General features: G+C 46.1%; 2 protein-coding genes and 1 long non-coding RNA gene across 5 annotated transcripts; 2 read left to right on the top strand and 1 right to left on the bottom strand.

Annotated features, from left to right (window-relative positions):
- Window positions 1-2,072: 2,072 nt before the first annotated feature.
- On the bottom strand, window positions 2,073-148,623 carry RBBP8 (RB binding protein 8, endonuclease). Of its 3 annotated transcripts, none has more exons than XM_075314456.1 (19): window positions 148,504-148,621; window positions 118,847-119,061; window positions 116,825-116,867; window positions 110,229-110,324; window positions 98,678-98,790; window positions 97,648-97,723; window positions 67,407-67,597; window positions 58,121-58,222; window positions 53,391-53,491; window positions 52,335-52,432; window positions 38,643-39,417; window positions 36,650-36,764; window positions 25,095-25,186; window positions 24,911-25,013; window positions 24,666-24,830; window positions 17,239-17,311; window positions 12,560-12,656; window positions 10,494-10,635; window positions 2,073-2,639 (listed from the first exon to the last, which is right to left on the bottom strand). In XM_075314456.1, exons 2-19 carry the CDS (start codon window positions 118,962-118,964, stop codon window positions 2,542-2,544), a joined length of 2,598 nt encoding a protein of 865 aa, XP_075170571.1. In that variant the 5' UTR covers window positions 118,965-119,061; window positions 148,504-148,621; the 3' UTR covers window positions 2,073-2,541. The 3 variants fall into 3 exon arrangements, with proteins under 3 accessions (XP_075170571.1, XP_075170572.1, XP_075170573.1); XM_075314457.1 differs by lacking the exon at window positions 148,504-148,621 and adding an exon at window positions 120,249-120,309; XM_075314458.1 differs by lacking the exons at window positions 2,073-2,639; window positions 10,494-10,635; window positions 12,560-12,656; window positions 17,239-17,311 and adding an exon at window positions 18,178-18,304 and having other exon boundaries at window positions 148,504-148,623.
- LOC142243009 (uncharacterized) lies at window positions 90,654-93,147 on the top strand. The gene is made up of 2 exons (XR_012724293.1): window positions 90,654-90,723; window positions 93,084-93,147. It is a non-coding gene; the product is annotated as an uncharacterized LOC142243009 (long non-coding RNA).
- A 115,730-nt stretch (window positions 148,624-264,353) lies between the features above and the next one.
- LOC142243010 (uncharacterized) lies at window positions 264,354-269,781 on the top strand. The gene is made up of 2 exons (XM_075314460.1): window positions 264,354-264,459; window positions 264,655-269,781. Exon 2 carries the CDS (start codon window positions 264,860-264,862, stop codon window positions 269,321-269,323), a length of 4,464 nt encoding a protein of 1,487 aa, XP_075170575.1. The 5' UTR covers window positions 264,354-264,459; window positions 264,655-264,859; the 3' UTR covers window positions 269,324-269,781.
- Window positions 269,782-288,358: the final 18,577 nt, after the last annotated feature.

Below are 288,358 nucleotides of genomic sequence, written 5' to 3' on the forward strand. Positions count from 1 at the left end.
CCTCAAGAACATCTCTAGAATCCGCCCCTTTCTCACAATGGAAGCGACAAAAACCCTCACCGTGGCCCTGATCCACTCCCACCTTGACTACTGTAACTCTCTGCTAATTGGTCTCCCCCTAACTAGACTCTCTCCTCTACAGTCCATCCTTAATACAGCAGCCAGGGTCACCTATCTGGCTAATCTCTACTCGGATGCTTCAGCTCTGTGCCAGTCATTGCACTGGCTGCCCATATATCACAAAATCCAATTCAAACTGCTCCACAGTGCGGCACCCCCCTACATCTAAACCCCCCTCTCTGTCTATCACCCCACCCGTTCTCTACGCTCTGCAAATTACTTTCGACTAACATCCACACTAACTCGAACCTCCCACTCCCGGATCCAAGACTTCTTCCGAGCTGCACGCTCTACCTCAAGAAGCTAGGATGAATTACAACTTACTCAGCTTCAGACACACCCTAAAAACGCATCTTTTTAGAGCGGCCTATCACAGTCCCTAGCCAAACTAAATTCACATAATCCTACATCAAACTCCATGGCACCCAAATGCATCTCAAGTTTCTGGCCGACTGGCCCAGGCAGCCATTATCTATCCCCTATTTCCTTGAGATGGCTGGATTGTCATTGTAAATAAGCCCTGCACCTTGTTCCCCCCACCCCATTGTAGATTGTAAGCTCTCAGGAGCGTGGTTGTCTTTTTTTCCTCGAATTATTGTATTTTCTATAACTGTTACTTGTTTGTATATGATCCTCCTGAATTGTAAAGCGCTGCGGAATATGTTAACGCTATAGAAATAAAGGTTTTTATTATGCATTCTGCCCCATAATGTACTGGAAAACGGGGAAAAAATTCCAAGTGCGGTGAAATTGCAACAAAAAGTGCACAATTGTTTTTGGTTTTTTTTGTTTACCATGTTCACTATTTTGTAAAACTGACCTGGCATTGTGATTCCCCAGGTCAGTACGAGTTTGCAGATACCAAACATCTATAGTTTTAGTTTTCTCTAATTGGTGGAAAAAAATTCTGAAGTTTGTAAAATAAAATTGTGCTTTTGGCACCATTTTTAGAGACTCGTAGCGTTCTCTTTTTTTGGGTTCTGTGGCTCTGTGACGGCTTAGTTTTGCGTCTTGAGCTGACGTTTTTAATCATATTTTTGGATAGCTGCAATGTTTTGATCTCCTGTTATTGCATTTTAATGCAAAAAAAATGTAATGCAGTTTTTATTTTTTTTCCTCACTACACCGTTTAACGATCAGATTAACTGATTTTATATTATGAAAGGTCGGGCATTTCTGAAAGTGGCAATACCAAATATGTGTATTTTTTATTATTGTTTTACTTTCACTGGGGCAAAATGGGGGTGATTTTGTTTTTTTTTTTACATTTTTAAATGACTTTACAAGTCCCCCTAGGGGACTTTAATCCTACAATGTCTGATCAGTAGAAATGCAGTTCTGCCGGCATTTACAGGAAACACGTCATGGCAGCGACAGGGGTCATAATCTACCCCGATGCTGGCATGGCAACCCATTGGGACACAATCACGGGGCCGCCGACGGCGGTGGCGAACAACACAATCCTCGCTGAAGAACGTTAAAAGGCGCTGTAAAAGTTTGACAGTACAATCTAAAGGGTTAACAGGCGTGGGTAGATTGGAGATCCACCTGCACTTGTTAGCTGCACATGTCTGCTGATCAGATCAGAGACAGCCAAAGATAACAGATGAAAATATATCTATATTTTTTTTGCCTAAAATACAAAGGAAATATGTCAACTTTAACTTTATGCCTTTTAGAGATGATTTCACCTTCATCTTGCTTAACAGTTCACAATAACAGTAATTTTGACCAGGGGTGCCTAAACGTTTACACGCCACTATATAACACGAGGACATATGTCTTTATGAGCATTATGTCTCTAGTAGGCCAGTACTCCCCGGACTTCTAAAGCATGCATTTAGTTTATGTCCATTGCTTTCTGGAACTTTTAGATGCCAAGCAGGCAATAAAGATTAAAATAAAAAAAAAAATTAAAAAAAAGAAGAAGCATGTAAAACAATATATCTCACTTATTTATTAATTACAGATCATTTGTAGTAAAACTCTAAGTAATCATTTTTCCAGTGCAAACAAAGCACCCTAGTGATCAAAAGGTGCTAAAGTACAATGAACATCTATTCCTTATTTAGAAAAGTAAAAACATACATATTAAATATATTTTTGCAATTTTTTTTTTAAATCAAGCATAAAACAACAAATTATTCTCCAATAGTTGCCTAGCAGAAAATTAGATGACATAACAACAATAAGGAAACAGCATATATTTATACATACATCCATATAGCCCACTGAGTGCAGCACTGCATAAGCAGTGGGCCAACAGCTACACAGGTATATAGGTTCAAATATCAATTAAACATATACAGCTTTATTTTCTTGTACCTAGTAGCAATAAATGCAGGTATAAAAATGCTTGCTTGTATTGATAGTGATATCTGCTTTAGTCTGACTACAATTTAAAAGAAGGAGCAACGTCCATTAAGTCTTCTGTTCTTTGCCTTTTGTGGAAAACATAGCATTGTATGGCTGTCTTCTCCGTGGTCGCTGACAAGGTGACATCTGCTCTTTTATGTAACCTTTAGGAAGAAAGCAAAGCATAATCATTTGCCAAAATGGTCACTGGACTTTGGGATCTGGTAAGGACAATTGTTTTTAGCACCGTATACAAACTGATTACACTGCTCTACATCAATTCTGCTGACCAAAAAAATAACGTGATCTCCATGAATTTTGGTGTGTTGAATCCAAAAATCACATGTTTCCTTCAGTGACATCCGTTTTTTCCATATAATGCTGTTTACCAAGGAACTCTTACACTGTAATGTAACATTATTTATCATTTTAATTATATTAACTACCTATGATGAATACGCAAAAAGAAATGCTGAATATGCAATTGGTATAACTAATAGGAAGACTGCTTAATACAAGCTGCTTATGTCGGCATTTTTTGACTATATAAGCAGAGTGAAACCAAAAGCAGCATTCTGCTGTTCAAGAGGCTTACATGTCGCAGTAAATTTAACTCCGTTAAAAAGGATTTTGTAGAATCGGTCCTCCTACACTCCAACAGTTTATGGACAGTGCAGGAATAATCCTGTTATATTCCATTACGCTACATTTTTTGTTATTTTACTACACAAAAAAGAAAGGACATATTTCGGGGTTGAACTGGTTGTCGAGGAAAAACCTTGGGCAACACAAAGTGTGCAAGACATGTTATAAAATCTGAGACAGTGGACTAAGGGTCAGAGAAAAAAGTCTCAGCTGTGGTGTGTACAGTGTGACAACCATTGTCATAACTATTCCAAAGCATCCAAAAAGAGAACATTTCTCCATAACAATTAAAAATGCTGTCTTGCTTACACGAAAGACTAGTTTTTTTTCCATGAAGCAAATATATTACGTACTATTGCGTCTTCAGAATTTCTTATTACTCCTTTTTTAACCGACTGTAAAACCTATAATCAAACATCTCATTTGTGAAAAAATTTGACCCATTTTTTTTAATTTCATATCTGGAATCAGCAAAAGTTCTTGGGTTAGCAGAATATTTTTTCAAATGTAAGCCAGTGTTATTACTAACCATAATTCCTATGTCTTGCCAGTTTAGAAAGAGCATTAAAAAAGGGAATTTTGTTTACTTACCGTAAATTCCTTTTCTTCTAGCTCCTATTGGGAGACCCAGACAATTGGGTGTATAGCTTCTGCCTCTGGAGGCCACACAAAGTATTACACTTTTAAAAAAGTGTAACCCCTCCCCTCTGCCTATACACCCTCCCGTGGACCACGGGCTCCTCAGTTTTGGTGCAAAAGCAGGAAGGAGAAAACTTATAAATTGGTCTAGGGTAAATTCAATCCGAAGGATGTTCGGAGAACTGAAGACCATGAACCAAAAGAACAAATCAACATCAACAACATGTGTACACAAAAGAACAACCAGCCCGAAGGGCACAGGGGTGGGTGCTGGGTCTCCCAATAGGAGCTAGAAGAAAAGGAATTTACGGTAAGTAAACAAAATTCCCTTTTTCTTTGTCGCTCCATTGGGAGATACAGACAATTGGGACGTCCAAGGGCAGTCCCTGGGTGGGTAAAACAATACCTCAATAAAAAGAGCCGAAAACGGCCCCCTCTTACAGGTGGGCAACCGCCGCCTGGAGGACTCGCCTACCTAGACTGGCGTCTGCCGAAGCATAGGTATGCACTTGATAGTGCTTAGTGAAAGTGTGCAGACTAGACCACGTAGCTGCCTGACACACCTGCTGAGCCGTCGCCCGGTGCCGCAATGCCCAGGACGCACCTACGGCTCTGGTAGAATGGGCTTTCAACCCTGAAGGGAGCGGAAGCCCAGAAGTACGGTAGGCCTCGAGAATCGGTTCCTTGATCCACCGAGCCAAGGTTGACTTGGAGGCCTGAGAGCCCTTACGCTGGCCAGCGACAAGGACAAAGAGCGCGTCTGAACGGCGCAGGGGCGCCGTGCGAGACACGTAGAACCGGAGTGCTCTCACTAGATCCAAAGAGTGCAAATCCTTTTCACACTGGTGAATTGGATTAGGGCAAAAGGAAGGCAAGGAGATATCCTGATTTAGATGAAAAGGGGATACCACCTTAGGGAGAAATTCCGGGACAGGACGCAGAACCACCTTATCCTGGTGGAAAACCAGGAAGGGAGCTTTGCATGACAGCGCTGCAAGCTCAGACACTCTCCGAAGTGATGTGACTGCCACCAGGAAGGCCACCTTCTGAGAAAGACGGGAGAGAGAGACATCCCGCAGCGGCTCAAAAGGCGGCTTTTGAAGAGCCGTCAGGACCCTGTTAAGATCCCAAGGTTCCAACGGACGTTTGTAAGGTGGGACCATGTGGCAAACCCCCTGCAGGAACGTGCGGACCTGCGGAAGCCTGGCTAGACGCTTTTGAAAAAACACGGAGAGCGCCGAAACTTGGCCCTTGAGAGAGCCGAGGGACAAACCCTTGTCCATTCCAGATTGTAGGAATGAAAGGAATGTGGGTAAGGCAAACGGCCATGGAGGAAAACCGTTATCAGAGCACCAGGATAAGAAGATTTGCCAAGACCTGTAATAGATCTTGGCGGACGTTGGCTTCCTTGCTTGTCTCATGGTGGCAATTACATCCTGAGATAACCCTGAAGAGGGTAAGAGCCAGGACTCAATGGCCACACAGTCAGGTTGAGGGCCACAGAATTCAGATGGAAAAACGGGCCTTGTGACAGCAAGTCTGGGCGGTCTGGAAGTGCCCACGGTTGACCCACCGTGAGATGCCACAGATCCGGATACCACGACCGCCTCGGCCAGTGTGGAGCGACGAGAATGGCGCGACGGCAGTCGGACCGGATCTTGCGTAGTACCCTGGGCAGCATCGCCAGAGGGGGAAACACATAAGGCAGTCGAAACTGCGACCAAAGCGTCCGCTGCCAGAGCTCTGTGATCCTGAGACCGTGCCATGAAGGCCGGGACCTTGTTGTTGTGTCGTGACGCCATGAGATCGACGTCCGGCGTTCCCCAGCGGCGACAGATCTCTCGAAACATGTCTGGGTGAAGAGACCATTCCCCCGCGTCCATGCCCTGACGACTGAGAAAATCTGCTTCCCAGTTTTCTACGCCCGGGATGTGAACTGCGGAGATGGTGGAGTCTGTGACTTCCACCCACTGCAGAATCCGCCGGACTTCCTGGAAGGCTTGACGACTGCGAGTGCCGCCTTTGTGGTTGATGTAGGCGACGGCAGTGGCGTTGTCCGACTGGATTCGGATCTGCCTGCCCTCCAGCCACCGATGGAAAGCCAATAGAGCTAGATATACTGCCCTTATCTCCAGGATATTGATCTGAAGGGACGATTCTATTGGAGTCCAGGTTCCTTGAGCCCTGTGGTGGAGAAAAACCGCTCCCCAACCTGACAGGCTCGCGTCCGTGGTGACCACGGCCCAGGTTGGGGGTAGGAAGGATTTTCCCCGGGACAGAGATGTGGGTAGGAGCCACCACTGAAGTGATGTTTTGGTTGCGAGGGAAAGAGAGATGTTCTTGTCGAGGGAAGCTGAACTCTTGTCCCATTTGCGAAGAATGTCCCATTGGAGTGGCCGTAGATGGAATTGCGCGAACGGCACTGCCTCCATAGCTGCAACCATCTTCCCCAGGAAGTGCATGAGGCGCCTTAAGGGGTGTGACTGACTCCGAAGAAGTGACTGCACCCCCGCCTGCAGAGAAAGCTGTTTGTCCCACGGTAGCTTGACTAACGCTGGCTGGGTATGAAACTCCATCCCGAGGTAAGTCAGTGATTGGGTCGGCGTCAACTTGGATTTCGGGAAATTGATGATCCACCCGAACTACTGGAGAGTCGCCAGAGTGACGGTAAGACTTCGTTGACACGCCACCCGAGAAGGGGCCCTGACTAGGAGATCGTCCAAGTAGGGGATCACCGAGTGGCCCTGAGAGTGCAGGACCGCCACGACGGATGCCATGACTTTGGTGAAAACCCGTGGGGCTGTCGCCAGGCCGAAGGGCAATGCGACGAACTGGAGGTGTTCGTCCCCGATGGCGAAACGCAGGAAACGTTGATGTTCGGGTGCGATCGGCACATGGAGATAAGCATCCTTGATGTCGATCGATGCTAGGAAGTCTCCTTGTGACATCGAGGCGATGACCGAGCGGAGAGATTCCATCCGAAACCGTCTGGTTCTCACATGTTTGTTGAGCAGCTTGAGGTCCAGAACGGGACGGAATGACCCGTCCTTTTTTGGCACCACGAACAAGTTGGAGTAAAATCCGCGACCACGTTCCTGAAGGGGAACGGGAATCACAACTCCTATCTTTAGAGCGTCCACTGCCTGTAAAAGTGCGTCGGCCTGTGCAGGGGGTGGGGAGGTTCTGAAGAAACGAGCCGTAGGTCGAGAGCTGAACTCTATCCTGTAACCATGAGACAGAATGTCTCTCACCCATCGGTCTTGAACGTGTGGCCACCAGGCGTCACCAAAGCGGGAGAGCCTGCCACCGACCGAGGATGTGGCTAGATGAGGCCGAGAGTCATGAGGAGGCCGTCTTGGAGGCAGTGCCTCCTGCGGCCTTTTGGGGGCGTGACTTGGACCGCCACGCATAGGAGTTCCTCTGGCCTTTCTCCGGCCGGTTAGACGAAGAGGATTGGGTCTTGGCGGAGGGACGAAAGGACCGAAACCTCGATTGGATTTTCCTCTGCTGAGGTCTCTTAGGTTTGGACTGGGGTAAGGAGGAGTCCTTTCCCGAGGATTCCTTAATAATCTCATCCAACCGTTCGCCAAACAAACGGTCGCCAGAAAAAGGCAAACCAGTTAAGAACCTTTTAGAAGCAGAGTCTGCTTTCCATTCGCGCAGCCACATGGCCCTGCGGACTGCCACGGAGTTAGCGGATGCTACAGCCCTACGGCTAGCGGAGTCCAGGACGGCGTTCATGGCGTAGGACGAAAATGCTGATGCCTGAGAGGTCAAGGAAGAAACATGCGGAGCAGAATTCCGCGTGACAGCATTAATCTCAGTCAGACATGCCGAGATTGCTTGGAGAGCCCACACGGCCGCAAAGGCCGGGGCGAAAGACGCGCCCGTGGCCTCATAAATAGACCTCACCAAGAGCTCTATCTGTCTGTCAGTGGCATCCTTCAGGGATGAGCCATCGGCAACAGACACAACGGACCTAGCAGCCAATATAGAGACTGGAGGATCCACCTTGGGAGAGTGTGCCCAGCCCTTAACGACTTCAGGTGGAAAGGGATAACGCGTGTCAGTGTGCCGTTTAGCAAAGCGCTTGTCCGGGACCGCTCTGGGCTTCTGGACAGCGTCCCTGAAGTTAGAGTGATGAAAAAACGTATTGCGCGTACGTTTGGGGAATCGAAATTGGTGTTTCTCCTGCTGAGAAGCCGACTCCTCTGCAGGAGGAGGTGGGGGTGAGAGATCCAACACCTGGTTGATGGACGAGATAAGATCATTTACTAAGGCGTCCCCCTCAGGGGTATCAAGGTTAAGGGTGAAGTCAGGGTCAGAGCCCTGAGCTCCCACGTCCGCCTCGTCTTCCTGAGAGTCCTCAAGCTGGGATCCAGAGCAGCGTGAGGAGGCCGGGGAAGAGTCCCAGCGAGGCCGCTTAGCCGGTCTGGGGCTGCGATCCGGGCCGGAGTCCTCCGCCTGGGACCTAGGGGCTATCCTGGCAGCGCGCTGCGGCGCGGACCGAGAAGGGCCTGGAGGAGACAAACTAACAGGGGTCGGGGCCTGTGAAGGGCCCGGTCTGGACTGCAATGCCTCAAGGAGCTTAGATGACCATTTGTCCATAGACTGTGCAATGGATTGAGAAAGTGACTGGGAGAGTTTCTCAGCGAAAGAGGCCAACGACGGTGACTCTGTCCCTGCAGACTGCTCAGGGGGAGCAGGGGGATCTACATGAGCCGAGGGGCCCACAAGTGCCCGAGGCTCCGGCTGAGCAAGCGTGGCAGGAGTCGAGCATTGATCACAGTGAGGGTAGGTGGATCCCGCAGGCAACATAGCCCCACAAGAGGTACAGGCCGCGAAAAAAATCTGTGCCTTAGTAGCTTTGCTCCTTGTGGACGACATGCTGTTGTCTCTTAGGAGAGTGACCACTGAGGGTATATGGGAAAAGGGTATACAGCCTTTCCGAAAAGATATATATCTATTATATATATATATATCCCGGCACCCTAGGGGGACCAGCACCGGGTAACCGGTGTGGCTTACCAACCGCTAACGAGCGGAGTGTGTCCTCCAGATTCCCTGTCGTGGATCCCCCGGAGCTGCAGAGCTTTGCCGCTGAGTAGCATCCACCGGCAGAATGCTAAAAATGGCCGCCGGAGCTCTCAGGGAGGGAGTGGAGCCGAGGGCGGCGCTAGCAAAGAGCGGGAATCTGGGGTCCCCAAAGTGGTCAATGAGGGGGGAGGGAGACATGCAAGATGCTCCAGCCCTCAGAGCCGACGTCATGTCGGTAATCCCGCCCTTACCCCTGACAGGCAGGCTCGGGGGCGGGATTTTTCACGACTAGGCCGCGGCGAAGCCGGGGACTAAATTTAAGGCCGCGCCCGACAAGCAGGCACGGTCGGCGCGGAAGTCCGCCGAAAAAACAACGGACGGAACTACCGCGGCTTCCGGGGAGAAGGTGCGACCCTCCCTGTACAGTCCCCACATGGGGACACAGAGTACCTTCAAGTTGCAGGGCCCGGTCCCTGGGGGTGAAGAAGCTCCGGTCCGGCAGGTTCCACCAGGGGCTGCGGATGGAGCACGGTCCCAGCACATGGATGACCGCTTAGGATCCCACTTCTCCCAGAGCCGCATAAGGGATGGTGAAGGAGACGGCATGTGGCTCCAGCCTCCGTACCCGCAATGGGTACCTCAACCTTAACAACACCGCCGACATAATGGGGTGAGAAGGGAACATGCCGGGGACCCGATCGGGGTCCTCTTTTCTTCCATCCGTCATAACTATGTATGAGAATGCATGAGTGGATGTGTGCCTCCTTCCACACAAAGCATAAAACTGAGGAGCCCGTGGTCCACGGGAGGGTGTATAGGCAGAGGGGAGGGGTTACACTTTTTTAAAAGTGTAATACTTTGTGTGGCCTCCAGAGGCAGAAGCTATACACCCCAATTGTCTGGGTCTCCCAATGGAGCGACAAAGAAAAGAATCTTATGCTACCTTTTGAAGGCAATTTCTCAGAATCAAGCTCAATCCCTGCAGACATTATTTAATGAATAAAATAGTGCAGTTTTATATTAGATAATGTAAGCACTACAGATAATCATATTGTTGGAAAAAAAACTTATCCTTTCTGATGTAACTAAGGGTTATATAATAAAAAGTCATAAAGTTCTGCTATTCTTGTGTTATTTAAAATATTCAATGATTTTAAGAATTCTGCTGGTAGTACATGAGAACATTGTAAAATATTAGAATGTTAAAGGGGTTGTCCTAAGAACAAAACATTTAATCAATAGATCTTGTTCTAATAATAAATTTCCACAAATGGATGTGTTAAAAAAAAAAAAAAGGTTTTTGTGCTGAGATAATCTTATAAATGTGCCCGCGCTATGTACTGTGTAATGACTGATGTAATGAGTCTGACCATGGAAAACAGCTCAAGTTCATGGTCGGAATATACCACAGCTCCTGGCCTGGGGAGAAAGCATTAGTAATTTATGATAAATGAGTATACAGACAAAACAGGGACTCACGGCTGCTACTTTCTGAGGTAGCACATTTCTCTACCTATTTTATCACAGGAGTGAGTGCTTCTGCCGCATCTCTATCCCTTTGAGCTCATCATAAATCAACTCAGTGATGTAGGAGCTCCAGCAGCTGCTGAGTTTATAGATCATTAACTTCATTTATGCATTAGATATGTGTAACTGTATTTAACTATATGAATATTTGATTCCCAAAAATCTCTAACCTCTATCTTTGCAGGTCTGGGTAGAAGGAAATCCTACTTCCCAGAAGTTCTCTGGAGTACTGGGTGGGATGTAACGAAATCTGTGCCTAGAACAGGTTGCCAATTTCTTAGCTCGCTCTTCTTCTGGGAGGTCTGCATAATACTGGCAAGAGATAATGTTAACAATTATACATCTGCTTAAATATGAAAGCAAAAACATCTTGCAGTGCTCAACAACATTTTAATTATCTTCTTCTTCTACTTTTTTTTACAAATACTTTGAGAGTCTATATCTACCAAGACCCCAATGGCTTCTAAAGTTTCATTTTAATTCTAACAAATTTTTTTTAAAAAAAGGTGATATTTCAGAACAACAATATAAGTACCGTATTTTTCGTTTTATAAGACGCACTCTAAATTTAGAGCTAAAAAAATAAAAAATATGGGTCTGTTTTATAATCCCGTGGTCTCTTAACGGAGGGGTGGAAGCAGCGGTGGTGGAGTTGAAGTCACAGGAGGCAGTGGCAGTAGAGCAGGTTGATGCTGCGGGCGGTGCAGAGGGGGGGAGGTCAAGATGCCTCCTGTGGCATTGTGCTGCGGCAGCGGGCACTGCCGTGTGCTGGGGTGGCCGGCGCTGCTGTGTGATGGTGCTCGCTCCGGGCAGAGAGGCAGTGGCCATTCTGAAGATGTCGATGGTGCGGGCTTCAAAGAAATGGCATCTGGAGTCTGTCCGCAGCGAGCACCACCACACAGCAGCGCTGACCACCACACAGAGCCTTGCTGCTCGCACACTACAGAGAGCAGCGTCCGAAAGCACAGTGCACAGCATTGTCCTGCCTCCTGAGACCCCTCTCCATCACCCTCCCGGTAAGCTACATTTGGATTTTAAGACGCACCTCTCATTTTCCTTCAAAATTTTTGGGAGGAAAAGTGTGTCTTTTAATCTGAAAAATATGGTAACTTGTCACAGACTAAAACAAACATTATAGGGAACCTGCCACTATGAAATTGCAGTGCAACTTGCAAGGAGCATGTTATAGAGGAAAGGGTGCGAAGTACATGGATATATAGTTTTGTTCTGGGATATTTGGTCCAGTGGGCAGTCCCATCAGTAACTGACAACTGTCTCTGCATCAACAAGTATACAAAGAAAGCGGTCACTCCCCAATAGGACCGCAAATCCCTGAAAGAGGAAAGGATTAAAACATAGGTTATACTGAACAAAACTATATATCCATATACTTGGCACTTTCCTCTATAACATGCTGTAATTAGGATTATCCCTTTCATGACCGATAACGTATATTTACATCAAAGGTTGGCACCTTATTTTTGATGTTGCTTCACACGCTCCCAACATTTTTACCTGCACTTGATGGCTGATTTAATCAGCCATCAAGTGCCTCTAACAGCTGCGGGTAAACCTGAGATCCACCCTCAACTCAACCAGTTAAATCCCGCTATTAATCACGGACAGTGGTATTTAACACAAGCAGACAGGAAGTGTATCACTAATCCTGCCCACAGGCACGCCTATCACAAGATCGTGGGTTGCCAATGGGATGTCATGACAGCTGGGAGTCTGCTGAAGTTTTACCATATATTGAAAATGGTAAATAAAAAACACAAAAAATAATTGCGGAATTGCATTTTTCTTTGCAATTTCACCACACTTTGATTTTTTTTCCCCCTGTTTTTCAGTACATTATGTGACAAAATCAATAGTGTCATTCAAATGTGCAACTCATCCTGCAAAAAACAAGCTCTAGTACTTGACAGACACTTGACAGATAAATAAAAAGTTATGGTTCTTGGTAGAATAGAAGGAAAAAAACAAAAACAAAAAAAAGAAAATTACCAAGTAGTGAAGAGGTTAAATGATTAAAAGAGGCAGGTTAGATTGAACAAACCTATATTAATCAATCTACTCCGCTCCCCCTGCTCTATAGCAGAATACATGCAGATAGGACTGCACTTTCATAGTAATAGGTCCGCTTTAAATACTAGTTGCCCTTATATACCGTATATTTTCAGAATATCAGTAAGAAATAAGCCTGAAATTAGCGAGCAGCAGCCTGTTAAATTACCAATTCACATTCTTTACAAGTGTGTCCCAGTAATTTCCTCCTCTCTTCCTTGTTTCGCACAACTTCAATATGAGGAAAATCCACTACAGAATTTTTCCTATTAAAGAAAACAAAACGAAAAAAACACGTTATATGATTACACAACAGTTGCACATAACACATGGAGCCCAGATTTGTTTGGTGATTTTGCACTTCCTATTTTTAAATTATTTATTAAGAAAATGCCACAACAATGGACATACATGTGCGTTCTGATCTGGGGTTTGTTGTATAACTAATAACCAGGGTTTAAAGTACCCTTGATCCTATGGTATTCCCATTTCCTTCCTAGTTATAACTAATAACCAGCTGTACTTTTTCTATTTTCTGTAACCAGATAGTTTGGCGGTCACACAAGCTCATGGTTGTCTGTTAGAGATCAAAACAAGCCCTGATCTCTGCCGTTTTGTCCACTAATACTACAGGCTACATTTAATAGAAGAATGAAAAGGTGTGCCCTTAACATCAATTGTGATCTCCTCCAAGACTGAAAAGACCCAAGATCTGCACAGTATGATTAAGCATGGATTACTCTATCAAAGCTAATGGAATGGCAAAGAACGGTAAATTAACACCTAAAAGTATAACGTGTAAGATAAGATACTTAGTGACTGTATATGTATCCAGTTCCACTATATCCATATATAACCACAAAGCACATTTTTAGCATGTTCCCCCGTTAGCTCTTAGTCCTCATTACTCTGTTCACATGTTTTGAGTGTAGCTCAGGAATTATATTTTTGACTAGGTTAAGATTTTTTGCCCCTTTCACACTTATTTATTTTACATAAACATTTGTGAGCAAAAATCAGAAGCAAGTGCAACACATAGGAGAGATGCAGATGTATCCAATACTTTCTCAGTGTAGGCTCCACTCCTGGTTTTGGCTTATACATTTTGCTGAAAAATTGTGACCATAATCCTGCCGTGTCTTTGGAGATCAGTTCACTTCTACTCCAGGTGGATCCAAGATAGATATATACAGTCTGAGAATTAAAATAAAAATAATGCTCCATTCTTCCCTTACCTATGTTGGAAGCCAACATGGACAATATGTATAATACGTAATATTGTTGAGGAGAGCCATAAGATGAAATACTTAATTAACCTCTGGACATAGAGCACTGTGAGAAGTGTGTTCAATGAAATGAATTCTCTATAAATAAGCCAGTCAGTTTTCAGAGGAATCCAAGATGGCCCCCGATGACATCACAGACCCTACCATCAGCATGGATTCATCCACTGAAGTCAGACCCGCCCATCAACAGCAACACAGATCTCCCCATTGGCTAGCCCATGAACTGTCCCACTAAATGGGCATATCTGAACTTGTGTACGCCCCTAGCCTATATCAAGAGGACGTATGCTCTGTACTCGCTCTGTTTGGTGCCACTGTGATCAAGAAGAGATTTCACATCCAACTGTATCTGGTGTGTGGTGTGATTTCTTTATGCAAGCACTTGGTCTACACCAATTAGGCCAGGCAGTAGACAACTAGTGATCTCTGGTTAAGAGTTCACTAAACAATATGAATCACTGAATTCACAATTGGATCCATGAGCTCTACATTCTACAAGAGCTCAAAGGTCTACATCCAAGAGAACAAAACCATGCCCTGTGAGGGGGGTTGTGAACTTGACAGGCAGGAGGGCAAGTTTATGTAATGTGGTGTATTGCATTTGGTTCTTTTGACAAAGCAAAAACTGCATCTGCTGTGTTTCTCATGTAATCTACATCAGTAAATAACACCCCTGTGGCATTTTGAAGATAAGCCATTGTACTTGAGATGGGCATCAAGTCTCCATAGTTTAAACCTGTCTTCAGGCCTTTTGATATGAAGACTTTTCCTATATACCAGGATGCCATCTACAGGAAGATGGAAACCACTGCACCTACATTTGTCAAGACTCTTGACCCTCCAACCCATTCTGGACCTAAGAGAGAGCCACCTTCAGAAGAACATTAACAGGCATGTGCATGTTCTCGGAGGACTCAAAAGAAGGTACTATCATGTGGAGGTGTTACAGTACAGTACAGGCTACTATGGGCCATGTTTGACTGTGTGGCCAATATAAAGGTAGCATACCAAGCTAGTCAGTCGCCCCACTTCCCATCCTATCATACACACATTTCAAGAGTCATAACTAGTGATGGGTGGACCCGGACTGTAAAAGTCCAAATCCGAGCGGGTTCAAAAGAACCTGAGCACTGACCCCGAAATTCTTAGCTTGGCAGTATACTTTGGGTCATTTGGAAGACCCATTTCTGCCCCAGCTTCAAGTTCCTGGCTGATGTCCTGAGATGTTGCTTCAATATTGCCACATAAACCTCTTTTCTCATGATGCCATCAATTTTGTGAAGTACACCAGTCCCTGGTGCAGCAAAACAACCCCACAACATGATGCAGCCACTCCTGTGTTTTACAGTTAAGCTTGTGCTCTTAGGCTTCAAAGCTTCTCCCTTTTTCCTCCAAACATAATGATGATCATTATGGCCAAACAGTTTAATTTTAGTTTTGTCAGAACACAGGACTTGTCTCCAAAAATGAAGGTCTGTGTTCCTGTGTGCATTTCCAAACATTAATCTGGCTTTTTATGTTTCTTTTGGATTAATGGCTTTTTCCCGGCAGAGTGGCCTTTCAACCCATGTTGATACAGTACTCGTTTCACTGTGGATGACACAATCTTACCAGCTTCCACCATCATCTTCATAAGTTCTTTTGCTTTTATTCGTGGGTTGATATGCACATGTCTGACCGAAGCACGTTCATTTCTGGTACACAGAACCCGTATCCTTCATCAACGGTATGATGGCTGGACATTTCCATCTTGTTTGTACTTGCGCATAATTGTTTGTACAGATGAAAGAGGCATCTTCAGGTATCTGGAAATTGCACCTAAGGATGAACCAGACTTGTGCAAAAGGCCCCAATTATTTCCTGAGATCTTGGCTGATTTCTTTTGACTTTCCCATGACGCGACACAAAGAAGCAGTGTATTTCAGGTGTGCATTAAAATACATCCACAGGTGTGTCTCAATTAACTCATATGTTACCAATAAACCTATCAGAAGCTTCCAAAGACATGAAATCATCATATGAGCTGTCCCATATTGTACTTAGTGTATGTAAACTTTTGACTTTGCAGAAAGTAATAAAATATTCTCTCGATCATTATTTTGGCATTTGGCAAATATAAATAATTTTGGTAATTCTAATTGACCTAAAATGGGAAAGTATTATTATGATTTCATATCAGATAGTGAGAAAAACATGCATATGTGTCTTTCTAGATAGTGTATGTAAACATCTGGTTTCAACTGTATCTATATTAATTCTGATATTTTAGCAGGATAAAACCCTATTGTGTTGTCCCTTCTCTTATAGCTCATCCCATCACATGCTGAGTATCTATCCCCAGCGCACCAATCTGCTTTGCCACCGTCCTCTGTGACATTGTCCACATCAGTATCGCTTTACAGTCACCAACAAAGAAGCCCCACACTGTGATCCTAAACTTCATCCTCCCTTATCCTTTTGCAAATGCCCAAAAGAGGAGGGGAGGAGTGACATCAGATAAATGTGAGACGATCCCACCCACATTTACTGTCACTGTGACCTACACTAGGTTTCATGGCAAATTTCAGCAGCTGATCTGCTTAGTGTTTAAAGGAGGAAAATATTTTTTTTTTCAAATATTTGTCAGATTTTACTTCATTAAAAAAACATGTTAATGTTTTTTTGTTTTTAAAATAAAAAAAAAAAAAATAAAAAATCGAACATTAACACTTTTCATTTTTTTCAATTGTTGAATATTTTTTATGGCACTTTAAAATTGTGTATTGTGCTATAAAATAACATGACAACATGGTTCTTCTTCTCAGTACGATTATTGATTGGTTTTTTTGTGAGGTAGTATAATGATTTTGATTGCTTTTTATATGGCAAAAAAACCAGTGTTAGTGTTTCGATTTTCTTTCTCCATATGGTTTTAACTGTAGAGTTAATATTGTATTTTGATGTATTTGGACTTTTAAGGACATTGTGATACCAAATATTTTATTTCTAAATGTAGAAAAGAGGGAGGAGAGGATTTGAATTTTTCTTTTACTTTATTTTTCAGTCCCATTGGGGAAATTGAAGCTGGGATTATCTGATCGCTTGCTTTACATACTGCAATATTACAGAATTGAAGTATATAGCTAAAATGATGTTCTCCTACATGTAGTTGTGACATGGCAGTCATGGGAGCCTTCAGCAGGTTCCCCCTATCGGCACTGTGTGGTTGCGACACAGTGGGAAGGAGAGATATCTGGATGGGAACAGCTTCCCCCGAACCTTAAAGGGGATGTTAACTAATAGGACAACCTCTTATTCCACGTTTCCCCCAGGCAAAATAATAAAGACTATGCTCACCTTCTGTAGTAGTGGACAATTCCTTTAAATGATCCTGTCAGAGATTGCCAATGACATATAAAGGGCTGATAGCAGTGATCAGAGTTTATCCCTCATTGTTGCCGTTACAGGCAGATGTCGACAGTTTCCGAGACAACTTAATATACAGTCACCAGATATAGGACGTAACAGTAAATTCTATGTCAGCAAGGGTATATATTACAATGGCTTATGTCCATAAACTTACCTTTCAGCATCCTGTACATAGGGCTCCACATATGCCTTCTGCTTCTGGTAGGATTCTCCTTTTCCTTGGTTCCCTAAACAAAACAGCATTGTAAACAAGCCACTAAAACCCAAGTCTAGTACCAATGAATCACAGGTTGATCATCAAAACTGGACAAAGAAACTATAAAAGAAACTATAAAAATAATTAGCATAGCCCAATTAATCATTTTCTTTTACATGATGTGGACAATTGGGTGTATGGCAGTAGCGTAGCTAGCGGGGGAGCAGAGGGTGCCGCCGCCCCGGGCCCCGTGCTCAGAGGGGGCCCACACGGAGCTGCGATACCATTAACTATATCAGTGTGCACAGCGCGCCGATGTAGTTAACCTCTGCGGCAGTGCGGAGGAGACATGATCTCCCTGCGCTGCTGCGGATGACAGAGCACACGCAGGACACAAAGTCCCAGCGTGGTGACGTCATCCCTCAGCGCTGAGCAGGGGGGGAGGCAATTGCCCCCCAGGCTGCTCTCCCAGCTATTGCTGAGGGCCGGCCGCGGGCCGCCTGCTGCATAATGTCATTATAACACACATGGCCGCGCAGAGTGAATTGCGCGCGGCCGTGTCTCTTGTACTATGATGTGGCCGGCCACACTGACAGGCGCAGACAGTGCTGACCGACCGCATAGTACAGGAGACCCGGCCGCTGGCATGCACAGTGCGCGGCCATGTGCATTATAATGACGTCATGCAGCGCGCGCTGCCTCCATCCAGTGTTGTGGCTGCATCCCAGTGATTAGAAGCTGACTGGGTAGTGGGCGTGACCGGCTTTGTTAGTGGGCGTGGCCATGTTTCCTCCCGTCCACTATAATCATGTAGGCTTCGCCCCCCCCCTCTCCCCCTGCACCCTCCATCTGGAGGTCTTACCTCGGTCCCCGCTTCTATCATAAAGAACTCCAGGACACCTGGAGTTTCTTTCTGTCATCACCTGCGTTGCTGAGGCCCCGCCCCTTCTGATCACATGGGTGTGACGTCACCACAGGTCCTTTAGTTTAGAGGGATTTACCATGGCATGAAACAAGTCTGTGGCTGCACGAGAGAGAAGAAGTGTCCCCCAATCATCAAAAGTAAAAAGCACCTCCAGTATATGTCCGTGTGTATAGGATTGTGTCTGTCTTTTGTGTATGATTATTTGTATGTGAATGTTTTCAAATATGTATACACTTCTATGTGACTATATCTGTGTATGTGTCTGTATATATGTGTGTGTATATGGCTTTATGCAGGTGTCTATATGTGTGTACGGCTGTACGCAGGTGTCTGTATGTGTATACGGCTGTACGCAGGTGTCTGTATGTGTATACGGCTGTACGCAGATGTCTGTATGTTTATACGGCTGTACGCAGGTGTCTGTATGTGTGTACGGCTGTACGCAGGTGTCTGTATGTGTGTACGGCTGTACGCAGGTGTCTGTATGTGTATACGGCTGTACGCAGGTGTGTGTATGTGTGTACGGCTGTACGCAGGTGTGTGTATGTGTATACGGCTGTACGCAGGTGTCTGTATGTGTATACGGCTGTACACCGGTGTCTGTATGTGTGTACGGCTGTACGCAGGTGTCTGTATGTGTATACAGCTGTACGCAGGTGTCTGTATGTGTATACGGCTGTACGCAGGTGTCTGTATGTGTATACGGCTGTACGTAGATGTCTGTATGTGTATACGGCTGTACGCAGGTGTCTGTATGTGTATACGGCTGTACGCAGGTGTCTGTATGTGTATACGGCTGTATGCAGGTGTCTGTATGTGTATACGGCTGTACGCAGGTGTCTGTATGTGTATACGGCTGTACGCAGGTGTCTGTATGTGTATACGGCTGTACGCAGGTGTCTGTATGTGTATACGGCTGTACGCAGGTGTCTGTATGTGTATACGGCTGTGCGCAGGTGTCTGTATGTGTATACGGCTGTACGCAGATGTCTGTATGTGTATACTGCTGTACGCAGGTGTCTGTATGTGTATACGGCTGTACGCAGGTGTCTGTATGTGTATACGGCTGTACGCAGATGTCTGTATGTGTATACGGCTGTACGCAGGGGTGTGTATGTGTATACGGCTGTACGCAGGGGTGTCTGTGTGTACGGCTGTACGCAGGTGTCTGTGTATACGGCTGTATGCAGGTGTCTGTATACGGCTGTACGCACGTGTCTGTATGTGTATACGGCTGTACGCAGGTGTCTGTATGTGTATACGGCTGTATGCAGGGGTGTGTATGTGTATACGGCTGTACGCAGGGGTGTGTATGTGTATACGGCTGTACGCAGGTGTCTGTATGTGTATACGGCTGTACGCAGGTGTCTGTATGTGTATACGGCTGTACGCAGGTGTCTGTATGTGTATACGGCTGTACGCAGGTGTCTGTATGTGTATACGGCTGTACGCAGATGTCTGTATGTGTATACGGCTGTACGCAGGTGTCTGTATGTGTATACGGCTGTACGCAGGTGTCTGTATGTGTATACGGCTGTACGCAGGTGTCTGTATGTGTATACGGCTGTACGCAGGTGTCTGTATGTGTATACGGCTGTACGCAGGTGTCTGTATGTGTATACGGCTGTACGCAGGGGTGTGTATGTGTATACGGCTGTACGCAGGGGTGTCTGTGTGTACGGCTGTACGCAGGTGTCTGTATGTGTATACGGCTGTACGCAGGTGTCTGTATGTGTATACGGCTGTATGCAGGTGTCTGTATGTGTATACGGCTGTATGCAGGGGTGTGTATGTGTATACGGCTGTACGCAGGTGTCTGTATGTGTATACAGCTGTACGCAGGTGTCTGTATGTGTATACGGCTGTACGCAGGTGTCTGTATGTGTATACGGCTGTACGCAGGTGTCTGTATGTGTATACGGCTGTACGCAGGTGTCTGTATGTGTATACGGCTGTATGCAGGGGTGTGTATGTGTATACGGCTGTACTCAGGGGTGTCTGTGTGTACGGCTGTACGCAGATGTCTGTATGTGTATACGGCTGTATGCAGGTGTCTGTATGTGTATACGGCTGTACGCAGGTGTCTGTATGTGTATACGGCTGTACGTAGATGTCTGTATGTGTATACGGCTGTATGCAGGTGTCTGTATGTGTATACGGCTGTACGCAGGTGTCTGTATGTGTATACGGCTGTATGCAGGTGTCTGTATGTGTATACGGCTGTACGCAGGTGTCTGTATGTGTATACGGCTGTACGCAGGTGTCTATGTGTATACGGCTGTACGCAGGTGTCTGTATGTGTATACGGCTGTACGCAGGGGTGTCTGTGTGTACGGCTGTACGCAGGTGTCTGTGTATACGGCTGTATGCAGGTGTCTGTATACGGCTGTACGCAGGTGTCTGTATGTGTATACGGCTGTACGCAGATGTCTGTATGTGTATACGGCTGTACGCAGGGGTGTCTGTGTGTACGGCTGTACGCAGGTGTCTGTGTATACGGCTGTATGCAGGTGTCTGTATACGGCTTTACGCAGTGGTGTCTATGTTTATACGGCTGTACGCAGGTGTCTGTGTATACGGCTGTATGCAGGTGTCTGTATACGGCTGTACGCACGTGTCTGTATGTGTATACGGCTGTACGCAGATGTCTGTATGTGTATACGGCTGTATGCAGGGGTGTGTATGTGTATACGGCTGTACGCAGGGGTGTGTATGTGTATACGGCTGTACGCAGGTGTCTGTATGTGTATACGGCTGTACGCAGGTGTCTGTATGTGTATACGGCTGTACGCAGGTGTCTGTATGTGTATACGGCTGTACGCAGGTGTCTGTATGTGTATACGGCTGTACGCAGGTGTCTGTATGTGTATACGGCTGTATGCAGGGGTGTGTATGTGTATACGGCTGTACTCAGGGGTGTCTGTGTGTACGGCTGTACGCAGATGTCTGTATGTGTATACGGCTGTACGCAGGTGTCTGTATGTGTATACGGCTGTACGTAGATGTCTGTATGTGTATACGGCTGTATGCAGGTGTCTGTATGTGTATACGGCTGTACGCAGGTGTCTGTATGTGTATACGGCTGTACGCAGGTGTCTGTATGTGTATACGGCTGTACGCAGGTGTCTGTATGTGTATACGGCTGTACGCAGGTGTCTGTATGTGTATACGGCTGTACGCAGATGTCTGTATGTGTATACGGCTGTATGCAGGGGTGTGTATGTGTATACGGCTGTACGCAGGGGTGTCTGTGTGTACGGTTGTACGCAGGTGTCTGTGTATACGGCTGTATGCAGGGGTGTGTATGTGTATACGGCTGTACGCAGGGCTGTGTATGTGTATACGGCTGTACGCAGGTGTCTGTATGTGTATACGGCTGTACGCAGGTGTCTGTATGTGTATACGGCTGTACGCAGGTGTCTGTATGTGTATACGGCTGTACGCAGGTGTCTGTATGTGTATACGGCTGTACGCAGGTGTCTGTATGTGTATACGGCTGTATGCAGGGGTGTGTATGTGTATACGGCTGTACTCAGGGGTGTCTGTGTGTACGGCTGTACGCAGATGTCTGTATGTGTATACGGCTGTACGCAGGTGTCTGTATGTGTATACGGCTGTACGTAGATGTCTGTATGTGTATACGGCTGTATGCAGGTGTCTGTATGTGTATACGGCTGTACGCAGGTGTCTGTATGTGTATACGGCTGTACGCAGGTGTCTGTATGTGTATACGGCTGTACGCAGGTGTCTGTATGTGTATACGGCTGTACGCAGGTGTCTGTATGTGTATACGGCTGTACGCAGATGTCTGTATGTGTATACGGCTGTATGCAGGGGTGTGTATGTGTATACGGCTGTACGCAGGGGTGTCTGTGTGTACGGTTGTACGCAGGTGTCTGTGTATACGGCTGTATGCAGGTGTCTGTATACGGCTGTACGCAGGTGTCTGTATACGGCTGTACGCAGGTGTCTGTATGTGTATACGGCTGTACGCAGATGTCTGTATGTGTATACGGCTGTACGCAGGGGTGTCTGTGTGTACGGCTGTACGCAGGTGTCTGTGTATACGGCTGTATGCAGGTGTCTGTATACGGCTGTACGCAGGGGTGTCTATGTTTATACGGCTGTACGCAGGGGTGTCTATGTGTATACGGCTGTACGCAGGTGTGTGTATGTGTATACGGCAGTACGCAGGTGTCTGTAAGGAGCTGTAGGCCCATCATACTGTGTATAGGGGAGGTGTAGAAGTATATTATGTATAGGGAAGGGGTAGAGGCATCTTACTGTGTATAGGGGAGCCATGGGAACATCATACTGTGTATAGGGGAGGTATAAGGGCTTCATACTGTGTATAGACGAACTGTACATGGGAGGGACATTATTAAATGTTAAGTGGACACTTAGGAACCATTATTGTTATAGGGGCAGTCAGGGTATTGTGACCGTGAAAGGCACACTGGGGGCTCTATTACTTTCTAGGAACAATATGTGGGCACCTTTCTAGGGCACTTACACAGGTCATTAATATTTTCTAGGGGGAAATGTTACCATTTAGAGGGCACAAATGAGGCATTTTACCATGTAAAGAGCACAGTGGTGGCATTAATATGTGGGGGGCACAGTGTTGGCATTAATATGTGGGGGGCACAGTGGTGGCATTAATATGTGGGGGGCACAGTGGTGGCATTAATATGTGGGGGGCACAGTGGTGGCATTAATATGTGGGGGACACAGTGGTGGCATTAATATGTGGGGGGCACAGTGGTGGCATTATGTGGAGGCACAGTGGTGGCATTATGTGGAGGCACAGTGGTGGCATTAATATGTGGGAGGCACAGTGGTGGCATTAATATGTGGGGGGCACAGTGGTGGCATTAATATGTGGGAGGCACAGTGGTGGCATTAATATGTGGGGGGCACAGTGGTGGCATTAATATGTGGGGGGCACAGTGGTGGCATTAATATGTGGGGGGCACAGTGGTGGCATTAATATGTGGGGGGCACAGTGGTGGCATTAATATGTGGGGGGCACAGTGGTGGCATTAATATGTGGGGGGCACAGTGGTGGCATTATGTGGAGGCACAGTGGTGGCATTATTATGTGGAGGCACAGTGGTGGCATTATGTGGAGGCACAGTGGTGGCATTATTATGTGGAGGCACAGTGGTGGCATTATGTGGAGGCACAGTGGTGGCATTATTATGTGGAGGCACAGTGGTGGCATTATTATGTGGAGGCACAGTGGTGGCATTATTATGTGGAGGCACAGTGGTGGCATTATTATGTGGAGGCACAGTGGTGGCATTATTATGTGTGGCAGTAAGAGGAGCATGGTTTTTGTGCCACACAGCAGGTGCAGTAATTGGGACACACACGGCAGCAGTGGCTCAGTATTGGGGTGATGGCAGGATGAGGGGTTTGTGCAGGTTGGGATTAGATGGGGTTCGATGCCGGAAGTGTGAGGAGTCAAATGTGTCTTTGTTGTAATTTCTGTAGATGAGTTGTGGCTGGAAGAAGTCGTCATGTTGGTCTGGGCCAGATGGAAAACACAGAAAAGGTGAACAACTCCATCTGAAAGAACGTCAGCTGTAAGTCACCATCTATAACTGTACTTTGATCTCTAGTATGTGCTGCAGCACCGATATCTACCACTATATAGTCACCATACAGCAGTAATATCAGTGTCATCTGCCGAGGTTCCACTATACCCACGATTAGTCTGCGCCACCATAGTTATCATGGTTACCTGGTAAGGGGCCCACTCAGATGTTTTGCCCCCCCCCCCTAAGCTGAAACCCTAGCTACGCCACTGGTGTGTGGTGTTGTTTAACTGGGAAAGAGATGACATTAGTGAAGGTGGAAGCATTGTGATGCTATGTGCAAGATTTTGTCTTGGATCTGAACATTCATAAGGATGTCCCTTACTGACACCACTTATCATTGTTGGAGACTTCGCACTCCCTTCATGACAACATACAACTTACCACACTTTAGAAATTGTTTGTTGTTTGTGAATAGTGTGAGAAACCTAAAGAATTCAAGGTGTCCACTTAACCTCTAAATTTCCCACATCTCAACCAGATGGTGCATCCATGAGTTGGTGTGCTCCAGATTATTGAATCCCCATATAGCAGCTTGCACGACTTGAACCCAACTTGTAACTTACAGAATTTTCTGTTAACATCTTGGTGCCAGATACCACAGGACACCTTCAGCGATCTTGTAGAATTCATGCCAGAATAGATCAGTTATTTTGGCATGAGGGGAACCTACACATCACTAGTCAGGTATTTTAAAACTAAAACTGCAGTACACAATGATATGTGCCACAATTTGTAGCCTCATGATAACCTCAATGTGGAAAATTGCTAAACACATTACTACACAAAAGCTGTAAAATAGTTTGATTCAATCATAACCGTGTCCATATAAATAAGCAGTGGTATGGGGAATCTCTGACCTCTTCCATTTATGGTCACTTTTTTGAGGAGTGTAGCTTCAGCAGGGTCTTCCTCAAAGTCCAACCTCTGGGAAGGGCTTGGTTCTTGTGCATATGAGACGTATACATCACATTCTGTCTTATCAAACATTTCTGCAAAACTGTCATGTGTTGTACTTTCCTCATCTGCAAGACAAGACATTAAACCCATCAGCTCTTATGTCAGATGTCTAGCAGAATAACATACGCTGACGGGAGTGACCTACGTGGACTGTCATCTGCCTTCTGATTCTTCAGCTTTAACAGCATACTTTCACTGACATAGGTATAGTCCATATCTTCAAACTCAGGATTTACATGGCTCTCATCCTTGCCAAAAAACACATTATATTATTCATACTGTCTGAATACAACATAGTCCTTAATGTACATTTATTTATTTTTTCTTACCTTGCCATCTACAATAGTGTTGTCCATTTTATACTGGGAAAGATCTGCTCCTGGGTCAATGCTCCACTGCACGTTCTGTACAGAAGCTAGGTCTTAAGGAAAATACATTGCAGAAATTCATTTTTCACCTTTGCAAGGAATACAACAAGCTTTAAAGAATTTTATTCTTCTTAAAAATAGGCACAAAAGAAGTTCAATAAAGTCTATATATTATATAATTACACTGAGATACAAATTACATTATATGTGATGTTAATTATCTTCTGAAGCAGACCTGGGCAACCTACAGCCCTTAAGGCCACGTCTCACTAAGCGACATCGATAGCGACATCGCTGCTGAGTCACGGTTTCTGTAACGCAACAGAGATCTTGCTAGTGATGTCGCTGTGTGTGAGATCCAGCAACGACCTGGACCCTGCTGTGAGGTTGCCGGTCGTTGCTGAATGTCCTGGACCATTTTTTGGTCGTTGCTCTCCCGCTGTGAAGCACACATTGCTTTGTTTGACAGCGAGAGAGCAATGCAGGGAGCAGGCTTCTGCGGATGCTGGTAACCAAGGTACACATCGGGTAACCAAGCAAAGGCTTTGCTTGGTTACCCGATATTTACCTTGGTTACCAGCGTCCGCAGCATCTAGAAGCCGGCTCCCTGCTCCCTGCACACATAATAAGAAAAATTCTCACATGAAGAGCCATGTAATGTACACTCTGCTGGCATATGTATACCGGCAGAGTGCATGCACTACTCAATTACAAGAGAAACAGGAGGAACACCGAGTATTATGCAAAAAATACTAATTTATTGATGAGGTTGCACACGTATAGACAGCAAGGATGGGTTAAAAACAACTACCAATAAGTCATGGAGGGCACAGAGTATAGGGAGGCATGTAAAGATTACATATCACAACTAGCCATGGGAGAGGTGGAACCCAGATACCTACTATCTCTGTTAGCCGTGTGAGAGGTAATACCGAAGTTTATTTGATGTAAACGGCACAGACGTAGAGCAAACAGAGGGAATGGCTTAAAAAGGGGCCACTATGTGAAAGAAAAGTTTTTTTAGTTATTTATCTGTCAACTCAGAATTCGGTAATCAGGTATATGATATGAAATTATAATAAATACTGTTCTTTACTTTTAATACCAGACCGCATTCTGAGGAGGCAGAACCACAACAGCAGTTGAATCATGATCATTAGTATTATCAGAATAAGTCATGATTGTCATAGAAAAACCCAGAAACAGGGATATAGGTCAGTAGGAATACCTGGGTCAATTAATAACAGCGTGGCAAGAGGTTATCATTAAAGTACAAGTGCATCAAACAACCAGGGTCCCAAAGGACTCATACAAGTAAAACCTGGGATAAAGAAGTATTGCAATGAAAAGGTAGAACAAAGACAAGTTCTGATAGCCAAAAAATACAAAGTGCATTGTATTTTTTGGCTATCAGAACCTGTCTTTGTTCTACCTTTTCATTGGAATTCTCTACTCGGTGTTCCTCCTGTTTCCCTGCACACATAGCCAAGGTACACATCGGGTAACTATAAGCAAAGCGCTTTGCTTAGTAACTCGATGTGTACTATGGTTACCAAGCACAGCGTCGTTACACAGGTCGCTGGTGGCTCATCTCTGATCGCTGTGGCTGATCTCTGATCGCTGTGGAGATCTGCCTGTTTGACAGCTCACCAGCGACCATGTAGCGACGCTCCAGCGATCCCTGCCAGGTCAGATCGCTGAAGCGTCACTAAGTGTGACGGTACCTTAAGTCCATACATTGGCCCTATTCAGCCCGTGGAGAGATAAAGCCCAGAGGTGGCCTGTCTGCTAGCTACTCTGTACTGCCTGAGCCACACAACTAGAGAATTCATGGCTGGGTTGCTTGAGCAGCACATACTATTGTCTATGGTAAGCACCAATTTAAACATGTTCAAATTTCTTTTTCATCCGACCCAAAGAATGATTCTGGAATTGAATGAGACTCCTCCAGTTCCAGAATCACCCTTTGGGCCGGGTGAAACGATATTTGGGCCTTGTGCACATGTGGATCTATGTATGTGGAATGAATATAAGACTTATGTCACATGTACATGAAGCTTAAATGTATAATATTTTATTATACAATGAAAAATGACACATGAAATACATAATCAGAATGTCTACACCCGCCCATAAAGGGGTGGTATACTATTGGACAACAGCTTTTAAATGCCCCTAGACATCTGCATTAAACAACAATCAGCGAGCTGCTGAGCTATAAAATATTGAGAATTAAGTTTAGCCTATTAGTTTGGCTCTCCACAACAGACCCAATTTCTAATCTGGGCCCTTGGGAAAATTACTCTCCCCCCCTCCACTTCAAATCTAGAGTATGACCAGTGTAAATGCTAAAACAATTCTGTGACAGCATTTACAGCTAAAATAGAGTATAAACAGAGAACAGGCCTTTTTTCTATAACTTATAGTTTATTGTTTGTCTGCAGTTTACGATTATGGTGCACAGTTGTGTTACATCTTCAAAGCAATTATCATTTAGAAGCATCTTGATCAAACAAAGGAGCCTTTTTTTTTCATCCGTATCAAACACATACTCAGCACAACCCGATACCTGTCATACGCGGATCTGTCATGGAACATTAGCCAGCTATAATTTCCCATGCACCAATTCCCAGATCTTGTTACAGTCATTGCTATTCATTTTTAGTCCACTCTATTTTTTAGATGAAAGTTGTAAAGATGGCCACATTAAAAGGAATGTCTCACAAAAATCTTCTATCATCTGTCCACAGGACAGGTAATAAATGTGTGATCCTTTGGACTCCTCACCAGCGAATAAACAGAGTGTCCTCAAATTGATTGCGCACACTATAGGCTACTTTACACACTGCGATATCGGTCCCGATATCGCTAGTGTGGGTACTCGCCCCCATCTGTTGCGCGACACGGGCATATCGCTGCCCGTGCCGCACAACATCGCCCAGAGCCGTCACACATACTTACCTGCCCGGCGACGTCGCTGTGACCGGCGAACCGCCTCCTTTCTAAGGGGGCGGTCCGTGCGGCGTCACAGCGACGTCACTGAAACGTCACTGAACCGCCGCCCAATCGCAGCGGAGGGGCGGAGATGAGCGGGACGTAACATCCCGCCCACCTCCTTGCTTCCGCATAGCGGCCGGGAGGCAGGTAGGGAGAGCTTCCTCGCTCCTGCGGCGTCACACGCAGCGATGTGTGCTGCCGCAGGAACGAGGAACAACTTCGTTACTGCTGAAGTAACGATAATTGAGAATGGACCCCCGTGTCGCCGATTAGCGATTTTGCACTGTTTTGCAACGATGCAAAATCGCTTAGCAGTGTCACACGCAACGGCATCGCTAATGCGGCCGGATGTGCGTCACAAAATCCGTGACCCCAACGACTCCGCATTAGCGATGTCGCAGCGTGTAAAGCCCGCTTATCGCTCCACTACTTGTCTGTGGGACTAAAGGCCACGTCTCACTAAGCGACATCGCTACTGAGTCACGTTTTTTGTGACGCAACAGCGATCTTGCTAGCGATGTCGCTGTGTGTGACATCCAGCAATGACCTGGCCCCTGCTGTGAGGTCGCAGGTTATTGCTGAATGTCCTGGACCATTTTTTGGTTGTTGCTCTCCCACTGTGAAGCACACATCGCTGTGTGTGACAGCGAGAGCAACGATCTGAATGTGCAGGGATCAGGGAACCGGCTTCTGCGGACGCTGGTAACCAAGGTACACATCGGGTAACCAAGCAAAAGCTTTGCTTGGTTACCAGCGTCCGCAGCTTCTAGAAGCCGGCTCCCTGCACACATAGCCAAGGTACACATCGGGTAACTATAAGCAAAGCGCTTTGCTTAGTAACCCGATGTATACCATGGTTACGAAGCACAGCGTCTTTACACGGGTTGCTGGTGGCTGGAGGCTGACCTCTGATCGCTGTAGAGATCTGCCTGTTTGACAGCTCACCAGCGACCATGTAGCAACGCTCCAGCAATCCCTACCAGGTCATATCGCTGGTGCAATCGCTGGAGCGCCGCTTAGTGTGACGGTACCTTAAAGCAGAATGCTGAACCCTGTATTTATCCATCTTCAACAATTGTCTAGAGATTGAATGACAGCAGTGGTGCAGATGAGGAACAACCATCCTGTTAAAAAAATAAATAAAAAAAAATGGGCATGGGACTCTCATTTTCATGACCGGTGGTGTCCAAGTGATCATAATTTAATCACCTCTCCTGTTGTTTTTCAAAGGCCAACCACTTTAACAGCGTACTTACAGGGCTGGGCTTACAACTATACCTGTCATGACAGTAAAATAGCTAGTAAAGCACTAGGATATTACTGCTATAATATATTATGACTGGACATTTTATATCCTGGAAACAATTAGTAGGGATGAGCGAACCCAAATAGTAAAATTCGGGGTTCGTGCCGGACACCGGGTGTCAGAGGCTAGAATTTAAACATTTAAAAAAGGTCCGTGTCTGAGTTCAGGTGCTATTTGTATGCTAATAAACTTTGTTAAAAGGCTGCAGTGCAGCCAATCAACACGCTTTATTACATAGGGAAGATGCCTGTACGTTGTTGCTGTGCACAATAAAGGAAAACAATTCTGCCTATTTTTGCTAAACAGCACAGGTAAAGCAGACAACCAAGGGCTGCAACTCTCAGATGTCAACTTTACTTTGGCTGGTTATGAAAAATAGAGGGGATCCCACGCCTTTTTTTTGTTTTTAAGTCAATTGAGTTTCATTAAACAGTTATTAACTCTTTATACATGCAAAACAGTTTGAAACAACAAGAAAGAATGAAAACATGTCTCCTGCCACACTCTCAATAACATCTCCAGCAGAAGAAAAAAGTTATAAGAAGAAATACAGTAACATGTCCTGTCATTGATAATAACATTCTTCCCCAAGTAGACTAGCGGACTTAGGGCCGCTTTACACGCTACGACATCGCTAGCAATTGCTAGCGATGTCGAGAGCGATAGCACCCACAATTGTAACGATATGTGGTGATCGCTGCCGTAGCGAACATTATCGCTATGGCAGCGTCACACGCACATACCTGCTCTGCGACGTCGCTGTGACTGCCAAACAATCCCTCCCTCAAAGGGGAGGTGTGTTCGGCGGCACTGTGACGTCACAGCGACGTCACTAAGCGGCCACCCAATCAAAGCGGAGGGGTGGAGATGAGCAGGACAAACATCCCGCCCACCTCCTTCCTTCCTCATTGCTGGCGGGCGCAGATAAGAAGAGGTTCCTCGTTCCTGCGGTGTCACACGTAGTGATGTGTGCTGCCGCTGGAACGACGAACAACATCGTTACTGCAGCAGCAACGATAATTGAGATTGGGGGGGGATGTCACCGATTTTGAACGTTTTTGCAACGATTCAAAATCGCTAATAGGTGTCACACGCAACGACATCGCTAACGCAGCAGGATGTGCGTCACAAAATCCGTGACCCCAACGACATCGCTTTAGCGATGTCGTAGCGTGTAAAGCCACCTTTAGCTACTGAGCTGCACCCTTCCGATTACAAAGAAGGGAATTTTGTTTACTTACCGTAAATTCCTTTTCTTCTAGCTCCAATTGGGAGACCCAGACAATTGGGTGTATAGCTTCTGCCTCCGGAGGCCACACAAAGTATTACACTTAAAAGTGTAAAGCCCCTCCCCTTCTGCCTATACACCCCCCGTGCATCACGGGTTCCTCAGTTTTAGTGCAAAAGCAAGAAGGAGGAAAGCTAATAAATTGGTTTAAAGTAACTTCAATCCGAAGAAATTTCGGAGAACTGAAACCATTCAACATGAACAACATGTGTACACGAAAAAACAACAGCCCGAAGGGAACAGGGCGGGTGCTGGGTCTCCCAATTGGAGCTAGAAGAAAAGGAATTTACGGTAAGTAAACAAAATTCCCTTCTTCTTTGTCGCTCCATAGGGAGACCCAGACAATTGGGACGTCCAAAAGCTGTCCCTGGGTGGGTAATATAATACCTCGTAATAGAGCCGTAAAAACGGCCCGTTCCTACAGGTGGACAACCGCCGCCTGAAGGACTCGTCTACCTAGGCTGGCATCTGCCGAAGCATAGGTATGCACCCGATAGTGTTTGGTGAAAGTGTGCTGGCTCGACCAGGTAGCCGCCTGGCACACCTGCCTGATTGAGATGAAAGGTGGATACCACCTTAGGAAGAAATTCCGGAACCGGGCGCAGCACCACCTTGTCCTGGTGAAACACCAGGAAAGGAGCCTTGCATGACAACGCTGCTAGCTCAGACACTCTCCGAAGTGATGTGACTGCTACTAGGAAGACCACCTTCTGCGAAAGGCGAGAAAGAGAAATATCCTTCAAAGGCTCGAAAGGTGGCTTCTGAAGGGCCCTCAGAACCCTGTTCAGATCTCAGGGTTCTAACGGCCGCCTGTAAGGAGGGACAATGTGACAAACCCCCTGCAGGAACGTGCGTACCTGAGAAAGCCTGGCAAGACGCTTCTGAAAGAACACAGAAAGCGCTGAGACTTGTCCCTTAAGGGAGCCGAGCGACAAACCTTTTTCCAATCCTGATTGAAGAAAGGAAAGAAAAGTGGGCAAGGCAAATGGCCAGGGAGAAAACCCCTGATCAGAGTACCAAGATAAGAATATCTTCCACGTCCTGTGGTAGATCTTGGCAGACATTGGTTTCCTGGCCTGTCTCATAGTGGCAATGACCTCTTGAGAAAACCCTGAAGACGCTAGGATCCAGGACTCAATGGCCACACAGTCAGGTTGAGGGCCGCAGAATTCAGATGGAAAAACGGCCCTTGAGACCGCAAGTCTGGTCGGTCTGGTAGTGCCCACAGTTGGCCCACCGTGAGATGCCACAGATCCGGGTACCACGACCTCCTCGGCCAGTCTGGAGCGACGAGAATGTCGCGGCGGCAGTCTGACCTGATCTTGCGTAACACTCTGGACAACAGTGCCAGAGGTGGAAACACATAAGGGAGTTGAAACTGCGACCAATCCTGAACTAAGGCGTCTGCCGCCAGAGCTCTGTGATCGTGAGATCGTGCCATGAATGCCGTGACCTTGTTGTTGTGCCTGGACGCCATTAGGTCGACGTCCGGCATCCCCCAACGGCAACAGATCTCCTGAAACACGTCCGGGTGAAGGGACCATTCCCCTGCGTCCATGCCCTGGCGACTGAGAAAATCTGCTTCTCAGTTTTCTACGCCCGGGATGTGAACTGCGGATATGGTGGAGGCCGTGGCTTCCACCCACATCAAAATCCGCCGGACTTCCTGGAAGGCTTGCCGACTGCGTGTTCCGCCTTGGTGGTTTATGTAAGCCACCGCTGTGGAGTTGTCCGACTGAATTCAGATCTGCTTGCCTTCCAGCCACTGCTGGAACGCTTTTAGGGCAAGATACACTGCCCTGATCTCCAGAACATTGATCCGAAGGGAGGACTCTTGCTGAGTCCACGTACCCTGAGCCCTGTGGTGGAGAAAGACTGCTCCCCACCCTGACAGACTCGCGTCCGTCGTGACCACCTCCCAGGATGGGGGTAGGAAGGATTTCCCCTTCGACAATGAAGTGGGAAGAAGCCACCACCGAAGGGAAGCTTTGGCTGCCTGAGAGAGGGAGACGTTCCTGTCGAGGGACGTCGACTTCCTGTCCCATTTGCGTAGGATGTCCCATTGAAGAGGACGCAGGTGAAACTGCGCGAAAGGGACTGCCTCCATTGCTGCCACCATCTTCCCTAGGAAGTGCATGAGGCGCCTCAAGGGGAGTGACTGACCTTGAAGGAGAGATTGCAACCCTGTCTGCAGTGACCGCTGTTTGTTCAGCGGAAGCATCACCATCGCTGAGAGGGTATGAAACTCCATGCCAAGATATGTCAGCGATTGGGCCGGTGTCAGATTTGACTTTGGAAAATTGATGATCCACCCGAAACTCAGGAGAGTCTCCAGAGTAGCGTTGAGGCTGTGTTGGCATGCCTCTTGAGAGGGTGCCTTGACCAGCAGATCGTCTAAATAAGGGATCACCGAGAGACCCTGAGAGTGGAGGACCGCTACTACTGTAGCCATGACCTTGGTGAAAACCCGTGGGGCTGTCGCCAGGTCGAACGGCAGTGCCACGAACTGAAGGTGTTCGTCTCCTATGGCGAAGCGAAGGAAGCGCTGATGCTCTGGAGCAATCGGTACGTGGAGATAAGCATCTTTGATATCGATCGATGCAGGGAAATCTCCTTGGGACATTGAGGCGATGACGGAGCGGAGGGATTCCATCCGGAACCGCCTGGTCTTTACGTGTTTGTTGAGCCGTTTTAGGTCCAGGACAGGACGGAAAGACCCGTCCTTCTTTGGAACCACAAACAGGTTGGCGTAAAAACCGTGACCCTGTTGCTGAAGAGGAACCGGGACCACCACTCCTTCTGCCTTCAGAGTGCCCACCGCCTGCAGAAGAGCATCGGCTCGCTCGGGAGGCGGAGATGTTCTGAAGAATCGAGTCGGAGGACGAGAGCTGAACTCTATCTTGTAACCGTGAGACAGAATGTCGCTCACCCAACGGCCTTTTACCTGTGGCAGCCAGGTGTCGCAAAAGCGGGAGAGCCTGCCACCGACCGAGGATGCGGTGTGAGGAGGCCGAAAGTCATGAGGAAGCCGCCTTGGTAGCGGCACCTCCGGCGGTCTTTTTAGGACGTGACTTAGACCGCCATGATCGGAGTTCCTCTGATCCTTCTGAGGCCTTTTGGACGAGGAGAATTGGGACCTGCCCGCGCCCCGAAAGGACCGAAACCTCGACTGTCCCCTCCTCTGTTGGGGTATGATTGGTTTGTCCTGGGGTAAGGATGTATCCTTTCCCTTGGATTGTTTGATGATTTCATCCAATCGCTCACCAAACAAGCGGTCGCCAGAAAATGGCAAACTGGTTAAGCACTTTTTGGAAGCAGAATCTGCCTTCCATTCCCGTAGCCACAAGGCCCTGCGTATTGCCACCGAATTGGCGGATGCAACCGCCGTACGGCTCGCAGAGTCCAGGACAGCATTAATAGCGTAGGACGCAAATGCCGACGTCTGAGAGGTTAGGGACGCCACTTGCGGCGCAGACGTACGTGTGACTGCGTCAATTTGCGCTTGACCCGCTGAGATAGCTTGGAGTGCCCATACGGCTGCGAATGCTGGAGCAAAAGACGCGCCGATAGCTTCATAGATGGATTTCAACCAGAGCTCCATCTGTCTGTCAGTGGCATCGTTGAGTGAAGCCCCATCTTCCACTGCAACTATGGATCTAGCCGCCAGTCTGGAGATTGGAGGATCCACCTCGGGACACTGAGCCCAGCCCTTGACCACGTCAGGGGGGAAGGGATAACGTGTATCCTTAAGGCGCTTAGAAAACGCTTATCTGGACAAGCTCGGTGTTTCTGGACTGCCTCTCTGAAGGCAGAGTGGTCCAGAAACATACTCGTTGTACGCTTGGGAAACCTGAAGCGGAATTTCTCCTGCTGAGAAGCTGACTCCTCCACTGGAGGAGCTGAGGGAGAAATATCCACCATTTGAATGATGGACGCGATAAGATCATACACTATGGCGTCCCCATCAGGAGTATCAAGGTTGAGAGCGGCCTCAGGATCAGAATCCTGATCAGCTACCTCCGCTTCATCATACAGAGAGTCCTCCCGCTGAGACCCTGAACAATGTGATGATGTCGAGGGAATTTCCCAGCGAGCTCGCTTAGGCGGTCTGGGGCTGCGGTCCGTGTCAGAGACCTCACCCTGGGATCTATGAGACACCCCGGGAGCACATTGTTGTTCCAACTGAGGGGGAGCAGGGTGCAATAATTCAACAGTGCCCATGGTCTGAGATACCGGTCTGGACTGCAAGGCTTCTAGTATCTTAGCCATAGTCTCAGAAAGTCTATCAGTAAAAACTGCAAACTCCGTCCCCGTCACCTGGACAGTGTTAGCAGGTGGTTCCCCCTGGGCCACCCTGAGCAGAGGCTCCGGCTGAGTAAGTGCCACAGGGGCCGAGCATTGCACACAATGAGGGTCAGTGGAACCTGCCGGTAGTATAGCCGTACATGCGGCGCAGGCAGCATAGTAAGCCTGTGCTTTGGCACCCTTGCTTTATGTGGCCGACATGCTGTTGTCTCCTCTGAGCAAACCAGGAGGGTATATAGCCAAAAATCAACCGTGCACCATACAGTGTAAAGTATAGCCTATAAGCATATAATCTATATGTACACTTCTGCACTAGTGGGGCCAGCACCTCAGGTGCTGCTTACTGCCCGCTCAAAGCGGTTGTGTGATCACCAGAATCCCTGCCTGGGTCTCCCAGCGCTTGTCTCCCCTCTCCAGCGTCAGAAGAGCTGACAGGAATGGCTGCCGGCGTCCTGAGGAGAGGAGGGGGCCGTGGGCGTGCCCTAGAAAGTGCGGGAATCTGGTGCCCCACTGTGCACAGTGAGGGGGGTGGAGTATGCAAAGCACGTTCCAGCCCTCAGCGCTGACGTCCTGTACAGCATCTCGCCCTTCCCCTGACTGGCAGGCCTGGGGGCGGGAAAAGAGTGAGACTAGGCCGCAAAAGCCGGGGACTAAAGTTATAAGCGCGGCCGGCGTATAAGCGCGGTCGGCGCGGTAGTCCCCGGCGTACTAACACTCCCAGGCGCGCTGCAGTGTGAAATGGCAGCGCGCGGTCAGCGCGGTAGTCCCCAGTAAACTAACACACCCAGCCACGCTGCAGTGTGTGATGGCACAAGCGCGGTCAGCGCTGCGGTCCCCGGCGCACTAACACACCCATCAATGCTGGAGTGTTTCTGTGCGCGGTCCCCACGGGGACACAGAGTACCTCAAAGTAGCAGGGCCTTGTCCCTGACGATACTCGGCTCCTTGTCCAGCAGAGTCCCCAGGGGCTGTGGATGGAGCACGGTCTCAGTGCCTGGAGACCGATTAGGATCCCACTTCACCCAGAGCCCATCAAGGGATGGGGAAGGAAAACAGCATGTGGGCTCCAGCCTCCGTACCCGCAATGGATACCTCAACCTTAACAACACCGCCGACAAGAGTGGGGTGAGAAGGGAGCATGCTGGGGGCCCTGTTATGGGCCCTCTTTTCTTCCATCCGACCTAGTCAGCAGCTGCTGCTGACTAAGCTGTGGAGCTATGCGTGGATGTCTGCCTCCTTCGCACAAAGCATGAAAACTGAGGAACCCGTGATGCACGGGGGGTGTATAGGCAGAAGGGGAGGGGCTTTACACTTTTAAGTGTAATACTTTGTGTGGCCTCCGGAGGCAGAAGCTATACACCCAATTGTCTGGGTCTCCCAATGGAGCGACAAAGAAATATGAAATCCTCAGGAAGGAAAGTGAAATGTATATGTTTAAAACTGTGACATGACAAATCATATTAGAGAAAACAATCTACATTACTTCCTTTCCGAAAATGTTTCTATATTCAGCACAGCATGCAAGTCTTACTGAAAACTAGATTTCTTTGCATGTGCCCAGTAAGGACACACAGATGGTTTAAATAACAAAACTGATCGGAGTACATAAGCATGACATACCTTTCTCTGTGTCTCTGGATTGCAGAATGTGAGGATTTGGCTGCAGTACAGACGCTTGCTTGCTACCTCTCTGTACCGATTTACCAAATCTTTTTGACACGTAGATTCCAGTTTCCTGAAAAAAAGGAAGAAAGAAAGTTGCTCGAAACGCGTTTGATGTGCAACATAAACGTTGGATTTTTTCCAAGACCTGGAGATGGCATACACATGATGGAAAATATTTGATTGCACTGGAATTGTATGTTTTAAAGTTTTTCATTAAAGCTGGATTTTATACTGAAATTGGAATCGGAAGCTGGATCATTTAGCTTTTCACCTGTGACTTAGCTCTGAGCAGCAGCGGGATCACTTGCTTCCATATCGCAGAGAGCGTAGACATTACAGGGGTGATCTGGATCTCTTTTCCTTCAATCACAGATCAAATCTACCCAAACAAGTCTGTGGACCCGTGAAAATCACACAGCGCACACATTGCCTTCAGTGTGCAGACAGTCATTACCAAGGATGGGAAATTTACAATTTATTTACTTTTTCATAAGTGAATATCACCGATGTAACACCATTGGTAAAAACTGAAACATTTACTAAACATTGATGAAAATAGGACCTTTTTTGCAAAGGTGAAAAATCACAGATGTCTGACTGAGGCCTACAGAGTCATTTTTTTAATGGCCTAAAGGCTGGAGCTACAGTTAGGCAGAATACTCACAAGCAAGGTGTTCTTATGTAATATTGAAGCCAAACAAAGGGGTAGATGATAAACATGTATAAAAGAAAGTTTGAGACTTCTTTGTTTTTCAATCTTCTCTTTGGAATTTAAAACATGAACATACCCTTAGGGTAAGTTCACATGTTGCATTTTTGCAGCTTTTTTTGCACCAAAACAGAACAGATTGCATGAAAATGCATGCGTTTTTGTGCACATTTTTTTTTTTTTAGGGTGAAAAGCACTGCAACAAAGCTGAAACTAATTGGTATGCTTGTCTTGGCAAAACATAACAGGACTCAAAATATGTGGGGGGGGAGGGAGGGGGAAGGGGACAAAACAGTGTGGTCATGAGATTTACCAAATCTTCGTGATTATGCTCGCACTGTAATACACTACATATCTTATACACCAAACATGTTGAGTAAAATACACAGTAAAATGCTGAAAAAAAGGACCCGTGTGAACATATTCTAAGGCTCTGATCAATCAGCTGTCACAAACAGACTGAACAATGACTGAATCCAAATACAAGTAAAATATATCTTTGTACCGTGTTAGCCAGTAGAGATAAAAAAATTGTTTAAAAGAACAGAGAGTCCTCAGTGGTTGATACCTTTTAATGGCTAACTGAAAAGATGGTAATAATTGCAAGCTTTCGAGACTACTCAGGTCTCTTCATCAGGCATGGTATAACACAAAATCTGAAGAGTCACGTATTTATACACAACAGGACTTAGAATAGTGCAGTAAAAAAAAAAAAAAAAAAAAAAAAAAAAAAAAAAAAAAAGGACAATAAAACTTTCACACTGAACTGCAGCAGTATTTATGGCTAGAACAGCTTGTCCCCCTGCCATAGAGATAGTTCTGTTTCATATAACTTGTTCTTTTTTTTTTTTTTTTTTTTTTTTACTGCACTATTCTAAGTCCTGTTGTGTATAAATACGTGACTCTTCAGATTTTGTGTTATACCATGCCTGATGAAGAGACCTGAGTAGTCTCGAAAGCTTGCAATTATTACCATCTTTTCAGTTAGCCATTAAAAGGTATCAACCACTGAGGACTCTCTGTTCTTTTAAACAATTTTTGAATCCAAATATTCATTTGCAATCTTTTTGTTAACACGCAGAGATAAAAGGCAGTGGAAATCACTGAAAGAAAATCAGTCATATAGGGCAGATTATATTTTAGAATGATTGCTCCAAAGCAATTGAAAACAGCATTTCGGCAATAGCCGCTATAAACATCTGCTCAAGGCTACACAGCATGCAAAGGAAAAGAAAATACCTCCGTGCCGTCAATCAGCTGACTGTCATCCTCAACGTTATCCTGTTCCTGGAGCTCAGCACATTCTTCTTTTCTTGCCTTTTTACGATCTCCTGTTTGATGTGAGGTTTCGTCATTAGGTTGTAAATAACTCCCCTGAAAATGATGTGCCACAGAAGAATTACTTCTGGGACCACATTTTAAGGTTTCCTGTATGGTAGCTTGCTTCATCTTGCTTCTAGTATTTTCTTGCCCTTTCTCTTGAGGACACAATCCTGAGAACCTATCAGACAGGTCCAGAGGCTTGTCGAAGGAAATATCTCTCGTGCCATTTTTTAAGGGAAGATCATTCTCTTTATTAACAGATGTAATTTCACAGCTGGCGTTGCCTTCACTTTCTGCCTTTTTCCGCTTACCAGATCTGCTTGGCTTATAGACTTCACGGTCCACATGATCTTTGCTGAGAAAAGCATCATTGGTGCTACCCCCAGTGATCACAGAGTCATTCACTTTCCTGCCTGAGCACTGTTTGCTGCCTGAGCTAATTACAGAGTCCATTTCTGTCCTGTGGCAGCGCGTGGTCACCAGAGAAGTGTCTTCTGCCTTGGATAATACATGGACGGCAGCTTTATTAGAATATGAGGGCTTTAGGCTGATGCCAATAGGTAGGATAGAAGTGCTACTTTCGGTTTTGCAAGTGGTCTCCATCTTGGAAGCGGCCATTCCAAACACAGGTGAAATCCGCTGTGGTTCCCACTCCAATTCATGCGGGTTACTCTGTATATTCTCAGTGAATCTGTGCCAAAGAAAAGAAGGGAATTTTGTTTACTTACCGTAAATTCCTTTTCTTCTAGCTCTAATTGGGAGACCCAGACAATTGGGTGTATAGGCTATGCCTCCGGAGGCTGCACAAAGTATTACACTTAAAAGTGTTAAGCCCCTCCCCTTCTGCCTATACACCCCCCGTGCTCTCACGGGATTCCCAGTTTTGGTGCAAAAGCAAGAAGGAGGAAAAAATTATAAACTGGTTTAAAGTAGTTTCAATCCGAAGGAATATCGGAGAACTGAAACCATTCAACATGAACAACATGTGTACACAAAAAAACAGGGGCGGGTGCTGGGTCTCCCAATTAGAGCTAGAAGAAAAGGAATTTACGGTAAGTAAACAAAATTCCCTTCTTCTTTGTCGCTCTATTGGGAGACCCAGACAATTGGGATGTCCAAAAGCAATCCCTGGGTGGGTAAAATAATACCTCGTAATAGAGCCGAAAAAACGGCCCCTTCCTACAGGTGGGCAACCGCCGCCTGAAGGACACGTCTGCCTATGCTGGCATCCGCCGAAGCATAGGTATGAACCTGATAGTGTTTCGTGAAAGTGTGCAGGCTCGACCAGGTAGCCGCCTGACACACCTGCTGAGCCGTAGCCTGGTGCCTCAAAGCCCAGGACGCGTCCACGGCTCTGGTAGAATGGGCCTTCAGCCCTGAGAGAACCGGAAGCCCAGCCGAACGGTAGGCTTCGAAAATTGGCTCTTTGATCCACCGAGTCAAGGTTGATTTGGAAGCCTGTGACCCTTTACGCTGGCCAGCGACAAGGACAAAGAGTGCATCCGAGCGGCGCAGATCTAACAAGTGCAAATCCTTTTCACATTGGTGAACTGGATGAGGACAAAAAGAAGGTAAGGAGATATCCTGATTGAGATGAAAGGGGGATACCACCTTAGGGAGAAATTCCGGAACCGGACGCAGAACCACCTTGTCCTGGTGAAAACCAGGAAAGGGGCCTTGCATGACAGCGCTGCTAGCTCAGACACTCTCCGAAGTGAAGTGACTGGTACTAGAAAAACCACTTTCTGCGAAAGGCGTGAGAGAGAGAAATATCTCTCATTGGCTCGAATGGTGATTTCTAAAGAACCAGCAGCACCCTGTTCAGAATCCAGGGTTCTAACGTCAGCTTGTAAGAAAGAACGATGTGACAAACCCCCTGCAGGAACGAGCGTACCTGTGGAAGTCTGGCTAGGCGCTTCTGGAAAAAAACACAGAGAGCGCTGAGACTTGTCCCTTAAGGGAGTTGAGCGACAAACCCTTTTCCAGTCCAGATTGAAGAAAGGACAGAAAAAAATGGGCAGGGCAAAGTGCTAGGGAGAAGAACCCTGAGCAGAGCACCACGACAGGAAAATTTTCCACGTCCTGTAGTAGATCTTGGCGGACGTTGGTTTCCTAGCCTGTCTCATAGTGGCAATGACGTCTTGAGATAATCCTGAAGACGCTAGGATCCAGGACTCAATGGTCACACAGTCAGGTTGAGTGCCACAGAATTGAGATGGAAAAAACGGCCCTTGAGATAACAAGTCTGGTCGGTCTGGTAGTGCCCACGGTTGGCCGACCGTGAGATGCCACAGATCCGGGTACCACGACCTCCTCGGCCAGACTGGAGCGACGAGGATGACGCGGCGGCAGTCGGCCCTGATCTTGCGTAACACACTGGGCAACAGTGCCAGCGGAGGAACACATAAGGGAGCTGAAACTGCGACCAATCCTGAACTAAGGCGTCTGCCGCCAGAGCTCTGGGATCTTGAGACCGTGCCATGAACGTCGGTACCTTGTTATTGTGCCGGGACGCCATGAAGTCGACGTCCGGCACCCCCCAGCGGCAACAGATCTCCTGAAACACGCCCGGGTGAAGGAACCATTCCCCTGTGTCCATGCCCTGGCGACTGAGATAATCCGCTTCCCAGTTTTCCACGCCTAGAATGTGAACTGCAGAGATGGTGGAGGCCGTGGCTTCCACCCACATCAAAATCCGCCGGACTTCCTGGGAGGCTTGCCGACTGCGTGTGCCGCCTTGGTGGTTGATGTATGCCACCACTGTGGAATTGTCCGACTGAATTCGGATCTGCTTGCCTTCCAGCCACTGCTGGAACGCTTTCAGGGCAAGGTACACTGCCCGTATTTCCAGAACATTGATCTGAAGCGATGACTCTTGCTGGGTCCACGTACCCTAAGCCCTGTGGTGGAGAAAAACCGCTCCCCACCCTGACAGACTCGCGTCCGTCGTGACTACTTCCCAGGATGGGGGAAGGAAAGATTTCCCCTTCGCTAATGAAGTGGGAATAAGCCACCACCGAAGGGAAGCTTTGGTCGTCTGAGAGAGGGAGACGGTCCTGACGAGGGACGTCGGCTTCCTGTCCCATTTGCATAGGATGTCCCATTGAAGGGGACGCAGGTGAAATTGCGCGAAAGGGACTGCCTCCATTGCTGTCACCCTCTTCCCCAGGAAGTGCGTGAGGCGCCTCCCGGGATGTGACTGGCCTTGAAGGAGAGATTGTACCCCTTTCCGTAGTGACTGCTGTTTGATCAGCGGAAGCTTCACTATCGCTGAAGTATGAAACTTCGTGCCAAGATATGTCAGCGATTGGGCCGGTGTCAGATTTGACTTTGGAGAATTGATGATCCACCCGAAACCCTGGAGAGTCTCCAGGGTAGCGTCAAGGCTGCGTTGGCATGCCTCTATAGAGGGTGTCTTGATCAGCAGACCGTCCAAATACTGGATCACCGAGTGACCCAGGAAGTGTAGAAGCGCTACTATAGTAGCCATAACCCTGGTAAAAACCCGTGGGGCTGTTGCCAGGCCGAACGGCAGTGCCACGAATTGCAGGTATTAGTGTCCTATGGCGAAGCGCAAGAAGCGCTGGTGCTCTGGAGCAATCGGTACATGGGGATAAGCATTTTTGATATCGATTGATGTAAGGAAATCTCCTTGGGACATTGAGGCGATGACGGAGCGGAGGGATTCCATCCGGAACCGCCTGGTTTTTACCCGTCTGTTGAGCAGTTTCAGGTCCAGGACCGGGCGGAAAGACCCGTCCTTCTTTGAGACCACCAACAAGTTGGAGTAAAAACCGTGGCTCTGTTGCTGAAGAGGAACAGGGATCACCACTCCTTCAGCCGTCAGAGTGCGCCGCGTCTGCAGAGGAGCCTCGGCTCGCTCGGGAGGCGGGGATGACCTGAAGAATCGAGTCGGGGGACGAGAGGTAAACTCTATCTCGTAACCGTGAGACAGAATAACTCTCACCCAGCGGTCTTTTATTTGTGGCAGCCCGGTGTCGCAAAAGCGGGAGAGCCTGCCACCGACCGAGGATGCTACTAGCGGAGGCCGAAAGTCATGAGGAAGCCGCTTTGTTAGCGGCGCCCCCGGTGGTCTGTTTAGGACGTGACTTAGACCGCCATGCATCAGAGCTCCTTTGTCTTTCTGAGACCTTGTGGACGAGGAGAATTGGGACCTGCCCGCGCCCCGAGAGGAGCGAAACCTCGACTGCCCTCTCCTCTGTTGGGATATGTTTGGTTGGGACTGGGGTAAGTATGTATCCTTTCCCTTGGATTGTTTGATGACTTCATCCAGACGCTCGCCAAACAACCTGTCGCCACAAATTGGCAAACTGGTTAAGCGCTTTTTTGGAAGCAGAATCTGCCTTCCATTCCCGTAGCAATAAGGCCCTGCGGAGTACCACCGAATTGGCGGCCGCAACCGCCGTACAGCTCGCAGAGTCCAGGACAGCACTAATAGCATTGCCGAGGTTTGGGAGGTAATGGATGCCACTTGTGGCGCGGCCGTGCATGTGGCTGCTTCAATTTGCGCTTGACCTGCTGAGATAGCTTGTAGCGCCCATACGGCTGCGAATGCTGGGACAAAAGAAGCTCCGATAGCTTCATATATGGATTTCAACCAGAGCTCAATCTGCCCGTCAGTGGCATCTGTGAGCGAGGCTCCATCTTCCACTGCAAGTAATGATCTAGCCGCCAGTCTGTGAGATTGGAGGGTCCACTCTGAGACACTGAGTCCAACCTTTAACCACGTCAGGTGGAAAAGGACAACGTGTATCCTTAAGGCGCTAAGAAAAAACGCTTATCTGGACAAGCATGGTGATTCTGGACTGCCTCTCTGGAATCAGAATGGTCTAGAAACATACTCGGTGTACGCTTGGGGAACCTGAAGCGGAATTACTCCTGCTGATAATCTGACTCCTCCGCCGGAGGAGCTGAGGGAGAAATATCCAGCATTTGATTGATGGACGCAATGAGATCGTTCACTATGGCGTCCCCGTCTGGAGTATTACGATTGAGAGCGCCCTCAGGATCAGAATCCTGATCAGCTGTCTCCGCATCATCAACCGGAGATTCCCCCCGCTGAGACCCTGAACAACATGATGTCGAGGGAAATTCTAAGCGAGCCCGCTTAGTCGGTCTGGGGCTGGGGTCTAAGTCAGAACCCTCAGCCTGGAATGTATCCCGGGAGGACATTGTTGGTCCAATTGAGGGGGGCCAGGGAACAATGATTCAACAGAGTCCCTTTGCTGAGATACCGGCCTGGACTGCAAGGCTTCTAGTATCTCAGCCATAGTCTCAGAGAGTTTTGCAAACTCCATCCCCGTCACTAAGGACCGTGTCAACAGGTGTCTCCCCCTGGGCCCCTCTTAGCAGATGCTCTGGCTGAAGAAGAGAGTCACAGGGGCCACACATTGCACACAATGAGGGTCAATGGGACCTGCCGGCTGTTGGGTCGTACAAGCGGCGCAGGCAGCATAATAATCCAGTTTTTTGGCACCCCTGTCTTTGTGGGTGCCATGCTATTGTTTTCCCTGATTAACACAAAAGGGTACATAGCCATAATGAACTGTGCTCATACAGTGTAAAGTATATAGTAATAACACAGAATGTATCAATACACTACAGCACCATGGGGTTAACACCACAGGTGCTGCTTACCAGCCGCCTAAAGTGGTTGTGAGGCCACCAGAGACCGTGTCTGGGTCTCCCAGGGTTAATCCCTCTCTGCAGCGTCGGAGGAGCTGACAGGAAATGGCTGCGGCGTCCTGCCGAGAGAAGGGAGCCGTGGGCGTCTCACACATTGCACAGTGAGGGGAGTGGAGTATGCAAAGCATGCTCCAGCCCTCATGCTGCTCGTTTGTCCCCTCTTCCGTGCAGCGTCCCGCCCTTCCCCCTGCCTGTCAGGGCTGAGGGCGGGAAAAAGGAAGCTAGGCCGCAAGAAAGCCGGGGACTCGAGTATAAGCGTCACCGCCGTAAAAGCGCGGCCGACGCCGAAGTCCCCGGCGAACTACAAGTCCCAGCCGCGCCGCAGTTTCACATGGCAGCGGCGGTTAGCGCGGTAGCCCCTACATATAAACACACTCAGCGACGCTGAGTGTGTAATGGCACATATAGACCCGGTCAGCGCCGCGGTCCCCGGTGCACTAGCACACCCAGCAAAGCTGAGGTGTTGCCGTGCACGGTCCCTACAGGGATACAGAGTACCTTCAAGATGCAGGGCCATGTCCCTGAACGGAACCCGGCTCCTATCCAGCAGTCTCCACAGGAGTTGTGGATGAAGCACGGTCTCAGTGCCTGGAGACCGAGGGATCCCACTTCACCCAGAGCCCTGAGGGGGATGGGGAAGGAAAACAGCATGTGGGCTCCAGCCTACGTACCCGCAATGGGTACCTCAACCTTAACAAACACCGCCGACAAAAGTGGGGTGAGAAGGGAGCATGCTGGGGGCCCTATATGGGCCCACTTTTCTTCCATCCGACCTGGTCAGCAGCTGCTGCTGACCAATCTGTGGAGCTGTGCTGTGCATGTCTGCCTCCTTCGCACAAAGCTTAAAAACTGGGAATCCCGTGAGAGCACGGGGGGTGTATAGGCAGAAGGGGAGGGGCTTAACACTTTTAAGTGTAATACTTTGTGCAGCCTCCGGAGGCATAGCCTATACACCCAATTGTCTGGGTCTCCTAATAGAGCGACAAAGAAAAATTAGCTCAATTTGCATTGTACCAGCATGAATGTATAGTAATACATACAGAAACTCACACACAATACACAGAACACAACAAGGAAAAGTTTGGAAATCCAGTTTTGTATTATGGCTTTAAAAAAAAAAAAAAAAAAAAATCTAAGTTTGGGAGAAAAAAATATGAAGAGTGCAAAAAAGTAACCAAAGAATATTGCACATCAGTAAAAATTAAACAATTCATAAACAAAATATAAACAATCATTCCTTGGAGACCCTGGTTGGATACTCCCAATTTTCCTTCCTAGATACTAATAAGAGATAGACCAATCCTTTCTATATTTCGTTCTGTCATCAAGAGAATGCCAAGAGTGTGCAAAGCAGTAATCAAAGCAAAAGGTGGCTAATTTGAAGAACCTATAATATAAGACATATTTTCAGTTGTTTCACATTTTTTGTTAAGTATTTCATTCCACATGTGTTAATTTATAGTTTTGATGCTTTCAATGTGAATCTACAATTTTCAGAGTCATGAAAATAAAGAAAACTCAGTGCCATACACAGGAACGCTCGTTCGGCTGAGTGCTCTATGAAAAAGCCACCGGCATGGTAGTCCGATTGGCATTCAAAACATCTAACATGCGTGATCAACATCTTCCTCGATCATATGTAAAGGCCCCGTCACACGCAGCGATATCGCTAGCGAGCGTACCCGTCCCCGTCGTTTGTGCGTCACGGGCAAATCGCTGCCCTTGCCGCACAATATCGTTCGGAGCCGTCACACGGACTTACCTGCCTAGCGACGTCGTTGTTGCCGGCAAACCGCCTCCTTTCTAAGGGGGTGGCTCGTGCGGCGTCACAAAGAAGGGAATTTTGTTTACTTACCGTAAATTCCTTTTCTTCTAGCTCCTATTGGGAGACCCAGACAATTGGGGTGTATAGCTTCTGCCTCCGGAGGCCACACAAAGTATTACACTCAAAAGTGTAACTCCTCCCCTCTGCCTATACACCCTCCCGTGCCTCACGGGCTCCTCAGTTTTGGTGCAAAAGCAGGAAGGAGGAAACTTATAAATTGGTTAAAGGTAAATTCAATCCGAAGGATGTTCGGAGAACTGAAAACCATGAAACAATTGAACATGAACAACATGTGTACACAAAAGAACAACTAGCCCGAAGGGAATAGGGGCGGGTGCTGGGTCTCCCAATAGGAGCTAGAAGAAAAGGAATTTACGGTAAGTAAACAAAATTCCCTTCTTCTCTGTCGCTCCATTGGGAGACCCAGACAATTGGGACGTCCAAAAGCAGTCCCTGGGTGGGTAAAAGAATACCTCGATAACAAGAGCCGACACGACTCCCTCCTACAGGTGGGCCACCGCCGCCTGAAGGACCTGCCTACCTAGACTGGCATCTGCCGAAGCATAGGCATGCACTTGATAGTGCTTTGTGAAAGTGTGCAGACTAGACCAGGTAGCTGCCTGACACACCTGCTGAGCCATCGCCCGGTGCCGCAATGCCCAGGACGCCCCTACGGCTCTGGTAGAATGGGCTTTCAGCCCGGAAGGAATCGGAAGCCCCGAAGAACGGTAAGCTTCAAGAATCGGTTCCTTGCTCCACCGAGCCAAGGTTGACCTGGAAGCTTGCGAACCCTTACGCTGACCAGCCACAAGGACAAAAAGCGCATCTGAACAACGCAGGGGCGCTGTGCGAGACACGTAGAAACGGAGTGCTCTCACTAAATCTAATGAGTGCAAATCCTTTTCAAAGCGGTGAATTGGATTAGGGCAAAATGAAGGTAAGGTGATATCCTGATTGAGATGAAACGGCGATACCACCTTAGGGAGAAATTCCGGAACAGGACGGAGAACCACCTTATCCTGGTGAAAAACCAGGAAGGGGGCTTTGCATGACAGTGCTGCAAGCTCCGACACTCTACGGAGTGAAGTAACTGCTACTAGAAATGCCACTTTCTGCGAAAGACGTGATAAGGAGATATCACGCAGCGGTTCAAAAGGCGGTTTCTGAAGAGCCGTTAGCACCCTGTTAAGGTCCCAGGGTTCAAGCGGGCGCTTGTAAGGTGGGACTATGTGGCAAACTCCCTGCAGGAACGTGCGGACCTGCGGAAGCTTGGCCAGGCGCTAAAAGAATATTGAGAGTGCCGATACTTGCCCTTTGAGAGAACTAAGTGACAACCCCTTATCCATTCCGGATTGAAGGAAGGAAAGAAAAGTGGGTAAGGCAAAAGGCCAGGGAGTAAAACCTTTATCAGAACACCAGGACAAGAAAATCCGCCAAGTCCTGTGATAGATCTTGGCAGACGTCGGTTTCCTGGCCTGTCTCATAGTGGCAATGACATCCTGAGACAGCCCTGAAGACGCTAGGAGCCAGGACTCAATGGCCACACAGTCAGGTTGAGGGCCGCAGAATTCAGATGGAAAAACGGCCCTTGCGACAGCAAGTCTGGGCGGTCTGGCAGCGCCCACGGCTGACCCACCGTGAGATGCCACAGATCCGGGTACCATGACCGCCTCGGCCAGTCTGGAGCGACGAGAATGGCGCGACGGCAGTCGGACCTGATCTTGCGTAGTACTCTGGGCAGCATTGCCAGAGGAGGAAATACATAAGGCAGTCGAAACTGCGACCAATCCTGGACTAATGCGTCCGCCGCCAGAGCTCTGTGATCTTGAGATCGTGCCATGAAGGCCGGGACCTTGTTGTTGTGCCGTGACGCCATGAGATCGACGTCCGGCGTTCCCCAGCGGCGACAGATCTCTCGAAACACCTCTGGGTGCAGGGACCATTCCCCCGCATCCATGCCCTGACGACTGAGAAAATCTGCTTCCCAGTTTTCTACGCCTGGTATGTGAACTGCGGAGATGGTGGATGCTGTAGCTTCCACCCACTGCAGAATTCGCCGGACTTCTTGGAAGGCTTGACGACTCCGCGTGCCGCCTTGGTGGTTGATGTATGCGACGGCAGTGCCGTTGTCCGACTGGATACGGATCTGCCTGCCCTCCAGCAACTGCTGGAAAGCCAGTAGGGCCAGATACACTGCCCTTATCTCCAGGACATTGATCTGAAGGGAAGACTCTATCGGAGTCCAGGTTCCCTGAGCCCTGTGATGGAGGAACACCGCTCCCCACCCTGACAGGCTCGCGTCCGTGGTGACCACAGCCCAGGTTGGGGGCAGGAAGGATTTTCCCTGTGATAGAGAAGTGGGAAGAAGCCACCACTGAAGGGACGTCTTTGTTGCAAGGGAAAGAGAGACGTTCCTGTCGAGAGAGTTCGACCTCCTGTCCCATTTGCGGAGAATGTCCCACTGGAGTGGCCGCAGATGGAATTGCGCGAAGGGCACTGCCTCCATCGCTGCTACCATCTTCCCCAGGAAGTGCATGAGGCGTCTCAAGGGGTGAGACTGAGTCTGAATCAGAGATTGCACCCCTGCCTGCAGTGACAGCTGTTTGTCTAGTGGTAGCTTGACTACCGCTGACTGTGTATGAAACTCCATCCCTAGATAGGTCAGAGATTGGGTCGGTGTCAACTTGGATTTTGGGAAGTTGATGAGCCACCCGAACTGCTGGAGGGTCTCCAGAGCGACGGTAAGGCTGTGTTGACACGCCGCCCGAGAAGGTGCCCTGACTAGGAGATCGTCCAAGTAGGGAATCACCGAGTGCCCCTGAGAATGCAGGACCGCCACAACGGATGCCATGACTTTGGTGAAAACCCGTGGGGCTGTCGCCAGGCCGAAGGGCAATGCCACGAACTGAAGGTGTTCGTCCCCTATGGCGAAACGCAAAAAGCGTTGATGTTCTGGTGCGATCGGCACATGGAGATAGGCATCCTTGATGTCGATCGATGCGAGGAAGTCTCCTTGTGACATCGAGGCGATGACCGAGCGGAGAGATTCCATCCGGAATCGTCTGGTGCTCACGTGTTTGTTGAGCAATTTGAGGTCCAGAACGGGACGGAATGATCCGTCTTTCTTTGGTACCACGAATAAGTTGGAGTAAAAACCGCGACCCTGTTCCTGAGTGGGAACGGGGGTCACGACGCCTTCTTTTTTCAGAACGTCCACTGCTTGAAAAAGTGCGTCTGCTCGCCCGGGGTGCGGGAAGGTTCTGAAGAAACGAGTCGGAGGACGAGAGCTGAACTCTATCCTGTAACCGTGAGACATGATGTCTCTCACCCATCGGTCTTGAACATGTGGCCACCAGGCGTCGTGAAAGCGGGAGAGCCTGCCACCGACCGAGGATGCGGTTCGGGGATGCCGTGAGTCATGAGGAGGCCGCCTTGGAAGCAGTGCCTCCGGCGGTTTTTTGGGGGCGTGACTTAGACCGCCACGCATAGGAGTTCCTCTGGCCTTTGTCCTGTCTATTGGACGAAGAGGACTGTGGCTTGGCGGAGGGACGAAAGGACCGAAACCTCGATTGTATTTTTCGTTGCTGAGGTCTATTAGGTTTGGACTGGGGCAAGGAGGAGTCCTTTCCCTTGGATTCCTTAATAATCTCATCCAATCGTTCGCCAAACAATCTCTCGCCAGAAAACGGCAAACCGGTTAAGAACCTCTTGGAAGCCGAGTCTGCCTTCCATTCGCGCACCCACATGGCTCTGCGGACTGCCACAGAATTAGCGGATGCCACCGCTGTACGGCTAGCAGAGTCTAGGACTGCATTCATGGCGTAGGAAGAAAACGCCGACGCCTGAGAGGTTAAAGATGCAACTTGCGGAGCAGACGTATGTGTGACCGCATTAATCTCAGCCAGACAAGCTGAGATAGCTTGGTGTGCCCACACGGCTGCAAAAGCCGGGGCAAAAGACGCTCCCGTGGCCTCATAGATGGATTTCACCAGGAGTTCTATCTGCCTGTCAGTGGCATCTTTTAGTGATGAGCCATCTGCAACCGAAACCACGGATTTAGCCGCCAATCTGGAGACTGGGGGATCTACCTTAGGACATTGAGCCCAACCCTTAACTACGTCAGCGGGGAAGGGGTAACGTGTGTCAGTAAGGCGCTTAGTAAAGCGTTTGTCCGGAACCGCTCTGGGCTTCTGGACAGCATCTCTGAAGTTAGAGTGATCGAAAAATGCACTCCGTGTACGTTTGGGAAACCGAAACTGGTGTTTCTCCTGCTGAGAGGCCGACTCCTCTATAGGTGGAGGCGGCGGAGATAAATCCAACACCTGATGGACGAGATAAGGTCATTTACTATGGCGTCCCCTTCAGGTGTATCAAGATTGAGAGCAACATCAGGGTCCGAGCCCTGAGCTGCGACCTCCGCCTCGTCCTCCAGAGAGTCCGCAAGCTGGGAACCCGAGCAGCGTGAGGAAGTCGGGGAAGATTCCAAGCGAGCCCGCTTAGCTGGTCTGGGACTGTGGTCCGTGGAGGAGTCCTCCACGTGAGACCTAGGGCCCACCCCGGCTGGGGTGTACCCAGAGGGACCTGGAGGTGCCGATCTAACCGGGTCCGGGGCCTGTGTAGGGACCGGTCTGGACTGCAGGGCTTCCAGCAACTTGGCAGACCATTTGTCCATAGACTGAGCCATGGATTGTGAAAGTGACTCTGAGAGCTTGTCAGCAAAAGCTGCAAACTCTGTCGCTGCCACCTGGACAGTAGAAACAGGGGGGTCTGCCTGAGCCGAGGGGCCCACTAGTGACCGAGGCTCCGGCTGAGCAAGCGTAACAGGGGACGAGCATTGCTCACAGTGAGGGTAGGTGGAACCCGCAGGTAACATGGCCCTACAAGAGGTACATGTCGCAAAAAAACCCTGTGCTTTAGTGCCCTTGCTCCTTGTGACCGACATGCTGTTGTGTCCTAGGAGCGTGATCACTGAGGGTATACAGAAAAAAGGGTATACAGCCCGGCCGAACAGAAAGGTATATATATACGTATCTATACCGGCACCCAAGGGGACCAACACCGAGTGACCGGTGCGGCTTACCGACCGCTAAAAAGCGGGGTGTGTGCGCTCCAGATTCCCTGCCTGGTCTCCCAGAGCTGCAGAGCTGTTCTGTGTGATTCTCCACCGGCAGAATGTCCTAAAGATGGCTGCCGGAGCTCTCAGGGGAGGGGAGGGCGGCGTCAGGAAAAGTGCGGGAATCTGGGGTCCCCGCAGTGATCAGTGAGGGGGGAGGGAGCACACAGGATGCCCCGGCCCTCACATCCGACGTCAGGTCGGCTGTCCCGCCCCTATCTCTGATAGACAGGCCCGGGGGCGGGAGTTTGCCACTAGGCCGCGATGAAGCCGGGGACTAAATTTAATACCGCGGCCGACAAGCAGGCGCGGTCGGCGCGGTAGTCCCCGGTCTTCACAATTCAGCAGTCAGTTGCGGCGTCCGGGAACCAGGCGCTCCATACACAATCCCCATGGGGACACAGAGTACCTCGTGGATGCAGGGCCCTGTCCCTGAAGATAGATAAGCTCCTGTCCAGCAGATTCCCTCAGGGGCTGCGGAGGGAGCACGGTCCCATAACCTGGATGACCGCTTCGGATCCCACTTCTACCAGAGCCCTCAGGGATGGAGAAGGAAACACGGCATGAGGCTCCGGCCGTCGTACCCGCAATGGGTACCTCAACCTTAACAGCACCGCCGACTTAGTGGGGTGAGAAGGGAGCATGCCGGGGGCCCCGTGGGGGCCCTCTTTTCTTCCAACCGATACAATCAGCAGCTGCTGCTGACTAAAATGGAGATGTGTGAGTGGATGTGTGCCTCCTTCTACACAAAGCATAAAACTGAGGAGCCCGTGAGGCACGGGAGGGTGTATAGGCAGAGGGGAGGGGTTACACTTTTGAGTGTAATACTTTGTGTGGCCTCCGGAGGCAGAAGCTATACACCCCAATTGTCTGGGTCTCCCAATGGAGCGACAAAGAAAAACAAAACAAATTAGAATGAGTAGCAGATTAGTAGGTTAGTAAAGTCTCAGCAGACAGGACTTACTCCAATTCACTGTGTCGTGGAGACAGCTCTTCGTGCTTGTTCAGCGCCTGCACAGTGCCTGCATTGGTCCTTAGACTGCTTAGTACTCTGTGGGATTGCTTGTAGAAAAGTAAAAACAGGAAATAGTGATTATTTTATTTCTACGTATAACATGGTATATAGCACTTTGTAAGGGATGCTATCTCCCATAGCTGTGGTTAAATCATTCATGGAAAGGGAACCAATCTGTGTTCAGTACTCTATAGAAACTGGCATGCCTATACTAAAAATATAATCACTGCTTTTTATAATAAAGGCTACAGATAGCAAGGTAATACACAGTAACAGTCTGTAGGTTTCCATACATCTTAGAGAAAAAAAAACAAGCTGTATCTGTTATTTTCATAGAGTCGCAAATTTTTCCCAACAGATTGTGCAAGTAGAAATAAAGATTGGGCATTTTGCATTTCAACAAGCTTAATCCTTTATTTTCACAGGAAATAAGTTCCTGCCAGGAGTCTTCCTGAGGCTTATTCTCTCAAATAGCATTACTCCTAAACCCCCCAAACACATGCAAACTGTGCCAAGCCAAATGTACATTGTGTATGGGAGGCTTGGAAGGAATAGTGGCTGACAGCCATCTAAGGTGAACGGCCATCTTAAAGGAATTATGCAATATACAGAGTTATTTAAAATACTGCTACAATATTGTAAAAACAATAAAAAAAAGCAATACATTTTTGACTCTCTCCATACAAAATCCAGGGCTGATCTTGCTGCGGTATTCCTGGTGTTTGTGAATCTGATGAGTTGGCACAGCGGTAACATTTCACGCTACTGGCACACAGCTCAGCGATGAGAGCCACAATCCCAGTAGTAATGTACTTGATCATTGCAGCACATGCTTAGTCATATGTGTCATGTGCAAGCAGCATGTAACTAAACAAGCGATGCATGTGCGCACCGGACCACTGGAGGAGTTGCATTTATAAATTTGCAATTCACAACATATATATTTTTTTAAATATTCAAGTTGGTGGAAGATAGCATTTTGGCAGACGTTGACCAGTGACTTACAGATTCTTCTATATGAGCTTCAAGACCAAGGGTTTCAGCTACCACAGCAGCTAAATTAAAAACTGGTTTCTCAGTATTAAAGTCACCCACGTCCTGCTTTGCTGTTGAAACAAAAGATACTTTGTAAATTAACAATAAAAAATAGTCTTTACACCGTACACCAGGGGTCCCAAACCCACACGTGGCTTGCGGGCCCATCATGTATGGTTCGCTCCTGCCTACAAACGGCTAAGAAGAGCAAGTCTACAGATGGTGAACTTTGAGTAATTCTGTACAAAACAGCAGGCCTGGACATGCAAATACTGACTATGGGGCTGGAGAGATAGATATAAGCTGAAGATACGGATTAGAGGAGGTGCATGAAGCTTAATGCAAAAGTGTGGTTTGCATGGTTGATGCGAAAATAATGACATAGGGTAAGGTGGGAACCCCTGGATGTAAGTATTGTGCCTCAGTAGGATTTATGTGGGGGGGTTTGGATGTCATTCTACCGGTGATAGGGGCTCTGGAGGCCACTACTCACGGGGCTTTGGCTATGGCTCATGACCATCTCTCAGAGCTGAATGTAACTCTTAAGATGAATTTGGTTCGGGATTACTGTCATATACCATATGACTGATTTATGCTGACAAATATAATTCAGAGATATGAAAAATCTATAAACGCATTATTTATCGTGTGCAATTGCAAAACCTGAGTTACAGTGAAAATAATGAAATTCCTACTAATGCAATTCTGTAAAATTTTAACCAAATGATGCTGCGGAATTTCAGAATAAACATACTTAGAAACGCTATCCATGGATTCGATGTTGTTGTTGACTAGTCTGATGCAATCGCTGACTGGTCTTTCCTTATGTACACACATAGAGAAAGACTTGTCAATCAACTGGAAGGGGATGAGGAGAAGCCGTCCAGGCCCGGCATTGGACTAGTCAGTGCAGAGACTGACCCCCGAAGGCTTTTCCAACCATGTTTATTCTAAAATGCTGCAGCATTACTCTGCAATAAAGCAGCCAGTGATTCTTGCTGTCCATGTTTTTTGTGTTCTCTTTTTGGTGTTCTTTGTACTATGCCAATGGCAGTGGGGGATTCAGAGTATATAATACTAAGCACATAGCCCTGTAGGGGATGGAGCAAAAATAAAAATTGTTCTTTTAGTTTTAAATCTGATCCAACAAATAAAGAAGTAAACACTAATTTCCTCAGTGCACCATTCCACCAACTGACTTAGTTTGCCACCATCGTCTTGTTTGGTGATTGTCAGCACTGGTTTCCCAGCTGTCTGATTATAGTGAGCACATAACTGAGGTTGCTACTCAGTGTGCCGGAGCACACACATCACTCTTTCCCAGGGGCTGGCTGGCACATTTTGGTCTGCAGTGCAATCACAAAGCAGTGACCTTCAATTTGTAATAGCCCATCTTTAGCCTGCTTATCTCTGGCCCATGCATTAAAGCAGCAAAGGTAACAGGCTATAAAAATAATGGTGGCTGATACATAGATATAGGAATGATCTACAAATAAATAGAATTTTAAGCCTTGTCAGCTGGCTTATTGGAAAAGCGTTGGCTACAGAGAGAAAATTATTATTATTATTATTATTATTATTAATATTTATTGATAGAGCACCATTGATTCCATGGTGCTGTACATGAGGAGGGGTTACATAAAAGAATACATATACAAATTACAATAGACAGACTGGTACAAAGGGAAGAGGACCCTGCCCTTGCGGGCTTACATTCTATAGGATATTGGAGAGGAGACAGTAGGTGGGGTGTTGGTCGGGCGGCAGTTCCGGCACGGTGGTGAGGCGACAGCTCCGGCGGTGGTGACGCAGTGGGGTCATTGGAGATTATAGACATTTCTGAACAGATGAGTTTTCAAGTTCTGTTTGAAGCTTGCAAGTGTAGCAGATAGTCTGACATGTTGAGGCAGCAAATTCCAGAAGACAGGGGATGCTCAGGAGAAGTCTTGGAGGCGGTTGCATGAGGAGTGAATGATAGAAGAGGAGAGAAGGAGGTCTTGGGAGGACCGGAGGTTACGTGTTGGAGAGTAGCGGGAGATTAGTTTGGAGATAAATGGAGGAGTCAGATTATGGACAGCTTTGTACGTCAGTGTTAGTAGTTTGAATTGGATATGGTGGAGGATTGGAAGCTAGTGGAGGGATTTGCAGAGGGATGAAGTGGGTTGTTATTGAGGAGAGAGGTGGATCATTCGGGCAGCAGAATTAAGGATGGACTGAAGAGGTGCGAGCTGGTTAGCAGGGAGGCCACAGAGAAGGATGTTGCAGTAATCAAGGCGGGAGATTATGAGGGCATGCACTAGCATTTTTGTAGATTGAGGAAAGGACGGATTCTGGAAATATTTTTGAGTTGAAGATGACAGGAGGTGGTGGGGATTGGATGTGTGGTATGAAGGACAAGGCAGAGTCGAGGGTCACTCCGAGGCACCCAACTTTGGGTACTGGGGAGAGCGTAATGTTGCTTATTGTAATCGATAGATCAGTTAGAGAGTGTAGGTGAGATGGAGGAAAATAAAAGGTTTATTCTCCCTGCCGCCACTCGCTTCTTGTCATAGGGTCAGAGTAAAGATCTGGCTGTTAGTCATGGCTAACTACAAAATCAGTGTGCTGTAATAACGTCTCGGCATTTTAAATGTTATGTCATCCAAGGAGCCCAACCTCAGGCTGGCTTCATAGAACAACCAACATGGCAGCAATACACGGCAACCCATCAGAAAACAGCAAATATGTCAGTCACAGTGAGGCTGATGGGAGCTGATGAGTGCAGTCATCGGGCACAGCACTAAATGCTGCTGTCAGCGATTGACAAGGGCATTTATCTACTTAAAGCACCACTCCAGCAGTTTGTTTTCCAGTGCTGGAGTGACGCTTTAAATCTAAGCCCCCTGCCCCCAGTCCTATACTCATCCTCTGGCGGCTTCATCCTTTTTTGGGTGGCTCTGGTCCCGCAGCACAATCTTTTGTCTAACGTCTGACTGGCCAGTCAGAAGTTACTTTGCAAGCTCTCAATACAAGTCTAGGAGAGCAAGAATGCATCCAGAAAGATGCTCATATAGACTTGTATTGATTTGACGCTTCCGGCGTACTCCATGAATCACTGGAGCTGCTGGCAGGTCACAAATCAGTGGAGACCAACCCTCAAAAATAACAGTGATTATAATGCTCGTGAATAAAAATATCTGCCCTACACAGAGCACCTGACAAAATAATTGCTCCTCACTGAGTTCTCCACACTGCAACTTTTAAGATACTGGGGCCCTTCTTCACACTGTCCTCTCACACTGTGTCCCCCTTATACTGCCCATTCTCTAGAATGTGCCCCCTCATCACACTTCTCCTTGGCATTCCATCATTTCCTTGCTGTACCCTCACACTGTCCCCCTATGCAGCCTCCATCTCTTCTCCACCATACTGTATTCTCACATATTTACCCACTTGCTCTCGATACTGTCTCAACATATCCCGATGGCTGTCCCCTGCCAGCTGTGCCCGGGGCAAATGTCCCACAGATAAGCTTCTGACATTCACGCATTTTACAAAAATACATACAATTCCATATACACAAATAGGCACACACATGCAGTCAAGCACGCAGACACACGTGCGCAAACGCAGTTGGGTGCCTGCAGTCGGGCACATGCAAGTGAGCATGCCTATACAAAGACACATAAAGAGATATATACACACATACAAGCATATACATATTTGAAGGCATACACAAAAATAAATATAAACAGGCATAAATATACACAGATACACACAATCATATATGCACGCACTACCAAAGACATATTAGTACTATTTTTAAATGGAGGGGCAACAAACATTGCTCACCTTACCCCGGCTTGTCTTATCCAGCTCCTCCGAGACGGGAAGCTGGCACTGCAGGGAGCGCTCTGTGACGTCACAGCTTGCAGATATGGCCACGCATAGGGCCGTGCCTGCTAGCAGTGACGCGGCATAGCCGGCACACAAACAAAATTAAAAGTGGAATGCCATCGTGACCAAAGAAGAAGCGAGCAGTATTGTGGCCCAAGAGATCTGCTGAGGGGGGCAGCCCGGGGGGCATATGCCCCTCTACCCAACCCGCCGCTGCACCTTCCTCTCTCTGCACAGCTATACTTGAGCCATGTCAGCAGTAAAGAGAGAGTGATGGAGTGATGTGTATGATTGCTCCTGCACACTGTGCAACAAGGTAGGTCAGCCGAGATGTGAGTGTGACACTATCCTCTGCGCAGGGACAGTGCGATCATGCCAAAAGGTTATCGTCATACCGCGCTGACTCTACATAAGCCAGCACTGTCAATTTACAGAGAATAAGGCGACGGTAGATTAGTAGGTAGACGGAGGCGTTCAGCCACTTCAAAGATGCACTGAGCACCCTTGTTTGCATATTCCAATAGAATTCCTTTTTGGGGCAATAAAGGAGCGGATTGAAAGACTAAAAACAGTTTTTAACGTTGCTCCATTCCTGACAATGCTAGTTTGAAATGTCCTGTAAATTTGGCCTGAAACGCCCGTTAAACCTGCCAAAATAGTGAACTGTATGAGCTACTATGCAAAGGTTTAATGGTCAGCCAGAGAATTCAGATTTTACTACAAAAAAAAAAAAAGACAAGTTCCTTTTTGCCCAAACTGACAAAAGGTACCTCTACTCTCTATATTGGTTACATCCAGACATTGATTTGCTATTGAATACTTACTAGGAAGAGGAGATAACTGTGATACACAAGTATCAGCCACCAAGATGGCCTCTTCTTTTCCTGGATTTATTTGTGTAGATGTATATATTCTTGCTCCAGAGCCTGCAAAACAGCTCAGCTGCATTAGTGAATTATATATATATATATATATATATCGGTCATACTGTCTGCACATTTAAAAAAATAGAAATAAATAACAAATTGCTAAAAATGACACGTTCCGATCAGCATAAAGCTTTCACAATTCCGTCAATATTTTAATACTCTAATTTTATACACTAGTTTGGTTTCTACAAAGACCACTTTACTCAGGACAACAGTCCCTGTCCACATGGCCTACTCGAGTGAGACTAGGAGCTGATGTGCAGCAATCAGTAGCGTCCGCTGCACACTGAATGGAGCTGTGCTCTTTAAATCTGTTCAACGATGACATTCAGATACTGTCGCTATACTGTGGATGTAGTCGTCCTTAAGATTACAAAGATACCAAGATTCAGATATCCTACAGACGAGTAACACCACCATAATAACACCTGATAGGTGAGGTGCCAGGCACCGCACTCATAATAATCTTATACAGTGGAAAATGGCTTAACGAGTAACCCACTTAACAAGCAAAGCTTTCTGTAAATTTGTAACTCGGTTTACGAGAAAGCTTTGCTGTACAAGCAAAACACTCACCACACACACTTCCGGTTCCGTACATCCACCGCGCTCTGACCCGCTCTTGCAGTCCACACAAACACAGTCCCTGTCCACATGGCCTACTCGAGTTATAATAGGAGCTGATGTGCAGCAATCAGTAGCGTCTGCTGCACACTGAATGGAGCTCTGCTCTTTAAATCTGTTCAACCTTACCTTCCGTTCCATCACCGGCCTCATGGTTCTTGTAGAACTACAAGACCCAGGAGGGCGGCGATAGAACGGAAGGTAAGGTGAGCATATAATATGTACCTTCCGTTTCATTGCCAGCCTCCTGGGTCCTGTAGTTCGCTGCTCCAGGATCTTTATCCGCAACCAACGCGACGAGGCAGGAACTTCTGCTGTCACCGCTACTCAAAGGCAGCGCGCTGGCCAATCAGAGGATAGCGGGTCCTGCCTTTGACGTCAGTGCTCTGGCAGCGGAAATTCCTCCCTCGTCGCGATTGTAACCCGATACACAGCCCGTACCAGTGAACAGCAAGTCCCAGGAGACCGGCGATGGAACGGAAGGTAAGGTGAGCATAATATGTGTGTGTGTGTGTGCGTGCGTGTTTGTGCATGTTTGTGCGTGTGCGGAATGGCACAATAGGGGACCTTGATGGGACATTTAACAAGTTGTGGAATGAATTGTCTGCATTGCAATGATTTCCTATGGGAAATCTTGCTTTGCTGAACGAGTAACTTGGTTAACAAGCACACTCCCAGAATGGATTGTTCTCGTTAACCAAGGTTCCACTGTACTGATGACCTGACTTGAGAATAGTTCAGATTAGATGCCCAGATAACTTTAAAAATATCCACTGGATTCTATTACAAGAAGGAGAATAGAGGGAAAAAAAAGTTGTCCTTTTCACCATTATATAGTCAGTTTATGTGGGTATATCTAACACAATATTGTACATAGACAATACATATTACCATGTATAAGACAATGTGACGGTGTGTACAATGCCCCACTTAGTAATAGCCGCTCACCCTCTCAACTTGCTCCTCAAAACTGAAATTACACTTTTCATTTTTGGTTTTGCAATTATGGAAATCAGAGGATGGAGACATGTTAATGATATGCAAATAATAAAAACATGGAAACAAAATGTTCAAAACATCTTGACTCATTCAGTATTGAGTATAAGAGCCATGCACAGAAATCCCTGCACTTACACATCTTGGCTACTATCAATGAGGTTATTAATGGTTGTCTAAGGACTGTTCTGTCACGCTGAATGCACTTGGGCAAATCATCAAGATCGGCTGCTGGCAGCTCCCTTTGCAATTGCAGACTAATGACATTTCAGATGTGCTCAATGAGAGACAAGCTTGGAGATGCTGCAGGCCATGGTAGCATGTGTTGGCCATTCAAGCTGCTCACAGTGGTAACATGGCCTGGTGTTGAAAAACAACTCCTGAGAAACTTTGTAGAAATGGCTATACCACTAGTTTCACGACTGATCCATTCTGAATTAAATTAGACGTCAGCTACCAAGCCTAATGCAGCAAACATTGTCTATACAAAGCATCAGAAGGTGTTTGCACAACATTGAGCCATGAGCCAGATGTCTGGCTACAGGTGCTCCATTGATCTCACGTCACCAATGTGAAAGGTTTTCATGGTGCAGACTAGGATGGCAATGGAGGCTGAAATGGAGGTCTATCCTATTCAGTGAGGAGTCCCATTTTTGTCTTGTATGCAATGATGTCAAACATTTGTCTGGAGAATACATGGGCAATAACATGAAAAGGCCTTCACAAGGGAACATCAGACCAGTCCTACTCCCAAGATTATGGCGTATGGTGGTGTGGCGCCCTGGCCTAGCCAGGTCGTCACAGATAACATACAAACACCCCCACCCCCATTAGACAGGGACACCAGCCAAACAAAAATCCTTGTTGCCTCCCTCCAGTGTCTGATGTCCACACCAGCTGGGGCGGAGCCAAGCGGTTGGCCCCACCCACCGAGGAGTTCACAGGCCTGGAGGCGGGAAAAGTGACAGAACAGTATAGGAGTTTGAAGTGAGAGGAGCAAGCACTTGGGTGTCTGGGTTTGTGGCCCAGGCACTAACAGCAAGGTTGGCAGACGGTGGTGGCCGTCTGCAGGAGTGGTGGAGCAACGCGGAACCGTAGGACCGGGGTCGGGGAGACGGCCCGCCGGTACCGACCGGGGAGCGAAGTGAAGCCAGCACACACAGGCAGGGCCATTGGACCCCGACCAGGCTTGGAGCCGCCGACAATAGTCAGATCCGAATGTGACTGGAACCCCAGGGGTTTCACAACAGCAAAAGTCCCGATTGAAGGCAACCGCCCACACCGTGAGAGTATACAGCTACCGCCTAAGGCTAGAGACCCAAGGGCCAGCGCCTGCGGGCAAACGGGCTCCTCCGGTACCCATACACCGGGGAGCAGACTACCGTTGGGAATCCATAGTAGTCAGAAGGAGAACATCAAGGGGCAGGGAAAGACAGCCGCCATCACCTGTCCGGGGAGAAACACTGCAGCCGGCTGCGCGACCCGTCCATCCAGCCGTTTGGTTTACCGAGGACTTTGTACCTTTCTTGCTGAGTGAGTACACCCGTGCCATCCGGCACCGCGCCGCGCTGTCCCTGCAACCCCGGCACCTCGCCAACCCTGCCTCCCCGTCACAACATCACCGGGCCCCGGGACCACCGACCCCTACCCACGGAGGGGGAAAACAACATACCAGCTGCTCCTTACCATCGCTCCCGGGATCCCTGTCATCAGCAGCAGTGGTGCCTATCTTCACCACGACCCGTCGGTGGCGTCACGGACTAAATCCCCCAAACCAACCACCCCTTCCACTCACGGGCGAGGAGCGCCGCTCGAGTCCCCGGATCCGGCCCACCGCTCGAGCCACCGAGCAGCAGCAGCGGCGGACCCGAGCGTTAGCGAGAGCGCAGCAGCGACGGCGTCCTCCCCGCCCGCGACAGTGGCATGATGTACGATAGCCAGACCCCTCTAGTCTTTAATCAGGGTACACTAGCTGCTCAGCATTATATTGATTTGGTGGTGGAACCAGTGGTACGGCCATTTCTACCAAGTGTCCCAGGAGCTGTTTTTCAATACAACCACCCCAGGCCGCATAGTAGCATAAAGTGCTACTATGGTCTGCAGAATCTATGGACTTGTATCCCATTGAACACACCTGGGCCGTTATTGGTCGGCAATTGCAAAGGGAACTGCCAACAGATCTTGAGGAATTACATGCCCAAGTGCAATCAGCACAGCAGAACATTTCTCAGACAACCCTTAACACTAGAAGTCCCAGAGAGGGGTCATTTAACATTTCTACCTTTGGAACCCAGAGATTGGTCGAATGACCTGAAGGATTTTAGCTAATATCCTATTATCACTGTCTTTTGTTCTGTAATTAAGGCCATTACTGTCGCACCACAGGAGGTTGTTTTTTTCCAACCTTCTGTGGTGAGACTGTAATGGCCTTCATTACAGTTTGGACTTCATTTAACCCTCTTTCGGGACTTCAGGGGGGAGCTCAAAATTTCTGGGACTTCTAGTGTTAAAAGGTTGTTTCACAAACTAAGTACATTTTAATCAATTTATCTTGGAATAATAATAATTTCCACAATTGGATGTGTTAAATCAAAAAGTTCCTGTGCCGAGATAATCCTATAAATGTGCCCCTGCTATGTACTGTGTAATGGTCGTGTCTTGTGATACAGGAACATGGTCTCAAGAAATCACAAGTCCTGGCAGGGGAGGTAACAAATAAAGGAGAATGCTCATATTACAGGTTGGGATCACAGATGCTTTTTGCGAGGTTTTACCTCACAGAAAGTAGCATCTATGATCCCATGCTGTCCTGTCTATAGATACTCTCTTTTGTTTCCTCCCTTGCCCAGGAGATATGTTATGTTTCAAACCTGATCATGCACGGTCAGACACAACTGTTTGGCATCTGTGAAATTAAAGGGAATCTGTCAATGGATTTTTCTACCTCATCTGAGAGCAGCATGATATAGGCAAAGCCGTCCTGAATCCAATATTGTATAACTCAGTTTACTGAGTGCAATCGTTCTGATATAATCAAAGATTTTACTTTTTGTATGTAGCAGAGCTGGGATAGCTGCCTCCGGCCACACCAGTCTTTCAGTGCACATTTCCATAGACAGAAGCTGCTAATCACAGAAGGGGTGGCGTCAGACTACAGCTCATGTACTCCTCAGTCAGAGTAATGATAAAGCTAGGAAGCTTAAACTAACATTGCAGGCAAACAAAAATACAGTTTGAGATAAGAGAGGGCTGGCTGTAAACTGCATATTAACTCTTCAAGCATGCTGTCTTCAGATTATGAAGAGAAAAACCTGCTGACAGATTCCATTTAATAGATTTTTGGTGACATACCTAACAGTGGCATCCGTCGTTCCCCAGTCTACCACTGCATCCATTTAGCTTCCATTAAATGGATCCTATATTAGTCTACACATGACGAATGACATGGTTAGGCATCCATCAAAGCCTCCAATTAAAGTATACATCATGAGCTTTTTCAGTTATCTTTGTTAGAGGGAGGCCAAAAATGCAAACTAAATATCCTCAGAGGGTAATCTCTCACTTGATGGAAATGCATAGCTCTACGTGGGTTTGTCTGGCAGCTGATCATCGGCGATCGAGGAGCTGGAACTATAGCCATTAGCGCTATTAAAAGGATAGCTTGGCTTTATTTTACATCAGTCACTATAACAGCCTGTTGTAATTTACTTTCTGCACAACATTCTCTGTTCATTTTTACTTTGCCTTCCAAAATTCCACTTCGTTTTATTACAGGCAAATGCTTTAAGTATTTTTAGATCTTATTTGCATTGCACAAAGTGATCATCTTTACACTCATCTAAATGTTTCCACTTGATAATTTGCATTATGTGGTTAAGCTATTCCTATGCACAAGTTCAATGAACGCTTACGTGAGGCTAGAAATCTGGCTGCGAGAGCTTGTGTTTCTTCAGCTCTGCCCTTCCACAGCATCAGTACAGCGCGAGTCAGATTTCTACCCCGATCAAAAAACACTTCTTAAGCAAATGCCTTGTATGCATCAACACCACCATGAAGATTATATTTTGCAAAATAATAAATCAAAGCACTCAAAACTAAATGTCAGAAGAACAAAAAAAAACCTCAAACCTTATTTATATCACATAACATTTAAACTTGGGGGAAAAAAGAACACAGGACGAGAAACCCCGTAATGACCAAGTGGTGTAAGCTTATGGTGCAAGAGTAAGGTCGGGGCCACACGGGGATTACTGCGATGCTCGCATGACACGCGGCTCGCATTGGCAGCACAGCGGGAGCCGAGTGTCATGCTAGTATCCCTGCGACTGCGGTCCGACTGTGCGAGCGGACCTCAGCTGCGGGGGGCAAGCCGGCTCTCAGGAGGGGCGGGTCAGCGCTGCGGAAGGGCGGGGCGACACGGAGGAGGAGAGGGAGGGATTTATCTCCCTCTCTCCTCCGTAGCTGGGTATTGCGATTCTCGCTCTGCACGTGTGGTACACCGTTGTACCGCGAGTGCAGTGCGATTTTCTCTCGACCCATTCACTTGAATGGGTGCGAGAGAAAAGAGTCTCGCATAACAATCGCAGCATGCTGCGATTGTTTTCTCGGTCCGATTATCGCTGAGAAAATAATCGCTCATAGGTGCTGACACATAGGCTAATATTGGTCCGAGTGGAATGTGATGTTTTATCGCACTCCACTCGCACCGATTTTCTCGCCGTGTGGCTTAGGCCTAAAGCTCCTACTCCTGCAATCTAGCAGGAGAAAGTCCAGTGCCCGGCTGTCAGACAAGCAACGGACCTCGGGAAGAAGAAAGAAACTGCAACTGCAAGTTGTCAATTGTGACCGTGTGCAATGTGCACAAACACTACCACAATTCCCCTGTACTCACAGTTAGTGGGCAGTCACGTGACAGTATGTATGTGATTTCAGATTATTTATTTAACTCACTTATATAGCATGATTAATTTGACAGCGCTTTACTATTTTATGATAGGTCTAGGAGGGGCGTTACCTGAGATTTCTCTCTGGGGGCGTGTATTTCTTCCCCTGTATCACCAATCGTAAACAGGCAGCAACATGCAGTGGAAAAAAGAACATGTCCCCATAATACCTTAGAGCAGGTTTCTCAGTGACACATGTAATGACAGGCAGTCTGCTCTCCACACTGACCTCACTGCAAAGCTATGTGTGACTATAAAGTGTTGGGAGCAGAGATGAGATTATAAACACCTTTTGGCTTTGATCTCAGGGCAGTCAGTATAGGCGAGAACAGTACAGAACTGTTTTGTTACAATATGTAGCTCTACTTTTACAAAGCTGTCAACTCAGCCGTACACCCTTTTCCCCACCCTGACTGCCGTGAGATGAAAGGGATTAGTAATTTCTGCTTTGCTCCTCCCACTAGTAAGTACTAGACGGTGAGAGCAGTGAGGAGAACAGGACTGTTTGTCTTTACATGTATAATAACACAAGAGAAAGCCTGTTGTAAGTCATGTTCTGGGGACATGTTCTTTTTTGCCTGTATGTTGCTGCCTGCTTATGATTGGTTAACATTATACAGGAAAAGAAGTACACACCCCCAGGGACAAATCCCTGGTAACGTTCTCTCGGACTTAACCCCTCTCTTGGAATGTAGCTACTTTACATACTCAGTCAGGCTTTGGTGGTCAATCCTGGAAACCAGCTGTACACTATGTAAGATAATAGCTCTCATTGCCAGAGAATGAGACCAAAAAGCAAATGCAAACTTGCTTTTTTTGAATGCTGTCTAACTAAAACAAATTAATAAACTTTAGATAAAAAGCTTTAACTCTGCAGACGACTAGAATTTTTTTTATATTTTCTGAAACATTATTATACTGGCTATGTAGTAATCAGAGGTAAATGTATCTATGTGACATCCCAAGTATCTATAGGTCATGAGGTGGCTAGCTCAACATGCTAAAAATACGTCCTATTTAAAGCAGGTTTATCACCAGCGCTAACAATGCAATCTGCATACATTATCCTATCTTTAAACTAGATACCCATTTTAATTTGAGAATTATAGAGCAATTTGTTTTCAAAGCAAGTCCACCTGCCTCGTCATGTCTAATTTTTAATAACGTACACAATTTGTACAGTCAATTCTAGAGACAGATCAACTTTTTAAGACAATGATGCTAAATCTGTAATTTTTATCTTTATACTCACTTGCATTGGCCAATTGTAAGCCTGTAGATAGGGTATGTGTTGCATGCTGATGCATAGAGAATACATCTATACTAACAATAAAATGGAAAGGACTTCCTCGTTAGCATGGGGCACACAGCCCATTTGTAAACTCCCGGCAGAATGAAAATTTATAGAATGTTAAATATTACAGATTTGGAATAAGAGTTTATTCAATGATCTGTGGGATAGGATACGAGAATCAGCAAGTATAAGGGAGGCAGAAGTAGAGAAAGCCATAACTGTCAGAATTTCACAATCCTCCTCCTATCCAAGAGCACAACAAATATTTCGGTGCTGTAAAGTTCCAAATGAATTTTACAAACTAAAAACATCAGGGTCCTTGAAGGGGTTTTTCATGCCTTAATTTAGATACAGTGGAACCTTGGTTTACGAGAACAATCCGTTCGGGGATTCTGCTTGTAAACCAAGTTACTCGTCTAGCAAAGCAAAATTTCCCATAGGAAATAATGGAAGCTCAGACAATTCGTTCCACAACTTGTTCAATGTCCCATCCTAGTCCCCTTTTGTGCCATTCCACACACGTACAAACACGCACAAACTTAGATATTATGCTCACCTTACGCTCCCTCGCCGGCCTCTTGGTTCTTGTAGTTCGCTGGTACAGGATGTGTTCAGGTAACCATGGCAACCGATGCCGGAGCTTCCGCTGCCAGCGTGCTGACGTCAAAGGCATGAGCCGCATGCCTCTGATTTGTCAGTGCGATGCCTTTGAGAAGCGGCTGACAGCGGAAGTTCCTCCATCGTTGCGATGGTTACCCGATACACATCCCGTACCGGCGGACTACAAGAACCAGGAGGCCGGCGAGGGAACGGAAGCTAAGGTGAGCATAATATGTGTGTGTGTTTGTGCGGACTGCAAGAGCGGGTCAGAGTGCGGTGAAAGTACGGAATCGGAAGTGTGTGCGGTATTTGTTTGTACAGCAAAGCTTGCTCGTAAACTGAGTTACAAATTTACAGCAAGCTTTCCTCGTATAGTGAAATACTCGCACACCAAGTTACTCGTAAACGGAGGTTCCACTGTATGTCCCCAGTGTTATGAATAAATGACAAAATAGTACATACTCATCTACGGATGGCTGTCACTCTACCGTCCTGCTGGCAGGGACCCCCTCAGTCTCTTCTCCTCTTCTTGCCTGGTTGGCACATAACCGGTGCAACGATGACACACTATTTGCCAATGCAGCCAATAATTGACTGCAGTGGATAGGTGCCGACCAGGCAGGAAGGGAAGAAGGAGAAGAGACCGGCAGGAGACCAGGCAACAGAAAAGTTAGCTTTTCTTACAACTTTTCGGTTTCTATAGACAAGAAGGCATCTCACTTACTATTAGCACATTCGGTTACGCTGGATTCATTCTGTGAGCGTTCTGTATACCGCACATGTTTGCTTGATTTTTTTCTGCGCATCCTGCTGACCACATTTAGTGGAAAGGAATTGACTGGTGAATCGGGGATAATGCCATCATCACCATCACCATGATCTTCTGCAACTTCTTCATGCATCTTTTTTATTGACCTAAACATTAAAGAATATTTCAGTTGTGGGATCGCATAAACAAGTAAAATTTTGATGATTTATATATTTTCAGTTTAGTTTAATAATTTTAAACTGATATAAGAAACATACAAAAAAAAAGAGAATTTTGTTTACTTACCGTAAATTATTTTTCTTATAGTTCCGTATTGGGAGACCCAGACCATGGGTGTTTAGCTTCTGCCTCCGGAGGACACACAAAGTACTACACTTAAAAGTGTAGCTCCTCCCTCTGAGCTTATACACCCCCTGGTGAGCAGACCCAGCCAGTTTAGTGCAAAAGCTGAAGGAGAATAGCCACCTACAAGTAGAACAGACCAAGAGCTGGAACAACCGGAGACTCTGTCCACGACAACAGCCGGTGATAACACGCGGAACAAGAAAATTGCCAACAGGCAACAGGGAGGGTGCTGGGTCTCCCAATACGGAACTATAAGAAAAAGAATTTACGGTAAGTAAACAAAATTCTCTTTTTCTTTATCGTTCCTTTGGGAGACCCAGACCATGGGACATTCCAAAGCAGTCCCTGGGTGGGAAATAAACAGAAAAAACTAAGAAGTAGGCAGAACCTAACTTCACAAATGGGCGACAGCCGCCTGAAGGATGCGTCTGCCCAAGCTCGCATCTGCCGAAGCATGAGCATGCACTTGGTAGTGCTTCGAAAAGGTATGCAGGCTAGTCCAAGTGGCAGCCTGACAGACTTGTTGAGCCGTAGCCTGGTGCCTGAAAGCCCAAGAGGCACCGACAGCTCTGGTCGAATGTGCCTTGATCCCCGGCGGGGGAGGCACCTGAGTACTCTGGTAGGCGTCCGAAATGGTCGATCTAATCCAACGTGCTAAGGTCGGCTTAGAAGCAGAGAGGCCCTTGCGCCGACCTGTGGTTAGCACAAAAAGAGAAGTGCACCGCCTAAGTGTAGCGGTGCGAGACACATAGATCCGGAGAGCACGCACCAGATCCAGAGTATGCAGCGCTTTTTCAAAGCGATGAACAGGAGCCGGACAAAAGGAAGGTAGGGTAATGTCCTGGTTAAGGTGAAAAGGAGAGACCACCTTAGGAAGAAAGTCCGGAGTCGGACGGAGAACCACCTTGTCTTGATGAAAAACCAAAAAAGGTGACTCCGAAGAGAGCGCAGCCAAATCAGAAACTGTCCTGAGGGAAGTTATGGCCACCAGAAAGGCCACTTTCTGTGAAAGACGATACAAAGAAACTTCCCTAAGAGGCTCAAAGGGGGGTTTCTGCAAAACCGTGAGAACCAAATTAAGGTCCCAGGGATCCAAGGGCCGCCGGTAAGGCGGAATGATGTGAGACGCGCCCTGCATGAAGGTGCGGACCTGAGCCAGCCGAGCGAGACGCCGCTGGAACAGAACTGACAGAGCTGAGACTTGTCCCTTGAGAGAGTTGAGGGACAGTCCTAGCTGCAGACCGGACTGTAGAAAAGACAGAAGGGTCGGCAAGGAGAAAGGCCAAGGAGGATGGTCGGTAGAGCGACACCAGGACAGGAAAATTCTCCAAGTCCTGTGATAGATCTTAGCGGAGGAAGACTTACGGGCCCGAGTCATAGTGGAGATGACTTCAGGAGGAATACCAGAAGCCGTCAAAATCCAGGACTCAAGAGCCACGCCGTCAATTTGAGAGCCGCAGAATTCAGGCGGAAAAACGGACCTTGCGAGAGTAGGTCTGGACGGTCCGGGAGATGCCACGGCATCTCTACGGACAGATGGAGCAGGTCTGGATACCAAGCTCGCCTGGGCCAGTCCGGTGCAATGAGGATGACTCGACGGCCCTCCATTCTGATCTTGCGCAGGACTCTGGGCAAGAGAGCTAGAGGGGGAAACACGTAGGACAGACGAAACTGGGACCAGTCTTGAACCAGAGCGTCCGCGGCGAAGGCCTGAGGATCGTGGGAGCGAGCCACGTAAACAGGAACTTTGTTGTTGTGACGGGATGCCATTAGGTCCACGTCCGGAGTGCCCCATTTGCGGCAGATTGACTGAAACACTGCCGGGTGCAGGGACCACTCGCCACCGTCCACGGTTTGACGGCTGAGATAATCTGCCTCCCAGTTTTCCACGCCTGGGATGTGGACTGCGGATATGGTGGACTTTGAGTCCTCCACCCATTGAAGGATGCGTTGTACCTCCAACATTGCCAGGCGGCTGCGTGTCCCGCCTTGGTGATTGATGTAGGCAACCGCTGTCGCGTTGTCTGACTGGACTCGAATGTGCCTGCCCGCTAACAGGTGGTGAAAAGCTAGGAGAGCTAGAAGCACGGCTCTGGTTTCCAGCACATTGATTGAAAGGGCTGACTCGGACGGAGTCCAAGTGCCCTGCGCTCTGTGGTGGAGACATACCGCTCCCCAGCCGGATAGACTGGCATCCGTGGTGAGGATCACCCAGGACGGGGCCAGGAAGGAGCGCCCCTGGGACAGAGAGAGGGGCCGAAGCCACCACTGAAGAGAGCTGCTGGTCTGTGGCGACAGAGCCACTAACCTGTGTAAGGAGGAAGGCCGCTTGTCCCAACAGCGGAGAATGTCCAGCTGCAGGGGGCGCAGATGGAACTGGGCAAAGGGAACAGCCTCTATTGACGCCACCATTTGACCCAGCACCTGCATCAGACGCCTGAGGGTATAACGGCAGGGCCTCAGCAGAGAGCGCACCGCCAGTTGGAGGGACTGCTGTTTGACTAAGGGCAACTTCACAAGTGCCGGCAAAGTCTCGAACTGCATCCCTAGGTACGTGAGACTCTGGGTCGAAGTCAGAGTGGATTTGGGCAGATTGACCAGCCACACAAATTGGGCTAGAGTGGCGAGAGTGAGCGAGACACTCCGCTGACAGTCTGCGCTGGATGAAGCCTTGACTAGAAGGTCGTCCAGGTAAGGAATCACTGCCAACCCCTGTAGGTGCAGAACCGCAATCACTGCTGCCATGACCTTGGTGAATACACGAGGGGCTGTGGCCAACCCGAAGGGGAGAGCCACAAATTGGAAATGATCTTCTCCGATTGCAAAATGTAGCCAACGCTGGTGTGAAACTGCAATTGGCACATGCAGATAGGCATCTCTGATGTCGATGGACGCCAGGAAATCCCCTTGGGTCATTGAGGCAATGATTGATCGCAGAGACTCCATGCGAAAGTGCCGCACCTGAACATGCTTGTTGAGAAGCTTGAGATCCAAAATGGGCCGGAAGGTACCGTCCTTTTTGGGGACTAGGAAGAGATTTGAGTAGAAACCTCTGAACCGTTCCCGGGCGGGAACCGGTACAATTACTCCGTTGGCCTGCAAGGATGCCACGGCCTGCGAGAAGGCGGCGGCCTTGGAGCAGGGGGGAGTTGAGAGAAAAAATCTGTTTGGCGGGCTGGAAGAGAATTCTATCCTGTAGCCGTGGGAGATGATATCTCTCACCCACTGATCGGAGACGTGTTGAAACCAAGCGTCGCCAAAGTGGGAGAGCCTGCCACCGACTAAGGACGTTGCCGGAGCGGGCAGATAGTCACGAGGAGGCTGCCTTAGTGGCAGGACCTCCTGCGGTCTTCTGTGGACGCGCTTTTGGGCGCCAGTTGGATTTCTGGTCCTTGGCTGAGTTAGTGGACAAGGCCGAGGGCTTAGAGGACGACCAGTTGGAGGAACGAAAGGAGCGAAACCTCGACTGATTCCTACCCTGGGCAGGTTTCCTGGCTTTGGTTTGTGTCATGGAAGTACTCTTCCCGCCAGTAGCTTCCTTAATAATTTCATCCAGCTGTTCTCCGAACAGCCGGGACCCAGCAAAAGGGAGCCCAGCAAGGTACTTCTTTGAAGAAGCATCTGCCTTCCACTCTCGAAGCCACAAGATCCTGCGGATAGCGAGGGAATTAGCCGAAGCCACCGCAGTGCGGTGAGAAGCCTCCAGCATGGCAGACATGGCATAGGATGAAAAAGCTGAAGCTTGGGAAGTCAAGGCAACCATTTCGGGCATAGATTCCCTGGTGAGGGAATGCATCTCCTCTAGAGAAGCAGAGATGGCTTTGAGAGCCCACACTGCTGCAAAGGTCGGGGAAAACGAGGCCCCCGCCGCTTCATATACGGATTTGGCCAGAAGGTCAATCTGGCGGTCAGTGGAATCCTTAAGGGAGGTGCCATCAGCCACCGACACATCGGTCCGGGCTGAGAGCCTAGACACCGTGGGGTCTACCTTTGGGGAATGAGCCCACTCCTTGACCACCTCAGGTGGAAAGGGAAAACGGTCATCAGAACCACGCTTTGGGAAGCGTTTGTCAGGACAGGCCCTGGGCTTGGTAACAGCGGCCTGAAAACTGGAGTGGTTAAAGAACACACTCTTTGCCCTCTTAGGCGAGGTAAACTGGTGCTTTTCTGCCAGAGAGGGTTGCTCCTCTGATACTGGCGGATTGAGATCCAGTACAGAATTAATGGAAGCAATCAAGTCACTAAGATCTGAGTCACTTTCGGACAGATCAATGGGGTACATGGAGTTAGCCCCCGAGCCCCCTGTAAAGGCATCCTCCTCATCCTGCGAGTCAGCTCTTGAATCAGAGCCGCGGGAGGAGGAGGGAGAGGGAACCCTGCGTCTCTTCTTAGGAGGACGGGGTCTGGGACCTGATGATGAATCCTCTGTGAGCTCCGGTCCTGAGAGACCCCTAGCAGCAGAGGCACCCTGTGAAAGGGGCTGATGCATATTCAGCAAAGTCCTGGACAGAAGTCCCATGGACTTAGCAAAAGACTGGGAGATAGACCTAGAAAAGGATTCTACCCAAGCCGGGGGCTCAGCCACAGGAGCAGGAGCAGCCTGAGAGACCACTGGGGGAGAGACTCCAGGCTGTGGCACCGCCAAGGTAGAGCAGGCATCACAATGTGGATAGGTGCTCAGTTCAGGCAGCAGGAGCTTACATGCAGCGCATAGAGCATAAAGCTTTGGAGACTTGCTCCTCGTGTGAGACATGCTGCTGGAGTGGGGGCTCTGCCAGAGAATGAACCCCAGAGAGTATATACAGAGGTCCACAACCAGAGACCGGTTGTGGCTTACCAGACCGCTGGAGCGGTGTTGTGTGCCCTCCAGATCCCGAAGCCCGGACCCCCAAACACAGCACCTCAGTAGGGATGCAGAACGCAGACCAGCGCTGAGTGAACTCTGAGAAAATGGCCGCCGGAGCGAAGAGAGGGGGCGGGACTTGCATGAAGAGCGGGATCTGGAGGGCCATAGAGACCTACAGGGGAGTAGACACGCACAGCAGTGGGGAGTGTCCCTCCCCTGTGCAGAACGGCCGCCGGGAGGAGCCGAGCCTGTCCCTCTGCATGAGTGACATGCGAGGGCAGTGAAACGAAACTAGGCCTCCGGCGAAGCCGGAGCCTAAATTTGAACGGCGAGGCCGACGCGCAGGCACCATCGGCGCGGTTCTCGGGCGACAGCTAGAGAACCCGCCGGAAATGTCAGTAAATACAGTAAGCACACTCTCCCCAAACAATAAAGCACAGGGACCCCCAAATATAAACGTCTCAGGTACTTAGCTGCTGAGACGCAGGGCCAGGTCCCTGGGGATGAGTGCTCCGGTCCAGTAGGGTCCTGAAGGGCTGCGGATGGAGATCGGTGTCCTGCCAGGCATGGAGACCGTGCTGGCTCCCACTTCAAGCCAGAGCCCAGGAGGGATGGTGAAGGAGCACGGCATGTAAGGCTCCAGCCTAGGAAATCAACCTAACAACACCGCCGACACAGTGGGGTGAGAAGGGACATGCCGGGGGTCCAGACGTGGACCCGCAGTTCTTCAAACTCATTCCAAAAGGAAAAAATCATATGAGAATGCATGTGTGGATGTATGCCTCCTGAACACAAAGCGATAAACTGGCTGGGTCTGCTCACCAGGGGGTGTATAAGCTCAGAGGGAGGAGCTACACTTTTAAGTGTAGTACTTTGTGTGTCCTCCGGAGGCAGAAGCTAAACACCCATGGTCTGGGTCTCCCAAAGGAACAATAAAGAAACACCAAAAACCTGAGCTGAAAGTTGCGTCTCACTTTTCTGTGTATTTAATCTGGGACACAGCTGACCACTTGCCACCATTCATATTGGAGTTTTGACATGACACAAGTCAGGTATTGATAATGTTTTTAACTTCAGTAGGTTAGGGACTGTCTCAGATGGGTACACCGTGACGAGGTGAGACAGCTTTTTACCTTTTTGCAAAGAAGGGAATTTTGTTTACTTACCGTAAATTCCTTTTCTTCTAGCTCCTATTGGGAGACCCAGACAATTGGGTGTATAGCTTCTGCCTCCGGAGGCCACACAAAGTACTACACTTTAAAAAGTGTAACCCCTCCCCTCTGCCTATACACCCTCCCGTGCATCACGGGCTCCTCAGTTTTGGTGCAAAAGCAGGAAGGAGGAAACTTATAAATTGGTCTAAGGTAAATTCAATCCGAAGGATGTTCGGAGAACTGAAACCATGAACCAAAAGAACAATTGAACATGAACAACATGTGTACACAAAAGAACAACAGCCCGAAGGGAACAGGGGCGGGTACTGGGTCTCCCAATAGGAGCTAGAAGAAAAGGAATTTACGGTAAGTAAGCAAAATTCCCTTCTTCTTTGTCGCTCCATTGGGAGACCCAGACAATTGGGACGTCCAAAAGCAGTCCCTGGGTGGGTAAAAGAATACCTCGATGAGATGAAAAGGGTATACCACCTTAGGGAGAAATTCCGGGACCGGACGCAGAACCACCTTATCCTGGTGAAAAACCAGGAAGGGGGCTTTGCATGACAGCGCTGCCAGCTCCGACACTCTACGGAGCGATGTAACTGCCACTAGAAATGCCACCTTCTGCGAAAGACGTGATAAAGAGACATCCCGCAGCGGCTCGAAAGGTGGTTTCTGAAGAGCCGTTAGCACCCTGTTAAGGTCCCAGGGTTCCAGCGGACGCTTGTAAGGTGGGACTATGTGGCAAACTCCCTGCAGGAACGTGCGGACCCGCGGCAGCCTGGCTAGACGCTTTTGAAAAAATACGGATAGCGCCGATACTTGTCCCTTGAGAGAGCCGAGAGACAAACCCTTGTCCATTCCGGATTGAAGGAATGAAAGAAAAGTGGGTAAGGCAAAGGGCCAGGGAGTAAAACCATTATCAGAGCACCAGGATAAGAAGATCCTCCAAGACCTGTGATAGATCTTGGCGGACGTTGGTTTCCTGGCCTGTCTCATAGTGGCAATGACATCTTGAGATAACCCTGAGGACGCTAGGAGCCAGGACTCAATGGCCACACAGTCAGGTTGAGGGCCGCAGAATTCAGATGGAAAAACGGCCCTTGTGACAGCAAGTCTGGGCGGTCTGGGAGCGCCCACGGTTGACCCACCGTGAGATGCCACAGATCCGGGTACCACGACCGCCTCGGCCAATCTGGGGCTACGAGAATGGCGCGACGACAGTCGGACCTGATTTTGCGCAGCACTCTGGGCAGCATCGCTAGAGGAGGAAATACATAGGGCAGTCGAAACTGCGACCAATCCTGAACTAATGCGTCCGCCGCCAGAGCTCTGTGATCTTGAGACCGGGCCATGAATGCCAGGACTTTGTTGTTGTGCCGTGACGCCATGAGATCGACGTCCGGCGTTCCCCAGCGGCGACAGATCTCTCGAAACACGTCTGGGTGAAGAGACCATTCCCCCGCGTCCATGCCCTGTCGACTGAGAAAATCTGCTTCACAGTTTTCTACGCCCGGGATGTGAACTGCGGAGATGGTGGAAGCTGTGGCTTCCACCCACTGCAGAATCCGCCGGACTTCCTGGAAGGCTTGACGACTGCGAGTGCCGCCTTGGTGGTTGATGTATGCGACGGCAGTGGCGTTGTCCGACTGGATCCGGATCTGCCTGCCCTCCAGCCACCGATGAAAGGCCAATAGGGCTAGATACACTGCCCTTATCTCCAGAATATTGATCTGAAGGGATGACTCTATCGGAGTCCAGGTTCCCTGAGCCCTGTGGTGAAGAAAAACCGCCCCCCACCCTGACAGGCTCGCGTCCGGGGGGTAGGAAGGATTTTCCCTGCGACAGAGAGTTGGGAAGGAGCCACTACTGAAGTGACGTCTTGGTTGCAAGGGAAAGAGAGACGTTCCTGTCGAGGGAAGTCGACCTACTGTCCCATTTGCGGAGAATGTCCCACTGGAGTGGCCGCAGATGGAATTGCGCGAAGGGCACTGCCTCCATCGCTGCCACCATCTTCCCCAGGAAGTGCATGAGGCGCCTCACGGGGTGTGACTGACCCCGAAGAAGAGATTGCACCCCTGCCTGCAGCGAAAGCTGTTTGTCCAGCGGTAGCATGACTACTGCTGACTGAGTATGAAACTCCATCCCAAGGTACGTCAGTGATTGGGTCGGTGTCAACTTGGATTTTGGGAAGTTGATGATCCACCCGAACTGCTGGAGAGTCGCCAGAGCGACGGAAAGGCTGTTTTGACACGCCATCTGAGAGGGTGCCCTGACCAGAAGATCGTCTAAGTAGGGAATCACCGAGTGGCCCTGAGAATGCAGGACCGCCACAACAGATGCCATGACCTTGGTGAACACCCTTGGGGCTGTCGCCAGGCCGAAAGGCAAAGCCACGAACTGAAGTTGTTCGTCCCCGATGGCGAAACGCAAAAAGCGTTGATGTTCGGGTGCGATCGGCACAAGGAGATAAGCATCCTTGATGTCGATCGATGCTAGGAAGTCTCCTTGTGACATTGAAGCGATGACCGAGCGTAGAGATTCCATCCGAAACCGTCTGGTGCTCACATGTCTGTTCAGCAGTTTGAGGTCCAGAACGGGACGGAACGAGCTGTCCTTCTTTGGCACCACAAACAAGTTAGAGTAAAAACCGCGACCATGTTCCTGGGGGGGAACAGGGATCACAACTCCTTCTGTCTTCAGAGCGTTCACCGCCTGAAAAAGTGCATCGGCTCGCTCGGGGGGCGGAGAGGTTCTGAAGAAACGAGTCGGGGGACGAGAGCTGAACTCTATCCTGTAACCGTGAGACAGAATGTCTCTCACCCATCGGTCGTGAACATGTGGCCACCAGGCGTCGCAAAAGCGGGAGAGCCTGCCACCGACCGAGGATGCGGTTCGGGGATGCCGAGAGTCATGAGGAGGCCGCCTTGGAAGCGGTGCCTCCTGCGGCCTTTTGGGGGCGTGACTTGGACCGCCACGCATAGGAGTTCCTCTGGCCTTTCTCCGGCCTGTTGGACGAAGAGGATTGGGGCTTGGCGGAGGGACGAAAGGACCGAAACCTCGATTGTATTTTCCGTTGCTGAGGTCTCTTCGGTTTGGACTGGGGTAAGGAGGAGTCCTTTCCCTTGGATTCCTTAATCGTTCGCCAAACAAGCGGTCGCCAGAAAACGGCAAACCGGTTAAGAACCTCTTGGAAGCCGAGTCTGCCTTCCATTCGCGCAGCCACATGGCCCTGCGGACTGCCACAGAGTTAGCGGATGCCACAGCTGTACGGCTAGCAGAGTCTAGGACTGCGTTCATGGCGTAGGAAGAAAAAGCTGACGCTTGAGAAGTCAAAGACGCAACTTGCGGAGCAGAATTGCGTGTGACAGCATTAATCTCAGCCAGACAAGCTGAGATAGCTTGGAGTGCCCACACGGCTGCAAAGGCCGGGGCAAAAGACGCGCCCGTGGCCTCATAGATGGACTTCACCAGGAGCTCTATCTGCCTGTCAGTGGCATCCTTTAGTGATGAGCCATCTGCAACCGATACCACAGATCTAGCCGCCAATCTAGAGACTGGGGGATCCACCTTGGGACATTGAACCCAACCCTTAACTACGTCAGAGGGGAAGGGGTAACGTGTGTCAGTAAGGCGCTTAGTAAAGCGCTTGTCCGGAACCGCTCTGGGCTTCTGGACAGCATCTCTGAAGTTAGAGTGATCGAAAAACGCACTCCGCGTACGTTTAGGGAACCGAAACTGGTGTTTCTCCTGCTGAGAAGTCGACTCCTCTACAGGTGGCGGCGGGGAAGATATATCTAACACCTGGTTGATGGACGAGATAAGGTCATTTACTATGGCGTCCCCTTCAGGTGTATCAAGATTGAGAGCAACGTCAGGGTCAGAGCCCTGAGCTGCGACGTCCGCCTCGTCCTCCAGAGAGTCCTCAATTTGGGAACCCGAGCAGCGTGAAGAAGTCGGGGAAGATTCCCAGCGGGCCTGCTTAGCCGGTCTGGGACTGTGGTCCGGGCCGGAGTCCTCCACATGAGACCTAGGGCCCCCCCTGGGAACGTGCTGCGGCGCGGACAGAGAGGGGCCTGGAGGCGAAGATCCAACAGGGCCCGGGGCCTGTGGAAGGACCGGTCTGGACTGCAAAGCTTCAAGCAGCTTGGCAGACCATTTGTCCATAGACTGAGCCATGGATTGTGAGAGTGATTCAGATAGTTTTTCAGCAAAAACTGCAAACTCTGTCCCTGCCGCCTGGACAGGGGGAGCAAGGGGTTCTACCTGAGCCGAGGGGCCCACTAGTGACCGAGGCTCCGGCTGAGCAAGTAAAACAGGGGTTGAGCATTGCTCACAGTGAGGGTAGGTGGAACCCGCAGGTAACTTAGCCGCACAAGAGGTACAGGTCGCAAAATAACCCTGTGCCTTGGCACCCTTGCTCCTTGTGGACGACATGCTGTTGTCTCCTAGGAGAGTGATCACTGAGGGTATATGGGAAAGGGTATACAGCCCGACCAAACAGAAATATATAAATATTTATATATAGTATCTATTCCGGCACCCTAAGGGGGCCAGCACCGGGTGACCGGTGTGGCTTACCGACCGCTAAAAAGCGGAGTGTGTGTCCTCCAGATTCCCTGCCTTAGGTCTCCCAGCGTTGCAGAGCTCTTTCCTGGAAATCCTCCACAGGCAGAATGCCAAAAAAATGGCTGCCGGAGCTCTCTGGGGAGGAGTGGGGCCGTGGGCGGCGCTAGAAAAGTGCGGGAATCTGGAGTCCCCACAGTGATCAGTGAGGGGGGAGGAGGCATACAGGATGCTCCGGCCCTCACAACCGACGTCAGGTCGGCAGTCCCGCCCTTACCCCTGATAGACAGGCCCGGGGGCGGGAGTTTTGCTACTAGGCCGCAATTGAAGCCGGGGACTAAATTTAAGACCGCGGCCGACAAACAGGCGCGGTCGGCGCGGAAGTCCGCCGGCCGTCACAAATAAGCAGCTGCTGCAGCGTCCGGGATGAAGGCGCTCCATGCACATCCCCCATGGGGGTACAGAGTACCTTAGTGATGCAGGGCCCGGTCCCTGAGGATAAATAAACTCCTGTCCGACAGATTCCCACAGGGGCTGCGGAGGGAGCACGGTCCCAGTGAATGGATGACCGCTCAGGATCCCACTTCTCCCAGAGCCGCTAAGGGATGGTGAAGGAGACGGCATGAGGCTCCGGCCTTTGTACCCACAATGGGTACCTCAACCTTAACAGCACCGCCGACGTAGTGGGGTGAGAAGGGAACATGCCGGGGGCCCCGTGGGGGCCCACTTTTCTTCCAACCGATAACTAAAATGAGAATGCATGAGTGGATGTGTGCCTCCTTCCACACAAAGCATAAAACTGAGGAGCCCGTGATGCACGGGAGGGTGTATAGGCAGAGGGGAGGGGTTACACTTTTTAAAGTGTAGTACTTTGTGTGGCCTCCGGAGGCAGAAGCTATACACCCAATTGTCTGGGTCTCCCAATGGAGCGACAAAGAAAATGTATACACTAAGTACCCTGTTATCAAGCACTTGCAATTTATTTATTTATAGTCAGGGTATTTTTCCTACAATTTTTCTCTTTGTTTTTTTCTGATATAAGAAACAGCTTATATCATGTTAGGATCTTTACCCGCCATATGTAAAGTTGTCATTTTTCATTTGTTGCACTCAAATACATTGCTCATAAACATTCACTAGAAAGTCCTCTTAGATTATATAATGCAGAAGTGTACCCTACATATTCACAGCAGATTATCAAATCAAAACTGGTGAGTATAAGTGGTGAAAATCCTCACAAAGAGGATGCAGATTGAAGGGGGTAACAGGATTGGACTACATACAGTTAATGTATAGTATACAACCATACGCGGACATATGAGCTATATACATAGAATAGACTTAAGCTTGTTATCAGAGTGGTCTTACTTTGGTTTTGCCAGGTTTACTAGCTTTCACTATGAACATAAATCATTACTATAAACATTTATATTAGAATAATATAAGCTTATCATATTTAGCTTTCAGAATGAAAACAATAGGTGCAATATTTGGGCCACAACACTAGTTTCAAGTTGAGGATCAAACATTTTACTTAGTGATATGTGTCAGTAAGATGTCATTCAGATGTCTGTGTATCACAGTCCAAGTATGGACCACGAAAAACTTGACAGCTGCATAGGCATATGAGTCCGTCAAGTTAGTATTAAAAGACCTGTTATGTGTGACACCTACCAGCGATCAGGGCCCTGCTGTGAGATCGCTAGTTGTTGCCGAATGGTCAGGACCATTTTCTTCAAAGGCGATGTCCTGCTGGGCAGGATGCATCGCTGTGTTTGACACCTACCAACGACCTCCTAACACAGTCCCAACGCCCGCCGAGATCGTTATACAGGTCGCTCATCGTTACTGCGTCGTTGGTAAGGTCTGACTGTGTGACATCTCACCAGCGACCTCCCAGCGACTTACCAGAGATCCTTATTAGGTCACATCGTTGTCGGCATCGCTGGTAAATCATTGTGTGTGACTGGGCCTCAACTCTTAAGGCTGCTTTACACACAACGATATCGCTAGTGATCTCGTTAGCGATGTGACACGCCAAATTGCAGATACGATTTGCCGAGATCGCACATAAGTCGTTTTTGTAGCGCCGGTCACAAAACGACCTATGTGCGATCTCAGCAAATCGTATCTGCGATCTGGCGTGTCACATCGCTAAAGAGATCGCTAGCGATACCGTTGTATGTAAAGCAGCCTTTAGGAGATGTTATTCGTCTAAGGCTCTGCTTGGGTTACATTTAGTTTTTTGCAATTCTTACATGTTAAACTTTCTGACAAATTGCATGAATTAGTAAAATATATTTCAGAAAAATCATATATGTGTTAAAGCAGTTATCCACTACTCAGAAAACCCCTCCTCACTCCTCATGGTTGCCCCGATTAAAATGAAAAAGCTTATACTCATCTCCCGAGCCAGCACGTGAGGTTCTTGCCTCTCTCCCCAACTTTGGACGTATAGTAATCAACAGAAAGTGAGTGGTAGCTGCAGCTCTCACTTCCTCTTGATTACTTATTTGTCTGCAGTAGGGGACAGTGAAGCCGTTGGCGGTTGGGTGCGGGGCTCATATGATGCGAGAACCTCAGGAGAGCGAGTGCAGACACCACTGGAATGGTGCCGCCATGAGAGGAGAGGAAAGAAGGGAATTTTGTTTAATTACCGTAAATTCCTTTTCTTCTAGCTCCAATTGGGAGACCCAGACAATTGGGTGTATAGCTTCTGCCTCCGGAGGCCACACAAAGTATTACACTTAAAAGTGTAAAGCCCCTCCCCTTCTGCCTATACACCCCCCGTGCCTCACGGGCTCCTCAGTTTTGGTGCAAAAGCAAGACGGAGGAAAGTTATAAATTGGTTTAAAGTAAATTCAGTCCGAAGAAATTTCGGAGAACTGAAACCATTGAACATGAACAACATGTGTACACAAAGAACAACAGCCCGAAGGGAACAGGGGCGGGTGCAGGGTCTCCCAATTGGAGCTAGAAGAAAAGGAATTTACGGTAAGTAAACAAAATTCCCTTCTTCTTTGTCGCTCCATTGGGAGACCCAGACAATTGGGACGTCCAAAAGCAGTCCCTGGGTGGGTAAAGTAAAACCTCGAAATAGAGCCGTAAAACGGCCCCTTCCTACAGGTGGGCAACCGCCGCCTGAAGGACCTGCCTTCCTAGGCTGGCATCTGCCGAAGCATAGGTATGCACCTGAAGGTGTTTCGTGAAAGTGTGCAGGCTCGACCAGGTAGCTGCCTGACACACCTGCTGAGCCGAAGCCTGGTGCCGCAAAGCCCAGGACGCACCCACGGCTCTGGTAGAATGGGCCCTTAGCCCTGAGGGAACCGGAAGCCCAGAAGATCGGTAAGCTTCGAGAATAGGTTCCTTGATCCACCGAGCCAGGGTTGATTTGGAAGCCTGTGACCCTTTACGCTGGCCAGCGACAAGGACAAAGAGTGCATCCGAGCGGCGCAGGGGCGCCGTACGAGAAATGTAGAGTCTGAGTGCTCTCACCAGATCTAACAAGTGCAAATCCCTTTCACATTGGTGAACTGGATGAGGACAAAAAGAGGGTAAGGAGATATCCTGATTGAGATGAAAGGGGGATACCACCTTAGGGAGAAATTCCGGAACCGGACGCAGAACCACCTTGTCCTGGTGAAACACCAGGAAAGGGGCTTTGCATGACAGCGCTGCTAGCTCAGACACTCTCCGAAGTGATGTGACTGCTACTAGGAAGGCCACTTTCTGCGAAAGGCGTGAGAGAGGAATATCCCTCATTGGCTCGAAAGGTGGTTTCTGAAGAGCCATCAGCACCCTGTTCAGATCCCAGGGTTCTAACGGCCGCTTGTAAGGAGGGACTATGTGACAAACCCCCTGCAGGAACGTGCGTACCTGTGGAAGTCTGGCTAGGCGCTTCTGAAAGAACACAGAGAGCGCTGAGACTTGTCCCTTAAGGGAGCCGAGCGACAAACCTTTTTCCAATCCGGATTGAAGGAAGGAAAGAAAAGTGGGCAAGGCAAATGGCCAGGGAGAAAAACCCTGATCAGAGCACCAAGATAAGAATATCCTCCACGTCCTGTGGTAGATCTTGGCGGACGTTGGTTTCCTAGCCTGTCTCATAGTGGCAATGACCTCTTGAGATAACCCTGAAGACGCTAGGATCCAGGACTCAATGGCCACACAGTCAGGTTGAGGGCCGCAGAATTCAGATGGAAAAACGGTCCTTGAGACAGCAAGTCTGGTCGGTCTGGTAGTGCCCACGGTTGGCCCACCGTGAGATGCCACAGATCCGGGTACCACGACCTCCTCGGCCAGTCTGGAGCGACTAGGATGGCGCGGCGGCAGTCGGACCTGATCTTGCGTAACACTCTGGGCAACAGTGCCAGAGGAGGAAACACATAAGGGAGTTGAAACTGCGACCAATCCTGAACTAAAGCGTCTGCCGCCAGAGCTCTGTGATCTTGAGACCGTGCCATGAATGTCGGGACCTTGTGGTTGTGCCGGGACGCCATTAGGTCGACGTACGGCATCCCCCAGCGGCAACAGATCTCCTGAAACACGTCCGGGTGAAGGGACCATTCCCCTGCGTCCATGCCCTGGCGACTGAGAAAGTCTGCTTCCCAGTTTTCTACGCCCGGGATGTGAACTGCGGATATGGTGGAGGCTGTGGCTTCCACCCATAGCAGAATCCGCCGGACTTCCTGGAAGGCTTGCCGACTGCGTGTTCCGCCTTGGTGGTTGATGTATGCCACCGCGGTGGAGTTGTCCGACTGAATTCGGATCTGCTTGCCTTCCAGCCACGGCTGGAACGCCTTTAGGGCAAGATACACTGCCCTTATCTCCAGAACATTGATCTGAAGGGAGGACTCTGGCTGAGTCCAAGTACCCTGAGCCCTGTGGTGGAGAAAAACCGCTCCCCACCCTGACAGGCTCGCGTCCGTCGTGACCACAGCCCAGGATGGGGGCAGGAAGGATTTCCCCTTCAACAGAGAAGTGGGAAGAAGCCACCACTGAAGGGAAGCCTTGGCTGCCCGAGAAAGGGAGACGTTCATGTCGAGGGACGTCGACCTCCTGTCCCATTTGCGGAGAATGTCCCATTGAAGTGGACGCAGATGAAACTGAGCAAAAGGAACTGCCTCCATTGCTGCTACCATCTTCCCTAGGAAGTGCATGAGGCGCCGCAAGGGGTGTGACTGGCCTTGAAGGAGAGATTGCACCCCTGTCTGTAGTGAACGCTGTTTGTCCAGCGGAAGCTTCACTATCGCTGAGAGAGTATGAAACTCCATGCCAAGATATGTCAGTGATTGGGCCGGAGTCAGATTTGACTTTGGAAAATTGATGATCCACCCGAAACTCTGGAGAGTCTCTAGAGCAATGCTCAGGCTGTGTTGGCATGCCACTTGAGAGGGTGCCTTGACAAGCAGATCGTCTAAGTAAGGGATCACCGAGTGTCCCTGAGAGTGCAGAACTGCTACTACTGTTGCCATGACCTTGGTGAAGACCCGTGGGGCTGTCGCCAAGCCGAAAGGCAGTGCCACGAACTGAAGGTGTTCGTCCCCTATGGCGAAACGCAGGAAGCGCTGATGCTCTGGAGCAATCGGTACGTGGAGATAAGCATCCTTGATGTCGATTGATGCTAGGAAATCTCCTTGGGACATTGAGGCGATGACGGAGCGGAGCGATTCCATCCGGAACCGCCTGGTTTTTACATGTTTGTTGAGCAGTTTTAGGTCCAGAACAGGACGGAAGGATCCGTCCTTTTTCGGCACCACGAACAAGTTGGAGTAAAAACCGTGACCCTGTTGCTGAAAAGGAACAGGGATCACCACTCCTTCTGCCTTCAGAGTGCACACCGCCTGAAGAAGAGCATCGGCTCGCTCGGGGGGCGGAGATGTTCTGAAGAACCGAGTCGGAGGACGAGAGTTGAACTCTATCCTGTAACCGTGAGACAGAATGTCTCTCACCCAACGGTCTTTTACCTGTGGCAGCCAGGCGTCGCAAAAGCGGGAAAGCCTGCCACCGACCGAGGATGCGGTGTGAGGAGGCCGAAAGTCATGAGGAGGCCGCTTTGGGAGCAGTTCCCCCGGCGGTCTTTTTAGGACGTGACTTAGACCGCCATGAATCGGAGTTCCTCTGATCCTTCTGAGGCCTTCTGGACGAGGAGAATTGAGACCTGCCCGCGGACCGAAAGGACCGAAACCTCGATTGTACCTTCCGTGGTTGAGGTCTGTTTGGTTTGGACTGGGGTAAGGATGAGTCCTTTCCCTTGGATTGTTTAATGATTTCATCCAATCGCTCACCAAACAGACGGTCGCCAGAAAATGGCAAACCGGTTAAGAACTTTTTGGAAGCAGAGTCTGCCTTCCATTCACGTAGCCACATGGCCCTGCGGGCTGCCACCGAATTGGCGGATGCTACCGCCGTACGGCTCGCAGAGTCCAGGACAGCATTAATGGCGTAGGACGCAAACGCCGACGCCTGAGAGGTTAAGGACAGCACTTGCGGAGCAGACGTACGTGTGACTGCATTAATCTGCGCATGACAAGCTGAGATAGCTTGGAGTGCCCATACGGCTGCGAATGCTGGAGCAAAAGACGCGCCGATAGCTTCATAGATGGATTTCAACCAGAGCTCCATCTGTCTGTCAGTGGCATCTTTGAGTGAAGCCCCATCTTCCACTGCAACTATGGATCTAGCCGCCAGTCTGGAGACTGGAGGATCCACCTTGGGACACTGAGCCCAGCCCTTGACAACGTCAGGGGGGAAGGGATAACGTGTATCCTTAAGGCGCTTGGAAAAACGCTTATCTGGACAAGCTCGGTGTTTCTGGACTGCCTCTCTGAAGTCAGAGTGATCCAGAAACGTACTCAATGTACGCTTGGGAAACCTGAAACGGAATTTCTCCTGCTGAGAAGCTGACTCCTCAATTGGAGGAGCTGGGGGAGAAATATCCAACACCTGATTGATGGTCGCTATAAGGTCATTCACTATGGCGTCACCTTCAGGTGTATCTAGGTTGAGAGCGGCCTCAGGATCAGAATCCTGATCTGCTACCTCTGCTTCATCATCCAGAGAGTCCTCATGCTGAGACCCTGAACACTGTGATGAAGTCGAGGGAATTTCCCAGCGAGCCCGCTTAGGCGGCCTGGAACTGCGGTCCGTGTCAGAGACCTCACCCTGGGACCTATGGGTCACCCCAGGAGCACTTTGCTGCTCCAACTGAGGGGGGCCTGGGGTCAATGATTCAACAGTGCCCGTGGCCTGAGTCACCGGTCTGGACTGTAAGGCTTCTAGTATCTTAGCAGACCATTTATCCATACTCTCAGACAGTTTGTCAGCAAATACTGCAAACTCCGTCCCTGTCACCTGGACAGTGGTAGCAGGTGGTTCCACCTGGGCCACCAGTAGCAGAGGCTCCGGCTGAGTAAGTGCCACAGGGGCCGAGCATTGCACACAATGAGGATCGGTGGAACCTGCCGGTAGTATAGCCGCACATGAGGTACAGGTTGCAAAGTAAGCCTGTGCTTTGGCACCCTTGCTTTTTGCGGACGACATGCTGTTGTCTCCTCTGAGTACAATCCAGGAGGGTATATAGCCAAAAATCAACAGTGCGACCGTACAGTGTAAATGTATAGCATATAAGCATATATATATATGTACACTTCGGCACTCAGTGGGGCCAGCACCCAGGTGCTGCTTACCGACCGCTCAAAGCGGTTGTGTGATCACCAGATTCCCTGCCTGGGCCTCCCAGAGCCGTGTTGTCTCTCCTCTCCAGCGTCAGAAGTGCTGACAGGAATGGCTGCCGGCGTTCTGTGGGGAGGAGGGGGCCGTGGGCGTGCCCTAGAAAGTGCGGGAATCTGATGCCCCACTGTGCTGAGTGAGGGGGGAGGAGGATACAAAGTATGCTCCAGCCCTCAGCGCTGACGTCCTGTGCAGCGTCCCGCCCTTCCCCTGACTGGCAGGCCTGGGGGCGGGAATATGCGATACTAGGCCGCAAAAGCCGGGGACTAAAGTTATAAGCGCGGCCGGCAAATAAGCGCGGCCGGCGCGGTAGTCCCCGGCGCACTAACACACCCAGCAGTGCTGCAGTGTGTATGGCACAAGCGCTCCATGCGCGGTCCCCCAGGGGGACACAGAGTACCTCACAGTAGCAGGGCCTTGTCCCTGACGGTACCCGGCTCCTGTCCAGCAGATTCCCCAGGGGCTGCGGAGGGAGCACGGTCCCAGTGCCTGGAGACCGATTAGGATCCCACTTCACCCAGAGCCCATTAAGGGATGGGGAAGGAAAACAGCATGTGGCTCCTGCCTATGTACCCGCAATGGGTACCTCAACCTTAACAGCACCGCCGACCAGAGTGGGGTGAGAAGGGAGCATGCTGGGGGCCCTGTTATGGGCCCTCTTTTCTTCCATCCGACATAGTCAGCAGCTGCTGCTGACTAAGATGTGGAGCTATGCGTGGATGTCAGCCTCCTTCGCACAAAGCATAAAAACTGAGGAGCCCGTGAGGCACGGGGGGTGTATAGGCAGAAGGGGAGGGGCTTTACACTTTTAAGTGTAATACTTTGTGTGGCCTCCGGAGGCAGAAGCTATACACCCAATTGTCTGGGTCTCCCAATGGAGCGACAAAGAAAGCTTTTTTTCTCTATCGTTTCATTGGGGGACACAGGACCATGGGTTATGCTGCTGTCACTAGGAGGCTGACACTAAGTAGACATAAAAAGTTAGCTCCTCCCCAGCAGTATACACCCCGAGCCAGAGGCGGGCTCAATTCAGTTTTTAGCTTAGTGTCGTAGGAGGCTGATGTGGGCCGTCTCGGCCCCCCTCAGCCATTTGATTTTTGCGCTTTTTTCCCTTTTCGGCGCCGCTCATCACTCTCATACCTGTCTTCTCATTTCTGCAGGTATTTTCTTCATCACTCTTCCTCCGCAGCCCTGTGGGTACCACTCCCCAGGGTCGCAGGGGCTGGAGATTTCGGGCCCTCTCCCCCGTCCATCCCCGTGGTACCACTCCCGGGGTTGCGCGTGTGGGCAGGTTGTCGTGGCATCCCTGATTCGCCCTGCGGTATCACCCCAAAGGGCGTACAGGGGCATACAGCAGGGATGGAACCTCCGCAGCGTTTGTAATCCGATGGGGCCCTTTCACGCTGCCTTCTCCTGCAGGGGGGTTGCTTCCCCCATCATGATGTCCACTTCCCTGCCTCAGCACACTCTCCCCCGGAGTCTTCAGTCTTCCTGGACGAGAGCACTGTACACAGGCAGGGGCAAGGTGCCCTGCCTGCACAGCATCCGACGCTGGGCCGGGGCCGGCGCCGCCGAGAACAGGTAGGACCGACCTTCTCCTACCTTCTCCTCCAGGCGGCTACAAAATTGAGGCCCTGGTCTCGGCCTAGACGCTCTGCGCCCCTGCCACGTCTTAGCTGTCGGTGGCGCGCGCAGGCACAAGCGCAGACCTCCCTCTTGGCGCTCCGGTCATCGCTGCTGCCCCACCACTGCTTGCAGGCAGGACCGCCTGTCTCTACTTCCCTGCGCGCCGGCAGCCCCAAAATTTAGGCCCCGGCTCCGGCCTTGTCTCCAGTGTCCCAGGCCCGCCCCTTCACTGCAGCGCTATTGGTTGCCGGCCGTCCGTCTCCGCCCTCCGCTCTGCCCCAGGCATCACAGGGGGGGCGGTGGCTGTGTTTTTCCCGCTCTCCAGACTCCCTCAGCGTCCATCTTCCTTAAAAAAAAAAAAAAAAAAAAGAAAAGAAATAGGACTCCCAGTGTGCGGATTGCTGAAGCTGCAGCAACCGTTTATAACAGTAAAAACAAGCCCTCAAAAGTGCCACAATCATACAGGGATTGTGTTTTTATCAGAGGTTGAGTTTATTATATATATATATATTATATATATATATTGAATTATACAGGTGCTATCGGGCAACTAGTTGACATGATAGATACATACATATAGAAGGGAACGGTGGTTTTTTACTATCAACATATGTTCCCAGAATGTTATCTCAACTTTTGAATTCACCCAATTCATGTCAGATTTAGTGATTGCAGCCACCGCAGCCCCTGACACGGCAGGTCCCGGTATCTCCCCCGGCCGGCTGGTCAGCGCCCCTGTCTCAAGCCATAATTCCCCTCGCTGACGTCCTCGGGTCGGTACGCATACGCTGCGTCCCTGGCCGACGCTCTGTCATACCTCCACAGGACTGGCGCAATCCCCTCGGGGAGTTTTCACCTTCATCCCCAGGTCCAGACGGCCGCTCCTCCGGAAGCCTTTCGACCTTTCAGGTGATGGCCCAGGTGTACCGCCTCTGCTGGAGTCCGAGCAGGCGCCTGATGTTCGGCGCATGACGAATGGCCTGGAAGAAATGGTGAGTCAAGCCATAAAGGTACGGACAGCCCTTTTCTCTCCATGCACACACAGGGGGAGGTGAGTCCCGTGCCAGGGACCTTATCCACGGCTCGAAGCGGACCCGCCTGGTCTCTTCGGCGCCCCCCCTAGTTTTTCCTTCATTCCCAGGTCCAAACTTCCGCTCCACCGGAAGCCTTCCAGCCTCTCTGGTGATGACCCAGGCATACCACCTCTGCTGGATTCCGAGCAGGCGCCAGAGGTTCGCCGCATGACGAATAGCCTGGTAGAAACGGTGAGTCAGTCCATAAGAGCACGGTGAGTCCTCTTCTCCCCTCTGAGCACACAGGTCTCCTTTAAGACTTTTCTGGGGGACCCATGATGTATTCAGTGGTCATCCAGTAGTTCGCCGGGTTGTTGCGTCATGGCAGACAACAACCAGACACGACGTTTACCAGTGGTAAGTCTTGTCATTGTCATTATCCCTTCCCCAAAGGGCTCCGGAGAGAAGGGGCATGCTCCCCTGTGATCGGCCTGCCAGGGTTCCACCTGGCTTATCATCCCTAACGTGACGTCTCTCAGGGACTCCATGGACACCCTACGCAGCGGTCTACGTTCCATCTCGGCCGATTCAGAACTGGTTGACATCTTCGGTGAGTACCTTCTGAACACAGCCCGGGCGTCTGCCAGCGGCAGGGTCTAGGTCTCTAGCAGCAGTGTGACCACCTGTTAGCACTCTAACTCAAGATCTGGAATGCGGATGCGACCTCTATTGCTGGTCTCCCTTCCGCTCTTAGGACAGCGTCCCTTCGGAAATGGGCTAGTCCAGTTGGTCCCCTAGGCCACCTGAGGGAAGAGATTCTTCCCCTACCCAACATCGACCCAGACGCATGCGGGTGCGTCGCTCCACCGCTCGGTTCCAGTCCTTCGCGCCTCAACCTTTCAAGGCGCCTCTATCCCACCAATAGCTCATCCACCTTGCGAGGCAAGGGACCACTTCCTTGCTTAAGGGTCGTTACAGGGATCATAGCGGCTGCCATGCCCATCCTACACTCCAGAGCTATTATGGTCACTCCGCCCTGGTACGACCTGGTGGTCAGGAGTTCTTCCCTCAAGGGCTGTCGTATGGGTGTGTAGATAGCCTCGTCGCCTTTTCGCTTCTAGAGTAGCCGATCTTTCGGGAAAGGTCTTCTCAGACCCCGCCCCGGCGGATCATCCCTTTAGACACGGTATTCAATACCGTCCGAGGTCAGGTACTCCTCGCACAAGAGTGGTTCTCTTCCCTGCACCAAGGCCTCCGTACTCTCTGCCATCCCCACCAGTTTGTCCATCGGTCTTGGTATGCGAGTCCCCGGTCAGTTGTTGGCGGGGATATAGGCAGTACACTGTACCCAGTTGCATCCTCGACTCTTTCAGCGGGCCCTAACGAAGAAGGGGGTCAAATCTCTCCTTGCTATGGACCGCTGGTCCCGTCTATATCGAATGACCCGCCATTCCCTTCCTAAGTGGACCATTCTTCGCATCCTCCCTGGGGAGAGTCCCTTCTCTTCTTCTTCTTCTTCTCTGGAGGATAGTGTCCACCGTCACCGATCTCCAAGACTGGGGTGTGCCTCTCCATTCCCGCAGCACAAAGCTGTGGACACCCCTGAGTATTGTCTCCCTATCAACATTCCAGAATTCAGCCATCCGGCTAGCCCGGCTACGATTTCAGCACCGTGTACTTGGTTGCCCAGTCAGATTCCAGTCTGACCATGCCGCAATGGTGGCGTGCATCATCCACCAGGAAGACGCAAGGAGTATCATGGTAATGGGTGAAGTCAAGAGGACCTTGCACTGAGCCGGATCTCTTCGCGCCCTAATCTCGGCAGTGCACATCCCTAGCACAGACAACCCTCCTACAACCCATCCGCAAGTTCAGGGAGCGAATCAAGTGGCAGCCGAACAAATTCTGTTTCTTTTTTAGGACGCGGGAAGAAAAGAGGAAACCCACGAGGAGGTCGAGGAGGAGGAGATTGGGGAATGACGCTTCGGTCACAGGTGAGGGTCCCAATTTAGTCGTTAATATTTCTAGTTACACTCTAGCCCCTAATGAACTTGCTGTACTCAACAAGGGTTTAACCTTCTGTCCTACACCTAAATGGGATGCCTTTTCTTTAGAAAACGATTTACAAAAATTCTATAGATTAATTAGGCTTAAAACACACTTTGGCCTCAATCCCAGTATAATTACGGATGCACCCTCACCCTCCGAGGACCTCAGTATAAAAACATTAGGTTTACGTAACCCTAGTCAGTACATGCCCCCAAGAACACACCATGCAACAGAAACATTCATAACCTTGGTAGACCGGGATATTAAGGATAACATCCATGAGCATGCACTGGGTTTCTTCCCTACGCGTAACAACTTGAATGCCTCTGAAAGATCAGCCATAACCTCCTTAAAAAACAATAAGGAGATAACTATAAAGCCTGCGGATAAAGGGGGTGCTATTGTAGTACAGAATACCCACGATTATATTAGAGAGATCAAACGCCAACTAGAAGACCCTAATACCTACCAAAAACTACCTTTTGACCCAGTCTTTAAAATACAGCAGAGGATTAAACAGTTTTTAGCTACATATGTAGATAACGGTATTATTGATCAAAAGACGTGCACCTTTTTGACTAAATTACATCCAATAACTCCTGTCTTCTATGTCCTACCTAAAATTCATAAGTCACTGTCTAATCCTCCCGGCCGGCCCATAGTAGCTTCGACTGAATCTATATTAGCACCTTTGTCTATTTACCTAGAGAAAATTCTCACTCCACTAACCAAAAATACTAAGTCATATATCTTGGATACCAATAATTTTCTACAGAAAATTAGAGAGCTAAGGCAGGTTCCCCCCACTAGTATTCTGTGCACCTGGGACGTAAGTAGCTTGTACACGTCAATCTCGCATGAAAAAAGGGATCATGGCCACTAAACTAGCACTCGATAAAACCAACTTAGCCAAGAGTCTATTGATTTCACTGTAGGCCTCCTGGAAATAGTCCTACATGAAAATTACTTCTTGTTTAAGGACGACTACTATGTCCAGACGCATGGGACCGCTATGGGCTCGAACATGGCCCCGGCTTATGCTAATCTCTATATGGACTATTTTGAAGGACGCTACATATACTCTTATCCGTCCTTTGATGAGCATTCCCATCTATGGGTTCGCTACATAGATGATGTCTTTTGTATTTGGCAGGGTGATCTCGATAGTCTGTTGTCTTTTGACAACCACATCAATACCATATGGCCAGAATTAAAATTCTCATTGAGTTACCACTCTGAGAGTATCAACTTCCTTGACACATGCATCAAGAAGGATCATCTGGGTACTCTTTCCTCAGATCTATACCGCAAGCCAACGGATCGTAACTGTATGTTGCTTTATAGCAGCTGTCACCCTAAATCCACAAAAAATAGCCTACCTAGGTCGCAATTCAAAAGAGTCACAAGGATTGTGTCTGATGAAGTCACAAAAAAAGAAAGGATAGAGGAAATGTCAGAAAGGTTTCGTGAACGTAAGTACCCAGAGGCATTATTGGAAACTGAGAAGGGGATGGCGTTGACCATCACTCCGGAAGAAAGAAATAGAATACTTCCTGATAGAGTACCATTTGTCCACACCTTTCATCCCTCCATGCCAAAAATTTATAATATTATCCACCGCCACTGGCCCCTCCTGAGAAAAGCCTATCCACAAATTGACACCTTTCTACTTCCCCCCATTATGTGCAAAAAAAGACCCAAAAACATCAAGGACTCTTTAGTTAGAGCAGACGTAGGCAGTGACAAAAAATTAGACACGCAGACGTTCCTGGCTCCAAAACGAACCGGAACCTTTCCCTGTTTAAACTGCCCATCATGCTCCAATGTGATTAAAGGGGATCACTTTACGCACCCTAGGTCTGGGAAGAGCTTTTACATCAAGGAACACTTCACATGTGAGAGCAATTTTGTCATATATCTCATTAAGTGCCCCTGCGGCCTCCTCTACATAGGGGAAACCATCCAACACGTGGGTGACCGTATTGCTAGCCATAAATCCACCATTAGGTGTGGTAAACTATGGCTACCAATCCCTCATCACTTCCATGAGGCAAAACACACAATAGCACAGTTACGCTACCAAGTGATTGAGAAAGTCCATAGACCTAGGAGGGGCGGCAACCACATCGAACTCCTCAGAAGAAGGGAGAGCTTTTGGATCCACAAATTACAGACACTAACCCCTAAAGGCCTGAATAGAGAGCTAGATTGGCCAATGTAAAGTTTATAGTTACTTCCTGTGACTTATTCCTGTGATGGACTTTATGATTACTACCTTATACTAACTAGCTTGTATTGCTTACAGAAAACTTGAAAGATGTCACCCTTTCTCTTCTCTCTTCCCACATCGTGCACTTCTCCATAGATGGTAACGTATAAAAATTGCACTTCTATATAGTTCATAGTATATGATCATGTATTCTCTCTAGCATGTTGGGACCCTACCTTGTTATTTTCAGAAATGAAATATGTCTAACCAATTATTAATTCCAGATTATATCCTCCTCCTGGACCTCTACATTATAAATCAAGTGTACTACACAGCATTGGATGTGAATTGACAGGATCGTATTATGTTCCATTACAGTTTAAATATTGTTTGTCTAGGATAAATCTGTTGAATTATCTACATACCTATTCTTAATCCATTGTCTTCTGTATACCGATATGCTAGGAGGGTCAGCCAATGTGTTTTTATACGAAGTATGGTTCTACTGCCTCTCTTCTACTGACTTTATCCTCATTTTACTATTGTACTCTTAAATAACTAATTTTACCAACATTCTCTATCTCTCCCTTTCCATTTCTGACCTCGGAAACCAGCAACCCAATCATACCACTTCATTTACATATACCTACATCTACAACGCCTTCCCAGTGTTGCTGTATGCTCCTCCTGTGTCTAAGTACGGAATTTGACGCACTGCGCATGCGCGGGCGCTTTTCCTCTATACCTAACGGTAACCACAGATATTCTAGTAGCAAGGCCGACTACCACTGCGCATGCGCTAACGGCGAACGGCACTTCCGGGTCACGGCATTAAAAGCCGACAGATCCTGGCACACAGCACACTCGAGCCACAACCTGGGAAGGCGGCTATAAGGTATGTTGACAGCTCCTTTGACACTCAGCCAGACTACAACGCTATACTAAAACTAGACTTTGTCTCTCTTACCTTGTAGAGGACTTCTTGCATTCCACCCTTATACACCAAATCTCTCATATGCAGTATACAGGTAGTATGTCTTTGTTCCTTGGCAATTTCTGTTCACCTTAAATGCAAACTAGCAAGATGGGTCTGTGTTCATACCTTGTGATCATATGCTTGACTCAGATGCAACTCCATATGCATACATTGCCTTTAAACATCTGTATAATATTGGCTATTATGACTTTGATTGTAGATGGAAGCACTCCTCAGTACACCGTAACAAAAATTTGCCGTTATATGACTGGCCCTATCCACCGCAACCAGCAGGTAGCTAAAGTAGTGATGCAATAATCAAGACCCAGTACATGCTTGTGTTTCATTTATAACTTGCTTTATATCTACTAAGGTGCAACTTAGCAAAGGGTTTTTCCCTAGCCACTACGTCTTCCGCAAAAGACATATGTCCACACCTGAACGGCCCGTATGTAATGAATACACGCTGTATACCATAAACTCCCTCTATACGCCTGTCCCCATCTACTTCAACTACCAGGTATTTTACTGAGTGACGCTATGAATAGGAACCAGTATATATCTTAGTCTTATAAATAACTGACTCTATATCCATTAAGGTGCAACATATCAGGGAACTCTTCCCGTATTTCCACATCTACTGCAAAGGACGTACATCCACACCTGAACAGTTCATATGTAATGAATATGCAAAACAGGTACTGAGACAGATCTAGAAACCTCTACTCCCGGTTAAATGTTTTTTACTCATGCACATACCATTTTATCTACAGAGCTCTTCTCCTGTGACCTCTATTCTAACATACCCTGGGTGGAAGTCCTCTCTATTCATCTCTTATCCCTGCAATTGCAGACTACATAGAATAAAGCAAATATTCTTGAGAGAAACTGTCTTTTTCTAGTGAAGGTATGCCATTTATGCTTGTCTTGCTGTCTTCTTCATAGCACTGCCTTATATTCGGTATAATCCTACATGACAGAGTTGCCTTTTGCCTATATCTGTCATCGTTGTATTTACAGAAATTCACTTTATCCCCTTCATGGGTTGTTCTACTTATCTGTATATATGTAAATTTTGTATAAATTTTGTATAATATTGTAAAAAATTGATTATTACTTCTGTTCCTCTTCCCTAGTGACCCGGCGTGAGAAAGGCCCGTATTTAGGTCGAAACGTCTTCCTCCCTTGTCACTGTATAAATAAAATTCCACGTTTTTGCAAAAGGAATCAACTTTGTTCAAGTTTTTCTTCTACTTCTAATATATTGAGAGTGCAGTGTATTAATATTGACTGATAACCAGGACCACGGTCCTCTCACTTGCACCTCACCAACTTTGATTTTGGTTGGAGCACACCATATTTTTTTGAATATAACATCCCTAGCGTGGACAATGGATCGGCCCTCTTTTCTCGGCAGGGATTGCCCCGCGTCAGGCAGACGGTTCCTCAACAGAGAAGTCCCCAGCCAGATTTTCGGTGAAGGAAGACTCCGGTCAGGGACCCAATGGCCTTACGATTCGACTATCAGGTCCACGGTTCATCGAGTGGTGCTCCATCCACCTGGCCTAGGTGTCGACGTCCTCGCACGGTCGTGACGCCAGTTCAGGCTCCCATGCATCTTCCCTCTGCTTTCCGGGTTTTCAAGGTTTCTTCAAAGAATCAGGGCAGAAGGTGGCGCCAGAGTGGCCCAAATGAGCATAGTTCACACAACTCACTCAGCTCCTCACAGTTGCCCCGTGGCACCTTCCAGACCCTCCAGATCTTCCGTGTCGGGGCCCTCTCTTCCACCAAGACTCAAAGGTCCTTATTGACGACCTTACTAGTGGATCCCGGCTACTGGCTCAGACAGGCCTTTCGACAGGAGCAATACACACAATGTTTAAGGCCGGACAGCCAGTTGTCATCACAAATCTATTTCCACACGGGGAGATCTCCTCCGGTGGTGTAAGGAGCACATCTTCTCTTCTCTTGCTCCTTCTCCCTTCCGTCATTGCTGGCATTTTTGCAGTCAGGTCTGGATGCGGGTCTCTCGCGCGTCCCTTTAAGGGCCAGGTGTCTGCTCTATCTATTCGGTTTCAGAAGCCTCTCGCTTCTCGTCTGCCAAATTAGGCCTTTCACCCAGGGAGTCACCCATCTGACTCTACTGTATCGTCATCCACTAGAGACGTGGGACCTAGATCGGGCGAGGGGTTCGCTTCAGGGTATCCTGTTTTTTCCTTCTGTTCTCACCTGTTTTGGAAAGTGGGTTCCTCGTTGCCATCACGTTTTTTACGAAGGGCATCAGGACAGGCAGTCCTCTCTGGTCGTTTTCTCCTCCTTTTTCTGGGCCTCCACCTGCACAGGAGGGGGTGCTCCAGCCAGACCCCGCCTTCGGTCCGGGGCTGTCTCGCTGTTCCACCTAGATAGGGGATTGGGTTTCGGTCATTCTGTCCTAGTACTTCTCTCAGCCTGAAAGGGGCCTTGTTTACTCTGGCCCTGGTACGAGCTCTCAGTTTTTTGTTATGTCCTCAGGACCGCACCTTTCGGTGACACCGACAGTCAGTTCATGCTGGCGCCCAAGGCCAAGATTGCCACATGGTTCCAATTCTGCTAGAGTTGAGGCCTACCGCAGGTAGAACGGATCCCTGCCACGGGCAGTGAAGGCGCACTATACCCGTGCAATGGGAGCATCTTAATCGATTAGTCTTCGGACGTCAGACGGCCAGGTCCGCGAGGTCGCCTCCTGATCTAGTCCGCACCCAGGTATCGGCAGAGGCCAGTCTTGGTGTAGGTTTTTGCGGGCGGCGGTAGCACACCTATAACAAGATAGGTACTGGCAGGTCTGGGTCAAGCCCGACAGGGGGAAGATGTTTCCTACCTATCTCCGGTGCTTGCTCTTTTCCCACCCAGGGACTGCTTTTGGACGTCCCATAGTCCTGTGTCCCCCAATGAAACGATAGAGAAAGAAGGATTTTTGTGTACTCACCGTAAAATCTCTTTCTCTGAGTCTTCATTGGGGGACACAGCACCCACCCTGCTTGTCTTGTGTTACATATTGCCTGCCTATCGCCTCGGTGGTCCATATTTCCAGGCCACTTGTCGCACGACGACTTGGTTATAATTTTTACTGTGACTTATCTATGGGTCTTTGTTTTGGTTCTCCTCCTACTGCTTGTGCATTAAACTGAATTGAGCCTGCCTCTGGCTCGGGGTGTATACTGCTGGGGAGGAGCGAACTTTTTATGTCTACTTAGTGTCAGCCTCCTAGTGACAGCAGCATAACCCATGGTCCTGTGTCCCCCAATGAAGACTCAGAGAAAGAGATTTTACGGTGAGTACACAAAAATCCTTCTATTTAAATGGGAGCAAACATGGGGAATGAAAAGGGGTCATCCAAGTAGTTGGCAAACCCCTTTAAGCGATTTAATTTATTTTTACAGAGTTATATTTTATATTTGTGCATATTAGAAATGTTAAAATTGTTCCAAAATTCCAAATAGCTAAAGGGTTGGAGGCACTGAGATTTTGATATTAACACCTATTCTTGGTGCAGATTCAACTAGCTGATTGAAGATAATGATGTCATCAATGAGTCTCAGAAAGTCCTTTTCAGATTTGCATGTTTTTCTATAGTGTAGTTAGGTAATAGCACTATAATTTACCTATATGAATTCCTATTTTGTAGTATTTTAGCAAAATACTCACTCAGTCGCCTTCTGCATGTGATCAAGTTGCTTAGAAAGCCTTTTGTTTTCATCCTGCAATGTGATTTTCTCATCCACTGTAGTAAGACATTAATAAACATGTTTTAGCATATTCTGGAAAACCAGCATTAGCATTTAAAGGTAATCTGTCAGGTCCAATATGCAACCAGAACCACGAGCAGTTCTGGGTGCATATTGCTAATCTCTGCCTAACTGTCCCTGTATACACTAGCATAGATAAATGGGTCTTAAGAAAAAGTATTTCTAAAGATCTTATTATTGTATGCTAATGAGTGAGGGGACTAGTCCCCTGGGCATTAGTTTCCTTTGCTAGTCGGCTCCATTAGCATGTTAAACGCCCCTGTAGGCGTGCTAACATGCTAATGAATGTGCAGTGTCAGTGGATGATCTCACTCACCTCTCCGCCGCCATTGACGCCCGACACTGGATTTCGGCTCAGTGCGCATAACCCCGGAGTTTCGGTCATGCGCACTATGAAGCCGGGTGTACACGTCCAAGCTTCAAACTGAAGTAGTGCGCATGACCGAAAGTCCGGGATCATGCGCACTGAGCCGAAATCCAGCGTTGGACACAATGGCAGCGGAGAGGTGAGAGTGACCATCCGCATTCATTACAAAATAAATAATAATAGATAAAAATTAAACCCCATGAGATTTTTTTCATTACAGCCACTAAAACTGTATGTAAGGACCCCCTAACCCCAAATATGGCTGGTCGGGAAAAGGAATGGGGAAAAATGGCCCAGTATGGCATTAGTTTTTCTATACCGTCTATAAACTAAACAGTCTGGTGTTTATTTCGTGCAACTGTCATTTATTATATCACATTGCTTATTGCAGGTAGACATGATTTATTACGGACCTTTATTGTTTACAGGGGCAGCAGAATATCTTTAATTTTATAACTAGAAGAGTATGTAAAATAAATTTTTTTGAAAATTGCATAATTTTGTATATTTGCATTATATGATATAATCTGCTTAAAAAAAAAAAAAAAAAAAAAGTTCTCACTGAGCTCTGTGATTAGTTTCAGGTTTTGTTGTCGGATATTCTCAAACTCCAGTTGCTTTTTTCTCATGTGATCCTCCGTTACTGCACAGCGATCACAAAGACCGGCCCGTAACCTGAAAGAGGAGTAATAATCATTATCAGCAGTGACATTAGCCCTACAACGTACAGAATCTGCTCTTCTCTGCTGCTTTAATGACACGGAACACGTCACTGTTTTTTTATTTGCAGTTATAAATTTGAAACCAATATTTAACAGTATACATGGTTTCCATTATTCAGTCTAAGTAGGATGTGAATATTGTATATTGTAAGGGATGGTGATTAGTATGAGCACATTGTGCCTATAACACTGAGCCAGCAGCAAAAACAGTAAAGTCAGAGACAAGAGTAGGAGAGCTACAGACTTCACCTTGCAAGGGTTATCTGTAGCGTTTCCCAGGCAGATTTGATCAAGAATATCACCTTATGCATTGCAAAGGCTAATGTTAGCAAACAATTCCACACAGAGGAGTGACATTCGGGGGATTTTAAATCTCTATCGCAGTTCAATTTATGGAGGAAAATTATATGAAATGTGCAGATGAGATTTTTATAATCTCATTAATATTGACGGTACTGTATTACTTGCAAATCAGCATGGAAAATTCACACCATGTGTTTACCCGGCTCTGTACACATTTGAGGCTCCATCAGAAGCAAAATAAGAAAAAAAAACATTACACAGTATTTTCTCAGCAAAAACAATTGTCTCTAAACAGAATTGGTTCAATCCCACTGTTAAGGGTACTTTACACGCTGCAATATCGGTACAGATATCTCTAGCGAGCATACCTGCCCCCGTCGGTTGTGGGACAAGGGCAAATAATAATAATAATAATAATAATTTTATTCATTTATATATCACTGCCCGTGTCGCACAACATCGCTTACACCCGTCACACGCACTTATTTGCCTAGCGACGTCGCTGTGACCAGCGAACCACCTCCTTTCTAAGGCTGTGGTTCGTTCGGCGTCATAGTGACATCACTAAGTGGCCGCCCAATAGCAGAGGAGGGGCGGAGATGAGCGGGCCAAACATCTCGCCCACCTCCTTACTTCCTCATTGCCGGCGGGACGCAGGTACGGTGAGTTTCCTCGTTCCTGCGGTGTCACACATAGCGATGTGTGATGCCGCAGGGACGACGAACAATCTCGCTACTCACCTATCAACGATTTTTGGTGTTGGAGCGACCTCTCCAATACCAACGATTTTTAGCTCTTTTGCGATCGTTTTAGGTCGCTCAGAGGTGTTACATGCTGCGATGTCGCTAACGACGCCAGATGTGCGTCACAAACACCGTGACCCCGACGATATATCGTTAGCGATGTCGCAGCATGTAAGGCACCCTTAAGTCAATGGGGTGTTTTGATGTGATAAAGTGCCGGTTGTAGCTTCAGTTTAAACCTCTTCATGACACATGACGTACATGTCCGTATCCGCGAACACGTCAGCTGATTTCAACAGCTGACATGTGTGCCTGCCAGGAGTGAGTGGAATCGCTTTCCACCCGCCCCTTTTAACACATTACATCTCGCTGTCAAATTCTGACAGCGAGATGTAACAGCGTGCCGCCGTAAGCATAACTTACCCACCCCCATCGGCAGTCACGTGACGTGATCATTTGACTTCTGGTGGTTGCCATGGTAGCACAGGGTCATGTGATGACTCCTGTAGCTATCAGGAGTCACTTTCTCTCACTGTCGGCAGAGGGCAGTGTGTCAGAGTAAAGCAGAAATGGAAGAGTGATCAGCCTGCTGATCGTTATAGTCCCCTAGGGGACCTAGTAAAATAAGAAAAGAAAAAAAAAGTTAAAAAAAAGTGTTTTAAAATACTAAAAAAAATAAGACAAACCTAAAAGTTTAAATCACCCCCCCATTCGGCCCATTGAAAATTAAAGGGTTAAAAAAATAAAAAATATACACACATTTGGTATAGCCGCGTTCAGAAATGCCCGATCTATCAAAATATAAAATCATTTAATCTGATCGATAAACAGCGTAGCAGCAAAAAAATTCCAAACGCCACAAATTTTGGGTGAAATACAATAACAGGCGATCAAAACCTAGCATCTGTGCAAAATTGGTACGGCTAAAAACGTCAGCTTGAGACGCAACAAATAAGCCATCACTGAGCCATAGATCAAAAAAAAATGAGAATGCAACGAGTTTCAAAAAAATGGCGAAAAAAGTGCGCCACTTTGTTTGGACAGACTTGTGAATTTTTTTTAATCCCTTACATAAAAGTAAACCTATACATATTTGGTGTCTACAAACTCATACGTATGGGGAGATAAGGTATGCACACCAGTGACTATGTAAGGGGAATACATGGAATAGCAGAAACTGCTGTGTGAATACTGACTTGAAAAATCCAATAGCTATATGTAAAGTGAAAATGTGAAAAATGGAATCTGCATTACTGCCATGAACATATGAATCAAGAGAAATTTAGCTACTGAATTGATCAATGCAATAGAGCCCCAACACTACGCCAAAGTATTTCTCTACGTTGGGGTCCCTAGCTTGTGTGTGTCCTCTCATGCAGTTAAAAAACTTACCGTGTATGGGAAGCTGAGACCCAGGCTATATATGCGTATGATATGGATTGGCAATAGGTGTGGTTGGGGAGGGTTCACAAACGAAAAACTACTAACAATAAGGAATAACGTTTGGAACACCTTCCAAACGTTATTCCTTATTGTTACAAACTCATACGGACCTGACACATCACACCCACACATCAGTTGAATCATATAGTGAACATGGTGAATAAAATATCCGAAAAGAAGGGAATTTTGTTTACTTACCGTAAATTCCTTTTCTTCTAGCTCCAATTGGGAGACCCAGACAATTGGGGTGTATAGCTATTGCCTCTGGAGGCCACACAAAGTATTACACTTAAAAGTGTAAGGCCCCTCCCCTTCTGGCTATACACCCCCAGTGGGATCACTGGCTCACCAGTTTTAGTGCCAAAGCAAGAAGGAGGAAAGCCAATAACTGGTTTAAAGACCAATTCAATCCGAGGAAACATCGGAGAACTGAACCATACCACATGAACAACATGTGTACCCGAAAAAACAGAAAAACCCCGAGAAAACAGGGCGGGTGCTGGGTCTCCCAATTGGAGCTAGAAGAAAAGGAATTTACGGTAAGTAAACAAAATTCCCTTCTTCTTTGTCGCTCCATTGGGAGACCCAGACAATTGGGATGTCCAAAAGCAATCCCTGGGTGGGTAAAAGAATACCTCATGATAGGGCCGTCAAACGGCCCTCTCCTACAGGTGGCCAACCGCCGCCTGAATGACTTATCTACCTAGGCTGGCGTCTGCCGAAGCGTAGGTATGCATCTGATAATGCTTGGTAAAAGTAAGTAGACTCGACCAGGTGGGTGCCTGACACACCTGCTGAGCCGTAGCCTGGTGCCGTAATGCCCAGGATGCACCCACGGCTCTGGTAGAATGGGCCTTCGGCCTTGAGAGAACCAGAAGCCCAGTAGAACTGTAGGTTTCAAGAATTGGTTCCTCGAGCCCCCGAGCAAGGGTGGATCTGGAAGCTTGCGACTGTTTACGCCGACCAGCGACAAGGACAAAGAGTGCATCCGGGTGGCGCAGGAGCGCCATGCGGGAAGTAGAACCTGAGTGCTCTCACCAGAACCAACAGATGCAAATCTTTCTGAAATTGATGGACTGGACGAGGACACAAAGAAGGTGAGGTGATATCCTGATTGATATGAAAATGGGATACCACCTTAGGGAGAAATTCCGGAACCGGACGCAGAACTACCCTGTCCTGGTGAAGGACCAGGAAGGGAGTTTGTATGAGAGCGTTGCTAGCTCGGAAACTCTCCTAAGAGACGAGACCGTTACTAGAAGGCCACTTCCCGTGAAAAACGGGAAGGGAGACATCCTTCAAAGGCTCGAAAGGCGGCATCTGGAGAGCAATTAGAACCTTGTTCAGATCTCAGGGCTCTAACGGCCGCTTGTACGGAGTGCTGAGAAGACAAACTCCCCGTAGGAACGTGCGTACCTGAGGAAGTCGTCGTTTCTGGAAAAATACAGATAGCGCTGAGACTTGTCCCTAAAGGGAACTGAGCGACAACCCATTTTCCTACCTAGATTGCAGGAAGGAAGGAAACATAGACGATGCAACCGGCCAGGGAGAAACACCCTGCGCCGAGCACCGAGATAAGAACATCTTCCACGTCCTGTGGTCAATCTTGGCGGACGTTGGTATGCTAGCCTGTCTCATGGTGGCAACCACGTCCTGAGGTAATCCTGACGACACTAGGTTCCAGGACTCAATGCCACACCATCCGGTTGAGGGCCGTAGAATTCAAATGGAAGAATGGCCCTTGAGACAGCCAGTCTGATTGGTCTGGTAGTGCCCCCGGTTAGCCTACCGTGAGGCACCACAGAACCGAGTACCACAACATCCTCGGCCAATTTGTAGCGACGAGGATGGCGCGGCCGCAGTCGGTCTTGATCTAGCGCAGTACTCTGGGCAACAATGCCAGAGGTGGCACCTAAGGTAGCTGGAACTGCGACCAATGCTGAACTAAGGCGTTTGCCGCCAGAGCTCGATGATTGTGAAACCGTGCCATGAAGCTGGCACATTGTTGTTGTGCCGTGACGCCATTAGATCGACGTCCGGCCTCTGTCAGCGGCGCCAGATCTCCTGAAACCCGTCCGGGTGAGGAGACCATACTCTTTCGGCCACACCTCAGCGACTTAGGAAGTCAGCTTCCTAGTTTCCACACTTGGGATGTGAATTGTGGATATGGTGGATGCCGTGTCTTCCACCCACATCAGAACCTGCCGGACTTCCTGGAAGGCTTGCCGGTTGCGCGTTCTTCCTTGGTGGTTGATGTATGCCACCGCTGTTGAGCTGTCCGACTGAAGTCGGATATGCTTGCTTTCCAGCCGCTGTTGGAAGGATTGTAGGGCAAGATACACTGCTCTGTGTTCAAGAACATTGATCTGAAGAGTGGACTCTTGCTGAGTCCACGTACCCTGAGCGCTGTAGTGGAGAAAAACTGCTCCCCACCCTGATAGACTCGCGTCTGTCGTAACTATCGCCCAGGACGGGGATAGGAAGGACCTTCTTTTTGACCAAGAGGTGAGAAGAAGCCACCACCGTAGAGATTCCTTGGCCGCCTAAGAAAGAACGACGACTCTGTTGAGGGACGTCGACTCCTCGTCCCATTGGCGGAGAATGTCGCATTGTAGTGGACGCAGTAAAACTGCGCGAAAGGAACTGCCTCCATTGCTACCATCTTACGTAGGAAGTGCATGAGGCGTCTCAATGTGTGCGAATGGTTCTTAAAGAAGAGCTTGCAGCCCGTAGTGAATGCTGTTTGTCCAGCGGCAGCTTCACTATCGCTGAGAGAGTAAGAAACTCTATGCCTAGATATGTTATCGATAGGGTCGGGGTCGGATCTGACTTTAAAAAGTTGATGATCCACCCAAAACTCTAGAGAGTCTCCAGCGCAACGTTCGGGCAGTGTTGGCATGTTTCCTAAGAGAGTGCCTTGACAAGTAGATCGTCTAAATACGGGACCACAGAGTGACCCTGAGAGTGCAGGACTGTGACTACTGCTGCCCTGACCTTGGCGCAGACCAGTTGGACTGTCGCTAGCCGGAAGGTAGAGCTACGAACAGAGGGTGTTCGTCTCCTATAACGAAGCGTAGAAACGCTAGTGCTCTGGATCAATCGGCACGTGTGGATAAGCATCCTTGATGCCTAATGATGCTAGGAATATCCTTGGGACCTTGAGGCGATGACATGGCGGAGGGATTCCATCCGGAACCGCCTGGTGTCCACGAGCTTGCTGAGCATTTTTAGATCCAGAACGGGACGGAACGGCCCGTTGTTATAGGTACCGCAAAGAATTTGGGGTAAAAACCGTGACCTTGTTCCTGAAGAGGAACGGGGGTCATCACTCTTTCTGCCTATAGAGTGCACCCTGTTTGCAGAAGAGCAGCGGCCCGGCCGGGAGGTGGAGAAATTCTGAAGAATCGAGTAGGAGGACGAGAAGTGAGCTCTATCCTGTACCCGTGAGACAGAATGTCTCACACTCAATGGTCATTGACCTATGGCAGCTAAATATCGCCAAGGCGGGAGAGCCTGCTACCGACCGAGGCCGCAAGTCATGAGGAAGCCGCCTTGGAAGCGGGTTTTCAGACTGTCGCTTTTTTGGGCGAGACTGAGCCCGCTAAGAATCTTAGCTCCTCTGATCCTTTTGAGTCCCCATTGGACGAGGAAAAATGGGACCTGCCCGAGCCTCGAAAAGGCCGAAAACCCCGACTGCCTCTTGCTCTGTTGGGGTTTGTTGTGTCCGGGCTGAGGAAAGGATGAATCCTTACCCCTGGACTGTTTGATGGTTACATCCAACGCTCACCAAACAGTCGGTCAGCAGAAAAAGGCAACTGGTTAGGCAACCTTTTTTGGAAGCAGAATCTGCCTTCCATTCACTTAACGAGCAGACCAGGCTCTGCTTAAAAACACGGAGTAGCGGAGGCTACCGCCGCACGGTTCGCAGAGTCCAGGACAACCTGAATCGCGTAAGAAACAAATGCAGACATTTGAGAGGTTAAGGATGCCACCTGCGGCACAGATGTACGTGTAACCGTGTCAATCTGTGTAAGACAAGCTGAAATAGCTTGGAGTGCCCCAAGGGAGAGAATGCCGGAGCCAACGGTGCGCCGACAGCCTCATAGATGGCTTTCGACCAGAGATCCATCTGTCTGTCAGTGGCATCTTTGAGTTTGCAGTTCCATCTCCCACTGCAACTATGGATCTAGCTACAAGCCTGAAGGCAGAGTGGTCCAGAAAAATACGTGAAGCTGACTCCTCCACTGGAGGAGCTGTGAGAAATAACCCACATTCTATAGATGGACGCTATAAGATTATTTACTATGGCGTCACAATCAGGTGTATCCAGATTGAGAGCGGTCTCAGGATCAGAATCCTGAGCCGCTACTTCCGCCTCATTACACAGCGAGTCCTTCTGTTAGGACCCTGATGAAACCGAGGCCGCTCATAGCGAGCCCACTTAGGCTGTCTGGGACTGACGTCCGTGCAGAGCCGTGACTCTGGGATGCGTGTGACATTCCCGGAGCTGTTAGTTATTCACACTGAGGGGGGCCATGGATCAATGATTCAACAGTGCCCATATTGTGAGAGACATGTCCGGACTGCTAGGCTTCTAGTATCATAGCCATAGTCTCAGAAAAACTGTCAGTAAATACTGCAGACACCGTCCTCATCCCCTGGCCATTAGTGCATACAATGGGGGCCGTATAGCCGTACATGCTGTACCAGCTGTATAGAAAAACATGTGGTTCTGCACCTTTGTTTTACACAGAGAATATGCTGATAACTCCTCCGCATAATCCAGGAGGGTATATACAACGTGCGACCAAACAGTGCAATGTATATAGTACAAGCATATCTATAAGTGCACTTCTGCACTAGTGGGGTTAGCACCACAGGTGCTGCTTAACGCCTGTTACAGCGATTGTGTGACTATCAGAATGCCAGGGTCTTCCACACTTGTCTCTGTATCGTACAGAAACTGACACTAATGGCTGCCGGTGTCCTTGTAGAGAAGGAAGCCGTGGGCGTGCCTGAGAAAGTGCGGGAATCCGGATTCACAGTGCACACAGTGAGAGGGGTGGAGTATGCAAAACATACTCCAGCTCTCAGCTCTGCTCTATGCAGCGTCACGCCCCTACCCTGACTGTCAGGGCTGTGGGCGGTAACGAAGGGAGACTAGGCCCAGAAGCCGGGGACTCGAGTTAACAGCGCGGCCGCCGTAAGGCTATGTGCACACGGTGCGTTTTTCTCGGCGTTTTTGCGCGTTTTTCGGGTGCGTTTTTGGCCTCAAAACTGCATGACTTTGCTTCCCCAGCAAAGTCTATGAGTTTTCATTTTTGCTGTCCCCACACAGCGTTTTTTTTCAGCTGCGTTTTTGTGGTGACCACAAAAACGCAGCATGTCAATTATTCCCGCGTTTTTCACTGCGCTTTTCATCCATTGAGTTCAATGGGATGTTGAAAGACGCAATGAGAAACGCAAATAGCTGCGTTTTGGTGCGTTTCTAAGACCAAAAACGCAGCTATAAACGCAGGAGGTGGGTAGTAAAGTGACGTGTACAGGAAGAGGATTCCTTCTGTCAGTATAGACAGAAGCATGAATCCTCCCGATACCGTCACCGCCGCGTCCATCTCCCGTCCTGTGCATGTATGCTGCCGTGCGGCGCCATGTACAGGCAGGAGGTGGAAGCGGCTGCGAGAACAAAAGTTAACAGTAGAATAAAAAAAAAAAAAGTTATACTCACCTGTCTGCAGCCTCGCGGTGCCATGCCCGCTCCCAGCTCCTGTCACGGTATCGCCGCTCCCGCTGTGTGCAGTCTCCCCGGGGCAGGACCTTGCTTGCAGGACCTGGCGATGGATCACCTGATGCAGTCACCTGACGCATCAGCTGATCGAGTCTCGGGCTGACGCGGGCGCCCGGCCGGTATCAGTGGATGCGTCAGGAGACTTCATCCCTGATTACCGGCAGCTGCTGCAGCGATCGGACGGGATCAGACTCCCGCCCCATCGCTCCGGGAGCTGCCGGTAATCGGTAATCAGCACATGAGTGAGTATTATTTTTTTTTTTTTTTTCTACTGATGCATCAGCTGATTGTATAATCGGCTTTTATACAATCAGCTGATGTGTCATGTGCTTCAGCCCCTAGAACCTGACACATCATCTGATCGCTTTGCCTTCCAGCAAACCGATCAGATGATATTGGATCCGGATTGGACGGCGCGGGACCCTGACCCAGGATTACTGCGGAGGGGGGTTTATTTCAATAAAGATGGAGTCACTAATTGTGTTGTGTTTTATTTCTAATAAAAATATTTTTTTGTGTGTTGTGTTTTTTTTTTATCTTTACTAGAAATTCATGGTGGCCATGTCTAATATTGGCGTGACACCATGAATTTCGGGCTTAGGGCTAGCTGATAATATACAGCTAGCCCTAACTCCATTATTACCTGGCTAGCCACCCGGCATCAGGGCAGCCGGAAGAGTTGGATACAGCGCCAGAAGATGGCGCTTCTATGAAAGCGCCATTTTCTGGGGTGGCTGCGGGACTGCAATTCACAGCGGGGGTGCCCAGAAAGCATGGGCACCCTGCACTGTGGATTCCAATCCCCAGCTGCCTAGTTGTACCCGGCTGGACTCAAAAATGGGGCGAAGCTCACGTCATTTTTTTTTAAAATTATTTCATGAAATTCATGAAATAATTTAAAAAAAAAGGGCTTCCCTATATTTTTGGTTCCCAGCCGGGTACAAATAGGCAGCTGGGGGTTGGGGGCAGCCCGTACCTGCCTGCTGTACCCGGCTAGCATACAAAAATATGGCGAAGCCCACGTCATTTTTTTTTTTTGGGGGGGCAGAGAAATCCTGCATACAGTCCTGGAAGGAGGATGCTGAGCCTTGTAGTTCGACAGCTGCTGTCTGCTCTCCTGCATACACTATTGGATGGAGGATGCTGAGCCTTGTAGTTCGACAGCTGCTGTCTGCTGTCCTGCATACACTATTGGATCGAGGATGCTGAGCCTTGTAGTTCTGCAGCTGTCTGCTCTTCTGCATACACTAGTGGAGAATGAAGAACACATTGAAGAAGGAAATGACATCAGACCTTTTTTTTTGTTCACTGATAAAAAACGCATAAGGACGCAGTGAGCAAAAACGCAGCAAAACGCAGCAAAAAAACGCACCAAATCGCGGCAAAACGCGTGCGTTTTTTGCCGCGTTTTTTCGACGCAGGTGCGTTTTTGTGCGTTTTTAGCGGCCAAAAACGCACAAAAACGCAGCGTCAAAAAAACGCAGCGTGTGCACATAGCCTAAAAGCGCGGGCCGCGCTGAAGTCCCCGGCGCACCACAAGTGCCAGCCGCGCCGCAGTTCCAGCGGCCGGCGCGACCGATTCATAGAAGTGGCCAGCGTCCCGCCCCTCTCCTGACTGGCAGGTCTGGGGGCGGGAACGAACGGAAGCAGGCCGCAAAAGCCGGGGACTCTAGTTATCAGCGCGGCCGCCGTAAAAGCGCGGGCCGCGCTGAAGTCCCCGGCGCACCACAAGTGCCAGCCGCGCCGCTGCCAGCGGCCGGCGCGACCGATTCCTGGAAGTGGCCAGCGTCCCGCCCCTCTCCTGACTGGCAGGTCTGGGGGCGGGAACGAACGGAAGCAGGCCGCAAAAGCCGGGGACTCTAGTTATCAGCGCGGCCGCCGAAAAAGCGCAGGCCGCGCTGAAGTCCCCGGCGCACTACAAGTGCCAGCCGCGCCGCAGTCCCAGCGGCCGGCGCGACCAATTCCCATAAGTGAGCCTGCTTCAGCAAAGCTGAATGAGGCCATGGCACAGGCGCCGCAGCGCTGATGTCCCCCGGCGCACTACAACACCCAGCATGCTGCGGTGTGAGCGCCAAATGCACGGGGACACAGAGTACCTTGAGGAAGCAGGGCCATGTCCCTGATGTACTCCGCTCCATCCAGCATCTTCTCCAGGGGCTGTAGATGGAGCACGGTCTCAGTGCCTGGAGACCGGTAAATCCCACTTCACCCAGAGCCCTGTAAAAAGGGATGGGGAAGGAATCAGCATGTGGGCTCCTGCCGCCGTACCCGCAATGGGTACCTCAACCTTACAAACACCTCCGACATACAGTGGGGTGAGAAGGGAGCATGCTGGGGACACTATATGTGTCCTCTTTTCTTCCATCCGACATAGTCAGCAGCTGCTGCTGACTAAAAAGTGGAGCTATGCGTGGATGTGTTGCCTCCTTCGCACAAAGCACAAAACTGGTGAGCCAGTGATCCCACTGGGGGTGTATAGCCAGAAGGGGAGGGGCCTTACACTTTTAAGTGTAATACTTTGTGTGGCCTCCAGAGGCAATAGCTATACACCCCAATTGTCTGGGTCTCCCAATGGAGCGACAAAGAAACTATTGTGCGATCACACTTTTTTTTGCAGTTTTTTCCGCACTTGAAATTTTTTTGCTGTTTGCCAGTACACTATATGGTAAAATTTATGGTTTCATTTAAAAGTACAACTCGTCCCGCAAAAAAACAAGCCCTTATATGGAAAGATTGACAGAAAAATAAAAAAGTTACAGCTCTCAAAAGAAGGGGAGCAAAAAAAACCTCGAAAAATCGCCCGGGGGCTGAAGGGGTTAAATAAAAACAACAACGCAGGTGTCAAGAAGATTTAGAAAAACCTTCCACAAAGTAGTAGGGCGCTCATCAGTCTGACGTTCCTTTTGTAAGACGCATCTTACAGTCCTATGCCCAAAAATTGTCAGGCAAATGAGTTGAGACACATAAAAATATAGTCTAACCAACTGGTAAAAATAAGTCACGATCGCATGTCCCAAGCAGCTTTATGATAAATTTAACCAAAGCATTTTCTGAAAATATGCTGTACAGTTTGCATTTTTGAAGACTCCTTTAAAAATAATCATGCTGTTTTACCGGTCTTCAAGAACTTTGATGGTGTCATGTAGCGCCTTCTGCTGCTCTCTTAGCTGTTGGTTTTTAGAGTAAAATTCTTCGAGTCTCTGGGCATCCCTGTTTATGAGAAAAACAAAAATTGTTAAGTGTACCTTCTTTCCTGACCTGACATACTTAATATGAACTTAATATGAGGGAAAGGTTAAAAGTGTTGGGAATAAGAGCATACAACAGATGATGCTAACTTTGCAAGTACAGCTGTGGTCTAAAGTTTTGATATGGACACAAATTTTGGTTTTCACAGTTTGCGGATTGTTTTTAGATCTTTTAGTCGGATGTTTCTATTTTTACTTAAGTACATCTATCAGCATTTCATAAATTCTTACACTTCTAATCAGAGCTTGGCGTTATAATTTATGTGCTGTTTGCCCTCCTGATTTTTGAGGATTGATGACAAATTCTCAATGGGATTGATATATCTGGAGAGCTTCCTGGCTACGGACATAAAATTTCAAGGCTTTTTCACTGAGCCACTTATGGTAGTTATCACTTTTGCTCTGTGATATGATCTCAAGCAAGCTGGACAGAGCATTGTTCATCACCAAATTTCTCCTTTATTGTTGGTAGAAGTTCCTCTTGCAGGACGTTTACATATCTTCATTGATGGCAGTGTTCCCAAGTAAAATTGTGAGTCAGTGGCCTTGGATTAAAATAAACCCCACACATGATGTTGGCATGACACAGGACTCACGGTAGTACTCACCTTTTCTACTCTCTACAATTATTCTGGCTGTCCCTAATCGTCTGAACGGGGCTTCATCAGAGAAAATAACTATCGCCAGTCCACTACATTCCTATCCCTGTACTTACTGCAGAATGTCAGTCTGTAGGAAATACAGGAACTAGATTGCAGAGGACTGGAAGAAAGATTGCTGGGAAAAGAAAAGGTGAGTGCTACCATGAGTCCTGTGTCATGCTAACAGTAAAGCAGTAAACAGTAAAGCATCTGGAGACAATTCATGTGTAGTGTTTAAATTTCATCCAAGGCAGTGGCTCACTCACAATATTGCTTAAAATTAAAAGGGCTTTACACGCAACGACATCGCTAACAAGATGTCGTTGGGGGTCACGGAATTCGTAACGCACATCCGGCCTCGTTAGCGACGTCGTTGCGTGTGACATGTACGAGCAACCGCTAACGATCAAAAATACTCACCTAATCGTTGATCGTTGACACGTCGTTCTAATCTCAAATATCGTTGCTGCTTTTTGACGCAGGTTGTTCGTCGTTCCTGAGGCAGCATACATCGCTACGTGTGACACCCCGGGAATGACGAACATCACTGTACCTGCGTCCTCCGGCAACGAGGTGGGCGTGTCTTTCATGCGGCTGCTCTCCGCCCCTCCGCTTCTATTGGACGCCTGCCGTGTGACGTTGCTGTGACGCCGCACGAACCACCCCCTTAGAAAAGAGGCTGTTCACCAGCTACAGCGACGTCGCTGGGAAGGTAAGTATGTGTGACGGGTACTAGTGATATTGTGCACCACGGGCAGCGATTTGCCCGTGACGCACAAACGACGGGGGCGGGTGCGATCGGCAGCGACATCGCTAGTGATGACGCTGCGTATAAAGTGGCCTCTATACCTAACATCCTTCAAGAACTTCTCCCACTGATCGAGGAGCAGTTTGGTGATGAACAATGCTTTTTCCAGCACGATAGAGACCATGTCACAGGCAACAGTAATAACTAAAAGGCTCTGTGAACAAAACATTGACATTTTGGGATCATGGTCAGAAAACTCCACAGATCTCAATCACTTTGAGAATGTGTGTTCAGTCCTCAAAAAGCATGAAAACAGAGAAAAAATATAAAAATTGTGATAAACTTCAAGAACTAATTAAATAGGAACAGGTTATCATCAGTCAAAATTCAGTCCAGAAGCCGATGTCCAGCATGGCAGGGTGAAGGGCAGAAGTCTTGAAAAATGGATCAACACTGTTATTATTTAATCTTTGTATAAACATGATGTATTTGTCAATAAAAGTGTTAAATCTTCTGGGTAACCATAGAAACACCTGACTAAAAGATATAGATATATTTAAAAAAACCCTCAAACAGCAAATTTAGTAAATAAAAGCAAACTTGTGTCAGTCTCAAATCTTCTGGCCACAACCATATACAATGCACATATGTTTCACGGCCTGCTCAGTTGGTTAAAGATGAGTAGACGGTGATTTTTGGGATGCCATGCTGCATTGTCAGAAATGTTGTCCTACGATAAAACATAACCTACACTTCTGCATTTACTAAAATTACTAGCAAAGTGCTTAATAAGAAGAATGTGTCTTTAGTAGTCCCAATAAACTGATATTTTGTAGCCTACTGTTACAGCAATGCTGGTAATTAACGTATAGGGGGATTGCTATACAAGCAATTTGCCAAGGTATTTCGGTCAAACTCCAATTGTATTTTACGATGCCGGGGGAAAACCCCCCCCCCACTATTATGGTTGAGCTTATACGGCTACTAGCACCAATATTTGCCACAGAGCGCTACAGTGCCTACAAGTAGTATTCAACCCCCTGCAGATTTAGCAGGTTTACACATTCGGAATTAACTTGGCATTGTGACATTTGGACTGTGATCAGCCTGGAAGTGTGAAATGCACTGCAGCAAAAGAGAATGTTATTTCTTTTTTTTTTTTTTTAAATTGTGAAAAGTTTATTCAGAGGGTCATTTATTATTCAACCCCTCAAACCACAAGAATTCTGTGTGGTTCCCCTAAAGTATTAAGAAGTATTTCAGGCACAAAGAACAATGAGCTTCACATGTTTGGATTAATTATCTCTTTTTCCAGCCTTTTCTGACTAATTAAGACCCTTCCCAAACTTGTGAACAGCACTCATACTTGGTCAACATGGGAAAGACAAAGGAGCATTCCAAGGCCATCAGAGACAAGATCGTGGAGGGTCACAAGGCTGGCAAGGGGTACAAAACCCTTTCCAAGGAGTTGGGCCTACCTGTCTCCACTGTTGGGAGCATCATCCGGAAGTGGAAGGCTTATGGAACTACTGTTAGCCTTCCACGGCCTGGACAGCCTTTGAAAGTTTCCACCCGTGCCGAGGCCAGGCTTGTCCGAAGAGTCAAGGCTAACCCAAGGACAACAAGGAAGGAGCTCCGGGAAGATCTCATGGCAGTGGGGACATTGGTTTCAGTCAATACCATAAGTAACGTACTCCACCGCAATGGTCTCCGTTCCAGACAAGCCCGTAAGGTACCTATACTTTCAAAGCGTCATGTCAAGGCTCGTCTACAGTTTGCTCATGATCACTTGGAGGACTCTGAGACAGACTGGTTCAAGGTTCTCTGGTCTGATGAGACCAAGATCGTGATCTTTGGTGCCAACCACACACGTGACGTTTGGAGACTGGATGGCACTGCATACAACCCCAAGAATACCATCCCTACAGTCAAGCATGGTGGTGGCAGCATCATGCTGTGCGGCTGTTTCTCAGCCAAGGGGCCTGGCCATCTGGTCCGCATCCATGGGAAGATGGATAGCACGGCCTACCTGGAGATTTTGGCCAAGAACCTCCGCTCCTCCATCAAGGATCTTAAGATGGGTCGTCATTTCAAGACAACGACCCAAAGCACACAGCCAAGAAAACCAAGGCCTGGTTCAAGAGGGAAAAAATCAAGGTGTTGCAGTGGCCTAGTCAGTCTCCTGACCTTAACCCAATTGAAAACTTGTGGAAGGAGCTCAAGATTAAAGTCCACATGAGACACCCAAAGAACCTAGATAACTTGGAGAAGATCTGCATGGAGGAGTGGGCCAAGATAACTCCAGAGACCTGTGCCGGCCTGATCAGGTCTTATAAAAGACGATTATTTGCTGTAATTGCAAACAAGGGTTATTCCACAAAATATTAAACCTAGGGGTTGAATAATAATTGACGCACACTTTTATGTTGAAAATGTATTAAAATTTAACTGAGCAACATAACTTGTTGGTTTGTAAGATTTATGCATCTGTTAATAAATCCTGCTCTTGTTTGAAGTTTGCAGGCTCTAACTTATTTGCATCTTATCAAACCTGCTAAATCTGCAGGGGGTTGAATACTACTTGTAGGCACTGTATGTGCCAACTGCTACATGAAGGTGAAAGGGGAACACCACAAGCAAGACGTAAAAAAAACCCCAAAAAAACAGACTGAATCTGACATTTTTCAATTTACCTGTCACAGTCTGAACACCCTGGGGTAGCAGTGCAACCATTCACCTGCATTACGTTATGCATAGCAATCTCTGACTGAGCGAATTACGCGGTCACCAAAGTCACTGTATAGCCCCAACCTAATACGGTATTTCCCCGAAAATAAGACAGGGTCTTACATCAATTTTTGCTCCAAAAGATGAGCTAGGGATTATTTTCAGGGGATGTCTTATATTTTCCCATGCAATAATCCATATTTATTCGGAACAAAAAAGTCAACATTCATTCAAATATAATCATATCACATTCTGCAACATCAACATTTTGTGTTAATTCTATTACTGGTTCAGATGCACATTTTTTTTTATCTGATCTGCTATTCTCATGATACAGAACCAGTCCTATAGTGGTGTGTACATACCATATTTACAAATACAAATTTATTATTCTTTTATACTGTTAAATTTGCCCTCAAAAGAAAGCAGACACCACCTAAAAGAATCACAATTACCATGTACTAAACAATTAGAGTTGGCAAGTGAATGGGCTCTCACATACAATTCTGCATCACTGTCAGGTCCTCCTCCTTTCTACAGAGGTTGGCACCCCCTGGTAACTGGAAGCAGTATCAGTCGCACGGCGTGATACTGGTAACCGATTTGTTTGTGAGAACTGCAGTGCAATGCAGCTGGAATGGTGAGTGACGCAGATGTCTGTCTGAGAGCCCATCCACCATCAACACTTGCCAAATGTAATTGTTGGGGGTCTGTGCAATTTTTATTTTTTTTTTGGGGGGGGGGATTCTTCTTTTTTTGCGGGGTGTCTACTTTCTTTGAAGAATCCTGCTGTATTCTTTAACTTTTTTAGCTCCTTGAACACTTCCTTATGGAACCATAACTAGGGCATATTTTTGGACTGGAGCTTATATTTTTAGCATACTCAAGAAAGCCCCAAATGGGCTACAAGTGCTTATTTTCTGGGTAGTCTTTATTTTCAAGGAAACAGGGTACGTGTCAAGCACAAGTGGATTTTCACTACCTGCAAGGAACATTACACTATAAACTAGAACAGATGACATATACAGCCGATACATGAGAATATTGTCACTAGCTACGTTTAAATACATTTTGCCGAATGCTTCGGGTAAAGTGAGTGACAATTTGGCAAAGAATTGCATTGGCAATCATGGTTTGTGACCCAGTCTCAGAGATCAGTAGATTCAATGGGAAAGCTTGGAAAAACATAAGGCATTCATTGTCGCACTGGTTATCAGCTCTGAAATATTAAACCTCAGGTATTCAACAGGGGTCAGTGAGAACAAGAATGCCTATATACAGCCATTGTATCTACAATGGGACGCTTGTCAAGAGGCTCCAGAAAACAATAATTAAGGTATTTGGTGTGGTATGCATTAAGTCACAAATGAAGAGTTCTAGTAATATTCATCATCCGCAGACGGTAGGACTGACTTCATCGTGTGAAAAGTTTACAATCACATTTACCCAAATGTAGATTAGAAACATTAATCAATTATTCAGACATTATTATACTTTCTTTCTGCCAGGTTACATTACATTATTTGTATCCATAATCTAAAGTGTTGATCACTAGAGCTCAAACTGAATGTTGTCTATAGATGCAAATGAAGGAAGATTGCTGGAGCCTGTAGTCCAGCTGACTGCTGAGACAACCCAGCTCCAAGGCGGAAAGGGTTCTAGAGATTGTATACAGTAATGCGGGCGTCACACGATACGATCTATCGTGCGATTGCATGAGTGATCATACCCGCCCCCGTCGCTTGAGCGTACGGGCAATTAGTTGCCCGTGGCGCACAAAGTCGTTAAACCCCCGTCACATGCACTTACCTGCTGAGCGAAGTCTCTGTGGGCGGCAAACATCCACTTCCTGAAGGGGGTGGGACGTTCGGCGTCACAGCGACGACACACAGCCACTGGCCAATAGAAGCGGAGGGGCGGAGATGAGCAGGAGGTAAACATCCGCCCACCTTCTTCCTTCAGCATTGCCGGCGGCCGCAGGTAAGCTGCAGTTCATCATTCCCAGGGTGTCACACGGAGTGATGTATGCTACCCTGGGTACGATGAACAACCGGCGCAGAGAAGAATAAACTATTTTTTTTAAAATAAACGGCGTGTAAACGATATACGATTTGTAACAGATTTGCGATCGTTCTGAGACGCTCATAGGTGTCACACGAAACGACGTCGCAAACGATGCCGGATGTGCGTCACGAAAACAGTGACCCTGACGACATATCGCACGATGGATCGTCTCGTGTGACGCCCGCATAAGAATAACATGGATAGTATATAAAAAGGATCACACGACAAGAGGAATCCACATTCTGTATTACAGGAGCAGAAGACTCCACACTTAAAACTTACAAACATCTCTGTGTCTTCAACTTGTTAATTTTCATTAGAAGCTCTGAAAACAAAATAATATTTACTGTTAGATGCAAAGAAAAAGACAAGTGAATAAAGAGTTACGGTATCTCCAAGAGTATCTGCATAAATACACCAAAAAGTTAACTCATTAATGACAAGGCCAAAAAAAAGCATTAAAGGGAGAGTCAAGTTTTTGAAAAAAGCAGAATATAGAGACGGAGATCCTGATTGCAGTGATGTGTCACTTACTGGGTTGCTTGCTGTAAATTTTAATAAAATCACTATTTTCTAAGAAATCATCACTAGAGGACTAGTAAACCTTCTGTCATGTAGTCCTTCATATTCACGAGCTCTGAATAACTACGCCCCCTCTACTGATTGGCTGCTTTCTGTGTACACTGCACATGTGCAGAAAGCTGCCAATCAGTGATGTGGGTGTAGCTATACAGAGCTCCGCATTCAGATAATTGTTAGATCTGTAACTTTATTTTTTCGCTGATGAGCCTGTATGAGGCTTTGAATTATGAGGGACAATTTTTTTGCACGACTTCACTTTATATACAAATTACTAAGTCATTCATATACCAAATTTTCTAGCTTATAAGATGTACCTTTTTTTTTTTTCTAGCAAGGACGAACATTTTTCTAAAAAGTGTGTGGTTTTTTTTTGTTGCTTGTTTTTATTATTATAAACCAGAGGAGCTTCGTATGACTGGGGGGAAAGCTGACACAGTGTCATTCCCGATCACTGGGAGAACTTCTCTCTCCCCTCCTGCTGCATCTGCTTCATCTGATAGGTACAGGCAGGACAGAAAGCTACCGGGACCTGCACATCACTAAGTATGCTGCACGCCCTGAGTAGCAGGAGGACCTATCATGTGATCAGTCACATGCCTGGGAGTAAATGTCAAAATATGTTTAGTGTGTGTGTGTGTATACATATAAGTATATAGCAGAGCTGAGTGTGCATGTACTGTGCATACAGCAGTGTTGAGTATATATGTGCACTGATGTAAAGCTAAATGGGCTCATTTAAAAAAACCTGTCATGACAGAAAACCGGCAGAGAAGCTTTGAAAAGTCGTAACATTTTTTGCACAACATGGAGTTACGCAATAATATTGCAGTTTGCCGTTTTTCCATCAATTTGAATCGATTCCACCAGATGGGCAGAGCTGAGGTGTGGCCACATCCACCCATGAGCGATGGACACCGTGATCTACACCAGCGCTACTGTCATTCTCAAGCTGAGCAGACCGTCTACACTGTACACTGATGAAGGTCTGTGTTAGACCGAAACGTCTGTGCTGTATCTGGTCAAGCTTACTAAATAAAATACCAGTTTATTCAACTATTTGAGTGTATTTGCTCTTTGCTACATATGGGACTGGATCCTACTTGAGCACCTACCACACAGAAGTTCCATGTTTATCCACAATAAAGCTATATAGTATAGTCGGCACCTGCCCTGTGTGGAATAAGCTCCGCTTCTGAGCTCACTTCAAAGTCCATCATACTAATACATCATAGAGTGTATCTTATGGAGCATAAAGGGATAATGGATCGTTCAGTACCCATTGGCTGCCACTGTTCCCGACAGTGCTGGTACTGTTTATACAGAACAATGCCCTTTTGGGCAGCTTAAAAGATTATATCACCCAACGAATCAGTGTGTTGCTCATTAAACAGGTAACTGGTAGTCTATGGCTGAGTCCTTGATGTTCGGTGGCCACTGGCTAGGACGGCACTACAGGCATCCCTCACACACAATGTTTTTTCAGTATTTTCAAATGCTTTTATAAGTGCCATAAACTTCAAGTGATTTTTACGGAATATTTTCTCCATGTGTGTTTGTTAACGTTTTCATGGAAGTTGCATTTTTCTACTTCTGCAGAGATGCCACCTCTCCAGTTTACTTTTTGAAGTAGATACCACAAAGTCCATGGACATTACACAGGTTTACACTGTCGCCATAGGCATCCATCAGTGCAGTGTGATTAGCGGCATACTACTCTGTTACCTTGTAGCTCTTTGTCATGACACTCCTTCAGCTTTGTCCACAGTTCCTTGAATAAGTCCCCAGGAGCCAGACTCTCCGTGGAGCTGGGACTTCCACAGCTGCTTCCTGAAATATTCATCTTAGGACAGACGACGTGGATCGCTCGCTCTTACCCGGTACCAATCACATAGCGCTGCTCTCTGGTGCAAATAATACAGGAGACTGTGGTCGATATTCTATGTAGGGTGGAAAACAAATTTCAAGTCACAACTAATAAATACAAAGTAATATTCCATTTATCTAAAATAATATCATCTGTCAGGTGAGTTTACTGCTAGGATTCCCAGTTACGGAGAACAGAAGCACTGTGGGTTCAGGACGCAATGCAGAATGAAGAAGATGATCGGAACTAATTGTACCCACAAGCTCTTCTCTCTGTTTCTCCAACATTTTCATAATGTCAATTTGGGTGCCCTCGAGTGATGAATTCAGCTATAGATTAATAAAAATAAAGTGAAATATTGACCCTTATAAATCTAGCCAAAGATATGTCCTACTGGTCCACATTATGCGCAGTGGCCCCAAACGTGCCAGTTATTTGCAGGATTTGTGCAGCCCGTTTGCGACTTTTCAGGAGAAAGACATGTAATGTGAACTTGTGCATTATGTCCACTGATGTAGGAAGAAGATGGGTTGAATTTGATGAATAATATCTGAAAATCAGATGCCACAGAAGGGCCAAATCTACTATAATGGGATATTTGGCACCACCCTCATGTCCAGCGCAATACTGCTGCATGCGGACCTATTCGGCACTGGATTTTTGGATGGTTTTATGGCAGAACCTAAAGCATCATTCTCCAACATGAGCATGTCAGGGGATGATAGGAGTTGAATTTTCAAAACTTGAAAAGTAGTTTAAAACCACCGGCAATCCCCATGCAGCACTGATCAGATGGCAGGTCCCGGTCACAGGTCTGGGAGCTGATCAGCGGGTGCACAGCTTACTATTTGTGGTTATTATACTATGTGCTCAGTTTATTGCAGAGCAGCACAAGGAGGACCACACATCAATTCAAAACCAAACACTGAGCATGTGCTAAAATGCGTGTGTTCTGCACATGCTCAGATGGAGACCTGGTCATGTGACAACAGTCAGTAATCCTGTACATGATACAGGGACATTGTACAGTGTACGTGCAACTAATTATTCATGATTAATGGCCCCTAGCAATCACAGGACACTGCCCCCAATGTCCCTTGTGATGCATGGCCATATTTACATTGTATGTCTCCTCATAGGGACACATCGTCCACACAGGTAAGAGTCACCCGAAACTATAGAAGAGGTGAACCCTGATAGACAGCGCTGCGCCCGCACTGCACACTGCACACTGCACAATGCACGCTCCTCCGCCCGTACCTCACACTGCACCGCTCATCTCCAGCTGATGTGCCGGCGGGAAATACAAAGCGCAGGAAGCTGCACTGCGTGACGTGCGCGCCCCCGCCTCCTCAGCTACGGCGGGCACGTGACACGCTGCGGTTCTGGGTCTGCACTCTGCACGGCGCCGCTCATCAGTGTGTGTCATGATGTCATGGTCAGCGCGATGTAGTTTGGTGTGTGTCTGTATACTGTGTATAGCGTGTGCAGTGTGTATAGCGTGTGCTTCGGGCATATACTGTCTCCATATACTGCATGTATATTGTGTCTATATGTCGTGCTGTGACGATATGCTGTGTCTTGTCTCCATGTATTGTGTGTTATGTCTGTATATTGTTTGCTGTGTGTATATTGAGTCTATAAGTGCTCTGGCCGTATACTGTGTCTTATCTTCGTATACTGTGTGTGTGTATATATATATTGATGTGTGTATATTTTGTTATGTCTGAGTCTATATACTTTGTGTATGCTGAGTACTGTGTGTATATTGTGTGCTGTGTCTATACTGTGTCTATATATTGTGTGCTGAGTCTATATACTTTGTGTATATTGTGTGCTGAGTCTATATACTTTGTGTATGCTGAGTACTGTGTGTATATTGTGTGCTGTGTCTATACTGTGTCTATATATTGTGTGCTGAGTCTATATACTTTGTGTATGCTGAGTACTGTGTGTATATTGTGTGCTGTGTCTATACTGTGTCTATATATTGTGTGCGGAGTCTATATACTGTGTGTATGTTGAGTGCTGTGTGTGTATACAAACCATTTTGATGATAAAGGGACAGAAGAATCCCCTTTAGCATCTCTATATAAAAAAACAGGACCCCAACTGAATAAAAAAAGTGTGGAGTGAATACCTCTCAAAGCTTTCAGTTTACAAGCCACAAATCCTGCCATAAAATCCCCCATATAGTACTTTTTACCCAGAGACGACACTTTTTTTTTAATTGTATTCGGTGTTTTTATTTTAAGGCCCCCTTCATACGTGCACATAAAAAATGCGCGTGTGGCATGTTCTGTTTTGTTCATCTGTGTAACCATCCGTGTTTACATGTGTGCCGTCCATGTAACATCTGTGTTACATGTACAGGGGAAAAAAAAATCACATGTCACTGAAATTAATGGTTTGGATGTGTAAGAGGTGTGCAAACATATGCAGATGATAGATAGCTAAGGGCCGTTTCACATCTCCGGTATTTTCCCGGAAGCCGGATCCGGCACAAATGCAGTACAGATACTGCATTCATTCATTTACAAAGGAAGCGCAACACCATGCGGACACATGCTTCATATATAACCGCATGTGTCCGCATGGTGTCGCGCTTCCACTGTAAATTAATGTAACTGGACTGTATGTGTGCCGGGTTCGGCTTTCGGCAAAATGTGATGTGAAACGGCCCTAACAGATATACAGCTCTGGCAGAAATTAAGAGACCACTGCAAAATTGTCACTTTTTCTGATTTTTCTCTTTATAGGTATATTTTTGAATGAAATGTAAATTGCTCTTTTATTCCTTTTATTCTATAAACTACTGACAACATGTCTCCGAATTTCCAAACAATAAATTTAGTATTTATTTTCTGAAAATGAGAAAAGGTCAAAATAACAAAAAAATGCATTGCTTTCAGACCTCAAATAATGCAAAAAAACAAGTTCATAATCATTTAGAAACAACAATACTAATGTTTTAACTCCGGAAGAGTTCAAAAATCAATATTTTGTGCAATAACCATGAATTTTAATCACAGCTTTCATGCGTCTTTCCATGCTTTCCACCAGTCTTTTACACTGCTTTTGGGTGACCTTATGCCACTCCTGGTGCAAAAATTTAAAGGGAACCTGTCAGCAGATTTGGGGCCTAAAGGCTGTGGCCACCACCACCGGGCTCTTATATACAGCATTCTAACATGCTGTATATAAGAGCCCAGGCTGCTATTTAGAACGGAAAAGCACTTTATAATACCTAAAACGGTCGCTGCGGTGGAGTTGGGCCATATGGGCGTCTCGGTTCTCCGGTGCTGGCGCCTCCTCTTTCGGCCATCTTCATCCTCCTTCTGAAGCCTATGTGCATGACGCGTCCTACGTCATACACACTCGACGATCCCGCGCAGGCACACTACAATACTTTGATCTGCCCTGCTCAGGGCAGATCAAAGTGCGCCTGTGTAGGACCTCAATGCCGGTGAATGTGGATAACGTCGGACGCGTCATGCCCCCCGGCTTCAGAAGAAGAACGTCAAAGATGGCCAAAAGAGGCGCCGGAGAACAAAGACGCCCATATGACCCAACTCCACCGCAGCGGCCGTTTAGGTGTGTATTATAAAGGGATTTTTACGTGCTACACAGCGGCCTGGGCTCTTATATACAGCATGTTAGAATGCTGTATATAAGCATGGAGGAGGAGGTGTGATGGTGCTTTGCTGGTGACTCTGTTGGGGATTTATTCAATATTGAAGGCATACTGAACCAGCATGCCTACCACCGCATCTTGCAGCGGCATGCTATACAATCTGGTTAGCGTTTAGTTGGACCATCATTTATTTTTCAACAGCACAATGACCCCAAATACACCTCCAGGCTGTGTAAGGGCTATTTGACTAAGCAGGAGAGTGATGAGTGCTACGCCAGATGACCTGACCTCCACAGTCACCTGAACTCAATCAAGATGGTTTGGGGTGAGCTGGACCTCAGAGTGAATGCAAAAGGGCCAACAAGTGCTAAGGATCTCTGGGGAACTCCTTCAAGACTGTTAGAAAACCATTTCTGATAGGTTGGGAAGGACCATGGTTATTCGGCCATTCTCAGCCAAGAAATACTAGCTGTATCACATTAGGTGCATCAATTCTGGCTCATCGCTTCCGCTCTTCCCAATTGCCCTGGTGCTGTGACAATTGGAGTGATGGTATTTAGGGTTGATGTCAGCTGTGTAATGTCAGCTGGCATCAAGCCGTGGTGTTAGTAATGGAGAGGTGTCTATCAGAAACATATGAGGCCCGTTAGTAACCAGTAAGTAGAAAGAAAACACAAAAAATTAATGTTTTTATGTGTTAAAGATATGCAAACATGATACATCAGACCTGCCTGGGGTTTTCTTTTTAATAAATTAATGAATCAGAGAAAGAGTGTGGGGGGTGTTGTTTAAAATAAACTATTTCCTGAATGCATTTAATTCTGGTCCATCTCACACGGACAGCACACATCCCTGACGAAGGCTACACGCCGAAATACGTGTAGGGTCCTGGTGTCGGCACGGCAAAAGTGGGACACACCTTCAGGTAAACACTTGTTCATTTAGGTATGTAACGTCTTTACATATCATTGTGCTCAGCCTCTGTATTGCTCTCTGTTATCATCCTTTTGATCTACATATCCACTAAGCTATACGTTGTTAGTTGTTTCTTTTCTTTTTTTTAGTTGTTTTACTATCCTTAGTATTACTGTGCATCATGTTGACATTATTTATATTGACACATATTTATTCTTGTACTTTATTTAGTTTATATATACAGTATGCCCAATTTTGGGGTTACTGATTTATATATTACATCATATATTTATTACACATTGTGGTCAAAATGTTTGTATTAGGCTGTTTACCATCGAATGTTTAGCTTCTTTATAGTTTGCTCATACGTCACTTTACTACATATTGTGATATACAGAAATTTATTGGGTGTGTACAATTTTTGAGATATATATATATATATATATATATATATATATATATATACTACATAGTGGCTCTGGACTAGAAGGTCTTTAAGATTTTTCGCCCTTCTAGCTGTCACCAAAGGAGCAGATGTTAAGCAATGTGCCAAAATCGGGTCTGTTTGGAGGATGGACCAGTGACGTGCCAGGATGTCACGCATCCCCTGCCACATATAGTTGAAGGTTGAGATAAAGTGGGGACTAGAGTCCACCGCAGTAGACTTAGGTGACCGATGCAATATCGAAGGCCTGTTGGTATGTTTGGCCCTAAGGTATCCCTTTATGACGCAACGACGATTGTACCCATTCTCTGCAAATCTCCTTTTTAGATCATCAGCTTGTAATTCGAATTTGGCATCAGAGGAACAGATTTGTCGCATCCTCAGGAACTGTCCGGTCTGGATAGCCCTAATCGTAGATCCAGTATGGCGTGAAGGAGAGCATTTACTGATGTAAATTTACGAAACACATCCGTCTGTATTCTCTGATTCACGTCCACCTCCAGACCGATACGTAATTGCGTTGAGAAAGAGGTGCTGGGATTATAATCCAATCTTTGATAGTTCTCCCTATCCCTCAGTTGTCTAAATACCTCTCTTTCATATAGATGGATAGGCCAGATCACAATGTTGCCCCCTTTGTCTGCCGCCTTGAAAATTACATCGTCAAAACTTTGCTGTTGTTTGAAAGCTTTTCTCTACGGACCAGTGAGATTGTCCCTTCCATACCGTGTGGATATCTTTTTGAAGTCATCTGTTACAAGTTTCGTAAAGATTTCCACTTCAGGGCAGACAGACAGAGGGGGAACCTTGATGACCTGGGATGGAGGAATGTGGGAGACCTACCCGAATCGGTAGTTTGCTAGAGAAGCAAATGCTCCAATGCTGCAAGAGCTTCCTGTTCCAGGTCACTCATGATCTCCTGAGAAGCAGACTTCTTTTTATGTAGCTTCTTTAAAATAAGTTTTCTCGAAAATAAGTGCAAATCCTTCAAGGCTGTAAAATAATGAAATGCATTAACAGGAGAGAAGGTGAACCCCAGTGATAAGACCTCGACTTGTGCCTCTGAAAGGACATGGGTGGAGAGATTTATTACCTGAGGTTTATTTTTCCCTTTATTGTCCAGGTTTTTCCCAGGGCAAGAGTTCAAATTACAAGCTGATGATCTAAAAAGATTTGCAGAGAGGGGGTACAGTCGTCGTTGCATCAAAAAGGGATACTTCAGGGCCAAACATGCCAACAGGCCCTCATTATTGCATCAGCCACTTAAGTCTACTGCAGTGGAGTCTAGTCCCCGCTTCATCTCAACTTTCAACAATGGGTGGCAGGAGATGCGTGACATCCTGGCACGTCACTGGTCCATCCTCCAAACAGACCCGATTTTGGCACATTCCTTAACATCTGCTCCTTTGGTACCACAGGTACGTGCATCACCGCTAGTGATGCTGCATTGAATAGCATATTAGCACACCTCTCTGGGCATGCTAAGAGGGCGGAATGAACGCAGGAACTATTGCCCCAGTGAATAGTCCCTGCACTCATTCACATACGATAAAAGATCTTTAGAAATACACTTCTGAAGATCTCTTTATCTATGCTACTAGATACAGGGACAGTTTTAGCAATACTGCTGATGGTTCTGGGTGCATGTTGCACCTGACAGATTCCCTTTAATGACTCACTGCAGCATTGTGGTCAATCTATTAATGAATGACAGAGTTAGATGCCCTGCACACAATCACAATATATATTGAGCCACACACCTCAACAAAGATGATTGTTGTTTATTAGAGCTGCTCGGACTGGCAAAAAACCGGGACCGGCAGATCACTGGTCAATTAAAAAAAAACCCGTTCCGCTCCGGAATCCGGTGCCCATATAAGTCAATGGGGACCAGAATCTGGAGATTAAAAACATTGGTGGTAGGGATACGGTGGTAGGAGTGCCCGCGGTGTACTCACCCAGGCTGTGTCATGACGCCAAACTTCTTCCGGGTCACGCTTTTCCCTTCCGGAGCCGACAATTCAATATTCTCTGTTTTGCCCACCCATCGGTGTGTGTAATTGCTTGCAGTTAGACGAACCCCCACCCTGAGTGGCATTGTGTCAGCTAATTGCAACCAATCACAGGCGCCAGGATGGCCGGTGGGTGGGGAAAGCAGTGCAAGCTTCTGCGGGTCAGTATGGTGAGCGTGCATGTAGACAGAAACACATGCGGTTCGCTTCTGTCAGAAGAGTGTGCGGCTGTGCCGGTGATGCGATGTCAGACTCATGCGATTCTGGCATGATATCAGCTGGCACGGCCTGCCACTCTCTGAACATAAGCATGCATGTACCTAGAAACACATACACGCTCCTGTCAGACGTGTGCGCGGCTGTTCAGGTGATGCAATGTCAGACTTGTGCGAGTCCATCGCAAGTGTGACTCCGGCCTAAGAGAAACCGTATGCGGCTTTTTTTAATTTAAATAAATAAAAAAAAACCCGACGTGCGGTCCCACCTAATTTTCATCCCCAGCCAAAGATAAAGCCAGCTGGGGGCTGGTATTGTCAGCCCACAGCCGTCCGGTATTGCCACATCCATTAGATGTGACAATCCCAGTCCTTTACCGGCTCTTCTCGATTGCCTTGGTGCGTGGCAATCGGGGTACTAGCAGGGGTTAATAACAGCGCACAGCTGCTACTAAACCCTAGGTAATTGATGGCACAGGCGTCTATAAGATACCTCTATCATTAACCTATACATGAAAGTAAATAAGCATAAACACAGAGAACAAATACTTTATTTGGAAAAAAACAAAACAAAAACGCACCCTCCTTCACTTTATTAACACCCAACGCAACCCTCCAGTTCTGGCGTAATCCACATGAGGTCCCACGACGACACATTAAGCTCTGCTACATCTCACAGCGAGCGGCCATAGAGAACGACCGCCGGCTGTGAGTGTAGCCTATGACTGAGCCGCGATGAGCGATGACTGCTTAGCCCTATTTTTTATTCAAGGGGGACCATCATTATAAGTACTCTTTCTACACATAACAGGAATTTTACAGACTATGTCTGTTTCAGGGAGACAATGGAATAATTGCTGATTTCCATATCATTATTAAACTTTCACAAGAGTACAAGTGCATTTGCCAAAAAAATAACCTTTTTTCATAAAAAGATCCTTAAACCTGTCAAGATGCAAATTTGAGGGAATCCAATCCTAGGGAAATCAATGTGGGAGCGCATAAGCAGAATAACCTCAGGACAGAGCCATCCTACTCATGTCCTCATATGATCGGGATTTGGTTCCCTGGATTCTTTTTTATTTATTTATTAAAGGGAACCTGTCTTTAAAAATGCTATTAACCTTCAAATATTGGGTTAGTCTGCAGGTTAATATAAAGACATCTGGCCGCCGCACTTAAGGCTTCGCTACTGGGAGGCAATAATGCCAACTTCAGCTTACTGTACATGGAGGGTATAGATGCATTAATGGCAATTGGTGAAGTACAATCATAAATTATGGCTGAATGTCAAGATAAGCAGATAGAATTGCATGACAGTATTCTCATTTGTAAAAACAGACATTTTTTGAATACTAAACCCTTTTTTAGATTGAAAATATTAAGTTACAATTTTTCAGTATGGAAATGTAAACTGGATTTGCTGTCAGGCATTGTCAAAAGGGACATTCTGGACAGACAAACTCTTAGAAAGCCATTGAGCTCTTCCAAAACCACACATACTTCTTCATTCTTGTCCCTACAATGGCTTATATAAATATCTGAATGTGTATATAGTTCTTAGTAGTGTTATATGTCAGCTGCAAAAAGCCACAATAATTCATTTCTGCCATTCTGCATTTTTGCCTGTGAACATTTATGAACAAACTGAATCTTGAATACAGGTGAAGTACAAAACACACCTAGACAGTAAAAGTGTGGGAAAAAAAAACATACGGTCTTCCATACAGGCTGCATCATTTTTAGATATATATATTTTAAATATTATGGTTATTTCACATTTTAAGAAATACATGGCCTTTACTGTAAATCTTTATTCCTAATTTTCTACACACAATTAAAGCAAAGAAAAGCTGGTGGGATGTCTCCAGGAAGGTAACATTCACCTGTTAGACATTGTTTCGATGATGCACCGTTTCTGTTATCTGTCCACTGCAGCCAATGACAAGAATCGGCAGGTAACCGTAGAAAGGGACATCATCGCTTAAAATATCCTTGACATAGACTAACAGTGTGGCCTGCACTGGATTCGTAGGCTACAGTATGTGCCCACGGGACTCTGTACCCGCGGATTTTGCAGTGGAAAACCTGTGGATTTATTTGGATTTTCTAGATAAATCCGCAGGTTTTAGCAAGTACAGACACTCCCCATGTTATCCTATGGGACATGGGGAGTGTGTCTGTGTCCATGCTGCGGAATGTGCGGCTGAGAAATATGCTGCGGATTTCCCGCAGCCGCACATAACTGCATGTCAATTATTCCTGCGGAATTACCTGTGGAAATCCCGGCCCTCCACTATGGAGATAGAGGCCGGGACTTCCGCAGGTAAGTTACATGAATATCCGCAGGTTTACTGCAGCTATTTCGCTGGAATCCCGCAGCTATGGATAGCTGCGGATTTCAGGGATCAGCTGCGGGAAACCTGCGGACGTACCTGCGGATATATCCATGGGTACAGAGTCCCGTGGGCACATAGCTTTAGAGGTGATGACAGCAGATGAGTATGACTGATTTTATGACTTTTAAGATCTCCATGACCTCTTGTAGACTTTCTTTAGAGACTAGACAACTATTATACAAGATCACTCCAGGTTAAATTTCTCCACTAGTCCGCCTTCAATTATGTCTGTACCATGTGTTCATTAAAACAACCCTTAGGGGTACTTTGCACACTACGACATCACAAGCCGATGCTTGCGATGCCGAGCGCGATAGTCCCCGCCCCCGTCGCAGCGGCCAATAGAAGCGGAGGGTCGGAGATGAGTGGGGCGTAAACATCTCGCCCACCTCCGTCCTTCCGCATAGCCAGCGTGAGCCGCGATGACGCAGGTAAGCTGATGTTCCTCGCTCCTGCGGCTTCTCACACAGCGATGTGTGCTGCCGCAGGAACGAGGAACATCGTACCATCGCTGCAGCAAAATTATGAAAATGTCGGACACTACACTGATGATACGATTACGATGCTTTTGCGCTCGTTAATCGTATCAAAAAGGATTTAAACACTACGATATCGACAGCGAGGCCGGATGTGCGTCACTTTCAATTTGCCCCACCGACATCGCAGCTGCGATGTCGTAGTGTGCAAAGTACCCCTTATTGTCTGCTGTCTTTTCAAGTGTAATATCCCACTAGTGATATGTCGGTCACGAACGATCTGACACAAAGATCCGGCTCCCTGCTGTAACCGACAGGAACCGGATCACCAGTGTAAGCCACTAAAAATCACTAAACGGCTCTTTTCTCCGCTGAAACCCCGCCGACCCGCGGCAAACCCCCGCCTACTCAACAATCTAATTGGTCACTTGTAAGTGGGAGAGGTTTTTGTGGCGTTACTATAATCTTAAATATGTGTTCCCCCTGGGTGAACACATATTTAATATGGAGCCGAGAACGATATGAAAGATCCGACTCTTTTTGGTGAGCGGAGCCATTGGAACCGGATCACCAAAAAGAGCCGGACTGCCCATCACTATATCCCACAAAGTGGCCATCTCCATGAGATACCAGACGTATAGTATGTTCCATACAAATGCTGTAATTTTCTACTTATACTGTGTTCTGTATTATATTGTGAAACCTGCTGACAGTCAGCTCTCGAAGTGTTAAGCTTCCCCTGTGCTGCCAGCCAATATCTGCAGTTGTATGAGTCACATGCGTGAGGGAGGAGTTAACTTTGGCTACCCAATGAAAAAAATGGAGTCGGTTGGGAGATGACAGTCGAGAGAGAGAGAGAGAGAGAGAGAAGCTAACAGCTTCCATGTTGGGAGAATTTCTTGTGCATCATTAGATTGTGCATCGTTCTTTTTTCCTCTTATACATCATGTATCAACAGATTTGACTATTCTACTCAGTGTTTTCTATGTGGTCCAGAAATCATTATCTGAATGTAAGTCTATGAGATTTAGAATGAGGCCACACGTTCAGCATTTGGTCAGTATTTTACCTCAGTATTTGTAAGCCAAAACCAGGAGTTAGTGAAAAATGCAGACGTGGTGACGTGGTTCTATTAAACATTTCCTCTGATTATATCACTCCTGGTTTTGGCTCAATACTCAATCAAGCATTGGGGTGCTCTGTTTTCGGCCGAGCATCACAGGTGCTTGGATGTGTCATTTGTGAACGGTCCAACACGGAAAGCCAGCTCCTTTCAGTGAATGATGAGAGGCGTCAAACCAGTGAGAGCTGCTGCAGTCTCTGAATACCTCTTTCGGAGGGTAAAACAATGTTGGACATTGTGTAAAAATTAAAAAAGAACAAAAATCAAACCTATCCTCCCCTGAAAATGCTGTCTTTATGGCTGGCTGTATGTGGCCAGAGAGCTGAACTGCCCAATAATTGACTTCCATTATACTCCTTACTCAAGTCAAGCCTGTCAGAGCGTCCAACCTGCTCGACTTGAGTACTTTTGTGCTCGCTCATCATTACTTACAAATACTGATGTAAAATACTGACCAAGTATTCAATGTGTGAATGTGACCTAAGACAAGTGCATCTCAATAAATTAGAATATCATCAAACAGTTAATTTATTCCAAGAATTCAATATAAAAAGGGAAACGCATATATGATATAGAGTCATTACACACAGAGTGATCTATTTCAAGTGTTTATTTCTGTTAATGTTGATGATTATGGCTTACAGCCAATGAAAACCCAAAAGTCATTATCTCAGAAAATTAGAATATTATATAAGACCAACTGAAAAAATGATTTTAAACTCAGAAATGTAGGCCTACTGAAAAGTCTGTACAGTAAATGCCTCAATACTTGGTCTGGGCTCCTTTTGCATGAATTACTGCATCAATACGGCGTGGCATGGAGGCGATCAGCCTGTGGCACTGCTGAGGTGTTATGGAAGCCTAGGTTGCTTTGATTGCAGCCTTCAGGTCGTCTGCATTGTTGGGTCTGGTGTCGCTCATCTTCCTCTTGACAACACCCTATAGATTGTCTATGGGGTTTAGGTCTGGTGAGTTTGCTGGCCAATCTAGCACAGTGATACTGTGGTTATTAAACCAGGTATTGGTACTTTTGGCAGTGTGGACAGGTGCCAAGTCCTGCTGGAAAATAAAATTTCCATCTCCAAAAAGCTTGTCGGCAGAGGGAAGCATGAAGTGCTCTGAAATTTCCTGGTAGACGGCTGCGCTGACTTTGGTCTTGATAAAACACAGTGGACCTACACCAGCAGATGACATAGCTCCCCAACCCATCACTGACTGTGGAAACTTCACACTAGACCTCAAGCAGCTTGGATTGTGGCCTCCCCACTCTTCCTCCAGATTCTGGGACCTTGATTTCTAAATGAAATGCAAAATTTACTTTCATCTGAAAACGACGCCTTGGACCACTGAACAACAGTCCAGTTCTTTTTCTCCTTGGCCCAGGTAAGACGCTTCTGGCGTTATCTATTGGTGATAAGTGGCTTGACACAAGGAATGTGACAGTTGTAGCCCATGTCCTGGATACGTCTGGGTGTGGTGGCTCTTAAAGCACTGACCCAAGCAGCAGTCCACTCCTTGTGAATCTCCCCCAAATTTTTGAATGGCCTGTCCTTAACAATCCTATCAAAGCTGCGGTTATTCCGGTTGCTTGTTCACCTTTTTGTATCACACTTTTATCTTCCACTCAACTTTCCATTAATAAGCTTGGATACAGCACTCTGTGAAAAGCCAGCGTCTTTAGCAATGACCTTTTGTGGCTTATCCTCCTTGTGGAGTGTGTCAATGACTGCCTTCTGGACATCTGTCAAGTCAGCAGTCTTCCCCATGATTATGTAGATTACTGAACCAGACTAAGGGACCATTTTAAATGCTTGGGAAGCCTTTGCAGGTGTTTTGTGGTAATTATTCTAATTTTCTCTGAGATAATGACTTTTGGATTTTCATTGGCTATAAGCCATAATCATCAAAATTAACAAAAATAAACAAGTTAAATAGATCACTCTGTAATGACTCTATATAATATATGCATTTTTGTATTGAATTCCTGAAATTAACTTTTTGATGATATTCTAATTTTTTGAGATACACTTGTATATTAATGCACAGACATCTGTTGGATAAGGGGAGTAGTAATAGCAGTTGTCAATTTACTCATAAATTTCTAAGAGCAACATCACAATTCAAGATTTTTAAGAAATGGCATTTCACAATTGTGATAAAAATGCAAGTATTTTCTAAAATGCACATCAGTAGGAGTGAGCAGACCTCTTTAAGGCTCTGTGCGCACTGGGAAATGGAATTTTCTTGAGAAAATTCCGCATGTCCTCAAAGATTACCGCACCCGCGGTAAAAAACCACGGGAAACCGCATCCGAAAACCGCATGCGGTTTGCCGCGGTTTGCTGCGGTTTTACCGCGGTATTGTTCGCGGTATTGCCGCGGTTTTGCCGCGTGCGGGTTGGGATGTGCTTTATTGCATTCAATGCAATAAAGCACATTGAAGAAAAAAAAAAAAATACATTTAATTCTGATAGTGGATAGACAGAAGAATAGATAGAGGGATAGATAGATAGACAGACAGAGGGATAGATAGAGGGATAGATGACAGATCGCTGCATTTCCCACGGTCGGCAGTGAGTTCACATTACCGGCCGTGGGAAATGACCGGTAATTACCTCTGCTGTCTGCTGCATTCAGCCTGTGTCTGTGACAGTCGCGGCTGGATGTCAGCAGCGCAGGACGCCGGAGCTGTGTGGATTACGCCGGAGCTTTGTTTGGGGGGGTTAATAAAATGGTGAACGAGGCTTGTTGGTTTTATTTAAAATAAAGGATTTTTCTGTGTGTGTGTTTTATTCACTTTACTTACGGGTTGATCATGTCAGCTGTCACATAGACGCTGCCATGATCAAGCCTGGAGTTAATGGCGGTGGTCCCCCATCACCATTAACCCCTTGTATTACCTTGCCACCACTGCTACACGGTGGCAAGAAGAGCCGAGGACACGCCGGTATTGCCGCATATTGCATGCGACAGTGCCGGGGCAGCTGCGGCTGATATTCTCGGCTGCCGGAGGGGGAGTGAGGCGGGGGACATTATCCCTGCCCCTCTCCCTCCCCAGCCTGAGAATACCGGGCCGCCGCTGTGTGCTTACCTCGGCTGGAAGGTGAATATGCAGCGGAGCCCACGTTCTTTTTTTCCTATATTTCCGTTTTCTTTCTATGTGTGTTCTATGTGTCTGTGTCTATGTGATCTATGTCTGTGATGTGTGTGTGTGTGATCTGTGTTTGTGTTTACTCTGCACGGCTTCCTCTTCCTGTAATGACATCACTTCCCTGCAAAACCGCAGACAAGTGATGCACATTACCGGAGGTAAACCGCGAAATACCGCAGGGAATAATGCAGGAAAACGCAGTGAACCGCACAGAATTTGCTGCCTGCGTTATTCCCTGCGGGATTTCACGATTAACATTGAGTCAATGGAGTGAAATCCCGCAGCGATGTGCGGAAAAGAAGTGACATGCACTTGTTTTTGCTGCGGGATTCCCGCAGCAAAACATGCAGCTGTCAAATTCCGCCTAGTGCGCACAGGATTTTTTTTCTCCATAGGATTTGCTGGTGATTCACTGCAGAGATGTTATGAACATTTTCTGCAGCGAAACATGCAGCAAATCCGCGGAAAATCCGCGGCAAAATCCGGTAAGTGCGCACATAGCCTAAGGGATGTTTAGGTGGGGACCACTTGCTTCCCCCCTCTGATTTCTCTGTAGATTTAAAGTAGTCATTTGTCAATTCCCCCGAAAGTTATGATGTATGCCCATTTATTTTTGCTTGAATACAGACATATGTGGGCTTATTTACTAAGATACATACACTATAAATTTAATTTAGTAATAAAAATCTCAGAAGTCACATGCCCTGCAACACATTTATTATGTGTTTTATATATATATATTGTTCAGGATGCTCAACAAGGGTCTGTGTCATTTTGAAAAGTGCATGAAAGAGGCATGGGTTAATAATCAAAAAGGGGCTCCCTCAGCATCCATCCAAGCTGGGGAGCGGGTTACCGGTGGGAAGCCACCAGAACTGAGAAGATAACACAGGTGCAGGGAAAGGCAGTCACCGCCAACCTACCGGGAGAAGAACCACCACAGCCGTCTGTGGGACCCGTCCATCCAGCCGTTTGTTTTACCAGAGACTTTGCATTCATCATTGGCTGAGTGAGTACCACTGTGCCGTGCGGCACCGCGCTGCCCCCGCGACCCTGCACCTCACCAGACCCCGTAACCCACCTGCCATTCCTCCCTCACCGGGCCCCGGGACAACCAATCCCCTACCCACGGAGGGGAAGAACAACATCTAAGCTGCTCCCTGTCATCGCTCCCGGGATCCCCGTCCAGAGCAGCGGTGGTGTCACAACCTCACCACAACTGTGGGTGGCGTCACGGACAATAAATCCCCCAAATCATTCCCCTTTTCACTCACGGGCGAGGAGCGCCGCTCGAGTCCCCGGATCCGGCCTACCACTCGAGCCACCGAGCAGCAAGTGAAGCAGCAGCAGTGCCGGACCTGAGCGTGGTGAGCTCAGCGTCCCCTCCCCGCCCGCGACATATACACATATGTATACACACATAGCAGACACACATGTATACACCGATTACATGCACACACATAGCGCACATGCATGTATACACTGAAAACAAACACACTGCTGTATACCCACTTGTCCCCGGCGATGCAGTCCCTGGCACTGAAATCCCCAGCGCTTCTCTGGCTTCCAGCTCCACAGGGCACTGAATATTCAGTGAGTATAATGAGCGGGGGTCAAGAGCTGGAGGCAGCAGAGCTGAAGACAGCAGCGCTGGATACAGGTAAATATAGAAAATCTTTTTATTTAAAAGACCCATGTTTTCTCCGGTAGGTGTCACACTGATGTCACACGGATCACATCACCATGTGACACTCATGCTGCCGGAGAAAAAACTGACATGTCTGCTTGTGTATATGTTGGGTCATGAGGGGTCACACGGTCCGTGTGTACATGCAAGGCCATGAGGGGTCATACGGTCCGTGTGAAAACACGGCTGTGTGAGTAACAGCATAGAATAACATGGGTACGTGTGGCATCAGTGTTAAAAGCAGATGTCACACGTACCTGAAATACAGACGTCTGAAACCAGCCTAAAGGAAATTAGTACGGCCCTGAGTAACATGGCCTCTGGTAAGCACTGGGCCCAGATGGGATCCTACTAGAATTATATGTTAGATATCAAATGACTTTAATTCCCCTCCTACTGTTTTTTTTTGCAAGTGCATAATACTAATGACATCCGACTCCCGCTCTGCTGCAAGTGTGAGCTGAGTGTCATACTGTGATGTGATCCTGCAATCAGATCACAGCTGCGGAGGAGGGGGAGGGACTAATTTCCCATCTCCTCCATTGTCAGCTGATGTGATTATCGCACTGCACTCTGGTGTCCTGCGAGTGCAGTGCAATGTTTTGCTCACACCCATAGACCTGTATGGGTACGAGAGAAAACGGATGAGATTCCACCTGCAGCATGCTGCGATTGTTTTCTCAGTTCAATTAGGGCTGAGAAAAAAAATTGCAGATGGGAACGGCCCCATAGAGTAACATGGGTTTAAGTGGAATGCGATTTTAATATCGCATTCCACTTGGTCCGTTTTATTTGGCGTGTGTCCTAGCCCTTAGGGATTAGATAGATAGGGGAGAAGTGTAGCCAATTGTATAATAAAAATAATTACAAAAGTGGCTAGGGGGTACAGGTAGTAGTTAGAAAATACATTTTAGGTGTCAGACTACTCCTTTAAGTCACAAAGCCCGCAAATTCTCATAGCCCTATTCACATGTTTATTTGGATTACCAGAGGAGGAGTCTTCATATAAACATTTTTCTTACAGAAACATTTCAGAAAAAATTCTTGACAGGAATTTGATAGCTACAAAATGAATGGGTAGTTCTCCCCTAACGTGTAAACACAATAATTACGTATGAGAAAATAGTGTATCATAATAGAGGATGCCCTCAGAAGTTTGATAAGGTATGGGACATATGGAAATTATTGTCTCATACAGTCTTTCACAATTGAGGTATTATTTATATTACCAGTTAAAGGTTACATATAGTTTGGAGATTTACACTGATGAGCAAAATGGTAACAATGTTTTCAACCTTTGACTTTCAGGTTCCATATTTCACATCCACTGCAGCTTTGTGCGTGAGACTACCCTCACCGAGGAGTTCACAGGCCCGGAGGCGAGAAAACAGTTAATCGAGAGATTAGCTTTAACCCCTTCAGCCCCCGGGCACTTTCCGTTTTTGCGTTTTTGTTTTTTGCTCCCCTTCTTCCGAGAGGCGTAACTTTTTTATTTTTCCATCAATCTTGCCATATGAGGGCTTGTTTTTTGCGGGACGAGTTGTATTTTTAAATGAAACCATAAGGTTTACCATATAGTGTACTGGAAAACAGCAAAAAAATTCCAAGTGCGGAAAAATTGCAAAAAAAGTGGGATTGTACAATAGTTTTTGGGATATTTTATTCACCGTGTTCACTATATGGTAAAACTGATGTGTGGGTATGATGCCTCAGGTCGGTGCGAGTTTATAGACACCAAACATGTATAGGTTTACTTGTATCTAAGGGGTTAAAAAAAATTCACAAGCTTGTCCGAAAAACGTGGCGCACGTTTTGCGCCATTTTCCAAAACCCGTAGCGTTCTCATTTTTCAGGATCTGAGGCTCAGTGATGGCTTATTTTTTGCGTCTCGACCTGACGTTCTTAACGGTACCATTTTTGCACAGATGCTACGTTTTGATCGCCTGTTATTGCATTTTGCGCAAAATTTGCGGCGACCAAAAAACGTAATTTTGGCGTTTGGAATTTTTTTGCCGCTACGCCGTTTACTGATCAGATTCATTGATTTTATATTTTGATAGATCGGGCATTTCTGAACGTGGCGATACCAAATATGTGTGTATTTTTTATTTTTTTAACCCTTTAATTTTCAATGGGGTGAAAGGGGGGTGATTTGAACTTTTAGGTTTTTTTATTTTTTTTAATTTTTTAAAACTTTTTTTTTTACTTTTTTTTTTTTATTTTACTAGTCCCCCTAGGGGGCTATTGCGATCAGCAATCCGATCGCTCTGCACTATCTGCAGATCTCAGCTACAGAGCTGAGAACTGCAGATTTGCTGCTTCACTTTCAATGCCGGCTGTATTCCAGCATTGAGAGGAAGTGACTCATGTTAGCCACAGGCGTCATCACATGACCCTGTGCTACCATGGCAACCGCCGAAAGTCACGTGATCATGTCACGTGACTTCCGGCGGGGGCGGGGTAAGTCACTGTCATGGCGGCGCCCATATACATATCGCTGCCAAGACTTTGGCAGCGAAATGTAAGGGGTTAATGGCCGCGGGTGGAAGCGATTCCACCCGCGGCTAGCAGGCACACATATCAGCTGTTGATAACAGCTGATATGTGCGCGTCTCGCCGCCGCCGACCGGCGGCAGGGGGCGGGGCTTACCGGCACACGATCCATGACGTATTCAGTACGTCATGGGTCGTTAAGGGGTTAACAGTGGAATAGAGAAGTCAAGTTCAAGGGCAGACCTGTGACCAGGCCTGCCATAGTCTATCAGGTGTCTGGGTTGGAGCCCAGTCATCTCTGGCAAGGAGGCAGGCGGTGGTGGCCGCCTGCTGGAACTGGGATTACAGCCGGTTGAACCGTAGGGACCGGGGTCGGGCGGTGACCCGCCGGTGCCGAACCGGGGAGCCGATTGGAAACCGGAGCACCCGAAGAGGTACTCAGACCCAGTACGAAGCCCAGAAACCACTAGGCTAAGTCGAATCAACTGATTGAGGACTGGACTTTAGGACCTTTCCCATATAAGACCCGACTGAAGACTACAGCCCAACCATTAGGGTAAAGCTACCACCAAGTCATAGAGACCCAAGGGGCCATCGTCTGCGGGCAAACAGGGCTCTCCCGACACACAGCAAGCCGGGGAGTTGACTACCATTGCTTAGGCATAGGAGTCATAACATTCACATTAAAGAGGTGCAGGAGAAAGGCGGAAACCACCAACCTGTTAAGGGGAAGCTGCAGCCGGCTGCGGGCACCGTTCATCATCCCGTTTGGTTTACCAGAGACTCCGGTGTGTTGTATCATAGTGAGTACACCAGTGCCTTCGGGCCGCGTACTGCGCTGCACCGCACCAGCACCCAGCTCGCACCCATCCCCTCGCCTCAGCACCTCCCTCGGGCCCCCGGAACCATCACTCCCCTACCCACGGAGGGGTCAACACCAAGCTGCGCAACACCGTCTCCGGGAGGCCTAGTCAACGGCAGCGGTGGTGTTCATCTATTCACCACAACCCGTGGGTGGCGTCACGTACTTAAATCCCCTATAAACCACCGCGACCCGGCCGTGGAACTCCCCACCGAAGTCCCTGCATGTAGCGCCAACCCCCTTTCAGAGCGACGTGACCCCCCGGATCCGTGGAAGAGCTCAAGCCACCCACCGTACGAGCACGGATCCGAGCGGCTCGGCAGCCGCCCGAGCCCGCGGGGCGGTACATTATCATGTCACTGTATTGTTAATGTTTGGCTCCTAAAATGTAAATTTTAATTTTTATTATTCTTTTGTATTGTTTAAATCCACCTTTGGCTTTTAAAACTGCATGAGTCCTTCTGGGCATGCTCTCAATCAAATTCAAGCATGTCTCAACCGAAATCTGATCCCAGGTCTCTTCTAGACGTTGCCGATGTTGGTGCATACTGGTCGACTAACTTGGATATGTGTATAGCTTTTTCTTCAACCATACCCACAAATACTTGAGTTGAGGTAAAGGGACTGTGGGGACCAATCTGGCACCTCTACATTGTCATTGAACTGTTTCTTCACCAATCTTGACGTATGCTTCGGGTTGTTATCCTGCAGGAACACCATATGTCATCCTTCTCATCCAATAGTACTCAAGTGTCCAAAGTAACTCGTCTTGTATAGCTCAGCACTGAGACCACCATTTATCCTGGTCAACTGTCCAACATCTTTGGCACGTAAAACAACCCCATATCATAATGCTTCCTCCACTGAACTTGACAGTTTCTTCAATTTCTCAATCTGTTAGCCCCTTTTTCTCTTGTTTCTTCTAGACCCATTTGTACCCATCAGAATCTAGTGTATTAACTTTCATCTCATGACTTGTGTAATGTGTGTCACACGGTGCTTGCATGGCCGTCTGTGATCTCACTATTACAAAGCATACTAGCCACTTCCACTGCCGTGTTTGTCGCACAATAATTGATAGACCTTCTGATGAGCAGACTTGTTCACTCCGATATTTTGCCTCGCCGTTCATCTCTTGGATTTTGAATAGATGGACGGACTTCATGTCATATTCTTGAAACTGTTACAGCACTCACTCAATTTGGCAATTTTCTGAGAGACCGCTATCAATGAGCTGGATGGTGTTGTTTCACTTTTCTTGGGAAATCTTCATGGCTGCTCCTCAATTTGAACCAGTGACCTTTCGCTTGAGAATCAACCTAATAACACACTGAGCTATTAGAGAATATCAGAACAGGTTGTAATTTGTAGTATATAAGAAGAAAAATATTTTTCAAACACCAGAAGCAAAACAGTAACATTGCAGTGACTTGACAATAATCTGCATAACTAATCGTCTGCTAAATAGTTGAAACTCAAATTTATATATGAGATAGCCAAGATAGTTGTCTATAAAATGAAAGTAGTCTTAAGCTCAAAGCTGTAGTGGATGGTGAGATATGAAGCCGGAAAATAAAAAGTTGAAATCATCATTACCCTTCTGCTCATCAGTGTAGGTGGGAATCTTCTACTGGTTAGGAAAAGGTTTTATTGTTATTGTTAGATATGAATAGTTTAAGTTCTGAGTTTGTACTTGAGGTCTGATGATAGAAGAGTCACATGTATATTATTCCCATGCTTCTTCAACACAAACTAGGTTTTACTTGACTTGCTAATATCATACTATGCAATGATACTTGTACATGAGCAACTCCTTTATATATGCCTTTTGAAGAACCATGCATATTGTTGTACTTTATTTTCATACTTCTGAGTTAGGCTACATTCACATGACCGTTCCGTTTTTGTGGTCCACAAAAAATGGTCCTGTTTTGTCACGGATGCATCCGTGTGGCATCCGTGTGACAACCGCATCCGACCCGTTCTGTTCCGTATACGGTATGACTTCTGTTTTTTTTTGCGGATGCTAAAAAACAGAAGGAGAGTTACATGCAGTCCAGGGTATCTGGCCAGATGCTGGTCCCCATATAAAGTCCATGGGGGGGAACAGAATCTGGGCCAAAGGGGTAGGAGCATGCGCTACATACTAATCGATCACTGGCATGGCTATCACACTGCTCCCGCAGCAGCTCTTCAATCTTCCTGAGCCGGCCGCTTAGTAGACTCATACATATTCACTCCTCCTCCGTCTGTGATTGGGTACAGTCAGACCCGCCCCCATGCTGAGTGACAGCTGTCTGACTGCAACCAATCACAGCTGCCAGTCTATATCGTACAGTTCAGTAAATAATTTAGAAAAACGACGTGCGCCCCCCCCCCCCAATTTTGATAAAAGCCAAGATAAAGCCTCACAGCTGCTGGCTGGTATTCTCAGGGTGGGGAGACCCACGTCATTGGGAGCCCCCCAGCGTAAAAATATCAGCCAGCAGCCGGCCGGAATTGCCGCATCCATTAGATGCGACAGTCTCGGGACTTTACCCGGCTCATCCCGTTGCCATGGTGTAGTGGCAAATGGGGTCATATATGGGGTTGATGCCAGATGTGTAATGTCACCTGGCATCAAGCCCAGAGGTTAGTGATGTCACGGTGTCAGATACCTCGACATCACTAGCCCAGTCAGTAATAAAAAATAATAGACAACAAACACATTTTTGTTTGAAAAAACCCTCCCCAACACATTCCCTCTTTCACCAATTTATTGGAAAGAAAAAACAAATCCGGGTCCGGCGTAATCCAATAAGGGGGTCCCACGACGATCCATACTCAGTATCCCAGTCAATGAAGGACAGAATGTTCCCCATTAACTGGGAGAGCAGTGCAGTCACCTGAGCTAACATAATTATGTCAGCCCAGGTCACTGCAGGGCATGACCAATGCTGGCTTCAGGGGGTTAGCTAGGTACATTACCTGCGGTGATGGAAGCCGCTCCACTCCTAACATCAACGCTGGTCAATGAGATTAATGACCGCTGCGTTCACAAACGAGGTATCGCGAACGGCCCGTGATATCACCGCTAGTCACAGTCTCACCGCCGCCCACGAGACGTGATCTGAGAATGCGGCGGGCATATTAGTCAGTGACAAGCTCTGACGTCAGGAGTGCAGGACTTCATCACCGCAGGTAATGAACCTTACTAACCTCCTGACAGCAATGCTCATCATCCCCGCGGCTGCCCGCACACTGCAGTGCGGGCATCTGCTGACACTTTTGTGCGGATATCTGCTGACACTGCTGTGCGGGCAGATGCTGACACGCTGCAGTGCGGGCAGATGTTGACATGTTGCAGTGCGGGCAGATGCTGACACGCTGCAGTGCGGGCAGATGCTGACACGCTGCAGTGCGGGCAGATGCTGACATGTTGCAGTGCGGGCAGATGCTGACACGCTGCAGTGCGGGCAGATGCTGACACGCTGCAGTGCGGGCAGATGTTGACATGTTGCAGTGCGGGCAGATGCTGACACGCTGCAGTGCGGGCAGATGCTGACATGCTGCAGTGCAGGCAGCTGCAGGGCTGGTGCGGGAGCAAGACACAGACTGCAGGGGCACCCGACGGAAGTCACACGGAAGTGCTTCCGTGTGGCTTCCTTGGATTTTGCGGACCCATTGACTTGTATGGAGTCACGGTCGGTATTACGGAACATAATAGGACATGTTCCATAATAACAGAACGAATATACGGTATCCGATCTGTATTTCTGTAGGATCGGATGCACACGGAAGTGCTTCCGTGTGCCATCCAATCCTACACAAAAGACATTGAAAAAATGGTCCCGTCAGTAGGTCTGCAAAAAAACAGGAGCTAAACTGGACAAGTGGTCGTCTGAATGAACCCCAAGTCTTTTAGAATACATGTATTATTGTTGTGCAACAGTTTTCATAATATGAATTTAAAGAAAAAAAAAAATCTGGCATCACTTAGTTGACAAATGTAAGCTAACTAATCGATTGTGTAAACTAAACAGTCTAAATATGCACCAAATTTAACAAGCATTAAAGTGAATCTGTCACTACCAAACATGTGATTTACCTGCAGATATAGTGCTAATCTGTAGGTAAAAAGTGTGTAAACCATGCCTGACTGGAAGCGAGTTGCTGTTCCAATACGTCAGTCATAGGGGTGTTGCAGGGAGAAGTTACGTTCCCTAGTCACTACACAGTGAAGGCGTCTGTAATTAATTCCCGAAACAATGACAACCAGCTCTGCAGTGTGTGTGTGCAGCATATGTGCATAGCAGGCTGTCAATCAATGTTCTGGGTAATGAAGACAGCAAACTCATGTGCAGGGACTGGTGAATGTAACAGGTCCCTGCACTGCTCTTATGACTGGAAGAGAGTGGCTGCTGGAAGACTATAACGTCATTTTCTCCCTGCAGCCACTGATCAAGTAAGGCAGACTGGTATGGTCTAAACACTATTTAACTGAAGATTACCACCATATATGCAGGTGAATAGAGTTTCTGAACGTCATAGCTTTCCTTTGACACCTGTGATCAATCTGATTCATTTTAACCCCTTCACCCTTAGGGCGATTTTCCTTTTTTCATTTTTTCCTGCCATTCTTCCGAGAGCCATAACTTTAATATTTTTCTGTAAATATTACTATATTACGGCTTATTTTTTGTAGTACGAGTTGTACTTTTGAATGACACCATTCATTTTACCATATACAATACTAGAAATTGGGGAAAAAATTGAAATGTGGGGAAATAGTGAAATTGCACTATGTTTTTTTTATATTCACCATGTTCATTATATGGTACATGTCAGTTTGATGCCTCAGATCGGTATGAGTTCGTAGATATCAAAATATGTGTACTTTTAGTTTTATCTAAGTGGTGAAAAAAATTCAGGTTTGTCCAAAAAAGAATAGCGCTTTGTCGCCATATTCCGAGACTCATAGCGTTCTTATTTTTTTGGGATCTGAAGCTCAGTGATGACTTACTTTTTGTGTCTTGAGCTGGCATTTTTAATTGTACCATTTTTATGTAGATGCGCTGTTGTTATCACCTGTTATTGCATTTTAATGCAATGTTGTGGCAACCAAAAATCGTAATTTTGTCGTTTGGAATTTTTTTTCTCGACACACCATGCACCGATCAGATTAATTGATTTTATAGTTTGATAGATCGAGCATTTCTGTACACAGCAATACCAAATCTGTGGGGGGGGGGTATTTTTTATTTTCAATAGGGCAAAATGGGGGTTGATTTTATGTTGAGTTTTTTTTTCAAATTTTTTAAAACCTTTTTTTACATTTTTTTATTGATTTTACTAGTCCCCCTAGGGGACGTTATGACTGCAGTGTCCAATCACTTGGGCTGATCAGAGTAATGCCTGTGTTCCAGTGAGTTTCGGCGCTCTGTCAGCTCTCACAGGAAGTGTGTCATGATAGTGTCAGGGGTCATCAGCTGACCCCGCACTACCATGGCAACACCATGGCACACCGTGTCTGCGTCCGTCGCTGCCGATGGTGGCGGGGAATGGCGTAATCCCCGCCACAGCCCTTTAAATCGCACAGTCAGCGTTTGACAGCAGGATCTAAGGGGTTAACAGGCTGGGTTTGATCTCTGATCCACCCGCGCCTGTTAGCCGTACATGTCTGCTGATTAGATCGGTAGACATATGCGAGGATTACTGCGGGCTCTCTGACAACGGAGGCAACCAAGGGCATACCAGTATGTTCTTGCTTGATAAGGAGTTGATATCATCTACTCTACTTTGCACATAAACATTAGACAGCAATAATAAATTAGCTCCCCATTCCACAATGCCTGAATATCAGCTCTGTAGGACTCCCATAGAACTGTGAACAAAATACATGGAGCGATGCAGTGTCCCCAACATAGAAGATACTGTATTAAAGGCGCCTACTATTGTTCTGACCAAATATACAGTAGGCATTCATTTGAGTTAAATGCTTTATAAAAATGTGAGCTTTGTGTGACAGTAAAGAGCAGATGCAGCTTTAAGTAATTTAGGTTAATATTTAACATATGCAATTTGCACCGCTCCTATATATAGTCCCAGCTGGTGAAAACAAAATATACAGTTACTACGACAGACGTAAATGCATATTTATGGACAGAGCTTACTGCACTAGTCATTAAAATCTTACTTAGATCACATTGATTCAGAGACCACAAGTTGAATATATTAACACTATTTCTGAATAGTTAAATAGGTAAGTTAAAATTTAACCTATGAATTTTGCACCTCTCCTGTGTATGGTCATGTCTAGTGAAAACAAAATATACAGTTACTATGACAGATGTCGTAAATGCATAATTTATGGAAAGAGTTTATTACAACAGACAACTAAAATCCCACATAAATCACATTGAATCAGCACAAGTTAAATATAATAACACTAATTCTGATATGCCTGGATAGTCCAAGGGGTCAACTTTTAATCAACAAATGTCTTTGGCGTTGAGTTTCCAACTTGGAAATATAAGTGCCCAAAGCATCAATTAATTTAAAGGGGAAAAGTCACCCACCCTACACACACTTTAGAAAGATGTCAGTCATACGATGGTTTGACCAGTTGTTACACAGACAGCTATCTTCCCTGACTCTATCATACATAGGAATACTCACCCCGCCATACACTCGTGTGCTCTCTATGGGAAAGATATCTGATGTCAGCAGTTTGAGAACAAAAAGATCTACAATCCGAAATCGGATATGTCAGATCTGTAAATCTCCCAACATCTATTGGGGTAAAGTCAGGGCCACTATTCACATTATATTGTATGACAAACCTGTCTACAATGGCAAATTCAACCGATGTGTAATGTGCATGAGTCCTTAAAAATCTGTGTGGGTAAAAAACTGGCTATTATTATCACGGTTACTAACATATTTTTCTGGACAGTTTATTCAAAGATCGCAAACAGCTAAGGTTCTCCTTTAGAATATATTGGAAAACAGTAATAAAATAAACTTGCTAAGTAATATACACTGACAGACAAAAGGGTAACAATGTTTTGAACGTTTGACTTTCAGGCTCCATGTCCCACTGTTCACTACAGCTTTCAGTGTGAGACTACCTTTATTTTATAGATAATCATCTTGGCTATCTCATGCATAATTTATAGTACTATTTACTACTATTTAGCATATGATTATTTATGCAGATTTTTGTCATGTCACAGCATTGTTACTGTTTTGCTCCTAAAAATCTAAATTGTAATTTTTATTATGTTAGTATTTTGTAAATTCACCTTTGGCTTTCAACACTGCCTGAATCCTTCTAGGTATGTTCTCTATCAGATTCAAGCATGTCTTGACCAAAATCTGATCCCTGATCTCTTCTACATGTTCCAAATGTTGGTGGATTGGTGAACTCACTTGGGTATATACAGCTTTTTATTCAACTCTACCCACAAGTGTTTGATTGAATTGAGGTCTGGGGACTGTGGGACCTAATCCAGCACCCATACTTAATCGTCACTGAACCATTTCTTCACCAGTCTCAACATTTACTTCATGCCATTGTCCTGCTGGAACATTACATCGCCGTTTTACTACCCATAGTACTCGAGTGTACAAAGTAACTTGTCTTCTAGGATATTCACATATAGCTCAGTATAGAGATCCTATTCAAGTATCTAACGCTTTTGGCTGTGAAATAGTACCATATCATCAGCCTTGCTTCACTGAACTTGACAGTTCCTTCAATTTCTTATTCCGTTAGATCCGTTAGCCCCTTTTTCTTTGTTTCTTCCAGACCCATTTTCACCCATCAGAGCCTTGCATATTGACTTATGTCTCATCGCTTCAAATCACCTGTTTCCAATCTTCTACTGTCCACTTTTTGTACTTCTTTGCAAACTCAACCCAATGCTTCTTATGATGATATTGAAGTCGAGGCGTCTTCACCTTTTTTCGGGCCACCATTCCAGACTTGTGTAATGTGCATCGCATGGTACTTGCATAGATGTCTGTGGTCTCACTATTATGAAGCATAAGAGCCACCTCCACTGCCGTGTTTGCCTCGCAAGAACTGTTAGACCTTGTTATGAGCCGACTTACTGCCTTTGATATTTTGCCTGGATGTCCACCTCTTGGCTTAGGAATGGCTAGATGGACTTTATTTTGTATTTTTCATACAGTTTGTCAATTTTCACGGCCAACAAACTACAGTGCTATCGAAGAGCTGCATGATGCTAATTGTCTTTTCTTGGGAAATTCTTAATGGATGCTCCTCAATTTGAACCATTGACCTTTCACCTGGTAAAAACAACCTAATAATACACTAAGCTATTAGGGAATGTGAGAACAGGTTTTAACTTTTAGTATATAGGAAGAAAAGTTTCTTTCAAACACTAGGAACAAAACAGTAACAATAGAAGACTAATATCCTGTTAGAGTGCGTGCGTTCAAAACTTTGCGTTGTACAGCCCAAGTATAGTGGATGGGATTTCTAGAAATCCTGTGCCCACTGTGCTTGTTTTTCCCGTAGCAAACACTGACCTGCTGTGCGTCTTTCCAGACCACAGCATGTCAATTGCTTGCTTCGGATTCGCATACGTCCTCCTTAGGGAGAACACAAGCGAGAGACTGAAGCCACCTAAACCTTGATCGTGGATACAAGCAGCTGCGGTCTCTTGCGTTCTCCTGCGGAGGAGACTCATGGACCCGCACGTCAGGACTCACTGCATCCAAGATGCAGTGAGTCCTGATTGTGGGCACATACCCTTAATGATGAACCCTGATGAAGCCAGCCATGGTGAAACATGTTGGGGAGGCTATTAGCTGAATGATTTTAAATAGGCAGAGTAGGGAGAAATTGATATACAATATAGTGAGCTTCGGTCCGTGGCTGTTTGTCTTACCGCCTTAGAAATGATTTGTCTTTCGCCTCTCTTTGCCATTTTTAGACTTGGTCATTTGGATAATAATAAAAGTTAAATTGTAATGATCTTTAATTAGGGTACCTCTAGTTGCTCTTTGGGCAAATTGTGTTTAATGGGAATGCAGTATTAATCACTTCTATACATTTTATTTGATGCCAAATACTTTGTACAACTTAAAGAATAGATTCCTTTTTTTTTTAAGAACTTACTGTATGCCATCATATTAACCTGTATAATTACTCGTCATTTTATTCACAGATGGAAAATGTAAGTGCAGTATGTAAAAAAATAATATGCATATTGTTCTTTTATATCATATTTCCCATCTACAATATATTGCATATATTACTTTATAATATGTTGAATGCTAAAAATGTAAAGCTGTATCAAGATTACCAGTCTAATATTTTATATACTAAAATGATATACATCATATTAAACTATGTTTAGTAAAATTGCAATTAATGAAGACTTTTTATTACAATTAAAAAAAACAAAACAAAAAAGAAGAAAATGCCTTAATTTTATTCTTAATACTATATAGTACAATTAGCAATACTGGTTATTATCTATACTTGCGTCATCTATAGAAGATCTGTATTTCTCCTGATTTCATTCTCACATGGCAGCTTATGAAAGGATAGATAGAAAGCTGTCATTGGGAAATCTATATATTTCTAAAATGTAAACATGATATGCAAATTCCATTTTTTCCTATACAAAAGAATGTTCCAGGACACATAAGCATGATAAAACCTGTCTTCATTCCTTTCTATGTAGTTCATCTCAGGCATAGTACGAGAGTCCTGGGGTTAATAAGTTACCCAGCTGTGGACCTGTCTTATTTGCTGTGCTCCCTATTAGTTAGTAAGGCTGCATTGTTCCTCAGTCGTCATATGAGCAAAATAAGATTTTATTTAATTGTTCACTGGACATAACTCATTGCATGTAACTTTGTAGAATTAATATTTTGTTGTAATACTCTTATAGACGATACGGTAATATTAGATTAGTATAAAAGTCATAAAGGCTCAACTTTTCTGTTTCTGCAAAGTATTATCTAGTAGTTGTCTTATAATTGTAGACTAATCTGGAGAGCATTCACCCAAAATGAAAAATTACAAAAATCCAAATGTATAAAATTATAGCAAAAAAAGAAACACAAAGCCATCATTAATACACATACCTGTTTAGTATGTTGAGCAGCTTGTCTCTTAGGTAAGGTACTCTAGGTGGGATGGATCCTGGACCATCCTGGGACAACTCCTGCTGGTGTGAATGTGTGTGAAGATATACCTCGGATATATACAATGTGCAAAGGATATCCTAATATGCCTTTCATTCAACTCGCTGGGCCGGTTTTTACATTCTGTGTAACATGGAATGATACCAGAATTTGCTGGCATGGGAAGCTAGTCAAACCGGTTCCTCAGTCATCTAGAAACAAGTTCAACCAGTCTGCATCAAAGGCTAGGGCAACATGCTGTGGCTCAGCACCACTAAGCTCCATCCACCTCTGTGAATGATTCATTCCCTCGTCAACTCCCAACAAATGGGGAGAGAATGTTGTAGCCTCCAGCTAAATAATTTTGCAGACTCCTGTGGGAGTGTCAAGCATCTGTGTCAAGTACAGAAAGATCCTGCAGATTCATTTGTTGATGTCCAATGTCTTTTTATATCACGTGCATATGTGGTAGCACAGGCTGAAATAGGAAGACTACAAACAAAAAGATTTTTTATAGTTGGGTCCAGGGGCAGGCAGCAATAACAGAGGAGCCTTGTTGAAGGACATCAAATAAGCTCCATGACTTTTAACCAAATTGAAGTATGCCCCTGAGCTCACTTGAGTGAAGCCCACTGCAGTGATGTCACATTGTGTAAGGGTTTATTCACATATCGTTGTTTACATTTGGCACGTGCACCAGTAAAGCTCCTGGCACATGAGTGAAATGTTCAGATAGGCCCCAATTTACCATGGTATGTATTTGTTCCTTAACTGTATGTGGCCATGCAATAGACTGCACTCTCCTAGATCCTGCAAGTAGGGCCTTACCTGTCTGAAACCGACTTATTTGAGCACCTTACTCGAGTAAAACTATTGTCACAGCAGCTTACCTGACTAAAACCCACTTGTGACATCACTGCAATTTACCTGTGAATACAGCAATGACACCTCTGTTAGGCACTAACTCCCAGAAAAGTAGAGAATCACAGTCAGTGGTGTCCAAAAAAGCAATTTTTTTATTAAAGGGAACCTGTCAGGTCCAATATGCTCTCAAAACCAGTTCTGGGGGCATATTGCTAATCCCTGCCTAACCGTCCCTGTATACGCTAGCATAGATAAAGAGGTCTTTAGAAAAAGTATTTCTAAAGCTCTTTTATCGTATGCTAATGAGCTCGGGGAGTAGCCCCAAGGGCGTTGCTTCCCTTGCTAGTCAGCTGTAATAGCATGTTAGCATGCCCTTGTGGGTGTGCTAACATGCTAATGAATGCACAGCATCAGAGGATGATCTCAATCACCTCTCCGCTGCCATCGCCGCCCGACGATAGATTTCGGCTCAGTGCACATGACCCTGGACTTTCGGTCATGCGCACTACTTCAATTTGAAGCCAGAACACATACTCCCGGCTTCATAGTGCGCATGACGGAAACTCCAGGGTCATACGCACTGAGCCAAAATCCAGCATCAGACGCGATGGCAGTGGAGAGGTGAGTGAGACCATCCTCTGAAGCTGCGCAATCTTTAGCATGTTAGCACACCCAGGACGTGCGAACATGCTAATAGGGCTGACTAGTAAAGGAAGCAATGCCCTTGGGACTAGTCCCCGTGCTCATTAGCATACGATAAAAGATCTTTAGAAATACTTTTTCTAAAGATTTCTTTATCTATGCTAGTGTCTACATGGACGGTTAGGCAAGGATTAGCAATATGCACCCAGAACTGCTCGTGGTTGTGGGTGCATATTCCACCTGAAAGGTTCCCTTTAAAGTTACTGTGACGCGTTTCAGGGTCAGACTGACTCTTATATTTTCATGTATTGTATCTGTTTGATGCTCTTTGTATATTTTGTTGCTTATATGGGAGTGACCTCCTTGGTCATCAATTGTGTATTATACACCGGTGGTGTGATATTTTATACCTAATAAAAATTTTATATGGGAATAAATGAAATATTTTCTTTGCTAATATAATATTCCCGGGACCTAGAGTCCAACCTATAATAGATCAGACTGACTCTTTCATCAGACATGAGTTAGAGATCAATAAAGCAGGTCTATATACATCCAAAACAGCAGGGGTTAAATTAGGGAAAGGAATAAGAAATAAGCATCACTTTACAAAATAACCAAAAATAGCGTATAAAGATATAGGTCACAAATCATCAAAGTGTTTATGCATGAAATCTCGCGGAGACACTGAAAAGTTGCAATTTTTTCCACAAAATGTAGCTGTGCAAAAATTTTCATACCACTTTCACCCATCTCAGTAAAAATAAGTGGAGCTGCCATAAAGGAAGTAAGTAAAAAAAAATATATATACATATAATATATATATATATATATATATATATATATTCATGTTAGGCAACTGAAAAAAATTGCAGAAAAATATTACGTCAAGAAATATGCATATTTATGAAATAATTAAATGTAAAACAAAAAAAGTACATGCGTTTGCAACATCCTAGTCTATAAAACTGTCACACTGTTTAACCCCTATAGTAAAACAATAAAAAAAAACTTGGCAAAAATAATTTTTTCATCATACTGCTGAACAAAAAGTGAACTAATAGATGGTCAGACAGTTGTATGTAAATAAAAAAGGTCATCTTGTTTCGCAAAAAACAATCCCTCATTCAGCTATCCGTTGAAAAGCAACAATTTCTACCAAATTGTTTTTATTGTTTAGAAGCAGCAGAACATTTAAAAAAAAAAAAATACATAAATGTGGTATTTATGTTATAGTACTGGCCCAAAGACTAAAGAGGTCTTATTACTCATGAACAGCATAAAAAAATAAGAAAAACCTATTCCTGATTTACTACCTTTTGTTCATTCTGATTTCCAAAAAATATTATTTACCCCAAAATGGTAAAATTAAAAATATCAACTCATCTCACAAAAAAGGCCTTTGCATTATAGCTCTTAAAATATGGCAATTCGAAAATATTTTTCATGTAAAAAAAGCACTTGTTTTAGTTTGTAATTGTAGCAAAATATAAAAAAACTAATATAAATCTGGTATAAATAAAGCCATCATATCACTTATACCGCACGGTGAACGGCGTAAAAAATAAACTAAAAGCAACTCTGGAACTGCTGTTTCTTTGTTCATTTGGCCAAAGATTGCAATAAGGTTAAGTTGACAATATCCTATGCTCTATACTGAGCACTTAGATTGGGGTTTCCGTGTAGACCTCTGAAATATGTGATTGTAATGGATGATTCAATATAATGAAGCAGATGGAGTCACATTAAGGCCACTTTACACGCTACAACATCGCTAAAGCGATCTCGTTGGGGTCATGGAATTTGTGACGCACATCCGGCCACGTTAGCAATGTCGTTGCGTGTGACACCTATGAGTGATTTTGAATCGTTGCAAAAACGTTCAAAATCGCTAATCGGTGATATCCCCCCTAAACTCGATTATCGTTTCTGCTGCACTATGTGTGACACCGCAGGAACGAGGAACCTCTTCTTACCTGTCTCCACCGGCAATGAGGAAGGTGGTGGGCGGGATGTTACGTCCCACTCATCTCCGCCCCTCGTCTTCTATTGGCCGCCTGCCATGTGACGTCGCTGTGACGCCGCACGACCCGCCACCTTAGGAAGGAGGCGGGTCGTCGGCCAGAGCGACGTCGCTAGGCAGGTAAGTAGTGTGACGGGTCTGAGCGATATTGTGCGCCACGGGCAGCGATTTGCCCGTGTCGTACAACCGATGGGGGCGGGTACGCACGCTAGCGATATCGGTAATGATATCGCAGCGTGTAAAGTGGCCTTCAGACTCCATCCGGCCTATGATCCAGCAGTGTTCCCCTTTTCAGTGGTGCACAAAAGTGCAGTCGACCACAGTTTCATGCACCACTGAAAAGACTTAGGGGTACTTTGCAAGCTGTGACATCGCTACTGTGATATCGTCGAGGTCAAATCGAAAGTGACGCACATCCGGCGCCAGTAACGATGACGCAACGTGTAAAGCCTAGATGCATCGATAAACGATCGCAAAAGCGTCGTAAATAGGCGATCTGTGTAGCATCGGTCATTTCCATAATGTCGGTATGATGTTGTTCCTCGTTAATGCGGCAGCACACATCGCTGTGTGTGAAGCTGCAGGAGTGAGGAACATCACCTTACCTGCGTCCACCGGCTATGCGGAAGGAAGGAGGTGGGCGGGATGTTTACGTCCCGCTCATCTCCGCCCCTCTGCTTCTATTGGCCGCCTGCCGTGTGACATCGCTGTGATGCCGCACGACCCGCCCCCTTAGGAAAGAGGCGGGTCGCCGGCCAGAGTGACGTCGCAGGGCAGGTAAGTCTGTGTGAAGCTGCCGTAGTGATAATGTGCGCTACGGCAGCTATCACAAGATATCGCATATGCGACGGGGGCGGGTAATATCGCGCTCGGCATCGCTAGCATCGACTAGCGATGTCGCAGCTTGCAAAGTATCCCTTACTCCTCTGAACAGAGGACAGACAGCATCCAGAGAGTTATCACCGCATAAGTGACATGCCAAACATGAAAAATTTGGGCTTTACAGGAAGGTGAAAATAGGCATTGGCGGGAAGAGGTACTGGTGTACAAAATGCAATCCATCTAAGAGAAAGGCATTTGTGAAGTTACAGTTGTGTAGCCAGATGCAGCATCAACTGGTGATAAGAGCTCAGAACCTAGCCCAGCTGTTTCCAAACTGGTAGTCCATGTGAGACAATCCCTTAAAGGCCTCGCTTCCACTTGAGTTTTGCAGGGACGAGTGCAATCCGATAAAACATCTGTTTGCACTTGCACCAATGCAAACCTATAGGGCAGTGTCCATCTGCAATTGATTTTTCATGCCATGTGCACGTTTAGGAAGCGAGTCTTGGCTCATACACACCCATATAAGTCTATGGGTGCGTGTGCAACATCGCACTGCACTCGCATGTCATCCAAGTGCTGTGTAAAGTACACAGAGACAGGCCAGGGAGGAGATGGGGAAAAATGCCCCCCCCTTCTCCGCAGCTGTGATATGATTGCAAGATCGGACCACAGTCGCATGACCCTCGGCTGATGCATGCAGCGAGGGTCATTACCATATCGCTTCCGATGCTCTCACATTGGAAGCTATGCGCAAGTGGAACCGAGGCCTAATACTGAGTTTTTGGAAGAATCCTAAATCTCGATTCGGTATCCATGTTTAAAATTGTTATCCAGTGAAAACAAGTCAACACTTATCCATAGAATGGGTGATAACTTATTAATCTGTCGGTGTCCAACCACTGGGACCTGCACTGATTGGCAGAATAGAGCACTATTATCCCTGTTAGAAGGCTGTGTGTGTCCTTGACCGCTACTCTATTCCTACCCTGTGGGTTTGCTGCGCTCAGCATTTTGCAACTGCCCCATTGAGAATGAATGAAGCCGCATCGGAAATTAAAAAATTCCCATTTTGCCGATTGATGTAAGTTGGATTGGTCGGACCCCTATTTATGTGTAAATTATGACCTATCCTGCAAATAGGTGATACCTTATTTTCACCAGACAACCTATGAGCTGCGGCCACCACGAATGAGTTAATGCCACAATGCTGTATATAAGAGTCCAGGCCGCTCTGTAGAACGTAAAAAAACACCTTTTATAATACTCACCTAGTGGGTGGTTCAGGTCTGATGGGTGTCGCTGTGCTCAATCCGGTGCCTCCTCTCTGCAGCGATCGCCGTCCTCCTTCTTCTGACCACTAAGTGCATGACGCGTCCTTTGTCATCCACACAGGCCGGCATTACGGTCCTGCACAGGGGCATTTTGATCAGCCCTGCTGAGGGCAGATCACAGTACTGTACTGCATTGTCCAGGACCACCTTGCCGGCTTGTGTAGATGATGTAGGATACGTCATGCACACGGGCCTCAGAAGGAGGATGGCGATCGCTCAAGATGGAGGAGGTGCCGGACCAAGATCAGTGATATCCATCAGATTGGACCGCCCCTAGGTGAATATTATGAAGGTGTTTGTTACGTTATACAGAACGGCCTGGGCTCTTATATACAGTATTCTGGAATGCTATATATATATATGGGCTCACTGGTGGTGACCGCACCTGGTGACAGGTTCCCTTTAAGTAGTTCTATATCTAAAAAAATACTATTTAGAAAAAAGTCTGAATATTTTTGCGTTCTAATATTGCTGTGCAATATTTTACAGGTTGCAGTATATGGATTAATTGCCTAATTTGGTACTGAATGAGTAAGCTGTTATGGAAACACACCCTGTCTGTTTCAGCTTCGTTAAAATACTACAGATTCATACATGATTTCATTATTGTTGTTTCAGCATTTCTTCTCCTGCTTAAAGAGCTCAATGATGAAAGAAAAAATGGATTTGTAGACTCTTTTTAAGCAATTTTTCAAGTCAAGATAATTAGCATTATGCCACAGGGCACAATATCTGAAGGAGCACAGTCATCCAAAGTCATTTTCATTCTTTCAAAAAAGACTTCTTAAGTCATATCTTGGGCGTACTTTTTGTGGGAAAATACAGTTGTCAAATTAAAAAAATGTCAAAGAAAGATTAAGGGATATAATTTATGTTTCAAGACATTGGATTCCCAAAAAGTGTAATCTACCATATGTGACAATATTTGGATTTTTTGACACTGCAGAATTTCTGCACCATCTCCGCACCTTTTTTACTTGCATTTTTTAATTGCGTCTTTGTGTGTGTTTTTGACTTTGCGTTTTTATCACATTCATGACGCTGTTTTTTTTTCTCTGTTTGGTGTGTTGTCCTTTAAATAAAGCTGTTTTGTTATTTTAATTTTCCTGGTATTGACATCATTAGTTGCGGATTACATGTGTTTTTGATGCCTTTCCGCCAAATAAAAGTATTAAAAAGGCACATTTGTTTTTTACCTGAGGAATTTCCACATCTAATGCAAGTCTATGGGGAAATTCCGCACAGAATTCCGTACCAGCAAGAGAAATTGACATGCTGCGGCTTGGCAAAATGCGCCACAGGTCAGTCTATGCAGCATAAAAAAGCTCAGTAGATATGAGATTTCTATGAACCCCATCCAATTTGCATGTACTGTAAAACGCTGTGTTATTGAATCACCAAAAATATAAGCAGTGTCAAATAAGCAGTATCGTTTCTTGGATCCAGGCAGAAGGACAATTAACTCTTGAGACTTGTGGAATTCTTTTGGTAGAAAAGATGGATCCAGACAGAACTCATTATTATTTTGCTATAGTGACTAAAAAATGGGAAAAAATGAGAAAAAATTCCAAGTGCAGTGAAATTGGCTAAAAAAGTGAAATTGCACAATTGTTTTTTTTAATTACCATGTTCACTGAATCGTACAAATGATCTGACATTATGATTCTCCATGTCAGTATGAGTTTGTAGATACCAAACATGTATAATTTTACTTTTATCTAACTCGAAAAAAAAATTCAGAATTTCGTAAAAAAATAAAAAAAATTAAAAAAAAAAGAATAGCGCTTTTGTCGTTGCTATTTTTTTAGAGCCGTAGAGCTCTAATTTTTCAGGATCTGGGGCTCAGTGATGGCTTATATTTTGTGTCTTGAGCTGGCGTTTTTGATTATACCATTCTTGTGTAGATGCAATGTTTTCATCGCTTGTTATTGCAGTTTAACCCCTTCATTCCGGGTGATTACCGTTTTTTTTGTTTTGCTCCCCTTCTTCCGGGAGCCGTAACTTTTTTTTTAATTTTTCCACCAATCTTGAAATATGATAGCTTTTTTTTAGTGGGATGAGTTGTACTTTTAAAAGAAACCATAAGTTTTACCATATAGTGTACTGGAAAATGGCAAAAAAACTCAGAGTGCAGAAATATTGTAAAAGAAGTGTAATTGCATGATTGTTTTGGAGGTATTTTATTCACCATGTTCACTAAACACTGATGTGTTGGTGTGAGGCCACAGGTCGGTACGAGTTTGTAAACACCAAACATGTATAGATTTAGGGGCACTTTGCACACTGCGACATCGCAGGCCGATGCTGCGATGCCGAGTGCGATAGTGCCCGCCCCCGTCGCAGCAGCGATATGTGGTGATAGCTGACGTAGCGAAAGTTATCGCTACGCCAGCTTCACACACACACTCACCTGCCGTGCGACGTCCCTGTGGCCGGCGACCCGCCTCCTTGTTAAGGGGGCGGGTCGTGCGGCGTCACTGCGACGTCACACGGCAGGCGGCCAATCAGAGCGGAGGGGCGGAGATGAGCAGGATGTCAACATCCTGCCCACCTCCTTCCTTCCGCATATCCTACGGAAGCCGCAGTGAGGCCGGTAGGAGACGTTCCTCGCTCCTGCGACTTCACACACAGCGATGTGTGCAGCCGCAGGAGCGAGGAACAACATCGGACCGTCGCGTCAGCGTAATCATGGATTACACCGACGCTGCACCGATGATACGATTACGACGCTTTTGCGCTCGTTAATCGTATCATCCAGCCTTTACACACTGCGATGTCGCATGCGATGCCGGAAGTGCGTCATTTTCAATTTGACCCCACCGACATCGCACCTGTGATGTCGCAGTGTGCAAAGTGCCCCTTACTTTTATCTAAGGGGTTAAAAAGTGGTGCACTTTATGCACCATTTTCCGCAGCCAGCGTCTGCGTAGCATTCTCATTTTACAGGATCTAGGGCTCAGTGATGGTTTATTTTTTGCGTCTTGAGCTGACGTTTTTAATGGTACCGTTTTTGCATTTTTGCGCAGATGCTATGTTTTGATCGCTTGTTATTGCATTTTTTTCCAATGGGGTTAATTAATTTTATATATTGATTGATTGATTGATTGAACTTTTACGGATGTAAAACAATATATATGTGTATTTTTTTTTAATGGTGGTGAACTTTTATATTTTCTTTCTATTTCCAAAAACATTTTTATTTCCTGTAGTTTGTATTCCCCTAATGGAACTTGAACCTGTGATTGTATGATCACTTGTATTACACTCTTCAATACCACACTATTGCTGTGTATAGCATAGCATAAATCATGGTCTTCTACAGTAAGCATGGACTGGCTTTACTGGTTGTACTGTCAAGACAGACAGCAGACCCCCAGCTGCCATGATAACCCATTGGCACCCCACAATCGCATTGCAGTGGCATGGATTGGTTGGTAGAGGCAGATGATGGCTGAATAACATAGACATCATCTGCCAGAAAAGATGCTGGCTCAGGTCCTGAGCCAGCATCATAGATAGGAAGCTGACTTATGATGTACTAGTATGTCATATGTTGTTAAGGGAATAATAGCATGACAGTTAAGTTTCAAAATTGTCCAAGTTTCTACATTTTTGACAAACTGCAGATATTTTCTTAATTAATTGCAAAATATAATTGCTTATTTTTAACACTAATATTGTTACATCTCGTGGCTCCCCTGTTGCATGGAATGGACCCTGGCTGTCTCCAGGCACTTCAGTCTCCCATTCCTGGTCAGCCACTCAATCTGCTGCTCAGCAAAGGCACCGCTCACAGCGCTTACATGATGCACAGCGTGTTACTGGTTCTGAGATCAGGCTCATGAGTGTGATCCCTGCACATCACCGGACGGGCCATTCTAGTGCTGAGACTAAGTCCCAAAAGCAGTCTACTAAGCATGTCCATGATGTGGCGGCACCTGTTTGGTGGTGTGATGTCAGGGAGACTGCTAACGTGGCGCCACCGGATTGGTGTGACGTCATCCAGTCTGCTGATGTGGAGTCATTGGATTGGCCCATGGGTGATGTCACAGCAGACTGGGTGTTGTGTTTGGGGTGGAGCTAAGTTAATATAAGCTTCTTGATGGCACACCCACGTGCGCAGATATCATTTGAGTTCAGTGAGTGTGGGTGTCTTGCAGCACGCCGCTCTATCACCCAATACACTCACCATATTGGTTGCCAGTACTGTTTACACTGACCACCACTTCCTTAGCTACCATTACAGTAGCCTGGGACTGTGAGAGGCCGCTCCACTCCCTAGTCAGGCAGGCGCAGTGCTCTTAGTGGTCTGGGTTCTGTGAGAGGTTATTTCCACGCCCTAGACAGACCACTCAGGCAGGATAGGTGCCATGAATGCCGTAGCCAGGGACTGTGTGAGGCCACTCCACGCCCTAGTCAGGCTACTTAGGATGGCTCCATACTTGCTGTGATTCCGGATCGGTGGAGGGTTACTCCACACTAGTTGGACCACATAGGCAGGGCCTGCTATTTGCTCTGTGAGCATACCCTTTACAATTCATTATTTGGTAGCACACCTTCCGTGAGGTCTTTTTTTTTTTTTTTTTTGTATTCAGTACAAATAGGGTGTGGCCCCCTTCTCAGTGAGCTGGGCATTTCATTCTGTGCATTCCCTGTGTATCCTGTTGGGATCCGGTAACTCTCAGCCCTTAGCCACATTGAGGCCTATTTTAGACCCATGGTAAGGTTTTAATATTAGAGAGTGTAGGTACTATCCCAACTGGGTACACCTTGGCGTTGGTGGGATAGCTTTATGCTTTTTTTGATCAAAAAACAGTGTTTACTAAGTACCCTATGTTTATATGCACTATGCTTTTATTTAGTTACAGCAGGGTATGTGTTCACAATTTTTTTCCTTGGGTTCAGCTTGATTTAACATGTTTTAAACCGGCAATATAAGTCTTTGGGTAGAAGGGACTTTTCTTGTTAATCACCAGTTGCTGGTAACGTTATCTTAGCTTCACATAACATGTCTATTGAAAGCAACAACTGTAGGTAAGAAGTCAGTCGTAATAAAGCCTGAACGTTAAATGGTTGAATTGCAGTAGAGATGAGCAGATCGCTTCTCAGAATCCTCCGGTCCATGGTCCAGGTAAGAGCTCCCCATGGGTGATGAAGTGTCAGCCTGACAAATCTTAAGTCTGGGATGCCGAAGTGTAATGAAATTCATGCAGCTTCTGTCCATTTCCAGATAGCACTGACCTGGACCGTGTACTGAGATCATACGAACCTATCATCTCTACATGGCAGCTTTTTTCTCATGATCTCCTAGCAGTTTGATTCTAATGTAATAAATAGAAGGTCAGATGGTTTAGATTGTATTCACATACAGAATTGGAGGTGTCTGGCACCGGCTTATTCTGTTTCCTATTAAAATAAATGGTGTTGAAAAAAAAATTTGCAGGACCATGGGCAGCAGCCAAGTTGGTAGTCTGTGGCCTATGGACCAGAGCCTGCAAACCTCCCACTATCTGCTTTTCGCACATCTAGCTCCACTCTCAACTTTGCTGCAAGGTACTCATCTCTGCTGATTCAATTTGCTGTCCACATACTCAACATGTGTCAAGATACCTCAAAACCAAAGAAATGAAACGGAGCATAACTAGGTATGTGTGCAATGTGTAAGAGCACATTCAGACTATGGCCATTTCACATACGAAACACAACAAAAAAAACAATAAACAAAAACAAATTTCACATATACCCTATAGTAAGTAAATAGGTAATCAGTAGCAGAACATGTAAATAACATAGGAGACTTAAGGCCGCTTTACACGCTGCGATATCGTGACCCCCATCGGTTGTGCGACACAGGCAAATCGCTGCCCGTGGCGCACAACATCGCGCGGACCCGTCACACTACTTACCTGCCTAGCGACGTCGCTGTGACCGGCGAACCGCCTCCTTTCTAAGGGGGCGGTTCGTTCAGCGTCACTGAACCGCCGCCCAATAGAAGCGGAGGGGCGGAGATGAGCGGGACGTAACATCCCGGCCACCTCCTTCCTTCCTCATTGCGGGCGGACGCAGGTAAGGAGAGGTTCCTCGTTCCTGCGGTGTCACACATAGCGATGTGTGCTGCCGCAGCAACGAGGAACTACATTGCTAGCTGCAGCAGCAGCAGCGATAATCGAGAATAGGGGGGCATGTCATCGATGAGCGATTTTGAACATTTTTGCAACGATTCAAAATCGCTCATAGGTGTCACATGCAACGACATCGCTAAAGCGGCCAGATGTGCTTCACAAATTCCGTGACCCCAACGAGATTGCTTGATCGATGTCGCAGCGTGTAAAGCGGCTTTTAGTTAACAATATTTTGATAAAAAAAATAATAAAAGATGTCCCATCTTGACAAAGATGTACCCTGTCTGGGACGGTCCTAGCTTGTCCCTAACATTAAATCCTTACCTTCTTTTAGACAGCCTCAATGTGAATTAGGGCAGATCACAGACCTACATCACAGACCATGGTTGCGTGAAGCAATCTGCTCATCTCTGCCCGGGCCCCTGTTCTGAGATAGGTATTTATCTATATAGCTTCAATTGGACAGGTGGCTGCATGAAGGTACTCATTTGCTGTTCGTACACTCAACCTGTATCAAGACACCTGCCTGACTATTTGTCTCTGCTGAATAAAGATACTGTCCACACACTAAACTCATTAAGGTACCTGCCTGCCAAATTGTTTCTACTTATTCAAAGTACTGTCTGCACAATCAATTCTGCTACATTAAGATACTCATCTCTGCTGAGTTTAGGAGCTGTGCACACTGATTTCTGCTGCATCAAGATACCTGCCTACTCATTTTTGCTGAGTCAAGGTACTGTCTGCACAGTCAGCTCTACTGGATCAAAGCACCTGCCTAACTCATGTATGCTGATCCCAGATGCTGTCTGCACTCTTGGCTCTCCTAAATCATTTCTGATCCATCTGTTGTCCACCTAGTCTAGCTCTGTTGTATCAACGCCTCTAATTTGTCCTGCTTAGGCTGGAGTCACACTTGCGATTGGAAAATCGGACCGATTCTCATGCTAGAAAGTAGCATGAGCTCAGTCCGAGTGTTGATCCGTGTGCAATGCAACTGTAATGCGATTCTGTGATTTTTCTCTTGATTGTAGTCCGTGTGCAATCCGTTTGTGATCCATATGTGATCCGTTTTTATTCTCAGCAGCTATGTCATCTGCCATTCAGCTCTGCTACATGCCCGCTGACAGCAGACACAGACAGAGCTGCGCGATCAGAATGAACTCGGATGAACTTCACCCGACTTCATTGTCATCCTGCGGCTCTGCCTGTGTGTCGTGGCCTGATTTTCGGTCACCGGTGAAGGTCTCACCGGTGACCGCAAATCCCCTGAGTGACTGAAGTGATCTGCGTGATCAGCGGTGCCATCACTGAGGTTACCCGCGGCCACAGCTGAAGTCCTCCACCTGAGATCTGTGCTCGCGGGTAACCTGAGTGACGTCATCGCTGATAGCGCGACTCACTTCAGTTGCTGCGGGGAGCTCACAGAGAGCGGTCGTCGTCTGTGGCTGCTCTCTGTCAGCTTCCAATGTAGCAGAGCTGAAAGCGTCGTGGGACCTCTGTAGATTACGTCGGACCTGGCGGGGTATTTGGGGATTTTAATAAAGTGGTGAAAGAGGGTGTTTTTTTGTCATTTATTCCACATAAAGGTTTTTTGGGTGTATGTGTTTATTTTTTTAACTTACAGGTTAATCATGGAAGGTATCTCAGGGAGATGCCTGCCATGATTAACCTAGGACTTAGTGGCAGCTATGGGCTGCCATTAGCTCCTTATTACCTCGATTGCCACCGCACCAGGGCAATTCGGGATGAGCCGGGTACAGTCCCGGGACTGTCGCATCTAATGGATGCGGCAATTCCGGGCGGCTGCTGGCTGATATTTTTAGGGTGGGGGGCTCCCCATAGCATGGGGCTCCCCATCCTGACAATATCAGCCTCCAGCCGTATGGCTTTACCCTGGCTGGTATGAAAATTGGGGGATACCGCACGTAGTTTTTTTTTTTAATTATTTATTTATTTATTTTACTGCATGATATAGACCCGCCCACTGGCAGCTATGATTGGTTGCAGTGAGACAGCTGTCACTCAACATGGGGGCGTGTCTGACTGCAACCAATCATAGGTGCCGGTGGGCGGGGAAAGCAGTGAATACGTGATGGAATAATAAGCGGCCGGGTTTTTCAAAATAGGAAAAGCCTCCGGAGCCTTGTAACAGCCGTGTAGCGCCGGGCTGGTGATCAGGGATCAGTGAGTATGAGAGAGGGGGTGGGAGAGACTGACAGAGAGAGAATAGAAACTGAGAGGGAGAGACCGACTGACAGAGTGAGAGAGATTGACCGATATTGACGGAACTCACTGTTTTGCTAATATTTTTAGCACTAAGGTTCAGATACGGCTTTAAAGAAGGCAATTAAGTAATTTTATTATAAAGGTTAATATGAAATACAAACTTAAAGGAAAAGTATGATATTGCGTACACTTTTGTATATTGAACATACAAAGGTTAAGTACAGTTAAATACTTACATCACCAAGGAGTTTTGGACATCATCTGTCTGGAACTACAGTCAGAGAAGCATGACATAGACGGAGGACTCCTGGACATCACTGCCCGGAGGTCTCACGGTGCAGCAAACATGAGCTTCTGTCTGTGCTATATTTCATCTGATCTTATAGAGGCTTGAACAATATTACAAGCCTTAAAGTTAATGTGTTGTAGTCTTATTGATCCATGCCCTTTGATGGACAGTCATTGGGCATAGATGAATCAGAGATACACCACACATCAGCATTCAAATCTCCCAAGAATACACATCAGGTATTTGAGTTAGGTATGGATATATTGTCTGTCTGTGTGTATAGCAAACCCATAAAACATCAGATTGTTGAACTAAAGTAAATCATAAGGATTCTCTTACAATGGTATATTGTCTGTCTGTATATTCAAGACAAACACACAGAAACCCTTAAGGATACAGAAGATTTTGTAACCATGTACACTTTGTCTGTCTGATTAAACAATATGTTATAGTATAACAAAATGTATAAACTCAAAAATAGCCATTTTTATATTTGCAATACACTCACTCATTTCCAGTGTTCTCTGCAACATGCTATAAATGTATTTAGAAAAATGCATGTCACTAGGATGGTGTGTGTGCCGTCCGTGTGACATCCGTTTTTTCCAGGGACCCATAGACTTGCATTGGAGTCACTCGCGCGAGAAACTCTAAATATTGCAGCATGCTACGATTTTTTTTCTCAGTCCGATTTGAGCTGAGAAAAAAATAGCAGATCGGAGCTGCCTCATTGATTAACATTGGTCCGAGTGTAATGCGAGATTTTCTCGCATTGCACTCGTGCAAGTTAATCGCAAGTGTGACTCCAGCCTTACCCTGACTTACGGCTTGATGAATCCACCATAACATTCTGACCCAGAGGCATTCATATGCAGGTGTAATGACATCCAAAGCAAATGAAATAGGCAAGACTGACCACTATGAGGCTGTCTATAGGGCAATCAATGCATGCAGAAAATAAAGAGAGTATCAGGACCCTCAAGCCTCTCAAATTACCACCATAAGGGTTAATTGTCCAACTAAGGTATTACAACTAGGGATGATCGAATATCACAAATAATAATAATAATCATGAATATTCGACAAATAGGTCGCCACTATGCGAATATTCGATGCGCAATGTAAGTCTATGGGAAGCCTGAATAGTTGCTATTCGGCAACTACTCGGGTTTCCCATAGACTTACATTGTGCATCGAATATTCGCAAATAATCGAATAGCGGCGACCTATTCGTTGAATATGAGCGTAGCCGAATATTTGAGGTATTCGATCATCCCTAATTACAACAAATCACTAATGTCCTACATAAACATTTCTTTATTTCTATATGTAAAAGTATGAAGCATTGTAGGCTAATTAACCAGACATGGTGTCACTTCTCTAAGATTAGTAAATGTCTGTTCTTTTAATCACGCCTCCTAAGAGTGATGGACACCCTTTCCTGTTGTGCATGTCATGACAAAGCTATATCACTTGGAATGAGAGAGTCAATATGGCTTCAGAACACAAGCTCAGGAAAGTAAACTAGGAGCAAATGCTGCATGCATGCGCGGTGCTGGAATGAAGTGTAAAGTTGAGAAAATGGCAATCGCGCTCAAATTGGTGCAACTGCAGTAGCAAAGACCAGACTAGTCTGGGGAAATTGCACACTGTCAGGCTAATCCTGGATAAATAGCATAAGATGATCTGTACTTTATAAGTTATATGTTACAAAGGAACGTTTGTGTCAGACATCAGGCACATTGTTGTAGTGCAGTGATAAACAAACATAACCTCAAGCGGTCAGCTTAAGGCCCCCTTCACACGTCCATGAAAATCACGCATGTTTTTCATGGACGTGTCAAAGGTGCGTTTTCCCCTCCGTGTGCCGTGTTTATGGCACTACGTATGTTCTCCGTGGGTTATCCGTGATAACACACGCAGAACAAGAACTTTAAACTCACCTGTCTCTGGTGTCGCTGTCCGTGGTGCTGAACTGCGGTCTCCAGCCCTGTCGACTCCCCGCTGCTGCTGCTTCCGGCCGCAGTGAAGTGAATATTAAATGAGCATAATGAGCGGCGGTCTGCAGCAAGTGACAGCAGCGGCAGAGACAGGAGGGCTGGAGAAGGTGAGTAATGATTTGTTATTTTTTTTCTCTGACACGTGTGTTTCTCCGGTGCGTGTCACACGGGACCACATCCACACTACATCTGTGTGGTACGTGTGCGGGCCGTGTGACACCCGTGCTGCCGGAGAAAAATGGACATGCATCCGTGTGGAGCACACGGGTTCACGTGTGCTCCACACGGAGGCACGGGCCAATGGCTAAACACGTATGTGCACATAAACCCATTGATTTTAATGGGTTTACGTGTGCCCGTGTCTCCGGTACATGCAGGCACGGACCTAGCACATACCGGAGACACGTGCGTGTGAAGGAGGCCTAAGGGGAATTGACAGGTTCCCTGTAAAGAAATCTAGTTACTTCTAAAAATAATACAGATGCCTAGTCCAGCAGAGGACAGAGCTTTCATAGTCTCATAGCTTGGTGAACTATGGATTCATTGATAGCTACAGATTTGGAGGAACCAAGTCTGAGGAATTCCGTGTTTCACCTTTAATCTAGTCATCATGTAGTCATAACTAGTTCAGCAGAGTAATATATATTGTGAGATTGCCTAGTTGTGGGGGAACTGAAACTTATTCTTGTCAACATTTCAATAGTTCTGAATAAAGATGTGCCCTGTGTATTTTCTCTAATGGAGTCTTCTATTCTTGTATGTAGAAATGCAATGGCAGGCTGGGTCCTTGTATTTTTTCCATTATTCATTGTGATTGGAAATCCCATTACATCTATGGAACAGGCATGAACATGTAGCTTGAGGTGTGATGCCAGCTGCATTTCATCTCTGTTCCAAACAAAGTACTGTGTTTGTGAATAGGTTATACAGGATGTACTTTCTACCTGCATTTTGACTAGTTTTACAATAAATGCTTAAAACACCACTCCAGTGGGGGGTTTCAATGCCGGAATGGCACTTTAAACGCAAGTCTCGTGCTCCCATTCTTATGCTCCACCTACCACTGTCTTCACCCTTTTTGAGGAAGTCAGAAGTTACGTCACAAGTGCTCAGTGTAACTCTATGAGTGCAAGAACGAGGATCTCATAGAGATGCATTGAGTTGTGACCTCCGGCGCGCTCCATGAAACAATGGCAGGTCACAAATTACTGGAGACTGACAGGAGTGTCAGCGGAAAAGATGAAGCTGACGGAATGTGAGTATAAGACAGGAGAGGCACGGGACTTATATTTAAAACACCATTATACAGTGAGATAAAAAATAAACGCTGGATTGGTGCTTTAACCCCTTACCGGCGTAGGATGTAATAATACTGATATCAGATTCTCATTTCTCATAAGCCAGATCAGATACCCATACTTTGCACTGACGAGGGGCAATCACCCCGAAACACCATGTCTGCAAATTGGGGTTTTGAGCTGGCATAAATCTTAAGTTATATGAAAAGGCTTGTTAAAGGGCCACTTTTGACTTTTAGGATTCCTACATCCAATAGGTGGCACTAGAGTTTGTCTCCTTCCTCCCTGGAGAGACAATTTGAATATTTCCCAGAGGGGCATTATTGCAGCTATAAGTCCCCTCATTGACAACCAGACTGGTTGGTCAAGTCTCTGCAAGGAGAATAGTCTTCCCCGTGGTCCCCACTATAGCTTCTCATAAGACAGATCAGATACCCATACTTTGCACTCATGAGGGGCAATCACCCCTAAACACCGTGTCTGCAAATTGGGGTTCTGATCTGGTATAAATCCTAAGTCATATGAAAAGGCTTGTTAAAGGGCCACTTTTGACTTTTAGTATTGCTACTTCCAATATATGGTAGAGTTTGTTACTTCCTCCCTGGAGAGAAAATTTGAATTCTCATTTCTGGAGCAGGCTCAAGAGTTGAGCTTGTGCCGCCCCGTGCTCGGCTGCAACCGAGCCGCTCGGGTCCAGACCTTCAGTGGGTGGCTCAAGGGTCTCCGGACCCGGGGTCCTGCGGTCACTCTGACCAAACAGGGGTTGTCGGTTTGGGGACGTAGGTGTACGGCCGGAGCCGTGTTTTAAGTTCGTGACGCCACCCACGGGATGTGGTGAAGGTGGACACCACCGCTGCAGTTACGGGGCACCCGGGGGAGATGGTATGCAGCAAGTTGTTAACCCCTCCGTGGGCAGGGATGGTGGCCCCGGGATCCGTTGGGGGTGCTTTGGCGGTGCAGGGAGATGGGAGGCTGGAGGGCACTGGTGTACTCACTATTAGAATGAAACACTCAAGTCTCTGGGAAACCAAGATGATGGTGGTCGGTGCCCGCAGCCGGCTGCAGTCGGGTTCTCCCACCCGGATGGTGGTCTCTGCCTTTCTCCTGCAGCTGTGTGAGTTGTTGGACTACCTGTGCTTGCAGCGTCAGGAGTCCGCTCCCCTGCTTGTGGATGTCGGAAGAGCCCGTTTGCCCGCAGACGCTGGTCCGTGGGATCTCTGAGCCTTGGTGGTGGCTTTCTATCCCCCTCATTGGACTGTTGTCTTCTATGAGGGACTTTGGACCTAAAGTCCAGACCAAAATCAGTTAATTAACTCAGTCCAGTAGTTTCTAGACCTCGTTTCAGGGTCTGAGTACCCCCTCTTATGCTCCGGTTTCTGAGTCGGTTCCCCGGGTCGGTACCGGCGGGCCACTACCCTGTCCCGGTCCACCACGGTTCCACCGAGCCGTCTTCCTGGCTCCTGCAACCAGAGGCCTCCGTATGCCTCCTAGCCAAAGGTACCAGGGCTCCTATCCTGGCACCTGTCAGTCTGTCACAGGCCTGTCACACAGGCCTGACCTCATCCACTGCACTCTCAAACGAACTCTCAACTACAACTGAACTGTACTCCTGTGTTTCCTGCCTCAGGCTCTCTGAACTCCTCGGTGGACTTGCCAACCGCCTGGCTCCACCCCCCTGGTGTGTCCATCTAGCCCTGAGGGAGGTGACTAGTGTTTAATGGGGTTGGCTGGTGTTACCTAGTGAGGGGACTGGTGTTGTGCGGGGCTCTATCTGTGACTACCTGGCTTGTCCAGGGCGTCACAAACTCACACTATAACAGACTGAACCCAGCTATGTTACACAGCCAGCATCTGCTTATGACAGCAGCGGACACAGGTTCCTCCGATAGATGATTTTTATCCATTTAAATGCTGCTGTCAAGTCAGTGACCACTGCAATTAAGTGGCTCCCATTGCGATTGAGTGGTGCCGATAATTTTTCCTAGCACCTAAGGTTCTACTGAAGGATCACAGGGCTGCCATCTTTGTTTTTTTAAACCATCACTCTAGCGTGTTTTCATTTTAGCACTGGCGTGATGCTTTAGATTTGAATCCCCTGACTCCTGTCGGTCTCCAGCGATTTGTCTCATAGACTTGTATTGAGAGGTTATGATATAACTTCTGACTTTCGGCCAGTCAGAATTTACAGGCACAAGATGGCACTGTGGGACAGGAGTTATGCTGAAAGAAAGTGAAGCCGCTTTAGGGTGAGTATAAGACCGGGGGCAGTCACTTAGATTTAAAGCACCCCTTCAGCGCTGAAATAGAAAACAAAACAAAGCCCTCAAATGGTGCTTTAAATAACCTGTGACTCCTTGCATTTTTTAAAGTTTCCATCAGTAGAGATGGGCGAACCAACAAATGTTTGGGTGCAGAGGGACTTTTAAAAAAAGTCTGGTTTGGGACCGGACTTGAACCCAAAAATCTGCTCAGACTTTAAACCCCATATAAGTCTATGGGGACCCTAACATTGTGCTGTAAGATGGTGGTAGAAAGAGCTAGGGTGCTGAACAGCAGGACAATTATACTTACCGAGTCTCCCACACGGCTGTCACACTGCTTCCTGGTCTACTCATTAACTCTCATACATATTCACTGCTTCCCCCACCCACCATCAGTCCTAGCATCTGTGATTGGTTGCAGTCAGTCCATGCACTCACCCTGTATGACAGCGTCTGTGATTGATTTTAATCACACATGCTGTCTGTGTCCCTATAGTGGTGTAAAAATAAATAAATTAAACAAATGGAGTAAGGTCCCATATATTGTGAAAACCAGTGCAGATAAAGCAGACAGCTACAGGCTACAACCCACAGCCGTGTGCAGTAAATCAAAATAAGAAGGCGTGTGGTCCCCCCCAATTTTTATAACCAGCCATCATAAAGAAGACAGCTGGGGGCTGTTATTCTCAGGCTCGAAGGCCCATGGTTATTGGGCCCCAAGCCTAAAAATAGCATTATGCAGGTGTCCAGAATTGTTGCATCCATTAGATGCGACAATCCCGGAGGTCTGTGAACTCAGTGACCTCACCACAGGTCACTGAATTCAATGAGGTTACCTGAGGTCTGTTTGCCTGTACAGTTGAGATGAATCAGGCCAGGAAGTGATTTTTTTTTAGGGGTCAGGGTGTAGAATGGTCAAAAAATGCACTAGAGAAGAACAGAGTGTGATGCTTGACTAAACGATAATAATATAGTGCCTCTATAGATGCTAGTTAAAATAAATTATATAAAATCACTCCCTGTGCAGATTCATCTCAACTAGGTACAATTAGGGTTTACTCGAGCAAGCCGACAAGGAGCGAGGGCACCAACTCATCTTTAGGGTGTTAAGCTCCGCTGTACAAGCAGAGCCCAAGAGGTTGAGAATATAATGTTATAATGTTATACCTAACATTATCCTCCACTTATCAAATGAGATAGTACCCATGTTTTTAATATTAAGACGTATATGACTTGCTAATAGTCTTTTAAAGAAACTAATAAAAGGTATATTTTAACGTATAGCTACAGTGTCCTGTAGAAACCAATAAACATACACATTTTGGGGAATTGCAGTTCCCTTTGTCAAAGTATGCTTGATAGGTACCACAGGTGTATACAGCTTACAGACCCACTCACGTGGGTCTGTAAGCTGTATACAATATTTCAACCATTGCAAAAGTTTCAACTTCCTACACACCACCTTGTTGTATATGATTGTCACACACTTTACTTTGGTGATGGGTAATGAACGAACTAGCATTATAATTATAGAATACCTTATATAGAAAATTATATCAGCATCTTGTGCTTATCCACCATTCAGAGATTTGCCATGCAGATTTAGTTAAGGGTAGGTCATAAGGTTTTCTACATTTAGCAATAAACGGCTCCTACCCTACATACAACACATAAGTGACAAATAGTCTCTTTGTCTGACTTCTCCGCTGAATTGTTTAATCTTCAAATGGAAGGTTAATGAGAAGTTAAACTAATATGGGAAAGAGCTTTAATAGATGAAGGTGCGGCATAAAGACTGTAGTTTTAATTGATAGCATAATGGGAGCATGAATGGCAGACCATTTTCATTACTTAAGATATTAATTATCCCTAAATTACAGTAAGTTATTATTAAGAATATTGAATTTCTAATTAGCAATGTGTTTGCAATTGTGCTGTGTTTGCTGTATATACAATGATGGCCACTTCATTAGACTCCTGGAGGTTCTCCTTATGGAAATTAGAAAAGTGACCCCAGAGTGCAAATATAATGAAATGAACAAGGTTTCCATGGAACAGATTAAAGAGAACCTGTCAGGTGCAATATGTGTGGCGCCCTGGACAAGCCAGGGGCCACAGAGAACAACACCCACAACACCCCACAGTCCCGGTCAGGCACACCGAAGTCAGACAAAAACCCTTGTTGCCTTCCTCCAGGGGCTGATGTCCACACCAGGGGGTGGGCCAGGTGGTTGGTCCCGCCCACTGAGGAGTTCACAGTCCTGGAGGCAGGAAACTGTGGTCAGTTTAGCTCAGGCAGAGCTTGAGTGCAGAGCAGAGTTAAGTGCAGCGAGTAAAAGTGTGCTGAGCTACTGCAGGTGTCCGGGTTGGAGCCCGGACAGATCAGCAAGGTTAAGGAAGGGGAAAGCTCATGCATAGTGGACGCGCAACCAATTGTAGTAATACGATGACTAGGGTCCATATAATTACATGAATATAATTTTTATTCGGTCCAAAAACACACACAATAATACATTAAAAACAATTAAAATGTGCAAAGATCGCACAGGTGCAAAAACACACAATTCCCCTTATGTATACATACAAATTGTATTACCACCTATAAATTGCAGGATAATATACAGCCATAGTGAACATCTAGTCCTCCAACATCTCTAAACAGAGTGGAAATAGCCCACAGAGTGAACAAAATCGTAAAGGGCACATGCACACATAACCACTATAAATAGCATATAAAGGGCAAAGCCCGCAATGAATAAATACACTTCCTGAAATGCTGAGTGCCCAGCAATACACAGCGCGATGCTGCTGGAGTTACATATCATGAGCCAGGAGTTATCAACATCCACATGGTAAAAATCAATATGTGAGTGATCAATAAAGGGGATACCAGTGAATCCCTGAAGAGGTCAAACCATAATACTCCACGCTACCATGTGGGAGTCACCTCGGCTCAGAAAAAGAGAGGAAATGAGGGTTATGTGTATGGCTATGCTAAGGTATTATACCCAAGTGGAGCATAAGTTGGAGGTCATGGTGGTATCAGGGAAAAGTGCCAGGCCCCACGCGTATCGCTGCGAACAGCTTCATCAGGGGAGGGTGTGGCCTGGACCAAGTGCAGGAATATATATAGGGACCTAGATAAAATGATTGAAATCGTAAATTTAGTTAAATCACATACCATTGGTGATCAGACTCGAGCATAGGAAGGTGTACGCCGCCATGACCGGATGTGTTGTCATGTGCGGATCTCCGAAAACCGGAAGTGGCGTTGCAAGTACAAATAGTCCATTATTAAGCCACATAATGGTCAGGGAAGCGCGATTTTATAATGTATGGATCAAATGGGCACCAAGTGTCTGTTTGTGAATAGATAATCAAGTATTTACAAGTCGCGATTATCGCCGTGACCGGAAGTGAGGTCACGCTGAGAGCTGCAGACAATTGAGAGCATTGCGCATACTTGCCTCAATGCCCATAGGTGTGGATAGCAAAGCTATAACAGGAATCTCAGTACCTGTGAGTCACATAAACAATAGTGAGATTAGTAAGGGTCCGTTTAAGTACAGATAAGACCCAATGAGGCTGACGGATCGAGATAAGATAACACAGTCATGCGCATACTCGCATCAATGCCCATAGGTATAAATAGCAAGGCTATAACTACAGGGATCTCAGTACCTGTGAGTCACATAAACAATGGTGAGATTAGCAAGGGTCCATTTGAATGCAAATAAGACCCTATGAGGCGGACGGATCGAGATAAGATTAACACAGTTATATGGGTGGTCCCATATTGATATATTTAGTACCACCAGCTGATGGATTTATCCTCGGGTTAAATGCCCAAAGTGGCTTTTTCATAGTGAATACAGTATGTTTAAACCGATGCATAATACCACATGATTGTGGATTTATCCATCAAATAGTTTCACCAAATACGATAAGACCACCCAACTTCCCAAGCATGTGGTTTTGTCAAACACAGTATCACTGCACGCAATAGTACCACACCTGCGGATTTATCAGGGGACTTCAGACGGAAGACAATTGGGGCGTGAAGTTACACAATCTCCAATAGTATTCATCTCATTTGACCACAGGGGCATATGACACTGGTGGTCCGGGATTTACAATTATAATCCCTTTCTACTTAGAGCAACGGGGAATCACTCATCGAGGTATACATAGGTACCAAAATTCGCAGACCCGGTCAAGGCCATTGTGGGCAAATCAGCCACTGTATCGTCCCATCAAATTCCAATGTCACCTTGGCGATGTAACAATATTGCAAAGAGTTGGAGTATATATATAGCCCAATGGGGACCTGATTTAATTCTCAAAGCCTAGATCACTATTAGAAGTCTGGAGTGACAGTCATATCAACCCTCCGGCGAAGGAGAGCTGGGGAGGGGAAACCATTTAGAGTCCACATTACATGTGACACCCACGCGTCTGATGGATGAAAATATAACGGAATGTCCATCACTAGAACAACTGGAGAGGGGGGTTCATCCAAATGGTATCTTGATGGGATGGACAAGGGGAGGAGGGGAAGAAAAAAGAAAGAAATAAAAGAAAACAATGGAGCAGTCAAAGTCCCGTATGGGGGAGGATGTGGTTTTGAATTGATGAACATCTTGTTATATGTGTAACTTCTTTCCTCCAATCCACTTCTCCTTCCCTTTCATCCCCGTGTAAACGAAGTTCTTTAATAGCGAGTACTGAAATGAGAAAAAATATAGTAGAGGTGAGATACTCCGTTTAACGTGAGAGCCAAGGGTTAACCTAGAAACCCAGTGTACAACAATTCTTCATTAAGCCCCGATGGAGTAAGGGACTTCAGTGAGAAGATCCATCTCGCCTCAGCTCTCAAAAGAGGTTTCAGCAATGATCCACCCCTGCCATTGCTCGTAATTCTCTGAAGTCCCACCAAGCGTAAGTTATGGCACGAACCTCTATGATGTGTAAGGAAATGTGCGGCCACAGAAGTGAGAGTTTTTCCTTTTATTTGATCCGACTTTGCCAGGTTGATGGTGGAGATGTGCTTTTGTATTCTTCTCCGCAATTCTTGAGTCGTCTGTCCCACGTAAATTTTCTGACAGGGGCATATGATAGCATATACAACATCAGTGGTCTTGCAATTAATGTATGTCGACAGAGTGTATGGACTCGAATCAGCAGGGTTGATAAACACATCCCTTGTCGGGTGCATGAATTGGCAAATATTGCACTCACCGCATGGATAGGATCCCTTTAGTCTCTGTCCCCTGTTCAATTTCGCTGTTGGTCTTTTGAAGTGACTTCTGGTTAGCACATCTCTCAATCGGGGGGCCCTCCTAGCAGTAAGAAGAGGGACATCACTCACGAGAGGTGCTACTTGCACATCCGTTTTCAGCACCCCCCAATGGTCACGCAGGATATGTCTCACCTGGTTCCAATGGCTATTGAAGTCTGTAATTAGTCGGAGTGGCTGGTCCCCATTTGGCTTCTTGTTGATCAATAGATCACGTTGCGTGTCCTGTTTCGCTCGCTGGAAGGCCGTAGAGATGACCCCTCTGGGATATCCTCTGTTCCTAAAACGTGTGGTCAGATCATGAGCTTGATTATAAAATTCATCGTTAGATGTACAATTACGACGTGCTCTTAAAAATTGTCCCACAGGTATACCTCTCCTCGTATGGAATGGATGGAAGCTATCAAACCGGAGGAGGCTGTTGGTTGCCGTCGGTTTCCTGTAAAGGCTGGTAGTTAAGTGGCCTGCCTCTACCGTGATGCTCAGGTCCAGAAAAACAGCTGTGGAGAATGACAAATTAGAAGTCAAAAAGATGTTATGTGAGTTTGTATTCAAAAAGTCCAAAAATTCACGACAGGTTTCTTCAGTGCCGGACCATAAGAAGAACAGGTCGTCAATGTACCTTCGCCAGTGTAAGACATTGTTCCTGTATTGGTGGGAGGGGTACACAATAGTTTCCTCCCACCACCCCAAAAACAAGTTTGCGTACGCGGGTGCGCATCGAGCCCCCATTGCAACTCCTGATGTTTGCCTGAAGAAGGTGTTATCAAATAAAAAGTAGTTGTGTTCAAGCACAAAATTACACAGGTCAATCAGAAGTGAATCGTGCATCCTGTCTGAATTAGATTGTTTATTCAAAAAGTGACCTAATGCCCTGATGCCATCATCATGTTTGATGTTCGAGTATAAAGACTCGACATCACATGTCACAATCAAAGTCTGGGGAGGTATTTCAACATCAAGACAAAAACGGATAAAATCCGATGAATCCCGTAGGTAAGACGGTAATTGATGTACCATGGGTTGGAGAAAGAAGTCCAGGTACGTGCACACCTTCTCACATAGGCTCCCAATGCTGGAGACGATGGGACGCCCAGGTGGTTTGGAGGCACTTTTGTGTACTTTCGGTAGCATATAGAAAGTGGGTATTGTTGGTTGCTCCACCCACATGTACTTCTTCTCCTTACTGTTGATGACACCAAGGCTACATGCATGATCCAATAGGGATTTTAGTTTTTTAAGGAATACACTAGTCGGGTCTGATGGAATTTTGGTATAACACCTCGTATCGGTAAGCTGCCTGTGGGCCTCTGCAATGTACATAGTGGTGGGCCATAAAACTACATTGCCGCCCTTGTCCGCTTCCTTGATGACAAAGGAGTTGTTATTTTTAAGCTGGACAAGGGCCGTCTTCTCAGCAGGACTTAAATTGTGTTCAAGGATGACTGAGGTGGGTAGTTTCATAATATCAGCCTTTACCAGGTCAAAGAAAACTTTGACCGCCGGAGCCAATGAGAGGGGTGGTGTCACCATGGACTTGTTCTTGTGTGGGAACACTCTCCTACCCGTGGGGCTTACATTCTCCCGTAAGAGGTCCAAGAGATCTTGGAAAGTTTGCCTGTCAGCCTCGGGTAGGCCATTAAGCATATCTGGTTTTCTATGGATAGCTTTAAGGACCAAGCTCCTGCAGAAGAGATATAGGTCCTTTATCAGTGTAAATTTGTCCAAACCATGGGTAGGGACAAATGTAAGCCCCTTTTGTAAGACCGATGTTTCCCCAGGCGTTAAAACGTGTTCAGAGAGATTTATGATTTGCAGATCATCATTATTACCTGGTTCCTTTGAAACACATTGGTACTGATGACGATCGGATCCGCCTTCCATCGCATGCGTTGACCCGGAAGACACTCCTACATCCGTCTGTATCGTTTGTTCTGATAGTTTACCCGGGTTTTGGGTCTGGTTACCCGTTTTGTGGGATCTTCTACCCCTCTTGCCTCGTCTGGTCCTGTATCCAGATCGCTGCTGGCTGTGGACAAAAAATCCCCGCTTGTGTTGGCTTCCCCAGCAGTGTTCCCATATCTCGTTCTGCCTCGTGCCCCATGTGTCACACTCCCCCATCTGGAGTTACCACCATGCTTCCATCTGTATGCTGTTTTTGTCTCAAAATCAGTTCGATCCCTGACCAACTTGCTACGTTTCCTTGATATTAAATCTTGTTCATATTTATCTAGGCTATCTTTCATGGTTGCCTGAAAGGGTTGTACCTGTTGGATCAAGTCAAACTTGCTGAGTTTAGTTTCAGTCTCCCTGATCTCCTTTTTTACGGTAGAAAATAGCTCCCTATCATGCTCCAGCAGCATGTTGATGATGATGTGTGAACATTTCAGCAGCCCTTTTTCCCATGTACCTTTAAACACGGGTGTAGGCTCCCATGCCGGGAATATTTGTACTCTTAGGCCTCTTGGGCATATATCAGCCCCCAAATATTCCTCTAAACTGCGTATGTTCCAGTGCAATCTGATGCCCTTTTTGTGAAGGGCCAGAAGTTGACTGGAACATTTGGAGAATTCAGAGTCAGGTGTTACATTAGTATTTGAGGCAAGAGGATTATCTTTATGCTGGGCACGCCAACCCGCCTCACGTGCTTCCCAATCCATATTAAGAAGATGTGTGATCACCAATATGATGCAATCCCAATATGCAAAAATCACTGATTATACAGTTAAATCAACAACGACAAGCGTGCTATCCGAAAGAACCCTGGAAAAGGGAAAACAGCAATACTACACAAAGGAACGGATGCACAGCTCTTGAGGTAAATTAAGCAATGGTGCTGCGCCCTGCATGAAAGAACTGAGTCAAGGAAGGGGAAAGCTCATGCATAGTGGACGCGCAACCAATTGTAGTAATACGATGACTAGGGTCCATATAATTACATGAATATAATTTTTATTCGGTCCAAAAACACACACAATAATACATTAAAAACAATTAAAATGTGCAAAGATCGCACAGGTGCAAAAACACACAATTCCCCTTATGTATACATACAAATTGTATTACCACCTATAAATTGCAGGATAATATACAGCCATAGTGAACCGAGGTGAGCCGAGGTGACTCCCACATGGTAGCGTGGAGTATTATGGTTTGACCTCTTCAGGGATTCACTGGTATCCCCTTTATTGATCACCCACATATTGATTTTTACCATGTGGATGTTGATAACTCCTGGCTCATGATATGTAACTCCAGCAGCATCGCGCTGTGTATTGCTGGGCACTCAGCATTTCAGGAAGTGTATTTATTCATTGCGGGCTTTGCCCTTTATATGCTATTTATAGTGGTTATGTGTGCATGTGCCCTTTACGATTTTGTTCACTCTGTGGGCTATTTCCACTCCGTTTAGAGATGTTGGAGGACTAGATGTTCACTATGGCTGTATATTATCCTGCAATTTATAGGTGGTAATACAATTTGTATGTATACATAAGGGGAATTGTGTGTTTTTGCACCTGTGCGATCTTTGCACATTTTAATTGTTTTTAATGTATTATTGTGTGTGTTTTTGGACCGAATAAAAATTATATTCATGTAATTATATGGACCCTAGTCATCGTATTACTACAATTGGTTGCGCGTCCACTATGCATGAGCTTTCCCCTTCCTTGACTCAGTTCTTTCATGCAGGGCGCAGCACCATTGCTTAATTTACCTCAAGAGCTGTGCATCCGTTCCTTTGTGTAGTATTGCTGTTTTCCCTTTTCCAGGGTTCTTTCGGATAGCACGCTTGTCGTTGTTGATTTAACTGTATAATCAGTGATTTTTGCATATTGGGATTGCATCATATTGGTGATCACACATCTTCTTAATATGGATTGGGAAGCACGTGAGGCGGGTTGGCGTGCCCAGCATAAAGATAATCCTCTTGCCTCAAATACTAATGTAACACCTGACTCTGAATTCTCCAAATGTTCCAGTCAACTTCTGGCCCTTCACAAAAAGGGCATCAGATTGCACTGGAACATACGCAGTTTAGAGGAATATTTGGGGGCTGATATATGCCCAAGAGGCCTAAGAGTACAAATATTCCCGGCATGGGAGCCTACACCCGTGTTTAAAGGTACATGGGAAAAAGGGCTGCTGAAATGTTCACACATCATCATCAACATGCTGCTGGAGCATGATAGGGAGCTATTTTCTACCGTAAAAAAGGAGATCAGGGAGACTGAAACTAAACTCAGCAAGTTTGACTTGATCCAACAGGTACAACCCTTTCAGGCAACCATGAAAGATAGCCTAGATAAATATGAACAAGATTTAATATCAAGGAAACGTAGCAAGTTGGTCAGGGATCGAACTGATTTTGAGACAAAAACAGCATACAGATGGAAGCATGGTGGTAACTCCAGATGGGGGAGTGTGACACATGGGGCACGAGGCAGAACGAGATATGGGAACACTGCTGGGGAAGCCAACACAAGCGGGGATTTTTTGTCCACAGCCAGCAGCGATCTGGATACAGGACCAGACGAGGCAAGAGGGGTAGAAGATCCCACAAAACGGGTAACCAGACCCAAAACCCGGGTAAACTATCAGAACAAACGATACAGACGGATGTAGGAGTGTCTTCCGGGTCAACGCATGCGATGGAAGGCGGATCCGATCGTCATCAGTACCAATGTGTTTCAAAGGAACCAGGTAATAATGATGATCTGCAAATCATAAATCTCTCTGAACACGTTTTAACGCCTGGGGAAACATCGGTCTTACAAAAGGGGCTTACATTTGTCCCTACCCATGGTTTGGACAAATTTACACTGATAAAGGACCTATATCTCTTCTGCAGGAGCTTGGTCCTTAAAGCTATCCATAGAAAACCAGATATGCTTAATGGCCTACCCGAGGCTGACAGGCAAACTTTCCAAGATCTCTTGGACCTCTTACGGGAGAATGTAAGCCCCACGGGTAGGAGAGTGTTCCCACACAAGAACAAGTCCATGGTGACACCACCCCTCTCATTGGCTCCGGCGGTCAAAGTTTTCTTTGACCTGGTAAAGGCTGATATTATGAAACTACCCACCTCAGTCATCCTTGAACACAATTTAAGTCCTGCTGAGAAGACGGCCCTTGTCCAGCTTAAAAATAACAACTCCTTTGTCATCAAGGAAGCGGACAAGGGCGGCAATGTAGTTTTATGGCCCACCACTATGTACATTGCAGAGGCCCACAGGCAGCTTACCGATACGAGGTGTTATACCAAAATTCCATCAGACCCGACTAGTGTATTCCTTAAAAAACTAAAATCCCTATTGGATCATGCATGTAGCCTTGGTGTCATCAACAGTAAGGAGAAGAAGTACATGTGGGTGGAGCAACCAACAATACCCACTTTCTATATGCTACCGAAAGTACACAAAAGTGCCTCCAAACCACCTGGGCGTCCCATCGTCTCCAGCATTGGGAGCCTATGTGAGAAGGTGTGCACGTACCTGGACTTCTTTCTCCAACCCATGGTACATCAATTACCGTCTTACCTACGGGATTCATCGGATTTTATCCGTTTTTGTCTTGATGTTGAAATACCTCCCCAGACTTTGATTGTGACATGTGATGTCGAGTCTTTATACTCGAACATCAAACATGATGATGGCATCAGGGCATTAGGTCACTTTTTGAATAAACAATCTAATTCAGACAGGATGCACGATTCACTTCTGATTGACCTGTGTAATTTTGTGCTTGAACACAACTACTTTTTATTTGATAACACCTTCTTCAGGCAAACATCAGGAGTTGCAATGGGGGCTCGATGCGCACCCGCGTACGCAAACTTGTTTTTGGGGTGGTGGGAGGAAACTATTGTGTACCCCTCCCACCAATACAGGAACAATGTCTTACACTGGCGAAGGTACATTGACGACCTGTTCTTCTTATGGTCCGGCACTGAAGAAACCTGTCGTGAATTTTTGGACTTTTTGAATACAAACTCACATAACATCTTTTTGACTTCTAATTTGTCATTCTCCACAGCTGTTTTTCTGGACCTGAGCATCACGGTAGAGGCAGGCCACTTAACTACCAGCCTTTACAGGAAACCGACGGCAACCAACAGCCTCCTCCGGTTTGATAGCTTCCATCCATTCCATACGAGGAGAGGTATACCTGTGGGACAATTTTTAAGAGCACGTCGTAATTGTACATCTAACGATGAATTTTATAATCAAGCTCATGATCTGACCACACGTTTTAGGAACAGAGGATATCCCAGAGGGGTCATCTCTACGGCCTTCCAGCGAGCGAAACAGGACACGCAACGTGATCTATTGATCAACAAGAAGCCAAATGGGGACCAGCCACTCCGACTAATTACAGACTTCAATAGCCATTGGAACCAGGTGAGACATATCCTGCGTGACCATTGGGGGGTGCTGAAAACGGATGTGCAAGTAGCACCTCTCGTGAGTGATGTCCCTCTTCTTACTGCTAGGAGGGCCCCCCGATTGAGAGATGTGCTAACCAGAAGTCACTTCAAAAGACCAACAGCGAAATTGAACAGGGGACAGAGACTAAAGGGATCCTATCCATGCGGTGAGTGCAATATTTGCCAATTCATGCACCCGACAAGGGATGTGTTTATCAACCCTGCTGATTCGAGTCCATACACTCTGTCGACATACATTAATTGCAAGACCACTGATGTTGTATATGCTATCATATGCCCCTGTCAGAAAATTTACGTGGGACAGACGACTCAAGAATTGCGGAGAAGAATACAAAAGCACATCTCCACCATCAACCTGGCAAAGTCGGATCAAATAAAAGGAAAAACTCTCACTTCTGTGGCCGCACATTTCCTTACACATCATAGAGGTTCGTGCCATAACTTACGCTTGGTGGGACTTCAGAGAATTACGAGCAATGGCAGGGGTGGATCATTGCTGAAACCTCTTTTGAGAGCTGAGGCGAGATGGATCTTCTCACTGAAGTCCCTTACTCCATCGGGGCTTAATGAAGAATTGTTGTACACTGGGTTTCTAGGTTAACCCTTGGCTCTCACGTTAAACGGAGTATCTCACCTCTACTATATTTTTTCTCATTTCAGTACTCGCTATTAAAGAACTTCGTTTACACGGGGATGAAAGGGAAGGAGAAGTGGATTGGAGGAAAGAAGTTACACATATAACAAGATGTTCATCAATTCAAAACCACATCCTCCCCCATACGGGACTTTGACTGCTCCATTGTTTTCTTTTATTTCTTTCTTTTTTCTTCCCCTCCTCCCCTTGTCCATCCCATCAAGATACCATTTGGATGGACCCCACTCTCCAGTTGTTCTAGTGATGGACATTCCGTTATATTTTCATCCATCAGACGCGTGGGTGTCACATGTAATGTGGACTCTAAATGGTTTCCCCTCCCCAGCTCTCCTTCGCCGGAGGGTTGATATGACTGTCACTCCAGACTTCTAATAGTGATCTAGGCTTTGAGAATTAAATCAGGTCCCCATTGGGCTATATATATACTCCAACTCTTTGCAATATTGTTACATCGCCAAGGTGACATTGGAATTTGATGGGACGATACAGTGGCTGATTTGCCCACAATGGCCTTGACCGGGTCTGCGAATTTTGGTACCTATGTATACCTCGATGAGTGATTCCCCGTTGCTCTAAGTAGAAAGGGATTATAATTGTAAATCCCGGACCACCAGTGTCATATGCCCCTGTGGTCAAATGAGATGAATACTATTGGAGATTGTGTAACTTCACGCCCCAATTGTCTTCCGTCTGAAGTCCCCTGATAAATCCGCAGGTGTGGTACTATTGCGTGCAGTGATACTGTGTTTGACAAAACCACATGCTTGGGAAGTTGGGTGGTCTTATCGTATTTGGTGAAACTATTTGATGGATAAATCCACAATCATGTGGTATTATGCATCGGTTTAAACACACTGTATTCACTATGAAAAAGCCACTTTGGGCATTTAACCCGAGGATAAATCCATCAGCTGGTGGTACTAAATATATCAATATGGGACCACCCATATAACTGTGTTCATCTTATCTCGATCCGTCCGCCTCATAGGGTCTTATTTGCATTCAAATGGACCCTTGCTAATCTCACCATTGTTTATGTGACTCACAGGTACTGAGATCCCTGTAGTTATAGCCTTGCTATTTATACCTATGGGCATTGATGCGAGTATGCGCATGACTGTGTTATCTTATCTCGATCCGTCAGCCTCATTGGGTCTTATCTGTACTTAAACGGACCCTTACTAATCTCACTATTGTTTATGTGACTCACAGGTACTGAGATTCCTGTTATAGCTTTGCTATCCACACCTATGGGCATTGAGGCAAGTATGCGCAATGCTCTCAATTGTCTGCAGCTCTCAGCGTGACCTCACTTCCGGTCACGGCGATAATCGCGACTTGTAAATACTTGATTATCTATTCACAAACAGACACTTGGTGCCCATTTGATCCATACATTATAAAATCGCGCTTCCCTGACCATTATGTGGCTTAATAATGGACTATTTGTACTTGCAACGCCACTTCCGGTTTTCGGAGATCCGCACATGACAACACATCCGGTCATGGCGGCGTACACCTTCCTATGCTCGAGTCTGATCACCAATGGTATGTGATTTAACTAAATTTACGATTTCAATCATTTTATCTAGGTCCCTATATATATTCCTGCACTTGGTCCAGGCCACACCCTCCCCTGATGAAGCTGTTCGCAGCGATACGCGTGGGGCCTGGCACTTTTCCCTGATACCACCATGACCTCCAACTTATGCTCCACTTGGGTATAATACCTTAGCATAGCCATACACATAACCCTCATTTCCTCTCTTTTTCTGAGCCGAGGTGACTCCCACATGGTAGCGTGGAGTATTATGGTTTGACCTCTTCAGGGATTCACTGGTATCCCCTTTATTGATCACTCACATATTGATTTTTACCATGTGGATGTTGATAACTCCTGGCTCATGATATGTAACTCCAGCAGCATCGCGCTGTGTATTGCTGGGCACTCAGCATTTCAGGAAGTGTATTTATTCATTGCGGGCTTTGCCCTTTATATGCTATTTATAGTGGTTATGTGTGCATGTGCCCTTTACGATTTTGTTCACTCTGTGGGCTATTTCCACTCTGTTTAGAGATGTTGGAGGACTAGATGTTCACTATGGCTGTATATTATCCTGCAATTTATAGGTGGTAATACAATTTGTATGTATACATAAGGGGAATTGTGTGTGTTTTTGCACCTGTGCGATCTTTGCACATTTTAATTGTTTTTAATGTATTATTGTGTGTGTTTTTGGACCGAATAAAAATTATATTCATGTAATTATATGGACCCTAGTCATCGTATTACTACAATTGGTTGCGCGTCCACTATGCATGAGCTTTCCCCTTCCTTGACTCAGTTCTTTCATGCAGGGCGCAGCACCATTGCTTAATTTACCTCAAGAGCTGTGCATCCGTTCCTTTGTGTAGATCAGCAAGGTTGGCAGACGGTGGTGACCGTCTGCAGGAGTGGCCTATCGGAGTCTATCGTAAGGACCGTGGACGGGCGGTGGCCCGGCGGTACCGGACCGGTACACAAAGAGAAGCCAGCACCATCTGGCAGGGGCTTACGGACCCCGGCAAGGCTAGGAGTCGCCGTGAATTTGCCAAATTCGTTAGCGTAGGGAACCTCCTGGGTTTCCCAACAGCCAAGTCCCGACAGAAGGCAACAGTCCAACCAAGAGAGGGAGACACCGCCACCGCTAAGGAACCGTTTCTCAGGGCCAGAGCCTGCGGGCAAAAGGAGCTCCTCCGGCTCATATCAAGGCTGGGGAGCGGGTTACCGGTGGGAACCCATTGGAACCATCTACCGTACATAGGTGCAGGGAAAGGCAGTCATCACCAACCTGCCGGGAGAAACAACACCGCAGCCGTCTGTGGGACCCGTCCATTCAGCCGTGTGTTTTACCGAGAACTGTGTCCTCATCTTTGGCTGAGTGAGTACCACCGTGCCGTGCGGCACAGCACTGCCCCCGTGACCCTGCACCTCACCAGGCCCTGTAACCCGCCTGTCATCCATCCCTACTCCATCACCGGGCCCCGGGACAACTAACCCCCTACCCACGGAGGGGAGAACTAACAACAAAGCTGCTCCCTGTCAACGCTCCCGGGATCCCCGTCCAGAGCAGCGGTGGTGTCACCAATATTACCACAACCGTGGGTGGCGTCACGGACAATAATCAAATCCCCACAATCAAAACCCAACCCCTTTCACTCACGGGCGAGGAGCGCCGCTCGAGTCCCCGGGATCCGGCCCACCGCTCGAGCCACCACCGAGCAGCGGCAGCCGCAGCAGCAGCAGCCGGACCCGAGCAGTGGGAGAGCGCACCCAGCGTCACCCAGAAGCATGAGCAGTTCTGAGTGCATATTAGTGAATTCTGCCTAACCGTCCCTGTATACACTAGCATAAATAAACAGATCTTTAGAAAAAGTATTTCTCAAGAACGTTTCTCTTATGTTAATGAAGCCGGCGACTAATCACAAGGGCATTACTTCCATTGGCTCGTCGGTCCACATAGTATGCTAGCAGTCCCTGTGGGCGTACTAACATGCTAATGAATGCGCAGCTACATGCACATACCTCACTCTTGATGGCGGCCGGCGGAGGATGAATGTGCATTAAACTAATGGGTGTAAGCTTCCTGGCTTCAGTGAGGTACAGTGCTGGGGACTCCGGATCATGCCCAGTGCGCATCCATCCTCTGCCGGCCGCCATCAAGAGTGAGGTATGTGCGCGTAGCTGCACATTCATTAGCATGTTAGTACGCCCATAGTTGTGTGCTAGCATACTATGTGGACCGACCAGCCAAAGGTAGTAACGTCCTTGTGACTAGTTGCTGGCCTCATTAGCATATAAGAAACAATCTTGAGAAATACTTTTTCTAAAGATCTGTTTATTTATGGTAGTATGAGATAAATTCTTAAAAACAAGCTAATCATATTGACATCTGGCATGCCAAGGTAACGCTAGGCCAGTGTCATGCACTACTGAAAATACAGCATAAATACAAGTGGACCATAGTATAAAGTGCAAAAATAACTAACTTTATTATCTAAAAATATTAATAAGATCACAAACATGAAAGACATACAAACACTGTGTATTAAAAACACGCATAAAAATGGGGATATGATGGTTCATGATATGAAGTAAGTGTTCTAAACACATACAGTACATGGTAGAATAATGGAGATTAAGGCGAGGGGGCCAGGGGCGGGAAGGGGATATGAACACATGGTACAAGATGAGCGTGTCATCTGCCCCCCTAAAAACTACCTCCCTCTTCCTTGCATAGAGTAAAAATATTGCATATAGACCGCAAGGAAGTTGGCTAAATTGGAACAATCTCCAAAAGGATGTAATAGAAATTAAATCAATACCAAATATTAAGTTTTGAAGGAGTCAATAGACATAAATCCCACAAGGTGCTTGAAATAATAATAATAGTAAAGAACACATTACCTAAAGTGCTGTGTGCAATGAAGTATACAGAGTAAGTCCTGCACCATCAGAATAATCCCATGAAAGGACATAGAGACTCCCAACGCACGTTTTGCTAGGGTATTGTTGCTTCTTCAGGGAGGAAGATCCTAATGGTGTATGGACAGGGATAGGCATAAATAACCCCTCCATTTAATTAATGGCTGGCAGGTGTTAAACATAATTGGAATTGTGCATCGCCATATAGGAAAGTGACGTCCGGGTTAGGAGGATGTGTCGATGTATAACAACTTCCGGTCCACAGAAAGGCAGAAGGGCGCACGTGCAGCCCAGGGAAGCGTCACCCGGGTAACTGCGCACACGCCCCACCACTACCAGGCCAAAAAGGGTAGGACGCATGCGCGCCTGCAGGGACGCGTCACCACAGCAACCGCGCACGCTCTACACTGTTGGCGAGACATCGGACCAAAGGGCGCACGCGCAGCTGAGGGTATGCGTCATCCAGACAACCACAACCGCGCACGAGCCCCAGCTACACAGGTCGCCGGCAGTCAGTGGTAGGTTGCAAAACATCGGTGCAGACCTGCAGCAATGTATAGATGGTACATATGGAATGCTACAGAAAAATATAAAGAAAATGTTAACAACATAGAGAAGTATAGAGCTTGAGTATTCCAAAGAAGGGGACACACATAGAAAGAATTCATTACATATATTACATATATATGCCAATATTTAGAACATCCCAGTGGACAATATGCAATCAATACGAGATTTATATGAAAATCAATGAACAAGAAACATAACATGAAGATGATTCACAGTGAAATCCAAATAAGAATGGAAGTCCTCCATGGAAAAGATATTGTTCACTCAGCAAATCCATATGTATAGTCTAATAGAAAGAAAATATAATAATATTAGTGATAAAGGCCAGCCAAAAAGCGACACCAAGATAGGGATATAGTGTATCTCATGCAGAAAAATAATAAAAGGTAAAGAGAAAAAGAAAATAATAATTAAGACACGATAAAATATATAAAAATAACACCAAGATACACAATTGTGCCCCAATCACAAGAAGGAAACAAAACTTATAGTTTCGTTCAGACCTTTAGGGATTAGGGTGTCCAGGGTGGTAATCCACCTAGCCTCCAGCTGTGCTAGGCATTTCTTAAGGTCACCACCTCTAGCCCCCTACGGACAGTGTCAATCCCTCGCACCTTAAGAGAAGATGGATCACAAGCATGGTATCTCTTAAAGTGATGAGGGAGAGTCTTCTTTTTTGTCTGGCCTTCATCACTAATATTATTATATTTTGTGAAAATAAAAAATTTGGGGCTAAAGTAACATTTTTGTGGGAAAAAAAGTATAATTTTCAATGTTTCCTTCCATATTGCTTTAAATCCTGTGAATCCCCTAAGGCAGGGGTGGGAAACCTTTTTACCACCAGGGGTCATTTTGAACTTTCTACGAACCTTCGAGGGCCGCACCAAATTATGAACTTGAAAATTACCCTGCTATATTTGATGAAACAATTAATTTACTCACCCCTACTATGGTGGCTGGAGCTGCTTCTCTGTGATGTTTGGTGATATTGATCATGTTGTTTCTCACAGTTTTCATACATCTCTCCAGAGAAACTGTGACTAATAGAAGAACATACTCTGAGATTACAAATAAATTAAGAGAGTGGGGTGAGCAATACAATACAAGTGGGGGTTTCCAACAAAACTTCTTGTATGGATAAATGGACGTACAACTGTCATCTCTTCACCAACTGATGGATTACAATTTCTACCCTCACTAAACAAAGGGATGGACGACAAATCCCAAAAGCACTTACTAACATGATTACATCTCTGATTTCTAAATCTTATGTCCTTCTACTTCATAAACTTATGACAAATTTCATCACCATTGATAAAACCTCTCCAGATCAAAGATTAATCTTCACTTTCATGGATTGTACAATTTCTACATATTCTACAATCTATTTATCCTGTTCCACTACAAGAGGATTGTTTGTTATTCTGTTGGGAATATATATATATTTTTTTTCTTTATCTAAGCAAAGATAATAAACTATTACTCTAGACCTTTATTTTACTGGATCATCGTTGACAGAGGAAGAAAAGCTCAACAGGAGATTTCTCTTCCTCTCCACAAACTTTCCTCAATTGGATATTTTCTCCCTCCTATTTTTTGGGAAGAAAATTCACTGGGAGAAATTTTTGTTTTTTATCTTTTTTTTTGCTCTCTCTATACTATCCTAATCTTCATCCTAAGTATTGAATCATAATTTGTGTATTTAACAATCCACTGTTATTATTCTAAAATGATAACATTTTGAATTACCATTTTGGATATATTTTTTATTAATTTAAATAGTTACGTTTTTTTTTTCTTCTCTTTTTCTTTTCTTTTTCTTCTCGGAAGGACGTAGGTGGGCGGGATGTTTACATCCTGCTCATCTCCGCCCCTCCGCCGCTATTGGCCGCCTGCCGTGTGACGTCGCTATGACGCCGCACGACCCGCCCCCTTAGGAAGGAGGCGGGTCGCCGGCCAGAGCGACGGTCGCAGGGCAGGTGAGTGCATGTGAAGCTGGCGTAGCGATAATTTTCGCTACGCCAGCTATCACATGATATCGTACCTGCGACGGGGGCGGGGACTATCGCGTGCGACATCGCAGCATCGGCTTGCGATGTCGCAACGTGCAAAGCCCGCCTAAGTCCATCTAGTTCAACCCGTAGCCTAACAGGTTGATCCAGAGGAAGGCAAAAAAAATTATTATTAATATGTCATTAAAATTCCTTTCGTTCAATGTCAGAGGTCTTAACTCACCAAGAAGAAGATATCTCATGTGGAGAGAGGTCAAAAACTCAAAAGCTGATGTGATTTGCCTCCAAGAGACAAAGTTGGCAAAACTAAACCATCCTAAAATTGAACACAAAAACTTTCCTCATACCTTTTAAGCTCTGAGAGATGGTAAGTCGGCCGGTATGGTCACCATAATAAAAAATACTATTTCCTTCAAACTTCTTTCAGAAAAAAAGACACCAATGGTAGGTATTTAATAATAACATGCTTAATAAATAATTCTCCATGCACCATTGTCAACTCACATGCCCCTAACTATGCTCAAATTAGGTTCCTTGATGAAGTCTGTGACAAAATACAAGAAATAAAAATTGGAAACCTAATAATATTGGGAGATTTCAACTTGATACCAGATAACATGCTTGACTCCACTGCCCAAGGCAGAAATTTAAAACACTCTTTAAAATTCTGGTTACAAAGACAGGAATATCTGGACGTATTCAGATGTCTTAATACAAGTTCTAGAGAATATACTTACTACTCTGACATATATCATACTTACTCTCGTATTTACCTTATATTGACAGATTCTCACTCCATATCCAAATTTAAAAAATAGAAATTAGACCAAAAACTTTTTCTGATCATGACCCTGTTTTAAGCGAAATCTTGATAGGTTCTTTAGCTAATTATACCTTCTTTTGGAAATATAACTCATTCTTAATAAACTCCCCTTCCTATAGACAAAAAATTGAAAACCTTATTAAGCTTTATTTTACAGAAAATAATATTGACAACATATGCCCTATAACTTTGTGGAATGCCCACAAAGCGGTCCTAAGAGGAAACCTAATCCAATTATCGTCTTACCAAAAAAAAAAGCCCAAAAGGAAAAAATTTATAAAATTCTTACTGAAATAAAAGAAAAAGAAGACGTACAGCAAAACTTATCTTCCCCCTCACCAAAAATCAACAGAGAACTATTAACGCTCAGAACAAATCTAAAATCATTATTATTTAATGAATATGAACAATTTAATTATAACATGAATGCAAATTACTACTGCGCTATTAATAAACCTAGCAAATTAATGGCCCAAATGATTAAGCAAAATAGAATCCGCAACAGAATACACAGGATTAAAAATCCTGACGGAAACCTAGTAACGCATCCAAAGGAGATAGTTGACACATTCGTGTCCTTTTATTCAAATTTATGTAACTTGAATTCAGATCCAACTACCCCGCAACCAAATGAAACCATCATAAAAAACTTCCTTGATAAAGTAAATCTCCCTCAATTTATCAAAAACTCACTTAGATAAATTAAATGCTCCTTTCACTGTTGATGAAACTCACAAAACAATTACTGGCTTGAAATAAAAAAAATCCCCAGGACCTGATGGCTTCACCAACGAATACTACAAATCTTTTTCTCAAATTCTCTCTCCCCACCTGGTCAAAGTTTTTAATAAAGCTGTAAAAATGGGAAATTTTCCCAGTGAGATGCTAGAGGCATCAATTTCTGTCATACCAAAGCCTAAGGGAGATCCTGAGTCTGTCTATAATTACAGACCTATTTCGCTAATCAATTGAGACATAAAAATATACGCAAAATTGATTGCTAATAGGTTAAAAAACAGATTACCGGAAATTGTAAATAATGAACAAATGGGGTTTGTAGAAGGCAGACAGGCACCTGATGTGACCAGAAAAATTATAAATTTGATTACCCATATTAGGAAACATAAAATACCATCTATATTATTAGCACTAGATGCATAAAAAGCCTTTGATTGCCTCAATTAGACTTACCTTAAATTCACCCTAAAATTTGGTTTTGATTCCCAAGCTGTTGAAGCCATTATGGCCCTTTATACTTACCCCTCAGCAAAAATTTATTCTAATAATCATTTATCCTCCACCTTTAAAATCACAAACGGAACGCGCCAAGGTTGCCCTTTATCCCTTTTATTATTTGCCTTAGCCATTGAACCTTTAGCAGAACTTTTAAGGAATAATCCCAATGTGAGAGGTATACAAACCTCTGGTCAACAACACAAAATTAGTCTATATGCGGATGATGTCCTTCTCTCCTTATCAAATCCAAGTATCTCCATTAAAGAAACCCAAAAATGTTTAGACCAATTCTCAGCAGCCTCATACTATAAACTTAACATACAAAAATCTAAAATTATGTCCTTTTTCCTAGATGAAGTAAGCATACATTCTATCCAATCCTTTACTAAATTTACATGGGAAAAGGAGTCATTTACATATCTGGGTATACAAATTACTAACAGTCTGTAAACTCTCATTGATATAAACATGAGAAATCTTACAGATATAATAAAAAAGAAATCTTCCAACATTATTAAAAATGAAATTACATGGCTAGGTAAAATGATATCCCTAAAAATGATAATACTACCAAAAATTCTATATTACTTCAGAGCGATTCCTTTAACCATCCCGGCCAAACACTTAAGTAATTTACAAGGTATACTAAGTAATTTTATATGGAATAAAAAAAACCCTACAATTAGCAACAATGTTTTAATGAAACATAAAAAAACAGGTGGCTATAGTTTACCTAACCTAGTTGTCTATTATGCAATAAATATCATTAAACAAAGTCGTAATTGGATCATCAATTCAGTATTGTGGATGGACTTGGAATTATCTTTGAATAATTACTCCTCTCTAGGCCAACTTATCCTACTTCATATTGAAAACCCCAATTTACCTCTACCTCCTTTCTCAACTAACTACTCAACTAACACTATTAGTATGGAAAAACCTTTGTAAAAAGAAGAAAAAAAACCCCACAATATACTCAAATTAAACATTTCCCTATACAATTTTTGGCATATTTAGCAAAAACAAAAATTCTAAAACATTGGACACAACAAGGTATAAAATATATTCAGGATATACATGATGGTTCAGACTTTGTTTCATTTCTGGACCTAAAAATTAAATATAAACTACTTGACCCAGACTTTAAACTTCTGTTAACTTTGAGATATTCCCTCTCAAAACTTTTAAAAAACAATTCTCACATCACAGAAATAGTTAGTGCTCTTTTTTGTAATCTAAATGACAACATTTGGAACACCAGACAACTTTATAATTTTTTCAATAATGATCTAAAATTTGAAAAGCTACATTACATGGTAAAATGGGAGAAGAATTTAAATATAGAAATTCCTGAGGAGAAATGGATTTTCTCTTTAAAAGCGACATATTCTTCTAACATTTGTTCCTTATTGCACAAATCGTTTTATAAGCTACTGACTCGCTGGTATTACACGCCGGCAAGACTTAATAAAATTAATAATAAAATTTCCCCCCTTTGCTGGAGAGGATGTAAAAATAAAGGCACACTCATACACATATTCTGGGAATGCCCAAAAATACGAAACATTTGGACAGAAGCTACTAATTTGATAGATAAAATTACTCATTCTAAAATTAAAATAACACCTCAAATGGCTCTACTCTCCATGGACCTAGAATCCATTAACCCTTGTCATACTCCAATTATTATACATATTCTCCTCATAATAAAAAAATCCATTGCAGCAAATTGGAATAGTGACAATATACCAAATATAATGGAAATTAACAACAAGCTGATACTACATCACAAATTTGAAAGGAAACATGCTATATTTAATAACTCATTCGGCTCTTACCATAAAAGATGGGGAGTATGGTTAGACAATTTAATAGATACTGGATGACTATTGAATCCCAAATATATAGGTTGACTTCTACTACTGTCTGACAGTCTTATAAATTTATAGATTTTCTCAAAGAGACTCTACTCCAAAGATACAAAAACCTCTGTTCCTCCCTACCCAACCCTCTCTCTCTCTTTCTCTATCTTTTCTCCTTTCCTTCTTTTCTTTACTCTTTACGTTACTCTAATTTATTTTTTTTCCCCCTCCTTCGTTACTTAAGGTTAATTCTCCCTTTTACTACTTACCCTTCCCACCTTTTTTCCTTGATCTTTCCCAGGTTGGCCCCAATAAAGTTGTTCTTCCCTAATTTATCCTCCCTAACCCCTCCTTCCTTACCCCCTATATATACACTAAATGGTTAATGTAAGTATACTTATTCATAATGTTGTCGAACAAATTTATTAATGAAATTAATTCTGTTTTATTTGTTCAAATTTAAAATACAATAAAAATTATTGAAAATCATGTTGTTTCTCACAACTGCTCTTCCAGGTTTGTCTCGGTCTGGAGAGGCTGGAGGCATAGACATTAGAGGAGACACTGTGGCACATAAATTACAGGAGACGCTGGGGGTACACACATCCCAGGAGAGGCTGGGGGTACACACATCACAGGAGAGGCTGGGGCATATACAGCACAGGAGGGGCATAAACATTACAGGAGAGGCTGGGGCATATACATCACTGTGGGGAACAGATAGCACAGGGGGGGCACGGAGAGCACTGGTGGCGGCATGGACATCACTGCGGAAGCATAGACATCACAAAGGGAGTATGGACAGCAATGGGGGAAGGACAACAGTGGCAACTACACAGCTTCTGGGGGATGGCACATAGCACTGGGGGTGGCACACAGAAGTGGGGAGTACAGAGCATTGAGGAGAACGGACAGCACTAGGGGGGCACAGACAAGAATGGGGACACAGACAGCACTGACTGTGTCATGGACAGCACTGGTGGCGGCACAGACAGTATTAGGTGGTGCAGAGAGCACTAGGGGGACACAGACAGGACTGGGAGTCACAGACAGTACTGGGAGATCATAGAAATCAGGGGGGCATAGACAGCACTAGGTGGGCATGAACAGCACTAGGGGGGCTCAGACAACAGTGGGGGGTTACACAGCACTGAGGGGGCACACAGTGCTGGGGGCTGCCACACAGCATTGAGGGGGGAACACACACTACTAGAGGGTACATAGCGCTGGAGTCTGGCACATAGCACTGGCACGCAGCACTGGGGGCTGGCACACACACAGCACTTGGGGCTGGCACACAGAACTGGGGGCTGGCACACAGCACTGGGAGCTGGCACACAGCACTACTCTGGGTACACAGCACTGGGAGCTGACACACAGCACTGGGGGCAGACACACAGCACTGAGACCTGTCACACAGCACTGGGACCTGGCACACAGCACTGGAAGCTGGCACACGGCCCTGAGACCTGGCACACAGAGCTGGAACCTGGCACTCAGCACTGGGAGCTGGCACACAGCACTGGGAGCTAGCACATAGCATTACTCGGGGGTACACAGCACTGGGAGCTGACACACAGCACTGGGGGCTCACACACAGCACTGGGACCTGGCACACAGCACTGGGACCCGGCACACAGTACTGAAAGCTGGCACACAGCAATGGGGGCTGGCACACAGCCCTGAGATTTGGAACACAGCGCTGGGACCTGGCACACAGCACTGGGACCCGGCACACAGTACTGAAAGCTGGCACACAGCAATGGGGGCTGGCACACAGCCCTGCGAGCTGGCACAGAGTGCTGGGAGCTGCCACACAGCAATGGGAGCTGGCACACAGCCCTGGGGGCTGGCACAGAGCACTGGGGGCTGGCACACTGCACTATTCGGTGGTACACAGCACCGGGAGTTGGCACACAGCTCTGGCAGCTGGCACACACACTACTAGGGGGTACACAGCGCTTGGTTGTGGCCTCACAGCACATGGTGGAGGAGTCACTCACAGGTCCAGGATGCATGTGCAGCAGGGAGGCCGGTTAATGCTTCTCCTCTTGTTCTTCTGTGGACGGGAGGGCAACTCACGCTGCTTACCCCGCCCACAAGGTAAGCCCTGAGCAGTGCAAGGACCTCATGGAATGCGCACGCAGTAGTGTGCACGTCCTCGCATCACCATTAGGATTTAAAGGGCCAGCAGTCGGTAAGACTGCGGCTGCCGCCCAAGCACTGCAATCCCCGGGAGAGTGCCCGGGGGCCGCAGGAAAAGTCATCCCTGCCCTAACGGCTTAATAAACTTCTTGTATGTGGTTTTGAGCATTTTGAGAGGTGCAGTTTAAGTGGTGTCATTTTTGGGTATTTTCTGTCATAGGCCTCTCAAAGTCACTTTTATTGTGATGTAGTCCATTAAAAACTGGTTTTGTAAATTTTGTTGGAAAAATGAGAAATTGCTGTTAAATTTTTAAACATTCTAACTTCCTAACAAAAAAAATTATATTTCAAAAATTATGCTGATGTAAAGTAGACATGTGGTAAATGTTGTTAATTAACTTTTTGTGTGACATAACGCTCTGGATTACGGACCTACTGTAAAAACTGAATGTTTTAAAATTGTGAAATTTTCAAAATTTCTCTACATTTCGACTTGTGAATCACTCAACATGTTTAACTGTCATTACTTAGAATGTGTCATTCAATAAGTCTTTGCTGGAGTCAGTATGTCACAGTAGGTACGAGGAAGTACCAAGGAGAAGGAGGTGATGGTTACCCCTGACCAAATCTACCACTGACTCCTGGGGTCTCTCATCACCCTAGATAGATTGCACACCTACAGTTGAAACCAGAAGTTTACATACACTATCTAAAAAGACACATATGCATGTTTTTCTCACTATCTGACATGAAATCAGAATAAACCTTTTCTGTTTTAGGTCAATTAGTATTACAAAATAATTTATATTTGTCAAATTCCAGAATAATGGAAGAGAGAGAATGTTTTAAGGCATTTGTATTACTTTCTGCAAAGTCAAAAGTTTACAAACACGCTATGCCTTTACACAATATGGGACAGCCCATATGATGATGTCAGGACTCTTAAAGCTTGGTTGGAAATGGGTCTTCCAAATGGACAATGACCTGAACCATGCTGCTATACTTTTTACAAAGCAGCTTAAGGATAAGAAAAGTCAATGTTTTGAAGTGGCCATCATAAAGCCCTGCTCTCAATCCAATTGAAAATCTAGGTGCAAATATGAAAAGGCCGGTGTGAGCAACTCATCCTACAAAAATGGCTCAGTTACACCAGTTCTGTCAGGAGGAATGGGCCCAAATTCCTACCAACTATTGTGAGAAGTTTGTGGAAGGATATCCAAAATGTTTGACCTAAGTCATACAGTTTAAGGGCAATGGTACCAAATACTAATGAAATGTATGTACATTTTTGACTTTGCAGAAAGTAATAAAAATGCCTTAAAATATTCTCTCTCATTATTCTGGCATTTGGTAAATATAAATAATTTTGGTTCCTAATTCACCTAAAACGGAAAGGTTTATTCTGATTTCATGTCAGATGGTTTGAAAAGGATGCATATGTGTCTTTTTAGGCAGTGTATGTAAACGTCTGGTTTCAACTGTATGTGCTGAGTTGGATACCTGACCCTAGAATGACCCTAGAGCTGGCCCCTAGATAGGGAATTGATGGGATGAGCTCTTTGTCAACCTCACTAAACACTAAAGAAGACACAGGGAGCTCAAACACATGATGAAAGCGCATGAACAACTTATCTCCAGATGTCACAAGAAGAAGTTCAGCAAAGAACAGCAATGATCCTAGAGATGAGTGCAAGCCACCTGCTTGCATCCAGAGCTTATGAAGGAACTGAACAGCACCAGCACAAGTCCAGGGAAAATGAGAGTATTTAAATGATTAGCAGCTGAAGGGAAGAGGCACTCTGCTGGGTCCTAAAGGCAAAAGGATAAAACCCAGCAGAGGAGATACCTAGTAAACTGAATAATATGAAGTCAGGGAGCATTTTGCGCAGCCAAACACTGTACCCTTCTATTGCCAGACACCACAGGACTGTCTGTCACCTGTGACACACCCATGGCACAGTAGCTGTAAAGTGCTGCCTCAGCCATTGGGCTCAGTATAAGCCCTCCTTCACAAGTCAGTATTTGCGGTACGTATGCGGTACGTATGCTGTCTGTTTTCACACATGCCTGAGACACGTTCACACGCATACTCATTAAAATCTATGGTGATCTTCACACCTCTGTGTATTCATATGGACCATGTGTTCATATGAACCACATGTATATTGCTGTGATCCACAAGGAGACATGTCCGTTTTTAACTAGCAGCACGGACACCTGGACCCATACAGGTCAATGGGTTCTTGAAAAACAGATACAGCACACGGATGACATCTGTGTGACATCCATGTGCTGTACGTGTTTAACATTGCAAAATATAGGAGAAGCTTTGTAATTTCCTTCGTCCTTTAACCATACTGGAAAAACACGGATGGCACATGGATAACACACACGAGCACACGAATGGCCACGGGGATGGACAAAACGAACAATGCAACACATGCATATTTTTAAATGGACGTGTCAATGAGGCTTAAGAGTTCTTCAAAACAAGCAAGGGTAAGTGCACAAAACATCTTTTTTGATGCCAGAGTATCTGCATACTTTTCCAAGAGGACGACACTTTAGGAGAATGAAGCAGTTAAGCTTCTGTTTTTGCTGTCTTTTACAAGTGGGTTAAAAGAAGCTATGAAAGATTGAACATGTGCACAGCAAGACGTTTTGACATTGCTGTGTATGGGTTCATTATTTTTAACATTAATTGGGTAATTTTTCATGTGAGTTAAGAAGCGTACCCTCCTAAAAAAAAAAGTGTGCCCTAAAAAGGAATCAACTGCACTCACCCCTCAATTCAACAGCAGGCTTTATTCAGTCTACTACATAGCAGTATCCATGATGGACAAACACAGCCAAGTGGCCAACAGACCATTTCGCATCACTTAATACTTCCTCAAGGCTTTGAGACGTGCCATTGATCCCCTTCTTACTGTATTACTGTATATGCACCGGAGAATTATCGGGATATTTGTGTACAATCTAATCACTTTTTACTTGCTGCTGTTACCATTAATTAAGGACAAGAATGAATGCATAAGGGTGTTTAGAAAAACGTTTCCTGCACCGATATAAAGATGAAATTTTCACCAACCCATATTTCTTGCCTTTTTCTTTTCTGATTGAAAAGCTCAGGTGTGCTATAATTTACATCCTCTACTATAAGCAAACAGGCATATACAATAGATTTGGGAAAAAACATTAATCAGATAGTCAGCGTAGCTTGTGTTTCCCTCCCTATTTAACAAGCTTCGTGCTTTTAATGTAATACACAGAACACATCAGGAAAAACCATTGCCACAAGGCTGATGACAGCAGTTGCCAGCGCACCCTGTAGTAGATGCATGTGAAGACTTGATATTAATTTCTTCCTGCTTTTAGTAGCATCAGTGACATGCCTCTACGAGCAGGAGCGAAGAATGCATTCCTCAAAGCTACAGTCCTGCTGGATAAAAGTGGAAGTCAAGGCGATGGCTGACACTTCTACTAGAATTTATCTTTCGGGATGCCTGATCTCTCAATAATAAAAATAAGATTTTGAAAATGTAACCACAGATGCAGTCAATTTTCTTTTCATTTTGTTATGAGGCCACAGGTCTGAAGCCACCACTATGGAGAGCCCAGTTTAAGGATTTATAGGGAATCTGTTAAAGAGAACTTGTCAGTACGATTTTGTAATGTAAAGTAAAGTCCTTAGTCTAATGCATTGATACTTTCGGGGAAGAAATCTGCTTTGTCGTCCTTTAATCACCATTTGACATGTTCTGCTAATTATATTGCACAGGGGCTGAATTGTACACTCGGTCTTCTCCTCCCTGTCTGTGTTTCTCCAGCCCCTTTGTGAATAACAGGTCACTGCTGAGATTTCAAAGACCAGAGGCAGGTTACAAGACAGAGGGGCTGCGGAATCATAGACAGGCAGGAGAACACCGGATGTACGGTCTGGCTCTTGTGCACCGAAATCTAATTAGCAGAAAACTTCAAATGGTGATTAAAGAAGAACAACAATGCGGATTACGACACCAAAGATATCAACGTAATCAGTATTACAGCACGATACATAGTCCTGTCTTTACCTAACATTAGAAAGTCATGCTGACAGGATCGCTTTAAACTCAAGTGGAATTGCAAAAATCTTTATGCCTAAAGCTCCCTCTAGTGGTAGTTGTAACAAACTAATTCTGTTTACCTTTTAAAGAGGATAAACGATCAGGATTTTGCTATATGAGGTGAAGGCAGTATCATGCAGGCATATTGCTGAATGCAGGCATACCTGTTATAGAAAGATGTGATGTTTGGTTGATTAAATATCTTTCTGTAAAGACCACCCGCGCACTCACTACAATACTTTGATCTGACCTCAACAGAGCAGATCAAAGTGCGCTTGCGCATGACTGCAATGCCGGCCTGTGTGGATGATGTAGGGCGCGTCATCCACACAGGGCTGAGAAGGAGGACGGCGATCGCAGCAGAGAAGAGGCGCCGGACTGGAGAGCAGTGACACCCATCGGACCAGACTGTTCCTAAGTGAGTATAATAAAGGTGTTTTTTTTACGTTATACAGAGATCCCGCATCATCATGACCAGAGCTGCTCAATCCCCCCAACCGACTGCCTTATTCACCATTATCCAGTAGATTGTAGGGACAGTCACAGGTGCTTAATCTTCTGTTTTAATTTTTACAGCATGCTGATTACATTGCAGATACCTGCTGAGAGAGTCCCTTTAATATAGTAGTTTCAAAGTCATCATCCCTGTTAATGCCTTAAATATCATTGCTGTAGATACATACATGTAATATAAATATCCTCATTCCCATGGCCAAAGCTACACAAATGTCAAAACAAAATGAAGGGACCCAATTATTCTGTTAAAGAATACAACTATGAATAAAAGGTGGGGAAGAGCTACAGTCAATATTATCCCTGGCATGTAAGACTCAGGTACTGAGCTAACTGACACATCAAAAGATGTCAGATGGACAAAGAGGTTATAAAAAATGAATAATAAAAAACTGACTAAGCTCAGTTGTTCATTGGGACTCTTTAGCGTAGCACTGTCATGGATAAAAGTCCACTTGCTTTCCCGTTGTTAGCCCTTCTTCTCTGCAAGGGAACCAGCTCAATGATGCAAAAAGAAATGACCTTCAATTTTCCCCCATGAATTTCATTAACATGCTTGTTAATCCCTTTGATTCCGGATTTCTTCAATATATTCCCCGACTTTTTTCCTTAGTTCTCCCCTAGTCTTATCAACATAATTAAGAGGACAATTGCAAGTGCACAGATAGACAACTATAGGGTAAGTTCACACAGTGCGTTTTTTGCGCATTTTTCGGGTGCGCTTTTGCCCAGAAAACTGCATGACTTTGCTTCCCCTAGCAAAGTCTATGAGTTTTCATTTTTGCTGTCTGCACACTGTGTTTTTTTCAGCTGCGTTTTTGTGGTGACCACAAAAACGCAGCATGTCAATTATTCCCGCGTTTTCCATCCATTGAGTGCAATGGGATGTTGAAAGACGCAATGAGGAACGCAAATTGTTATTATAGCTGCATTTCGGTGCGTTTTGTTGCGTTTCTAGGACCAAAAACGCAGCTATAAACGCAGGAGGTGGGCAGTAAAGTGACATGTACAGGAAGAGGATTCCTTCTGTCAGTAAATACAGAAGCGTGAATCCTCCCGGTACCGTCACCGCCGCTTCCACCTCCAGTCCTGTGCATGTCTGGGCGGGAGGTGGAGGCAGCTGCAAAATCAAAAGTGAACAGTAGAAAAAAAAAATGTCATACTCACCTGTCAGCAGACTCCCGGTGCCATGTCCGCTCCCAGCTCCTCTCTCGGTACCGCCACCCCCGCTCCGGCTGTGTGCAGACGGCCGGGACACCTCCTATAGCTTGCAGGACCTGGCGATGGATCACCTAATGCAGTCACTTGACACGTCAGCTGATCGTAAGTCTCGGGGTGACGCCGGCGCCCGGCCGGTTTAACCTGTCAGCGGATGCCGTCAGGAGACTTCATCCCTGATTACCGGCAGCTCCTGCAGCAATCGGACGGGATCAGACTCCGCTCCAGGAGTAATGGAGCCGGTAATCAGCACATAAGTGAGTATTTTTTTTTTTTTGCGCTGATGCATCATCTGATTGTATAAACGGCTTTTATACAATCAGCTGATGTGTCATGTGATTCACATCCTAGAACCTGACACATCATCTGATCGCTTTGCCTTCCAACAAACTGATCAGATGATATTGGATCCGGATTGGACGGCGCGGGACCCTTGACCCAGGATTGCTGCGGAGGGGGGCTCTTTATTTCAATAAAGAGGGAGTCACTAATTGTGTTGTGTTTTATTTCTAATAAAAATATTTTTCTGTGTGTTGTGGGTTTTTTTTATCTTTACTAGAAATTCATGGTGGCCATGTCTCATATTGGCGTGACACCATGAATTTCGGGCTTAGGGCCAGCTGATAATACACAGCTAGCCCTAACCCCATTATTACCCAGTGAGCCACCATCACCAGGGCAGATGGAAGAGTTGGATACAGCGCCAGAAGAGGGCGCTTCTATGAAAGCGCCATTTTCTTGAGTGGCTGCGGACTGCAAATCGCAGCAGGGGTGCCCAGAAAGCATGGGCACCCTGCACTGCGGATTCCAATCCCCAGCTGCCTAGTTGTACCCGACTGGACACAAAAATTAGGCGAAGCCCACGTCATTTTTTTTAAAAATTATTTCATGAAATTCATGAAATAAAAAAAAAGGGTTTCCCTATATTTTTGGTTCAGAGCCGGGTACAAATAGGCAGCTGGGGGTTGGGGGCAGCCCGTACCTGCCTGCTGTACCCGGCTAGCATACAAAAATATGGCGAAGCCCACGTCATTTTTTTTGTTTGGGGGGGGCAAAGAAATCCTGCATACAGTCCTGGAAGGAGGAGGCTGAGCCTTGTAGTTCGACAGCTGCTGTCTGCTCTCCTGCATATAATAATAGATTCACTGCACTCAATATGTAAATTTGCAAGAAGGTGAAAAATCATTTATTTTAAACAGGTGATCAAGCAACATCCAACGACGTTTCGACCCACCTGGGTCTTAGTCAAGTCGCTAGGTGAAGAGATACAAAACATATGATCAAAATACAGCAAAAATTTATATACAATAACTACTATATACATATTAAAGAAATATGTACAGGATATATACAAACTATGTACAGATCAAGACAACTGGTCATAAAGTACTGTCATGTTTAATTTGTTGTATAGGCTATAGTAGCTAGGTGGCATTTTAAATATAGTATATGCAAAAAAAGGTTTTTTTTGCAAGAAAACAATGTAAACATAAATATAGCAACCTCAGTATTAATAAAACAGACAAAATTCCTGTTGGTAAAAAGGGGGGGTTATTACATGCTGGTATAGAACAATTTAGGAAAAAATAAAAAGAGACGTATACAATTGTATAGTACACCGGCTAAAGATACGGTACCTGTATAAGTGACTGAAGGGTGAGGGATGATGTGCACTGAAGCATGGAAGTATAAGGAAAAGTGCCTGGTGGGAATAGAACATAGTAAACAATGGATATAGTACACAGAATGCAATAAATATAACCATAGAGATAATAGAAAAGAAGTTACCTTGGGGATATATATGTTATGCAGGCGCAGCAGCGCTATTGCTATTTGAATCTTGTGCCCTAAGGCATAGTGGAGGAGGGGGAGTATATATCTAAGATAGATAAGGAGATCAGCCAATCAGGGATCAGAAATGTGGGGGCTTGGTATCGAACATGTGATGACACGTCATAGATGAGGACGTGGCAGTGAGAGCCTGGAGTAAATGGCTCATGCGCAGTAAAGCAGCGTTAGACATTATGCCAGTGTGTGGGAGATACATATGCAGTGTCTGCGCAAGCGTAGTAAATATACGTAGACCGGGCCGAGAAGTTGCGTAAATATACGTAAATTGCGTAGCGTGTATCACGCATGCGCAGTGAGAAAAACCGCTCGGCTAGTGTAACAGTGTAAAGCGCTGACATGTAGAGAGGCTGGGTGAAGCCAGGGAGCGTGGGTAGTAAAGAGATGTAGTCTTACGTAATAGACGTAAGTGTCTAGAGCATGCGTAGTGAAGGGAGAAGAGAACTTGGAAACGGAAGGAGAGATGTATAGGTGTAAAAAGGAAGTAAATAAGAGCGTGGAGCTGATGTATATGAGCTGTGCATCATGAAGTACAGGGAACTACATATGGGTGAAGGGGCTATGAATATAGTAGGGTAATGTATATAGTATAAATAGGATGAATATGAAAATGATAAGATAATAAAGGCAATGACCAGTAAAAGAAATAGGAGATGGGAAATGAAGAATAAAAGAACTGAAAGTAAGTGAATAGAAATAAAAGCGAATAATGAAAATAAAAAATAAAAAATAAAAAACAAAAAATAATAATAAATAATAATAAAAAATAAAATAAAAAATTAAAAAATAAAAAATAAAAAATAAAAATAAAAATAAATAGTTGTAAATAAAATGGAAAAAAGGAAAAAATAGGGAAAAGGGGAAAAAATATAGAAAACAGAAAGAAATGAACAAAGAAGAATGAAATAAAAATAAAAAATAAAAATAATAAAAATTAAAATAAAAATAGAAATAAATAATAAAAAATAAAAATTATTGAAAATAGAAAATAAGTTAAGAAAGAAAATAGAATACAATAGGAATTATAAGATAAAATAAATGAAAATAAAAATAATAAAGATTAAGGAAAGAAAAGGAATGTCCAAGGAGAGTTAGAAATTGTGGGAAAAAAAAGGAGATATGTCTATGAATAACGGTTATATTGGCAAGAAGAAAAGAAAATATGTAAACAGTAACCAGAAAATATCATTTATAGTAAAAAGGGGAGAGGGAAAAGAGTAGATAGAAAAAACATGAGTACTAAAGTCAGTGGTGGGGAGAGGAGGGGGGGGGAGAGGGAGGGTAGGGGTGGGGAGGGGGGAGGTAAAAGAGGTAGAGAGTAGAAAAGGAGGGGGTGAGGATAGCCGGTGTACTTACCAAAGGATACCAAGTCAGCGGTTCTGGGGAAGAGAAAACAAGGTCATAATATAATCAGAGACAACAAGAAAATGCTACTATGAGTTCAAAATGTTAAATCAAGTTCACGGTTCATGCCTTTAGGGTGTAGTGTTTGTAAAGTGAAGATCCAAAAGGACTCGCGGTCTTTGAGAATCCTAATATGATTACCACCTCTACGTGGTCTAGGAACCTGTTCGATCACTTGGAATCGTAACTGAGAAACCGTATGAGGGGCTGAACAAAAATGGTGTGGGATGGGAAGCCAGGTTTTCTTACACCTGATGGTGGATTTGTGTGAGGCTATCCTGTCTCTCACATGTTGGGAAGTCTCACCAACATAAAGAAGACCACAGGGGCATTTGATCAAGTAAACTACGAAATTGGAATCGCAAGTGAAGAAACCTTTTATAGGGAAACTCTTGCCAGACTGAGGATGTAAGACCACCGGGGATTTAATGACGTTAGAACAGGCTGCACAGCCAAGGCAGGGAAAAGTCCCTGTTTTTTGTGTATTCAAGAATTGTTGAATAGGCTGTCTAGTGAAACTGCCAATATCGGCTCGAACGAGATTATCCCTAATATTACGTGATCTCTTAGTGCAAATAAGAGCTGGTGCTTTAAATGCGTCAATCTGGGGATAAGCAGTAGAAAGTAGTGACCAGTGTCTACGAATACAGGCGTAGATTTTAGGCATGATAGGAGGGTATGTATGCACGAATGGTATGCGTTCAGTATTGGTATTATTGTAGTTACGTGTAGGTGTGGTTCTCTGTCTCTCTTGTCTTAACAAGGAGAGAGGGTAATCCCGATCTTGGAATTTTTTTGACATATCATCGAGTCTAGTGGAAAGTGTGGCAGTATCTGAGACTATCCTAGCCACTCTTTGGAACTGAGAGCGAGGTAAACTATCCTTAGTGGCTCGTGGATGACAACTGGAATATAGAAGTAATGAGTTGGTATCAGTAGGTTTGGTATATAAGTCTGTAATGAGAAGTCCTGTGTCATCCTTTATTATTTGAGTATCCAGAAATGCAATTTGCTGGGTATTGGATTGAACCGTGAATTGAAGTTCAGCCCTAACTGAGTTAAGTTGAGTAACGAACAGATCAAGGCATTCAGGAGAGCCGTGCCAGATGAAAAAAATATCGTCTATATATCTTAGCCAATTAGTGGCGAATTGGTCGAAAAGAGTGTTAGAGTAGACGTGGTCATGTTCGAAACGATCCATGTAACAGTTGGCATACGCTGGCGCCATATTAGAGCCCATGGCTGTGCCCTGTATTTGGAGGTAATATTGATCACCAAACAAGAAGAAGTTTTCATGGAGAACTAATTGCAGGATATCCAAGCACAGTGAAACTGAGTTACTAGATAAATCAGAATCCACAAGTAAAGTCTTTACTGCCTCTATACCTTTAGAATGTTCTATTGATGTGTAGAGACTTTGCACATCAAGAGTCACTAGTAGACTGTGGGGAGGAATTGATTTCAAATTATGAATAATTCTGAGGAAATGACTTGTGTCAAGTATAAAAGAACGTAACTTTCTTGTTAATGGTGTCAGAATTTTTTCCAGGAAAATGGACAGAGGGGATAGGATCGAGTTAGTAGACGCTACAATAGGGCGACCAGGGGGAGAAGATAAAGATTTATGTATTTTTGGTAAAGCATAGATGACAGGAGTGATAGGATGTGTATTGGTCAAGAAGTCCACGGTTTTTTGGTCTATGGTATTCAATTGTAAATAGTGACTTAAGCAAAGTTGTATTTTGTTCCGTATAGAGGATGTAGGATCATTGGGAATAGATCGGTATGTGTCACTATCACTTAGCTGTCTGCGAATCTCAGCTAAATAGGCATGTCGATCTAAAATAACTGTAGCTCCACCCTTATCGGCGGGCTTGATAATTATATTTTTATTGTTTTTTAGTGAATCAATAGCCAGCTTCTCATTGTTGGAGAGATTATGTCTAATAGGCAAATGTCCTGAATGTTGTACCCGGATGATGTCCCTGATGTCTCTGTCTAGCAAATCAATGTAAGTTTCGGTAGCATGGTAAGTAGAAGGTGGTTTATACGTACTAGGTTTTCTCAGGCCGTAGTGTGATATGGATAAATCAGGTGGCGTGCTACATACGGCAGGTAGTTGAGAAATAGACATAACATTAGAGATACCAAAATGCGTTTTGAGTCGTAGATTACGGTAAAAACGTTGCAAATCTTTTTCCAGTTGGAATGTATCCCAACGAGGAGTTGGGCAAAATGATAAGCCTTTTTGTAGAACATTAAGTTCAGTTGGTGATAAGTTATATGAGGAGATATTGACTACCAGGTTTGATTTCTTACCTGGGTCTGGGAGCGCGTGTTCATACGTGGACCGGGACCGGTAGGCGGACCGCCTTGTGGGTAGCCTCGTCCTCTCTTTTGAGATAAAAAACGAGGTGGTAGCCGGGGTCCAGAAGAATTGTCGCTGTCGGAGCCGGAGGTTCCGTAGGATCTTGGTCCAGGTGGTCTGCGCCATGTGGTGGATCCGGAAGGCTCGCTCCATCTGTATACTCTGTTGGTTAAATAATCTTCAGTATCCCTCTGAAATTTTTGTTTTTTGCGGTCCTGGAGTACCTGACGGTGTTCCTCAAGGATAGATTCCGTTCTGGATTTAAGGCTGTCCCAATCTGGTGGAGATAATGTTGATGTTAATTGTGTCTCGATGGCAGTGATTTTTTCTTGTGACTCAATAATAGCCCCTTGGAGGTATTCAATGTTCAACAGAATAAGATCAAGGGAGCACTTGTTAAGGATCTGCTGGAATCGATCACAGAACTCCTTTTTGTCTGAAAAAATGGTAGGTCTTAAATGGCTTCTAAGGCCCCGAGGAATTTTGTTCTGCCTAGAATACTCAGCCAACGTTGCACAGTGGAGATCATAAGACAGTAGGCGTTTTCTTTCCTTCTCGTAGTCACGACTCCGTATTTCACTGGTGGGTGTGGAAAGAAACTCACCAGACGAAGTTACACGTGAAATGATCTGTGTGGCTTCTGTAGCATTATAAGCAAAGGTTGAAGTCGTCATTTAGGAGCGGTGCAGGTAGACCAAACAAAGACTATGATGATATGACAATGGTCTGCACTCAATTTAAAGAAGATGGCGGTGCACGTGAAAGAGGGCGATGCCCTAAAGTCATATAATAATAGATTCACTGCACTCAATATGTAAATTTGCAAGAAGGTGAAAAATCATTTATTTTAAACAGGTGATCAAGCAACATCCAACGACGTTTCGACCCACCTGGGTCTTAGTCAAGTCGCTAGGTGAAGAGATACAAAACATATGATCAAAATACAGCAAAAATTTATATACAATAACTACTATATACATATTAAAGAAATATGTACAGGATATATACAAACTATGTACAGATCAAGACAACTGGTCATAAAGTACTGTCATGTTTAATTTGTTGTATAGGCTATAGTAGCTAGGTGGCATTTTAAATATAGTATATGCAAAAAAAGGTTTTTTTTGCAAGAAAACAATGTAAACATAAATATAGCAACCTCAGTATTAATAAAACAGACAAAATTCCTGTTGGTAAAAAGGGGGGGTTATTACATGCTGGTATAGAACAATTTAGGAAAAAATAAAAAGACGTATACAATTGTATAGTACACCGGTTAAAGATACGGTACCTGTATAAGTGACTGAAGGGTGAGGGATGATGTGCACTGAAGCATGGAAGTATAAGGAAAAGTGCCTGGTGGGAATAGAACATAGTAAACAATGGATATAGTACACAGAATGCAATAAATATAACCATGGAGATAATAGAAAAGAAGTTACCTTGGGGATATATATGTTATGCAGGCGCAGCAGCGCTATTGCTATTTGAATCTTGTGCCCTAAGGCATAGTGGAGGAGGGGGAGTATATATCTAAGATAGATAAGGAGATCAGCCAATCAGGGATCAGAAATGTGGGGGCTTGGTATCGAACATGTGATGACACGTCATAGATGAGGACGTGGCAGTGAGAGCCTGGAGTAAATGGCTCATGCGCAGTAAAGCAGCGTTAGACATTATGCCAGTGTGTGGGAGATACATATGCAGTGTCTGCGCAAGCGTAGTAAATATACGTAGACCGGGCCGAGAAGTTGCGTAAATATACGTAAATTGCGTAGCGTGTATCACGCATGCGCAGTGAGAGAAACCGCTCGGCTAGTGTAACAGTGTAAAGCGCTGACATGTAGAGAGGCTGGGTGAAGCCAGGGAGCGTGGGTAGTAAAGAGATGTAGTCTTACGTAATAGACGTAAGTGTCTAGAGCATGCGTAGTGAAGGGAGAAGAGAACTTGGAAACGGAAGGAGAGATGTATAGGTGTAAAAAGGAAGTAAATAAGAGCGTGGAGCTGATGTATATGAGCTGTGCATCATGAAGTACAGGGAACTACATATGGGTGAAGGGGCTATGAATATAGTAGGGTAATGTATATAGTATAAATAGGATGAATATGAAAATGATAAGATAAGATAATAAAGGCAATGACCAGTAAAAGAAATAGGAGATGGGAAATGAAGAATAAAAGAACTGAAAGTAAGTGAAAAGAAATAAAAGTGAATAATGAAAATAAAAATAAAAAACAAAAAATAATAATAAATAATAATAAAAAATAAAATAAAAAATTAAAAAATAAAAAATAAAAAATAAAAATAAAAATATATAGTTGTAAATAAAATGGAAAAAAGGAAAAAATAGGGAAAAGGGGAAATAATATAGAAAACAGAAAGAAATGAACAAAGAAGAATGAAATAAAAATAAAAAATAAAAATAATAAAAATTAAAATACACTATTGGATGGAGGATGCTGAGCCTTGTAGTTCTGCAGCTGCTGTCTGCTCTCCTGCATCCACTAGTGGATGGAGTATGCTGAGCCTTGTAGGTCTGCTCCCCCTGACTCTCCCTCCAGCATACAGTCCTGGATGGAGCATGCTGAGCCTTGTAGTTCTGCAGCTGTCTGCTCTCCTGCATACACTAGTGGAGAATGAAGAACATATGGAAGAAGGAAATGACATCAGACCTTTTTTTTTTCAACAATCTTTAATGGCAATGTTCACTGATAAAAAAACACAGTAAAACGCAGTGAGAAAAAACGCAGCAAAACGCAGCCAAAAACACACCAAAACGCGGTAAAAACGTGTTTTTAAAGACGCTGCGTTTCTGTGTGTTTTTAACGCTAAAAAAACCGCACAAAAACACAGCGTCAAAAAAACGCAGTGTGTGCACATAGCCATAGCTGTCTTGTAGTGGGCAAAACCTCTAATCTTAAAAGATCTGTTGGTGACTGTGCTCAAAAAGGATTTTATGGGTTTAAAAAATTTACAAAACTGGTATGACCCATTTTTGTATTTTCCCTCAACTTTTTGATCCAGCCAGCTTTCAGCTGGTTTCAGAGGTTCGGAAAAACAATCTTCTAACTTATCTCTCTGAGGATCACCCCTCCTGAAAGTTACTGAACGATACCTTGAAATTATTTCTGAAAAATCAGGGTCTTCTCGTAATATACCCCAGTGTCTTCTAAAAGGAAATAAGAATTCCAGCAACAACGTCCAAGAAGAAATCCAATAAAATCAAAGACTTATATTTGAATCCTGATTAAAATTTAATTAAAAATAGTATTTTGCAAAATACTAGTCAATGTCTTCTGAGTACACTCATAATCCTGTGATTGATTATGATAGGTTGTAATTAGCCAAGTTTGTCCTGTAACCTCAGTTTTCGGTTTAGAATAAAGAGTATCCCGGCACACTATTACTCCCAAATGAAGAAAATCATACGACTGTTCATATTGCAAAAATTCTTTTTATTGATCAAATCGTGCTGTAAATCATGAACTATGGTTCGTCCAATTAAGTCAACGTTTCGGCTGTAGGCCTTCATCAGACTGGACTTTATCACTATAGGTATGTCAGTAAGTGCAGAATCTTCCACTCACAGACCGCACGTCCAGCACCAGTGTGGTAACGGCCACTGGCGATTCCGGTCCTACCGGTGATATCATACACAAGCAGCCTGGTATCTCCTATTGATTAGCAACACTTATCTGCCGCTAGAGATATAGGATCAGGAACCTGCTACTAACCCACTGGGGAGACATCTTTATTGACATAGCACGTGACACATGTATTTCCAATATCTACAAAGTAATCATTGATTAACAGCATGATCATACTATCTTGATGACAGCACATGTCACAATTGACGTATTGTCCTTGGCCATTGATTCTTTGGCTCACGACTTAATGTGAGTGCGTACTGACATACCTATAGTGATAAAGTCCAGTCTGACGAAGGCCTACAGCCGAAACGTCGACTTAATTGGACGAACCATAGTTCATGATTTACAGCACGATTTGATCAATGAAAAGAATTTTTGCAATATGAACAGTCGCATGATTTTCTTCATTTGGGAGTAATAGTGTGCCGGGATACTCTTTATTCTTGACAATTTTTTTCCCCTGAGCACCTATACATCAGTGACGCAGAGCTTCTCTCCAATTGCTCAGTTTTCGGTTTAGTCCTCAAAAAGGATTGTTTGTTACCGCTAAGAGCATGTTTATATCCTACTAGAAGGTGGCCCGATTCTAATGCATCGGGTATTCTAGAATTTATTGTGTAGTTAATGTATGATTTTTGTTATTTACACATATATATATATATATATATATATATATATATATATATATCTCGATGTTGTTGTGTGTAGTTGCCAGTGTTTGTGTAGGGCACTGTAAATGTTCTGGGTGTTGTCTGGGTGGGGGGTGTGTGAGAGCGGTGTTGTTTGTGTGTTGCGTTGTGTGTGTTGCATTGTTTGTGGAGCGCTGTGTGTCTGCAGCATTGTGTGTGTGTGGTGTTTTGTGTGTTGCGCGGTTTGTGTGGGTGTGGAGTGCGTGTGTGTGTTTTGGGGGAGGTATGTTTTGTGCAGTGTGTGTGTTGCGTGGTATGTGCGTATATTTGTGTATGCCGCGGTGTTTGTGTGTTGGGTGTTGTGTGTGTGCGGCGTTGTCTGTGTGTGGGTGTGTGTAGGGCGGTGTTTGTGGTTCCCAGTGTGTGTGTGGTGTGTTGTGCGGTGCGCGTGTGGCGCTGTGTGTGTGTTTTGGGTGGAGGTGTGCACCCCCATCGTGCTCCATCCCCATGCTGCGCACCCCCCATCGTGCTGCATCCCCATGCTGCGCACCCCCCATCGTGCTCCATCCCCCATGCTGCGCACCCCCCATCATGCTCCATCCCCCATGCTGCACACCCCCCATCATGCTCCATCCCCCATGCTGCGCACCCACATCGTGCTCCATCCCATATGCTGCGCACTCCCCATCGTGCTCCATCCCCCATGCTGCGCACTCCCCATCATGCTCCATCCCCCATGCTGCGCACCCCCCATCGTGCTTCATCCCCCATGCTGCGCACCCCCATCGTGCTCCATCCCCCATGCTGCGCACCCCCCATCGTGCTCCATGCCCCATGCTGCGCACCCCCCATCGTGCTCCATCCCCCATGCTGCGCACTCCCCATCGTGCTCCACAGTCACACATCAGACAGTATACACGCACACATCTGATCGCATACACTCACACCCCACTTCTCCCTGTGCCCTCCGGTGGGCGGTCCCAGCAGCTGTGCTGCACGCCGTGCTCCTCTGCCTTCTGCCGACACTCACACATCTGATCGCATACACACACACATCCGATCGCATACACGCACACATCCAATCGCATACACACACACTGACGATATCGCACATACGCGCTCACACACTCTCAACATCCGGAGATACCACATGCTTCCGGCCATGTGATCCTCCAGCAGGTCCTGGAAGGTCACTACACGCACAGTATCGCCACCGAGAAGTAAGCGATATCACTGAATGTTGTGAGTGTGTGGATGTGATCTGATGTGTGTGAGAGTGAGTGAGTGTGATCTGATGTGTGTGTGTGTCTGTTCTTATGTGTGTGCGTGTGTGTGTGTTCCGCCGCTGCAGGACCTTGATGCGCTCACCTGCTCCCGGTCGGCGTCTGGTGAGTATGACTGCGGGGTCTTCTATCTTCTGTCTTCTCTCTTCTGGGGGTGCCCGCTGCCTATAATGAAGTGTCTTGCAGTGTCTTTAACTCTTTCACTGCTGCATGACACTTCATTATTGACAGCAGCGTATGCCGGCTCGCTGCACATGTGTACCGGGAGCCGGTGTACGCTGGTAACCATGATACACATCGGGTAACTAAGGGAAGTGCTTCCTATAGTTACGCGATGTTTATCATGGTTACCAGCGTACACCGGCTCCGTCACGATCCCAGCATCGCAAGGTTATGTCTGGGCTGGGGGAGTCGGGGCTTCGTTTGAATTCGGGGGAAGGGGCGTGGCCGAGCAGTCGATGCGTGCGGAGGGTCGGGGCGAGCGGCCAATCCATGTGGGGGGCGGGGTCAGGCCGAGGCGAGTGGCCAATCCGTGGGGGGGCGGGGCCAGGCCGACAGTTGTCACTCTAATGACACTGTCACGGTGACACTGTCATGGTGACACAATTTTGGAGCAAGACAGACAGACAGACAGACAGAATAAGGCAATTATATATATATATATATATATATATATATATATACAGTAGATATGTAAAATCATTTTAGCATATTCCTTTTGGGTGAATCCCTCATTAAGATCCTCTGCTTGTTCATGGATGTGGTCAATAAGGTACTATTTCTCCTAACCCTCAAATACTCAAATAAATACTCTCCCTTGGAGATATCTTTTTGTTTTTTTAGGGGTAAATGGTCTTTTCCAGATAAGAAGACTGTTGTTGTGGCTTTCCTGAAAACTGAGGTTTGTACTTTGATTTTAGTGTTTTATGAATATTGATGTCAAGAAAAGAGATATGTGTCCCTCCTATATCAAATATGAATTTAAACACTATGTCATTAATATTGAACTTAGCCACAAATCCCCCAAAGGATATCTCATCCTTAGACTAGATAACCAAAATAATATCGATGTAAGCCCCCAAAAATAAATCTGGGGACCACATCATTCTTCATCATTCCTAAAAACTATTGTATCCTCTCACCAGCCCAGGAGCAAGTTAGCAAATGTGAGTGCACATGGGCTGCCCATAGCTGTGCCCCTGAGCTGGTGCTAGCGCTTCCCATTGAAGATGTTTCGATGCAGAATGTTGTTAAAAAAACCAATGGATAGATGAATTATGTCTAGTACAATGAGTTCCTCTAGTTCTAAGATAGTGAGCCACTGCAACTAAGCCAAATTCATGTGGTATACTGCTATATAGTGGCTATATATGAGAACCAGAAATTTTAAAGGAAATAGCAAGTAACAGTGAACAAAAGGTAATGTTATGCAGTATTCTACAGGGGTGCTTTGCAATAGATCTGAAGTTATGGGGTAATGCTTCTTCTTTGACCTACAACACACACTCTGGTGACTACCGGTAATTACAATTTACCTACTAAAAGCTGCATCCTCGCAAATGACACAGTCCCCATTTGGGGCCCCAGTTGCCGCGGATGTTGACGCAGTTGCTGCGGATGTTGGCTCGCTTGCTGTACGTTGGTGTACTTAAGGTACTCAAGGCAGTATTCCCTCAGGGCTGGTCCTATACAAACTCCTAATTAGTGCAATCAAAAGTCCTCTTTAGCACGGCCTTGTAATTTGCTTCAGCACACTTCTCAGACTGTAGAACTAAAAGTTTCAGGTACTTATGAATAGAGTTGAACGATGTTCGAGTCGAACGGTTCGCCAATTTCATGTTCGAGTGATTTTGGGGGGTGTTCGAGTCGTTCAATGTACTCGAACGATTTGCTTAGAGTTCGGCAGTTCGAGTTACATTCGAGAACGGTTCGATCACCAAAAACGTAACTGTAGCTTTTTACAGCTGCGTGTGCAGGGAGCCATCACTGGCAGCCTGCGGTAAGCTGGTAACCAGGGTAAATATCGGGTATCCAAGCAAAGCGCTTTGCTTAGTAACCCGATGTGTACCCTGGCTACGTGTGCAAAAATCCCCAAAAGCCACACAGAAGCACTTCGGTGTGACTTCCGTCGGATGCCGCTGCAGTCTGTGTCCCGCTCCAGCCCTAGCCCCAGCTCCGCGGCTGCCCGCTCAGCAGTGTCCACAGCTGCCCGCACTGCAGTGTCAGCAGCCGCGGGGATGACAAGTGCTGCCGTCAGGAGGTTAGTAAAGTTCCTTACCTGAGGTGATGAAGTCCTGCCCTCCTGACATTAACGCTGTCACTGTCTTCCATGGCCGCCGCTTGTCACATCTCCTCTCGCTGTTGACCCGGGACTGTGACTAGCGGTGACATCACGGGCCGCTCGCGATACTTGGTTTGTGAAGGCAGTGCTCGTCATCCCCTGCAGTGACCTGGGCTGACCTATTGATGTTAGCTCAGGTCATTGCACGGCTCTCCCAGCCAATATGGAACATTCTGTTTTTCATTGACTGGGACATTGACTATGGTATTGATTGTCGTGGGACCCCCTTGGATTACACCAGACCTGGATTTGTTTTTCTTTCTAATAAATTGGTGAAAGAGGGAATGTGTTGAGGAGTGTTTTTTCAAATAAAAATGTGTTTGTCGTCTATTTTTTTTTATTACTGACTGGGTTGGTGATGTCGGGTATCTGATAGACGCCTGACATCACGAACCCCAGGGCTTGATGCCAGGTGACATTACACATCTGGCATCAACCCCATATATTACCCCGTTTGCCACCCCACCAGGGCAACGGGATGAGCTGGGAAGAAGCACCAGGATTGGTGCATCTAATGGATGCGCCACTTCTGGGGCGGCTGTGGCCTGCTACTTTTAGGCTGGGGAGAGTCCATGGACCTCCCTAGTCTGAGAATATCAGACCCCAGCTGTCCACTTTACCTTGGCTGGTGATCCAATTTTGGGGGAACCCCCACGTGTTTTTTTTAAATTATTTATTTAATTTAAACAGCGTGGGGTGCCCTCAGTTTTGGATTACCAGCCAAGGTGAAGCTGCCAGCTGTGGTCTGCAGGCTGCAGCCATCTGTTTTACCCTAACTGGCTATCAAAAATAGGGGGAATCCCATGTCATTTTTTTTTAATTTATTTATTTTTTTGACTAAATACAAGGCTAAGCACCCTTTAGTGCCAAATGAAAGGCACCAAAGGGTGCAAAATTACAAAATGTAGGAGAGTGGGACATGATGTGTCTTTCTGCCATTATGAAGACAGAAAAGACTGATATGAAGTGTACAAGCACAAGAAAATCACCAGAGCGCTCTACGCTGTGAAAAGCAGTAGAAAATGGCACTGGAGTGAACATGTGACCGCCTCATGTAGGTTGAAGCTATGGATCCTGGGTAAATTTATGTATTTTCCCTCCTTCAGTTTGTTTGCGGTATACAAAAAAAGCGGAAGGCACACGGATGACAAACGGATGACATACGGACCGTATACGGAACGGAACGGAAATGGATGCCACACGGATGCACCCGTAAAAAAATGGACCGTTTTTTGCGGACCGCAAAAACGGATCGGTCGTGTGAATGTAGCCTTATTCTGATCTGCCGTTTATAAACAGCAGGCAGAAGTAAGTGAGTAGCGCCCCCCAGGGTCAGAAAATCTCCGGGGTTTCAGGGGGTAGCTGAGACCCTGGAGATCATGATTCAGGCCAGTTTTTCCAGTCCCCGCTCACGTGATCACCGGTATACACCGTATACCGATGATAGTCAAATAGTCAAATAGATAGTGAAAACCAAATACCAGAAAGTTTCAAAACCAAAGCTGCTTCATTTAAAACTTGACACATCAAACAACAATAAAAATGCATGTAAAAACATGCACACAAAAACACATGTAACCAAGTAACCTAATTTACATATTAAGTGCAGACATTCTGCAACATCAAAAACTCAAGAAAAGTTAATCTTGGGAAAGTAGCCTTAGGGCGGCTTTGCACATTGCAACATCGCACGTGCGATGTCGGTGGGATCAAATCGAAAGTGACGCACATCCGGCGTCACTTTCGACATTGTAGTGTGTAAATTCTAGATGATACGATTAGAAAGCGCAAAAGTGTCGTTATCGTATCATCGGTGTATTCTCCGACATTTCCATAATGCCGGTGCAGAGACAGGTACAATGTAGTTCCTCGTTCCTGCAGCAGCACACATCGCTGTGTGTGAAGCCGCTGGAGTGAGGAACATCACCTTACCTGCCGCCGGCGGCTATGCGGAAGGAAGGAGGTGGGCGCGATGTTTACATCCTGCTCATCTCCGCCCCTCCGCTTATATTGGCCGCCTGCCGTGTGACGTTGCTCTGATGTTGTACGACCCGCCCCCTTAGGAAGGAGGCGGGACGCCGGCCAGAGCGACGTCGGTTAGTGCATGTGAAGCTGCCGTAGCGATAATGTTTGCTACGGCAGCTATCACAAGATATCGCTGCTGTGATGGGGGCGGGGACTATCGCGTGCGACATCGCAGCATCGGCTTGCGATGTCGCAACATGCAAAGCCCGCCTTAGGGTGCACACAACATCTTTTTGAGTGGGATTTTCCCCTCCTGCTGTCCAAATCATGGGCAGCATGAAGCAAAGCCTGATCCACGATTGAAGCCAGGTATATTTTTCTCAGAAACGCTCTGCCATTTCTCAGAAAACATAGTTTATAGCCAGGAACCATAGCCGGAGATGAGAAAAGTCTAGTGCAGCCTGTTACCGGCTTCTCCACCTACAGCTCCAATTGATTAATACGTCTCTTCCATTTGTGTACATTGGGAGAGACCTGACAAAGAGCTAGAATGTTTGGCACCATTGATACAAGTGCATCTCAATAAATTAGAATATCATCCAAAAGTTAATTTATTTCAGTAATTCAATACAAAAAGGAAAACACATATATTATATAGAGTCATTACAGAGTGATCTATTTCAAGCGTTTATTTCTGTTAATGTTGATGATTATGGCTTAAAGACAATGAAAACCAAAAAGCCATTATCTCAGAAAATTAGAATATTTACCACAAAACACCTACAAAGGCTTCCTAAGTGTTTAAAATGGTCCCTTAGTCTGGTTCAGTAGGCTACACAATCATGGGAAAGACTGCTGACCTGACAGATGTCCAGAAGGCAGTCATTGACACACTCCACAAGGAGGGTAAAGGCCCCGTCACACTAAGCAACATCGCTAGCAACATCGCTGCTAACGAACAACTTTTGTGACGTTGCTAGCGATGTTGCTGTGTGTGACATCCAGCAACAACCTGGCCCCTGCTGTGAGGTCGTTGGTTGTTGCTGAATGTCCTGGGCCATTTTTTAGTTGTTGCTGTCCCGCTGTGAAGCACAGATCGCTGTGTGTGACAGCGAGACAGCAACAACTAAATGTGCAGGCAGCAGAAGTCGGCTTCTGCAGAGGCTGGTAACCAATGTAAACATCGGGTAACCAAGAAGCCCTGTCCTTGGTTACCCGATATTTACCTTTGATACCAGTCTCCGCCGCTCTCACTGTCAGTGCCGGCTCCTGCTATGTGCACATGTAGCTGCAGGACACATCGGGTTAATTAACACGATGTGTGCTGTAACTAGGAGAGCAAGGAGCCAGCGCTAAGCATTGTGCGCTGCTCCCTGCTCTGTGCACATTTAGCTGCAGCACACATCAGGTAATTAACCCCATGTGTGCTGTAACTAGGAGAGCAGGGAGCCAGCGCTAAGCATTGTGCGCTGCTCCCTGCTCTGTGCACATGTAGCTGCAGCACACATCGGGTAATTAACCCGATGTGTGCTGTACTAGGAGAGCAGGGAGCCAGCGCTAAGCATTGTGCGCTGCTCCCTGCTCTGTGCACATTTAGCTGCAGCACACATTGGGTAATTAACCCGATGTGTGCTGTACTAGGAGAGCAGGGAGCCAGCGCTCAGTGTGCGCTGCTCCCTGCTCTCTGCACGTGTAGCTGCGTGAGCTGGTAACCAAGGTAAATATCGGGTTGGTTACCCGATATTTACCTTAGTTACCAAGCACAGCATCTTCCACGCGGCGCTGGGGGCTGGTCACTGGTTGCTGGTGAGCTCACCAGCAACTCGTGTAGCCACGCTCCAGCGATCCCTGCCAGGTCAGGTTGCTGGTGGGATCGCTGGAGCGTCGCAGTGTGACATCTCACCAGCAACCTCCTAGCAACTTACCAGCGATCCCTATCGTTGTTGGGATCGCTGGTAAGTTGTTTAGTGTGACTGGACCTTAAGCCATAAATGGTCATTGCTAAATAAGCTAGCTGTTCACAGAGTGCTGTATTCAAGCATTTTAATGGAAAGTTGAGTGCAAGGAAAAAGTGTGGTAGAAAAAGGCGCACAAGCAACCGGTATAACTGCAGCTTTAATCGGATTGTTAAAAATAAGCCATTCAAAAATTATTAAAAATAAAAAAAATTTATTGAGATGCACTTGTACAATCTTGGTCACTACTCCCTTCTGATTCTCCTGGATCTCTCTGCTGCATTTGATACTGTGGATCGCCAGCATCTCCTCACTATGCTCCCCTCTGTTGGGCTGAAGGACAACGTTATCTCTTGATTCTCCTCCTATCTCTCTGACTGCTCCTTCCCTGTATCTTTCGCCGGCTCCTCTTTCTCTCCTCGTCCCCTTACGGTCGGGGTTCCTCGGGGTTCAGTCCTAAGCCCCCTCCTTTTCTCTCTGTACACGGCCCCTATTGGACAAACGATCAGCAGATTTGGTTTCCAGTACCATCTCTATGCTGATGACATCCAACTGTATACATCGTCTCCTGACATCACCCCTGCATTATTACAAAATACTACCGATTGTCTGTCCGTTGCCTCCAACATCATGTCCTCCCCTCTATGTCAAACTGAACCTGTCAAAAACTAAACTTCTCCTGTTTCCTCCCTCTCCTAACCTTCCCAAACCCAATATTATCATTTCTGTTTGTGGTTCTATTATTACTCCCCAGCAGCACGCCAGCTGTCTTGGGGTTATATTTGACTCCCTACATTCGTTCACTCGCTTGCTCATGTCACATCCACCTCAAAAACATCTCTTGAATTCGACCTTTTCTTACCGTTGACTCTGGAAAAACTCTTACTGTCACTCTTTTTCATTCTCGCCTGGATTACTGTAATTCTTTATTAATTGGTCTCCCTGTTACTAAACTCTACCCTCTCCAATCCATTCTGAATGCTGCAGCCAGGATCATTTTCCTCTCCAACTGCTTCACTGATGCCTCTGCTCTGTGCCAGTCATTGCACTGGTTGCCTATCCGCTACAGAGTCCAATATAAACTTATCACTTTGACCCACAAAGTGCTCCACAGTTCCGCACCGCCCTACATTTGCCTTCCATTCTGCTAATCACCTACTGTAAGGGCGGCTTTGCACGTTGCAACATCGCACGTGTGATGTCGGTGGGGTCAAATCAAAAGTGACGCACATCCGGCGTCACTTTCGACATCGCAGTGTGTAAATCCTAGATGATATGATTAACAAGCGCAAAAGCGCCGTTATCATATCATCGGTGTATTCTCCGACATTTCCATAATGCCGGCGCAGAGACAGGTACGATGTAGTTCCTCGTTCCTGCGGCAGCACACATCGCTGTGTGTAAAGCCGCAGGAGCGAGGAACATCTCCTACCTGCCTCCCGGCTGCAATGAGAAGGAAGGAGGTGGGCGGGATGTTTACATCCTGCTCATTACCGCCCCTCCGCCGCTATTGGCCGCCTGCCGTGTGACGTCGCTATGACGCCGCACGACCCACCCCCTTAGGAAGGAGGCGGGTCGCTGGCCAGAGCGACGGTCGTAGGGCAGGTGAGTGCATGTGAAGCTGGCATAGCGATAATTTTCGCTACGCCAGCTATCACAAGATATCGTACCTGCAACGGGGGCGGGGACTATTGCGTGCGACATCGCAGCATCGGCTTGCGATGTCGCAACGTGCAAAGCCCGCCTTAGACTGACATCCTCAACAATTCGAACCTCCCACTCCCGTCTTCAAGATTTCTCACGAGCCGCGCTACTGCTCTGGAACACACTATCAAGAAGAATTCAATTAATTCCCAACATCCACACCTTTAAACGCGCCCTAAAAACGCATTTCTTTAGACTAGCCAATCACCTCACCTCCCTCATCTAATCTAATATCATTCTGCCTTTCATAAATTTACTTCCAATTCCTGTCCTCTGTATCTTCTGGTTGCTTTGCATTTCATGTACTTTTTAACATTCTGTACGTGTGTAAATTCTGGCTGCCGACCGGTCTACACAGCTGGTTTTGAATCCCTATTAAATCGATGGCTGGACCATATATGACAAGCTTTTCTCCCCCATTCACTTTTTGTGCTTCCCCTATTTCCTCATAGACTGTAAGCTTACGAGCAGGGCCCTCACTCCTCTTGGTATCAGAATTTTGTTATTTTGTAATGTCTCATATTGTCTGTACATGTCCCCTCTGAATTGTACAGCACTGCGGAATATGTTGGCGCTATATAAATAATAAAAAAAAATATTATTATAATCTTTTGTAGACTCCACTACGTAGGCAAAGGACTCCGGGGTCAACAAGTAGCACTCAAACAAATACAGTCGTATATACAAATTCCAAGAAAAAGCAAGAAAAGGGGGCAGATAAGCAGGTCCTGATCAGCAATTATGGGCGGAACAGTCACCATCGTCCTGACATTACCCGCATCCCTCCCATCAGCAGTTTTTTATGCCTTGGAGAAAATAAATAAAGGATTTTAAACTTATGGTGAGTGCCACATTTTCATTCTTTTTCTTGGAACAAATATGAGGCTGTACCCAATGAATCCAAAGAAGCTATAGATTTAAAGAGTAGGTAGCCAGAATAAATAGTATAAAACTTTATTAAAAAATAATTAAAAGCATATAAAAAAGGAGAAAAATCACACAGATCACATAGGATATACAACAGTGAGTGGCACTTAATAAAATGTAAAATGTAATAAAATGCATTCCTTTCGTGGTAATAAATATAGAATTAGGCTATGTGCCTAATGTGGCTTTTTTTTTTTGCGTTTTTTTCATTGCTTTTTTTAATCAATAAAGCAAGGAAAAAGCATCCCAGCAAAGTCTATGAGAATCGTGACTTGTTGTGCACGCGCTGCTTCTTTTTTCCGTGCAGATTTTGTTGCTGAAAAAAGGAGCAGAATGTCAATTGTTTGTGTTTTTTTTCTGCACTTCTATAATCCACTGCAATGTTTTATCACTACAGAGGATTATAGTGCAGCACTTCGCCTCACATACAGTGCATACAGTATGATGTGTGAGGCTCTCTGTAGCTCGGTAACCCGTGGTCGTCATGTGATAACCCCGGGTTACTATAGCAGCGATCGAGTGCCTGTGATCCCATTACAGGGACCCGATCACCAGAGAGAGGTAAGCGATTCCACTCCCTGCCTTCTGAATGCTGTAATTGCACTGATTGCAGCATTTAGGGGGGTTTAAACCGCTGGGAGTGGTGCGGGCACCGCTACAAGCAGAGAGAGCCGGGTCCCAACTGTAACATCAGCTGATGACGATCGTGGGGGTACAGCGTAGGAACCCCTGCGATTGCCATGACTTAAAAAAGCACAAAAAGAAGCATGAAAAAACGCATATGAAAAAAGCACAAACACAATAAAAATGCGCTTTTTTTCTGCTGTGTTTTTCCTGCCAAAACATGTTTTTTATATGGGAACATAAAAAAGCAACGTGGTCATATAGCCTTATGGTATCACAGCAAAATACCAAAAAAGACCACTAGATGGACTCAGAGAGTAATAGATAAAAAAAACAAATACAGTGGAACCTTGGTTTTCGAGAACAATCCGTTCTGAGAGTGTGCTTGTAATCCAAGTTACTCGTCTAGCAAAGCAAAATTTCCTATAGGAAATAATGGAAGCTCAGACAATTTGTTCCACAACTTGTTCAATGTCCCATCCTGGTCCCCTATTGTGCCATTCCACACACACAGAAACAAACAAACACACACACAGACACACACACACACACACACACACACACACACACACACAGAAACAAACACACACACGCACACACACACATTATGCTCACCTTACCCTCCGTTCCCTCACCCGCCTCCTGGTTCTTGTAGTCTACAGGTCATATTGGGGCCGATACCGGAGCTTCCGCTTTCAGCGCTTCAGCAGCAGACATCATACGCAGGAGCAGCTTGCCTCTGATTGGCCAGCGCACTAACGTCAAAGGCATGAGCCACTTGCCTCTGATTGGTCAGTGCGCTGCCTTTGAGAAGCGGCTGACAGCAGAAGTTCCTCCATCGTCGCGTGGGTTACTGGATACACATACTGTACCTGCGGACTACAAGAATTAGGAGGCCAGTAAGGGAACGGAAGGTAAGGTGAGCATAATATGGGTGTGTTTGTGCAGACTGCAAAAGCGGGTCAGAGCGTGTTGAAAGTACGGAACTGGAAGTGTGTGTGGTGAGTATTTGGTCGTACAGCAAAGATTGCTCGTAAAGTGAGTTACAAACTTACAGCAAGCTTTGCTCGTATAGCGAAATACTCGCACACCAAGTTACTCGTAAACCGAGGTTCCACTATAATACATAAAAAAGCAATAATAAAAGGCAAGATAGGTTAAACCTGGAAAACGAAGATAAACAATATCAGAAGAAATACATCCCATAAAGTTAACACATAAGAATTTGCAAAGTTGCAACCTGATAAAATTGAAAAAGGTAAAAGATAATTTCCCAGGGGGGATATCAACAGGTGCCACAAACCAAACAATTGCAATAATGCATTAAGTAAAGCGTAAAACCTTACGGTCAAAGAATAAAGGAAGCACGCGTGTGTCCAAAGGGAGTACAAAATATAGTCAAAATTGAATGTTTTGTAGTTGTCTGTGTGTAGACTGAAAGGAGCGAGACAGGAACATGTTATTCTGTTATCATGATGCGATCACAGCTTGTCTGCAAAACTCCGCATAACGTGCAACAAAAACACCCGTCTAAGAAAAGTGGCCAGTGGGCGTTGTATCAAAACTAATGATATATGCAGAGCAGCTGAAATGTACAGCAGCGCAGGAGCAACAATATAAAATGCCACTTTCCCAGGTTTTATCATAAATAACCATCAGAGCTTCGCTCCAAGTTTTCCTCAGAAAGGTTTCTCTGCTTCCTGTGTTTGTATGAAGCTTCCTCCACATGTTGTTTATGAGGATTTACCTCAGAGGTTACAGCTCACAGACTGCGAGCAGTCACCTGTCAGCCGCACTACATCCATCTTCACAGGAATACCCCACTGCCTCACAAATGTCTGACTGTGCTAATGTGTGGCCTCTAGTGCTGAATGGGATGAAATAACTTCATTGTTGTCATTATAATTCTAATGTCTCTGATAAAAATGTAACTGAAAACAATGTGGAGGTCACAGTTATGTGGATTGTTGTGAATGTCTGCCATTGTTGGACTAATATTGAAAGGCTTCTCGATTTTGTGCACAATTTTACGGATTAGAGGCCACTTGCCCCCTATTGATGAGGGGACTGCCTAGTATTACAATTACCCACACGTAGGGAGCTGTGTAGAGATGAATGGACATGTCTGGTCACTGTCCCTCCACCTACAGCCATTTTTATCCCAGGAGCTCTGTGTAATGTGCGAGTGAGGATGCACTAACAGCTACTCAGTGCTTCAGGAGGAGGACCTGTATTATTTATACATTAGTAAGTGCCCTGAAATCTTATCCAACACATTTATTGAAATAAATATAAAGTGGTGAACTCTCATAGAAGTGTATAAATTACAGGGTATATCCGGGATTTAAAAAGAAAAAAAAAAAAAGTGTCCAATCACTAACACGTAGGTAGTTACTAACTACCCGCCTGTTGTACCCAGTGCTGTTCTTTGCTGTCTGGGTGTCCACCTCCAGAAAGTGTATACCCCTGAAAATGGTGCACGACAGAGCACAGGGTGACTCCATCTGCACCTTTAGGCTATGTGCGCACGGTGCGTCGTGTCCCTGCAGATATTTCTGCACCGACAGGACCACTGAAAGGAGATCAGAACGCAATGTGAAAGGGGCTTTATGCCGGCGTCACATGGTACGATCTATCGTGCTATCGCACGAGCGATCGTACTTACCCCCGTCGTTTGTGCGTCACAGGCAATTAGTTGCCCGTGGCGCACAAAGTCGTTAACCACCTGTCACACGCACTTACCTTTCGGATGACGTCGCTGTGGGCGGTGAACATCCTCATCCTGAAGGGGGAGGGACATTCGGCGTCACAGCAACGTCACACAATGGCCGGCCAATGGAAGCAGAGGGGCAGAGATGAGTGGGACGTAACATCCCGCCTACCTCCTTCCTTCTGCATTGCCGGTGGGACGCAGGTAAGCTGTGTTCATCGTTCCCGGGGTGTCACACGGAGCGATGTGTGCTGCCTCGGGAACGATGAACAACCGGCGCACAGAAGGAGGACCGACATTTTGAAACGACGTGTCGAGCAAAGATAAGGTGAGTATTTTTGCTCGTTCACAGTCGTTCAGAGGTGTCACACGGTACGATATCTCTAACGATGCCGGATGTGCGTCACTAACGACGCGACCTTGGCGACATATCGCCCGATATATCGTACCGTGTGACGCCGGCATTAGGCTGAGTTCACATCTATATATATAATTGCCTTATTCTGTCTGTCTGTCTGTCTGTCTGTCTGTCTGTCTATCTGTCTGTCTGTCTGTCATGCTCCGAAATTGTGTCCTTACGGTGACACAAAGCTGATTGGCCGCTGGGCTCGCCATGGCCCCGCCCCCCCCACACGGATTGGCCTCTCGCCCCGGCTCTCTGCAGGCCCCGCCCCCTCACGCAATGCACGCTCGCTGTGGCCCAACTGACACGGGGCTCCGATTCCCAGGTGAGTACACACACATCAGATCACACTCACTCTCACACTCACTCTCACACATCACATCCACACACTCACAACATGCTGGGATATCGCTTGCTTCTACACCGGCTCCGTCAGGATCCCGGCAGCGCCAGACATAACCTTGCGATGCTGGGATCTTAACGGAGGCCGTGAAAGCTGGTAACCATTATACACATCGGGTAACTAAGGTCCCTTAGTTACCCGATGTGTATCATAGTTACCAGTGTACACCGGCTCACACTCACACACACATCACATCGCATCCACACATCAAGGTCCTGCAGCTGCAGAACATACATAACATAACAGCAAACACACACACACACACACAAATCAGATCACACTCACTCACATACACACATCACATCGCATCCACATACTCACAACATCCTGGGATATCGCTTGCTTCTCGGCGGCGATATTGTGCTGTGAGCTTCCAGGACCTGACGGAGGATCACATGGCCAGAAGCATGTGATATCCCCGGATGTTGTGAGTATCAGCGCGTATGTGCAATATCGTCAGTGTCTGTGTGTGTGAGTGTATGCGATCGGGTGTGTGTGAGTGTATGCGATCGGGGGTGTGTGTGAGTGTATGCGATCGGGTGTGTGTGTGAGTGTATGCGATCGGGTGTGTGTGTGAGTGTATGCGATCGGGTGTGTGTGTGAGTGGATGCGATCGGTTGTGTGTGTGAGTGGATGCGATCGGTTGTGTGTGTGAGTGGATGCGATCGGTTGTGTGGGTGAGTGGATGCGATCGGTTGTGTGGGTGAGTGGATGCGATCGGTTGTGTGGGTGAGTGGATGCGATCGGGTGTGGGTGAGTGTCGGCAGAGGAGCACGGCGTGCTGGAGGAGGCTGGGAGCAGAGAGGCTGATCTTGGGGAAGGCTGGGAGGGGGGGGCTGATGCTGAGGGAGGCTGGAAGGAGAGAGGCTGAGCAAACGTGCTCCATCCGCCATACTGCGCACTCCCCATCGTGCTGCATCCCCCATGCTGCGCACTCCCAAACGTGGTCCATCCGCCATGCTGCGCACTCCCAAACGTGGTCCATCCGCCATGCTGCGCACTCCCAAACGTGGTCCATCCGCCATGCTGCGCACTCCCAAACGTGCTCCATCCGCCATGCTGCGCACTCCCAAACGTGCTCCATCCGCCATACTGCGCACTCCCCATCGTGCACCATCCGGCATGCTGCGCACTCCTAAGCGGATGGAGCATGATGGGGGGTGCGCAGCATGGCGGATGGAGCACGTTTGGGAGTGCGCAGCATGGCGGATGGAGCACGTTTGGGAGTGCGCAGCATGACGGATGGAGCACGTTTGGGAGTGCGCAGCATGACGGATGGAGCATGTTTGGGAGTGCGCAGCATGCCGGATGGTGCACGATGGGGAGTGCGCAGTATGGCGGATGGAGCACGTTTGGGAGTGCGCAGTATGGCGGTTGGAGCACGTTTCGGAGTGCGCAGCATGGCGGATGGAGCACGTTTGGGAGTGCGCAGCATGGCGGATGGACCACGTTTCGGAGCGCGCAGCATGGCGGATGGAGCACGTTTGGGAGTGCGCAGCATGGCGGATGGAGCACGTTTGGAAGTGCGCAGCATGGCGGATGGAGCACGTTTGGGAGTGCGCAGCATGGCGGATGGAGCACGTTTGGGAGTGCGCAGCATGCCGGATGGTGCACGATGGGGAGTGCGCAGTATGGCGGATGGAGCACGTTTGGGAGTGCGCAGCATGGCGGATGGAGCACGTTTGGGAGTGCGCAGCATGGCGGATGGACCACGTTTGGGAGTGCGCAGCATGGCGGATGGAGCACGTTTGGGAGTGCGCAGCATGGCGGATGGAGCACGTTTGGGAGTGCGCAGCATGGCGGGTGGAGCACGTTTGGGAGTGCGCAGCATGGCGGATGGAGCATGATAGGGGGTGCGCAGCATGGCGGATGGAGCACGTTTGGGAGTGCGCAGCATGGCGGATGGAGCACGTTTGGGAGTGTGCAGCATGGCGGATAGAGCACGATGGGGAGTGCACAGTATGGCGGATGGAGCACGTTTGGGAGTGCGCAGTATGGCGGATGGAGCACGTTTCGGAGTGCGCAGCATGGCGGATGGAGCACGTTTGGGAGTGCGCAGCATGGCGGATGGACCACGTTTGGGAGCGCGCAGCATGGCGGATGGAGCACGTTTGGAAGTGCGCAGCATGGCGGATGGAGCACGTTTGGGAGTGCGCAGCATGGCGGATGGAGCACGTTTGGGAGTGCGCAGCATGGCGGGTGGAGCACGTTTGGGAGTGCGCAGCATGGCGGATGGAGCATGATAGGGGGTGCGCAGCATGGCGGATGGAGCACGTTTGGGAGTGCGCAGCATGGCGGATGGAGCACGTTTGGGAGTGTGCAGCATGGCGGATAGAGCACGATGGGGAGTGCGCAGCATGGCGGATGGAGCACGTTTTGGAGTGCGCAGCATGGGGGATGCAGCACGATGGGGAGTGCGCAGTATGGCGGATGGAGCACGTTTGGGAGTGCGCAGCATGGCGGATGGACCACGTTTGGGAGTGCGCAGCATGGCGGATGTAGCACGTTTGGGAGTGCGCAGCATAGGGGATGCAGCACGATGGGGGGTGCGCAGCATGGGGGATGGAGCACGATGGGAGGTGCACACCTCCCCCCAACACACACACACACGCGCACTGCACAACACACACACACACTAGGAATCACAAACAACGCCCTACACAGACACCCACACACACAGACAATGCTGCACACACAAATATACGCACATACTGCACAACACACACATTGCTCAAAACATACCTCCCCCCAAAACACACCACACCCACACAAACCGCACAACACACACACACACACAACGCTACAGACACACAGCGCTCCACAAACAACGCAACACACGCAACACACATACAACACCGCTCTCACCCCCCGCGACACTCAGAACATGTACAGCGCCCTACACAAACACTTGGTAACTACACACAACAACATCTATATATATAACAAAAATCATACATGAACTACACAATACGTAAATTCTAGAATACCCGATGCGTAGAATCGGGCCACCTTCTAGTGTCTTATAATTATCTGTTAGAAGAAGAGATCCAGCAGAGATCCATTGGCAAAAGAGTTCTGCAAATACAACTTTTTTGACCCTTGTTAAATAACTGATGTCTGCCGGATCCTTTTTTTTTTAAATTGGAGTCTGTGGAGAATGGATCCGTTAACAGGTTGCTATTTGGCCATGAATTTTACTTGAATTTGTAACGGGTCTGTTTTTTTCTTACAGGATCTGTTACAAATGGAAGATAAAATAGCAATCTATTAATGGATCTGTCCTCCATAAACTCCAATATTAATAAAATGGATCCGGCAGAAACAATTTTGCCAATGGATCTATTGCAGGATCCGCTCTAATGGATGATTATAGGACATGTGAACTCCACCTTACAAAGATATTGCTGTGTAAAATAGCTTTACGGTTTGTCTTGTTCCCTATTGAATTTGCAAGTGGTGACCCATAGGTGGTGCTATTGTACAGGGTAAATCCTTATATATATATATATATATATATATATATATATATATATATATATATATATATATATAAAATAACCTACAAACAAGAATGAGGCGCTTGATGTCCCTCCCTCCCCAAAGGACTTTCAGATTGTAAGGTTTAGGTTCGAAAAGTTGCTGAACATAAGTGTTTCTGCTTCTTTTAGCTTTCAGTAGGTTCTGGTGCATTATTGTGTGCAGATACAATGTACAGAGCTCAAAATCCCCAGAGCTGAATTTTAACATCAGATACTTAAAATATCTCTCCTGATATGAGTGCCAAGCATAGTATTACATTCTGGCAATACTTTCTACACTAGTCAGGTTTTGTCACCACAACATTCCGATGTTTACAAAAAATGTTTATTCATTTATCCTTAGTGTATTTATTTTTAAAATATTTTATTTTTAGTTTATTTCGCAACTATTGAGGTTTTGCAGGTTCAGCAAATTAGTTTCCATAATGTTGTAGAAAAATAACATTTTATATTATCTTTTAAATATTAATTACATACTGTATTCAAAAGCTTTGCTTAATGTCATTCAATAAGAATTTTTATTTTCTACTTGTTTCTGGTCATGTAATGGGCACATTGTGTCATATACCTGTGCATCCATCAGAACAGGTGAAGGGATGGGAAACATGGCAAACAATTACAAATGATTCCTCCCAAATATAGATAAGGCTGCTGTGCAGGTGGAGATTTAGGCAATGTTCACATGCAGCGCTTTTGTTAAATATGTTTCTGCTCCTTGGCAGTAAAAACACTGTGTTAAAAACAGGTTTAGTGGCATTTTTTGCAGTGTTTTATTTTTGCTTGCAGATTTTTTTTTTTGCTGCTGCTGATTACATCTATGTTTTGTCCACAGCACATATGTAATAAAGTTACTTTTAGGCTATGTGCCCACGCTAGAATGTCCCTGCGGATTTTTTTGCCTGAAAATCCGCGACTTTCGCGGCAAATCCGCACCCGCGGATTTGCCGCGGATTTACCGCGGATTTGCCGCGGATTTTGATGCGGATTTTTTTTTTTTTTTTTCCCCATTCAAAGCCAAAAATCCGCACCAAATCTGCACCAAACAATTGACATGCTGCAGATTTTTCCGGATCAAAATCCGCGGCAAATCCGCCGCGGAAAAATCCGCAGCATGGGCACAGCATTTCCAAAATGCCATTGAAATGGCTTGGAAGTGCTGCTGCTGCAGATTTTCGGCAAATCCGCGGTAAATCCGCGGCAAAATCCGCGGTAAATCCGCGGTAAATCCTGTAGCGTGGGCACATAGCCTTAGGGTATGACCGCACTTTGCGTTTCCACCTGCGTTTCAGGTGCTTTTTAGGTCCGTTTTGAACTGCAGCATTTTCATGCCAAAAGGCATGCGTTTTGCTTTTCCATAATAGTCTATGTAAAATGTAGATTTCCTGTCCGCACTTTGCATTTTAAAACGCTGCGTTTAATTTGCATAATTTGTGGCAAAAAACATGCGTTCAAAGAAGCAGCATGTCAATTGTTTTTGCCATTTCTGCAGCGTTTTGCTAACATTGAAGTCAATGAGAAGTAGCAAAAAGCAACAAACATCAAAATTCCTGCGTTTTACCTGCTTTTTAGGTGCAAAAACGCATGCTTTTCAGACATTAAAATAGTGGAATAATATGTCCCTTTACACACACACACACATAGTCCGACAATTAAATTATTGAAAATTATGATTTTATTGCTATTTTAGCAATAAATATTATAAAACCGCTATAATTTCATGAAATATAACTATTTTTTTAAATAATTAAAAAATTATATGTTTTTTTCTCTTTTTTCATTCTGACTATTTCATCTTTATTTAGCAGTGTCTTGATGTTCAAAAAGCATCTGTCAAAACGCAGGTGAAAAAGCGCTGAAAACGCAGTAAATACGCATGCGTTTTTAGCGCTAAATTTCTGAAAAAGGCAACTTTGGCTAAATCAATTAAGGTAAAAACGTGCGTTTATAACTGCAAGTAGCACAACGCAAAGTGCGGTCATACCCTAAAGGCCGCTTTACACGCTGCGATATCGGTACCGATATCGCTAGCGTGGGTACCAGCCCCCATCTGTTGTGCGACAAGGGCAAATCGCTGCCCGTGCCGCACAACATCGCCCAGACCTGTCACACTACTTACCTGCTCGGCGACGTCGCTGTGACCGGCAAACCGCCTCCTTTCTAAGGGGGCGGTTCATTCAGCGTCACAGCGACGTCACAGCTGCGTCACTGAACCGCCGCTCAATAGAAGCGGAGGGGCGGAGATGAGTGGCCGGAACATCCCGCCCACCTCCTTCCTTCCTCATTGCCGGCAGCCGCAGGTAAGGAAAGGTGCCTCGTTCCTGCGGTGTCACACGGAGCGATGTGTGCTGCCGCAGGAACGAGGAACAACCTCGTTACTGCTGCAGTAACGATTTTTGAGAATGGACCCCCATGTCACCGATGAGCGATTTGGCCCGTTTTTGCAACGATGCAAAATCGCTCATAGGTGTCACACGCAACGGCATCGCTAATGCGGCCGGATGTGCGGCAACAATTCCGTGACCCCAACGAGTTCGCATTAGCGATGTCGTAGCGTGTAAAGCGGCCTTTACTCACCAAAACAGCAGCTAAATCTGTTTGCTGCTTTTTTTTTCCCAGTGCTTTTGCACTACCTCATTACTTCCTATAGGTGTGAAAAGGCTATAAGAATCAACATGCTGCAGATTTCAATAACATTGCAGTTTTCCAAATCAGTTAGGAAAAAACCTCAAAAGGTTGAGATTTCTGTACTATCAAAGCTTTTACTGATACTGTAAACACAGTTTCTTATTTATTAATAATAATAATAATAATAATAATAATAACAAGACCCATCTCTTCCAACAAGCCTACAACCTACAATAGCCCTCAGTCCAGTAGACCACTGTGCAACCGGCTCTGTCCTCACCTATTGTACCATCACCCATTCCCTGTAGACTGTGAGCCCTCGCGGGCAGGGTCCTCTCTCCTCCTATACCTGTCTGTTTTGTATTGTTAATGATTGTTGTATGTATACCCTCTTTCACTTGTAAAGTGCCATGGAATAAATGGCGCAATAATAATAATAATAATAATAAAGTGCTGTGCTCACGTTGCTTATTTTTCCCTTGCATATTTGGTGCAGATTTGGTGCAACAAAAAAAAAATCCACACCAAATATGCAAGGGAAAAATACTCAACGTGGGCATAGCACGTCTGAATTTTCATAGATTTTGCTGGCTTCACAATGGACATGCAGATTTTGCTGCAGATTTCTGAAAATCTGCATCAAAATCCATGTCAAAATATGCAGTGTGGGCACAGGGCCTACATTACAAGCGTTCCAAAAGTGCCAAGTGTAGATTGAAAGTTGTAGGTACATTACTGCATGTAACCTGGCAGCATTAAATACTTAATGATGCCTACCTGTGACATGGCAGAGACGTGTGTTTTCAGTTTTTCTAGTTTTATCCACGTGAAATAGTTGCATTTTTGAAATGGTCTGACATTAATGCTTGTCTCTTGATTTATATCTCAAAGGTGTACAAATAGAGATAACCTCCTTCCCTTACATGACAAGTGCATTAACTGAAGCAGTTTAATGAAGAATACCTACAAGAGAGAATGATAAGCAGCACCTGCCTTCGGTGTGCCTCCTATTTCAGAGCCTAAAGGAAACATTTTTTCCTGTGGATCAAGGGTCAATCTCTGTAGAAATCATCGTTGTTCAATTCATCCGTTGGCTTTTTTCCATGTTATCTATATTGGTTGAGGCATACTTCAGAAATATAACTACAGAGAGGAGCTTTATTTATAGTAGAGGGATGTATTCAGAACTTGAATGTCCTACTGTTAACACTGCTAAGTCCAAGGTACAGTGTTGATCAATTATCTAGTTAGTATATCTACATAGCGATCATAGTTCTACTGAACTACAAATGTAAAGACATATGAAATGTAATCTTGTAGTTGCCTGTAAACACCACTAGAAGGAGATTTACATGTTATTGCATACTACATTAATATTGGGTTCAGTGTCTCCTCAGCTCCCTCTAGTGGTGAATATAGGCAAACAGAATTTTATTGGTATACACTATAGTGAGACTTTATCAATCTCTGTAGAAATCATTGTCGTTCAATCCATCTGTTGGCTTTTTTCCATGTTATCTATATTGGTTGAGGCATACTTCAGAAATATAACTACAGAGAGGAGCTTTATTTATAGTAGAGGGATGTCTTCAGAACTTGAATGTCCTACTGTTAATACTGCTAGGTCAAAGGTACAGTGTTGATCAATTATGTAGTATATCTACATAGCGATCATAGCTTTACTGAACTACAAATGTAAAGACATATGAAGTTTAAATCTTGTAGTTGCCTGTAGACACCACTAGAAGGAGCTTTACGTGTTATTGCATAGTACATTATTATTGAGTTCATTCTCTCTTCAGCTTCCTCTAGTGGTGGATGTAGACAAACAGAATTTTATTGCTATACACTATAGTGGGAACTTATCAAAAGTTTTGTTATAAGCAGTTTTAAAAACAGCTGAGAACGATGGATAGATTTATTGTGAGGGAACATGGTCTCCAACTTTTTGACAAATATATTAATTCTAACACCTGAAAATAGCACAGAATTTGGCTTACAATCTATTCCTGCTCGTTTCTTTTAATAACATACCACAAATTTATTAAAAGGCAAGCATGAAGTGCTATATCTTTTCAGTGATTGGTATTCAATTTTTTTTATGCTGCAAAGAAAGATTAATAGGCACAAAATTTTCACTTTATTCAGATTAAAGTAAGGCATTTAAGAATAAATATTGATTTTAAACAGTAACCATTGTTTTAGTTTTTTGTATTCATAAATGAATAGTGCACATGAAAATAGGAAAGTTATAATATTTCTAATTAGAGAAATCTGCTTCTTTCTCCTCTGGGACTGATCTTTCATTTTTAATATTTTTAATTTATGGGTAAAATCTGTCTTCAGTGAATATGTCGCGGGCGGGGAGGATGCCGCTGCTGCTGCGCGCTCGCTAACGCTCGGGTCCGGCGCTCGTGCGACTGCTGCTGCTCGGTGGCTCGAGCGGTGGGCCGGATCTGGGGACTCGAGCGGCGCTCCTCGCCCGTGAGTGAAAGGGGTGGTTGGTTTGAGGGATTTAGTCCATGACGCCACCCACGGGTCGTGGTGAAGATGGGCACCACCGCTGCTGGTGACGAGGATTCCGGGAGCGATGGTAGGGAGCAGCTGGGATGTTGTTTTCCCCCTCCATGGGTAGGGGTCGGTGGTCCCGGGGCCCGGTGTAGATACGGGGAGGCTGGATGGCTAGGGTGCAGGGTTGCAGGGGCAGCGCGGCACGGTGCCAGATGGCACTGGTGTACTCACTCAGGCAGTCAATGACAGAGTCTCTGGTAAACCAAACGGCTGGATGGACGGGTCCCGCAGCCAGCTGCAGTGTCTCTCCCCGGACAGGTGATGGTGGCTGTCTTTCCCTGCACCTTGATGTACTCAGTTGACTACTATGGATCCCCAACGGTAGTCCGCTCCCCGGTGCATGGATGCCGGAGGAGCCCGTTTGCCCGCAGGCGCTGGCCCTTGGGTCTCTAGCCTTAGTCGGTAGCTGTATACCCTCACGGTGTGGGCGGTTGCCTTCTATCGGGTCTTTGGTTGTTAGGAAACCCCTGGGGTTCCGGTCACATTCGGATTTGACTATTGTCGGCGGCTCCAAGCCTGGTCGGGGTCCGATGGCCCTGCCTGTGTGTGCTGGCTTCACTTTGCTCCCCGGTCGGTACCGGCGGGCCAACGCCCGACCCCGGTCCTACGGTTCCGCATTGCTTCACCACTCCTGCCGACGGCCACCACCGTCTGCCAACCTTGCTGTCAGTGCCTGGGCCACAAACCCAGACACCCAAGTGTTTACTCCTCACTCCTCAAACTCCAAACTCTATCTCACACTTTTCCCGCCTCCAGGCCTGTGAACTCCTCGGTGGATGGGGCCAACCGCTTGGCTCCGCCCCACCTGGTGTGGACATCAGACACTGGAGGGAGGCAACAAGGGTTTTTGTTTGGCTGATGTCCCTGTCTGATTGGGGTGGGGGTGTTTGTGTGTTATCTGTGCTGTGACGACCTGGCTAGTCCAGGGCACCACAAATACAGACTTTATCCCATTACTGTTATAGGAGATTGCAGTTGGTGCTCATAAAGGTCTATGGAAGAGATCTGTAGGCAGACACAGACATACGGCTGCTAGTTCTCCTAAAAAAACAGTTACATTTTAGGGCTCATGCGCACGTAACTGCTGAATATTCTGCAGCAATTTGACAGCACATGTGCGCGTCAAATCGCTGCAGAAACACTGCATAATGGATGGAGTTTTTTTGTACAAAAAAAAGCCGATTTCATGCGCTACGGCTGCTGCCCCCACCATAGACAGAGTGGGAGCTGCATTCCTAGCGCACGGAATAATTGACATGCTCATTTTATGAACGCACGGATTTGGGTCAAAATTTTAGCATCCAAATCGCTCATATCATTCATAAAAGCAATATGCGCACGTCTCATGCACAATCTACATAGATTGTGCTGGGGACGCAGGGCGCATGCATTTACGCTGCTGTGCTATACGCAGCGTAAATGCATGCAATTACGCAACATGCGCACGAGCCCTTAAAGGGAATCTGTCAGCATGCTGTTTAAACAGCAGGACTTCTCATTGCTCAGACTACATTGTCATGCGCAGACAGTCTGGAACGCCCCCTCCTGTGATTAACACCTCACTGTCAATGTATAGTCTCTATAGAGCCTGGTGTGTGTGGTGGCAGCTCTCTTAGCCCTGCTACATAGCTAAATCTAAAAATTCTGATTGTGCCAGCTCGGCTGCATCCAGTAATGTAAGTGATACATCGTTGTATTAATGTTCTCTTTGCCTATATCATGTTGCTCTCACATGAGGTATCAAAAACCTACTGACAGATTTTCTTTAAGGCTAGGGTCAACACTTAGATACAATGAGATTATTTTTATGGTCCAAAGGTTTTGTATTTTTTTTGTTTTGTTTTTTATTGAATATAACTGTACTTTTCAAAAATGTGTTTTATCACTGTTTTAATTTTTTAAAAACCAAATATATCATCCATTGTTCTGTAAAAAAAGACTAATCTTTCTATTATGCTATCCAATTATTATGTTTGTAATATGCATTCATGGTATTTTTGTTTCACTGCAAATCACCAAAACCACCACTACAAAAACGCCAAATATGTATTATTCCCGTAAACTTTTGAATTTGTCACTGGGTTTTCAGCACCTTAATCTGAGAGCAGCTTAATATAGGGGCAAAGACCCTGATTCCGGCAATTTTTCACTTTGGGCTACCTTCACACTTTAGCGATGCAGCAGCGATCCGACCAGCGATCTGACCTGGTCAGGATCGCTGCTGCATCGCTACATGGTCGCTGGTGAGCTGTCAAACAGGCAGATCTCACCAGCGACCAGTGACCAGCCCCCAGCCAGCAGCGACGTGCAAGCAACGCTGCGCTTGCACGGAGCCGGCGTCTGGAAGCTGTGGACACTGGTAACTAAGGTAAACATCGGGTATGGTTACCCGATGTTTACCTTAGTTACCAGCTCACACCGCTTAGCGTGTGCAGGGAGCAGGAGCCGGCACTGGCAGCGTGAGAGCTGCGGAGGCTGGTAACGAAGGTAAATATCGGGTAACCACCTTGGTTACCCGATGTTTACCTTAGTTACAGCTTACCGCAGGCTGTCAGATGCCGGCTCCTGCTCCCTGCACGTTCAGGATTGTTGCTCTCTCGCTGTCACACACAGCGATGTGTGCTTATCAGCGGGAGAGCAACAATAAAAAAACGAACCAGGGCTGTGTGTAACGAGCAGCGATCTCACAGCAGGGGCCAGATCGCTGCTCAGTGTCACACACAGCGAGATCGCTAATGAGGTCACAAAAAACGTGACTCAGCAGCGATCTCAGTAGCGATCTCGCTGTGTGTGAAGTACCCCTTACTTGGCTGCTTAGTGTACTTTTGATAAAATCACTGTTTTATTAGCATAAGATTACAATTAAAGACTCGTAAACCTGCTGCCAGGTAGTCCTCCACATTCATGAGCTCTGTAATAACCCCACCCCATCACTGATTGGCAGCTTTCTGCTTCTCATGTCCGATGTCCCAGATATGATTGGACATTGAAAAATCTAGTATATTATTTTAATATTTTACGATATTAGGCTTGAGCAACATAAGTAATATAGCCACTTAGGCCTCATTATATCAATACATTTTAAGAGTCAGTCTTGATGAAGTGTGTGCTGGATAAGATATTCCAAATTCGTTGAGATTTGTGCCTCAAGGCTATGTGCGCAGGTTGCGTAATTTCATGCAGTTACGCTGCGATCTGCACCGCAGCGTAACTGCATGCCTCCTGCGTCCCCAGCATAATCTATGGAGATTGTGCAGGAGACGTGCGCACGTGGCGTATTAGAGCGCAGCACTTCGGCTGCTGCCCGAAGCGCGCGTTCTAAGAAGTGACATCACTTCTTTTGTGCGCTCTGCATGCATTCCCCGCTCTGTCTATGGGAGGGGCTACATGCAGAGCGCATGAAATCGGGTTTTGTTTCTGCAGCGATTTGAAGCGCACGTGTGCTGTTCAAATCGCTGCAGACATTTCTGCAGGGCCAGTACGCAACGTGCGCACATAGCCGTAGGCTGTGTCCGCACTTTGCGTCGTCCTAGTTGCAGTTCTAAACGAATCCTCTGGCAGACATTGCTTTTGCCAAAAATGCTTTTGAGCACAGAATCGCGGTAAATACGCATGTGTTTTTACCGCATTTTAGTTGCGTTTTTAGCGCTTTTTACATGCTTTTCCATTGCGTTTACACAGATGCGTTTTAAACATAAAAACACTGCTAAATAAAGTTTAAACAGTCAAATACTATGAAAAAAGGGAAAAAAAAAAGGAACACAAATATAATTATTTAAATCATAATGAAAATAGTTATATTTAATATAATTATAGCGGTTTTGTACTATTTAGCACTAAAATAACAATATATTAATATTTTTCATTAATTTAATTGTCGGGCTATGTGTGTGTGTAAAGGGACATATCTTTCCATTATTTTGATGTCTGAAACGCATGCGTTTATGTAGTCCAAAACGCATGTTTTCTGCAGCTAAAAAGCAGGTAAAACGCTGGAATTTTGATGTTACTTGCTTTTTGCAACTTCTCATTGACTTCAAGGTTAGCAAAACGCACCCAAATGGCAAAAACAATTGACATTCTGCTTCTTTGAACGCTAAGTTTTTGCCCAAAATTATGCAAATTAAACGCAGCGTTTTGAACTGCAAAGTGCGGACATTAAATCCCCATTTCCCATAGACTTTGCTGGAAAATCAAAAGGCATGCATTTTGGCATGAAAACGCTGCCGTTCAAAATGCTGTGGAAACGAAGGTAAAAACGCAAAGTGCGGACCAGCCTTAATCGGCTGCTGTGCACCAGTCTAATTTACTCCACAGTTCTAGCACCAATTGCCGTATTTTTCGTATTTTAAACTGCACTTTTCCTCCCAAATATTTGGTAGGAAATGAGGGCTGTGTTCTATAATCCGAATATAGCTTAACACGGGTGGTGGAGAGGGGTCACAGGAGGCAGGGGCGATGCTGCAGACCTCGGGTGCTGTGCTGCGGGTGGTGCACTGTGGGCTGTGAGGCAGGGGCCACAATTCTGAAAATGTCGGTGGTGCGGGCTTCAAATAATGGTGCCCGGAATAGGCGCATGCGCAGATGGAGCTCTCGACTCACAATCTCATCTACCCATGTGCGACCTCTGGCCCATTAAGCTCCCTGTAGTGGACTTAACAAAAATGGCACCCGGAGGTGGCTTGTACGCAGATGAGATCTTGGCTTGTCATTGACCGAGAGATCCATCTGCGCATGTGCCAACTCTGGGCACCATTTCTTTGAAGCCCGCACCGCCGACAGTTTCTGGATGCTCCTCCTGCCTCACAGTGCCCACAGCAAGCATTTTGGACACCCACTGCACCGCCCGCAGCATCGACCTATTCCCCCACCACCCCGCCTCCTGTGACCCTGCTTCACCACTGCTGCCCCCCTTCGGGAAGACACCACCGGATTATGGGACTGACCCCATATTATTTTTTTTTTCCATTTTTTTTTCTCTGAATTTGAGGTCCGTCTTATAACCTGGTGCATCTTCTAAAACAAAATGTATGGTATAATATGTTTGTCAGCCATACCACTTTTAATTAAAAAATTATTGGAGCTTCACAGGACAGAGGTAAAATGCAAAAAGTCTGTAAATTTTTGTGCATCTTGGAGTTGAGTCAAAATTTAGCGAAATTTAAAGCAGTTTTATAACAGAACGCTGGAGAAAAACTGCTTGATGGATTCATTAAGAATGGCATTATTAGTATCTGAGGTAGCAAACTACCGATTCTGATGTACTAATGTCTGTGCATGCACCAATAATCTAGCCCTGCCTTAACACCAAGCAATAAAGAAATCACATCTGTCTTCTTTTGACAATGAAATTCATTACCTGATCGGCTGCCATTGACTAGTTTGATTTCTGCACATAATAGTGCTGTTGGTGAACTCTTGCTTAAGAAGCGTTATTGAACTATCTACATATATATTTATTTTTCAACATCTGGTTTCCGGTTTCATCTTCAGCAATGTATATGTTATCTAAAAAAATAAAGCTCTTCAGAAAAATTACCACAAAGTCCAAGACCTTTGCCGATAAGCAATCCAAATGCTACAATCTAGCTACAAGTACAATTAGAAGACCCTAAAGAGATCAATTACAATGTGTAAAATATAAATAAAGTGCACAATTAATTTCAAGATTCCAGTTATGAAAATGTATATAAAGGACCCATACACATTGGACTAATGTCAGCTGACCCCACCGGCTCGATCGACATTTAATTTGTATAGGGTCCACGACTCCCCCCCCCCACAGATGATATCGGGGGAGGTAAGGGTCCAGTATGTTAGATTTCGCATAGTTTGTTCTTGGTGACATAAGCCGCTGTCAGAGGACACAGTCAGGGTGAGCACTGCTTTGTATGGCAGAATCGCAAGAAATCGCTGCTGGCCAAAGAATCATGAGAATCATCATTTGCCCATCATACAGCTATCTGCTGTGTATGGGGCCTTAAGGCCAAAAGTGAAGTCTTGATGACAAACCTACTTATTGAGAGTTTAAGACCCTGATTCATCAGTTTTCAACAGAAATATGGTATAAAAACATTGAAATACCACAAAATCTTTGTGCAACTTGAAGCTGCACACAAATTTATTATTTGTGATTTATACACCAATCGATCTTCACAATCATTTTGAAAACAGGGTGAGGCCAAGCCTGAACGACCATGGCTGATGAGCGCACCCATCATATTGACCATAGCTTACGCCACAGAAATGTTCTCTTGTCACTATTAGGAGGCGTCCTTTAAATGTGGTAGTCATTTAATATTTACTGTAACATTTGTGTTGGGGACATGATTTTGTGTCACTTATTACTATTTAAGAATTAAGGTTCTCCTCTTTCACTAGTTAGTTCAGCCTTTGTCACAGACGGAACAGCTCTCCTGTCAATAAAGTTGCTGATGGTGGAGGAGAAAGTGACTAGATCAGTCCATTGGTCTTCTCTAATTAAATAACAGGGGCATGGGAAGGCTATTTTTCCATTGAGAGAGGCTGATGGACAGGTCTGGTCACATGCTCCTCTACCAGCAGCCATTTTGATAACAGGAGCTCTGTGCAACCAATGAGGAAGGTGGCATCAACAAGTACAAGAGAGAAGCATGTAATAATTGTATACTACTTTACATTGAAACACCAACGCCAAGAAGGAAAATTTGTGGAATTAAGAAAATCACAGGACTGATAGACAAGTTAATGGGTTGGGTTGTGTCTGGTATTACATATCACCTAAGCTTCTGACATAGGCTTTAAAGTTTGAACAGTCCCACTCCTGCCTTGCCATTACATTCTAAAAGTCACTGTAGCACTCGCCGCTGGAGATGGTGCTGCGGCAAGCAAAAGTGGACTCACTGGACCACAGTGGAACCCCAGGCCACCCTTTAATGGGGTACAGACTGGGACTGTGGCAGTTGACCCCCAGGGCAGGGGTGGGCACGGGAGCAGACAAGGCTGATTCTCAAGTGTAGACAGAGACAACAAGGGTAGCTTGAAGCACACTGCACAGGCAGGACAGACAGGCAGAGTCTCTAGCACCTACAGGGCAGGACGGACAGGCAGAATCACTAGCAAGGCATATGGCATGGCCAGGAATGGACAGGCAGAGCCTCTAGCACCAACAGGGCAGGATGGACAGGCAGAGTCACAAGCAAGAGAGATGGCACGGCCAGGATGGACAGGCAGAGTTACTAGCAAGGCAGATGGCTTGGCCAGGACGGACACAGTCACTAGAACCAACAAGACAGGATTGACTGGAACCAGATACAAGCAGGGACAGGACTTGAACCAGGTGCTAACAGGTCACAATTGGCTGGGACCAGGTACAGGCAGGGACAGGACTGGAACCAGGTGCCAACAGGGCAAGAGGGGCTGGGACCAGATACAGGCAGGGACAGGACTGGAGCCAGTTCCAACAAGGCAGGACAGACTGGGACCAGGTATAGGCAGGAACAGGACTAGAACCAGGTGCCAAATAGGGCAGGACAGGCTAGAACCAGGTACGGGCAGGACAGGACTGGAACCAGGTACCAAAAAGACAGGAAGGACTGCGACCAGGTACAGGCAGGAACAGGACTGGAACCAGGTACCTAACAGGCCTAACAGGCCAGGACAAACTGGGACCAGAACAGGCAGGGACAGGACTGGAACCAGGTGCCAACAGGGCAGGACAGACTGGGACCAGGTACAGGCAGGAACAGGACTGGACAGGACAGGGAAAACAGGACAAGACGGGTAGGTGACCTGACAACTAACTTGATAGAATACTACTGACTAAGAGAACTGAGGGTGATGAACAGGCACCTCCCCTAGTGGGAGCGTGCCTGAAATACCCAGTGCCTCTCAGTGATAGGCTGAGAGGCACTCTCTAGGAGTGGCGCGCTGGCCTTTTAAGAGAAGAGCAGTGGCGTGTATGCCTTAGGTGCACTACAGGAGGCCCTGTCCTGCGCACACAGGCCCTGGGAGGTGGAGGAACCCACGTGGAGTAGAGCAGGGATGCTGGGCAGCGTGGAAGGAGCTGGCCATGACATTGTGTGACAGCACGCCCCTGCAGGAGTTTTGTTATAAGCAGTTTTAAAAACTGCTGAGAACGATGGGTAGATTTATTGTGAGGGAACATGGTCTCCAACTTTTTGACAAATATATTAATTCTAACACCTGAAAATAGCACAGAATTTGGCTTACAATCTATTCCTGCTCGTTTCTTTTATAACATACCACAAATGTATTAAAAGGCAAGCATGAAATGCTATATCTTTTCAGTGATTGGTATTCAATTTTTTTTATGCTGCAAAGAAAGATTAATAGGCACAAAATTTTCACCTTATTCAGATTAAAGTAAGGCATTTAAGAATAAATATTGATTTTAAACAGTAACCATTGTTTTAGTTTTTTGTATTCATAAATGAATAGTGCACATGAAAATAGGAAAGTTATAATATTTCTAATTAGAGAAATCTGCTTCTTTCTCCTCTGGGACTGATCTTTCATTCTTAATATTTTTAATTTATGGGTAAAATCTGTCTTCAGTGAATATGTCGCAGGCGGGGAGGACGCCGCCACTGCTGCACGCTCGCTAACGCTCGGGTCTGGCGCTGGTGCGACTGCTGCTGCTCGGTGGCTCGAGCGGTGGGCCGGATTTGGGGACTCGAGCGGCGCTCCTCGCCCATGAGTGAGAGGGGTGGTTGGTTTGGGGGATTTAGTCCGTGACACCACCCATGGGTCGTGGTGAAGATGGGCACCACCGCTGCTGGTGACAGGGATCCCGGGAGCGATGGTAGGGAGCAGCTGGGATGTTGTTTTCCCCCTCCATGGGTAGGGGTTGGTGGTCCCGGGGCCCGATGTAGATACGGGGAGGCTGGATGGCTAGGGTGCAGGGTTGCAGGGGCAGCACGGTGCGGTGCTGGATGGCACTGGTGTACTCACTCAGGCAGTCAATGACAGAGTCTCTGGTAAACCAAACGGCTGGATGGACAGGTCCCGCAGCCGGCTGCAGTGTCTCTCCCCGGACAGGTGATGGCGGCTGTCTTTCCCTGCACCTTGATGTACTCAGTTGACTACTATGGATCCCCAACGGTAGTCCGCTCCCCGGTGGATGGATGCCGGAGGAGCCCATTTGCCCGCAGGCGCTGGCCCTTGGGTCTCTAGCCTTAGGCGGTAGCTGTATACCCTCACGGTGTGGGCGGTTGCCTTCTATCGGGTCTTTGGTTGTTAGGAAACCCCTGGGGTTCCGGTCACATTTGGATTTGACTATTGTCGGCGGCTCCAAGCCTGGTCGGGGTCCGATGGCCCTGCCTGTGTGTGCTGGCTTCACTTCGTTCCCCGGTCGGTACCGGCGGGCCAACGCCCGACCCCGGTCCTACGGTTCCGCGTTGCTTTACCACTCCTGCAGACGACCACCACCGTCTGCCAACCTTGCTGTCAGTGCCTGGGCCACAAACCCAGACACCCAAGTGTTTACTACTCACTCCTCAAACTCCAAACTCTATCTCACACTTTTCCCGCCTCCAGGCCTGTGAACTCCTCGGTGGGTGGGGCCAACCGCTTGGCTCTGCCCCACCTGGTGTGGACATCAGACACTGGAGGGAGGCAACAAGGGTTTTTGTTTGGCTGATGTCCCTGTCTGATGGGGGTGGGGGTGTTTGTGTGTTATCTGTGACGACCTGGCTAGTCCAGGGTACCACAAATACAGACTTTATCCCATTACTGTTATAGGAGATTGCAGTTGGTGCTCATAAAGGTCTATGGAAGAGATCTGTAGGCAGACACAGACATACGGCTGCTAGTTCTCCTAAAATAACAGTTACATTTTAGGGCTCATGCGCACGTAACTGCGGAATATTCTGCAGCTATTTGACAGCACATGTGCGCGTCAAATCGCTGCAGAAACACTGCATAATGGATGGAGTTTTTTTGTACAAAAAAAAGCCGATTTCATGCGCTACGGCTGCTGCCCCCACCATAAACAGAGTGGGAGCTGCATTCCTAGCGCACGGAATAATTGACATGCTCATTTTATGAACGCACGGATTTGGGTCAAAATTTTAGCATCCAAATCGCTGCGTTCATAAAAGCAATGTGCGCACGTCTCATGCACAATCTACATGCGTGTTACACTGCTATACGCAGTGTAAATGCATGCATTTACGCAACGTGCGCACGAGCCCTTAAAGGGAATCTGTCAGCAGGTTTTTGATATGCAAACTGAAGGCAGCATGCTGTTTAAACAGCGGGACTTCTCCTTGCTCAGACTATATTGTCATGCGCAGACAGTCTGGAACGCCCCCTCCTGTGATTAAGGCTATGTGCGCACGTTGCGTTGTAGTGCCTGCAGTTTATTCTGCGCGTTTTTAAGCCCTTGGTTTTTGACAAAATGGCTTTTGACCATTTTTTAGCACTAAAAACGCATGCGTATTTACCCCGTTTTTGATGTGTTTTTAGCGCTTTTTCCATGCGTTTCCACATGCGTTTTCACAGATGCGTTTTGAACATCAAGACACTGCTAAATAAAGATTAAATAGTCAAACAATGAAAAAAGAGAAAAAAAAGCAAAACATAGATAATTTTAGAATTATTAAAGAAAATAGTTATATTTCTTGAAAATATAGCGGTTTTATCATATTAATTCCAAAATAGAAAAAAAAACATAATTTTCTTTAATTTATTTGTCGGATTATGTGTGTGTGTAAAGGGACATATTATTCCATTAATTTAATGTTAGAAAAGCATGCGTTTTGTTTGTCTAAAACGCATGTTTTCTGCACCTAAAAAGCAGGTAAAACGCAGGAAAATTGAAGAATCTTGGTTTTTCCCATTTCTCATTGACTGCAATATTAACAAAACACTGCAGAAATGGCAAAAACAATTGACATGCTGCTTCTTTTTCTGCATGGTTTTTGACCAAAAATATGCAAATTAAACGCTGCAGAAAAAAAAGCAAAGTGCGGACAGAAATTCATCTTTTCCCATAGACTTTGCAGGAAAAACAAAACGCATGCGTTTTGGCACAAAAACGCAGCCGGTAAAAACGCAGCAGAAACGCGGGTAAAAACGCAACTAGCGCACATAGCCTAACACCTCACTGTTAATGTATAGTCTCTATAGAGCCTGGTGTGGGTGGTGGCAGCTCTCTTAGCCCTGCTACATAGCTAAATCTAAAAATTCTGATTGTGCCAGCTCGGCTGCATCCAGTAATGTAAGTGATACATCGTTGTATTAATGTTCTCTTTGCCTATATCATGTTGCTCTCACATGAGGTAGCAAAAACCTACTGACAGATTTTCTTTAAGGCTAGGGTCAACACTTAGATATAATGAGATTATTTTTATGGTCCAAAGGTTTTGTATTTTTTTGTTTTGTTTTTTATTGAATATAACTATACTTTTCAAAAATGTGTTTTATCACTGTTTTAATTTTTTAAAAACAAATATGTCATCCATTGTTCTGTAAAAAAGACTAATCTTTCTATTATGCTATCCAATTATTATGTTTGTAATATGCATTCATGGTATTTTTGTTTCACTGCAAATCACCAAAACCACCACTACAAAAACGCCAAGTATGTATTATTCCCGTGAACTTTTGAATTTGTCACTGGGTTTTCAGCACCTTAATCTGAGAGCAGCTTAATGTAGGGGCAAAGACCCTGATTCCGGCAATTTTTCACTTACTTGGCTGCTTACTGTAGTTTTGATAAAATCACTGTTTTATTAGCACAAGATTACAATTAAAGACTTGTAAACCTGCTGCCAGGTAGTCCTCCACATTCATGACCTCTGTAATAACCCCACCCCATCACTGATTGGCAGCTTTCTGCTTCTCATGTCCGATGTCCCAGATATGATTGGACGTTGAAAAATCTAGTATATTATTTTAATATTTTACAATATTAGGCTTGAGCAACATAAGTAATATAGTCACTTAGGCCTCAATACATCACTACATTTTAAGGCTATGTCCGCACGTTGCGTCGGTGTACCTGCAGTTTATTCTGCACGTTTTCCTTCCCTTGGTTTTTGACCAAATGGCTTTTGACAATTTTTTAGCGCTAAAAACGCATGCGTTTTTACCGCGTTTTTAGTGCGTTTTTAGCGCTTTTTACCTGCGTTTTCACCTGCGTTTCTGCAGATGCGTTTTTGAGATCAAGACACTGAGAAATAAAATTGAATTAGTCAAAAAGAATGAAAAAAGAGAAAAAAAGTATAAAATTAACTTTTAATAAATTTATATGGGAAATTATCAATTTTAATGTAATTATAGTGGTTATGCACATTTTAACAGAAAAATAGCTAAAGTTTATTATTTTTTTACATTTAAATTTTCGGTTATTGTGTGTGTGTAAAGGAACATTAGAACCCATTAATTTTTGCCCAGAAAAGCATGCGTTTTTGGAGCCAAAAACGCAGTTGAAAAGCAGGTAAAAAGCATGAAAAACGCAGGAATTGTGATTTTGGTTGCTTTTTGCCATTTCTCATTGACTCCAATGTTAAGGAAACGCTGCAGAAATTGTAAAAACAACTGACATGCTGCTTCTTTTTCAGCATGGTTTTTGACCACAAATATGCAAATTAAACGCTGCAGAAAAAAAAGCAAAGTGCAGACAGGATTTCTGCTTTTCCCATTGACTTTGCTGGAAATCAAAAACGCATGCGTTTTTGCCCAAAAACGCTGCAGAAACGCGGTAAAAAACGCAACGTGCGAACATAGCCTAAGTGTCAGTCTTGAAGTGTGTGCTGGATAAGATATTCCAAATTCGTTGAGATTTGTGCCTCTAAGGCTATGTCCGCACTTTGCGTCGTCCTACTTGCAGTTCTAAACGCATCCTCTGGCAGAAATTGCTTTTGCCAAAGTTGCTTTTGAGCACAGAATCGCGGTAAATACGCATGCGTTTTTACCATATTTTAGACGCGTTTTTAGCGCTTTTTACCTGCTTTTCCGTTGCGTTTAGACACATGTGTTTTAAACATAAAGACACTGCTAAATAAAGTTTAAACAGTCAAACACTATGAAAAAAAGGAACACAAATATAATTATTTAAATCATAACGAAAATAGTTATATTTAATATAATTATAGCGGTTTTATACTATTTATCGCTAAAATAGCAATACATTAATATATTTCATTAATTTAATTGTCGGGCTATGTGTGTGTGTAAAGGGACATATCTTTCCATTATTTTGATGTCTGAAACGCATGCATGTATGTAGTCCAAAACGCATGTTTTCTGCAGCTAAAAAGCAGGTAAAACGCTGGAATTTTGATGTTACTTGCTTTTTGCAACTTCTCATTGACTTCAAGGTTAGCAAAACGCACCCAAATGGCAAAAACAATTGACATTCTGCTTCTTTGAACGCTAAGTTTTTGCCCAAAATTATGCAAATTAAACGCAGCGTTTTGAACTGCAAAGTGCGGACAAGAATTTCCCATAGACTTTGCTGGAAAATCAAAAGGCATGCATTTTGGCATGAAAACGCTGCCGTTCAAAATGCTGTGGAAACGCAGGTAAAAACGCAAAGTGCGGACACAGCCTTAATCGGCTGCTGTGCACCAGTCTAATTTACTCCACAGTTCTAGCACCAATTGCCGTATTTTTCGTATTATAAACTGCACTTTTCCTCCCAAATATTTGGTAGGAAATGAGGGCTGTGTTTTATAATCCGAATATAGCTTAACACGGGTGGTGGAGAGGGGTCACAGGAGGCAGGGGCGATGCTGCAGACCTCGGGTGCTGTGCTGCGGGTGGTGCACTGTGGGCTGTGAGGCAGGGGCCACAATTCTGAAAATGTCGGTGGTGAGGGCTTCAAATAATGGTGCCCGGAATAGGCGCATGCGCAGATGGAGCTCTCGACTCACAATCTCATCTACCCATGTGCGACCTCTGGCCCATTGAGCTCCCTGCAGCGGACTTAACAAAAATGGCATCCAGAGGTGGCTTGTACGCAGATGAGATCTTGGCTTGTCATTGAACCGAGAGATCCATCTGCGCATGTGCCAACTCTGGGCACCATTTCTTTGAAGCCCACACCGCCGACAGTTTCTGGATGCTCCTCCTGCCTCACAGTGGGCAAAACAAGCATTTTGGACACCCACTGCACCGCCCGCAGCATCGACCTATTCCCCCACCGCCCCGCCTCCTGTGACCCTGCTTCACCACTGCTGCCCCCCCCCCCTTCGGGAAGACACCACCGGATTATGGGACTGACCCCATATTATTTTTTTTTTCCATTTTTTTTTCTTTGAATTTGAGGTCCGTCTTATAACCTGGTGCATCTTCTAAAACAAAATGTATGGTATAATATGTTTGTCAGCCATACCACTTTTAATTAAAAAATTATTGGAGCTTCACAGGACAGAGGTAAAATGCAAAAAGTCTGTAAATTTTTGTGCATCTTGGAGTTGAGTCAAAATTTAGCGAAATTTAAAGCAGTTTTATAACAGAACGCTGGAGAAAAACTGCTTGATGGATTCATTAAGAATGGCATTATTAGTATCTGAGGTAGCAAACTACCGATTCTGATGTACTAAGGGCTGCTACTCACTTGCGTGTTTCTCGCAGTAGAGCAACGCGAGAAAATCTCGCATTGGAATCGGACACATGTTAGTGAATGATTCAGCTCTCATCTGCGATTTTTTTCTCAGTCCAAATCGGACTGAGAAAAAAGTCGCAGCATGCTGCTTTTTTGCGAGTTTCTCGAACCATTTTTCTCACTGATTCCCTATAGAAGCGGATTAAAAAAAGGATCACACACGCGCACCAGCGTTCACATTTGCGAGTGTGGCAGGAACTATGCTCATTAAATATTCAACAGATGAATGTGACATCACATTCCCAAAGGTAAATTAACTGACACATGTGTAATCACTTTTATCTAGTTAATATGTTGCAGGAAACTAGCATCGCAAACGCGACACACACGCGTCGCACACGCGAGCAAAATCAATAATTTATTCAGAAAAAGCATCACACTTGCATTGCACTCGCACCTAAGGCTTGGCCGCACACTCCCCTGACAGGAGCGGGTCGGTTGCATGTATCTCTCTGCAGCTCAGACGCTCCTGTATGCATAGTGTGCGGCCATGCCGGGTTCTACCATGAGAGACTCGCGCGAGAAACACGCGAGGCACTAGCAAGTGTGATTCTGGCCTTACGTGAACTAAAATCGGCCGAGTTTTTTTCAGCCCAGTCGGACCGATTTAACTCGCATAGTTGTGTTTCCAGCCTAATGTCTGTGCATGCACCAATAATCTAGCCCTGCCTAAACACCAAGCAATCAATAAATCACATCTGTCTTCTTTTGACAATGAAATTCATTACCTGATCGGCTGCCATTGACTAGTTTGATTTCTGCACATAATAGTGCTGTTGGTGAACTCTTGCTTAAGAAGCATTATTGAACTATCTACATATATATTTATTTTTCAACATCTGGTTTCTGGTTTCATCTTCAGCAATGTATATGTTATCTAAAAAAATAAAGCTCTTCAGAAAAATTACCACAAAGGCCAAGACCTTTGCCGATAAGCAATCCAAATGCTACAATCTAGCTACAAGTACAATTAGAAGACCCTAAAGAGATCAATCACAATGTGTAAAGTATAAGTAAAGTGCACAATTAATTTCAAGATTCCAGTTATGAAAATGTATATAAAGGACCCATACACATTGGACTAATGTCAGCTGACCCCACCGGCTCGATCGACATTTAATTTGTATAGGGTCCACGACTCTCTCCCCCCCCCCCCACAGATGATATCGGGGGAGGTAAGGGTCCAGTATGTTAGATTTCGCATAGTTTGTTCTTGGTGACATAAGCCGCTGTCAGAGGACACAGGCAGGGTGAGCACTGCTTTGTATGGCAGAATCGCAAGAAATCGCTGCTGGCCAAAGAATCATGGGAATCATCATTTGGCCATCATACAGCTATCTGATGTGTATGGGGCCTTAAGGCCAAAAGTGAAGTCTTGATGACAAACCTACTTATTGAGAGTTTAAGACCCTGATTCATCAGTTTTCAACAGAAATATGGCATAAAAACATTGAAATACCACAAAATCTTTGTGCAACTTGAAGCTGCACACAAATTTATTATTTGTGATTTATACACCAATCGATCTTCACAATCATTTTGAAAACAGGGTGAGGCCATGCCTGAACGACCATGGCTGATGAGCGCACCCATCATATTGACCATAGCTTACGCCACAGAAATGTTCTCTTGTCACTATTAGGAGGCGTCCTTTAAATGTGGTAGTCATTTAATATTTACTGTAGCATTTGTGTTGCGGATATGATTTTGTGTCACTTATTACTATTTAAGAATTAAGGTTCTCCTCTTTCACTAGTTAGTTCAGCCTTTGTCACAGACGGAACAGCTCTCCTTTCAATAAAGTTGCTGATGGTGGAGTTGAAAGTGACTAGATCAGTCCATCGGTCTTCTCTAATTAAATAACAGGGGCATGGGAAGGCTATTTTTCCATTGAGAGAGGCTGATGGACAGGTCTGGTCACATGCTCCTCTACCAGCAGCCATTTTGATAACAGGAGCTCTGTGCAACCAATGAGGAAGGTGGCATCAACAAGTACAAGAGAGAAGCATGAAATAATTGTATACTACTTTACATTGAAACACCAACGCCAAGAAGGAAAATTTGTGGAATTAAGAAAATCACAAGACTGATAGACAAGTTAATGGGTTGGGTTGTGTCTGGTATTACATATCACCTAAGCTTCTGACATAGACTTTAAAGTTTGAACAGTCCCACTCCTGCCTTGCCATTACATTCTAAAAGTCACTGTAGCACTCGCCGCTGGAGATGGTGCTGCGGCAAGCAAAAGTGGACCCACTGGACAACAGTGGAACCCCAGGCCACCCTTTAATGGGGTAAAGACTGGGACTGTGGCAGTTGACCCCCAGGGCAGGGGTGGGCACAGGAGCAGACAAGGCTGATTCTCAAGTGTAGACAGAGACAACAAGGGTAGCTTGAAGCACACTGCACAGGCAGGACAGACAGGCAGAGTCTCTAGCACCTACAGGGCAGGACGGACAGGCAGAATCACTAGCAACGCATATGGCATGGCCAGGAATGGACAGGCAGAGCCTCTAGCACCAACAGGGCAGGATGGACAGGCAGAGTCACAAGCAAGAGAGATGGCACGGCCAGGATGGACAGGCAGAGTTACTAACAAGGCAGATGGCTTGGCCAGGACGGACACAGTCACTAGAACCAGCAAGACAGGATTGACTGGAACCAGATACAAGCAGGGACAGGACTTGAACCAGGTGCTAACAGGTCACCATTGGCTGGGACCAGCTACAGGCAGGGACAGGACTGTAACCAGGTGCCAACAGGGCAAGAGGGGCTGGGATCAGATACAGGCAGGGACAGGACTGGAGCCAGTTCCAACAAGGCAGGACAGACTGGGACCAGGTATAGGCAGGAACAGGACTAGAACCAGGTGCCAAATAGGGCAGGACAGGCTAGTACCAGGTACGGGCAGGACAGGACTGGAACCAGGTACCAAAAAGACAGGAAGGACTGCGACCAGGTACAGGCAGGAACAGGACTGGAACCAGGTACCTAACAGGGCAGGACAAACTGGGACCAGAACAGGCAGGGACAGGACTGGAACCAGGTGCCAACAGGGCAGGACAGACTGGGACCAGGTACAGGCAGGAACAGGACTGGACAGGACAGGGCCAACAGGACAAGACGGGTAGGTGACCTGACAACTAACTAGATAGAATACTACTGACTAAAGCTGGTGTCACACTAAGCGACAGCGACAACGACGTCGCTGTTACGTCACCATTTTCGGTGACGTAACAGCGACCTTGTAAGTCGCTGTTATGATCGCTGCTTAGCTGTCAAACACAGCAGAAGCAGCGATCATAACGTCGCTGTTCTACATGTGCAGAGAGCAGGGAGCCGCGCTTAGCGCTGGCTCCTTGCTCTCCTAGGTACAGTACACATCGGGTTAATTAACCCGATGTGTGCTGCAGCTACATGTCACAGTGCAGAGAGCAGGGAGCCGCGCGCACTGCTTAGCGCTGGCTCCTTGCTCTCCTTGCTACAGTATACATCGGGTTAATTACCCGATGCATACTGCAGCCACATGTCACAGTGCAGGAGCCGGCGCTGGCAGCAAGAGCGGAGGCTGGTAACCAGCGTAAACATCGGGTAACCAGGGAAAGGTCTTCCCTTGGTTACCCGATGTTTACGCTGGTTACAGCTTACCGCAGCTGCCAGTGCCGGCTCCTGATCGCTTCATTTCGTCGCTCTCTCGCTGTCACACACAGCGATGTGTGTGTCACAGCGGGAGAGTGACGACCAAAAAATGAAGCTGGACATTCAGCAACGACCGGCGACCTCACAGCAGGGGCCAGGTCGTTGCTGGATGTCACACACAGCGACAGCGACGGGACGTCGCTGCAACGTCACAGAAAATGGTGACGTAGCAGCGACGTCGTTGTCGTCGTCGTTATGTGTGACACCAGCTTAAGAGAACTGAGGGTGATGAACAGGCACCTCCCCTAGTGGGAGCGTGCCTGAAATACCCAGTGCCTCTCAGTGATAGGCTGAGAGGCACTCTCTAGGAGTGGCGCGCTGGCCTTTTAAGAGAAGAGTAGTGGCGTGTATGCCTTAGGTGCACTACAGGAGGCCCTGTCCTGCGCACACAGGCCCTGGGAGGTGGAGGAACCCAAGTGGAGTAGAGCAGGGATGCTGGGCAGCGTGGAAGGAGCTGGCCATGACATTGTGTGACAGCACGCCCCTGCAGGAGTGGAAAGCATGGAGTGCAGGGACGTAGCATTATAGTACTCTCCCCCTTATGCCCCCTCTTCCTTAAGGCTGAAGAAGGCAGGCAGGCAGAAATCAGGACAGGCTGGCAAGACGAAATCACAGGAACCCAGCACGGAAGGGCATAAACCGGGCAGTTCATGTGGTATAGCAGGACCCAGTGGAGCACGTCACCGGATTTCCAGTCCAGAACAAAATCAGGAGCACAGATCCATGGCAAACCTAGAAAAAACAGAAAAGACAGACAGGACAACACAAAGAAAGATATCTTCTCCGAATGCGAATCTCTCACGGGTTCAGAAATGGGACATATAGGTTCAGACTGAAACATTCCATCCACGCACGACATCAACAAGAGCTTCAAGAGGCATCGGATGGGAATTTTGGTGATGCACCAGAGGTTCAGGAATGAGATGTCTCGGTTCAGATTGGAGCATTCCATGCATGCATGACACCGAAAAAGACTTCAGAAGGCATCAGATGAAGTTTCTATGCACGACACTGACAAAGGCTTCAAATGGCCTCGGATGGCCGAGCTTATATGTCCCAGGAGGCATGAGGAGGAGGAACCCACATGGAGATGTAGGGACACCGGGCAGCGTGAAAGGAGCCGGCCACGGTGGTGAGTGACAGCACATCCCTACAGTAGGGGAGAGCAAGGAGTGCAGGAATGCAGCATTACAGTAACTGCAGTATTCATGTGATCATGTGTAGCTGCAGAAGCAGAGACCCGGAATAGTTTGGTTATTTCCCTCTATGCCTTCTCCATCGCTGTATATGTGGCACCCCAGTGGTCATGGGAGCCACAGTAGTGTTGCTCTCCTTCCAGGGGCAATGCTATGCTTGGAAGCAGTGAGGAGGTCTCCATGCTAGGTAAGTCTACATACAACACTTCCTAACTCAGGCCAGAAGGGTGAGCTCAATACTGAGAGCTTCCCTGTGCATTCTGGTCCGGGGAGGGGTTAGAACACACCAAAAGTGAAACTAATGTGATGCCCTGGACAAAAAATTTGAAGTTCCGCCATCTTTGGCGCGAAGATTTCCCGCTCGAGCGTCTTCCCCGAGCAGGGAAGGCGCGAAAGTGAGGCCCCGCCCCCAGAAGAAGGGAGTGCTAGAAAGAACCAAGGGGGTGCGGGTGCAGGTGTACCTCATGTAACCGAAGGTATAAAGAGCAGGGACGCCAGGACTCTGCTACACATCCGGTTCCTGGAAGCACAAGCGCCAGTATGTCCGTCCCGTCCGGCAATGCGGAGATCCCGGAGCCCATGCCAGGAACAGCAGCGTTGGTGGAGGCCCGGACCGCGCAGATGTGCTGCCGCCTGCAGGCCCAAGTCCGATTCCTAATGGAGAGATGGGTGGCCGAAATGGAGGAAGTAGCGGCAGCCGTGCGGAGACGCGAGGTGGAGACAGTGCTGGAGGAGCGGGTAAACGACCCACGCCCCTGTGTCCTTGAAGGACCGGTCGCTGCGGCTGAGGGGCCCGGTCTCCGTTCACCCTGCTGCCTCCCCCGCCATCTGCACCGGCTGTTGCTTCCCCGCCACTAGGCCCGCTGCCCCCAACACCGGTAGCGGAGTTCAGCCCGTCCGCCCTGGAGGACCAGCCTGTAGGCGTTGCCCGTGAACGACCCGCACCGCTCCTGCTGCCATGGAAGATCCTTCGGGAGGTGCCCGTCCGCGAAAAGAAGCCGTCGGCCCCGGAAGTGGCCGCACCCATGAAAGTCCCGGTTCCGGCAGTCCGTCCGGCTATGGAAGAGGTGGAAGCCGCGAGTAGGAAGGCCCAGCAGGTGAGGCCTGTAGTCCCTAAACCCCACACCTCGGCTGAGGCTGCGCCGGGTCGCCGCTGCAAGGCAGCATCCCAGGCCGCATCACCGCAGGACCCCCTAAAGAGGATACCAGTCGTGGCCGGTGTGGGGGAGGTCCAGTGGGGCCCGACCCGCGCGCAGGGGAAAGCAGACGCCCCTTACTGGGACAGGGAGCCGAACCAGCTGGGCTGCCTTCGGACCTCTGCCGCCCGAGAGCAGCAGAGGTCCAAAGTGTTGGCTCGCACCATAAGAGAAAAAGACAATCTGCGCAATGCCACTTAGCGAGCGCGGCCCCTCCACCCGTGACACAAACAGAACAGCTTAGGAGGGCAGTGCATGTGGTCGCTGAGGAGATCTGTGTGATATAGCCCCTCAGGACCTAGCACAGGAACATTGCATTGGGGCCCTAGGCTGTGTGGGTGCTTAAGCCCCATCAGCGAAGCCGGAGTGCAGGCGATTTCACGTCCCCTGGCCCAAAGAAAGCCCGAAGCTGCAGCAGCACAATAGAGCCCGGGACCACAGCTAAGCAGACGATGCCCCCTAACAGAATCGCGCTGTCCGCCATAAGGGAAGGACAGACAAAGACAACTTGGAAAAGGGTCACTGTAGGGCTCCAAGCCACAGAGACCCACACACTAAAGCACTACAAGGAAGGCCTCCAACCACCCAGCAAGGTGAATCTCCTCATTGTTCCCAGGCTGACCGGATCACCGTCATCATCTGGACCAGACTCCCGGGCCTGTAACAACAACTAACCAGTAAAGGTAAAGGAAACTACAGCCCTGTGTTGTCCATTTATTACCGGTGTCCTCAGTCCTACATCCCAACGTTACAACACCATGGACTACTACCACCACCATCTTCCCTGGGGCCATAGCTCTGCCTGTGGAGAGCTGAAGCATCAGAGCTGCATTGTCATCCGCCCCAGCAGAAAAGTCCTGCAGCGGCGGCTAATATTGGCCACACACCATAGGTGGCGTCACAAACAACTACCCCCATCATCCCATCCCTAGCCTTTTATTGACACCTGAGGTCACGGAACCGGGCAACGCCAGCACGGCATCCATGGAGAAGTACCGCGGCCCGGTGATGAGTAATCTCCGATCCCGTGGGCGCGTCATATACACTGTGCTGAACAAGCGCTGTGTACACAGTAATAGGAGACTTTGAGGGCGCTTCCTCCTCCGTATACAGTAGTTAAGTGATTACCGCGTAAAGTGAAGGAGCAGAAGCTGCTGGTTCATAGGAGATTCATACAGCTTAGGCTGCTTTCACACTACGTCTTTTTAACATGCGTCCTGAACGTTTTTTTGCTGCAAAAGCGGATCCTGCTTTTACAGCAAAAAATGCATGCAAACGCATGTGTTACTTTGCAGGATCCTGTCACTGGATGTTTAGGGGCGGGCATTGGAGTCATGTGATTGGGAGTGAGGGGAACTAAACGTGCCAGACTGGGAGCCGGCATCTGACAGCTGTGGAGGCTCGTAACCAAGGTAAGCATCGGGTATACTTGCTTGGATACCCGATATTTACTTTGAAAAATAAGAAGAGATTGTGCACCGCACTGCTTACCTATACTGGAGGTAGTGTGGTATTTCTGTCCCAAACACAGTTCAGTGTGGAGTTGCCTTGATAATATCCATTAGATTTTCAGATGTCACAGAACAACATTTTTTCTCATCTTGATGGATCCAACAAAGTCCATTACCGAGGTGCTATTGCCCAGTTTAAACAAATATATCCATAGAACAAAGAGAGACAGGGCAGCACTCACCGATAAACTAGGACTATTTTATTTTTTAATGCTGACAGGTGAGACGGACATGAGGGAATGCAGGGAGGGGAGCACGAGGACGACGGTACCGTTTCGCACCACTAGGGGTGCTTTCACGGGTCCATACATGGACCCGTGAAAGCACCCCTAGTGGTGCGAAACGGTACCGTCGTCCTCGTGCTCCCCTCCCTGCATTCCCTCATGTCCGTCTCACCTGTCAGCATTAAAAAATAAAATAGTCCTAGTTTATCGGTGAGTGCTGCCCTGTCTCTCTTTGTTCTACCGATATTTACTTTGGTTACAAGCGTCTGCAGCTGCTAGGAGCCGGGCTGCCTGCACACGTTACCAACGTAAACATCGGGTAACTAAGATAAGTGGTTACCCGATATTTACCTTGGTTACGAGTGTCCGCAGCTCTCAGGTGGGAGAGAGAGACAGACTGATCATGGAGGCTGGCTTCTGGGCATGCTAATGTGACGCCCTGGGCAAGCCAGGGGTCACAGGTCACAACACCACCACACCCCACACTCCAGGTAGGCACATCACAGCTAAACTACAAATCCTTGTTGCCTTCCTCCAGAGGCTGATGATTCACACCAGGGGGTGGGCCAGGCAGTTGGCTCCGCCCACCAAGGAGGTCACAGCTCTGGAGGCGGGAGAAACCAGGCAGTCTAGTCAGGGAGGAGGAAGTGGAAGGAGTGGAGAGAGATTAGCCCAGGGAGGGCAAGTGTGAGGAGCTAAGTGAAAGGAGTGAAAGTAGAAAAGTGGTAAAGGAGGAAAGCAAGTGAAGTGACAAGAAGGAAGGAAAGCCTGGAAGGTCCAGCTTTGTGTAGGGCCAGATCAGCAAGGTCAGCGACGGCGGTGACTGTCTGGAGGGGGACCGTTTGGAAGTTCCTGGAAGGACCCCGTTGGCTGTGTGCCCGGTGGTCTGGAGCAGTGTTCCGAAGGACAGTCAGCACCAGGGCAGGGGCCTCTCGGACCCCGGCAAGGCTAGGAGTCGCCAAATTTGCCGAATCCGTCAGTGAAGGGGACGTAGATCCCCCAACAACCAAGTCCCGATTGAAGGCAACAGCCCAACCCGAATCAGAGAGACACCGCCACCGCCACGGCACCAGTTTCTCAGGGCCAGCGCCTGCGGGCAAAGTGTAGGGCTCCTCCGGCCCAGAGTGAAGCGCCGGGGAGCGGGTAACCGGAGGGAATACACCGCTACCATCAGTCAACCATAGGTGCAAGGAAGAGGGACATCACCGTCACCTACCGGGAGTGCAGGTGCAGCCGTCTGTGGGACCGTCCTACCAGCCGTTTGGTTTACCGTACAAACTGTGTCCATGTCTCAGGCTGAGTGAGTACCACAGTGCCACAAGGCACAGCGCTGCCCCCGCGTCCCTGCGCCCACCAGGCCCCGCACCTCACAAACCATCACCGGGCCCCGGGATCACCAACCCCTGCCCACGGAGGGGCAACACAACACCTGGCTGCTCCGCATCACCATCCCCGGGATCCCCGTATTGAGCAGCGGTGGTGAAATCACCACAACCGTGGGTGGCGTCACGGACAATAATCATCACCCCACCCAACAAACCCCTTTCACTCACGGGCGAGGAGTGCCGCTCGAGAAATCCCCGGGATCCGGCCTACGGCTCGAGCCACCACTAAGCAGCGGCCGCCGGACCCGAGCAGAAGGGGGCGAGCATAGTGTGCTGACACCCTCCTCCCCGCCCGCGACACTCAGTAGAGCAAGCAGGATCCTGCCTATCAGCATGCCAGCGTTCACCTGCGTTTGCATGCTGTTTAGTCAGGATCCAGCAATTTGCAGAAGTTGGACGCAGCTCAAAAACGCTACAAGTAGCGTTTTTGAAAGATGTTAAAAAACTGCAAGTCGCTGGATCCTTACTATAACGCACGCAAACGCAGGTGAACGCATGTTAATGCGAGTCCATTGCAAATGCATTGAAATGAAAACGCATTTGCACTGGATCCGTTTCTGCGTTAAAAAAACGTTCAGGACGCATGTTAAAAAGACGTAGTGTGAAAGCAGCCTTAGCTATACAGCCAGCAAGCTGAAAGTTCCCTTGTAACTGGAGCTAGTTCCCAAGCCCCAGTTACAGAGAAATAAAATGAAGATTAAAATATTTAACTATTTCAATGCTGCCCCAAAGTCTTTTTATTACTTTATAGGGTGTGCAATGTGTAAAATAAATGAACATTAAATAAATAAAAAATAACAGGTAAAAAGAAATAAATAAAAAAAGAAGGATATGACAGTAACATAAATGAAGCCCGACCTATCACAAAAAAGGCACAAAAAAAATACTTGATACCCAAATGAGATTTTTTTATAGCTCTTTAAAATCCTAAAAATGTGCATGGTCAGGAATGAGGGCATACGATTCAGTCTTGGACTGGTTATGACATTAGATGAACGTTAACCTCTTTATTCTATTTTATATAGCTATATATTTATAGTAAGTTTAGATTTTTGTATATATAAAAAACCCTGTAACAATGGAGCAATTCAGAACAATGAAACAAATGGCACATTCTGTTTGTTCCAACCTATGTTACAATAAAATATTTTGCAAATATTGTATACCAATCACTGTATCTATTGGCAAATAAAATCCATTTGCGGAGAAATGAACAGCTATTAATTAAAGATGAATGTGTGAAGCCCCACAGGTGTTGTGTCGGTGCATTACCTTCAGGGACTCCACTCAGCTGGATCTGTCTGGTCACAGGTAGGGAAACCTTCTTTGTAGTTTGTCGTGACGCCACTCTCAGATTTGCGGTCAGTGGGGACCGCCACTGCAGGTTAAGGGATGCCTGGGGCTGATGGTGAGTGCAGCCAGTTGTAGTAGCCTCCTGAGAGTGAGGCAAGCCCCAGGGCCCTGTGTAGATGTGTAGAACTACAAGGCGCAGAATGACTCAACACAGGCAGGATGTCTTTCAGGGTTTTTACTCACAGTTGATGGCAGGGTGAGCGACCCGGGCGTAGCTGGGATGAACCAAGTGGGAACCAGGTGTCCTTCAGGCTGACTTGTGAGGGTGACTACTAACTCGCCTTCCTTAGCCCTTGGTGGTTTGGGGTAACCCCGACTTTGAGTCCCTATGGGGGTCACCCAGGGAAGATGCTGCAGCCTCTCTCCCCTTCGTTTGCCGTTTGCTTGTCGCCTGGACCAGGCCACTCCAGCTGCTTGCCTCCTGTGACCTATGGGCCCTAACTGTGGCTACGTGGCTGCGGCTTTTGTGGTGTTGTGGCGTGGGCTTTGAGAGCCCCACACCGGCAGGTTTAGCAAAAGAAAGCTGGATCTATCTCCGCTTCGGGATCTGCCGCCCGTTTGGGCCTGGTACTCTCTAGCAGTCTCCTTACTTCCCACTCCGTTGCTCTCTCTCTCTAGCTGAAGATGGATTTCGGGTAGCACTCCTAGTTGACCGTTCTCCCCCGTCGGTAGCCACTGCGCGGACGCTGTCAGACTACAGCAGCCCACGGGATCTGCTCCTCACTCGAGCTCCCTGGACTCTGCACTGCCTGGCTCACATCTGGGACCTTCACATCTGCTCCTCACTCCTCCACACTCTGCTGCAGACTCTAGACTGTTTACTCCTCCTTCTCTTTTCCCTTTTGTGCCTGCCTACGCCACCTAGCAACCAGACTCTCTTACCACACCCCTTGAGAGGAGATGGAGGCTTTTGGCCCCCTCCACTATTCCAGTGGAGGTGAAGGCTTTTCCCCCTCCTGGGATCCCCAGGGGTCCTCTCATGGGTACATGTGTGAGACCTGATCACTATGCGCCTGTGTTCCACACCCCGGTCAGCCTTCTGGATTACCTGTATTGTACTGTCCCCAGTATGGGTGCAGTACTCAGTGGTGCCTGACCAGGTCAGGGGCGCCACATTCCCCCTTAGTTATCACCAGCACGTCCTCGGGCTGCAAGACAACATTTTAAAATGCATAAAACATTAAAACATGTAAAACATTTTTAAAAGCACCAGGTACCATACATCACCACCCTCCACCCACAAGTCCGTTAACCCACCCAAAACCCTTTCACGTTGGCCGCGACTTCAGCCACTTCTGGCAGGATGTAGAGGCGGCTTTCATGGGCTGGTGGTCTTCAGGGTATACCTAGCCTGGTGGATCCGCGCCTTCAGCCGCTTCTGGCAGGATGTAGAGGCGGCCTCCACAGTTGGTGCTGACCAGGTACCCTCTTTGTGGTGGAGAGCCAGGCCCCATAAACAGGCATGCTCTCTGGTCGCAGGCGAGCCAAGGCCCTATATACGGACGGGCTCCTCCTGGTTGCAGACGAGCCAAGCCCCTAAACAGGCTGACTTGGTGGTGGTGGTGCCCTCTGGTGTAACTATTTACACTGCGAGAGTTTGTGGCTATAGCCAGTTCATAGCCTTAAGGTTTATGGTTTTCTCACACAAGTTTATGTGGGCACATACTTGAACTTTAAAACGTTGCAAAACAAACTTTCCAAACTGGTCAAAACTTGCTGTACTTTACTTAAACTTATGCAGATTCCTCTTCACCAGGGCTTGGACCTGTAGGGCTGCGGCACCTGTTGGTTTCTTGACCTTTTTCCTCATCTGTAGTGGTCTCATCATTAGGTCTTTGGTCTTTTCTTTCTTTATTACTGTCTTTCCTTTCTTCTTTGGGACATGGTACTACATCTAGGGCATACCAGCCTCTTTCGCCTTGATGCAGGGTAAACTGTACGGAGTCTCCTGTACGCAGGTTCCTTCCAGGATGTCCTCTGGGCAGATTAGCTCTGACGTCTCTTCTGTTGACGAAGATACCTTCCTTTATGCCAGGTGCTACGATGAACCCGTATCCTGACTTGAGGCTGAAGTCCTCCACTACTCCTCTGCAAAGGGGTCCTCGGACCTGTGCTTTGGCTCTTCTCAGGAACCTTTTTTCTTGTAGGTCTCTGGCCGTGATGTCATCTCTCTGCTCTGGGGATGGCGGTGCAGGGGAAAACTGGGTTCTGCTGCGGCGCTGTGTCTTGCGGGCTGGATTCTGCGAAGTGCAGCTTACAAGCTCCCAGGTGAGGCTTTGGGGCAGATCTTCTTCCGCAGGAGGTGTCAGGTCTTCTTTGTCAGCAGGAGGTGTCAGGTCTTCCTCGTCCCAGCGGGAATATGGCAGCATCTCCGGCTCTGGGACTAGCACTGCTGCTGGCTCCGGGGGCAACTCCTCAGCTTCATGCCCTCCTCTCCCCCTTAGTTCTTCGCTGCACTCTGGTCGTGGCAGCGCTGGGGATGAGTGTTCCTCAGCTGGCCCAGGCGGTGGACTCTTCGGCGTGGTTGCCGCAGGGGTTGCCTTAGGGGTGTGCGGAGGGAGCATGTACTGGTCCACCATCTCCTGTGGAAACTTGGCCTCCATGTCAGCCTTCAGCTGCCAGTATGCGGAGTCTTCACCTATCAGGGATTTCCTAGTAGGGACTTCCTTAGGCTGGGGAGCGGTGTCTGCTCTGGCCTTGCAGGCCGGGGTAAATGGTGATGCAATCTCTTGGCGGGCCGCGCCCTGTATGGCGGCGGCCTGGTCTTGGCGGGCCGCGCCCGGCATGGCGGCGGCCTGGTCTTGGCGGGCCGCGCCCTGTATGGCGGCGGCCTGGTCTTGGCGGGCCGAGCCTGGCGTGGCGGCGGCCTGGATCTGCGTCGCTGTTGCGGCCAGTTCTTGGCGGGCCGGACTGGGCATTGCAGCCGCGGTCTGAATTGGCGTCGCATCCTCGATGGGGTCCGTGCAGGTGGAGCTGGGCATCGCTGCAGTGATCGGGGCTTGACGGGCCGCACCTGGCGGGGCTGCGGCCTGGTTCAGCATCTCACTTGCGGCTCGGACGAGCGTCGCTGCTGCGGTGGGGTCTTGGCGGACTGGGCTCAGCAGGGTGGCAGCCTGGGTCAGCGTCACACCTGCGGCACGGATGAGTATCGCCGTGGCAGTCGGACCTTTGCGGGCCAGGCGGGGTGTCGCTGCGGCGGCCTGGATTTGGCGGGCCGCACCTAGCGTGGCTGCGGCCTCGCTCAGCGTCGCCGCGCCAGGCGCCTCTTCTGGGACCGCGGTCGTAGCAGCAGGGGTCGGAGCACTTGCGCTGGCCGGGGCAACTCTGGACTCACCCATCGGTGGCACCATCGGGATCTGAGTCGTCGCCGCTCGATCTGGCAGGCGTCGCGCGGCTCCCTCCTCGTAGGTCCGAACCGCCGCAGCCATCTCCAGAAGCTCCATGCGTTCCTCTCTGAGCTGTCGCATAATCCTGGCCTCCAGCTGATCGCAGAAGATAGCAAGCTCCCGGCACCACCAGGCAGCAGAGCCTGGTTCTGGGTATCCACGTCCGGACTCCATTTCTTCTCTCTGCAGCAGCAGGCTTGTGGCTCTCTTTCCTTCCCGCCGTCTCTGGACGCTTCCGCTTTCTTCACAAGCAAGGTCAGAACTCTGCAGGGGATCTCTGGGTAGCCACACCTCTTCGTGGGCGGTAACTTCTTCCAGCGCGGGCTGCTGTTGTTTTTCAGCGCGCTTTTCATGGTGGCAATATGGCGGCGCTTCCAATTTCTCAAGCGGACCGCCCAGGCACATGGTCACCTGTCTCAACAGGTCTAGTCCTTATCCTGTTCGTGACGCCAGATGTGAAGCCCCACAGGTGTTGTGTCGGTGCATTACCTTCAGGGACTCCACTCAGCTGGATCTGTCTGGTCACAGGTAGGGAAACCTTCTTTGTAGTTTGTCGTGACGCCACTCTCAGATTTGCGGTCAGTGGGGACCGCCACTGCAGGTTAAGGGATGCCTGGGGCTGATGGTGAGTGCAGCCAGTTGTAGTAGCCTCCTGAGAGTGAGGCAAGCCCCAGGGCCCTGTGTAGATGTGTAGAACTACAAGGCGCAGAATGACTCAACACAGGCAGGATGTCTTTCAGGGTTTTTACTCACAGTTGATGGCAGGGTGAGCGACCCGGGCGTAGCTGGGATGAACCAAGTGGGAACCAGGTGTCCTTCAGGCTGACTTGTGAGGGTGACTACTAACTCGCCTTCCTTAGCCCTTGGTGGTTTGGGGTAACCCCGACTTTGAGTCCCTATGGGGGTCACCCAGGGAAGATGCTGCAGCCTCTCTCCCCTTCGTTTGCCGTTTGCTTGTCGCCTGGACCAGGCCACTCCAGCTGCTTGCCTCCTGTGACCTATGGGCCCTAACTGTGGCTACGTGGCTGCGGCTTTTGTGGTGTTGTGGCGTGGGCTTTGAGAGCCCCACACCGGCAGGTTTAGCAAAAGAAAGCTGGATCTATCTCCGCTTCGGGATCTGCCGCCCGTTTGGGCCTGGTACTCTCTAGCAGTCTCCTTACTTCCCACTCCGTTGCTCTCTCTCTCTAGCTGAAGATGGATTTCGGGTAGCACTCCTAGTTGACCGTTCTCCCCCGTCGGTAGCCACTGCGCGGACGCTGTCAGACTACAGCAGCCCACGGGATCTGCTCCTCACTCGAGCTCCCTGGACTCTGCACTGCTGGCTCACATCTGGGACCTTCACATCTGCTCCTCACTCCTCCACACTCTGCTGCAGACTCTAGACTGTTTACTCCTCCTTCTCTTTTCCCTTTTGTGCCTGCCTACGCCACCTAGCAACCAGACTCTCTTACCACACCCCTTGAGAGGAGATGGAGGCTTTTGGCCCCCTCCACTATTTCAGTGGAGGTGAAGGCTTTTCCCCCTCCTGGGATCCCCAGGGGTCCTCTCATGGGTACATGTGTGAGACCTGATCACTATGCGCCTGTGTTCCACACCCCGGTCAGCCTTCTGGATTACCTGTATTGTACTGTCCCCAGTATGGGTGCAGTACTCAGTGGTGCCTGACCAGGTCAGGGGCGCCACAAATGCCTGAATAAGAATCCCACAAATCCCAAATCTCTGTAAACTTGTACAACCTCTTTATTTTTAAAAGTTTTTCTTTTGTGCATGTTGCGTCAGGTTTTTTTTAAACCAAGATTGTAGACTTACTTGTTTTTCCATGCCTTGGTGTAAAAAAAAACAGTGAAAAATTGTAATGGCTTCTGAGAAATATGACCTGTAATGAATTGCTGATAAAAAATACAGATGCAAACACTCCAACATTAGGGGTGCGCTCACACATTGAACAGGAGTGAATCAGCAGTGTTGTAATTCAAAGTCCACCTGACCATGTCATCAGTTTTCTTAGTAATTACTATTTCTGTGCTAAGTCATTGCCTCTCCTTATTATTTTCATAAAATATGTAAGCAGATCTCTACAGAGATAGTTTTTTTTCTAAGTATTGACTGAGTAGATTGTACTGTAATATTCAGAAGACTTAATTAGTTGACCTCAATAAGAGGAAGAGAAGAAGGTGGCACTCACCTGGTTAAAATCTTCTTTTATTTTATCCCCACATAAAAAAGCAGGGGGGTGATATGGGGTGCTATAGATGACAGCGACCGTATTTCGCACGCAGGCACTTCTTCAGGTCCAGACTTTTGACCCGACGAAGCATTTGCGTGCACGATACGGTCGCTGTCGTCTTTGATGCTCCGCATCTCCCCCTGCTTTTTTGATAGGGCAGACTAAATTACAGCATTGGAAACACGTGTTTGCAGAAAGGCAGTGGACACAAACAAAGTGTTCTGTATGAGGACAGTGACAGAATCGGACTGTGGCTCAGTGGAGAGGAAAATAGACCACGGCATAGAAGGCTGCCGTATCAACTCCGAGGCCTGACAGAAAGTTTATCTCTGGGAGAACAAACACTCGGAAATCAAAATTAGACATACATGAATGACATATCCCCTGATGATCAATTGTTCAGGGCCTCCAAACAAAGACTGTCGGCCGAACCCATTGGTATCAGCAGGTTCACCCACCATTAGTCTAATGGGTACAGTGTCTTAAGACTGCCTAATATGAAAAGGTTATCTTGTGATTAGGTCTCTGGACAAATTTAGTTAGGCAAGGTAACATGCTTTTAGATCATGTGATGCCTGGAGAAAATTAGACATACGGTGGTGGTAGTAGTTGTCATGCCTTCATAGAAATGCATATAATTATTTTATTATGCCAAGTAATAAGATTACATTTAGTAATTGACATTGATACTGTCCACTTGTCCAGTGATATCCAACAGCGCCATCTGTTGACAATGTTGTCTTACTGCAGTTAGTTTAATGTTTCACTGGTTACTGTGCAATGAAAATTGTCCTACCAAGGCTTATGTAGTTACCCATCAGACCTTGCATAGGCTCTGCCCCTTCTTCTTCAGCAGCCATTTCAGTTACATGAACACACACATTCTGCATGCTGAATATCTCTCCAGATCTCTGCTCCTTATGTTTGCCTCTACATAGCACAGTCGGTGAGTTATGATCCCCTGGTTAGGGCTCATCAAAATTATAATGTAGTTGGTCTGTTCTGCAAGTATTATCCTGTCATTAGCTAATATGTATTCGCCATGTAGTGCATTTACCCTGCATGTCCTGTATCAAATGGAATGCTATGTAACTCAGATATGTTGTATGTTGTACTTAGTATTTTCATTTATTTCTTGTAGTTTTACACTGATCTCATTAATAAAAGTTGTAAAGGACCCCCAGCGTCCGAGTCAATGCATTGATGGGAAAGAGTTAAGCTGTCTGTCAACTCGTCTTCCAACGCACAGATTGAGGGTGCCAGAACAGTAAAACGACTGCTATTAACGGGGTTGAAGCATAGACGCCGACTTCTATCAGAGAGCAGTCAAGCCGCATACAGACACCATGTCAGATAGAGGATCTGAAGTTTATGTAACACGCTCCCATGTAAGCTCGTCAGCTTCAAGGAAGTCTGTGAGCAGCGCTGCAATTGCCACCGCCAGGGCGAAGGCGGAAGCCGCCAAAGTGAGAGCTGCCTTTGCTGAACAAGAGTTGAAATTAAAGACAGAAAAAGCACGTCTAGAAGCCGACCTTGCAAAACTTGCTGTAGACACAGAAGCAGCAGCAGCAGAAGCTGAAGTACAGGCTTTAGAAGAAGCAGCACGCAGCGACAGTAAAAGTTTCAGGTTAAGGCTCGGACCCGAACTCAGTCATCGGGATATCTCACAACGCACTTCAGACTACGTACTAAAGCATACCGCATCAGACGACCGTCTACATTCAGCTCCAAGAGAGAGACTTAATCCTGCCATTCAGCCATCAACCTTCATTCAACAAACATCCCATGTTAAGCATGAAGGTAATTCCGTCCACCTAACACCATCAGTGTCACCTGCACCCAAGTTTGTAGATTCCTATTACACAGCGAACCGTCCCAAAATGGAGGACCCCGATGGTGACTATCATGGCGACAACGTATTTGATGGCAACAATAACTCACTGGGACCTCATCATAGCAACATGTATCAGGACCACCCTCTCAGAAATCAAGAGCTACCAGATTTCCTCAAGTTCTTCGCACGCCGTGAGTTACTCACCAAAGGTCTTTTAAAGTTTAACGACCGTCCTGAAAGTTACAGAGCGTGGAGAGCTTCCTTCAGAAACGCCACGGCCGGCCTGGACATCTCTGCCAATGAAGAGATCGATCTCTTGGTCAAGTGGCTAGGAAACGAATCAGCAGAACATGCAAAACGCATCAGGGATATCAGCATCAACCACCCGAGCAAAGGTTTGTGCCTGTTATGGGAGAGACTTGATGAGTGCTATGGCTCTTCAGAGAGGATAGAAGAATCCCTCTTCAAAAGGTTGGAGGACTTTCCCAAGATCTCTAATAAGAGCTTTCACATGCTAAGAGAATTGAGCGACCTCTTGGTAGAACTCCAAGTCGCCAAGTTTGAAGGAGACCTGCCAGGCCTCGCGTCCCTAGATGCAGCCAGAGGTATTAAACCCATAGTGAATAAGTTACCTTACAGTCTGCAAGAGAAATGGTTGAACCGGGGTTCAGATTACAAACAACGTCACAACGTGCCGTTTCCTCCATTCCATGTCTTCGTAGATTTTGTGCGCCAGCAAGCCAAGATCAGGAATGATCCCAGCTTTGACCTTTCCACCGCAGATCCCATCAACCCACGAACAGGTAAGCCTGCTCCAGTACGCAACCCTCGAGGCTCACCTATCACTGTACACAAAACTAATGTGTCTGCTACAGATTCATCACGCAAGACCCACAGTACAACAGAACCTGAAGGGTCACTAACAATTGACCCAGACAAAGAGTGCCCCCTACACAAAAGGCCTCACCCACTGCAACAGTGCAGGAGTTTTAGAGGAAAATCTCTTAAAGACCGTAGAATCTTCCTCAGAGAAAACAACATATGTTACAGATGTTGTGCATCCACATCTCACTTAGCTAGAGACTGCAATGCCAGTATCACTTGTTCGGAGTGTAACAGTCAAGAGCACAGCACAGCTCTACACCCAGAACCAGCCCCACAGAATTCCACGCACATCGACCGACTTACAGAGCACGGCGGGGAGGAGACAGAGAGTACACCTCCTGAAGTGTCACCCCAGTGCACTCAAGTTTGTGGAGAAGGTCTCACTAACAAATCCTGCTCAAAGATCTGTCTGGTTACAGTTTACCCTATGGGCTACAGAGAAAAAGCGGTTAAACTCTATGCTATACTCGACGACCAGAGTAATAGATCACTCGCCAGCTCAGCTTTCTTTGACATCTTTGGAATCAAGGGACTTAGCTGCTCCTACTCACTGAAAACATGTACAGGAGTGAGTGAAGAATCTGGCAGGAGGGCAACAGGTTATCAAATCGAATCCCTAGATGGGAAGACATCCTTACCCCTTCCTACATTAATCGAGTGCAATGCCATCCCGAACAATAGAGAAGAGATACCCACTCCAGAAGCGGCACTACACCATCCCCATTTGAGAAACATAGCGCATCTCATTCCTGCACTTAATTCCCAAGCCAAGTTGGTCCTTTTGCTGGGGAGAGACATCATCAGAGTTCACAAGGTGAGGAAACAGATAAACGGTCCTCATAACTCGCCCTACGCTCAGAAGCTAGATCTAGGATGGGTAGTTATAGGGGACGTCTGCCTCGGGAATGCTCACAAGCCGAACAACGTCCAATCTCTCTACATGAACACATTGGAGAGTGGCCGTCCATCCTTTTTCCTACCCTGCCCCAACAAATTCCTAGTGAAGGAGAATCTCACCAATTCAGCACACTTAAATGGTGGGAAAGACAGATACGCCATGGATGAATTGTGCGACGGAGACAAAGATCATCTAGGGTGCGCTGTCTTTCAAAAGACCAAAGAAGATTATAAACTAGCCCATTCCATTGAAGATGAGACCTTCCTGGAGATAATGGATCAAGGATTTCACAAGGATGAAAACGACAGCTGGGTGGCTCCACTACCATTCAAGCCACAAAGACCCCGTCTTCCTAACAACAAAGAGATGGCACTAAAGCGCCTTACCTACTTAAAGCCAAGTTTCTCAAAGAAGCCAGAAATGGAGGTACATTTCTTTGCTTTCATGGACAAAATATTCAAAATACCAACCGACCAAAATCCTGCAGACCATGCGACCAGAGCGGTATCGGCACCACGCCTCAAAGACACTAACTGGCTAGTCAGGCCTGCACTTCTGTATCAACCAGTACCCACTGCTCACGAGACACATACACATGAACTCTTCGAACCAGAATCAGATGTAGAGCTACGGCCTCAAGTTTCCACACTTAGCACAACGATCACCAACAGGCACCTTGATTCTCGCCGCTTCCTCAGATTCTCTACCTGGAGATCGGCCTACAGAGCCTTGACTTGCCTGATACATGTCATTAGATCCTTTAAAAACAGACAATCGAGACCAGCTCCATGCAAAGGCTGGCATCGTTGTCATAAAGCTTACACAGTGGAAGAGCTCACGCAAGCCAAACACGCAATCATCTGTTGTGTACAGCATGAAGCTTATACCCAGACTCTAGAGTCCCTCCGGAACCACAGAAGTGTCCCAAAAGATAGTCCCCTTAAAAAACTGGACCCGTTTGTAGATACTCAAGGACTGCTGAGAGTCGGGGGACGAATTTCAAATGCAAAGCTTGAAAATGACGAGTGTACTCCAATCATTGTTCCTCACGGCCATGTTGCTTTCCTGCTGGTTGAGCATTATCACGCACAGGTTAGACATCAAGGGCGCTTGATAACTGAAGGAGCCCTACGGGAAGCGGGTTTCTGGATAACAGGAGCTAAGCGACTTGTGAGTAGAGTCATCTTCAAATGTATCATCTGCAGGAAACTCCGTGGTTCTTGTCAATCCCAAAAAATGGCAGACCTACCAGCAGACCGTTTGAGTACCGAACCTCCTTTTACTAACGTGGGCCTCGATGTGTTTGGTCCCTGGTCAGTTGTCACACGTCAGACTAGGGGAGGACATGCAAACAGCAAGCGCTGGGCCGTCTTGTTCACATGTTTGAGTATTAGAGCCGTACACATAGAAGTCATTGAGACAATGGACACATCCAGCTTCATAAATGCCTTCAGACGATTCATTTCTCTCAGAGGACATGTAAAGCATATACGCTCTGACAGAGGATCTAACTTTGTAGGAGCATGTGGTGAACTAAAGATTCCCTCAAATCTGGACATTAACCAAGTAGAAAGACGTCTTTCAGAACTAGGTTGTACGTGGACCTTTAACCCACCGCACTCATCTCATATGGGAGGTGTGTGGGAGCGCATGATCGGCATCGCTCGCAGAATCCTCGATTCCATCTTTCTGCAACTTGGTCCTTCGAAGCTCACTCATGAGACTCTAACAACCTTCATGGCCGAGGTAGTAGCTATAATGAACGCCAGACCACTGGTTCCCATATCCAATGACCCTGATGACCTATCTCTGCTCACCCCTTCAACTCTCCTCACCCAGAAGTTTAATGTGAGTATGCCGACTTCTGGAGAGTTTACTACAAAAGACTTGTACAAATCTCAATGGAAAAGAGTTCAAATGTTAGCAGACCTTTTCTGGACTAAGTGGAGAAAACAATATCTCTCTACATTACAGACAAGAGACAAATGGCAAGATAGTAGACCCAACATGAAACCTGGGAATGTCGTCCTAGTGAAGAACACTCAGTCTAAAAGGAACGAGTGGCCTCTAGGATTGGTAACCAAGGTCTTCCCAAGTCAAGACGGACAGGTCAGGAAAGTGGAAATCAAGATTCCCAAGCAAAGTGGAAAGCTGTTTCTTAGACCTGTATCTGAACTTATTCTATTGCTCTAGTTTAAGTTTGTGGCATTCCCCCGGATGCCAGACGGGGAGTGTCATGCCTTCATAGAAATGCATATAATTATTTTATTATGCCAAGTAATAAGATTACATTTAGTAATTGACATTGATACTGTCCACTTGTCCAGTGATATCCAACAGCGCCATCTGTTGACAATGTTGTCTTACTGCAGTTAGTTTAATGTTTCACTGGTTACTGTGCAATGAAAATTGTCCTACCAAGGCTTATGTAGTTACCCATCAGACCTTGCATAGGCTCTGCCCCTTCTTCTTCAGCAGCCATTTCAGTTACATGAACACACACATTCTGCATGCTGAATATCTCTCCAGATCTCTGCTCCTTATGTTTGCCTCTACATAGCACAGTCGGTGAGTTATGATCCCCTGGTTAGGGCTCATCAAAATTATAATGTAGTTGGTCTGTTCTGCAAGTATTATCCTGTCATTAGCTAATATGTATTCGCCATGTAGTGCATTTACCCTGCATGTCCTGTATCAAATGGAATGCTATGTAACTCAGATATGTTGTATGTTGTACTTAGTATTTTCATTTATTTCTTGTAGTTTTACACTGATCTCATTAATAAAAGTTGTAAAGGACCCCCAGCGTCCGAGTCAATGCATTGATGGGAAAGAGTTAAGCTGTCTGTCAACTCGTCTTCCAACGCACAGATTGAGGGTGCCAGAACAGTAGTCCTAAAAAATTCGATACGCAGAATCTTTGTGGTCAACCTTAAAATAGCATAAAACAGAATCATAAAAAAAGATCAAATTGGGTAACCAGACACAATGCCTGGGAGAAGAGGGTAAAGTAACAGGAAAGCTAGTCATTAACTACAGTGCTATAACCACACCAGACACATGCTAAGAAGTGACTCCACTAATGGTTGATGGATCTTGTTTAGGGCTGGGCGGACCCAGACTGTAAAAGTCCGGATCCGTGTGGTTTCACAGTTGCCCGGGTGTTTGATCCAGATCCGGCACTCGAGAAAATAAAAAAAAATAAAATAAAAATAAAGAAAATAGGAATGAAGCGAGTACTTCATACTTACCGAGGCTCTGGCCCGGCTGTACGCTGCTCCTACTCTGCTGTACGCTGTTCCTGTGGCCTCCCTGGGCCGATCATTTCATATGCACAACTTTCCCCGTCCCACCGGCCGGCCTGGCCTCTGTGACTGGTTGCAGTCAGACGTGTCCCTAGCCTATGTGACTTTGTCTGCTTGAAGTTATCGCTCATCGTGGCTCGTTCGTTCTCTGGAGCTCACAGCCAGAAGTCATGTTTTATGGCTTCTCACTGTGATATTCAGATGTAGCAGAGCTGAATCGCTGTGGAACCTCGTGTGGATTACATTGGACCTGCAGGTGTGTTGGGGTTAATAAATTGGTGAAAGAGGTGTTTTTTGTATTATTTGTGTTTTTTTACTTTCACTTACAGATTAATGGTGCGGGTGTCATAGACACCTGTGCCATCGTTAATCTAGGGTTTAGTAGCAGCTGTGCGCTGTTATTAACCCTTATTACCCCGATTGCCACCGCACCAGGGCATTCTGGAAGAGCCAGGTAAAGCGCTGGGCTTATCACATCTAATGGATGCGACAATTCCGGGTGGCTGAAGGCTGATATTTTTTGGCTGGGTCTCTCCAGCCTGAGAATACCAGCCCCCAGCTGTGGGGCTTTTCTTGGCTGGATATCAAAATTGGGGGGGAACCACCTGCTGGTTTAAAAAAACCCAAAAAACTGCCGCATGCGGTTCCTCTTCTTTTGATACACAGCCAAGATAAGCGCAGGGCTGGGGCTGTAGCCACGGGCTTTATCTGTGCTGGGTATCACAATACCGGGTGGACCCTGCACCAATTGTTTTATTTTTTTATCCCACAATATTGACGGTAGATGCTAGAGTGTATGGGCTCCTTACATGAAGACGTCATTTCAACAAGCCTTTATAACATGATAGGGGCATGTTCAAAATGTCATCCGATGTTACCAGCCAGAATAAACATTCTTTTTCTAAGTCCAGATAGTGGAGTGCAGGAGGGGGGCAAAGCCCGCCTTGAATGATTATGGGGGACAAGAGGAAACATCACCATGCCAACTAACCAAGCTAGTCACGACCTCTAACCTAGGCTCATGGTAGATGCTAGAGTGTATGGGCTCCATCAGTTACACTGCTTTCCTTGGGCACCAGCAGTCCTGGCGCATGTGATTGAATGCAGTCAGCTGATACTCTGACACTCAGAGTGAAGACATGTCTGACTGCACGTCTGACTGTAATTAGTAGCCCAAGCAGTGAATGCGGGGCCTGGGAGCAGTGTACAACCATGCCGAAGCCTTGGTAAGTCCACCGCGCACGCTCTACTACCATTTTTAATCTCCGGATTCTGCTTCCGATAGACTTATATGGGGGGCGGATTCCGGACCAAATCCAGATTTTTTGCTTTTTAAAAAGAGAGCAGGTCCGCCCAGCTCTAATCTTAATCCGCTAGGCGTGCACCATGTACATTGTGTATAGCCTGCTATCACAGTCATTATATAATAGCTGGAAAAAATGGAGAAAACAATTTGTTTGCCTTTCCTTTTCCATTATTATAATGTATGGAATGGTAATGCCTAAATAAGGCAGTGAGAGCAGGAGAATGTGCATGATACCCTACATACTAAGTTGCTTCCTAATTTATTATATCATTAAAAAATATTTCCAACTGTTATTTGTCAACTTTCCCAACAACACATATGCAAAAGTCTTCATAGCTGTTTGTTTGGATTGGGCATAACACTATAGAACATGTATTTTAATTTAAAATGCAAAAATATTTGTCTCTTAAAAATGAACCTTAGACCTTGGAGTTTTGCTTCCCTGTGTATGCATCTTACACATGTCATTCACAAAACCATAGCATTTTTCTTATAATAAAGTTACCAGACACTTAACCCCTTAACGATCACAGGCCGTACTGGTACGTCCAAAGACATCATAGTGTAATCACCTGTGGCTGCTACGAGCAGCCAGTGGTGATCCATACACATATCTGCTGATTTGTACAGCAGACATGTGTGTATCTAAGGCACGGGTGGATCCACGATCCACCCATGCCTGTTAACTCCTTAAAGGGGTGGTTCACCCATATTTTTTATTGTCTAGTTCGATATTATATTGAGAAACAATGTTTCTCTCAAATACCTTGTGTTAGCAATAGTGCCTGTGAGAGGCGCTATTGCAGACCGCTGTTCCTGCTCCAGTGATGTCCCCGTCAAGTGCTGCACACGTCACATCCGTGCAGCCGGCTGCATTCTTCCACACTCACTGAGCTGTGAGCGGTGTTTCACCGCTATCACAGCCCATCTGCTCCTCCCTCCTCCCCCACAGTAGAACGCTGCAAGCAAGAGACGCGACGCGCTGTGCTGTGAGGGAGGAGGGAGGGGGAGCAGGGAGCAGATGGGCTCAGAATGCAGCCAGCTGCACGGATGAGACATGTGCAGCACTTGACGGGGACGTCACTGGAGCGGGAACAGCGGTCTGCAATAGCGCCTCTCACAGGCACTCTTGCCAACACAAGGTATTTGAGAGAAACATTGTTTCTCAATATAATATCGAACTAGACAATAAAAAATATGGGTGAACAACCCTTTTAAATCACGCTGTCAAAATGTGACAGCGCATTTCAAATGCCCGTCGCAGTAAATGTTCATTCACCCGGCTTCATCGGTGGCGCCGTGACGTGATCACTGTGAGCTGATGGTTGCCATGGTAGCACAGGGTCATGTGATGACTCCTGTAGCTCACATGACTCACTTCCTGTTTGACCTGGCCGAGTGCTGCCTGTTACAAGACATGACCATTTGTGGTGATCTCAGCTGTGTAGCTGTGATCAACAGAAATGAATGAGTGTTTAGACTGCTGATCCTTAGAGTCCCCTAGTGGGACTAGTAAAATAAAAAAAAGTAAAAGAAAATGTTCTAAAAAATTGAAAAAAATCTAAAAGTTCAAAGTTCATCCGCCTTTCGCCCCATTGAATAATAAAGGGTTAAAAAAATAAAAAATATGCACACATTTGGTATTGCCGTGTTCAGAAATGCCCGATCTATCAAAATATAAAATCAATTAATCTGATCAGTAAATGACGTAACGGAACAAATATTCCAAATGCTAAAATTACGTTTTTTGGTTGCCACAAGTTTTGTATAAAATGCAATAACAGGCGATTAAAACGTACCATCTGCGCAGTAGTGGTACCAATAAAAACATTGTCTCAAGACGCAATAAATGAGCCATCACTGAGCCATAGATCCCGAAAAATGAGAGCGCTACGGTCGCGAAAATGGAGCAAAAAGTGAGCCACTTTTTTGGACAAACTTCTGATTATATTTTAACCCCTTAGAGAAAAGTAAATCTATACATATTTGGGGTCTACGAACTTGTATTGACCTGAGGCGTCAACTGACACAACAGTTTTACTATATGGTGAATATGGTGATAAAATATCCCCAAAACAATCATGCAATGCACTTTTTTTGCAATTTTTCCGCACTTGGAATTTTTTTGCCGTTTTTCAGTACACTAAATGGTAAAACTTATGGTTTCATTTAAAAGTGCAACTTGTTCTGCAAAAAATAAGCCCTCATATGGCAAGATTGATGGAAAAATTAAAAAAGTTACGGCTCTCGGAAGAAGGAAGCAAAAAAAACAAAAAAAAAAATGAAAAAACGGAAAATTGGCCGGGGGTGAAGGGGTTAAAGGAGTTGGACACTATTTGTATAATCCCTCCATAAATGCTGTAACCCGCCCAGGATTTCTCCAGCATGGACATTATAGAAAGTAGGACATTTTAGAAATTAGGAATCCAGTAGATCATCATGTGAGATGTTTCTATGCACTATACACTCCTGTCAGTCACTTTGGTCGTACTTTATTAAGCAATGCTGCCACATCATGGACCGCACATACACACTCATCTTTACTAGATAGAGATTTAATTCAAAGCAGCACTTGTAATCTGATGAATGTCCAGCTGTAAAATCCACCCACACAATATTTTGTCACCCTAAAAATCAAGTAATACTGATTAATTTATTGTCTTGGCGTATTCCATATAATGACAATTATTGATTTGTAATTTGTAAGTAATATAGTTCCTTTGTGAAGGGGATGTATGTCGTGAATTCCCAGAAAATGTAAAGTGTCATGTAAATTGTGCATGTGCGCACATCACATGTGTTTTTTAACTTGCGGATTTTCCACATTTAATGAAATTCTATGGGTAAAATCCCCACATAAAACTGGTAAAGAGAAATGAACTGGTTGCGGATTTCAAACAAGCATCGGAGGTGTGTTTATACTTCATAAAAAAGAACAGTAGGCGTGAGATTTCTATAAATCCCATCCCCTTTCCAATGAAAATATTCAGCATCAAAAACTCTTTGTGGGAAATTAACTTAAATGACATAGGTAACAAGGAGGGCATATCAGAGTAAGGCCTCTGCCACACTCACGTGAAAATCACGCACGTGCCGAGAGTCACGTATTTCCCCTGCGTGTTGCGTGCAGGTAAGTACGTGTCTCTGGTACGTCCGGGCCACGTGTGTTCTACGTGTGCTATCCGCGATAGCACACGTAGAACCGGTAATTTACATTCTCACCAGGTCCTTCCTGCTGTCCGCGCTGCTGTCCGTGGTGCTGATCCTCGGTCTCCAGCCCTGCCGTCTCCCCGCTGCTGCTGCTGCCAGGCAGTGAAGTGAATATTAAATGAGAATAATGAGCGGCGGTCGGCAGCAAGAGGCAGCAGCGGCAGAGACAGGAGGGCTGGAGAAGGGTTAATGTTTTTTTTTTTTCAGTGATACGTGTGTTTTCTCCGGCGCGTGTCACACGGGACCGCATCCACACTACACCCGTGTGATACGGGTGCGGGCCGTGTGACACCCGTGCTGCGGGAAAAAACACTGACATGTCAGCGCTTTGAAAAACGCACACACGTACAAATGCACACGGACACACGTTCCATGTGGTTTTACGTGTGTGTGCCTGCTACAATAGGGTAGCATTGCTTAACGTGTCTCCGTGCCACCGGTACGTGTAAAAAATGACAAACACGTGCCGGCGGCACGGATGTGTGTCGCAGGCCTAATAGAAGCAGAGATGATGCAGCTGCTTTTCAGTAAGTGTTTTTATCTCATTATTGGGGTGGATTTACAGCTGCAGTGCACAGAACTGCTGTATAATGTAAACCCATGCTTATGCTGCTATTTACCTTCTGTTACATACAGCGGGTAAAATAAGTATTGAATTCTTCACCAATTTTCTAAGTAAATATATTTTTAATGCGGTCATTGACATAAATTTCTCACCAGATGTTGGTAACAACCCATCCAATCTACACAGACAAAGAAATAAAACCATAGATGTCCATAAATTAAGTTTAGTGTAATAATGATAAATGAGACAGGGAAAAAATATTGGACATGTTTACTGAATATTTAATAATTTTTACAAAAGCCTTTGTTGGTGATGACAGCTTCAAGACGCTTCCTGTGTGGAGAAACTAGTCGCATACATTGCTCAGGTGGGATTTTGGCCCATTATTTTGCTGAAATGTCCAACCTTGTCTTATTCTTTATCATCCTGGGAGATAGCAGCAGATTTTTATCAAGAATGTCTCAGTACATTTGTCTATTCATCTTTGTTTCATTTATTTGACGTATGACAGTGCCATATTCTGAGAAACGTCCCAAACCATGATGTTTCCACCTCCAAACATCACTTTTGGTATGGTGTTTTTGGGGTGGTATACAGTGCCTTTTGGCCTCCACGCATGTTGCGTATTATGGCATCCAAACAGTTCAATTTTGGTCTTAACTAACCAGGCCATATTCTCCCAGTATTTCACAGGCTTGTCTAAATGTTGTTGAGCAAACTTTAAAAGCACTTGAATATGCTTGGAGACTGAGTGCATTACTTATTGTTTTAGTTGAAACAATTCCACCTGTTGATTCCAGTTACTTCTGTAGCTCTCCACACATAGCTCTTCTGTAGCTCTTGGACAACTCTTCTGATAATTCTTTTCACTCTTCTGTCTGAAATCTTGTGGGGAGCACCTGGTTGTGGCCAGTTTATTGTGAAATGATGTTCTTTCTACCCCAGGAATATAGCCCCAACAATGCTCACTGGAACCTTGAGTAGCTTAGAAATCATTCTGTAACCAATGCCATCAATATGTTATTGTAACAATAATGTCAACAATAAGGTTTTATAGGCCATCAGTTAAACCAGCTGATATACAGTAGTTTCTCCCTAAGTGGCAGCATTGCTTTCTAGTTACTAATAGATGTCAGCTGGTGTCATTACTTTCCTAGGTTCTTTGCACCTCTCTTTATTAATGTGTTTATTACTTTTTCCCTGTGTCATCTCTCATTATTAGATATAACTTAGTTTTTGGACATCTATGGTTTCTTTTTCTTTGCCTTTGTAAATTGGATGGGCTGTTTCTCTGGTGAGAAATAGAGATGAGCAAACCTCTAGAGGATCAAGTTCGGTTCGGTTTGTCGAACGGAGTCCGCGTTCGAGTTTGGTTCGGCGAGCCGTTCGACGAACCTCTCGAACCACATTGAAACCAATGGGAGGCAATCACAAACACATAAAAATTAAAAATGTACACATACAGTTAATAAACATTGCCATAACACTTACCTGTCCCCGCGATGCGTCCTGCACTCTGTCTCCTGCCGCTTTTCCTTCCGATAATCGCTGCGTCCTCCCAGTAACCAGCACTGATGATAGGACCTATCGTGACGTCAAAATAGCCAAGTGACCAGTCATGTGTCTATTATCTCATTGGCTACAGACTGGTCACATGGCTTTGACGTCATGCTAGGTCCTGTCAGTGCATCTCTCCAGTACGCGGTGATCGTTTGTGTATCTCCGTGTACCGGCGACATGCTCTGGCACACGGTCGACTCCCCATTCTGCTTCCCTGTTCCGTTATTCACCAGCTGCCACAGCCGGTCAATAACGGAGATCACCGTTGCTATAGCAACGCGCCTGTCAGCGGTGACATCAACGCTTACAGCATGCAGTGGCACCGGGAATCACGTGATCGGAGCACCGTTGCTATGGTAACCCGTCTGTCAGCGGTGACGTCACCGCTTACAGCCAGCAGCACTGATCACTCGCGGAGTGACAAGACTGCATGGGAGCAGCAGCGTCTTTCTCCCATGCAGTGCTGCTGATGTAGCATAGCTGCATGGATTGAAAGAGAAAGAAGACAGAAGACCATGGATCGTGGAGGGATGCGAGGGAGTAATAAACATGGAGTCTCTCAGTGTGTTTGTGTATTTATTTCTATTAAAGTATTTTTTCTCTGTGTGGTGTGTTTTTTTTTAACCCTTTATTGTAGATTCTTAATGGCTGGGTCAAACTTGTCTGACATTAAGAATCTCTGGCTTAATACTAGCTAGTAAAACAAAGCTAGTATTAACTCATTATTACCCAGCGAGCCACCCGGCTTCAGGGCAGCTGGAAGAGTTGGATACAGCGCCAGATGATGGCGCTTCTATGAAAGCGCCATTTTTTGGGGCGGCTGCGGACTGCAATTCGCAGCAGAGGCACCCAGAAATCTCCGGCTAACCTGTGCTGCGGATCCAATCCCCAGCTGCCTAGTTGTATCTGGCTGGACACAAAAATGGGGCGAAGCCCACGTCGTTTTTTTTTTTTAATTATTGCATGAAATTCATGAAATAATTAAAAAAAGGGCTTCCCTAGATTTTTAGTTCCCAGCCAGGTACAAATAGGCAGCTGGGGGTTGGGGACAGCCGTACCTACCTGCTGTACCTGGCTAGCATACAAAAATATGGCGAAGCTCATGTCTTTTTTTTGTAGTTTTTTGGCAAAAAAAATAAAAATGCTTCCCTGGATTTTCCATTGCCAGTGAAGGTAACACCAAGTAGTGGGGGTTAGCAGCCAGTAGCTGCTTGGATTACCCTTAGCTAGCAATACAAAAAATGCAGTGGGAGCCCATTTATATTTTTTTTTAATTATTTATTTAAATAACTAAAAAAAAAAGGGCTTCCCTGTATTTTGATTGCCTGACATCACAGTGCTGTAAAAATAAATCATTAAAAAAAATTATGTAGAGCTCCGCGGTATTTTTGATTCTCAGCGCAGATAAAGCAGACAGCCCCAAATTGGATCACCAGCCAAGGTAAAGCGGACAGCAGCTGTGGTCTGGTATTCTCAGGGTGGGAAGGTCCATAGTTATTGGCCTTTCACAGCCTAAAAATAGAAGGCTGCAGGCACCCCAGAAGTGGCGCATCCACTAGATGCGCCAATCCTGGCGCTTCACCCCAGCTCATCCTGTGCCCTGGTGTGGTGGCAAACGGGGTAATAAATGGGGTTGATACTAGCTGTAAGGTCACCTGACATCAAGCCCAGCAGTTTGTGATGTCATGGCGTCTATCAGATACCCGACATCACAAACTGTCAGTACTAACAAAACAAATAGACAAAAAGAATGTATTTGAAAAAACACTCCCCAAAACATTCCCTCTTTCACCAGTTTATTATAAGGAAAAAAAATAAGGGGGTCCCATGACGACTCTGGACGTCTAGAATATGGGGGGACACACTCAGGGAACGTATCCCCCATTTTCTAGCAGTGCAGATCCTCCATGTGAGGAGTATGGGTGCAATGAATCTGCACCCACTCTCACCGGGTCCACAGCAGCAGAGTCCATGTCGTAACTGTTGCTACCAAAGTTGCAATGCCCTGCTCATGAGGTAATGGCATGCCTAATCAGGAGAACTATTCTACATTTCCAAATATTGGTATTTGCTGATATTATTGCTATTCCACCTACTATATATTGGGGATAGGATCTTGGAGATGGAATACCCTTTTAAGTCCAGTTATCCAGCTGAATGAATACCAAACAACAGAGCTTGCTATTTAGATGTGTTTTCTTGTGACGTATAACGGACTCACATGTTTGGTAGTCATTCAGCAGGGCAACTATAAAATCAAATTCCTCCATTTGGAAATGTAGTATAGCTCTCCTGATCAACTATGTTCCTTACCTCATGAGCAGGGCATTGCAATAGCTTACAGATGCATGGTTACCACCACTCACTGTGTCTGAACACAGGAAGCTGAGCTGACAGCCACTCTGTGCATGCGGCAGCGTCTATTGTGAAGGAGGGGGCTACGGGGGATCAACGCTGCACAGGTACCGTGGGACACCGGGGAACACCGGTGGGGTTATAGGCGGTGACCTGGCAGGGCCTGGGGAGGAGTTTTCTGTCGCATGTGTCATGGCACATGCGACAGAAATCAGAGGAGTAGGGTGAATGCAGCTGGCGCGCTGCTGTGCGCGCGGCCATCTGGGATTTCCGTGAGGGGGTCGGGGGGGGCACTTTGGCGACACCAGGGGACCAGAGGGGACCGGGGAGGAGATTTATCTCCCATCTGACATGTTTGTTCATGCCAGATGGGAGATAAATAATTTTTTACCGGCGCTGTCATTTATTGTAACGTGATCATCGGTATATGGTGTATACCTGTGATCACGTGAGCGGGGACCTGAAAAACCGGCCTGAATCATGATCTCCAGGGTCTCAGCTACCCCCTGAAATCCCGGAGATTTTCTGATGCTGGGGGGCGCTATTCACTTATTTCTGCCTGCTGTTTATAAACAGCAGATCAGAATAAGGCTACATTCACACGACCGATCCGTTTTTGCGGTCTGCAAAAAATGGTCCGTTTTTTTCATGGGTGCATCCGTGTGGCATCCGTTTCCGTTCCGTATACGGTCCGTATGTCATCCGTTTGTCATCCGTGTGCCTTCCGTTTTTTTGCGTACTGCAAAAAAACTAAGGGAGGGAAAATACATAAATTTACCCAGGATCCATAGCTTTATTTTCACCAGGTAAACCAATATACAGTGCCTACAAGTAGTATTCAACCCCCTGCAGATTTAGCAGGTTTACACATTCGGAATTAACTTGGCATTGTGACATTTGGACTGTAGATCAGCCTGGATGTGTGAAATGCACTGCAGCAAAAAAGAATGTTATTTCTTTATTTGGTTTCTTTTTAAATGGTGAAAAGTTTATTCAGAGGGTCATTTATTATTCAACCCCTCAAACCACAAGAATTCTGTTTGGTTCCCCTAAAGTATTAAGAAGTATTTCAGGCACAAAGAACAATGAGCTTCACATGTTTGCATTAATTATCTCTTTTTCCAGCCTTTTCTGACTAATTAAGACCCTCCCCAAATTTGTGAACAGCACTCATACTTGGTCAACATGGGAAAGACAAAGGAGCATTCCAAGGCCATCAGAGACAAGATCATGGAGGGTCACAAGGCTGGCAAGGGGTACAAAACCCTTTCCAAGGAGTTGGGCCTACCTGTCTCCACTGTTGGGAGCATCATCCGGAAGTGGAAGGCTTATGGAACTACTGTTAGCCTTCCACGTCCTGGACAGCCTTTGAAAGTTTCCACCCGTGCCGAGGCCAGGCTTGTCCGAAGAGTCAAGTCTAACCCAAGGACAACAAGGAAGGAGCTCCGGGTAGATCTCATGGCAGTGGGGACATTGGTTTCAGTCAATTCCATAAGTAACGTACTCCACCGCAATGGTCTCCGTTCCAGACGAGCCCGTAAGGTACCTTTACTTTCAAAGCGTCATGTCAAGGCTCGTCTACAGTTTGCTCATGATCACTTGGAGGACTCTGAAACAGACTGGTTCAAGGTTCTCTGGTCTGATGAGACCAAGATCGAGATCTTTGGTGCCAACCACACACGTGACGTTTGGAGACTGGATGGCACTGCATACGACCCCAAGAATACCATCCCTACAGTCAAGCATGGTGGTGGCAGCATCATGCTGTGGGGCTGTTTCTCAGCCAAGGGGCCTGGCCATCTGGTCCGCATCCATGGGAAGATGGATAGCACGGCCTACCTGGAGATTTTGGCCAAGAACCTCCGCTCCTCCATCAAGGATCTTAAGATGGGTCGTCATTTCATCTTCCAACAAGACAACGACCCAAAGCACACAGCCAAGAAAACCAAGGCCTGGTTCAAGAGGGAAAAAATCAAGGTGTTGCAGTGGCCTAGTCAGTCTCCTGACCTTAACCCAATTGAAGACTTGTGGAACGAGCTCAAGATTAAAGTCCACATGAGACACCCAAAGAACCTAGATAACTTGGAGAAGATCTGCATGGAGGAGTGGGCCAAGATAACTCCAGAGACCAGTGCCGGCCTGATCAGGTCTTATAAAAGACGATTATTAGCTGTAATTGCAAACAAGGGTTATTCCACAAAATATTAAACCTAGGGGTTGAATAATAATTGACCCACACTTTTATGTTTAAAATTTATTAAAATTTAACTGAGCAACATAACTTGTTGGTTTGTAAGATTTATGCATCTGTTAATAAATCCTGCTCTTGTTTGAAGTTTGCAGGCTCTAACTTATTTGCATCTTATCAAACCTGTTAAATCTGCAGGGGGTTGAATACTACTTGTAGGCACTGTAACTGCACAAAATTTAGAAATAAACATTTCTGACATGCAAAAACAAAACCCCAAAAAATGAGTGACCAATATAGCCACCTTTCTTTATGATGACACTCAACAGCCTACCATTCATAGATTCTGTCAGTTGCTTGATCTGTTTACGATCAACATTGCGTGCAGCAGCCGCCAAAGCCACCACAGCCTCCCAGAAACTGTTCCGAGAGGTGTACTGTTTTCCCTCCCTATAGATCTCACATTTTATGAGGGACCACAGGTTCTCTATGGGGTTAAGATCAGGTGAACAAGGGGGCCATGTCATTATTTTTTATCTTTTAGACCTTTATTGGCCAGCCACGCTGTGGAGTATTAGGATGCATGTGATGGAGCATTGACCTGCATGAAAATCATGTTTTTCTTGAACGATACTGACTTCTTCCTGTACCACTGCTTGAAGAAGTTGTCTTCCAGAAACTGGCAGTAGGTCTGGGAGTTGAGCTTCACTCCATCCTCAACCCGAAAAGGTCCCACAAGTTCATCTTTGATGATACCAGCCCATACCAGTACTCCACCTCCACCTTGCTGGCGTCTGAGTTGGAGTGGAGCTTTCTGCCCTTTACTGATCCAGCCTCTGGCCCATCAAGAGTCACTCTCATTTCATCAGTCCATAAAACCTTTGAAAAATCAGTTTTAAGATGTTTCTAGGCCCAGTCTTGACGTTTTATCTTATGTTTCTTGTTCAAAGGGGGTCGTTTTTCAGCCTTCCTTACCTTGGACATGTCCCTGAGTATGGCACACCTTGTGCTTTTTGATACTCCAGTAACGTTGCAGTTCTGAAAGATGGCCAAACTGGTGGCAAATGGAATCTTGGCAGCTTCACGCTTGATTTTCCTCAATTCATGGGCAGTAATTTTGCGCCTTTTTTGCCCAACACGCTTCTTGCCACCCTGTTGGCTATTTGCCATGAAACACTTGATTGTTTGGTGATCACACTTCAAAAGTTTGGCAATTTTAAGACTGCTGCATCCCTCTGCAAGACATCTCACAATTTTGGACTTTCAGAGCCCATCAAATCTTTCTTCTGACCCATTTTGCCAAATGAAAGGAAGTTGCCTAATAATTAAGCACACCTTATATAGGGTGTTGATGTCATTACACCACACCCCTCCTCATTACAGAGATGCATATCACCTGATTTACTTAATTGGTAGTTGGCTCTCAAGCCTATACAGCTTGGAGTAGGACATGTATAAAAAGTATCATGTGATCAAAATACTCATTTTGTTGAGGAGAGCCATAAGATGAAATACTAAATTAACCTCTGGACATAGAGCACTGTGATAAGTGTATTCAATGAAATCGATTCTCTATACATAAGCCAGGTTTTCAGATATAACTAAGATGGCCACCGATGACATCACAGACCCTACTATCAGCATGGATCCACCAGATGACGACAGACCCTCCCCATCAGCATCACCATGGATCCATGCAATGATGTCATAGACCCGCCTACGATGACGCCCACCAATTAGCTCATGGACTAAAACATTGGTCAACCCACTGACCAACGGACACATCCAAGTATGCTCACTGTTGAGCCGACTATGCCCCTTTCCAAGGTTATATAAAGGCATGCTTTTGAATAAATCAGGCAGAGTCCGGGCCGACTTTTGATGAGGAAAGATGAATATCCGACTGTATGTATGATCTCATTTTTCAAGCATGCACTTGCTCTACACTAATTACTAAAATACTAAAATACTGCTGATATCTCTGGCGTTAACAATTGTCTTAGCGAACAAAAGAAACTGCGGTCCAAATTGGAACATGCCAGATTCTTCTGTTCATCTGGACCCCATACACATTAGGCTGTCAGCCGGGCCTGTCTATATTCACTGGTTCAACAAATGTTAGTATTATTTGTATAGGGGCCTTTACAATGATCATAAACATGTAAACTATTATTTAGTATATTATCTACATTTACTATAACTGTCTAGAGTGGTAATGTGGAGATATGGTAATAGGTTTACTTGCTCACCGCAGCTAACACGTTGCGGCGTAGTTGTGCAGCTGCTAATTGCCAAACATCTCCACATTTGGGGACTCGAAAACAGCTCTCCATATATTTTTACATGAATGCCTGAAGAAACACGGTATGTACGACATGATCGGTCGGATCCTTCATATGCATAATCCGTCGTGGCTGATCTCAAAGGGATATTCCCGTCTGAGACATTTATGGCACATTCATTTATTCCTCATGATATTTGCCTTCTATATATCAACCTGCAATAGAAGAAGAATCAATATCAGTTGTAGTTTACAGGCTCATTATACCTTGCAGCCATGGTCACTTATTGCCTTGAATACATAAATAATTTGCAGTGACATCACCATTTGAGATATGTCTTTCTCCTAGAGAAAAGGTTAAACACTTCTCCATGTAAGTCATGAATGAGTCAGGAGGGAAGGAGCCGAGCAGTACAGTTCTGGCTCACTCAAACATTTTATTGTCTGTGGGATGTTTCCACAGGATGGGAGGAGCGGGCTCACAGTCGAAGTAAACAGAATCCATCACGGCTTGTTCACGTATTCCAGGGTCAATGTTCTATGGGAGTGTAGCTCGGAGTGCCTGGCACCTGCTGGTGTAAGGAGGTTGGCCAGCAACAATAAACCCACAATCAACCTTGATGACTGTGCTAAGTGCAGACTGTAAATAATAAAACCATTTTTGTTGGAGCTGGGAACGGTGTGTTAGGGTAAACAGAGTGAATTACAACACCCCTTGTACTGCAAACAGGTGGAGGCATGCACTTCTCTTTCCCTTTTCTAGCCCTTTCTTCCTCTTTGGCAGTTACAAAATGCATTCATTTTAATTGAGGTCATTTTACTTTCAATGAAACTCTTCTTGTCAACCTCAGACACTGGATGAAGTGGTGTAGCGAGCATGTTACGAGGGGATTGCAATGTAACATAATTCAGGATCGGGGCTGGATAATAGGATCAGCTTTTCTTTTTATGATGACTAAAGCTAGTGTCACACATAACGACGACGACAACGACGTCGCTGCAACGTCACCATATTCTGTGACGTAGCAGCGACCATAGATGATCGTTAGTAAGCTGTCAAACATGTTAGAAAAAGCAGCGACGGAGCAGCGATCATAGCGACGTCGACGGTCGTTGTGTGGTTTCAGACGTAGCGTAGCGTCGCTGCTGCGGTGTCAAACACAAGGATTATCAGCTTATCAGCATGGCGCAGCGGGATAGCAGCGATCAAAAAATGACTTCGAGCATTCAGGAGCGAGCAACGATTTCGCAGCAGGGGTCTGATCGTTGTTATGTGTCACACACAGCGACGTCGCTGTTGAGGTCGCTGCAACGTCACAGAATATGGTGACGTTGTAGCGACGTCGTTGTCGTCGTCGTTATGTGTGACACCAGCATAAGTGAAGAGACCCCGGAAATATAGATATCAGTCCGAAGTCTCATTCAGACATCAATATAATTTTCTAAATGTCATCGATGTTTTTCATCCGATTTTTATAAGTGTTTAGTCACTGATTTTCACATATGAAAAAATAAGTTGCAAAGCTTCTTCTATTCATTACGATGGAAGGGCCGAGTGAGAAATCAGTTCTTTGTGTGTGAGTGCTAGCTGGGTTTTTCATAGATAGCATTCGTTTCTATAATATTGAATGGGGCCATTCACAAGCTCATGATTTTTTTTTTGTGGACCTAGCGGTTTGTGCAAAAGCACATAGCTATATCTGATATTGATCTGTCAAATCAAAATTGGCAATGCAAGTCTACGGTTTCGTGAAGAAAATTGAGTCTGAAGTGCTGTCCGTTTTTCACGAAATGCTAAATAAGAAAAACTGATGAAACTGAAACCAAACACAGATAAGAATCTGATTAGATTAGGACCATTTTTCTCTTACATGGAAAAGAGAGGTGTGAATGAGCCCTTAATCTTGGACAGCACATTGATTGCACACAGATGTCATGCAAGACCAATAGTCTTGTATGGGTAATTTTGTTCCGTGACTTGGCTCAAAAACAGACATGTCTCCGTGATTTTCTTTTGTGTCCAAAAAAATACTGACATGTCAACCGTTTTATAGATTGCATTGGGTATGTGTGCTAGAACATGTACATAAAAATGTGTTAGGGTGAACACTTAACCAGCGCTCACTCGTGTTGCCTACTGCCTGACCTAATTGGTGTGGATCAAGTCCATGCTTAAGGGACAAAAGGGTCAGATGTGAACTCTCTTCTTGATCAGAGTAAAATGGCACCAAAAGAGCTTTTATAGACATGCGGCATCTTATATAGATCAAGGGCGTAGGCATGTTCGGACATACCCATTGGTCAGTGGGACAATCCATGGGTTAATCAATGGGTGGATCTGTGATGTTGATGGGCAGGTCTATAATGTCATCTGGGTGGATCTGCGATGATGCTGATGGACAGGTCTATGATGTCCTCTGGGTGGATCTGCGGTGATGCTGATGGGAGGGTCTGTGACATCATCGAGGGCCATCTTGGGTTCTCTGATGACGGACTTATGTAAGGCAAATTGACACACTTCCCACAATCCCCTATGTCAAGAGGTTAATCAAGTATTTGATGGAAAGGCCCTCCTCAACAAATGGACATCTGAATCAAGCCCATAAGGGAGTCTGTCAGCCCAAACTGACAGTATAAACTAAGCACATAGCCTTGTAGGCATATAGCTCCTATAAAAGTCGCATCTTTAGTGATCTAGATGTACAAAAACTGAAGTTTAATTAAATATATTAATTAGAGTGCTCAGGGCACCTTTGGTGTGGCTAGGAAGCTCAGTGCACCATTCCGCCCATGGGTTTTGCTCATCCTGCCTCTCTCACTGGTGATTGACAGAAGACAATGCTTACTCCAGGCATACCAATACTGTCAATCACCATTGAGAGAGGCGGGGCGTGTAAAGCCAATGGATGGAGATTCTCTTGGCCATACTAATAGAATGCTGCAATAAATACCCTAATTATCATATTTGATCATACTTCGGTTTCTGCATAATCAAGGCACTAAAGGTGCAATTTTTATAGGTGTTATATATTTTTTGCCTTGTGGCGTTCGTTTATTATTATTATTATTATTATTATTTATTTATAGAGCACCATTAATTCCATGGTGCTGTACATGAGAAGGGGGTTACATACAAAATACGTATACAAGTTACAGTAGACAGACTAGTACAGAGGGAAGAGGGCCCTACCCTTGCGGGCTTACATTCTATAGGATTATGGGGAGGAGACAATAGGTGGGGTGTAGGTCAGGCGGCAGCTCCGCACGGTGGTCGGGCAGCAGCTCCGCACGGTGGTCGGGCGGCAGCGAATTCATTGTAGATTGTAGGCATTTCTGAACAGGTGCGTTTTCAGGTTCCGTTTGAAGTTTGCAAGGGTAGGGGATAGTCTGACGTGTTGAGGCAGCGAGTTTCAGGAGACTGGGGATGCTCGGGAGAAGTCTTGGAGTCGGTTGCGTACTACATTCTTCAACATGCAACGTGATTCAATTATTTTTTTGTCTTTTTTACTCCTTTTTAGAGTAAAAAGTGCATTTTCCACTAAAGTCGCAAAAGTTTTAAAAAGTTGCAATTGATGATTCACACAAAAACCTGTGGAGATCCTAAACCCAACCACAATAACAAAACAGGTGTTCATGTTCACATATAAAATAGACTTAAAAAAAAGATGTATATTGAAAAAAAAAAAGTGCAAGTGAAAAAGGCAAAAATCCCCTAAAACTAGACAAAAAAAAGGCACAAATGCAACTAATCGGGCAATATGTTTGATATAGTTTTCATGGAAAAATAGGGGAACATATATTTATATTAAGTCATTTAAGCAAATGTTGCCTGAACAATAGTGTCCCCAATAAATTCCCATTAATCAGATCAAACTCCTACTTATACTTATTCAGTAATGTGTAACAACACACAATGGAGTAGTTTCAATTCAAACGTTTATTAGACAAAACCATTTTAAAAAAAGGGAAGAGGCACACCACCGTGTGTTTTCCGATTTTGTAACAGTATTATGAAGACAAAGGAGATAACCTCACTATGTGGGGACCAGGATCAAAAACAGTTGCGCATTACACCAAAGTTACATGGGGAGTTTAAGTGCATACAATGAGGTATTTAAAAAGATATCAAATAGATTCCCTCAAGGTGTAAAAGATAATAATAAACCCCCAGCAGTCTGAGTCCAGAGTATCAAAAGATTAAGCTATTCCCTCTGCATACTAGCACTAAGCTATGTCTATCACATGTGACAGGGAAATGGTATTGAAACATCTACTTTCCCAAAAGTTCAGACTGGTGGGGAATTGATCCCGGATCCACGCTCGACGCATGTTTCGGTTGCCTTTTTCAAGGGCCACCACACGTTAATCGGGCAAAATGTGCTTAGATTATGCTTTCAGTTAGGGCTGATAGGCTCCCTTTATACCTTTTTGCAAGGCTTCATGGTGCTAGAATGTCAA

Source organism: Anomaloglossus baeobatrachus, chromosome 6 (assembly GCF_048569485.1).
Source record: "Anomaloglossus baeobatrachus isolate aAnoBae1 chromosome 6, aAnoBae1.hap1, whole genome shotgun sequence".
In the NCBI taxonomy this organism is placed as follows: Eukaryota; Metazoa; Chordata; class Amphibia; order Anura; family Aromobatidae; genus Anomaloglossus; species Anomaloglossus baeobatrachus.

Excerpts from the sequence above, each read along its gene's own strand:
- RBBP8 (XM_075314456.1), bottom strand. The coding sequence starts at position 118,964 with ATGAATATTTCAGGAAGCAGCTGTGGAAGTCCCAGCTCCACGGAGAGT. Across the intron at positions 58,223-67,406 it reads CGTAACCGAATGTGCTAATA|GCTCTGGAGCAAGAATATAT; the intron begins GTAAGTGAGATG and ends GCTGTTTTGCAG. Across the intron at positions 12,657-17,238 it reads TATGTACAGGATGCTGAAAG|GAAAAATTCTGTAGTGGATT; the intron begins GTAAGTTTATGG and ends TTTCTTTAATAG.
- LOC142243010 (XM_075314460.1), top strand. The coding sequence starts at position 264,860 with ATGTCAGATAGAGGATCTGAAGTTTATGTAACACGCTCCCATGTAAGC.